The sequence below is a fragment of the Pseudonaja textilis genome, chromosome Z (genome assembly GCF_049901715.1).
Source record: "Pseudonaja textilis isolate UNSWEBS1 chromosome Z, rPseTex1.2, whole genome shotgun sequence".
NCBI lineage: Eukaryota > Metazoa > Chordata > Lepidosauria > Squamata > Elapidae > Pseudonaja > Pseudonaja textilis.
This window is the reverse complement of record NC_142008.1, coordinates 95,510,722-95,725,154: the sequence shown is the minus strand read 5'-3', so window position 1 is coordinate 95,725,154 and position 214,433 is coordinate 95,510,722. Positions and strand designations below refer to the sequence as shown.

Genomic DNA, 214,433 nt, shown 5'->3' with positions numbered 1-214,433 from the left:
TATCTTTTGCCTGAGTTAATTTCTTTCTATAATTCTTCATAACATTTTCGTTCTTAGAGTTGCCCTACACATCTTAAGTGATTTCTTCTGTTTGGTAAGTACAAACTATGCTCCTGTAAAACCAACTGCCAACCAAGCATTTGCCATTGTGTAAAGTATGTCTTTTAATCATTCATACCAATGATGCTTTGAAATTAGAAGTTTTGGCTCTCATAAATATTCTACAAAATCTCTTCCCAGTTCTTTATTTTTAACGTGAGGAACTTTCCCATCAGATAGGTAAATGTTTGACACTATTTATGAATGTTCTCAGCTTTGATACCTATATGTCTTATAAATCTGCTTCAATATGTAAGGTGTCAAGGTTATTGATATACATTTTGGCATATGATTCCCATTTGCCTCTGTTGAGCCTACAGGTTGTTGGAGTTAAGAGGAGAAGCACAATTCTAATTGAAGAACTCTTAGTCATATTTACCTTGGTGTAAGTTTTATGTATTTCAGTGAGCTTTAGTTCTGAATAGACCTGTATCATCCTGAACTTGCTAGTTTCAGAGGAATTTATTTTAAGTAAATGTGTTCAGAATCATTAGAATGTTGTAACTTAGGGATACCCAAGCAATGTTTTGTTCCAGTGAAGGAGAATGCATAGGTGATAATTTTAATTAATCCTATCAAGCCAGTGAAATTGCAATGCAGGACTGGATTTCTAAATGTGCATTTCCTACATCAAGGGTGAAGAAGCTTGCACAAGAACGATAATGTATTGTGTCACAAATTGCTGGAGCAGATGGGTTGTGCCCCTGTAGGAAATTGGGATGTTCAAGCTTGCACACTAGTTGCTCTGTATCCTGGAGGGTGTCAGTTCTCTGTTTCTCTAGCTCTCGTTCTAGACTGAAGTGATAGGCCACAATATAACACAGGACTCAACGTACTTTAAACACATTTTACTGAGTTCATCTGGATATTAGCCTACTAGCGTCTGGAAATACATTGAATGAGAAAGGAGATGAAGATTTTGGAATTTTTGGTCATACTTCTGTCTGTGCGTCTATCTCTTCCTTTTGCAATCATTTATGATAATGGTAAACTTTTGTTGAAACATACTCTGAAGAAAATGAGTTTTTCTTTGTACCATAAGGGAATAACCCGGTAGTTGATCTTAATGTTATCATTTTTACCTCTAAACTAATGCAAGTTGAGCCATAACCTGGCACAAAGTAATGCTGAACAATCACATGTATTACAATGAGGATGCACAAGAGCATCCTAATTTTTTTATTCATGATTTGGAAGAACTTGTCCCCTTTCTAAGAATGTGGTAGTGAATCATAAGTTTGTACTCTTTCTTTCTTTCTTTCTTTCTTTCTTTCTTTCTTTCTTTCTTTCTTTCTTTCTTTCTTTCATACCTCAGCTTTCAATTCTAAAGAATTGCTGCTATTCCACTGATATAGGTTTTAACTGATATCTTTGAAAGGCTTCTAGAACTTTCTGTTGCTATTTTTGGAGGTTATTAGTATCTAACTATCTTCCTTCCCTATTCTAACAATGTTTACCCCAATATCTTCTCTCCATAGGGAGACATTTTTCTTCAGCAAATATTATCCACATAGGATTCTTCTTCTTTTAAAAATAATTTAATGGAGATTTGGCAAGAAGTTCAGTTTTACTTGTTAAAAAACTAAATTTTGAAAAGGAATCCAAATTTCTTTTTGGCTCAGAGTATAAAGTGGGCTACAAACATCAAACAATATTGAAAGAAAATGAAATAATAAATTTTTCATTTTGCAAAATATCTTACAGTCTAAATCTCTTTCGCAAACAAGATTTAAAAAATGATTAAAATATATTAACATAAAGCCTGACCTAGACATCCTTGCTTCTGTCTTTTCTATTGAGTTCACTTAAAATTGTGATCCTATTAGTACAATTCTGTCGTCTCAGAAATAATACTGAAATCATTGGGGCATACTCTAGATAAATATGTATAAAATTGCAGCCTGAGTTTCCTTAATATGTAGGTATCCCTTTGTTGTAACAATATTTAGAAACTAACCAAATGATGGTGAATAAAAATGCAATCTTAAATATTAAAGCTTAGTATTATAGTCTCTTAATTGAAGCAATTCCTGGTAAGTGACAACTTTGTGAATCATAAAAACAAACAAATAGTAGTGTAAAACAACAATCATAGAGTCCAGCATTTGCATGTTTTTCTAATCATTTATGTAAATAACCCTCCAATTGGTGTTTCCATTGTTTCTAAATACATCCAAAAACGTGGAAATCAGCAGAGGAAACCTTTACGGCATGAAGAAAGCTACGAAATCTAAATAATTTAAATTGCCTAAGAATTTCCCTCCATCTCTCTCCGAAATAAAAATCAAATCCTAAAATTTATACCAATCCTTTCATAGAACAGAAAATATTCAGCTGTGTTACACCCTTTGGGTTGAATTGTTGTGATTCTGGCCGATTAAAAGAAGACTCCCACTGCCCTGCGTTTTTCCCTCCCCTTTTTTTCTTTTCCACACAGAGCCGATGAGGGGAGGGGAGGAAGTGAAGGGCCTGTCTTTTTTTTTTTTTTTTCAGAAGTGAGAAGATCCCTGATGTTTTTTTGTTTTCCTGGGAAGCTGGAGTTGTAAACTGCTTTAATTTTGCAAGCAGCCTGAAGAAGTGGAGTGGCGCCAATTTACTTGCTGGGCACAATTCCTTGGGAAACTCTTCTCCTCAAGGTAACTGGAAATCTTGCAACTTGTGCCTCCATCTCCCATTCACCTTGCTTTGCCTTGCGTAGCATATCTTTCCAGAGATGGAACCCATTGTCCTCCCAAATATTGCTTTGTAGGCACTTTGAGGGGTCCCTCCTTGATGAAGATGTCCTATAATTTATAGGTAGGAAATATGAAATGTATTTTGGTGGTTGTAAGTAGCATACTTTTAAAAGGAACACATTTCTCAGCAATGTCCACTTCTTATCCACATCTATTTAGCCAAATAATGGGTACTTTTTAAAAAACAAAAAAATTATTCATTTCAATGTGAGTATAATTCTGCTGTTCTGATATCAGTTGATTGGAGATTGTACTCACACACAATTCAGTAATCTACATTTTGTGTCTTACTTCCTGCAAAGGGTCAGACCTGTGTGTTTAAGCCTAAATCACATAGAAAACAGAAGATGTTAAGAGCAAGATTCGGTTATTAAGCTCATATAATAAAAGTAAACTCAGCTGTGCAAAATTTTCCTGAAGTTTCATAATGCAGGAAAATAAATAGTTGGTGAGGGTTTACAATCCCCCAGTTCTTAAAATTAATCTGCAATTCCTTTTCCTTTTTCTTGAATAAACTAGGAGTTAGGCACACAGCTTATTTATCCAATTTGGTCATTAAATTAAATCATTTGGAGAGAAATCTACATGCTCTTCCTTAACATATTCTGTATGAGATGTTTCAAATATTTAACCTAACAATGTGACATGCCAAAGCCTGACAGACACAATCTATACACATCTACTGGAGCGCTAGGGTTGCATTCTTCTGCTAAATGTATCCTTGTGCCCAGTTTTAGTTTTCCTCTGTGTATTATGTGAAGTATCCCTTAGGAGCCATAGAGATCTACCGTGTGCATTGATAGTTAAGGATCACACTCTTCAATGTTAGTCCAGATGTGGTCTAAGTGTGTGTCCTTCCTTATATGTCCAGCATGTTAAGCAATTGCTACAAAATACATTACTCCAAACTTATTAAGAGTTTGGGAGGATTTAATTTGATTAATTGCTAATATTCATCTGTTTCTGAATCAGTTTTTCCAATACAAATATATCAGACTACAAAACAAAAAAGAGAATAATTATAGCTCAGGGTTGAAATGAGAGGTCCTTAGTGCTATCTGAGCTTGTTTGTTTTTTTGTTGATATTTCATTACCTAAAGGAGGTAGCATCATCCCAGTTAGTCTAATACGCATGTTACCTAGTTTGGATAATAAACACCTGCAAGAAAACAAAGCTCAGAGAGTACGGAGGACCCCTCAGGCTGAAAACCTTATCACCTCCACATCATTTTAAAAAATGTGCAACCTGAATTTGGCATTAGAACAAATTTTAACATCTTTTGGCATGAGTCAATTTTTGACATGAGAGTCTATTTCACTTTGGGATTTCACATTGCACATAGTTTGATAGCTTATACAAAATCATAATACACTGCTTTAGACCCTTATAGATGGAAACAATCCCGAACAAATTCATTAGAATAGTTACTGCAAATGATTAATTTCCCAAATAAAGGGACCAAACTATTCATCTGTGTAGATATTCCAGCTGTATAGTGTTTCATATGAAAACAGCTGTTTTGCGTCTGTTTGAAACAAAGAGCAGAACTTTTGTTGTCACGTTTCATTTTATCATGGGCATTGCAAAAATGAACAGTGGCCATTTGTTACTTCAGTGTTAGTTTCCTGCAAAGAATAAAAAACCTCACATGCTCAGGTTGAAGGTAAAATAGCCTCACAAAGGGTTTTACGTAAGGTGAAGGAACACAAGCTGTATGCCCTTAAAGGCAGCCTTCCCCAACCTCATGCCTTCAAGATGCTTGGTTTGGGATTAAGGATTTATAGTACAAAACATCTGGAGGGTAGTAGGATGGGAAAGGTTGCCCCAAACTGCTCTTTAAGCATGGAAGTTAAAAATTAATTCAAACTGTGAAAGTTTTGCTTTGATGGATAACTTTAAAGCCATGATATGACTTGAAAGTTAAACAGCTGAAAAAACAGTAAAGTTTATTTGGATTTTTAAGTAGTACTCTCTCAAGTGTTTCACATACATTAGTTCTGTAATCTGCAAAGACACCATGTAATGTAAATCAGTATTGTTATCCATGTATTATACTTAACCATTAGTGTCTTGCCTGTGGCCATGTAGCCACTTCTTGGTGACGTAAGTGAAGTACCTTCAACCTATCCCATTAAGCCAGATCTTGGAAATGAGGAATCAAAATAGAAAAGAAAATTCCACATATAGGAATTGAAATAATTTTGTGAGTTTTTTTTTTTTAAATAAGGGTTCAAAATCTTTCCCTGGGTATATTCAGATGTCAGTGTGACTCTCCTGATATGTTAAGTAAATCAATCAGCAGCTATCTTTCTAGGATTTGTTTAAGGAGGACAATGATATAATGAATCTTGGATGTTGTAATCAACATTGTTTAGACTTTTTGATAATGGATGATTTGGAGACATCCATCTGAAGAACCAATCTATGCTTGGCTGTGAAATTCAATGGTGACCTTGTGCTGGTCACGAGCTCTCAATCTAAGTTATCTCACAGGTTGTAGAAATGATAAAAAGGAGGAACAGATAATGTCCACTGCTTTGAGCACTTTGGAGTCAAGGTAGGGTATGAATGTAATAAAACCACACTTTTTTTAGCTGTAAAATAAAGAACAGCAGCCACTGCCAGTAAATCAAATTGTTGAAAAAGAAATATTGGAGTTAACTGGGTATTTATGGAGGTCAGATGAGCTTCTGCATAAAGCTACAGTCAGCTATGGTAATTTGTTGTCTAGAAAGTGTGAGCAAAGTGCTTCTTTGCTTTTGGGTGACCTAGGACCTTTCTTCCAATGGGCAGTCTTATCCAGAAAGGATTTAGGGATTGTTTTCCTCTCAGTCATACTATTTACCTACTCTGGCAATATCTCCCCATTATCAGAGAGAATTCTTTTCTATTATCTGCTGACGGTGATATCTGGAACCTTGAGACTGAAATCATGGGCTACAACTCACAGTCCAATGAAAATCATTCCCAAGTAAGTTTCCCTAGACCTGGAGCACAAACAAGGCTTTCTGTCTCTATAGAAACAGTATTAAAATATAAAATTCACGTAACTGAGGGATATTGACTTATAAATGTTATAAATCTCACTGGAGAAAAGCATAATGCTGGGAAGGATTGAGGGCAAAAGAAGAAGGGGATGACAGAAAATGAGGTGGTTGGATGGAGTCACTGAAGCTTAAATGGATTCCAGAAGATGGTAGAGGACAGGAAGGCCTGGAGGAACATTGTCCATGGGGTCACGATGGGTCAGACACGACTTCGCATCTAACAACAACAACAAAGATGAATAAAATGTCTGGCTACTGTTAAAAAACATCAGGAAGTGATGCTGAGAAACTTCTCTAGGGGACTAGTGTATGGCTGGGTTTCCCTACTAAGTGGAATCTTCCCTTGAAAGCCATATCCTTAACTATATTATAGAAAAGGCAACTTGGATAAATATCATACATTAAGAGAGAACATAATATTTGGGGAAGCATGTCTATTTTAGATTAAACCTTTAATCTAAATAGACTGAATGTCAATGTAGCAGACAAAACCGAGGTATATTAACAAATAATTCAGTTCTGGTTAATAATTTTGTAACTATTGTAGATCAACTGCAGCTACAGGGCCCAGCCTCATGTTCAGTTTTTTTTTTATATAATTATCTAAGCCAGTGTTTCTCAGCCTGAGTAACTCTAAAATGAGTGGACTTCAACTCCCAGAATTTCCTAGCCAGCACCGAACAACATCCACTTTCCACATATGGCTGAACTATGAACTCTTAGCATGCCTTTCCATTGGACACATTGATTGGGGTGGGGTGGGGTATTGTAATGTGGAGGGCACATGTTTTATTTCTGGTGGCTCAGCTAAGACGAATTAATATCATGCCATTCAGTTACATATAAGCCTATCTGTTCCAATATGAAACTTAATTGGGACCTTTGTAAAGGGGGGAATTACAGCTTCTACTGGCTCTGTAAAAAAAGAAAATAAAAAATGGTCTTTTTTTTAAAAAATGGCCTTGATTTTGAAAATCTAACATTTCTCTAACACAGAGTTGGGAGCGTAAATAATCTATACTGGAGAATTGATTTATTCGGTGAAATAAGACTGGCTGGTCATAATAAATTGGATTCCAATAAAGGAGAATATTTGTGGCTCGGGATTGAAACGAGGGTTCCTTGGTACTCTGTGAGCTTGGTTATTTTCTTGCAGACATTTCATTACCCAAACTAAGTAACATCATCAGGGCTAATAAGGAGTGGAGTTGACTCTCAGTTTATATTCTAGTGCTTGCCCCGTCAGTGTTGGTTGGGATGGTCTTAGAAATTCTTTAGTTAGACTGGATGACACTAAACAGGCCAATCAAAGAACCTCTAAGTCCACTTACACTGATATTGACAGGCAAGCCACTAGAACATAAACTGAGAACCAGCCTTACTAGCACTGATGATGTTACTTCGAGTAATGAAACGAATGCAAGAAAATAACTGAATGCCCACTGGACTGAATAGTTTAAAGCTATAATCTGAAGATCACTAAAGTGGTTTAAAGCTATTTGATTTCCATGAGAATCAATTGAATGTTTTATCTCTGTCTCTTCCTGTATATGCAGATGTAAATATTGAAGATATTATTCAGCCTTATGTGTGTTAAGAACTACCTTAGTAGATCTGTCAAAGCAAAAATATAGCAAAGGACAAACTTAAGGGAACAGGAACAGGATGTTCCTTCCTTAAATTGGATCCATAAGAGTACCAATTCTCATTTCTAGCAATCCAATAATACAGTAGATAATGAATTTGATAGTCATGTATATGGACAATACTTGATGGTACTTATTTGTCTGCATGTTTCCTAGTTGTGTTAATAAAATGTGGTACCCAGAGGTTGGGTAAGGTTTTTTTGTTTTGCATAAAATGAGTATGCAATTTTTTTATGTTTTGGACTGGGAATCCCTGATGCTATTATCAAAATAAGATAAACAGAGCATCTTAAAGAAACATTAAAATCTTATTTACAAACTAAAAATAATGTTGCAGAACAATTTGATCAAGCAAAATAACTTAATGCTAGCTCTAAAATGTTGTTCTGTAGGATTTGAAGAATTTCAACACGAGGGAAGTTTCAGGTGAATATTATTCCCTTTTAAAAGGCTTAGCTGGAGGCAAACTGCTTCACCGGCAAAAATATTTATGGTATTTTTGAATTCCCTTATGTGGAGATTTTTGTATAAATACCCACAAGGTCATTTTCAGAATAATACAAAATAACTCACCCTTCCCATCATTTTCCTGCTGCATCTGTTTCAATGTTCAACTTGCCTATATTATTTTAATTTTCCCATTTTGAATTCTTACCTTTTTAGCCTTAAAAAAATGAATTTACTATAGAGAATCTCCAGGCTGAGGTCTCCCTCTCTGTCAGACTGAATTGGCTCGGCCAAGATAAAACTAAATTTGATTTAATTAATTAAAGTGAAATGATGAATTAAATGTACTTAATAGCTTTCACATTCAATGTAAAAAGTGCAGTTTGGTGACACCTTTTGGAAAATATCAAGGGCTTGTATAGATGTCTTTTTTTACCTGGAACCCAAAATATCAGAATGAAATTCTGGGTCTTCTCAGAAATATCCCATCTCCAGTTAGGGAGGGAGGAATGAGGAAGGAAGGAGAAAATAAGTTTCTGTTCTCAATAATTCTTAGATTTGTTGTTATTGATGTTGTGTGGTAGACTGCTGCCTGTACTACACTACTAAGCACAGTCTTGCATTACTAAATTACTAAAACAAAACATATGCATTAAAATGGATTGAGCTCTGACATTTTGTTTTCAGTGTAGACACATTTTGTGAGGAAGAAAAGATACATAGTTAGAAAAACATTAATTGTCTGGCTGCCTACCAGAAGTTTAGAGGTTCAATGCAAGTCCAGAAGTAAAATAAGTCTAAGAAGCATTTATTTGATTTTTTTTGCTAAGAAAACAATAGTAACGACTCTACAGAAGACTGTTTTCTTCTCTTCTTTAATAATAAAAAAGCTATAAGTTTAGATCTAGTACAGACTTGGGAGTAAGTCCATGAAATCCAACCAGTCTTTATTCCATATAAATGTGCAACAATTGATCTCAGAACCCAGATTTCAGGTGTAATTCTACATTGATGATGAGACTTCTGAACAGGTAAGTCTTAAGGACATTTCTTAAGCATAGAACAAATCAACGATCCATCCTAATGTTTAATCCTGACATGGATAGTCTCTCCTCTATTGTTCTTAAGTGAAACAAATGCTCATTTAGATACAGTACATCTTTCTATTGCACTGGAGATAAATTGAACAATATATCATTGGTCATATACAAATAGCTCAATCTTCAAAAACATCGAATTAAGGCTACAGGAGGGGAATGAAATATATGGCAGCTGATGAAATCAAAGCAACTCACTGCTTTTTTCCTTTCAAAAAGGATTATATCATTAGACATATATGGTTGTTTGAAATCAATATTGAGTGAAACTTTAGAATCACGTTTCCTACTTATTTATTTTGTTAGTAGTTAGCAGTTTCAGTAGCAAACGTTTGGCTGAGAAGACGTCAGCTCTTGAATACCGACTGCCCCTTTTTATTTGGGAGTGTGATCATTTGCTGTAAAAAAAAAGGCTTGCTTCCAATAAAATATATTTAGGATTACCTTGTAAATCTTCATTTCATTTTCATTTTAGGATTGTTTATCCCTTTTATGCTTGAAAAAGTGTTTTCAGAAGAAAGTTGTCAAAGTCTGCTTCTTTTTCAACCTGAAAATTTGCACAAGAGGACAGTAATATACCAAACATCACTTGGCACTGTATGCTATACAATAAAGAAAAGAAAAAGAAGAAATATCCCCGCTCTAAGCAATTTTCAACATAGCATTTTACAGTGGGAAGGGGCAGGAGCAAATCTTTTTTCTGCTTCACTACAATTCATTATGCACTTGAGAAATACTCTGTACCAAGTCCCTGAAGAGAATTAAAGGAAAAAACAATAAATAATTGTGCTTCTGTGAAATGCTTTATGTCATAATCAAATCAGTTTCCTATTTCAGGAGAGATATGTTTATGGAGGAAACGAAACATACATTAAAAAAAAAAACTACTGTGACCTGTTTCCAACCTGTTTCCATCTTACATGTTTTTCTGGGAATTTTGTTTTTATTTTTTTCATTTATATTTTCCCCAATAGTTGTTTTGTAGGAATAGCTTTATTGTCCACCACCCATACTAACATAATTATCTCCTTTCAAAAGAATGAGTTTGTACATTTCCAAGGAAAAATATTCATGCATCAATCTTCAGGACAGGGGTAAAAGGAACTGTACCATATTTCTGCCTTCCTTTGACATTTTCCATATTCTACAGTGATTTGTTTCTCAGCTTTTTAAAAAATTGACTCTTTCCTAAGAAAAGTAACATTTATTTTTGCAAGAGAAGACTTGCAAATTTGATGTCAGATGAGAAGGGAATGATTATGGAAGCAATCATCTAAAGCATATTATTTGAGGTGATTAAGAAATAATTATTGTTCCTTATCTGACTAATAAGAAAATTCTCACATCATTTTTCAACTTTTTCCTATCAAAATTGTATTCACAAGAGTCATTTGGGTTGCAAATATCATTCACTTCAGAGAGTTATTTCTGATTAGAATTGTATAAGTTTTCTTTGTCACAGCTTAATTTTGTATTTATGTCCTCAGAAATAAAATTTATTCTTCCAAATAAATGGCAGGATTAAGACATTCATTTCTCTATTTTAATATTTTCTATATATCTATCTGGATTCTTTTTAATTGAATAGATGATATATGTTCAGTTTTAAAGACAATTTCTATTTTTGTGTACTCCATTACACAATTTGTTATTTTAAAGTATTTTACATTAGCATTCTTAAGCTGGTGCCTGGACTTAGAATTTATAGTCCAAGTACATTTAAAAAAAGATCCTATGTTGGGGTAATATTTTTTAAGATCTTTTTTTTAAAAAAATCTTTACATCAAATTTTAATATTTAAAAAAGAACTTTTGACATTAACAGAGCCATTTGCTGCTCCTTATGCTCTGGTGGAATTGCTACCAGTTCACTAGTTGTTGTGTACTGCATTATAAAAGATGCAATGAAAACAGGGGATCTTAAGTTAATTATGATTTGTCCCATTAATTTTAATAGGACATTTCTATGCATGGCTAAGCTTGGTTTTAACCTCATGAGAATGACATGCTTTTTGTATCTTACTTCTGAACATAATACCTCAATATTTGATGGGGAGGTATGTTTCTAGCTGATGAATGAAGTACTAACTTAGACATTAGTACCGCTTGTGAAGATTGCAATTTTGCAGATCCAAAATAATAAGCTTTCATTTGGAAATATGCAAAAGCAGTAATATTCTAAATTATAAGTTCTGTTGTCTAAAAAATTATTTTCTCTCCTTGTTTATTCTTCCTAGTTAGATTTGTGATTTGCTTTCTTTTTAGCCTGTTTCTGTTCATCTGCATTTTATGTACTTAAAAAGTCACCACTTTTTTAATATAATGAAATATATAAATGTTTGATTTAATAGATATTTAAAAATACTTTCTTAGATCTAATATAAACATTTTTTTAAAAAGAATGCAATTGTGGTATATTAAGAAAATAAATTTTTTATCACTTGGGATGTTCTTGAATGATTTAAATTATGTATTTTTGTTAACAAAAAGTATTTTATTTTGCAGAATGGGTCTTGGTTTGTTATGTCCTGTGGCAAATTTCAGTGTGCTATAACTCTGTATGTTTTATTAATGTCTTATTGTTTTGTAATTTTTAAAAATAAAATTTTTATGATCTATAACTATGCAAATGTGTTTATCAACAAGATATATTATAAAATGCAAATTCTATATTTTTGTAGTTCTTTGTAGTCCCTTATTTTTCAATTATATTGTCATCTTTTCATCTCTGGAAATATATGAGAATTGTAAGCAATAAACATTAATATCGCTAGTATAGATGTATTATTTCTAAATACTTTATAGATTTATCTCTATAGGTATATAGATAACATCTCTATGCATTATGAGGCAACTTTTAAGACACAGAAACTTATACATTATTAGCAAGATATTTTGTGCATTTTCTTAAAGTTTTTAAGTGGTTGTAAGAACCAAAGAGATGCATATGCTTCCATAGAACTTCATCTTTTTCATTCTACTAAAGGTATGGCTTGCTTCGTTTCTCCTTTCTTCCCTCTTTCATTCTTTCCCTAGTATTTCTCATGCCTTTGTTTTGATTGACAAGGCTGTTAATAGTTTGAATGGATTCTTCTATTTTTCTGTTTTGTATAAGTGCCTGGTATAGAATTTAAGGGGTGATCTGTTGCCTATTGACCTGGGATGGCTATACATTGACCCCCCGTGACCTTTGCAGTGAACCTTTGACCCACCCAGAACACTTGAGCTGAGCTTAGTCCAGTTTCAATTGGGCAAAGGATGAAATTACTGGACTTAGAGGAAGCAAAGAAAGAAGAAACAGGGAGGGGGGGCAAGAAGCACATTTGCAGAATGGGTAGGAGATAGGATGGAGGGGGAAAAAGCTTTTAATTGATAGCCATGTGTCTTTCAGACATCTAAAAAATATCCTGGGTCTTCAGTTTGGAGAATTTAAAAACCTCTCTCTGGAGTCCTGTGACCAACTTTGCACCAGATAGTTAAAGAATGTGGACAAACTGGGAAAGTATCAGGGAAACTCTCCAGGATAGAGCAAGTATCCAAAAGGTAAGTCAACACTGAAACAGATTGTGATTCAACTCACACTGGTTTGTTTAGCTTAACATTGACTGGCAGTAACTCTCTAGGGTTTCAAACAGGAAAAAGGAGATGCTGGGATATGAATATAAAACAAATATTCCAAGAATTGTAATGCTTATGAAATATTGGGAAAATGGGGATTTTAATTCAAAATTATTTATTCAAAATACAGTCAAATATATTTATTTGAAGATGAGACAACTCATCTTGGAAACCTATAAAGTAGTACAGAGGGGAAAGAATGTATGCTGAGAACCCCCCAATGTTTTAAGAATAGGGCAGGCCAGTTGGCAGCAAACTCTAGCCTCCTCCTCTTTGGCAGTGCTACAATTTGCTCTTTACCTATTTTACTTACTCCTCTCAAATCCTTATGTTCCCCTCACTGTCACCTAAAGGGAAGTGGGAATTCTAGCCTTTTTCTTTCCAGTGATGTCAATTCATTAGCACTCTGCCCAGATAGTATTTGGATTCCCACCTCCCACTATCAATTTAAATCAGTGTTGTCTTAAACTACAAAGAGATTTGCCCAACTCTGTAGTAAAGCATTTCCATGTTTTTATTGTTTTTCCTTTGCTTTCTCATTCAGATCCTCCCAGTTGATCAAACATTAATTTGCCAATGAAGCCTTTCTCTTTCTGATTGACCTGCTTGCATCTCCGTGCATTCTCTCATGACCTTTTAAGGTAGAAAGTACCTCCCACAAAATCCTTAATTGATCTTCTCCTTATCTAACACAGAATTATGAACTCAAATTATCTTTTGAATTTTTCAATTCATGTGTCTCTTTGTTCTTCCTTTTCATTCTTTCTTTAATGCACGGACAGCTTTCTCCTCCCATCCTAATTGTTTATCGTTTTTGTCTCTCATTTGTTATTGCAAATGTAGGCAGAGGCAACTTCAGTTAATTTTGTATCGTGCTTACCACTGAATGAACACCTCACTGATAATAAATTAGTTGCAGTGCATCTTGCACCTGTTCATGGTTCTGGATATCCAGCATGCCTTCTTCTAAAAATTAGCGAAGAGGTGAATAAACTTGGAAATTCAATTCTCTCTTGGGGACTAAAAAATATCAGTCCGTGAATCCATACTTTCTGAAGATCCAGACTTTCTTGCTTTATCCTGGATTATTGTTCCAGGATCCAATGTTTAGACATCGAGAGTTCTGACCATGAAGACATAAGATTTCAGGAAAGCGGGGGGGGGGGCATTTGGGGAAGATCTGGATTTTTGGAACCTGCAGATGCTTTTAATGGTGAGACTTATGGGTAGCAAGGCTGCACCTGGCCTGTGGACAATAGTTATCTGCCCCTAAGAACAAGGGACTTCACTCTTTTATGATTCTTTTTACGTTTAGAAAGGTGTTGAATGAGGGACAATTTCTTGCTAAATCGAAGAGCAGATCTCTGGAAAAAATAAAGCAATAAGTAACAAGAATGAGAGTGAAAATAGAATGATTGCAGGGAAAGATTGAGCTCCACATGAAGAACTGTTAGAAAAAAAGATTAATCTCCAAAGAAAATAAATCAAAAGAGGATGTAGGGAAAGAGGATATGGAAACTGCTTGGAATAGAGTGAAAAGAATTATGCCAAATAAGAGGATGAGGCCTAGTGGGAAGCATGGAAAAAGATAATTGATGCATGATGAAGAAGACTGTAAATGGGGGAGTTGCTAAAAGTGAAAAAGAAAAATACTGTAAAATATGTATGTTGAGACAACTGTAATTTCAAAAAAAATGTCATCAAAGGCAGTAAGAAATAGCTAAGAGCACAAGAATTACAAAATGATTTTATGAAAGTAAAAGAAAATAGCTGAAAGAGGCTAAATGAGGACCTCCAGCAGAATGGATGAAACTAAGAACAAAAATTAATGAAATTATATGAGGTAAAACTAACATGAGAGAATGATAGATTGAATGTTTCAGAGGATTGTATAGAAATTATATATAACTGTGTATATAGCTGTGAAATGGTAACAAATGCTATTAATGTTAAGAGTCCAAAGAAACAAATAAAAGTTGGTTGAATGCTGTGACAATCTGAAAAAAATATTAGACTGTAGAAGATGCAACTGGAAATATTTTAAAAAATGAATATAGTTTGCTTATAGAACGGCATATGATCTGTTTCATGTGTATATAAAGACTGCACCTGTGCCTGATCATTATAAAAATGCAGTCATTGTTCCTGATTACAAAAGAAAGGACAGCAGAAGTACAAGCAGAGGGATTAGCTTGTTAAGTGTGCCAGGGAAGATGTTTGGCACAATACTGATTGAAACGGTATGAAAGGTGTCAATGAGAACAATTTAGGAAGTAACGATGTGACTTTAAGTTCCCTGTGAAGGTCAGGTATTTGCTTTTCATCAGGTCACTGAGATATGTATGACTGTGAGGAAGAAACTTTATTATAAATGTGATGACTTTGGAGAAGGTGTATAATAAATTAAGTAAATCTCAATTAGAATTTTTGATGAAAATAATGTTGTAGGGGAATAAATTCTCAACAATTGATCCATCAGATTAGAATGTGTTTACAACTTTTTACAAACAATACATGTTATTAATTGAGAATCTAAATGTTTTGCTGTGAATGTCAGATAGATACTATGATAGAGAGAGAAAATGAATTTAAAAATGAAACAATCAAAAATAAAAGGAAAAAGATTTTGTGGAAATGTGTAGCAAATTAGTCATTGAACACTATAATCCTTTTTCTTGCAGAGAAGAAATCACTGGGATACCAAGTTGGAGAAAGGTTTAATAATATTAACATGAAAATTATTTACCTCCCATTCTGAATTCAAAAAAATTTGGACTAGCCAAGATTTTGGGCGGGAGAAGAGAGACTAGGAGTTATTTTTACCTTGAATATATACAAACTCGAGGCTAAGAATTTTATGTATTTATTTCTCATTGAATAATCTCAGTACAGTAACTATTTTAATAATAGACTTGTCGATTTTTACTGTATCGCCTGTTTAGATTTGTAACATGTTTAAATTTTATCAGGGGTTTCCAAATTGAAAAGATCTTTAGCCAATTCAATGCCTTGCTGTTGGCTGTTTGAAAGCCAGAGTTCGGAAAATACCTCGACCCTGCTTTTTTTAATTATATTGTTGGTTCTATAGAGATCTTAACAGCCTGTTCATTTACCCTCATATAGTAAAATATCCAGGACATACTGATCTCATTTATACAAGTTCTTTGAGCTGACCAGCCAGATTCCCATTTCTTGCTATTAAGTTTTACTATATAGTTCCACAGGGGTGGGATTCAAATTTTTTAACAACCGGTTCTGTGGGGTGTGGCTTAGTTGGTGGGTGTGGCTTGGTGGTCATGTGACTGGCTGGGCATGGCCAACTCAACATCACTCTCATTGAGGCACGCATCTCCTTGCCTGGCCTCTCAAGTCTGTGGGGATGCTGCAACAGTTGTAAGTGTGAAAAATGGTCATAAGTCACGTTTTTCAGTGCCATTGTAACTTTGAATGGTCACTCCACACAAGCAAAGTCCCAGCAAAGGAGGGGAAAAATAACTCCAGAGAAGTTCCTGAGACAGGAAGTCTAGTCCTGCCACAAATGTAATAAAGGTTAACAGAGAGACAGTTTCTGTAAACAACACCAGAATGTTTCCTTCCTGCCTTCCTTACAGGATTAGGCCAGTAATTTCTTCTAACAACGGGTTCTCCGAACTGCTTAGAACGTTAACAGCCAGTTCTAGCGAATAGGTGCGAACTGGCAGAATCCCAGTCCTGCAGTTCCACTTTCAAAGCAAGACAGAAATTAATATCTTCTTTTTGCCATTACTTAGAGAGTGAAATAAAAATATCAATTACTGTGATTGTGAGGACCATACGAATCAGATTTGTTTAAAATGCCGCTTTACCTTCCAAGGCACTATTCCAGTTTCTGGTGATGTTTCCATTAAGCATAGTTCTAGTTTTGATGTTTTCAGCAAATTGTCTAGCAAAGTTGTCATAGCAATCTGAACAGAAATCTCTCTAATCTATACTGTCCTCAAAGAATGGAAATCACTTTAAACAGGGATGCTTTCACAAGGGTGGGAAATACTGAACTAATGAAATAGGCCCAAATATTGGGCTGCACTATTGCTTGCTTAGGCCCTTCACTTTAGGCATATTTCTCTCCATGATCTCTAGAGCCCTGCAATAAATCAAGGAGATCTTTGAAGAATATCATTGGAAAAAAGAGTATAATCCAGTATTTTTCAACCATGGCTATTTTAAGATGTGTGGACTTTAACTCCCAGAATTTCCAGTCAGTATGGCTGATGGAGTATTCTGGAAATTGAAGTTTACAATCTTCAATTGCTAAGTTGAGAAACATTAGGGCAGGGCTGTCAAATTCCTGGCCCTTGGGGGTACACATAAAGACTGGGTGAAGCCAGGCTCAATAGCAGTAACTGTGAGAGGGATCTTGGAGTCTTAGTGGACAACCAGCTAAATATGAGCCAGCAGTGTGCAGCAGCAGCCAGAAAAGGCTAATGCAATCCTAAATTGTATTAACAGAGGGATACAATCAAGATCAAGTGAGTTACTAATACCACCATATGAAGCCTTAGTAAGACCACACCTAGAGTACTGCATCCAGTTTTGGTCACCACATTATAAAAAAGATGTTGTGACTCTAGAAAAAGTACAGAGAAGAGCAACCAGGATGATTAGGGGACTGGAGGCTAAAACATACAACGAATGGTTGCAGGCTAGTCTAGTAAAGAGAAGGACCAGGGGAGACATGATAGCACTCTTGCAATATTTGAGGGGCTGCCACAGAGAGGAAGGGGTCAAGCTATTTTCTAAAGCACCTGTAGGCCAGACAAGGAATAATGCATGGAAACTGAACAAGGAGAGATTTAATCTGGAAATAAGGAGAAACTTTCTGACAGAGAGAACAATCAACCAATGGAACAGTTTGCCCTCGGAAGTTGTGGGAGCGCCATCACTTGAGACTTTCAAGAAGAGATTGGACTGCCATTTATCAGAAATGGTGTAGGGTCTCCCACTTGGGCGGGGGGATGGACTAGATGACCTATAAGGTCCCTTCCAATTCTGATTATCTATATCAGCTCCTTCTCAAAGAAGAAAAAGGGGGGGAGGGAAATATGCAAAGAGAAAAATTAATTTTAAAAAATGAAAGCCTGCCCTTAGCTGCCTTTACTCAATAAGTGCTAGCTATAACTAGTTTCCATACAAATAATATGTACCATTGATAGAGGGGGAGATCTAATTGGATGCTTCCTGCTTGAAGGAGCAGAAAAGGAAACACTGAAGGAAATTAAATTTATGAAGACCTGTAGTTCTCATTGATGACCAGCAGAGGTCACTGTTTCCTGCCACAAAATTCCACCTCTGGAAACAATTAAAAAAAAAGAGGAAACAGGAATTGCCTAGACTGCATTTAATTTTCTTTCTCTTTTTTTCATCCTGGAATCAAAACACTACAAAGTCATGATTCAAACCATTTCTCCTTTGAATTCATCCATCAGAGCAGTAGAAGAACATGATAAAAAAAAATGGAAATTTTTTCAATGTCAGCCAATCTCTTTTTTAAATCCTGCTTTCTACTTTCCTCTCAGCCTTCAATTTTCCATACTGTCCAGCCAAATATTTAACTCTTAGTTCTTTTCGGGCTGTTCTGGGGGTCCTCCTCTTGTTTAGTTTTTGTTTATTTGCCACTTTTACAGAGAAGAGAGAAGTGGGGAGGGAGGGAGAGAAGGAGATTCAGATTTTATCAAAGATTTCACTTTGTGCTACTTGGTATAGTTTGGTTTGATGTAAAGATCAATGTATCAGGCTAGAAACCAAGAGACCGTGAGTTCTAATCCTATCTCAGACTTGAAGCCAGCCAGGTGACCTTGAGCCAGTCACTTTCTCTAAGCCTTAAAAAGGAAACATGGCAAATCACTTCTAAAAAGTCTTGCCAAGAAATCAGCAGGGACTTGTTCAGACAGTCTCTGAGATTTGGACACTATTGAATGGAAGAAGAAAAAAAAAACTGTTACTTTGACTGCCTGAAGATTGAATAAAGTTGGATATGTAGTTCAATGTTTATGGAGAGTCACGAATATACAGTTATTAAATTAGTTTTGCCCCATTTTATTACCTTTCTCGCCACAGTTGTTAAGTGAATCTAACTGTCATGCCCCTGGGGGAGACTGACTCTGAGGGAGAGGAGGAACAGCCAACAGGGAGTGGAAGTGTGGCTCTGGAGGTTGTGGAGGAGGCTGGGGAAGGGCAGAGGTCGGCTGGGCAGTCAGAGGAGGACCCAGGCACGCAGGGAGGAGAGGATAAGGGAGAAATGTGGTCTACTGGGGAGGAGAGGGCCTTGATCCTCTTCATGGGCTGCAGCTGTGACAACTGGATAAGAGGACGGACATGCGTATGGGTGTGGATATATCTCTTGTATATTGTTCCTCTCTGAATCTGGCATTCTTCCCAGTGTGTGTTCTGATATCTGTGGACATCTTCAAGCCTTTATCTTGTCTGGTTTGTGTTGATTTTTACTCTTTTATAATTTAAATGGCATTTCCTCTTTCTTGTAACTCTTGTATGGGAGGTTTTATTTGTCTCCAGTCAAGGATATTTGGAGCTTGGAAGAAAAGTGAAGAAATAAAAGGGGCTTCAACTGTTTTTTTGTGACTGTTTATTTTGTATCCCACCCTGGGTCATCACACTAACTTCCCCACTGACTGCTTGTCAGAAAAGTTGATCACATGACTGCAAACACTGCAACCATCATAAATATGAGTCAGTTACCAAGTTTTGATCATGTGGCCATGGAAATGTTGCAAGAGTTCTAAGTGTGAAAAAACGATCATGGGTTCCTTTTTTTCAGTACCTTGTAACTTCAAATGGTCACTAAATGAACTGTTGTAAGTTGAGGACTGCCTGTAGTAGTAGAGTAGTTAAGATGTTGAATAAGGCGAAGATTCAAATCCACTTTCAAACTTTGGGTTAGTCATATTCTCCTATTCCCTTTTATTGTGTTGTTGGGAAAAAAAACTGGAAGAAGTATCATGTATGGGATCTTAAGCTCCAGGAAGAGTGATTGGCTATAAATATACCAGACCGTGAATACCTTCCCTTCTCATTTGGAAACCCAGCTTATGCCCATAATTTAAATGGAATAAGATGGGGGGGAGGGGGGGTTAATATCAAGCCACATGATCAGTGTGAACATCTATATAATAACTAAGAATCGAGAATTATTTGATGGCCTATTCAACTAATCAACATAACTAGTGTGTCTGGGATTGTGAGATCTATTATTCAGGACAGACCCTATATATAAAGTTCTTGGAGAAGAAAAGCTATTGCAGGATGGAGTCAGGCATCTATTATATCTGATATACTTCAGGAAATTCTATTTAGTGTCATTCGAATAATCATTTTCTTGTATGGAAGGGATAGGTTGAGCAGGACAGGTGAAGAACTAGATGAAAAAGTACATCCAGCCCAGAAATGACCAGCAATGTCAAATCCTTGACCTCTGATCCTTTATACTAGAAACCTTAACAGCTTGCCTATGTGAAAGATAAGTTATATGATGTTAAACTGATTGGTTGCCGAGCTGACAGCTCCCTATTGTTTCACTGAGTTAATAAAGAGCTTTAGCTGAAGATCACTTTGTTTCTCTTCCATTCAAACCCACAACACAACACTGGCAGTGAAGGTGGGATCGAATGGACATTGAGACCAGAAAAGACCTGATCGCTGTCCCATCAAAGAGCCAAACGTCAGAATAATCTACCGTTCATTGCAGCACCATTATCGACCATCAACACACCAGCTTCAGCTTGCCTGGCTCACATCAGTATACCAGAAATGGCTGCACTAATGCCGTTATCTCCCTTCAACCCAGCCAATGAAACATGGGACTCTTACATCGTGCGCTTCAAGTGCTTCCTCAAAGCCAATAATATCTCCAGCATTTCTGACAATCAAAAGAGGGCAGCGTTCGTCAGCTACTGCTGCCCAGACATTTTCAAGATGACCAGAGCTCTCCTCACTCCAGTGGCCATTCAGACGGTACTCTGGGACATGCTGCAGGGCAAACTGAGAATGCACTACACACCCAAACCATCAAGAATTGCCCATCAACCTGCATTTCACTATCGAAACCAAGCAGAAGGTGAATCGATAAACCAGTACATTGCTGCCCTTAGAAAAGCTGCCTTATACTGCAAATTTAGAGATTTGGACAATATTCTATTAGATAGAATAGTTTGCGGAGTAAGAGATGTCAAATTGCAGCAGTGTCTACTTGCTAAACCAAATCTAAATCTACAGATGGCACTCAACGAAGCAAAAGCCATGGAAATGTCGAGCCAATCAAAGGTGGAAATCCGAAAGTCAGATAGCTCACCATCTTCAAGAAAGGCAGTTACCATCCAACATGATGATTTAGAGCAGGAAGAGTCAACTGACGATGATGACATCTACAGCCTAACGTCATCAAGGAAGCAAAGCACAGTTTTCAAAAGAAAACAGACAGCCTGTATGGGTTGTAGCAACCACCCAAGAGCAGAATGCAGATTTTAAAATGCCAACAGTCAACAGTGTGATAGAAATGGACACTTTGTTAAAGTCTGTTACACCAGCCAACCTGCCAGCCAACCCTACCATCAAAGGGCACAACAGAAGTCACAGAAGAAAGCGGAAGACTGCTATGCTGTCTCCAAGGGCACCTGCCAAGCTGAGACCTTCATCGGGCAATCCTGCCTCATCCATTCAAAGAAAATCCATGTGACAGTCCTGATCTAGAGTTCCCCTTGTCGGTTGGAAGTAGATACCATGTCATCAATGACCACTGTATTGTGGAACACCATTAAAAGACTGGTACCGAGACTCTCCAAAAGCCAACTGAGATGTCAGCACCTCCACCTTCGAGACTATCAAGGCAACAGCATTCCAGTCATTGGAGGCGGAATGTTCCAGGTCTCATTTAAAAACTTTGTAGGGCCCTGTGGCTGATTGTGGTCAATGGCTCCCTGCCAAGTCTTTTGGGGCTGGACTGGTTTTCCTCTCTAGGCCTGGGAGTTACCAGCATCAATTCCATCAGTAGCTCGAACATGGAGGCCTGATCTGCATCAGTAGCTCCAACATGGAGGACTGATCTGGGAGTTCAGTGATGTTTTCAATTGAGATCTGGGCAAGTATACCAGGACATCCATCTCTTTCAACTTGGACCCTCAAGTTGCCCCAATACGCCTGAAGCCACGCAGGGTCCCATTTGCTCTATGTTCCAAGGTAGATGAGTAATTAGACAAGCTGATTGCTCAAGGAGTCTTGGAACCTGTTGATCATGAAAATGGAAGATTCCCATCATGACACCTATCAAGCCAGACAACTCAACCCATATTTGCATGGACTGCAAAGACACGCTAAACAAAGAGCTACAACAGAACGCTTATTCAGTACCAGTTGTGCAACACTTATTGCACTCCCTGGACGAAGGCAAAGTTTTGCAAAACTGGACCTTGCCCAGGTGTACCAACAATTGCCTGTAGACAATGCCACAGCAGAGGTGCAGACCATTGTTATACATCATGGAGCTTTTAAATGTCACCGGCTGCAGTTCGGGGTGAGCGTGGCACCAGGACTGTTCCAGAGCCTCATGGAGTGCCTTTTACAAGGCATTCCAGATGTCATGCCATACTTCAATGATGTCCTAATCTTGGCAGCTGACAACAAAGAACTGCTTAACTGACTGAGAGTGGTGCTCAGCCAATTGCAAGAGGTAAGCCTCAAGGTCAAGAAAGAAAAATGTAAAATTGTGGTGCCCCAGGTAGAATTCCTTGGCTACCTTATAGATGCCTCAGGTTTGCACTAAGGCATAGATCCAAGCCATACAGAAAGCTCCAACACCAAAGAATAAAACAGAGTTCCAGGCATTCTTGGGACTCCTTAATTTCTGTAGTGTCTTCCTGCCACACAAGGCATCAGTAGCTGAACCCCTGCACTGGCTATTGGACAAGAAGACATCATGGTCCTAGGGCTGGAAAGAAGCCGCCATGTTTGCTGCTGTAAAAAAACCTGCTGTCATCAAAAAACATCCTCATCCAATACAATGAGAACCTCCCACTGGTTCTCACATTTGATGCCTCACCATTTGGCGTAGGAGCAGTCCTAACCCATAGGCTCCCAAATGGAACAGAGGTTCCAATTGCATTTTATTCCAGGACACTGTCAGCAGCTGAGAGAAATTATAGTCAGCTTGATAAGGAAGCTTTGGCTGTGGTCGCAGAAGTGAAACACGTCCACAACTATCTCTATGGAAGGCACCTCAACCTGGTAACAGATCACAAGCCATTGCTGGGCCTTCTCACTGGGGATTGCCTAACTGATAGGAGCCTCTGTGGCACAGTAGTTAGAGTGCACTACTGCAAGCTACTTCTGCAGCCAGCTGCCTATAGTTCAGCAGTTCAAATCCCACCAGGCAGATGAGATTCGGCTGAAACGTTGCTACAACTTTAAAAGCACAACTATAATGACGTGGGGAAATATCCAAACAAAGCTGAATACCATTCATGTAAGTACCTGCGAAAACTTAAGAATATCTATCTATCTATCTATCTATCTATCTATCTATCTATCTATCTATCTATATCTTTGGTTGTTCGGGTTTTCTCCCGCGTAAGATTCGAAGTATCTAGGCAACGTTTCGATGAAGTCTCATTCATTATCTTCAGGCTTCTGTCTTCTGTAAGCTCACATCACTCTGAGAAGCACAGAGCCGAAGATAGAAGCCTGAAGATAATGAATGAGACTTCATCGAAACGTTGCCTAGATACTTCGAATCTTACGCGGGAGAAAACCCGAACAACCAAAGATCCACATACAAATACCCGCGAGAACCTCAGAATACACACACACACACACACACACACACACACACATATATACATATATACATACATAAGCAATCGTTGAAAATACAGAAAAAATACAGCATAGGTACATAGAAGCTTTTGAATAGTAATGCCAAGACATCTATCACTAACCTGGTATTCTCTAGATGTTCTGAAATACAGCTTTCTTTCTTTTTCTTTCATTCTTTCTTTCATTCATTTATTCTTTCTGTCTTCTTCATCTTTATTACCTTTATAAGTAATTCAAGGTGATAAACATAATACTCCTCTCTCTTTCTATTTTCTGTTAGATAGGTTGGGTTGAAGGAGAGTGACTGGCCCAAAATCACCCAGTCAGCTTTCATGTTTAAGGAACTCACAGTCTCCTAGTTTCTATCTAGACCAGTTCTTAAAACACTAGTTCAAATTGCTCTAATACAGCTCCCAATGTTTTCACACACCTAAGACTATATTAGAATTTAGTTGAAAGGGAAAATTTTTGCAATGTGTGGAGGAAAAAAATGCTTCTCTGTAAATGTCCAATTAGCACATGAAAATTAGCCAGTTAAACTTATATTGAGCTATGTCTGTTAATGGAATTAAATAAATAGCATTTAGTAGCTAACACATCTAGAGAGCAGCAGAATTGGGAAAACTGCCAAAACAAATGATTGATTATATTCATGTTTAGATTCAATGAAGGTTTTAAGCATCCTGATAAATTAGTTGTTCTTATTTTTATTGCATTCAATAATGATCAAGTTAGTTTCCTCTAAATCAAAGGGATTCAGTGGCATATAGGTTGTCTTATAAGATCCCAGTGTAGATTTACACCCGTAGGTTTTGTGGTTTTTTTGTCAGTTGACTTTTTAAACTATGTTATTGGTCATTGCTTTTTGTTTTGCCATTTTTGACATAACTACCTGGGTTTGACAAAATGTATGTTTTCACTGGTTGATTTTGTTTGTATCTTTAACATTTAGAAAACACGTTCTTGACTTTTTTTATCTTTCTTAGTGTGAACAGAGCAGGAGGTAAAAAGTGTTAAGGATTTAAACCACCACCACCGAAACTGAAATAACCCCTCGCGAAATACAAGCTTCGAAAGTTCCTAAGAATCAAAATGGTTACCACCCACCTTCCCTTATTCGACCCAGTCATTTTTATGGGATTTTCCCCTCCCATTACAGCTGCTCAATTCGATTCAAATTGAGTAGCTACCAAACCCTGGAAACTTACAGTCTACTGGGAGAGAGAAAAAATAATTAGTCAGAAATTAGTCACACATTGCTATACCGCTGGAAGAAGCATAATGTGACTGTTGAATTTTGGTGAGTCATGGCTCTATTTTTTTTCCCCTTAGCTTCTTGATGGTGGAGTTGTCTTGACTGAGAATAAGAAATGTAGCTCAGCTCTACCACTGCATGTTTTACAGTTTTAGCTTGTGGATTTTCAGTTTTCAGTTACATTAGTATGTATATACTTTTTGCTACAACATTTGTTTTTTTATTTGATATGAGTGTCCTGCTCAACCATTTCAGCCACGGTGGTCATCTAGGAATTATAAGAGGTGAAGTTCAATACATTTGGGGAACATCAGGTAGGCCATCCTGTACTTAGGGGTAAGGAACTTGAAACTGTAAAGAAACTATTGAATTAAACCTGCCAGCAGCTTTTAGTAGACGAGAATGGAAGTTCAGAAACATTTGGAAGACCAGTAATTTCTAAGCTCTGGTTAAATATAGGTAGACTTACAATTGTTCGGCTTAGTGGCCATTTGAAATTACAACAGCACTGAAAAAAGTGACCTATGACTGGTTTTCACACTTATGACCATTGTAGCATCCCCTCAGTCATGTGATCAAAATTCAGATGCTTGCTAACTGACCCATTTGATTTAAAGTTGCAGAGGCCTTCGGTCATGCATCCTTGCAAAGTCAAGGGGAAAGGAAGTTTCATTAAGAACCATGTTAACTAATTTAACAACCGCCATAATTCACTTAACAACTGTGGCAACAAAGATTGTAAAACGAGGCAAAAGTCACTTAACAATGGTCTCACTTAGCAATAGGAATTTGGGGCTCAATTATGGTCATAGGTGGAAGACTACTTGAAGTTGACTTTGGAAGATACAGCTGTATCTGACTCATAGTTATCCTAGACCCCTAACCACTGGTCACCATTGCCAATTGTAGTCACTGATGGATACAAAATCTAATTGACAAAATATGGAATGTGGAGGTGAAAAGTCCTTGTCTTGTTCTTTGTATAAAATGTCCAAGCAGGCTATCTGCTTGGCAGAGTCACTGCAAACCAATATCAAATTCATTGGTCAAACAAATGCCCTGGAAAGCTGAAGATATAGATGCAAGAAAAAAAATATCACAAACAATTACAATGACTTCCAGGTAACTGATATTTGTGTGCTGTGTGCTGCTTCTGAAACCTGGAGGTTGTATGGGTCTAGATTTGGAATATTCTTTTTTTTTGCAATACATTTTTTATTTTTATTTCTTTAAATACATCTTTGGGTGAACAGTGTAGTTCCAGGTCTTTTAACATTTTAAAGTAAACATGACCATAATTACATAGGCCTGCTATTAACTTTCTTATCTGATTTAATATTATTACATATTACAATTTTTTTCATTCAATTTTCTCATATGTTACTTTGTATCAATCTCTGTATTGTTAATATAATTTTTAATACATATTCTCGTAGTCATCATATTTGCAAAATTTATCAAATTATATCATCCAATTAATCATTCACAAATTTATCTTAATTTATATTATCCAGTATTTATGCCCTTTTTAATATTAATTTTGCCACCATTATATTTTTAAAACAAAATCCCTCTCTAATTAAATTATACAAATCATACTTTCCATCTTATTTTCATTTAACAAATTATATATTCTAATAAGAATATAATCATTTTTATCTATTATCATATACTATATCCATATATATTCCCCATCAAATTCCACATGGCATTTCCTTCCCCATATTATCATATTGGTTTTTTTACATATTCCATAAGCAATTATAAATCTTAAATAACAATCCTATAATAAAATGTTGTTTTCATATTTATTCCAATTGAGATATTAATCATTATTTTTATTCTAATTTATATTTTATATATCTTTAATAATAATTCTATAATAAAATATTAATTCCAGGTTTGTCAAAATCAAAAATTATATATCTTAACTAATAATGCACCCATTCATGTGGAATCCTTATCCTTCCCGTTTTCAACCATCATCTCTTGCTCTCCTTACTATATTTATTCTGTTCCTAGCTTTGCCTTCCATTTTCTATCATTTTTGACCCTTTGTCTTACTCATTCCTCCTTTCTCTATTGTATTCCACTGTTTCTTTTTCCAGTTATCTAGTTTAACTCCTGTCCTCTCCAAATCTTCTTTCTGTAATTTCCTTTCCTGTTTCTTTACCCTCAAAATATTCTCCCCTTAATTTATTACATCAATCATTAACATTTTAAATTTGATTTCCTTTTTGTCCTTTTGCTTTATTTGTTGCTCCCTTTGCTCTGTTTTGCTGGTTCCTCTTTTATTTAACTCCTCCTTCTCCTGCATTTCTTGTACTTCTGTAGTTTGCGTCGCCATTTCCAAGTTTTCTTCCATGTACTGTATTTTATTCCATACGTCCAAGCTTCTGTTTATCATTTATTTTATAGTTTGAAGTTCCAACATTATTTCTTTGCATATTTCACACATTTTCATTTTGCTTTTTATTTTTGTATCCAGTTATCCAATTGTCCTGCAGTGTCTTTCTTCAATCAATAAGTCCAATATGCTTAAGTCTTTATATCCCAAATTTAATCAGTCTATTCCTTTCCAAAACTCCAGGAGTGGTATCTTCATATATTCCTCCACCATTTTAGATTTAATGTTCCTACTTTCTGGGGTCTTCTTGTAATACAGTCCCTTTTATTTTCCTTTAAATTCACACTTTAAATAGGTCATAAAGTTTAAAGGATCTACAGCATTTTTCTTTTAACAAGAGGTGGCGCTGTTTTTTCTGTTTCTTTAAACTCATCAAATTTGCCAACGTTTTGAAATGTTAGCTAATATTTTATTTTTTTCACAGTCAATTTCAACATTTTAAATAATGCCTATTCAATGCCAAATCCTGTGCAATCACCAATTCCAATTTTATATTCTTTTTTGTAAAAGTTTTCTCTTTGAATTATTTCCTTTCCATTTAAATTTTAAAGATTAAATTATTTCCAAATTTTTCTCTAACTTTAAAATCACTGCCAGTCCCATTCTTTGTGAGATCTCTTTCTTGTTATTTTTATTGGGGTTACCTTTTGAGTTCAGAAGTATTTTCACCCAGTTCACACACCATTCACTGACTTTTCACTTCAGCAGTCTTAGATTTTCAGACTTAGGTCTTCATGGCAGCCATTTTGACTGCCACTACAGCTTGTCTTCAGCGGAGGTTTTCCTTGCCAGGGAGGAGATGCAGTTCTCCCCTGTCAGGCACTTCCCCTTTCTTCACCACCCCTCCAGGGTGGTCCTGGATTCTCCGATGAGGAGAGCTCAAAGTGAAGCCATGGATGATCACACACCTCACTCCAACTGCGACGGAAGTACAGCCAGAAGTGGATTTGGAGTATTCATTGTAGGGTGCTAGAACCATCAGTGAGATATGTAGTGTTTTTTTACATTTCTTCAACAAACTGAGGTTTATAAAATGAGAATGGCATGGATTGTGTGAATTTGATAGAGTAAGAGTGCAAACATTGTCATCCAGAGACCTCCTTTCGTTATTAATTTCCTTGCCTTGAATTAAAGTTCAAGAAAATTTTGGAATACTGAGGCTTTTTACTATATTATTTTAGAAGCAAATAAACACTATTTTGTGGGAATCAAAATGTTCTCTCTATCTTAAGTTATTACAGAGATTGAGATTTTGTGATTTCAAAAACTGGTCATACAGGGGACTAAAGATTCCAGGCAGAAAAGGAAAAGGAAAAAAAGTTTGATTTGTGATTAATGTGGAGACTTGCAAAATGACAAAAATGCTATAACAGTAGAAATGCTTCAGGAGATTTTCAAAGAATGAGGCCAGAAATTAGTAGCTATAATGCCAAAAATATCAACAATGATGGCTGACATTTGGATAGACAATGTCCTAAAAATGTTAAAACTGTTACAAGAATTCTTGAATTGGAAATACTAGATAATAAAAACTGTGGATTATAAGACAGAGAAGACAGTCAGTGTGGAAATATAAATAACAAGCTAAAAGAAGCTTCATAAGGATTTTTTTCCTGGATAACAAAAAGAGCTTGTTAAAATTTTGAAAATCAAAGTGAAAATACAAATGGGAAACCAAGACAGTGACCTGGATAATCACTTTTTATTGGATGTTAAGAAAAAAGCTTTCTAAAGCTTCAAAGAAGCTCCTACAGTAAAAGAAAGAAAAATTGAAGAGAAATCAAATCTTACAATAATATGTAAATGAATCAAGACTTGAAGAAGTAAGAGGAAGAAATATAAAATTGGTTTATTTGGTCAAGGATAAAATGAAATGTCTTTTTCTAAAGATCTGGTAACACCTTACAGATTTTTTGCTGACATCAGGACTGAAAAGTTGATTATTTATAGATTTGCATATACCGGTAAATAAGGGATGGGTTGTGGAAAGAAGAGATTTGTTTGTAACCTTATCAGGGAGGAGAAATTATTAAATTATGATATCAAATTTATTTGTACTTGCTATGATGCAGATTGAAAGTCAATTGTTTACATTTTTTCTTTCTCTTTGCACTTTTTATTTCTTTTTCTGAATTTAATTTGTATTTCCTTTTACTACTATAATTAAAACCTTTAATAAAAATATTTTAAAAAGGAACCCAGAAGATCAGCTATAGACAGATAATCCTGACAAAACGATATCCATCAGGTCACACAGAGTCAAGAGCATCAACTACAATTGCTGCACCTTTCAGCCTATTTTCTTTTCCCCTACTCCAAAGGCATTCAGAGCTTCCAGAATAATAGCTGCATAATCCTGTTGCAGCAAAAAGTAAGAAAATATGTTGGCATCTTAAAGACAAATCCATTAGCATTAGCTTGCATGAACTGCAGTCCACCTCATCAGATTAAATGGATTCCAGCCCAGAAACTTTAAGACATAATAAATCTTTTAGCATTTAAGAGTTCTAAGATTGTTGTTCTTATATAAAAATGTTTCCCAATGATCAACAAATCTAAACAACAAAATAGACATCACAGTTGTTAAATACCTCTCTCAAAACAATGGTATTTCTTTGGTTGTTAATTAATAACTCCCATCTACCAACTAAAAAGCAACACTCCCCTCATCTTGTGCCACAGTTGCACCCTTTCCTGGAACCAAGAAGCTCTACTTACTGGTCACTGAAGCCTTAGCCACCTCCCCTTTGGATAACTGCAACATGGCCATTGTGGAAGTATCCTTGAAGAATATTCAGAAGCTGCAGTTAGTGAAGAATGAGGGAGCGTGGGCTCTTAACGATGCATCTTGTGCGTATATTATACCTGTGCTCCATGCTGATTCTCATCTTTAAGCTCTTCATGGCATAGGGCCAGACTATTTGCAGAACCATTTCTACCTGTCCAATTCCATCCAGCAGAAAAGGCATGCTGCACTTCTTGTTGGGTTACAAATAATGACCTCAAATGTCATCATTTTGCTTGCTGTCCCTACTTTAAGAACAGATTATCCCTAACCCTGCAGGCCTTTTGGAAGATTCTTAATACATGGTTGTATTCCTGGACTTAGAGGAAAGATTATTAGTGGGAGCCTGTGATTTGCTACTTGGTTTAGTCTAGTTGGATCTTTCTACAGCTATATGTCGGGTTATATTTTATGTTATGCTTTATATTGTTTTTGCCTGTTACCAAGTGTTGTTTTGTTGAGTAACTACATACAATTGAAGAAATAAATAATAATAATAATCTGGATTCCATGCCTTCCTCTGAGGAAGTGGTTTTCAACAGGAAGCACCAAGCAGGCATTGACAAAAGTCTTGTTGATATGCTATGATCCATGCTGCAATAGAAAAGGTGCCTGCAGTTTTTACCAAATCATCCATTACATCCACATGATTTGCTCTTAGAACATAGAAATATAGAATAAGAATGGGTAGGACTTTGGAGGTCTTCTAGTCCAGGGGTTGCCAAAATTTTGGACCTCAGGGACCACCATAGTCATACTTTTAAACCCTGAGTACCATTAATATGATTTTTTTTAAAAAAAGCGAATATATTAAATATAAATGTTTTATTTTTTATATTAAATATAAATGTACTATTTAAAAATAATTTTTAATGTATAAATATATATATTTTAAATATAAAAATGCTTATTTAATTATAACAAAAATATATATAACATGAAAAGCAGAGGCCCTCCCAAATCTGGTCTGTCATTTCATATCTCCCTCAAATCAGAGGAACCCTCTCGCTCCTTTGCCAGGTGTGGCTGCCTGGAGTTGGGGGGGGGAGGAGGGCCAAGCTGGAAGCCTTCCCCCCACCCTGGGTCTTTAACTGCTGGCATGCTTCTCCTCTACTGCCTCCTCCTCCTCCTCCTCTAGCACCTCCTTTTCTGGAAAGGGTGATTATGAACTAATCTGATATCCCGGCTGCTCTTTCCCATGGTACAACTTGGCATGTGGAGAAAGGAGCTGGTAGCTGCTACTTGGTGGTCCTGCGGGCGAGGAGAAATCATCCTGGTCTCAGGTTAAGACATACCAATCACAAACCCAGAGTCCAAGCCGAGAGAGGTCGCTTCGCCCTGCTGGGAAGAGCGGCGGGCATGGGCGTAGGCATGCATGGTTCAGCACAGCGGGCAACCTCCACTCTGGGCTGACGAGTCATGTGCTGAAGACCAGATGGCTGTTGGGAAGGTGGGGAAACAGGCGGCGGATGGACTCATGTGCGGGAGATCGCAGCATAGGCCTGGCCTGTGAGGGGGTGGGGGTGGGGAAAAAGAACATCTGAACTGGTGTTACATCCTGCCTCTTGTCTCTGTGCACCGAGGTTTAGCAGCTGCCCACGATGCCCTCAGGGGAAGATGTTGCAAAGGGAAGGCTCCCCCCTTAGGAGCTGCTCTTCCTCCTCTCCAGAAGTGCTCACACGCAAAGTGCTCACTGCCTCTCTGGCCCCTGATAAGCCTCCTCCTTCCCACTGAGCATGTGAGCGCTTCTGGCGAGGAAAATGAGAAGCTCCTGAAGGCAAGGGCACAGGAGATTGTGGCATCAGAGCCCTTCCTGGGTGTTTCCTGGCCTGCGAGGGAAGGGCACAATCTTCTGTGCCCCCCGGAGCTTCTCTTCCTCCTTGCCAGAAGCGTTCACATGCAAAGCGCTTACTGCCCCCTGGCCCCTAACAAGCCTCCTCCTTCCTGCTGGCAAGGAGGAAGAAAGGGTTGAGCCTTCCCCTCACAACATCTTCGCCTGAGCAGACCTGCTTCCTGCGGCTCAGGAGGTCCACACTCTTCCCGCTGCTGCTCGGCCTCCTCGATGCCCTGAGGCAGAAGGCAGCAGTCATGACACAGGTTTGCTAGGGAGACTGCAGGATTGTCCCACCTCCCCACCTCAGCATGCTGCGGGCCACCAAAATTTTCTCATGGCCCACCAGTGGGCTGCAGCCTACCGGTAGGCAACCGCCGTTCTAGTCCAACTCTGTGCTTGAGCAAGAGACCTTATACCATTCTGGACAAATGATTATACAATCTCTTCTTAAAATCCTCCTGCGATGGAACATCCACAAACTTCTGGAGGCAGATAGTTCCACTGATGAATTGCTCTCATTGTCAGGAAATTTCTCTTTATTTTTAGGTTGGATCTCTTTTTTAACAATCTTCTCCTTGAGTAATAGTACTCCAAGTATTCCTTGAGTAATCTTCCACTCCTCAGGGCCTTTGGAGGTCTCTGTAATAGCCCCTCAAATATAGGAAGAATGTTACCCCTAGTTCTTCTCTTTGTTGAACTGGACATACCTAGTTTTCCCAACAATTCATTGTATAGTTTAGCCTCCAGACTAGTTATCACCTTTGTTGCTCTTCTTTGCATCCTTCCTAGGTCTCAACATCTTTTTTTATATTGTGGTGACCAGAACTGGACAGAGTATTCCAATGGTGGTCGTATCAGTGCAATTTAAAACAATACTATTGCTTGTTGGTGCAGCCTAGGATTGCATTGGTGGCTGCAGCACATTGTTGTCTCATATTTAAGTAATTATCAACTAAGATGCCTAGATCCCTCTCCCTCTCCCAGTCAACTGCTGTTGAACCAGGTACCACCTATTCTATGGCTGTGCATTTGATTATTCTTGACTAAGTGTAATATCTTATTTTTCTTACCATTGAATTACATTAAGGCTCATTGTCTGTCAAGATTCTTTTGCATGTTGACCCTATCCTCTGAAGTTGGCTGTTTATCGCTCCCTCCCCTTCCCAGTTTTGCAGTCAACTGCAAATTTGAAGTGTTCCCCTTCTATCCTCTCATCTAATCCATCCATGGAGGTATTGATGTATACTGGGCCTAAAACAAAACCTCGAGGTACCCCGCTGCATACTTTCCTTCATTTAAGATGTAGCTCCATTGAGGATTAGAAATTGAGTGCAGTTGGTCAGTTAGTTGTAAATCTATCTGGTAATGATATTGTCTATCCCATATTTTTCTATCATACCAAAAAGTAGGCTTTGATCTACTCTGTCAAATGTTTTACAGAAGTCTAAGAAAATTATGTCTACAGTATTTCCCTGACCCACTATTTTAGTCCCTTTGTCAAAAAAGGCAATAAAGTTTGCCTGACATGATCATGATGTTTTTAACAAATCCCCGTTGGCTTCTGAAAATAGCTTTGCTTCTTTCTAGGTGTTTGCAAATCTTGCTTAATTATCCTGCTTGATTGTCTTTTGCAGGAATTTACCAAGTAGTGATGTCTGATTGGTCTGTAGTCTCCTGGATCCATTTTTTCCTGAAGATTGGAACCATATCAGCCCTTTTCCAGTCTTCCTGTAGTTTCCTAGTACTCCAGAAGTTATCATGTCTGCCAGTTCTTTCAGAACCCTACGAAGTAAACCATCTGGTCCTGGCAATATGGACTCATTCAGAGCTGATAAATGTTTTCTTACCATTTCCTTGCCTATATTGATTTGTACTCCTGTTCTGCCTTCTTTTGAGATTTGAATAGGTTTTCTTCTCATTCTACCCTGAAAATCTTGACTGAACTTGAGATCTTTTCATGCAAAGCATATTCAGAACTATATTCTTCCCAGACTTTCCTGCAACATTATGTTAATAGGCATTTTTGTTAGTGAAATATAAAAGTTAAAAAGCTCTTTACTGATGTTCCATTAATCAGTCTTCAATAGGCAGCTCATAACCACCTGATCACTTTGCCACATCCGCTCTTTATTTCCCCATCCCCCATTCTGCAAAACCACACAAGTAGGCAAAATGTTCTTTCTGAGGCTTTAGGATGAATCTCTCTGAGTGTTGTGTATGCACAAAGAGAGATGCAAATATACTCTACTACCCCACCTTCAAACCATCAATCTTTTCCTGTTTCAATTTGTCAGTGAAAACTTTTAGAGGTTGCGTAGATTCTAAGAAATGAAAAGAAGCTGAGAACCAAGGCTGGTTTTTTGTTTTTTGTTTTGCCTAAAAAAAATATGCATGCCCTGGTTCAGTCACTAGTTTGTACAGTTTTATCAGCCCACACCACCCTACCCTATCCCATCTTTCTTTCTTTCTTTCTTTCTTTCTTTCTTTCTTTCTTTCTTTCTTTCTTTCTTTCTTTCTTTCTTTCTTTCTTTCTTTCTTTCTGTACAAGGGAAAAAGCATAACTAGAATGTTATTTCCTTTCTTGCTTTTACTTATCCACACATATACAAACTAACCAGATGCAAACAAGTAGCAAGGCAGACTATTAGTCACACGCAGGTTGGATAAACATGATTCACCAAATAAAATTGTAATCACTGACTCATATTGACTCATATTTCAATTAACTTTTGAGTTTGATGTAAAAGTAAGACTCTAGGGTACAAGGCAATGCAGGGAGTAGTGCCAGGCCAGGCACGGATGTTTGGAAGCCCCAGAAGAAAGCAAATGAGGCTGCAAGTGAATGGATAGGGAGGATGAAAGCTAATGCGACCTGGAGCAAATGATTGTGAAGAAGTGGCGAGAGCCCAAAAACGCAGGCCCCATCATCCACCCCTTTTGTATGTCTGCCAAAAGGTTGGAGCTCGCATTGTGATGCTTTGTCTGCCATCTTACCAATTTTAACACACACACTATGTGAACATTGCTGGCCAATCAGCTGACTCCGTATTTGGAAATCTAGTAATGATTGTGGCTCATGATTAGTCTTGGGATGAAGATCATCAGGGAAAACCAGGGCTATAGTGAAGACTGGAAAGTTGAAAAACTTTATTGAAGAAGGTAACACAAATAAATTATGTACTGGTTTCAAACACATTACATGATAATATCCATATAATCACCAGGATTCAAACTTAATTTGGAGCAGTTTTTATCCTTACTTTAGGTTACATGTCTTTTTATTTATTTACATACTAAATACTTATATGTAATCTGTAATCTGCCTGATACTCTATCATTTGGTCAAAATGAAATGCTTTGGTATGTTCTTTTCAACAGTAAGAACCATAACTGAATATCTTTTGAAAAAGTGCCACTGTACTGCAAATGAATCAGAGTTAAAGGTTTTCAAAGCAATCTTTTGTGCTCATTTACTTTCCATTCTTTAGAAAATATACAGAAGGTACTAGGAAGTCCTGTCAAATTTAATGTCTTTCTGAGAAGATAAAGAAAAGCTTGAATGTCACAGAAGTGATCCTTTTTAAGTCCAGATTCATCTGGATACCAACTTAAATCCCAAACAGCTAATCACAGTTAATGGACAACACTAAACACTAAAAATATAAAAAGGCCCCTGCTAGACCAGGCCAAAATTTCATTTAGTCCAGTATTCTATGTCATACAATGGCTAGTCAGATGCATACAGGAATCTCACAAGCGTGAACAGGAGAACAATAGATCTTTTCTACAATTCCCCAGCAGTTGGTATTTAAAGTGTGCTGCCTGTGATTCCAGGGGTAGTGAAAAAAAAAAAGCAACTATCAAGGCATCTAAATATTGATAGCCTGTTTCTTCATGAGCATTTTTGGATTTTTGAGAAAAGTTGTAATATGGTATTCAAGATACCTTATGGAGCTAGTATACTCATCAATCAATTTCTGTAACAAAGGTTAGTTACAAAAGGATTTCTGTGAATTGCATGACCAAGTCATGCAATTTTATGACCAAGTCATAAAATTTCAACTTCCCCAAACTCAATGTGTTTCCAAAATGTCTCTGCCTCCGCCCACTTTCACCACCACCCTGATTTCTATTATGTTCATCTCCTAACCAGTGAATGTACTTCTAAACAAAGCATTCATTGTCATATGTAGTCAGAGACATTTGTATAAATATGACTGTTTGCAATACATCACGCCAGTTTCCTCTTGAAAAACATTAGAAGTTTATAGAACAGGAAGCCATTGCTATTTGTAGTGCATTACCTATTTTTAAGGACATTGCTGATCTGATTTACTGTTTAGGAATCCATGTTTTCAAACATACACTGAATTATATTATTAGTACTGTTTTATATTAATAAGACTATTTAATGATCCATTAAGTTTGATGGGTAAGGAGGGAAGGATTAAGCATCTAGATTTTTTCCATCTCATATCCTTTTCCATGTATATATCTCATGTTTTCCAGCACCACAGCTTGAATAATATTTATAGCACAACAGGTCTCCATATGTTCAGATTTGTATTTCAGACTTCATGGAACTCAATGAAAGACATTTAGAGGTTCTCAGCATAGTTGTTACCCAGATTTCTGCAATGTGTTGAAAGGATAGAGTGTTGATTGCTATCTCATACATATGTAGACTACAAAGTCTTCCTCTTCTTCAACATCTTTAAAATGAGACTTTTCTTTGGATCTGTAAGAGACTTAAGACTGAACTGATTTATTGCTTGATCATTTGGTAACAAACTAAATATTTAAGCAATTAACATAGTGAGTGAAGTCAAGCATCACCATTTCAGTGCAGTTGAACTGAATTAAACACACATTTGCTCTTTTAAAACAGATGCCTAAGGATGACAAAAATGGATGTTCAAGCTCATGTGTACTAAACGTAATGTTTGTTTTTACCTTACATTAGATCTATTAAAATTTTCTGAATCTGCTTACTGATGTCTAGTGGTCATCTAAGTTGTTGCAATCTGGTAACTCTATCTTATACTGTATGTGATTAAATTCCAATTTTGATCAGAAAATAAATAAAAACCTTTGACTCCACTTACTTTCTTTTGAAAAATAGTTTAATTTTGTCCTTTAGCACGCTGTCTTGGTTGACCTTGCCATCTAAACATTTAAGATGTTAATTAAAACACAAATGAACAAAGAGCTAATAGCATAAGGACCATTACTGTACTACTCTTTAAACTAAAAAGTTTAAAAAATTAAAATTAATTGCAATCTTGGAGATGTTGATTCTTCCCTCCTTAATGCGGAAGAATATAGAAATGGGCAGCTCTGAAAGTTTTGGACTTATGGTATAATTAGTACTTTCTTGAGTAACTGATTTCCATAGGATTGTAGCTGTTGTAATCCACTCTTTAAAGGCCACTAAGGCTGTCAGTATAACTTTATTACAATCTGTAATTAATCAATATAACAAAAATGCATAAAACAACACAAAACACAATTTTTAAACTTATTTTAAAATGCTGAAGTAAAACAATACTTTCTAGGATAAAGCAATGATAGTTTAAGAAATTTTGCCATACTTCTAAAGATGTTAAAGTTCCAATCATATAAAGTCATTTTTGGAGCAGGTGAAAGTTCTAACAAGAACTGGAATTATGAGGGTATGAACATGAGCTACCATAAAAAGGACATTGAAAAACATATGGGCCAGAATAATGGTTCCCAAACATTTTCAGTCCACTGCTCCCTTGGTGCTACAAACTCATCCTCAATGCCCACCACCCAGGGGTGGGATTCAAATTTCTGTAGGCGTGACCTAATTTGAGGGTGTGGCTTGCTGGTCACATGACTGGGTGGGTGTGACTTGCTGGTCATGTGACTGCTGGCATGGCTTGCTGGACACGTGACTGGGTGGGCGTGGTTTGGTGACTGGCAAACCAAATACAAGTGGTCCTCACTTAATGGCCGGTTGCTTAGCAAGTGTTCTAGCTTATGACTGGCCTCCCCAGAACTACTTAACCTGTTTTTGGAGTTTTGACAGCCATGCACACACATACATACACACTCCCTTCCAACCCTGCTGGAGCAGGTCATTGGACTAGAATCGGCAAAGCATCTCTGATTAGATTCTAGTAGTGAATAAAATCTAATCAGAGATGCTTTGCCGATTCTTGTTGATTTGTTTTATTTGTATTTCTTTATTTTATATTTCTGAATTGCACTGACATGTGTGTCCCTTCTTGTGCACAATCTAGAAGCTTTTGTGATTCTTTGCAGCAAAAATTACCGACCTCTGGCTTTGCTCTATTTTTCAAACATGCCGCCACTGCTGCGTTCTAGGTGCCGGCCCCACAGATCCCACTGCACTGGAGCGACCTGCCCAAGCAAGTCCAAGTGGAGTGGTGCACCAAGTCAATGTGGTGAGCCTGGGAGAGGGAAAGAGAGAGAGAGAAAAGAAAGAGAGAAAGAAAGAAGGAAGAAAAGAAAAAGGGAAAGAAAGAAAAAGGGACAAAGAAAGGAGGGGATGGATGGAGGGGGGAGGGGGAGAGAGGGAGAGCCCTGATGCATCAGATTGAAATGAGGCCTAGTTTAGAGGCCCCTTTCCACATTGAAACATCTTTGCCAGCACATTGAAACATCTTTGGCTTCTATTAATTAAAGGTTTTGTGGACGAAACATGGCCAAGACTGTAAGGAAGCTCTCACATTTTGTTGAGGCTTTAAACAGGATCCATTGGACCAGATGTCCACCCTAAAAAATTACTTTTCCCCAATGTATTACAGTGCCAATTCTGAAGAAGGCAAAACCAAAATGTATTGGTAAATTACAAGGAGAACACACACACACGCACAGGCACACACACACTCCCTTCTAACCCTGCTGGAGCAGGTGATTGGACTAGAATAGATATCTCATTATCTTTCTCCTCCTTTCCTCCCTCCTTCATTTCTTTTTCTTTCTGTCCCTTCCTTCCATCCCCTCTTTCTTTGTCCCCTTTTCTTTCTTTCTTTCTTTCTTTCTTTCTTTCTTTCTTTCTTTCTTTCTTTCTTTCTTTGTCTTTTCCCTTTCTCTTCTTCCTTCTTTCTTTCTCACTCTCTCTCTTCCTCTCTCTTTCTCTCTCTCAGGCTCACCCCATTGACTTCGTACACCACTCCGTTCGGACTTGCTTGGGCAGGTGCCTCTGGTGCAAGGGGCTCAATGGGGTGGACCTGCAGGGCTTCGCCCCGAATGCGGCAGCAATGGGATGTTTGAAAAGGAGAGCAAAGCCACTCTGGCTTTACTCTCCTTTTCCAATGCTGCGTTCGGGACGAGGCCCCGCAGGATCAGCCCATTGAGCCTTTTGCACCAGAACGTGCAAGTCAATGGGGTGATCCTTCAGGACCTGGCCCTGAATGCGGCGGCGGCGGGATGTTTGAAAAGGAGAGCAAAGCCACTCTGGCTTTTTGCTCACTCTGGCTTTGCTCTCTTTCCCAATGCTGCGTTCGGGGGGAGGCCTCACCATCCCGAACACAGCGGCAGTGGGAGGTTTGAAAAGGAGAGCAAAGCCAGAGTGGCTTTGCTCTCCTTTCCCAACGCTGCATTTGGGGCAAGGACCCGCCGCCCCAAACATGGCGGCAATGGGATGTTTTGAAAAGGAGAGCAAAGCCACTCTGGCTTTGCTCTCCTAATGCTGCATTTGGGGTGAGGTGCCCAGGATCATGCCATTGATCTCCTTGCACCAGAGCATGCAAGTCAATGGGGTGATCCTGTGGGGACTCTCCTTGAACATGGCGGTGGCAGGATTTTTCTCACCCCTGAATTGTGCCCTGCTGCTCACCTCCAGCGCCCTCCAGCCGCCTCCTAGCACCCCCGGCCACCCCTTGCCTCTCAGTGCCCCTCTAAGGCATCCCACCATCCCCAGGGGTGGTACCACCCACTTTGGGAACTACTGGGCTAGAATTTCAGATTCCTCAAAATCACAAAGGCAAATTCGTTCTAAAAAGAGTTACCATTATATCTTCCCTCCAATATCACGGGCAGCAAGACATTAAAATGTGGCAAAGGAAGTTCTCCAATATATAGGACAGAGAATACTAAATAAGTAATTTTGATGATGTGAAGAATGTATCCCTCCAGTGTAAGTTACCAAGGTCAATCTGATCTGTTATACTGAACATCAATTGTCAGATCATAGCTGGAGTCTAGATCTTAATGACTCTTTGGTCTGCAGAGCTTGACATGAAGCTGCATTGACATAGGAACTTTCTAGATACTAGTTTTCCAGGAAGAGAAAAATTATTACTAATTAAAAAAATATTCAAGGTTGGCAGAGAATCGCTGAAAAAAATAAAGCTTAAACCAGGAGATGGGGGTGGGGGGGGTGTTTGTTTGTTTTGATGCCTTTGAGTCAGGGTTGATTCCTGGTGACTGCCTGGATATGCATTTTCCTTGGCAAGTTATTTGTAAATAGTTTACCACTGCCTGCTTCCTAGGACTGGAGAAGTGACTGGGCCAAAGTCTCCCAGCTGGCCTTTTGCCTATGGCAAGACCAAAACCCATGTCTTTTGGTTTATGGCCTAATACTTTAACCCAGGGTCTCCAAACTTAGCAACTTTAAGACTTGTGGACTTCCACTCCCAGAATTTGTCAGGCAGCATGGTGGCTGAAGAATTCTGGGAATTGAAGTCCACAAGTGTTAAAGTTGACAAGTTTGGAGACCTCTGTCTTAACCGGGGGTGGGATGCTACCAGTTTGTCCCGGTTCTATAGAACCAGTAGCTCTGAAGAGCAGCCCACACCGAAACGGTTCAGTGTCTGCTGCTCTGTTTGACCCCCCCGCTCACATGGACTCTTCGCTGTCCTTTATTTCCTGCTTTTTCAACCTCAGCTGCTTTGTGCGTCACAGCTGACGTTGAAAAAGTAGGAAAGGAAAGGAGTTTGAAACACTGTGCACCCGCACACAACGCTTGTCAGCTGTCTGGGTGGCACAGCTGAGGTTTTTTTGGAAATGGTCTACAATGCGTGCAAAATGCACTCTCACCAGGGGTGGGATTCTACCTGCCGGAAAATCAGCAAATTGTGCCACTGGCTGGCCCTGCCCTGCCCTGCCCCACCCACTCATTACTTACCTGGCATGTGCACCATCAAACTTGCCTGCTAAATTGCTATTTTTCCTTTTTTTCTTCCCAACCATCTGTCCTGCTTTGCCGGGAGATTTAGATTAGTTAGAAAACAGGAAATCGTTGCATTTCTTGCTTTCTAGCTAATCTAAAAGCAGAGCTGAACCATCCTTAGGACTGAAGCTTCTATTTTTCAATGCAGACTCAGTAGCAGATGGCAGAAAGATAGATCTCTAAGTGAATCTGTGATTCTGTGAGCAATTCAATCTGCCTGACTGCTTTGTCTGATTTTGGGTAAAAGTTGCTCTTTTTTTATAAAAATTCAATATTTACATCAATATTTATAATATTTACATACAAGCCCAGCCAGTCACATGACCACCAAGTCACACCCACAAATTAGGCTACACCCACAGAACCGGTTGTTAAGAAATTTGAATCCCACCCCTGGTCTTAACTGATATACCATACTGCACAGGTCATGTTCAATCGGTTTGTACCGGTTCAGGGGAACTAGTAGTGGTTTGGCGTAGGCCACTGAATTGGTGGTGACCCCTGGCTCGCCACTCCCCCAACCTGGTTGCCCAGTTGCTCACTTGCCCCTGTCGCTCTCCTAGCTCTCCCTACCACATGGCAGCCGCGGTGCAGCTCGGGCAGATGTCCTGGGGCTGCTGCACATGCACACTGCCACCTCCAGCCACCTCTTTTTCAGTGCAAAGAGTCTCCTCCATCCGCCCCTTTTTTGCTGTGAGAACCCTGTAGCTGCCGCTCTGCTTCTCCAATGGGCTGGCGCATGTTGCGCTTTTTTCGGTGGGGCTGGAGAACACACGTCAGTTGCAGGCTTCTTGCAGCAAAAGTTACTGATCTCTGTCTTCGTTCTGCTTCTCTAATGGTCCAACACCACCCTGTTCTATGCGCTGGTTGCTCGGACTTGCCAGGATCGACACATAGAACAAGGCATGCTTTTTTGGGTGGGGCTGGACTCCAGCCGAACCAAATAAAGCATGCAGCAGCTGCAGACATCTTGTGACAAAGGGGGTGAGAAGCCCTGGGACATCCACCCCTGCACCTGCTGGCTGGCCGGGCTGGGCTGGGTCAGGCTGGGCCAGGCTGGGCCAGGCTGGAAGAGGTGTGTCTTCCGGGAGAAGAAAGAAAGTGTGCTGCAGGAGGACGGGCACCAGGCAGGATGTACGGGACCACTTAAAGATTGACTTTAGGTGCGTCCCCATGGAAGAAGCTGAGAACAGAGAGCAAAAGCAGTGGCAACGGGCATGACAGGTGCGCGTGTGTCCCTCCACAAGGAGTGTGAAGGAGGCAAACACTGTGCCTCTGAGGAAAAGAGGAGGTTCCAAAGCCCTGGTTATCACCCGGGAGGGGACAGCAGAGGGAACATCACATGCCCCTGTCACACCCACTGCCACTACTTTTGCTCTCAGTTCTCAGCTTCTTCCAAGGGGGTGCTCTTAAAGTCGATCTTTAAGAGCTGGAGGACGTATTGTTAAATCACTGCCAACTCATCATTCGGAGAGGTGTAGCCCCTGAATACACAAGAAGTCTTGGGCAAAGTTCTCTGACTTTTAAAATGCGTCCGTGCGGTGTATGCCTCCTTTCACGTTCCTTGTGCAACGCTGGGAGCACCTAACTGGAGTGAGAGAGAGTGAAGTTGGCTGCTATAGGGGAAGTGCCCTGGCTTCCCCTCTTTCTCCTCGCAGTCACCCTGAGCCAGTGCAGTTCTTTACTTGGGCAGCCAGCCACAGCAGCACCTGAAGCAGCAATAGGCAGCATCACAGTAACAAGGTACAGTAAGATTTGGTGGTGCAAATCTATCTCTGAGAGGCTTCTGACAAAAAACAAAACAAAAACCACCCCAAAACAAAACCCATTTGGCAGGCAGACTCGGCAGGCAGTTGCAATCTTTAGTTGGGCTTTTTTTTTGTCAGCCCAAGGACGGAGGGGCGGGGGGAAGGTACGAAGGTAATCACCCTGTCTCTACAGCATCGGTCATGTGACTGAGTGGGCACAGCCAACTTGACGTCCCTCACAGCAAGGTGCCGCACCACCTTGCCGAGTTGGCCATGCCCACCCAGTCACATGACCACCAAGCCATGCCCACCAAACAAGCCACGCCCACAGAACCGGTAGCAGGATTTTTTGAATCCCACCACTGCCATATTTGCTTTCTAAACTAGCTGATACAGGGAGACCTTTAACTCCAGTGGAATCACTCCAATTTCTGAGTGAATTGTTGAACTGAAATAGAAGAAGATACCCAGAATAGCACTGCTGGAAATCTAGACTGAGTTACATCTAAGAGTTTTACATTATTATATGCATGTAAAGGTATGTTTGGCAGGTACATGATTCTTTTAATGGGGAAAACAACCAAACAATGGCCTTAGCAAACTACTGTTGAGTTTATCAGGAATAGATTTAACATGTTCATGACAGATTCTAGAAACTTGACTTATTGGACAAAGATATTTCACAGATGAAATCTAATCTATATTGTTATGAATGAATAACTGAGCATTAAATTCTGAATATGAGGTCCTATAAGAGTGAAAAATGATATATGGACAATTTTACACTTTACTCTTTTATCCTATACAAACTAATATGTTTGCAACTTCAAGTTGATTGAATAAAGATCCCAATAAACTACAAATTTTGGAATTTTTTCTTCTGGCTACCACAGGGAAATTAGTTACAGCATGCTAGGATGTTTAGTGAAATATGGCCTTTCTCTTGACCCCAAATGACACGACTATCCATTGACCCCACCCAGTGTTCTGCGATATCAATTCTATGTATCAGTTGGGAGTTTTCCCCTTATTCTATTGTCATTCCTGAAACGTATAAGAAGACATAAAATTTTACAATATTTGAATTGGTATCCAATTTGCGCTTTCACCACAAATAGATAGCAACGTAGAATTCAGCTTCCTTCTTCTCGTTTACTCACTCCTAACCCTTTGAAATCATTCGTAGAGAGTAGCTGGCATTGTTTCCTCTGCACCACCTGGGATAGATAGCTACAGAGGTCATAGTTATACCCAGGGAGCTTGACAGACATGATATTAGTAGCAACAGTGCTCTTAATGGCAGTTGTCAGTAAAAGGCCCCAAACTGAAGTTAACATCAAAAACATCATCAAAAAACACAACACAGAATGTTCTTTCTGCACCAAACTGCCAAGGAGCTGCTGATCCAGTTCTACAGAGGAATTATTGAGTCTATCATCTGCACCTCTATAACTGTCTGGTTTGGCTCTGCAATCCAACAGGACAGACACAGACTTCAGAGGATAATTAGGACTGCAGAAAAAACAATTACTGCCCACCTGCGTTCAATTGAGGACCTGTATACTGCACGAGTCAAAAAGAGGGCTGTGAAAATATTTACAGACCCCTCACATCCGGGACATAAACTGTTTCAACTCCTTCCCTCAAAATGACGCTATAGAGCACTGCACACCAGAAAGAACAGTTTTTTCCTGAAAGCCATCACTCTGCTAAACAAATAATTCCCTCAACACTGTTCAACTATTTACAAAGTCTGCACTACTACTACTATTAATCTTCTCATCACTCCTTATCACCCATCCCCTCACACTTGTGATTGTAGGACTGTAACTTTGTTACTTGTATCCTTACAATTTATATTGACTGTTTCCTAGTATGATTGTTGATCGTACCCTATGACTATCATTAAGTGTTGTACGTTATGATTCTTGATTCTTAACGAATGTACCTTTTCTTTATGTATACTGAGAGTATTTACACCAAGACAAATTCCTTGTGTGTCCAATCACACTTGGCCAATAAAGTATTCTACATTCTGAAGGTAAGGCTTAAATTTATAGTTACCAGATCCAGGGACTTCAGGATATTTTGGCCCACGGAGAATATTGCTACTCTTGTTTTCACCTATGATACTAGCCACAGGAGTGCAACGTTTAACTATGTCTCTCTATTCCTAGTATCATCAAAGTTAGATTGTTTTGAGTAATTCATAGACTAATAAAGGCAGGATCCAAATCTAATGCATAAATAAATGTCCAGGTGAAATCAAATGTACACTTGGTTGACAAACACAATGAAAATGGCCCTTCAACTGTATATAGTTGGCCTAGTAATATCTATATATTTAAATCAATTTATAAACATATGTCACTCCAAACATTTAAGGCAGTGTACAAAACACTTTAATAGTGTCAAATAGTATAGAAAAAATTTATGCACAAGGAGGAAAACAATACTTTCTATCTGAATAATGAGTACATTATTCTTTTTTTTTGGTATACTGGTTAAGGTACCAGGTTAAGGTACCTTTTTTTTTAATGGCAGATTACCGGTGGTGTCTCTTAAGCAGTGTCCATGCTCATTTCATTCAAAATTCCAAATGTAATAATATATTTTTCCCAGTTGTCCTTTTCTTCCCTGCCTCCATACTTTCTCTTTTTGTATGCCCTTCTCTCACCAGAAGAAGGGGGGGATGAATTATGTAAATTGGAATTTAATCCCTCAAAAGGCAAACTCACAGTTCAAGTCCAAGTGTCTTTTTGTGCAGCCAGATGGAAAGCTGATCTTCGGAATCCTGCTTTTTTTCTCCTTTTGTCTAAGAGCTGAATAAAGCTTTAGTTGTTTTTTTAGTTAAACAGTGATTAAAAAATACATTTTTATGTTTTAAAACTTTGTCACTAAATGTTAACAAATTAAAACAAAAACAAAAAACTAAAGCCTCTACTTTCCTAACGTGCAGTAAAGCCAAGAGTATTTTCAGCAATGTGGTAGGCATCAGCCTATATATCATCTGCCTGTGACTTTCAAAGAAATGCAGTAGAGGAGACAGAATCCCAGCAGGGAATTTCTGCCTTCTTGTCCCTTGATGCAACGCTTGGACAGGTGCAGCACAAAAGATCCTAAACTTGTGGTTATTGGACCATTTGGAAAAGCCTTTTTTCTGATATAAAAGCAGGAAGAGTTTTAAAAAGATCAAAGAAAGTGTGAATGTGTATGTGTACATGTTATGTATATTAGAAAGGTGATAATCTGCAATGTCTGTGTTGCCTAACTCTTAATGAAAAGTGTTGCTGGTAAATGGCAAAATCTTATCACAATTGTAGGAATATGCTTATAGTGCCATAGAATTAAAATACAATTATGGAACATTCTATAATTTCTTTCATCATAGGCCTGAGAATCGGTCAGTTGATAGCAGTTTTACTTAGCTTTGAGTTACCCGTGTGAATTGAGCTAGTGTACCCAATTGAAGTATTGAATGAAGAATTTTCTTATCTGAGGCACAACATTTTTTCATGGAATAGATTCACTGTGGCTACTCATCATTAGAAGTCCAATTGGCATTTTTAGGGAGAGGCAAATTATGCCCCTAGGACCATGATATCATTAGACAAATGATATGAATAATGATATTATTGTGGCTTGTTTCAAACATCTATGGCTGTAACTTAGATTTCCCACCTTTGCTCATTTCCAGTAAGGGTCTTCTTTTGACATTTGTTTGTTGTTGTTGTTTGTGCCTCAAGATCAGTATTGATTTCTGGCAACTGCCTGGACCAGTCCCTGAAGTTAGCAAGGTTTTTCAGAAGTGGTTTCCCATTGCCTCCTTCCTTGGGCTGAGAGGTGTGACTGGCGCAAGGTCACCCAGCTGGCTTTGTGATTAATGCAAGGTTAGAATTCATAGTCTCCCAGTTCCTAGCCTGGTACCTTAACCAGTATACCAAAAGACTTTCATATATCAAAATTTAGTAATGTTGAAAGTTTGGAATAGGAGCAAGCTCCACTAAAGCATGCAAATGTGAGATTTAGGATATCTGTAAATCAGGAATGTAAACTCATTGGATATGTACCATAATTAGGTAGATAATTTTTGATGTTTGTAATGATGTTCATAATAATGACAATGATTATGTCCTTAGTTCAATTATCTCATTTAAAGCTTGTCTGGCTTGGGAGATCCCACCAGCATAATCCTTAGTTTATTGAAGACTTATGCCCTCCATATGCCCACAATAATAAGATGACATCTCTTAATAATGCAGTAAACTTGTAAGACTGCCACTCCGGGAATACCTAATGCAGTTTACAATTAAAAGTAATCAAATGCATCAACTGCAGCATACAACAAATAGTGTTACAAATGTGAAAATTCATAAGAGAAAATCACAAATAATGTAGTGCATCATTAAAAGATTTCTTCAAAGAAGATTAAGAAATTAGCAGCTCAGCTTAGAAATCAAACAGGAAGGAGCATTACTAAATGAGTAAAATTGTATAAGGTTCATATTCAAAAAGATGAGCTTTTCTGAAATGTCTTTGCATAACTAGAGTGCCATCACCAAAAATAGTCTCTTTGTAACTATTCAGAATATAGAACAGAATATCTGAGCAAAAGTGTAGAGACTCTCTAAACAAATGCAATACAATGGAATTCATAAGTGATAAACCAAGCTTTTCCTTCCATGGCAACATAAAGAGGAGGAGTTGCATACATTCATTCCACTGTCAAATATCTTAAGAGGTTGCTAAAAAGTTAAGTATTTCTTTGTAGCTGGACTGATTGATGGCAAACCTTTTGAATTGTAAGCTGCTGATGAATAAGACATGACAAGTGTGAAGCATGCAAGTAAATGTAAAAATAGCAAATTCAATGTAATGTACGGTCAAAACAGAAAGCTAGTTTGGAGTAGTGGTTAAGGCCTGCTCAGGTCAGAACCCAGGAGAACAGAAGTTCTAGTCCTACCTTAGGCATAAAGCCAACTAAATGACCAGTCACACTCTCTCAGCTCTAGGAAGCAGGTAATGACAGATAATTTCTGAAAAAAATTGCCAGGAGGTTGCAGGGACTAGTCCAGGCAGTCATCATGATTCAACACTGACTTGAAAGCACATATGTCCGTGCATGCATGCATGCACACATATACGGAAGTCAAAACCGGGTTTTACATTAAAAAATCAAAGAGCTCTACTTAGCAGAATGAAGAAAAAATGAGACCACGAAATGTACGAGGAATGAACCAACATAAAACACTTATCTAAAAACATTAGCTCAGTCCTTTATGACTATTAACTCCAAATCTAAAATTACCTGATAATATCAAGGTGCATTATCTATTCATTTATTGTTATAGTTAGATATTTCCTTTTTTCCAAGAGAATGAAATGGCTTACACAATTCATCTTATCTTCATCAAAACTTTATGATTCAAGAGAGGAAAGGAAATACCCTATGAGCTTTATGGCTAATTGAAGATTTCGATCTTATTAGGTCTATCCCTTATACCTCCTGCACTGTGTTATCTCAAGTCCTTGCATTGATTCTTGGAAACAAAGGCTTTTGTAATCAGATACATGAAATAAATTGAAAATATAGCAGGTGCAAAAATAGAGAGGATGATGTTGCTTCCTAATTAAAACTAATTAGGAAAGGTAGCAAAAGACTTCTTGATTAACTTGAGTGCTTCACCTGTCAAAGATATACTGGGCAGCCACATGAAATAAGTTATATTATACTTTGTTCAAATGCTTTTATTTGTTTATCAAAATATAAAATCAGAAATATAAATAAATATTAGGATATAATAGAAAACCTATCTAATCAGCAAAACCCAAAATCAAATTTCAATTTTTTTCTACCTCAAGCACAAAATCCAAAAGTGGTTTCCAAGTAGAAACAAATTAATTGTGTTCTTTTCTTTAGTCAAAGCAGTCGATTTAGCTATCTCTGCTAATTCCATCAACTTTTACAGCCATTCGTCCATTGTGGGAATCAAAGTATCCTTCCATTTTTGTGCATAAATTGTTGCTATTAGCATATATAAAATCAAGGTTCCAGATTCTTTATCTATTAGCCAAGGGTCTTCAAACTTGGCAAGTTTAGGACTTGTGGAATTCAACTCCCAGAATTCCTGAGCTAATATGACTGGAAGAGGAATTTTGGGAGTTGAAGTCCACAAGTCTTAAAGTGGTCAAGTTTGAAGAACCCTGTATTAAGCCTTAAAAAGGTCTCTGGTTTTATCTTTATATTCATTTTAAGAAACATTAAGTAGCATATTAAGATGTGCTATTATTTGCTTTGTCTTCACTTCATTCTCATGAGCTGTCTCTAGGTATACATACCATTGCTAAAAGTAGCATTTCTCCCATTAAACTGATAGTATTCAACAACAGCCAAAAGCTATGAAATATCTTCTATGCTTTGTCAGGCATTATGTCAGAACTGGAAGCAGATGATTAGAGAAGTGCTTATTGGTAGTTTCAGCTCATAATCACATCTTCAGTCCTTGGTCAATTTCAGCTGCTATTATTCTCACATTGCCTTCTCAGTGTGATGTGCCCAGTTCTTTGACAAAGCAATGCAGCTGAAGTTGACCAGGGACCAAAGATGTGACTACCAGCTGAAACTGCCAATAAGTGGTTTTCTAACTATCTGACTCCATTTCTGCCTGACAAAGCATAGAAGATATTTGGTGGTTTCTTTTGAATCTGTATTTTTTAGCACAGCAAAGGGATCCCCTTTTTGCTTCTCTGTCCACCTTTATGCAAAAGCTTTCCTTTCAGGGGTGTGTGTGTGTGTGTGCCATTTCACATCCACTACAGCAGAGATCCCAATTCCCGGTTTGTGGTCAGGCATCAGTCTGCGGCATGCCAGCAACTAGGATGTACAAACTAGCAAAGCAGGCAGCACACAATTCCATGCCCCCTCCGGTCCGCAGAAAAACCTCTCTCCACAGAACCACAGTTCCCGGTGCCCAAAAGTTTGAGGACCACTGCACTACAGAGTGATGGGGGAAAAAAAAAACAGTGGCTAGTAAATTAAAATGATGCAGAGTAAGTCAAAATTGTGCTTTAGTTCAACTGACAGCATAATAAGTACTTTGACCCTATGTCCTTGCTGTTTGAAAGCAAGGTAGCATAACATAATAGTGAGATGATATGACTAACCCCACACACCTCCCAACTGCTTTTTGAACAAAATGTGGAGGTATCTGGGAAGTTGGCATTTGTTGCCAAATTCTAAATAAAGTGCTGCCTGTGACTCACTGTCGTTGTGATGCCAATCATTTTTTTATGAGGAACAGCATGAGAAAAAGCATAATGATGATGCATGCAATTTACAGTCAGACCTGCTCTGTTTCTAGTACAAGGTTGTGATTATTGATGACAAGCTTAGAAGAACAGTAAAACGAGTAATCAACCAATCATTTTGCTTATTATGTGCTACACATGTAATCAGAACAGCACTATTTCAACAGTAAGCCAGAACAGCAGGCAAGCTAAGAATCTGTAGTGGAGGCAGTGAGTTTCATAGCAATACAGTTTCCTACAAACTCAATGGATAGTATTTTTGTTCATTAGAAGGGAAAGAACCATAAAAGTGACCAATAATTCCATCCCTCACACATTTGATTAGTCCTTTTTAAAAACCATCTAAATGGGTGACACAATGAAATCTGATGCTGGGAAATTCCATCATTTAACTTTATGTTGCACCAATAAATACTTCCTTCCACCAGTTCTTAATCTTTCCTTATTTTTACCAGGCAACTTGAATTCTAGTGTTGTAAGAAATGGAAAAATAACATGTTTCTTTTCATCATGAAAGATTTACAAACTGCTGTCATGTCACCGCTTATCTTTCTTTGCAAAAATCTCATCAATTTTATTCTACTGCAAATAGATGCTTAAGAAGAATCCAGATCCAGGACAAGATTGAATTAATATTTTCTCTCTCCCATTTTTCTCTCACATAATTTCATTTTAGAGCAACTGCCCAGATGCCAAGACATATCTTTTACCTCATCCAATGCCTACTCCAACATATTGGTCTAATTTACTTTCCTGAATTTTCAGCCAATATATAAACCAAAATGAAAGTGAGAATTCAGCCAGATATTTACTTATAAAAAATTTACTTTGACATTTTGATTAGTCCTAGTGAAGTGTATCTCTAATTTCCTTGATATTTCCTTGTGATTCAACACAGCTATCTCAAATTTTGTCTGTTTTGGGATGTTTATACATTTGGTTCATATTTTTTTTTGAATGGCTATCAGCCAGATGTTATATCATTTTAAACTGTGTTTATTAATTACAGTTTTCTGTTTTATTGCACATTGTATAAACGTAGATGTTATACCCTATGGGTTGCAAAAATAAATTATAATTGATTGATATAAACTAACGCGTTCTTTCCTTTCCCCCTCCCCCGTAAAGATTTGTTTATTCGCTGCTTTGGCCAAAAGGTGGCGCTGATGACGCTTTTATCTGTCAATCGTTAGATAATAGGTTTTTAAGCGAGTGTAATATTCCTCCTGTAATATTCCTCCTCCTTCCCCCCGCTTTTCTTCTTTTTCCCTCGTCTATTGCCCCATATTGGACAATAAACAAGAGAGGGAAAACGGAAGAGAGAGAAAGGGAGGGAAAGTATTCCCGTACTTTAGATGCTAACTCCTTCTCCCCCTCCTTGCCTTGAGGAAGCCGGAAAAAGAAACAAATAGCAGCCCCCCCCCTCCCCTTCGGCATGGTCACAGAAAAGCGGGTCGCGGGGTGCAAATGGGGGAAGAGAAAGGCAGCAATAAAGCCGAATAAAAGGTCCCACACCCCTACATTCCAGCGCGCCCCGGCCGGCTGTCCCCGAAACTAAGACTTCAGAACCATAATTGCTGCGCGGTCGGCAGCAAGCAGCCAGGGCGACGTTGTGTGCGTGTGTGCGCGCGTGAGCGTCGGGTGTCGGTGAGTGTGTCGGTGTGCCTGGGGACCAGCCACCGCGTCTGCCCGAGCTCAGCGCCAGAGATGCCGCCAAGCTCCCCTTTGCAAATAACAATGTGGCATTTTCGTCCGGGGGGGAGGCGTCCGAGCCTTCTGCCTTCTTCCCCGTCATAGCGGATTGTGTGGGGGCATATCTTTTACATATCAAGGCGGGTCGGGGGAGGAGAGAAGGCCCGAGATCAAGAAGAGGAAGAAAAGGACGAGGAGTAAATGCGTGCTTGGAAACAGACGCGCCAGCAGTAACACAACAAGGGGGTGGTGGGGTGGGAAATCAGCAAAAAAGAAACTTATGGAAGAATGAAGGAGATGGTGGGCGGCTGCTGCGTCTGTTCTGATGAACGCGGCTGGGCAGAGAACCCTCTGGTCTACTGTGATGGGCATGGCTGTAACGTGGCGGTGCATCAAGGTAAGACCCCCCACCTAGCCTTTCCTCCCCGCGGATACCTTGGCCAACACCTCCCCCCCTCCCGTTCCCCGCCAAACCCCGACTCGCCTTCTAACTCTCCGGGCACTTGCCAGAAGTGGCTTGGCAGATCTGGAAAAAGACCGTGGGGTTAACCGGGACCACCTCCTCCCTCACTGATTGCCTCCCCAAAACCTTCGCAAGCTTTCAGTAAAATAAAAAAGCGGCGGGATTGGTTTTCGACATGGAGGAAGAAGAGTTGGAGGCGGGCTAAAACATACATCATCATCCCCGCCGCCACCACCACCACCACCATCATCTTCATCATTGTTATTGTTGTTGTAACCACGCATTGAAGGAATTCTAGCGCCTTTTGTTCCGTTGGGATACACTTGACAGGGGAGAGGGAGACGGATGCAGTGCTGTGCAAAAAAGAAAGAAAGAAAGAAAAAAGAAAAGGGAGAAAAGATTTGAGGAAAAAGGTTAAACGTGTGGTAGCCTATGTATGTTGCCTATGAAAAGCATGATTTTAGCCTTCTCCACTGACTATCAGTATGTCTGTGTATATGCTCCTAGTTATTGCTTTGTTTTGCTTTCCTGTTCATTAATTTTTAATTGCACCACCATATAAAGATGGTGAAGATGGGATACATCTGAATGCCAACAGACTCCAGAAGCATAGAGGGGACAGGGAAGTGTCAGTTTGTAATGGATGTTGTAAAAATATATTATTTGACGTAGATTCAGAATGGCAGTGACCTCTGACTGTCTCCCTCAGCTTCCTTCCGGATTAGCTGAGCTTCTATTATTAGCTGCCCTGTAACATTGGGGATTTTTTATTGTTTATTTCAATGTTTGGGGTGGGGTGGGAGAGGGGGGACTTTTTGGCCTGCAATTGCAAGTGAAGCAAAACAGAAAGTCCCAAGGACCAACCTGGGAATATACTTCTTTGCAGAGCCACCTGGTGTAAAGAAAGCTGAAGAGTGTGTGTGTCTGTGTCTGTGTGTGACAGAGAGAGAGAGAGAAAAGAACATTCTCTTATTACCACTTTCTAGTTACCTGTAGTAGATCATTAATCCTGGACATATCAGACTGAAGTAGAAATACCTCAGTTACACCCTGCCTCGGAGCTAGATTTATTGTTGTAGCCTCACATCTGAGAGCTAAATGACTGAAAGGGGAATGAGCATAGTTTAGAATTCTTTGCTGTGGTGAATAGTCATTTTAAAGGAGAAATCTTCATTTGGTCATATACTGGACTTCAGTTTGTGGCAAACCCATTGTTCTGGAACATTCATTTACATAGGAGAATAACGGGGGCTGCCTTCTTCCCTAATGTCTAAACTTCATCTGTGATAGCTGAAATTTAACTTTTGTGAATATTCTCCCGGTCCACAAATGCTGTCTTCACTTGGCAGAACATATTTGTTTACGTAGACTTTTTAAGTTTGATGGAAGTTGGAGGAGGCGTCCAAACAGAATTCATTTCTTTTTTTTTCCTCTCCTATAAATCTTACAATATAATAAATTTATATGACCTGGTTTTATAACTGACATCTTTTAAAAAGGGAAACAGCTGTCACAGGAGATGACAGTATCTAATCAATTTTGGCTGGTCTAGATAAATTTAAGTGTTGCTGGATCTGGAATGAACCTAGATGGGAAACCACCAGAACATCCCAGGACAACTGGAAGATTGGGGGTGGGTGGGTGGTGGAATCCCAGAAAAACATAATGGCAACATATATTATGCAAAGATCACAGTATTTATATATTGCATATATGCATATTTACATATAGTATTTACATAGGCATATAATTACCTAGAGTCAAGCTTGACTTCAGTGGGCATGTCATCTATTATCTAGCTTAATGAATGGTTTGTGCAATACCAGTGATCAATGGAGGTTCACCAAGTGATCCACCACAATCTTACGGTATTTGTTACCACTAAAATATTCAGAACTCTGCATTCTGACCATCAGCTGATTTCCAAAAATGAATCACTGGCCAAAAACTTGTTTATGCAAGTGCATGTGTGGATAATACATAGGTAGTAAGTACTTCAGTTCAAAAAAACTGACAATAGTGAACAAGAATGTAGTAAGAGACTTTAAGTCTCATCACGCAAGTAACAAAAAGAATGAGTTAGAAACTAAAATAGTTAATATCAAAACAAAGGATTTTAGTAAAGATCTTAGTGCTGTAATGATCAATAAATTTCTATTGAAGAACATTGAAGAACATGAGTTACTACAATGCCATGGGATGTTAATGTTTAATTATGAATTACTGTTTACATTTAGTTTAAAAATCCTCTTAAAATGCAGGGGATCGAATACACAAATTCAACCATAATCTCTACATTACTTGCTAAAAAAATGTGAACTCCTGAGCTTTTAAAGACAAAAATGTAGGGGTGTGTGTTTAATTTGGCGTTTCCTGCATTTTCCAAATATTTATCTAGTAGTTCTGAACAGCAGAAAGTTTCGGATATAGTGATCTAGATATACAATGAATTACACTTTATTCATATTACATATTATATATTTCACAGCATAAGATTTAACTTAGGTTACAGCTGATCATTTTATCTAGTTGTTTCCACAATAAAGTTTGAAATGAATCCTTATTTAAAATCAAGTCTATTTTAGTAGCTTTGATGCTAGCTCTTGAATATCCAACACATAAAAATAATTAGGCATACAAGCAAATTTGCAAAAAAGAAACGTGTCAGGTGAAACAGCATCTATAGGGAAGGTAAAAAAAAAAGTTGGTGGTTGCAACAGTCCTGTTTCTTTTTATGTTCTTCAATAAAAATACACCTACAAAAAATATACAATATTTATCACATTGCTAGAACCACTAATTTGACCTTTTGACAACACCTACCCCCATGTGGCTGGTTAGCTGACTGTTAGGGAGAGCTGTTGCAGCTAGATGTAAAGTTAAGTTATAAATACATTAATAGTGATTAACAGTTTGTAAAAATGTTGACTAGCCTCCTAAATGGGTAACATTTTAGATTTCCCCTTTGGCCATAGAACTTTGAAATATTGGCAATGCAATGTAAAAGCCCAGGGTTTTTATTAAACTTATATCAAGGTGATGTATTAGGATGGGGATGCACATTTTGTTACTACAATACCATATCTATTTATTAAACTTGTATAGCTACCCCCGTCTTAACATATGACTGGGTGGCAAAATCCATTACTGTGCTGGTTTTGCAGGAAAAGTTTTCTTTTATCTCAGACATACAAAACCCAGTTTGGTCAGATAGGACTGTCACCTTAAAACTTACATGAAGGTGTAAAGTCATCATACTGGTAGTTACCTTATCTGCACTACAAACATCTTTGCATAAGCAAATAAAGCTGTGTAAAAAGACGTAACCTTTGAATTGTAATAACTAACTGGTGGCTACATGACTGTCTATTGATTTAGGAAACAGATATTTGCAGCTAGGCTATATAACTTTTGATGGAACTAAATCCCTTCCTTCCTTCCTTCCTTCCTTCCTTCCTTCCTTCCTTCCTTCCTTCCTTCCTTCCTTCCTTCGCTGTTGGCAGTTAACTCAACTTTTCCCAGATGCTGATTAATTTAGAAATAATTCTATAATTAAAATTCAAAATATTTCATAATAATAAGGAAGAGTCAGAGCTCTGCACATCTGTTCACTCTCTAGGCAAGATGCTTATGGATGGGTATCTTCCATTTTTTGCTACTTTCTTTATCTTTTTAGAATCTGATTATTAAAGTGGAATTGGACCAAGGATTGTTCTTTACAAAATAAGACACATGATCATCAAGTTAAAATTCCTGGCCTCACTTTTCACAAATTGGGTGTTTTTTTGTTTTTATTTTTTTGCTGCTGCTGCTGCTGCTGCTGCTGCTGCTGCCTTATTTTTTAATGTGTGCCATTTTTTAAAAGAATGATCTGGCTGAAATTTTCAAAGAGCACTAAGGACCCGTGAATATTTTAACATTCTGAGAGCAGTAACCTGGTTATTGGCATGTGTTACTCACCTGTTAGGTGCCCTTAGGCAGTGGTCCCCAACCTTTTTTGTGCCAGGGACCAGTTTCATGCAGAAACACTTTTTCAAGGACCGGGTGGGGGGGTGGAGTCCGAGTTTGGTGGTTTGCTTGCAGACGTTTCACTACCTGAGTAGGTAACATCTGATGTTGTTACCTAGTTGGATAATAAAACATCCGCCAGCAAACCACCAAGTTCAGGGAACGCCAAGGCCTCCTCATTGCAACCCTGAGCAACAGATATTCTCTTCTATTGGGACATTTAAAACGGAGGGTTTCAGCTGCAGATTCAGGAACTGTGCCTGGCTGAGGAGCGCCTTCAAAACTAAGCCTGGGTGGCAGCAGCCCACTGCTGTCTCCGCGACTCAGGACAAGTCCCTGCAGAATGGCTGAGAAGCCCCGCCTCTCGGCCCTGCCTTCCTCAGCCTCATCCTTCAGGTGTCTCCCTCCTTTTAATAACTATTCGCCTCTTTTTCTCAGCCAAAGCTGATCCCAGCAGCATTCACCGAAGGCGAAGGAAGCCGCCATTTTTATTTTATTTTTATTTTTTATTTTTATTTTCTTTGCGGCCCGGTACAAAATGATCCACGGACCAGTACCGGTCCAGGGCCCAGTGGTTGGGGACCCCTGCCCTTAGGTACCAAAAGATTTCCAGTTAATGTTCAAACTATCGCTTTTGAACTCGAAAGGCCTATATGGTTTGGCGTCTAGATACTCACAGAATCAACTTCTTCTGTCTGTATCAGTTATCTAGTATGCTTTTCCTAGATTACACAGGGAGAGGTTTTGGGTCATTACTGCCATGAGTTTACCAAAAATACATAAATTTTAAAAAGGGATAAAAACATCCCATTTTAACAAAATATAGGCAATTAAGGACAGAGGTACTATTTTTTAGTCACTGCTCCAGCTTTATGAAATACTCACCTCCCACTTCCTTTTAACTTTTCCTCCATGCCTTTTAGTAATCTGGAAGCCATGAAATAGAGTTTTTTATTTTTCATTATCACAATTACTATAATTTACCTTTGTGTTGTTAAAACTTTGGTTAGTTATGGTTTTTTTTTATTCAATTAATTATACTTACAGAAAATGTTTTTTAATGTTAAGGAAGCATTTTTTAAATTGTTTTATAAAATGCCATGAGCTTGTAGAATAAATAAACATAATAAATAATGACATCAAAGGTACAAGTAGTAGACTGGATGGTGCATTCATACAATCTTGGGCTGCAAGTATCTCTCCGGGGATTGTGCTTGATATCCTGTAGGTTCCCTGTTCTGCCTCCTTTCTAATTAAAAAAAGATGGAAAACTGGGATGCAGAAAATTTAAACTTCAACCTCAAATTATGTATTTATTTAAAGATTGCCTCTTTAGAAAACCAAAGCGATAAGATATAATTCAGCATTTTATTTGAAATTGTAAACAATTGCCTGTCAGAAAGGATCAAGATAATTTGGGGTGCTAGAAAACATCAGGAAAAATTAAAAGAGTACTGAGGAGCAACACCATCAGTTTATCTGCTGGTAAATTAGTGGCTTGTATTGTAACTTGCTATGCTCTCGCAGCTGCTGTTTGATAAACAAACAAATCCCCTTCCCATAAAAACCATTTTATCACAACATTAATAACTTACTCTCAAAACTACACATCCACTAGTCCAAAAAGTTAGCTAAGACTGAAGAAAATCATATTGATCAGGTGTGTATTGTCTAGCGGAGTTTTAAAAATAAGTGTGTGCCCCAATATGATTCCAAAGAAGGAAAATTGATGAGGCATTTCCATCTGAATGGTTAGATAGATTTTCATCCTCAACCCATTCCTTCATCAAACAACAACTCTGAGATAGAGGTAAAGGTCCACAAATCGTGTTTATTAATTATCTATCTTTTAACTAGTGCCTAATTAATGAAAGCTCGAACTGTTTTCATTTCAGTGTGCAAAGAAAGAAAGAAAACTCAGGTTTCTACAAAAGCTATCATTCATTATAATAAAAACTGTTCTTAATAATTTCTTTTTTATTTCTCAAGAAATATGCTTGATACAAAGTCATATGTAAATGAATACATGATCCTAAAGTTTGATTTAATTGAGCTGCCAAGCTAGGCAAAAGGACTTCTAGTTAGTTTATCGCATTTCTATTCTTTCACAACCGAAAAAAACCCGCTTTCAGCAGCTTACAGTGAATCAAAAGATGTGTAATGATAAAATACCTTAAATATCTAACCTTGTGAGGAACAATTAAGTGGCAACGTAATTTAAACATCCTCCAGAAAAGTTTCATCTTCAACACCTTCTGGAAGGTAAACAGCATCACAATTAAACAAACCTTCAGTGGAAGACTATTCCAGAGGAAGAGTAGAAAAACAATACTTTGAGTTTCAACTACCTTGTCCTTCCCAAAATGGAGAATAATCAGCTGAATCTCCCACATAATCAAAAGTCAAGCAACTTCTGTGGAGCCTTTGTGGTCCTAAAAGTAATTTGGGGCTGAGCCCTGAAGGGCTTTATATATTAAAATTGGCACTACATCCAGGAGCTAAAAGGGAGCCAGCGCAAGGCCTGAAATATAGATGCAATATGATCCTACCATCTATTCATAGTGATGATCTGATTCATTGCATTTTCCACCAATTTTTCATCATCCTTAATGCAACCCTATACAATAGTCTAAAGAAATGGTGATGGAGACGTGCCAATGAAGCAAGGTTCTGATATCCTGGATAAGATCACAACTAGGGCATCGCTGTTACTGGGCAGATGCCTTTCATTTGCTGATAGAGCAGAAGCCTTAAGTCCAGGAGGATCTGCTCCTGTAGGGATAGTGCAGCTCTGTCTAGAATTACCATTGAGGCCATAGGGAGAATCTGAAAATACAGTGTTACTAGACTTACATTTTAGCCCATTCTTTCCCATCTAAGCCCATATAGTCTCCAGGGATCTGGACAAACCTTTGACAGTATCTTCAGGGTGACATGAGGTTGCAATATAAAGCTAGATATTATGCCCAAAGCACCAGCTGGCCTCCCCCAGTGGCTTCATGTAAATATTAAATAACTGGGAGAAAACTGACCCCTGCAATCTCTCACAAGTGAGCAAACACCATGCCAGTATCTGCTCAACTCTCACATAGATTCCTCTATTGCTTCTATGCTCTTGTGTAATGAGCCAGTGTAGTTTAGGAAAAGGATTTGTCCATGAAATTTCATTGAGTTAAATTCTTTTTCTTAGCGTAACTTACTTTATGTGATATTATGAGTAGAAAATAGAAAGAAGGAAGAAATGTAAATATCCCTATCAACTTTCTTCAAAAAGAACAAAGGTTAAGATTAAAAACATACAAACAGGTCAATCCTGTACATGCCCATTCAGAAGTTAAGTTTCACCTTTTTCAGTGAACATATTCACAGATAAATGATGGCCTCAGATATGTTAAACTGGTGGATGTTTAAGTTTCTGGAAATTATAATCCAAATATATGGAGGGGCTTCTTTCTAGAAGGATCCCATCTTTTTGATATTTGTTCCTTGTAGGTTAAAGCTGTTATCCTCCTTTGAGATCCTTGTATTTTTCATGTAGGATGCTGGGATTATTTATATGTTCATATCCTTATGGGCATATTTATAGGTTTTTTTTTACTAGTTTTTCCTTTTATGGTAAAGCAACAGTAAATGCAAATAGTAATAAAGGGAGGGGTAGAGAAAGGAAGTAAGAAGGGAACATGAAATTTGAAGAAGAGATTATTAATAACAGATCCTACTGGATGTCACATTTTAAAATAAAGTTAAGCAAAGTTGGGAATCCAGACCTGGGCAATTACCCAAACTAATAAAATAGCCAGGATTTTCAAACATGGAAAGGAGAACTTTAGTCTCCTGATTAGTAGCAGAGATGTGTCTTCCAGTACAGTACTGTAGTAATGAGTCTGGCAACCGTAGTTATTCCCATGAACCACTTATCTTCACTATGACATAGATCTCAGAATTTAGACATAGTATTGATTAATAAGAGTGAATTGGTAAACTCTGAACTTGTCTTGGAAACAAGGTTGAAAAGATGAGAATATCAGTCTAGAAATGAGGCATCACAGGAAGAGTCACATTATAACAGCCAGGATCTCTGTATTTTTCATTCTGTCCTATCAGGATGGTTTTTAAAATTATTATTAATTAAATACATCACTGGTATTTGTATTTTTTATTGATTAATCTTTTCAATCTAGTGCCCTTTATTCTTTTTCCTCTGTAGTTATACTTATGTTCAGCTTCTCTGCCTTCACAACCTGGCCGAAATAGAAAATAGATGTAGATCTATATATCTGGAGAGGATACTAATTTGCAAACAACTACCTTAGTTAGTGTATAGGTATGTCAACATTTGTGCATAAAGTTAGAGGGAGAAACTGTTGTTTCTTCTTTTATTTATTTGGATGCAAAATATTGAAGCACATACAAATGAACATTAAAAAAGATTACTCGATGCACATATTCAGCCCATGAAATAGTATTGAGCATAAGAAATGAGCTCACATTTGTTTGATGGAATAATCTACTCTTAATTTTGTCATAATCTTACATTGTTTTGTTTGTTTAATTTGCTTTTTTTAAAAAAATATTTTAATAACCTTGCAAATCACTAGTGGAGGGGTTCTACTGGTATCCATAAATCCAGATGGACAGCTCCAAGCATTACTATCATCTAATGGTTATCCAAATTTTTCCTCATATACAGATAACTTCCTAGGGACAATTCTAGATCTTTGATCTTGGACCATTTAATAGTTATCCATATTTTTGCAGTCCAAATTTAGAATTTTTACATTAAACCACACTTAACATAGACTTGCCAATGCCATTCTGCATATTGTAGCTATTTGTTAATAGATTATATGATATTTGTATTTTTCCAGTATATTTATTTTTTGAAAAGCCACACACACCCCTTCTTAAATTATCACAAAGCAAATCTGCAAGGACAAGCTAAGCTACAACAGAATGCAGCATTGTGCAATGTTAATAATGATGGATGGTGATCTTGAACAATAATCATTATTATGAAAATAGAAAATTTACAACTATAGGCTTGGAATATTTTTCTCAGTATGATTTCAGAGAGAATGTGAGAAAGTATGATTTTAGAAAATACTGTTTTTCACTTAACCACAGCAACTTAGAATGGATTGATCAAGATGACTCATACATCTACCAGCTGTTTTTCTGCTGCTGAAAAATAAAAATCTCTTCACTGCCATGATGGGAGGTTCATCTTTACCTGTAATTACCTAAGCAAAATGGCTCTAAATCATTATATTTTCAGCTCGATATTCACATACACAAATACACATATAATGCCCATGCTCTTAACTATTTCTACTATATGTGAGTACGTTTGTGTGTGCACGTTCAATCTGTTATACTTCTTTGTGAATTTTTTTTGTCCAGGTTTAAAGCAGTTTATATATAATTCTGTGATGGTTTCTCATGGAAACCATTTGGACTGCAATCCTGTACAGGTAGTCCTCAACTTATAACCACAGTTGAGACTATATGTGGTAACTAAGGTGATTAAGTGAGTCATGCCTAATTTTACAACCTTTTTTCCATGGTTAAGTGAATCCCTGTAGTTGTTAAATTAATCAGCCATCATTAAGCAAAACCAGCTTCTCCCATTGACTTTACTTGCCAATAGTCAGCTAGGGAGATTACAAATGGGGATTGCATGACACACACACACACACGCACGGACGCACACACACACCCAGGATCCTGCAACTTTTGTAAATACATGCCATTTTCCAAGCACCAAAATTTTGTTCATGGCACCATGAGGATGCTGCATTGGTTGTAAGTGCAAAGAAAGGTTGTAAGTCACTTTTTTTTCACTGCCATTGTCATTTTGCATAGTCATTAAACAAATAGTTGGATTCCCTGTACACATATATTTCTGAGTCCTCTTGAACTTTGATAGAAGTTTCTTTACAATCAGTGTGCATAACATTTCTTTATTTAATATAGTTTTATTCTGGTTCTCATTAATACAGTTCCTGAAGAGGTTGCAATACACTTTTGCAGTACGAAATAGAGACACTAGATATCATAGAAGGGAAAAAAAGAAAAACAAAGATGAAATCCAGACCATATAAACAATATTCTTATAGGGAAGAAGGTTCCTATATGAGAGTAGCTGGAAATGATTGCCCGAGGTTCTCAAAATTCACAAGAAGAGTTTTCTGTGTCATCTTAGCAGTTGATTTCATCTAGGGCAGGGGTGTCCAACCTTGGCAACTTTAAGACTTGTGAACTTCAACTCCCAGAATTCCTCAGCCAGCTGGCTGAGGAATTCTGGGAGTTGAAGTTCACAAGTCTTAAAGTTGCCAAGGTTGGACACCCCTGATCTAGGGCCTTCAGCATGGTGATGGAGGGGAGAGGTGTGTGCATTAAAAAAAAGGAAGATTGTACACATGACCAAAATCCACCCTTGTGCATATGAAAAAGGAGCATGGTTTGGCCTGATTATAGCCACCTTCTTGAATTATATATTTACTTGCATCATTCCATTTTTAGGACTGTTCATCTTGCATAAGCAACTTTGAACAACAAACAATTAAAAACATCATATAATGCAAAACAAAAATGAAATTAGAATAAAATTAAAAAGCAGCTGCCTCTGGATGTTCTAACTCCATCTGTACTAACAAAGACTAGACTGTAGGGTATTGCAGTCAGAGCATTAGATGTCAATGAACAAAGCCATGAATCTGACTCAGTTGAATTGTGGCTATTATTGAATTGAATAATGGGCACAGCCAAGTGCTCAACTTTGAAAACTGATCTAAACAGTTCATGATACCAATTTCATTTCCTTAAATTTCTGTCATGTGTATCCATTTCTTGCAGATTCATTTGACCTAGTAAGCTCCTGCAAAGCACATCTTTTGTGAATGTTTCTATATTAATTACAGCTTTGGCACCAGGATTTTGTAGTTACAATCATAGATTCTAGTGTCTACCCCTAATGTGAGAATGATGGGATATTCCAATAACTCTTTTGAATATTTTTTTTCTGTACAAAGCGGAGATGATTGCATTGTTAAAATTGTGGGCTCTTGCTGGATTTAGAACCTTGGCAATTGACCAACTTTTGCTATCTTTTAGAATTTCTGGCATTTTCAACTGGCCTCTAGATGCTATTAGAGTGACATCTCTTAAATATGACAGAAATAGATCTGCTGCATGACTTTCGATAAGAAACAACGTAGTATTTCTCACACGTCTAAACTGTTGAAAACAACTCAGTGAAGCTTTAAATGTTGCCTGACCAAATATTAACCTTTCTGGTTTACAAACATGGAGTAGGAGTAGGAGTGGAGATTCATGTATTCATGTATTTCTAATTCAATCAGTATTTCAGAAGAATGTCTTGCCTTTAGAACCATTCTGAATCACAACAAAAGAGTTGAGGTCCAATATTGTATATATTTAAAGAAAGTTCAACCTAGATTTGAAAAGCTCTTCTGTAGCTCCAGTACAGGTTACTTGCACTGTATGTGAATAATTAGATCCCAATTCCCTTCATAGCAACCAAAACATACAGTCGCAAGGGAATTATTTCTATGCACATCAGAAGTTTCAATGGATAACTGGGAAAACAGAGTATATGAGGACCCAGGTTGTTGGAGGCAATATGCTGACTCTGTAAATAGCTTAGAGAGAGCTATAAAAGCACTATAAAGCAGTATATAAGTCTAGGTGCTATTGCTGTTGCTATATGCCACTGCTTTTTCCCTCCTGTGACTCTGTTTGACATGATGCATTAACTTAAAATCAGAGATTTTGTTGTGTAACACAACAAAAATAACTCCAGGGTGGTTGCAGGGAATTCAGAGCTAGAATATTCTTAGGGCATGATTTTTCAAAGACATCTAACAAGGGAGAATCCATCAACCATTCTAAGCTTATTTTATCAAACTGTTCTACCATCAACTAAAATTCATATTTCTTGTAACATAAATTTGTTGAATTTATCTCTTCAGATGTAGTAGAGAACAAGTTTTGCTGTCCATCAGACATTTGAAGACTGACATGATATTCCTATCTTCAGTCTTCCAGGTCTCTTCTCCAAATTAAACAAAACCAGATACTTTATTTTTTGTTCCTTACCATACGATTCACTATTATGATTATCCTTCCTTTAAATTCTAAAGGACATAGGTGAACCCATTTCAACCTATGTCCTTTATAATGTCTAAGGCCTCAAATTGGACCTAGTAATGAAATGTATGGCTAATGCAGAATAATGTAAAACTGTCATTATGGCGTTCTGAAAACTTGTACTCCCTTAAGGTAGCCTGAAATTGCATTAGCTATGTTTGCACATACATCACGCTGCTGACTCACTTTTAGCAATAGAGCAAACCAAGCAAATGTACATATTCTAGTTTAATCTGAGTACTATTGAGTGCTACTTTTGCTTCAGAAAGGAGTGGGGAGGGAAATAAGAAAGGTCTTTTACTTTGATTTATATCAAGGTTTGCTAATTTAATTCAGGCTGTATTTTAGGTACATCAAGGCTATTCCTATATACAGTAAAATAAATATATGTAGTGCAAAGTATGTCAGTTGTCAAAGGCATAGATCCCCAAAATAATTTTCGATAGAAGAATTATTATGGGTATTTAGAAGAAAAATTAACTACAGATATTGTTAAAATAAGCTGTCTGCTAGTGAATGCAGCTGACTGTTGCTGATATACAGTTTATTAATTATAATAAATACATAAAATTCCTATTTTAGGGTTTCACATCCCACAGGGTTCAATTATTTGGACAAGCACAGTTTTAAATAGTAACCTGGAGGAATCTATGGAAGCATTAAAATTATTTTACAAATAAAATTGTAAGATTGCTTGTATCTTTATGATTTATATTATTTTATTTACCTTCCTACATGATTTGATTGTTTATTTAGTCTCCTATGACTATCACTAAGTGTTGTATCTTATGATACTTGATGAATGTATTTTTTAAGTACACTGAGATCGTATGTACCAAAGACAACTTCCTTGCGTGTCCAATCACACTTGGCCAATAAAGAATTCTATTCTATTCTATTCTATTCTATTCTATTCTATTCTATTCTATTCTATTCTATTTTGATTCTCCTTCTTTAATTTGAAAATTGTAATGATATTTTATATTTTATTAATTGCATGTTTTCCTTACCATTAGATCCAAATTAAAATAATCTGTTAAAAATAGTAAGATTCAAGTAGATTGATTTAAATTGCACTGATTTGAATGGGCCTTTAATGGTCGCTGCATCTGGATCCAATGCACATATCATTTTTAACAGTAGATTTCTCTGATGTACAATATATGCCTTTTTCGTCAGAAGGTGATTTTAGAAATATATTAATTTTTTTCTGAATGGTTGAACCTTGTAGATTGCGCATCTGCCCTAATAACTTAGATCTAGAGATGAAACCTTTCAATTAGTTGAAACAATTCCTATTCGGGTGATCATAGATCACAACATTGTAACGATAAAGTGAATAAATACAATTGGGATTTCATCAATTTGAAATTATTTCTTAAGGCAGGGGTCAAACTCAGAACCTGCAGGCTAGATGTGGCCTGTGGCAGTGGTGGTATTCAGCCGGTTTGCACCACATCGGGCGAACTGGTAGCAAGGATTTGGCATGGGTTGCCAAACCGGTAGTAAGCTTTGGCTGGCTACGCCCCTGATCTGATCGCCCTTCCACCCGATGTTCGCATCACCCTGCTCGCCTGACGTTCACCTAAGGTATTTCTTCCTTTTCCCCCCCTCCCGACAATCAGCTGTACATATGATCAGCTGTGCCGGGATTCCCCTTGCTGAGGTCCAGGAAGGCAAAAAATGGCTCATTCCCCTCCCACCATTTTTTTTCCTTCCTGAGCCTCAGAGGAGCCTTCTGGAAGCAAACTCCCTCTGAGGCTCTTCTGAGGCCAGGAAGCTCCCAAAATGGAGTGTGGAGGGGTGCTGCGTGCCCCTCCCATGCTCTGTTCCTTTTCTTCCTGAGCCTTAGAAGAGCCTTATGGGAGCAACCCCCTCCCCCAAGGCTCCTCTGAGGCCCAGAAGGCCCAAAAAATGGGTGGGGAAGGCCCAAAAAATGGGTGGGCAAAAAAAAAAGGCCATGCCCACCCAGTCACATGGTCATGCCCACCAAGCCACACCTACAGAACCATTAGTAAAAAAAATTAAATCCCATCACTGCTCTGCGGGGTGCTTAAATAACAAAGGACCTGCCCATGGTGCCTCTGGCAGCCAAAACAAGGCATGGGGGCCACACGTGGTCCCAATGCAGTCTGTTTTCATCCTGGATAGCCTCCTGCAACTCTTTGCTGGTCAAACGGCCCCCCTGCACCCCGTATTAGCTGGTAGGGTGCTGCAGGAGGCATCTATCCTGTCTTCCCGCCTCTTCCTTCCCCAGCAAGCCTGCGGAGGAAAACTACAATGTTGATTCGGCTCTCAAAGAAATCCAGTTTGACAACCTTGTCTTAAGGGAATTTAGGTTTATTAAGCATGTTCAATTATTTAATTCTTGATTTGGTTAGACCCCTGTACTCTAGAAAATCAATGAAAAATCAACTCTGTGTTTTTTGTTCATAGTTTAACACAAATTTTGGCAGAGTACTTTCTGGAAAAGCTGTGAGTTCAGAAACTACTCCTAAAAAATCACTTTTATTGTCTGACAAGTGAAGATGTCTGTTTAAACATTTTTACTTATCTTGATTTATTCTGTTTATTAACTGATACAGTACTTTGGATCTTTATGTATTTATGTTCCCTAGGACATTTTTAAATGATTATTTTTTATGCTTTTTATATCTTGTAAGTTGCTTTGGTTTTTTTGCATGGGAAAAACAGCACCATATTTTCATCAATCAATCAATACTTTTTTTTTCCAGTGTAGTACCTTTTGTTCTGTTTCCTCTCTGTTCATGATTTTCCTCACTTTCATCTGTTTCTTTCAACAGGAAGGAATATTAATAACATGTTCAATGAGATTGGGATCTTTTTTCCCTTCTCCTTGCTAAAGAGGGATGCAGGACTCTCTTGTTTGCCAAGGCTTTAATGCTTTTATTCATTTTCTGTTTCCTACAGTTGTTTGCCTGGCTTCTCTGGGAACCCCTTGCATAATTTCCTTGAGATACATAACCTATATACTAATGTTAAATTTTTGATGACTACAGAAAGAAAAAAAATTATCCCATTTGTTACATTTGTATCTATAGACTGCTATCTACTCTTTTTTCTATTCCAAACATAGAAAATGCTTGTGGATTTGACCCCAAAATAATCCCTGGCAGGATTCTTTTATATATAAGGTTATCCAAATAAATGTTTTTGGGAAGTTTGCTGACAGGGCATTGTCATGCTTTCCTCTGCTTTCATTTACAGTAATTATTATTTTGCCTGTATAACTAGAAGCTGTATATAGTTATTATGATTAATATTATTTTTTATTAAACAAAATTATATGACTACCCATATACCAAAAAAAACTCTAGGCAGCAAACAAGAATAAAAACAAAGTGATTAAAAAAATCACTCAAGTAAAAAAAGACAATACTATCCATAGATCAAATACACCATGCCTGTCCCATTAACTTTCAGGCTATTCACACCTGTGGGAAAACCAGGTCTTCATTGATTTCCTGAGCCCATTGCCAGATTTAATACTTTTCATTCAAAAATCCAGCATCTTGTAAATATTTTTGATTTTTCAAAGGTTATAGGATTTGGTGTTAAAAATTTCTAGTAGACTAATCTGTAATACTTAAGCTGTTTTGCTAAATTTTAGTAACAACATACAAATTTGGATAAACTTCATAGTAACTTACTGGTAAATAAAATTTGAGGGTTTTTTTTCAAAGGAGGTTGCAATATGACAGATTTATGTCATTATTGATGCTGCAAGCTAAATACAGCCACTAGCATGAATTGTGGCCTGCTGGTTCCTTGATGACCTTTTGTTTTGTGCTATTAAGGAGCCCGCAAAAATAGGAAACTTACTCAGTACAATACTGTACATACATGGCTGGTTGACTCTATTCAGCTTGGTGGATCACAAATTGTACACACTGATGTTTTGAGAGTCCAGTCAATTTGCTAAGAGCCTGAATAATACAGAATTGTATTTCATCTTAGATTTATGACTGAAATAGGAAACTACCAAGCATACCAAGAAAAATATATAGCAACCCAAATTTCATTCCTCAATTTTCTTGTTTCTTCTCTTAGCATGCTATGGAATTGTTCAGGTTCCCACTGGACCGTGGTTCTGTCGAAAATGTGAATCTCAAGAAAGAGCCGCCAGGGTGGTGAGTACACATCGAAAACATGTCAGAAGAACAGAATAAAACTTGCTTATCCTAGTATAGTTAGTATATGGTTCTGAATAATAGTTAACCACTTAAATGTGAAGGGTACAAAAATGGAACATGGAAACAGAGGCCTACAACAATTGTTTCACCTTGCATCTGGAGCATTGGTGGCTTCTGAACTAGGAGCCTCTGTAACATTTTTAATAGCTGATGTCTGTATTATTAGATAGTTCACTTACACTCAGATAGGTCTAAACCTAAATGTACCACTTAGAGGGCATAAAAAGGTCTATCTCCTATCCATGTTCTATACCCCTACATTTCTGTCATATTCGCTTCCTAGTGTAAAAATAATGTCACTTATGAAATGCACATACTTAATTTGATTTGTTTAAAGGGGGAAACAGTTGCTTTTTCTTAGGAAATAGTTTTCTTAGGAAACACACATATGCCGAAGAATCTTTTCAATTCTAGATTTGCCAGCATTTCAGGCAGCCCCTGATCTTGTAGCTATGAGAGGCAACTTTGATTTTTTTTTTCAAATGAATTTGATTTTAAAGTCATAAAGGACATGATGACTCACTTTTAGTAATATTATATTGATACATTAGCAACATTTTCCATAGAAGTTTTAAAAGACCCAGTCACTAAGGTAAACAAGAATTAGTTTACTGTTAAACAAGGAGCAAAAGGCCCAGGAAACTCTGGACTATATAGTACCCAAGACACAAATAAACCCACTGCCATCTACTGGCTAAACTAAGAAATTATTCTACAATTCGTTTCTTCTGAAATAGCAACCTCAGCTGATTCCTTTTAGTCTTTTGTTGGCTACTGCAATTTTGCTTGGGGGAGAGGGCAAATCTCATTCTTAGCCAGAAGTCTTCTGATGATGTCCTCCCCAGATTCAAAACATGAATAGATTTTGTGCAAATAATGAAATTGTCATGGATTCTTGACAGGAATGGCCCAAAGTTGTGTTGACCAGAAAATGGCTCTAAAATGGAATGAAGGGAGAGAGGAGGGAGGGAGGAAGGATGGATCATGAGACAGATTGTTTTGTGAGAGGGGTACATTTGTAAAACTTCCTTTGAATCAAACTCAATATAATTTAGAATAGAGGGGCTATAGTAAAGAAGTAATTGACCTTCCAACAGAATAATTTCAGAGCTCCCCAATCTATTGTACAGTCTAGTAAACCTGATCATCTCCCATTCAAGTAGTAACCAATCCCCAAATTGATGAGCTATATAACTGAGGAAGTGGGTTTTATCATGAAAAGGAATAAGAGGATGGCAATAGTTAAGCCAAGAACTTCAGGATATAAAGAAATATATAGGGAGCCGTGCAGCAAGGAGGAGGTAGGATGCTCATCTGCTTTTTTGTGTGAGCTAAATGGAAGAGGAGCTTAGTTGCTCTGGCTTATTGTTGTGTTGCTATTTTGATTCATTTTCTTTCTGCCTGAGAAAATTAAATAATTGAAAGAAGCAATAAGTGGAGAAAGGAATGAAGTATCTGGTAATCCTAGCTAAGAGAGATAATAGAAGTAAATATGTCTTAAGTAGAAAAAAATGGAGTACCTTTAGACCAGCACTCAAGATGGAACTAACTCTGAACCTTAGGAAGATTGCCTTTAATATTAGTTCAAGAGTGTAATTGCTACCTACATTTGTAAGGGTTGAAATGAAATGCTCTTAGCATTATATCTACAAGAATGACTGCATATTTTCCCAGTGGAGGAAGACTTTTCTATGTGGATTCATAAGTTAAATATGTCCCTGGCTATTCCAATAGAAATAGATGCGGGGAAAATTCTGCTCCCTGGATTCTTGTTTATCGTAGCTAGTATTTCACCTAACTAATGAGCATGTTCAGAATGGAAGACTTTTATAAAAATGACAAGCTACCTTTGGAGTAGATCCATTTTGGGCAACGGAGAGACCATAGGTAAAGAAAAGAGGTCATGTTACATTGAGAAATTCTCCATGTTTGTATGTTTGATATAAGTTGTTATCTTCCTCCTTTACAATCAGGAAATGAACTATATATATTACTAAATAAAAAGAAAAAATGAGTCAATTTCTCATCAATCTGGTATATTTAGGTCAAAGATAATATATATAGGAGTATTCTTGCATGAGGAGTCTGATTTACAATAGAATAGAATGACACAGATGGAAGGGACCTTGGAGGTCTTCTAGTCCTACCCCATGATTATGCAGAAACCCTACACCATTTCAGACAAATGGTTATCCAATCTCTTCTTAAAAACTCAGTGTTGGAGCATTTACAACTTCTGGAGGCAAGTTGTTCCACTATTATTTGTTCTAACTGTCAGGAAATTTCTCCTTAGTTCTAAGTTGCTTCTCTTCTTGATTAGTTTCCACCCATTGCTTCTTCTCCTACCCTCTGGTGCTTTGGAGAATAACTTGACTCCTTTTCTTTGTGGCAGCCCCTGAGATATTGGAAGACTGCTATCATGTCTCCCCTGGTCCTTCTCTTTACTAGACTAGACATACGCAGTTCCTGCAACCGTTCATTATATGTTTTAGCCTCCAGTCCGCTAATCATCTGTGTTGCTCTTCTCTGCACTCTTTCTAGAGTCTCAACAACTTTTATACAATGTGGCGACCAAAATTGGATGCAAAATTGGCATTATAAAGTGGTATTAACACTTCATGTGATCTTGATTCTATCCCTCTGTTTAGGCAGCCTAGAACTGGGTTGGCTTTTCTGGCAGCCACAGCACACTGCTGGCTCATATTTAAATGTTTGTCCACCAGGACTCCCAAGATCCCTCTCACACTTACTACTGTTGAGTGAAGTATCACATATACTGTATCTGTGCATTTTGTTTGTCTTGCCTAAATGTAAAATCTTGCTTTTTTCACCATTGAATTTCATTTTGTTAGATAGAGCCCAATGTTTTCAAATCTGTCAAGATCCTTATGTATCTTAAGCCTACGTTCTGGAGTAATAACCTTTTAAGATATATCATTCTCCTTGTTTGATTGAGGACAAAGGAAATTCTTCCTAAAAATAAAGAGAAAATAAATATTAATTAGAATTAAAACAAACTTTAAACTTGCCAATTAAAAATGCAAATATCTAAAGGCAAAAATAGGAAACCACAAAAGGCAGTTATTTATGATCCTGGAGAAATAATACTAAGGGTGGGGGGAGGTAATGTTTATGCTAAATTTTCTACTTGAACGCTCAAATTGCAACCTCCTAAGTACAATGAGATAGTAACAAGGTAGACACCGCTACTGGTAATATTCTAAGTGCCAACTATAAAACCAGTTTTGCTGCTCCAGTAAAGAAAGCAAAGAAGCAGTAACTATTTCAACAGCTTCTATTAAATCCACTTACTGAATTGTGGCGATAAGGTTTCTATGTAGAACTAAAGTAAGCCAACAATAATGCATAATAAAAGGCAATCAGACATGAAAACATCTGTCAGATTTCTTTGGGAACCAAACTATTTAAGTATGAAGAATATATAGACACCTATGGCAAAATAATTCATAATTATTGGCTCAGGCGATAAGCATCCAGTCTGCTACTTTATGTAAGCTATGACAAAACTTGAAAGGCAAAAATGTTGTATGTTTTCTTGTGCAGAAATTAATATTTTTGATATGGCCTCTCAGCCTTTTTTGAAGTAACAGAATAGAAACCAATCAGATTATGTCCTGATCTGAGTGTGGGATTTTTAATTATGCTGAAATACTTTCATTTCTTTAGATTAGAATCATATCCAGGTCATAGTTGTATCAAATGTGCTTTTTCAAAAGACAACTGGGCTGTTTTTTCCCTTGAGGAAGAAGAAGTTTTATTTCTCATCCAAGAAGCTTCACTGATTCTGGTGGGAGGCGATGGAAGGATTAATTCTGACAGGATGGGGAGAGGGGGTTGGTAGGATCATATTTCTTTGCATTCATCTGGTCCTTAGCACTTTCCCTGAGAATTTTTGGGGACCCTTGAGTTTTATCTGTGCCCTAAGGACCACCTGTATTGTTACCTGTGTAAATGGGGGTGAAATCTTCGAAATGCTGAAAGGACTGAGTTGTAGACAGGAGATAGGTAGTGCCTTATCTCTTCCCTTCTTTTGAGAGAGTGCTGCTCAATGTTAACATAAATGGCCTCTTTTACCCTCCTTTAAACCAATGGTGCTCTCTATCCAGAATGTGGACTTCGCTGTTTTTGTTTATTTATAATAATTGGTATAAAAATCATTTATAAATTATTTAAATGCAGCTTTTCTGTCTTTTACCAAACTGAGATATTAACTGTAAGCTGTTTCAAAAAATAGCTTATAACTAAGGGAGATTACATGAACTATGCAGTTATTTTATCTTTCCTCAGTTAACAGAGCTTATTTGGTACAAAGAAGAGAAAAAGAAAAAAGTCAACCACTATAAGGTTGCAACTGGAAACTGACATTCTTTGGATTTTGCCCCTTCCTCCAGATATGCACACAAATAAAATTCCATGATATAAGCTGAATGTTTGCACAATGCAAACTTCAAAGAAAAAGAAAATACTCTAGGTGCTAGTGAAAATGTGTGTATATGTTATAAGCTAGGTTTTTTCAGATAAAATCCTTTATCAAAGGCATTACAAAACAAACTCATGGAAACAACTTATAAATTTTATTTTACAAAGATAGTCAGATAACCAAATAAAACAAGGCATTTTACTGTTTGTTTCATAACAGGAATACAATTTCAAAATAAATGTAGTCCATTAGGGCAGAGGTTTTTTCTTCAGCAATGAAACATTAATTGAAAATAAATCCTGGAATCCCTAATAAAGAGTAGAACTTTACTGATAGAAAATTAACCATGTTTGAGAAGTCTTATTTATTTGCCCTTAACCTATCATGAAATTTCATCAAGTTCTTGCAGAATCCTAGTGTTGTATTATTGAAAAACCCTTATCGCATCCTAGGGTTGCAGCAGTTACTTCTGGTTATCAGATTCTATATAAAACAAGCACAGGCGATCCTTGTTTACTGACCACAATTGGATCAGCAACTCAGAGTCACCAAGTGAAACTGATTATGCTTATGATTTTATCTCACCTTTCCTCTGCTTTACACATCTGTAAAGGTCGCAAATATGAGGACTGGTTACAAAGTTTATTTTATTTATTTTTATTTATTTGATTTGTTATTTCTTATAAGATAATAGGTATAAGTATAAACATAGTAATGAATACATGAAATGGATACATATAAGAAAAATAAAAAGAAACAATAGGACAGGGGCAGTAGACACATTGGTGCGCTTATGCACACCCCCTACAGACCTCTTAGGAAAGGGGTGAGGTCAATAGTAGACAGTCTAGGGTTAAAGTTTTTGGGGTTTGGGGAAGAAACCACAGAGTCAGGTAGAGTATTCTAGACATTGACCACTCTGTTGCTGAAGTCGTATTTCCTGCAATCAAGTTTGGTGCGGTTTACCTTGAGTTTGTATCTATTGTGTGCTCTTGTAAATTGTTGCTAAATGAGGGAGTCACTAAATAAGGATTACCTGTACTATAAATCAGTATGGTTTGTGTGTGTGTTTGTGTGTATGTATATATGTATGTCCCCAGTATTGTGTAAAATATAATATAGGGATTTGTCTTAATTCATTTCCTTCCTTCATTCATTTTGTGCTTTCTGCACTAAACAAACTTTACTTAGAAATAGTATTTCCCTTTGAAATGGTTCTTTATCTCTGTTTTCAGGAATGTTTGGCTGTTGTTGTTTTTTTCAGAGAAAGAGCAGGAAAAGAGGGTAGAGTGCATCAGCACTGTCTGAGTTAACTTTAATCCATATTTGCTCATTCCCATTGAAGCAACACCCATGTTCATTTTCCAAATCAGCACAGTCAATTTGTGTCCTACATGCTCAGGCAATACTAACTGTTTATTAGCCACAGAGAACCTTGAATTAAGTTCAAATATATTTTTGCTGGAAGAATCACCCCTCAGCTTCTGTTTTGCTGGCTAAAGCAGAGTAACATGTATGAAGTAATAATATGGGCACAAATGCTTAGGGAAATGATGCTTACTTCTGAATGTCTATAGCTGGATCCCAAATGTCAAAGATTGTACTTTCCAGATATAATAAATCCAAGATTACAGATTAACAGAATAAAAGAGTTGAAAAATAAAAGAGTTGGAAATCTTCTAGACCAACCTCATATTCAAGCAGGAAACCTTATACCATTTGAGATAAATGGTGTCCAGTCTCTTCGTAAAAACCTCCAGTGTTGGAGTACTCACAACCTCTTGAGGCAAATAATTCTCCTAATTAATTGTTCTAACTCTCAGGAAATTTCTCCTTAGTTCTAGGTTGATTCTCTCCTTGATAAGTTTCTATCCATCACTTCTTGTTTTGCCTTTAGGTGCTTTGGATAATAAGTTGACCCCCCTCTTCTTTTTGGCAACCCCTCAAATATTGGAATACAGTATTGCTATCATGTCACTCCTAGTTCTTCTTTTTATTAGACTAGACATATTCAATTCCTGAAACCGTTCTTCGTATGTGTTAGCCTCCAGTCCCCTAATCATATTTGTTGTTTTCTCTGCACTCTTTCTAAAGTGTCAACTTATTTTTTATAGTGTGATGATCAGAAGTGGATGCAGTATTCTAAGTGTTGTCTTACTAAGGCATTATTAAATGGTACTAACAAGATGCTGCTGCTTTTAGGAATTGTAGGAACTCTCATTCTTCATTGTCTTCCCAAAGAATTTGGCTCCATTAGATAAAGTAAGCTCAGTTTGCTTTGTAAAATAATTGTCTTCTGTCCTTGGGAGCTGAATTGACCCCAGGGCACTTCTGGGCAAGGTGAGGATATTCATGGATATTTTTATAATCTTGTTTAAGCAAGGAATAGATGAGCGAGTTGTCTGGCTGTCTGGCAGAGTATTTCATGTTTGCAAATTTCCTGATGTGAGGCCAACTGCCATAAACTGACCCCTGACTCTTGTTCCTCTTTTTTTTTTTCATTTGTCTCTCAAAGAGACATGCACATCCTTGTGAGAAACAGGCCTAACTTTCTAAATCCAATTCCTCAAAAATCATTCTACCCCCAAAATCTATCTCTCATTTGTTCCATGGCTCTTCCTCCAATGTGTATACAGGCTTGTGATGCCCGTCTAAACCTGACACTTTTCCTATAGCCTTTTTCCTTTTGGGGCAAGGAATCCATATATGCGAAATCAGATAACTCTCCATTGTGGCTAAGATAAGGGAACAGAAATTCTGGAACAACAATTCAAGGAGTAAATTTATTTGCCTTACATTGATCCTTGTTCAATTAATACTTGTGTTAAATGAGCCAAACTAAAATATTGCAGAATTAGCAAAATAAGAAGATGTTTGGGTTTAGATAGTTTGCTTGACGTTTTTAGGGCCACATTGTGAGTTAAGGAGTAGAGTATGGCTAAAAAAAAAAAAATTATCCATAACTTTCCTAGTTGAAGATCAACCTGTCACAGTGCTGAAAATAAGATTTTTTCCAAGCACTATCTTATTCGTATTTCTTTATTTTAAAATCTGTTTGATTTCTAAGTTGGTCTCTAGATTTTATAATACATTTAAATGTAAATTTCCAGCAAATTTTCTCTAAAATGTGTGATTTAAAATATACTTTAATTTAGTTTTATAGAACTAAGAGCTGCCCCAAAGAAGAACTTTGGATGTTCTTCTATCTGATTAAGAATAATGAGAACTGTAATTTTCTGGAACACTGAAAGTACTGTATCACTCCTAACCTTGGGTCTTTTTGTTTTTTGTTTTAATGTACAGAGGTGTGAGCTATGTCCTCATAAAGATGGAGCACTGAAACGGACTGATAGTGGAGGTGAGCTTTTGAAGATACCAGGGCAGTCCAGATACCATTTCTCAATCTAACAAGGAATATTTGCTTTTGAGCTCCTTTTTACATCTTTTCCTTCTGCCGCATATCATGAGCACAATGGCATGTGGGCTTAAAATCAAGGTCAAAATGGTAGCACAGTGATAAAGGTCTTTTGTCTGTAAGATGGACATTGATATAAATTCGATTACTATAAGTAAAAATAGACACACACAAAAGAATAAGCCAAAGAATTAAAATTCAGCAGAACTATTAAGATCAGTATTAAGAGACATATCATGATTGGATTTCAATCATCCGGTGCCTTTCAGAATAGTTCCACTTTTTAGATTTCTGAGACTCATAGGCAGAGTTACTGTCCAGCTCTCTAAGGCAAAGATTTTCCAAAAGGTGAATGCAGTTCCTGAAAAACATTTCTCACTCTTTCCAAAATTTCCCAAGAGAAAAGGACACAACATTAAGAAAGATACAGTCTTGAAGTTGACTATCCTGCAGGTACCTGAGAATCAAATTATTTTTGGTCAAAACCAGCAATTTGAATTTGTACCTGGAAGCCTATTGGCAGTCAATGCAGTGCCTGTAACAAAGGTTTTATGTTTGTTGCAGCAATTATTCCAAATGCTTGCCAACTCCTTTATTATGAAATGACAGTACTGACACTTCCTGACTCCATCTCCAGAACTTAAGGAGTTATGTCTCACTTGATCACCATTACAAATAATAATGAGTATATTTTTGGTTCACCCGATGCCATTTTTTCAGGAAGTGTTTAGATTAATCAAGGCTCCCTTAGAACTGTGAATAAATGAAACTTGGAAGTTCGAGTAAGAAATTATGGCTACTCTGGAATCTTTGAGAGGAATCAACAAAGATGTCGTTTTCACTGTGACAATAAATCTTGTATATTACCAAAAAATTCTTGCATTCAAGTTTTTATATCATCATCAATTGCTTGTTGCTGGAACTATAGTTTAGGCATCTACAGCTATGAATGCATATTTGAATAGAAATACAGTACTTCTCACAAAATTGGAGAAAATACTTCAATCATATTATCTGTTTATTTGTTGAGTCTCCAGGTGCAGACTGGTGATGGTCAAATTCAAAATCCCAGTCTTCTCCCTTGATAGGATTATATATTTTGAACTAGATTTTGGCTGTATCTTTTTCTCTTAGAAAGAAAATACCCTCTGCACCAATAATTAGCATATGGGAAAACACCTAGAAGTCTTTCCCCCAATCTTGTCTTCTCTCTATAGAGATAATTGGCTATGTTTGGAGGAACAATGGTTCATTAAAGGCCTTGCTTGTGGTCTGAAAAATGTAGTTTTATTACCTCAGTTAAAATCAGACCATAAAAGCTTTATCCCCCACAGAAACCAATTATGGTTTGATTTATGCTTTTTTTCTGATATATTCCTTATTTTCTCCATATCATTTTTGTCCTTCCGGCATCCAGGCTGGGCCCATGTTGTCTGTGCTCTGTATATCCCTGAGGTGCAGTTTGCGAATGTTCTCACTATGGAGCCCATTGTCCTCCAGTATGTGCCCCATGACCGCTTCAACAAGGTAAAGGAGATCTATCACAACTTAGCTAACCCATTTCTATTTTGAAGCCTTGGGGCCAGGTCACACATTAAATTATATCACACATTAAATTAAATACTAGAGCATGCAGTTTCCCTGTCTTTTGTTTGCATTACTGTTTTTTTTTAAAGTGTGGGTGCCCAATCCTGTTTCAGTAAAAATGAGTAGAGATTTCTCCTTATGGTGTCAACTAATTGTGACCATATGGAAACATCCATGAATTTTCTGGGTCATAGAAGAAACGTGGTTTCTCAGTGCTTCCTTCTGGGTTATTTTACCAATTTCCCAGTCTCCTAAAATACAAATCTGGTAGCTTCTAATAGTTTACCATTTTAGCACTATATAGGCTCAACTCTGCTTAGCTTTCAAACCCAGACAAGACTGGCCAAGTAATTTAACAAAATGTTATGGCTTCCCATTCTATTGCAAACTTTTTAAAAACCTTTTTAAGTGTTTCTTTCTCTTTAATAATTTCATAAAGAAAATATAAGGAACAACAAATTTGAAACATAGCAGTGGAAGTTTTAAGTCTTCCCCTTACAAACATAGACATACCAACAAGATAGTATTCCCATGTGCTTAGAATAATATTCTCTCTCTCTTTCACACACAAGCAAATACAAACACACAGAGATACAATTGCATCTTGCTTACAGAATTGTTTAATTTGAAAGGACCACCAGAGAGAGAGAGAGAGAGAGAGAGAGAGAGAGAGAGAGAGAGAGAGAGAGAAAAGAAAATTAATTAAATCATCCTTGAGCTATTTGCTTCTTAAAAATCTCCAGAGATGCAGAACCAAACCTCTGTAGACTGTTCCACCATAATACATATCTTACTATCTGATGATCTTATGTTCTTAGGCTAAGTTCTCAGGCTCTTTTCAGAGATCATATTGATTGGCTATGAATTCTGTGGCCCCTATATTTGAAGGGCATCAAACTATCATATGCTGTCACAAGTTATTATTTATCATCAAACAATGTCATTCTTAAATTTGCATTTTGGGATCTCCATCGAGAGGCATATTAGAAAATCAAATGAAGTTCTATTGTTTTTGTTGCAGACTTGTTACATCTGTGAAGAACAGGGCAGGGAGAGCAAAGCGGCTTCTGGAGCCTGCATGACTTGCAATCGTCATGGTTGTCGGCAAGCCTTCCATGTTACTTGGTGAGTCCATAAGTATATATTTCAAAATCACTTTCTTCCTCCCCAATTTCTGTTCCCCAACCTTTCAGTTTCTTCTGTCACTTTTATTTATCAATGAAATACTATTAGCTAGTAAGAGTGAAGAATTCCTCTGATTGGTTGTAGCTTCTTCCTGGAATTTAAAAGTTTTTATGAATGTTTTCATTCTGGCTTATTTCTCCTCTTCAGTTATCTTTAAAAGATTGCTTTTAATGGAGGAAATTGTTGTATCCATTTCCCACCAACCTACCCTCCCTACATCCTGTTATTCACCCAATGAAAATCAAAACTCTCCATTTTCATTTCAAATCTGAGATTGGGGTGGCCATCATTTTGATTATTCTTAGTCTTTCTTTTTAAATAACACATCTTTTGTCTTTGCACCAAATATGAAAAAAAAAAATTAAGTAGTTTTTTTTTTAAAAGAACTAGGGTGGGGAAAAGGGCAGGGAAAACCTTCCTAAGGGAAACAATAAAGCAGAAGAATATTTAATGCTGCTTGACTGTTTCACTACTGCACCCCATTTCTTACCTAGTTGGCATAAATATGAGTTAGGAAAATGACCAAGAAGGAGACTTCTGGGAAATCAACGAAAGGCAAAAGGGGAGATATGCATCCTGCCCTTGCTTTCAATTTCGCTTTTCTAAAGCTTATCCTGTCCTTCCTTTTTTATATGAGGCCCACATTCCTAACCTAAGTTCATTAACAGATTTCTTGTTCAGCAAAGAAATAGATTGCAGGACAGAAAAGGCATACATTAATAATCTTCTGATGAAGGACAAGGTTCAACAGAAATATATATATAACCCTTCTAGGTTTTGTTCCTCCTTTTTATTTTTATTTTTTGAAAGAGTGGATTAGCTCCACTTTTCAGAACAGAGGTCAGTTTGGTCAATTTAAAAATTGAATCTTCTTTTGCTTGCCATATCCATTGTTGGTTTTTTGCATCAACATTAGCAAGGAAAATATCATTACCTGTTAACAAACAAAATAAATCTCTTCATTGCTAATTTATTTATTTATTAAAGCATTATACTCCACCAGCATGTACTATCTGATGGCAATTTGAGTAGATTGTATCTCCTCTCTAATGTTATCAGTCATTACATAAAATTTTGGATGTCTGTATGCAAACAAAGAAAGTAAGGCAGTACTGCAAGTCTCAGATTTTCATTTACAAATCAGAATGTGAGTTGGCAGTCACCAAGACAAGAGGAGCAAGGAGATCTATGTATTATTTTTTAGCAGTTTGTCCTATAACCATGTCAGGGCTGATGGTTTGTTATTAAAGCAGGTGTGAGAAAGTGTTTGGAGTAAATTATTTCTTCTATTTATATAAATTCTTTAAAAGATCAAGAAAGTTGAATTAGTGAGTTAGGGAAATCAAAACCTAGTTTGATTGGGATGCCCCAGGGCTCAGTTTACATCAGTTCACTTCCATATTTCAGTGCTCAAATGGCTGGACTTTTGTGTGAAGAAGAAGTCTTGGAAGTTGATAATGTGAAATACTGTGGCTATTGCAAGTACCATTTCAATAAAATGGTGAGTCATTACTTCTTGTTATAATCGTAAATAAAATGTAGATAGTTACCAAGGTCGAACAGAAGTTACGGATATAATAAGCCCGGGGAGTTTTCATTGTACTTTATTCCTGGGTAATGATCCTTTCCCAACTATTGGTCACTAAGATCAGAAGTTTAAATCATAGAAAGTTCAAAGGTCAGTTTCAAGAAAGGAAACCAATATGGCTGAATATGTAGGAGGAAACATTGTGGATATTACAGAGAGATTAACATTATTAAAACAGGTATGCACAATTTCTTCCAAGTCAAACATTCCCTTTGGTTTTTGAGAGGCATCTTGAAGGCTGCACTGTTTATAAGTGATGCAGGTTAAAGAAGTATGCAGAGAGAACAAAAATTATTTAATATTTTAATTAAATTTATAAGTATATGAAATGCAGTTGATACAATTACAGCACATATACTGAATCATATTCAGGTTCTGTTACATTAAAAACAACACTTCTATGGCAACTTTTGCATAGGTTCAGAGGGACAAATCTAACAGTTGGAAATGGTGCCTGAAACTGGATCTTGGGTTGTACATCTGTATCAAAACATCTTAACCAAGATAAAATCCTAAAAAATACTGGCTATTGAAAGTAAACAGTCGATTTTAGTAAGATGATAGTGATTTAAGAGAGGTTTTTCTTCCAGTGACTGCAATTATACATTCCTTTTGCTAATGCATTTTGGTTTTGAAAACCTGCAGTACTGAAAGTATTAGATAAAACTTTTTTTAAAAAAAACCCATCACCTACATGAAGGATTTTCATCATTCTCCAGCATTAATGCCTGCTTCTTCCATTGAGCCCCATCTTAAGTGAGAGTGTCGTCTTAACCTAGGTAATCATATAACCTAATTTAAAAACAGGAAGAGAATGCTGTATCCTAGGGTTTTTTTTTTTTTTTGCAAATTATTTATAGATCTTCCTTCTGCTACATATTTAGGAGCACTAACATTGTTCTTCTAAATGTTAAAACTATTTCTTTTGTGGACAAGATAAGCAGCCAATAACATTAATCCATTTTTTGGAATAACATTAATCCATTTTTTCTTTAGCCATCAATCTGCTTCCCTAGTCATTTAATGTTGTTGTTTTTTCCTGTTATTTTTAACATTTTAATAGCATAGCTTAACTGAAGATTTCTCAGAAAATAGGGACCAAAATAAAACCTAATGGTGCAGCCATATTAATCCTGCCATATTAGTTTACTTGTATCTGCCAGGTTCATGAATAAGGGATTATATAGGCTAAATTGCATAAGAATATCATTTTAAAGGTAAAACAGCATATTAATAAGAAATATTGATAAGAAATTAAATCCTGCTCAGTAACAGCAATTTCTTTCAGCATTAGTTGAATCCTTTCATACAAAGATTTTTAAAAAATGAGATTAAAACACTACTAAAAAGGCATGAGAAAACAAGAAAGCACCATCTCCCTTTCTCTAAAATTTGTTTCACCATTTTTCTTTTCTGGTTCATTCTTGTATATGAAGAAAGTTGGGATAAAAGTCATCATGTAAGAATCTGTTTGCTCTTAATCCCAATTTCCTCTCCCCCATTTTTTCTTGTCATGAAATTAGCTTTCCTCTAGAAATAGAATATGATATTGTTTTATGTTTGTATAAGCAGAATTATGATATCTGGTCTATAAAGCTAAGTGTGTTGCCTATTCCAAATCTATTCTTGCCAGATATATATTGCTACTTTTTTGGTTCCTCATGAAACTTCCAGAAATGACCAGGCAGGAAGGAGAACATGCAGTCTTCCCTGAACATTTGTAAAGGGGTTTATCTGTTCATTACTTGAACTTTATACTTAGAAAACAGTTGTTGTATCATGCCAAAAGTTGAAGGAATGTCTCCAGTTTATTTGAGAGCCCAAAGAATTTTTGGAAGTTCTTTACATGATGCCAATGCCGTGTCTTTCTACATCAAGAAAATTATCAAATCCCTATATCTAGAAAATTAATGTTTCAGGGATAAAGTTTGGCATGATCTCATTGCCCCAAGAATATTCCATAACTGACCATAAAGATTACTCTGCTCTGGTGTTAATGTGGCTTCTAGTGCAAAGACGTTGAATGCTTGATTCAGAGAATGGCTTCCTGTCCCAAAGAAATGTCTCAACTTTTAGTTCTGTCCTGCATTCTACATAGGCAGATGCTGATTACCTTAAAGTAAATAAGTAAAACATTTATAGACAGAAATAAATTTGATCTTCTACCACAGAATCAGTCCAGACAATGCTGGGATGACTTTGCTTTTTGGGTGGTTCATATACAAGGGTCTCAGAGAGAGACCAATACTCAGGGCATACCAAATAGCCCAAATATCTTCTTTGAAACGAAATATTCTGCCCTTCATTACACATTATCAAGTGCACTATTGTGGATATCCTCTGAAGTAATGTTTCAGATATTAACTTGAATTTTATTTTTTATAGAATTTTTTATTTTTAGACAAACATACACAAACAGAACATAAAACATAAAACCATCTTCCAATTATGTACATACAGTGTGTTGGTTGGTTACAATTTTTTTGTGCATCTTCTCCATAGTCCTCGCTTACAATTGTTTGTATAGATTCTCATATTATCAATCAAATATATATCTATACTTTATTATCAACTGTTAATCATTTATTTGACTAAACTATTATTCCTTCATGTTATGCGAGATATTCTAAATTTTAAATTAATTTATAATATAACAATTCATAGTATCATCCTAAATCCATCCAATAATAATACATCTTTATATTCTGTATAATTCTATTCTCCTTATATTGTAATATTCTACATATTTCATTACCATATTTTATTTTCTAACCATTGATAAAATAAATCCCATATCTTATAAAATTGTTTATCTTCCTGTTCTCTAATTTCAAATGTCAATTTACTCATTTCAGCACATTCCATTATTTTCTTAATAACTTCTTCCTACATTGGCATTTTCTTATTTTTCCTATTTTTAGCAAATACAATCCTAGCCGCTGTTAATACATTTACAATCAAATATTTCAATTCCCTACTGTATATTTCCGGTAAGATCCCCAATAAAAATATCTCTGGTTTAAAGTCTACATGTTTCTTTGTCATTTTTTCCAACCATATGTGGATTTTAGTCCAATATCTTTTAGCTTCTGCACATATCCACCAGATATGGTAATATGAACCCAGTATCTGATGACATTTCCAACATTTTTCAGATTTATTCTTAAACATTCTTGCTATTCTCGTCGGGGGTAAGTGCCACCTGTAAAACTTCTTATACAAATTTTCTTTATATGCTGTTGACATTGTCATTTTATAATTTTGAGACCGCAGTTTTTGCCATTTTTCTAAATCAATCCCATGTCCAAATTTCCCCCCCCAAGCAATCATTGTTTCTTTAACTTGTTCTTCTAGCTTAACCTCTAATAAATGTCCATATAGTTTTTTAATCACCTTTTTATCAATACCTGTCAAAATTTTATCTAAATCAGTCATTTTATCAAAAAACCTTCTGTTTTAAGATCTTTGTCATATCTAGAGTATATTTGCACATATGAAAACCATACCTTGTTCTTCTAGTTCTTGCAGAGTTCACCCTTTTCATTCAATATTTCACCATATCTAACTTTTTATATGTTATTGAATATAAAAAAGCTTCAATAGTCGATAACCAGACTGAGATTTTTAAATAGTGTTGCTTTTTAGTGTTCTCCCAATTTAATAACAAAGCCTCTCATATAGTGTCTTCTAAAATACCATTGTGTTTTAATTCCCTTGTATCATAAGAAGGTATGCCATCCCAACAACAAATCTATTGTCAATAATCTAGCATTTCTTAATGTTATCCATTCCTTAACCCACATCGAATTTGTTGCCTGATAATATAACTCCCAATTAGGCAGGCCACAAATCCTCCTCTTGTTCTAGCATCTTGTAACAGTTTTAATTTTATTCTCGCTTTCTTTCCCTGCCAAATATTCTTCAACACTATTTTATATAAATCTTCAAAATAATCTTTCCCTAATTTAATTAGAATTGTCTGGAACAAATATAAAATTCTAGGTAATATATTCAGGTTAATTGTTGATATTCTCCCTATTAGAGATAATTGTAAATTTTCCCATTTTGCCAAATCTGCCACAATCTGTTGTTTGAGTTTAAGATAGTTATTCTCTTTAAGTGTACTGCATCTTGCTGTCAAGTATATCCCCAAATACTTAACCTTATTTGTGACCTGGATTTTCAAAACATCTGCCAATTCTTCCTTTTGTCTTACTAACATATTCTTTGTCAAGATCTTCATTTTATCTTTATTTATTTTCAAACCAGCTACTTTTCCATATTCCTCTATCTTTTCTATCAATTTAAGTGCTGTATCTAATGGATCCTCTAAAATGAAAACCAGATAATCTGCAAATGCTTGCAATTTAAATTCTTCCTTTTTAATTTTTCATTCCTTTTATATCTGTTTCTTCTCTGATATTTCTATTTAACACTTATAAAGTTAACACAAGCAACAGAGGTGACAGTGGGCAACTTTGTCTTGTTCCATTCCTTATGTCAATAAAATCTATCAATTCCCCATCTATCATTACCTTTGCTGTTTGTTTATGATATATAGCTTCTATGGCTTGAATGAATTTCTTACCAAAGCCCATTTGCTCCAGCTGTAATAACATAAATCGCCAATTCACATTGTCAAAGGCTTTCTGTGCATCTAAAAATATCAAAGCCATTTGTTTTTTGGAGTGTGCCTCATAGTATTCCAAAGTGTCCAGAATTATTCTCATGTTATCTTTAATTTGTCTCTTTGGCAGAAACCAATTTTGATCAGGGTGAATAAAGTTATTCAAATATCTTTTAAGTCTTTCTGCCAATATTGAAGCAAAGATTTTATAGTTTGAGTTTAGCAGGGAAATAAGTATGAAGATCTTAATTTGCTGTCGGTCTGCGTCCTCCTTTGGGACAAGCATAATATATGTTCCTGACCACGATTTGGGTATCCTCTTCTTCAACATGACTTCATTCATAACTTCTAACAATGGAAGATTCAACGATTCCTGTAATGTCTTGTAAAATTCCGCCGGAAGTCCATCTGGACCCGGTGCCTTTCCATTGTTTTGGTTTTTAAGTGCTTTAGTTAATTCCATAATCATTATATTGTTTTCTAACATCATTTCAGTCCCTTTAGATATCTGGGGCAAATTCACTTTCTGCAGGTATTGTTTAACTCTTTTATCGTCTATATTCTCTTGCTCATACAATTTTCCTTAATAATCTCGTATAATTTTTTTTCTTCTCTTTATTTCCATAGCAAACTTGTCCTTGGTCATCTATTAATTGAATTATTTTTCTTGATTCTCTCTCCTTTCTCAATTTGTATGCTAACCATCTACCTGGTTTATTTGCATCTTCGAAATAGTTCTGTTTAGCACCTCTATTTTTTTGTGCTAGTTCCTCCTTTTCCATTGGCCCCATTTTGTGTTTGATTATGTCCATTTTTAATTTAATGTCCTTTTTTGTGGCAGTTTCTGTAACTCTTTTTCAGGTCTCTGGTAATCATCTAATGCTTTAGAGGCTTGTCTTTTCATAATATTTCTTTTCCTTGTGTAGTCTATTATCAAGCCTCTGGCATAAGCCTTCATTGTGTCCCAAAGATTTTGTATTGATGTATCTTCTTTTTTGTTTTCTTTAAAGAAAAAGGCCAATTCTTTCTCCATTTTCTGTACAAAGTCTGTTTCTTTTAATATAGTATTGTTTAAGGTCCATCTAGATTTTCTTCTTTGTCCTTTCCATTTAATTGTTATTGGATTGTGGTCTGCCCAAGTACTTGTTTCTATATCAATTTTCTGCATATTAGAAATCAATTCTATCGACATCCATATCATATCTATTTTAGACCATGATGAGTGTCTATTTGAATAAAAAATGTATTGTCTTGTTTTAGCATTTCTTCCTCTCCATGCATCTTTTAAATTTATTTCATCTATCATTTTAAAAAAGGATTTTGGAAGAGTCTTTCTATTTTACTTTATTGTTTTCTATGTTTTATAGTCCAATTTGTCATCTACCATTCCATTGAAGTCTCCTATCATGCAAATATTAACCTAGTCCAATTCAATTATTTTCATATGTAATTTTCTATAAAATTCTTCTGGATTATCATTTGGAGCATAAATTGCTATCAAAGCTATTTTCATATTATTGTCCATTATTTCCACCACCGGAATTATATCTTTAATATATAAAACCACTCCTCTTTTCTTACATCTTACATCATGTCAATGCAGTAAATATTTTCCCTAACTTTGGCTGTATCAATATTTGTTCATGTTGCTTTTTAATATGTACTTCTTGTAGGCAGATTATGTCAAATTTTAATTTCTCTAGTTTATGAAATGTTTTCCTTTTAATAGCTGAATTAAGTCCATTTATTGTAATCAATTTTTTTTCTTCCATGGTTATACTTTATAAGTAGGTTTTGCAGCCCTAGTAGATTTCGGTTCTCGTTGTTCTCTAATTTCCACCTTTCTGCCTACTGCACCTTCTTTTCCAGTCGCTGCTTGACATTTTTCCTGAAATTCAATTAATGACACTTCTCTATCTGTCTCCTCCTCTTTCCCTCTAAGATATTCTACATAAAATAATTCTGCTTTCTCAATTGAATCTATTCTGTATCTTTGTTCTTGCCATGTAAACATGAGGCCTTCTAGTATCAGCCGTCTAATTCACGCATTTTTAAAATAGTATTTTGGCCAAAAATTGATACTCTCTTCTCATCTCTCTCACTCTTCTGGGTACTTGTTTCAGGACCACAATCTCCTTGTGTTTATATTTCAATGTTTTCTCTCTTGCCACCTGTAGCATTTGCGTTTTAGTAGCTTTCTTTGTAAATCTGATGTGGATTTGGCAATTTATTTCTTATTGCATATCTTGTAAAAACTTGAAACACCTCATCTATTCCATCCATCATCTTCTCTTTAGTTATTTCAAATGCCTCAGCCAAAATTTCTGTCATTATTTCTGCCAAGTTTTCTCCTTTTTCTTCCTCTATATTTTGAAATCTGAGATAAAATTCTGATCTGTTGATCTCCCATCCTAACATTCCACTCTTATCTTGTTCGACCACATTTAGTCTACAGTCAATATCTCCAATCTTCTTGTCTCTTTGTTTATCTTCTTCTTCAATTTTTTGGTATCTGTCCTCATACTTCGTCATCATTTGGTGGATATTCTCAACCTTTTCATCTGTTTTTCCTGTTCTTTGTTCAATATTCTCTGTTCTTTGTTTGATGTTCTCTGTTCTCTTTTTAATATTCTCTGTTCTTGCTTGTATGTTTTGAATTCCTTGCATTCTCTTTTTAATATTCTCTGTTCTTGCTTGTATGTTTTGAATTCCTTGCATAATCATCTGCAACGTCATTATTTCCTGTTCTTTTTCTTGTTGCGACATTGTCTGTATTGATCCTCCAGATGGTGAAGAGGAAAAAGTTGGTATTGAAGAGCCAGCCGCCATTATTTTCCTGCTCATTTCACAATAATTATAAGATTTCAAACAATACAAAATCTTCAGATTATTCTACACCTTAATCCACTTGTATATTGAACAAATGTAATTCCAAGTAAGAATAAAAAAGGAAGAAGGAAAACAAAGTAAAACAGAGAATTCTTCAGGTTCTTATACACCTTAATCCAATCAATTAATGAATTAGCGGGAAATCAAAAAAGAAAAAGGAAAATTGTCAGGACAATCAGTATAAAAAGAGAAAAGAATAAAATTATTCAGGTTCTTGTACACCTTAATCCAATTAATCAGAGTGGAATGGGCCAGACAATACGATAAGCAGTCTCCAAAATAAAAAAGAAAGGGCCACAAATAGATCCAATATAAAAAAGGAGATAAAAAAGGAAGAAAGGAAGATGAAAAAAATCTATTCCCTTAAAAAAGAAAATAATAACAATAATAATAGAAAAACAAAAAGGAAAAATAAAAAAAGTTTCCAAAAAGCCAAAATCACAGATGTCCACCAAAAATAAGTAGCTAAGGAGGGGGTATAAGTAGAGGATAAGCACAAAGCAAGAAGTCCACCAAAAATAAGTAGCTAAGGAGGGGTTGTAAGTAGAGGATAAGCACAAAGCAAGAAAGCCAACTTTCTATCAGAGAGAAAAGAAAAACACACTGCAAATGTATAATGTCCAAGGCTTTTTTGTTAAGTTCCAGACAGATTTTATAATTCTCTTCCTAAGGATCTTATAATCTTCTTTCTTTAAATTCCAACCTTTTTCTCAACACCAGACTCCAGCCACTGATAGTAACCCTGAAGAGCACCTGGAATAACATTCTTCCATGCACTTCCCTCTATCTTATCAAACAGGCTCAAAGTCCGTGAAGAAAAGCCTCAGTTCTTTCTCAGCTTTATCTAGTCTTCAGAAAATAAAAAATAAAAACAATGTTTCCAAGCCTCTGGGTGGCAGTGTTACTTGGTTTCCTCTACTTTCACTTCCCACACTTATCCAAACAAAAGAGTTAAAAGTATTTTAAAAAGCAAAAATTATCTAAAAACTTAAAAGAAAACTTTAAAAAAAGATCTCTAATATAAAATGTTATAAAAGCAAAAAAGAAAAAAGGGGAAAAATAGACCAGCCCAGTTTAAAAGTTAAAAAGCATACATAAGCAATCCAGCAATAGAATAATAAAAAACCCACTAAGTTTGACTTCCTGTTTAAAATCACCACTTCGCCTCTTCTGTCTTCAATTTTTACAATTTCTTTCTTTTTCTTAGGGTGTTCTCTCAAATAATAGGATTTTTAAAAAATCATCTCACAACACACTTTCAACACACTTTCTCTTCTATTCTCTTCCGTCCGGAGCTGTCCCAGCTTCAGCAGCTTCAATGATCGCCTCTTTGCTGCCAGAAAAAAGAGCTTCTCCTGAATCTACCAGGGACTTTGTGATGTCCCCGGGATCGACAGGGTATGCTCTTTTTTGTCACTGTCTCTATGGGACAGTTTAGGTCCAAAAGGACCGTCCAGCAGCAAAGATAGCAACGGTGATCTTGGAGCTTCAAGATCGTGCGTTGTACCGCTGCAACGCCAGCCCCGCCCCGCCTCTCCTTGAATTTTATTTTTTGTTTGCATTTTTCCTTCATTTAATATTATTAAGTGCATAGTTCCAAGGAAATTTGCTTTTACAGACTTTTTAGAATATTGCTTTCAGGACAACCTGTAGGAGGGAGGGAGGTAAGACAGCATTCCCAGGGCCTCATTTTCACCTTGGATTAACTGTCCAAGCCAGTTATTATTAAAGAACTTAATAACAAAACAAAGGGAAAATAGTGCTGAATTTGAGTAGGTTGCCTCCCTTGTTACCAAGACTTATAAGAAATGTCATCATATTAAATTACTGTCTTCATAGGCCTGGCCAAAAGCTTCATTGGTATATATTCCTTTTTTAAAATATAAATTTTATTTGGGTTTTCACAAAAACATAATACAAATAAAACATATTTTTTTGAGAATAGCGTGATCCCGGGTTATCACTTCTTCATACAGACACAAACTCAATTTCATATTCATCTTTGTGTTCTATTCCATATATTATTACTATTTTAACATTTTCTCCATAATTTTCCCCTCCTTTGGTTTTCTCAACTTTATTTTTAATTATCTCATATCTAAATTCAATTATATATCTTTTTCTAAGTTTCAGTGTCTTTCCAATCATTATATTGGACAGACTTTTGTCTGTCCTATTTCAATTTCATATTATCTTTTCTCATTTTTCCCCTGTAGTTACTTATTAGAGTATGACACCTTTATATCTTACATTCAATATAGTACATAATTTCCAATCGAATTCTGCTTGGTACATTCTTAAAATACACACTATGTCCTTAAAAATACACTGCTCAAAAAAATAAAGGGAATACTTAAATAGCACAATGTAACTCCAAGTCAATCACACTTCTGTGAAATCAAACTGTCCACTTAGGTAGCAACACTGATTGACAATCAATTTCACATGCTGTTGTGCAAATGGAGTAGACAACAGGTGGAAAGCATAAGCAGTTAGCGAGACATCCCCAATAAAGGAGTGGTTCTGCAGGTGGTGACCACAGACTACTTCTCAGTTCCTATGCTTTCTGGCTGATGGTTTGGTTACTTTTGAATGCTGGTGGTGCTGTCACTCTAGTGGTAGCATGAGATGGAGTCTACAACCCACACAAGTGGCTCAGGTAGTGCAGCTCATCCGGGATGGTACATCAATGCGAGCTAATGGCAAGAAGATTTGCTGTGTTTGTCAGCTAGGTCCAGAGCATGGAGGTGCTACCAGGAGACAGGCCAGTACATCAGGAGACGTGGAGGAGGCCCTAGCAGGGCAACAACCCAGCATCAGGACTGCTACCTCTGCCTTTGTGCAAGGAGGGATGGGAGGAGCACTGCCAGAGCCCTGCAAAATGACCTCCAGCGGGCCACAAATGTGAATGTAGCTGTTCAAATGGTCAGAAACAGACTCCATGAGAGTGGTATGAGGGCCCAACATCCAAAGGTGGGGGTTGTGCTTACAGCCCAACACCGTGCAGGATGTTTGGTATTTGCCAGAGAACACCAAGATTGGCAAATTCACCACTGGGGCCCTCTGCTCTTCACAGTTCAAATTCCAGGGTATCTTATGTTGTTGCTTTTTCAGTTTAACCTGGTCAACCAAAACTTTCTCTTCTTATCATCCTCCTGCACATTCTTTTCTGGTCAAGTTCTTCTTTGAGGTGGCCATTTCTGACCACTGCTGTAACCGCCTTCAAGAAAGGGAGTAATGGCCAGCTGAGGAGGAGAGATGCGGCTCTCCTCGACCCTGCTGGTGGTCTTCCCCCTCTTCACCATCTCTACCGGATGGCTTAGTCCCGAATCCAGCCGGCTCAGGGCACTCTGGCGGTGAGCACGGATCAAAACCGCACACGATCGCAGATTTCGGTCTGTCACCAAAGAAGCTCAAACTGGAAGTCCGGTATATATTCCTATTAGGGCGTCTAATTTGATTCCTGAGACAGGAAATCCACATGGCATCTCCCGCCTCCAGCCCTCTGATTAGGGCCTTATCCCTGAGGAGTTCCACCATGAAATAAACATAACATAGATGTATTTTATTTTATTTATTTCATTTGTCAATTGCTTACAAGATAATAGGTATAAGAATAAACGTGAGTGTGAATACAGGAAATCGGTATGAATAAATGGGGATATTATGACAGGGACAGTAGGCATGATTATGCATTTATGCATGCCCCTTACAGACTTTTTAGGAATGGGGTGAGGTCAATAATGGATAGTTTGAGGTTAAAGGAGTGGGGGATTGAGTATGTAACAACAGAGTCAGGTAGTGCATTCTAGGCAGTGACCACTCTGTTGCTGAAGTTGTACTTTCTGCAATCAAGTTTGGAGTGGTTTACATTGAGTTTGTATCTGTTGTGTGCTCTTGTATATTTGCGATTGAAGCTGAAGTAGTCATTGACTGGTAGGACATTGAAGCAGATACGTTTGTGTACTAAAGCCCAAAATTTCAAGCCTGGTGGTGTAGGGTAAACTCCTCTATGAGCAGAGAAGTTTAGTGTTCTTCTCATGAAATACTTCTGGATTCACTCAATTGTATTAATGTCCAATATACAGTGCGGATTCCAGACAGATGAGCCATATTCAAATATTGGTCTAGTATTGGTCTTGTATGTCCTAGGTATTCTTACGTAGATTCTACTTATCACTGAGTTTTCAGCAGATAAACAGCTAGCTCAACCATCTCCAACTAGCATTTTCAATATGTGTTAAACTTTGTCTCTATCATTTCCAGTTAATACCAGTTAAGATTAGGAGAGTTATAATCCCTCACATCTGAAAAATACTCTGCTTGGAAGGCTAAAACTAGTAGATCGTGTCCTTAAGGATAAACCTTTCTCTCATTATACTTGGTATTCATTGCATTCTCCTAATAGATAACTTCCTAAATTTAATTTATGATATATATTTTTTACTATGAAAGTTAGATAGCTAGATAAAGCAGAAGATCCCGTGTTCATTAAGAGCATCTCTAAACCATTTTATAAAATTTAGCATCTCTAAACCATTTTATGAAATTCAAGAGTGCTGTTCCCAGTTACTGTCAATGATATACTCACACAATACAGTTAGCATAGTATCAAGTATAGGATAGTATAATATAATTAAATGTGCCAATGTTGAGGAGTGACCTATGTTTCTAATTAGAATGTTCTTTCAACAAACAATTGAAGTTTAGGATTAGGAAATAGTATTCCTGAGGAATAAACAACTGTTCCTAATCTAAGTTATGGTTTTCTCCTACATGATGAAAAGACAACAGTAGTAGCAGTAGTTTAATTGCTTATAAAATATGATTAATATTGGACAAGAGGGTATAGGAAAAAATTAAATACTCCCTCTGAAGACAAAGCTACTGATCTTTTAAGCAGTAACAGATTACTATTAAACAACTGCTTCAGAGATCTGTGTTTTTGCACGTTGTTTGTCTTTGAGGCGGTAAAAAAGATTGTTGAATCATTCTATTAAGTTTTAGGGCTGGCCAGTTCTTAGGCCAAATATCACGGCCCAGTTTGGATCTTTTTTTTAAAGATTAAGCCATGGTCCCCAAAATTATCTCTGGCAGCATCTCCAGCTTGAAGCTTGCTTGACATAAAATGATAGTGAAAATGTCTAGGAGGAAGAGGGTTTTGTAAATTATAAAAAACAGACTGTTATTGGTAGTAGTGGAAGCCTATTAGTTCTTCCTGTTTGCTTTTACTTTTCTCTTCTATTTCTATCTGATCCCACTTGCCTCCAGAAGACATCACGCCATTTTGGAGGTGGCTCTTTTATTGGAGGAAGGAGGAGTCGGTCAGCATCCCCTGCACAAGAGAAGCATGTATCTCATCATGAGAAACCAAAGAAGGTAAGAGAGAAGAAGACAAATAAAAAAATAAAATACAAAGGGCGCATATCAAAGGTTGAGCATAAGTGCACATATTATTCCATGGAATATGCATTTTGCCTTTCTAATACCAAAGCAGATTAAATCAAATAGGTAAACTTTACCTAAATATGATCTACTGTATTGGTTTTCTCCTTTATCTGTCAGAATTACTATTGGTTGCATAATTCAACATCTGGAAAATATTATTTGCTGAAAATAATTGGATACTTTCAGATAACAATGAAGACAACATTTGATTAATTTGTATTACTTTTCATAAACTTAGTTATACATTCAATAACTAGCTAAGGGCAAAAGCTTTGCAGACTCAGCAAGGTTAATGACTTGTTCTATTGTACCAATAAAGGAAAATATCTCTAGCTCAGGGTTGAAATGAAGGGCTCTCGATGCTCTCTTAGCTTGCTCTTTTCTTGCAGATGTTTCATAACCCTAACTAGGTAGTCACTAGCACTGATCATGTTACCTAGCTAGGCTAATGAAACACCTGAAAGAAAACAAGCAAGTTCAGAGCGTACCAAGAACCTGGAGGGAAGTTGCAGATATGCAGAAGATCCAGTTAACTGCAAACCACAGAAATCCTTCTCTGTCTTCATATAAGTATCACCTTCAAGGTTTCAATCCAGGCTTAAATCCACTCTTATAAGTACAAAGGAGATGGAATCACCCTTGTTAATTTCATGTCTGTTTTCATTTTATTGTCTCTCAGTACCTCAGACACTTGAGGAGTTGAAATAAATACTTTTTATTACTTTAATCACTTTTTATAAACTAGATACTATTGTAAATGTTATATAGGTGTTGTATTATTATTTTCAAAAAATGGTAGTACTAGGAGCAAAGATGTTCCATTAGAGATGGCACTGATTTTCCATTGGCACAGCTTTTTCCGACCAGTCACCCTCTAGAAATAATGTAATTGAGACCTAGGAATTCTCAGTCAGCATGGCTATTTGCCATGTTGTTAGGAATGTTAAGAGATGCAGCCCACACCTGGAAGGCGCCAGTTAAGGGAAACTGGAGTACAGCAATCATCAAATTAATCTGAAAATATTGTATTGAAAAATATTCCATTACAATAGACAACGGAAATTGGTTTTTAAAAGAACTTGAAGTAAATGGAACAACTTGGGAGCCCAGACATTTCAGATAAATGAATGAATTATCTTTTCTTTTTTTAATGAAATCAGCTGTAAAAAAGAACTGAATACATCTACTGCGTGTGTTAACTGAACATATCTACTGAAATATAAACTGTTGAATTCAATGGGATTTATTTCTGGATGGAAGAAATGAAAAAAATGGATGGAGAAAGAATTGTAGAATTGGACTTAATTTTCAACTTTATAAATGGATCTTCAATGCCCTGGGTTTGTAAAAAGAAAACATTCCCATGTATTTTTTCCTGTTTTACTTTTTAATGAATAAGATGTTGCTATATTGCTTTGCTGTACAACAATTTGTACTGCACAGAAAGAAAAATCCAATTGTAATATCCTGGTTTGTTGTGCATCAAGTATGATGTGGGCAAATCATACTCAGAAGTAGAGCAAAACCGAGAAGCTATAATAGGAATTCAAATTCAAGAAGAAATATTAAAGACAATCATAGGCAAAGTGCCTTTATAATAATATTTGCTCTCACCACTGCTATCCTCTCACCCTCAAAAAAAGTCAGAATTAAAGTTTTCAAATAAGTGGATATGATTTACTGATTTACTGGCATGACTTGTAAAATTAATATTTATCAGGATCAATATTAGGACCAGTTTCCATGCCTTTGCAACAGAGATTGGGAGTTCATATTTAATCTTGTCTACATGCTTAATCCATTTTAGAAGTCAAACTCACGTGTCTAAAAACAGACTACATTTGAGTGTTGCTTCTGCAACATGTTGAACGTTTTCATTAAAAACTGTGCTGTTTGTCTGTAGATAGCCTGTCCAATTTCCCTGCAATGCAGATTTTGGTGCTCTCCTAAAATCATCTGTTGCCAGGGAATGCAATGGAAACTGGGAGAGAAAAAGAGAAGCAAGAGGAAACTTGGCTTGGTAAATTTAGTAATGGAACGAAGTATTTAATATGACACCAGACAAAAACAAAACAGAAGGATGAGCTGGATGGCAAGCAACTTGGGGGAAAAATAGGCAATATCTGATAAACTACAAAAGGGCTATATTTACATTAACTTAGAAGGAAAGAGGAGGAAAGTAAAAGCAGTGTCTTCGTTTATTTTAATATGATACTAAGAGATCAAAGGTATTTGTATTTTATTCTTCCTGAACTATCTCTTGTCCTTTCATCCCTCTATTGAAAAAAATGGAGAGTACAGTGATGATGCACAACAAGATGGACAAAAAGGGTAGGGTGACCCATTGGATTGTAGAAGGAATCTACAATCCAATTATTGTACTTCTATTTCAACAGAAAAATCTGTGTCCAATGTCCTGATTATATTCCCATAGCAACAATCCAATCAAATGGGATGATATTAAGGCATATCTTGTACATCTCTGATAGTGTCTTTATGGTTCTGAAATGACCTGCCATTGCAACAAACCCTTGCATATACTACTGCCCTGGACTAGATTCACCACATAAACAATGTTTTATTTAAACATGATTTATTAAAAACTACTACAGATAGTCCTCAACTTAGAATAGTTCATTTACTAACCTTTCAAAGTTACAGCAGTGCTGAAAAAAGTGACAAGACCATTTTTCACACTTACGACCATTGGAGCATCCCCATGGTCACATGATCAAAATTCAGATGCTTGGCAATTGGTTCATATTTATTTATTTATTCCATTTTTTATTTTGTTCTATTTATATAAGGTAAAAATTCAATTTCAATCAAACTAGTGTCTGGGTACAATTATTTTTAGGAAATCATAATCAAAATATTAACAATAATGTTCATCACAATGATATTAATTCTATAATAATGATAATATTTTACTTGTCTGCTTTAACAAATCTTTATGACATTAGTCCTTTTTGTATTTCCATATTTCTAACTTCTGTTTTATTATCTAGCCTTTGGTAAAATAAGTCCCATGTCGAGAAATATTAAGTTCCATCTTTTTCCTTAATTGTAAGCATTAATCTGTCCATTTCTGCAACTGGTTCATATTTACATTGGTTGCAGTGTCCTAGGGTCATGTGATGAGCTTTTTGTGATTACATCTTCAATACACATCATGACCATGAAAATAAACACAAACACACATCCTTCACACTGCACACATTGAATTGAAAACCCCGACACCATACCAATACTGCACTATACAGTAGAATTCAACAGAGCTAATGCCCTGGGATAGAAGCTGTTTTTCAGCCTGAAAGTCAATGGGGAAGGTGGATTCACTTAACAATCTTGTTCCTAACTTTAACAAATGCAATAATTCACTTAATATTGTGGTGAGGAAAGCCATAAAATGGGGCAAAATTCACTTAACAAATGTTTTACTTAGCATAAATTTGGGGCTCAATTATAGTCATTTGAGGGTCAATTAAGGTCATAACTCAAGTATGGATTGGATTTGCAGAACATACTTTGTTGTAAAACTTTATTTAGAAATTATGATGGCCGAGTTCACACAACACTGTAAAACTAAACCATTCTCTTGGTGCTGGGAATTGCAACGTGGATAATGCTTCTCAGAATTTTCAGCATGTCATATGGTCTGGGGATCTACAGAACATGACTAAGCTTTGTGTCTAACCTTCAGCAACAACGTATGTATATATATGTATGTATGTGTATGTGTGTATGTATGTATATATGTGTGTGCGCACGTGCTGCTTTCCCGAAAATACAACCTACCCTGAAAGTAAGTCCTAGCTTCATTTTTACATGTGCTCCCAATATAAGCCCTATCCCTAAAATAAACCCTAATTAAGATCCCACCCACTTAGAGTGCACGGGTAAAAATTAAGCTAGGGTGGGGATGGGGGAGTGGAGCTATCCCACCACTTACTTTGGACAGCTGTAGCCAGGCCTCGTACACCCCGGCACCTGCCTTGCTGGCCTATTCCTTCTGCAGCTGGCAAGGCTTTCCTGAAGGCCTCTAGCTGATAACAAAGGTCCTGATCAATCTGGAGCTCTGTTATTGGCTGCAGAGGCCTTCAGGAAAGTCTTGCCGGCCACAGAAGTTCCTGAAGGCCTCTGACAGTGAAAAGGAGGCCAGGTATGACGCGCACAACTGAACATTTAACAATGTATCACAATAGTTGATAAAGGTTGCTGCCAGCATCCTAGTATTTTTAAAGATATATGATGTTCCAAGTAGCACAGTTTTTTGCAGTTCCGCTGGTGTAATTGCAGGCAGCTGCAACTTCTTGATATATTTTGCAAAATTCTTGGACATGGTACTAAGTGCCCCAATGACAATAGGTATCACTGTTACATGTTTCATCCATAATCACATAGTTTCAATGGCCAGGTAGCAATATTTCATTATTTTTTTTCAGTTCTTTTTCTTCGACACTGGCATCTCCTAGTACACAGATATCATTGTTATATTTATATTTATTTGCTGACCATCTCACTATTTGAGTCAATTCATGTTTTTTGTTTCTCTTTCCAATGGTGTCTCATCTGAACAAACAATTGAACCAGTAAGCTGCCTTCTCTACAAGTATAGACAGCAGCCCTTTCTCCAAAACAACACATGCATCAATTAAATTCACCCTCCCCCTGATATTTTTGGCAAGTCAAGCAATTGTAAAAAAAGAATGCTGAATCTTGTGCAGCTTTCCGTTATCACTATGTTTCTGAGTAACTGATAGTCCATATCCGAGCTTCTCTGATATAGGAAATAAAATATACTTTAGTTCTCCTGACTGGCAGCATCCAAGTTTTCATTTGGCTTAACTAATAATTTGTTTTAAGTTTCCTACTGCTTTGCTTATACATTTATTGACAGTACTGGCCAAGGCAATATTATCAGTAGCTGGACCAACTTCTGTCACATTGAAAATATAGAGGTTTTGAAGTTAATCTGATTTAAAAAAAAACAAAGTACAAAAAGCTATTTCTGAAATCTGAAAGAGCGAACAGGACTATCTTTTTAAAATGCTTTTCAGATGTTACCTTTTTTTCTTTCTATCAGACAGAATTAAACTGGTTAAAATGATGAGTATTGTTTTTCTTGCTACATCCTGAAAATACACCAGAAAATTGTTTTTTATACATTTCATCCTTGTTTTCCAGAATCAGTAAAGTTCAGCAAAACAGGGGATATGAAGTTCAAAATCTGCAACTAGAGGTTCAGGAATTGAAGATACAAACTTGACACCAAATTAGCATATGAAGGAAGAGAATTCCAAACTAGCTTTCTTTTTGAATTTCCAATTTGTTCAGAAAATGTTGTGCCAGGATTTTAATTTTAAAAGCATTTATTTTATTTAGTGATCACGTGAGCCATCTTCATTGGATCCTCTACTCATGCATTTCCTATTTCGCTGAGATCACATAGTGTTTGTGTGTGTATTTTATCAAAAACTATATATCTCCCTGAAAGCCAATTTGGTGTAATGGTTAGCACCAGGCTAAAACCAGAGAGACTTGAGTTTTTATCTTGCCTTAGGCACAAAATCAGCTTGCTGTTTCTGGGTCTGTCCCCTTCTCTCAACCCCACGAAGGAATCAATGGCAAAATTGTACCCACACAACTGAGCAACTACACCAGTCTGTCCATCAAAACTTTGCCTTAATAAAACAAAATTTTATCTAGAGAAATGAATAAAGAGAAAATGAATAGATAATAAATGAATAGATAATAGAGAAAATGAATTAGCCTAGCTTCTAGTCCGTGACCTGGAGCAGACACAGAAAAATATTCACACCAATGTGGTTAAAGAAACTAAGCAGCTCCCTCCTATGGATCTTAAAGACCAGGAAGAATCCAGAGGAAGAGCCTCAAATTTCAAAATGGCAATTTAAAGCTGATTGCCCATTCTTTGTATTGCATTACAGTTGGATCCAGTAACTAACAAGGCTACACATTGGCTTCAATGAAATATATGCTGTGAATAATTTTATTTATTTTGCACAGACCTCAGGATAACTAAGTTAAATAACCAATGGGTCCAATGCATAGGGTATGACAATCCATCTGTTTTGAACCAAATTATTGGTATAGCACCCTGAACAAGAAAATAAACCTCTTAAGTTTGGAAGTTCTTTGTTCAGGTATCATCTACACTGTGAACTCCTGGCTGGTCTAAGGTGTCACATAGGTGTCAAACTCGCAGTATCACATTACTGTCATGTGACGTATTGTGACGTTTTTCCCCTTTGTGGAGCTCGAGTGGGCGTGGTCTGTGTGTGATTTATCTGGCCTGTGGCCCGCAAGTTTGACTCCCCTGGTCTAAGGCAACACTCACTTTCCTAGACCTAAAAGGCCTACTATATAAGGTTGTTGTAAGGTTTGCAAAAAGTCAGAGGCCCTTTTCTTTAGGATCCCTTATATGTGTGCCAAGAAAACTGTTTTATGGTTGTGACTGAGCAGAATTGAAAGTTTAATTTCAGATAGTGTGATGGAGGGTTTAAAAAAAGGAGAAATATTTTTGCACATACTAAGAGCTTCTACCATCTTTAACATTTGTGTTCCGAAATAATATTTAGCATTGAACCTTAATTAAAGTCCTTGGGTTCCAAAACAATATTCCAGCATTGTATCTTAGTTAAAATTTTCTCTGTCATGCAGTGTGATTCAGAGGTGCTCAGTTTGCCCCCCCTCCTTGCACAACCTTCACCCACCCCTCGACACATGTTTTTCCTGGGTAGGCTATCATGTTTCACCAAAGCTGAGGGTGAGGGAGCCTGCATTCAGATAAAGGCTTGTCCTTGTTTGCAGAAGAGGAAGGGCAGCCCATCAAGCAGGGCACACCAACATATCTGATTGCCCAGCGCTGTCTGCTTTTCCTTCGGTGCCCAGACTTACAGGAAGAGTTTGGGGACGGAAGGTGGGGGTAAGCCCTCACTGGCATCTGAAGAGCTCCTATTTCACTCACCCTGACGTTGGAGATCTACAAGTTAGTATGTGCAATGTGGGCACCGCCTTCCTGTGCTCAGATGAGAGCTCCCTTTCCTCCTCCCCGTCTTTGCTTTCCTTTTTTTTTTTCCTCCTTCTCATTTAACTATCGGCCTTTTTCTCTGCTTGCTCCAATGCCACCCAACCCCCAGCTGCTTGAAACTCCCAGCACTGAGTGTTTTAAAAAAAAGAGAGAGACTGAGACAGAAAGAGAGAGACTTCTTGTTGGTGAACTTTGGGCAGTGAGATGAACTTGGCAGCCCCAATGCGATTTGCAAATCCAGGCATTCCCAAGGCAATTTCTGCTGCAAAGGAGTGTGAAGCGTCGGGAAGGTAGGGGTGGCCTTTTATTTAGACACACAAAGCATGGCAGCACCCCTTCCTTCTCTCAGATTTTCTAACTATTGACAATATGTGTTATGAGGGTGGGGAGGGAGAGAAGTTTAGCAAAAAGCAGGCAGATACGGAAACAAGTTTGTATGGGTCCCTGGGTGTCTGCAATGTATACCAAAGGGTAGTGGAAGTTCTCAAGGAAGGGAAAACAGGTATTTAAGAGCCAAAAGGGAAAATGTGAGGTGGGGAATACTTCTGGATATATCAGAAGGGCTGAGTGAAATTTTTTAGTTTGATTCTAAGATACTGCCACTAACATTCAAAGGGACAGGTCCATGAGTGCTTTTGTACCTACAGAGAAGAAATATATACTTTAAGCATGTCTGTTCGTGATTCTTAGTTTACATGACTTCACCTTTCATGCTCTATTTGGCATTTAAAGAGAATTTAATATTGGCAAGAAGTTTATAGATGTGAGCCATGTATATAATAATGATATACAGCAATGATATCCTTAATGTTATCCTGCCCCCATTTCCTCTGCTCTGACAGGCCATGCCCCCTAGAAAGCTAGTTCATATGTCCTATGTATGTATGTATGTATAGTATATCTATGATAATTGCTCTATGTTAAGCTATGAGTTTAAAAGGACATTAGAACCAATATTGACATGTGCCTTTTAAAGCTAAGCTGAAAACCCCAAAGTAGCAAAAAGACAGTGAAGCCAGGATTTTTATGTTAATATGAATTATAAATGAAGAACATTAACGTAAAAATGGCTTTTATTTTGTTGATATAAACAAATCTAATTTGATGTTGCAGATTTATGAATATTTTTTGGGACCAATGTCTACTAAATGTGGTAACAATTCAGTGCATAGGTTTGAACTGTGTATGGTTACCTGGAAATACGGGGAACCAGATATGTGACTATATTGTTTATAAAATAACTGTGCGTTTTTCCCCTTTTTAATTTTTCTTGGATTCAATAATCTGTGGAACCACAGCACCTCTTTGGTACCTGCCAGGCTTTTGCCCTGGTTTCTGTTTATTCCTTTTATATATATTTTTGATTCTGCAAAGGAAATGTCAGCTTCCAACATCCATTTATTTCCTGTATATCTCTATTCATCACATATGCACAAAAGCATTATTAAAAAAGAAAAACAGTAAGAGCTGTAATATATGCTTTGTTTTGAAATCTGTCTGTGTGCCTAAAGTGAAAGTAGAAGCTAAAATAAGCTGGGATAACAGGAACCATCATGGGAGGTTAGAGGAAGGCATTCAACAGGTGACTATTTAGTGGGAGGGGAATCACAACTTGTTCTAAAAATATCATATTTCATCTCTAAAGCAAACATCATTACCTCAGGAGTAAGCTTTCAGAAGTAGGTCCAGGTGGAACAGACTAAGAGGTAGCCTAGGTCTCTATTGTCAAAGCTTCTTCCTCCAGAAAAGAGCACAAAACTTCCATTGAACTGTCCAGCAATAACTATAAGTCTATTGCAACCTCGGTGGCATGGACTTGCTCTTTCAGTGGCAATGTGATTCCATCAAGAGACACTAGAGGAGCAGAGAAACAGCCAGCTAGCTTCTGTTTACAGCTCCTAGATATTGGGTCATGATTCCCCAGCCACAGCATTGTTCTGTCCCAATGTGGAAATAAATATCATCTCAGAGTAACAAAGGACTGCTTCTACAGCCTCTTTTAAATGTTAAATAGAAGAGAAGATAGAAAAGAATGCTGTTGCACTGTCCAGCAGAGACCAGCCATACTCTCACCTTCCTCTATCTTCCACTCTGAAAAAGAGCAGAAAACAGACTGAACTTCCTTCCCCTGAATGTGGCCTAGAAGAAGAATAACATGACTGATGGTCATGTTGAATGCTCCTGGAAAATCCAAGGGGACCAAAAAGGGTATATTTTGTCCAATCAGATCATTTTCAAGTCATCTATCAGTGCAAAAATGTAGTTTCATGATTGAACAGTGACTAAATATTAAACTCTTAGGCATAGGGTTTCAACATAATCTGCTATCTGTTCTTTCTTAATGTATGACATAAGTTCTACTACTGAGCATTTTCCAAAAATAAAAATTAGCAATGAATCATCAAGGAATTGATGTATTATAGAAATTGAAATTCACAGCAGCAAATCTTTCTTTTAACCAGGGCACAGTTAGAAGAAAAACTAAGTCTTGGAAAAATAATAAAAAATAAAAAATAATTACTGATCCCCAAAGGCAATTTATTTATTTATTTATTTGGTTTGTCAATTGCTTACAAGATAATAAGTATAAGTAAAAACATAGTTATGAATACATGGATACATATAAGAAAAATAAAAAACAATAGGACAGGGATGGTAGGCACATTGGTGTGCTTATGCACGCCCACTACAGACCTCTTAGGAAACAGGTGAGGTCAGTAGTAGACAATCTAAGATTAAATTGGCTGCCTCACAAATGTAATTTGTCCATACCTTATGGAAATATCCTAAAGTCTTACAAGAAGAATTAGCTCTTTCACACAGATTGGCATGGACAAGCATCTTTACCAAGTAGTTTAACCAATTAATTTGCTGGATCCTTAGCAGGTTTAAGAGTATTATCTGATTTTTTGCAAATTGCAAAAGGAAATTTTTGGTATAATTTAATTAAGGCTAAAAAAAAAAGTCACAATTGTAATCCCTCAGGTGGTAAAGGGATGTGAACAGTGGTCTCTTGCTCATCTTTTTTGGACCTAATGTGCCTTTGGGTTTTCTGACAGTAAGGCAGACTTTGCTGGAAGGGGGAAGTGTTTTTTCTTTTGGCAAATGCTCTAGAGTGAAGACAAGACTTGTAATAAAGGGCAAAGAAGAAAAACTACTTCTTAGATACACATCCTTCTGCCTGTATCAGCTTTCCCTTACTTGTGTTTTTTTCACCTGTTCCTAGAAAAGGCAAAACTTTAGCTGTGTTTTTTATCTTCTTTTACAGAGTCGAAAAGACAAAGAAAGGCCTAAACAGAAGCACAAGAAGCATTCAGAATCACCCACAAATCTCATACTGTCTTCCACACCCTTAGTCCCTGAGAAGGTAATGAGAAATACATATAATATATTTATAACAGCGGTCTGAGGCTTTTTTGTTTTTTTACAATGACAGGCAGCCTGGATCTGCTGTAGACTTTGCAGGTGATGTTGGATGTGCATTCAGTTTTCCCCAAAATGCAGGATTTTCATTTTTCTGAAATGGACTGTTTTTCATATCTCTAAAGACGAATTTATAAATGATGAAATTTGGAAATGAGCACTAATCACTCACCTCATTACACTATAGGGTTAACCATAGCTAATAAAAATATAGTGCAGCAAGCAAATACATTGATTTTTTTAAAAATCTGATTTTCCACATTGGAGAATTCACTCTTGTTTAAATTTAAATGCAGAGTGAGAATTTTATACACAGCCTTTTTGAGAGCTCTTTTTAGAATAGAAGAAAGATAAAAGAAAGGAGGGGGGATAAGAAAAGAGAATCATATTCGACATCAATTTGTTTCCGCTTCTGATTGCTTACATTTTCCCTACCCTCCACTTCCTCACTGCCTGGCAAACTCCAAGTCACAAGAATTTCATTTTGCAGCTGTTCGCTGCTAATGATACAGTCGCTAAGCTGAGCCCTCCAGTGATTTTAGAAGCATGTCCTAACTCGTTCTTGAAGCACATGTGCCAATTCAAGCCTCCTGTGGCATTAATAACTTAATGGTAGAGCGTTGCTTTCTTTTTGTCTTTTTGCAGTCCACTTGTAAACCAGGAGGGAAATGCTGGTTTGCTAGGATCAAACCCCATATTACTTCTCTATATCAGCCATGGCAATTATCAGGCAAAACAAGGACATACAAAACCTTTAGGAGAAATTTCATTTCTACATCCTTTTTTTCAAAGAAAGGATTGGCAAGAAATATTTATGTGTAAAAACTCATCTTTCAGTCTGCTTCTTTGTCCTGCCATTCTGGTATTTAATCTGATTTGAGAGAGCTAGATGCTTGCACACAGGCATTTTTGCCCTGAAGCATAATGTGGAACTAATGCATTTTGGGGGTATTTAGGCTGAAAATAGGTAATAGGTTTGAAAATACAGTAGAAGGTGGCTCTGAGAAGTGTTGCTTTCCATTATCAGTGGAGTCACTTTTGTCCTATTGTCACTTCAGGCCAAATGGGTTTGGCAGAGTTTGGAAGTTATGCAAACCCTACACAACCTATTTACAGGAGTTGTATATGCTACAAGCAACAATCCTTTTCAAACTACCTGCCTGTTTCTGGAATCTTAAGCTTGCAAACTCGTTTTGACTTGAAAACAGCAGCATCCATAGCAGACTGCCATGACAGGCTTTGAAAGATGTATGTAAAAATATCACCGGGATGGGTTTCTACTGGTTCTGTCCACTTCTATAGAACCGGTAGCTCTGAAGTTTTTGCCCACACGCTCACCTAGGCTTTTACCTGACTTTTATTTCCTGATTTTTTCAACTTCAGCTGCTGCGGGAGACATAGCTGCAGTTAAAAAGCAGGAAAAAAGGGCTTTTTGAACAGCTGATTCTCTGCACGAAGCATGCTGATGACGATTTACAGGCACGCATCCAGCAGCGTGCAGGGAAGCACATCGTAAATCACCAAACCTCATAAATGACTGAACTGGTAGTTAACCCTGTCGGATCCTACCCCTGAACATCACCCAAAATACCATAATTCTGTACCTGTATCCGTCATCTGATACAGGTTAAGTATAGATAGTCTTCATCTTACAACCATGATTAAGCCCAAAATTTCCCTGGCTAAGCAAGACAGTTGTTAAGTGAGTGTTGTCCCATTTGATGATCTTTCTTGCTACAGTTGTTTAGTGAATCACTGCAGTTGTTAAGTTAATATCAGGGTTGTTAAAGTGAATCTGGCTTCCCCATTGATTTTGCTTGTTAGAAAGTCGCAAAAGGGGATCATATGACCTTGGGACATAAATACATGCCAAATGTGTGAATTTTGATCACATGATTAAGGATGCTGTTATGGTTGTAAGTATGAAAAATTCTCATAAGTCTTTTTTTTCAGTGCTATTGTAACTTTGAATGGTCATTGAACAAATGGTTGTAAGTTGAGGACTACCTGTAAAAATCCCTTGTTTGTCCTCTTCAATAGACACTCTTGCTTGGAAATGCTTATTTGGTTCTGGAATGGGTGATATCATAGGCAGAACACTTTTAGAAGTTCTAAACAGCTGGTAGTTTCCATGCCTGCCTATTTTACAAAAAGGTTTCTCCTGTTGTTTTAAATTATAGGAGATGGTTTGTTTCAAAGAATTAATTTGCCATCCTGATTTTGGTTGGATGGGCTGACTATGTCTACTGATTTGAAACAAAATGCTTATAATATGCAAAATGCAGACAATTTGGGAACAGAAGATGCTCTAGAGCAGTGGTTCTCAACCTTGATCTGCAGACCACATGGTGTCTACAAAGGCTTGAAGAAATTATATGATTTAAATCTTGAGTTAAGTCTTGGGGGTCCATAGCCAGGAAAGGTATTTCAAGGGGGTCCATGTAAAGAAAAAATTGAGAATCTCTGTTCTAGAGCAAATATCCCCAAAGTATACCTTTGAAAATTAATAACAAATCTAAGCCATTTCAGAAAATATTGTATCTTACATTGCTTACTTCAGAATATGGTCACCAGTCCTTCCTACATCCAGGGCTTCTAATATTTTATCCCCAAATTCTATTACAAGAAATTTGAATAACATTCACTGGTGCCCTGAGGTATTAACTTGATGTTTCAATTAGAGAAAAAGCAAGATATTTTTTGCCCTACAGCAAAGGGTTATTTTTAAATTCCTTGCAACACAAGTTTATAATGGATCTTTAAAAAGGAGCGTTGAGGCTTCCAAATGAAAATTTAGGATATTTGCCAAATAACACAATAAAATCATTCAGAAACGAGAGAACATAATATATGAAACTGGCAAACTGTTCTCTCTTTTCATTTGAATATCATCTTACTAGATGACTGCACAAGACAAACCCTCTTGCAGACTTGTATTTTTTCCTTGGTTTTAGTTCCAAATAGATCTGCTAATAGATGTTTTCTTTCTTTTTTTAATCGATGGTGGAGATACTTGGAATTGGAAGGATGAATTTATAAAATGGATGCTATACATATCCAGTCATAAAATAAAACATGGGATGGGACATGGACTCTGAAAAATGTACAAGGAAAGATTTAGTTGAATCCCATATCAGTTGCTTGGCCTAAACCTTTAGATTTTGCTGCTGTCCCTTGACTGAAGCAGTCCATTGCTGGGAACTATAAAGACAGAATTTCCCCATTGTGTGACCTCCAAATGCATTCGACTACATTTCTTATCCCTGGCTAGCATGTTGTCAACCCTTTGAGGTAAGACAGGCTAGGAAACTGACACTACAGGTTTGATTGGAACTATATTTATAGGCTATACTAACAGTACCTTGCCTTTGTTTTCCCTGCTCTCCCTCTTACTGTATATCCCATGAACTACAGCAGAACCAGTCTGAGTTCCTTCTGAATATTGTTTGCTTCTTTGTTTGTTTCCCAGGCTTAAAATGTATTTGTGTACCTATTGTAACCATCCCTACATTGCTTCTCCAAGGGCATTTGTCTGGCTCTCTGTACATGGAGTAGACATAATTCTTGTTTTACCCATTTGAGGGGCACTTGATTCACGCATTCACATTAGATTTTTCTTCCCAAATTTTCTGCTGGCTTCCCACACCATTTTGTGTAACTTCCCAAGCCAGATGGATCTGGCTAGCCCATTATTCTAGAAGATAGGGACTGGTTAACTTACAGAAGGAATTCCTCAATTTTTGACTGTCTGGCTGAATTAGGTGGTAGTTTTAGTCTACCTAGAACTGGTTTTATGGCATTTTCTTCCTTTTGGCCCATCCTACCAGGAAGATTATTTCATGCAACCCGCAATTTCTTGTCCTTCCTGTCTACACACACTGCTGCCTTTTCATGAACTATCTTCCAGCCAGTGAGCTAGCAGTTGTTTGGAAAGTTAGCATAACCTTCTATGTTGTCATATAAACATCAATTAATAGGCAAATGAGGAGATATAGATTGGACTTAATCAATGGCCATCTTGTTCCCTCAGCCTATTGATTTGTTAGATATCTTACAGTGAGGGTTATGTGCACTGGCCATATTTTCATGGAAAAAACATAAAGAGCAAACCCCTCAAAAAGTCTAAAAGAAGTTCATAAACCTAAATTTTTTAATTGTTTATATTTACGATTTTGCTTTACAAAAGAACGTGCAAGAGAAAAACCAAGAAAAACTACAAAAGCATAATATAAATATCTAAAATTAAATTATATATGTAGATTTATTTTAAAAAGACAATCAGTTTCCATATTTTTTAAAGGAATGTGAAGGACTGCATTAAATGGTATCATTTGATGGCCAAAGTTAAATGATCAAAATAAAGAACAAAGATGAGTTTTGGAAAAAAATAAATCTAAAAGACGGTATTGTAAAATGAAGGACTGTCCTTTGTAATAAAGGACTTGTGATCAGTTGTGGTTTATGAGCTCATTTACCAGGGTCAGCAGCAGTTTTTGCTGGAATCTATATGCTAACATTTTCTGCAGAATTTGTTTTCTGGTTCTTGAAGCCTCATCTCTGTTTGTATAACATTTGGAATCCACACACAAATTGGAATGCCCTCAGTAGAGTCTACTCACTCTCACTTATTATATACATAAACTATTTTACCTCAGGAATCCTGCTGCTACTCTTGTTTGAATACTTCCTGGGAAACTGCCATCTGCCTTAGTTAAACCAGCTTAAATTAATTGGATTTAACCCAATTTGATTTTTGCTGGTTGGTTTAATTTAATTCTGTTGCCAGAGTGTTTGCCCCTAGTCATTTATTTTATTTTTATTTTCCAGCTTGGAAAAACATTTGATTGGCATGAATTAAAACTGTATTTTTATAAAGATTAAGTGGCTAGCTACATCAATGGGCAACAGATCGACATCTATAGTAAAACCACTATATTTTTTATGCATTAGGCTTGGTAACAATTCCTAGTTAAAAGTGATGCAAATTGTAAATAATCTTGAAATAAATTTTTCACAGGTTTTATTCACAATGATTGCTGGCATAAAAAAAAATTTCAGGCAATTGTTTAATCAAACAGAAAACAATATATATATAGCTCAGGGAGAACTGTGGAAACTTTGGTGTTCTCTAAACTTGGTTGTTTCCTCGCAGAAATTACCTTGAATGGGTCTGCAAGCAAACAACCGAATTGTTTGCTTGCAGAGCCCCAAGGACTTCAAAATGGATCAAACATTATACAATGGATATTAAAATAGAGGGTGACTGCCTAGTATCCAGTGTACATTATTAACAGCCTGCTTAGACAGTGGGCAGGGTTTTTAAGAATTATACATTTTTGAGGATATCTGGTTGCTTATGACAGCTTTAGATTTGGGCAGCTGGGGTTCTGGGGTTCTATTTGATCCTCAGAGATTTCTCAGCTGGTTCACAACACAATTAATTTAAATTACTATTCATTGTAAACCACAGCTGCATTTTACCAAGATGCTTTAATCTCTCCTCCCATCACCAGCACTAATAAGTAGCAAAGTAAACATTGCTAAGTCAAAGTGCTGGCAAATGAGTACAAAGAGCTGCCCTCAGCTCCTAATCTTACACTCTTCCAATTAGACTTTCTGAGTTCAACAGCTTAAGACAGCTGTTCTCCAATAGCATTACTGATCCTGACATTCCTACTTCAAATCTTCAACCCTCAGTTGCCAAGTTTGTGATAAAAAGGCAAAACATCAACTTTGCTCATACTGGAGATGCAAGAGTTGATGAATTATTTTGGTCTGGATCTGTATTAGTATGGCAAAGTGCCTGTGATCTGAAGCAGTATAAAATATTTCTTGCTCAGAATTACTCAAGGGAGTATATTTACATACAGCCTAATTACAAAACGCATAGCTTGGGTATATGTGTATTTGTGTAAGTGGATATTTTTTCATGTATTTTATTCTGAAAATGATTTTTAAAAGTTTGGGGTAAGATTCAATATTTTTACAGATCAGTATTTATTGCTTATATTGCCAAATTTCATAGTATTCCTATTAAAGGGAAAAAAGCAACATATAGTCAAATAACAGCTATAAATACTAATCTACTGTACTTACTGGACTTGAAATGATATATCTAGAACAGAAGTCTGATTAAATTTAAGCAAAAATGGCAAATCTCCCTCCCTCCCCCACTCTCCCTCACACAGACCAAACTTAGATGCTCAGAGTGTGAATTTTAAAAGGATATATTTGATATGAAGATAGTGACCAGAAGCAATTATAAACAATTTAAATTAATCACCAGCTAGATACATGAATGGGAATTTAGAACTTAATGTTTTAGTAGTTTTTTTCCTTTTCATAAGGTCATGTAAATTTATATTAGACCATGAAAGTGGTGATATCAATATAACTGTTACTGGTTAGAATTTTGTAGTGATTTATAATTATTTCTGAAGATGATACAATGGTTTTAAGTTTTATATCATTGATTAGTTTTAATTGGTGAAATAATCCTAAATTTTATGACAATGCTAAATTCTAAATTTATTTATTGATATCATATTTTCCACCCATTAAGTCTTTTCCTTTTTTCCTTTTATGTAGTTGTTTCTTTTATTGTTTAAATATTTTGAAATAAATAAAATTAAAAAGCCCAGGGGAGAAATGGCAATTTCTTGTAGGTTAGTAGATATATGGTGAATGCAGACAGGAGGTGTAGTAAAAAAATTTTTTTTATATTTACACCAAAAGGCCAGCCAATATCAGGAATTACTGTCTAGAGCAGGGATCTCCAACCTTGGCAGCTTTAAGACTTGTGGACTTCAACTCCCAGAATTCCTCAGTCAGCTTTGCTGATTGAGGAATTCTGAGAATTGAAGACCACAAATCTTAAAATCGCCAAGGTTGGAGATCCCTGGTGTAGAGTACCAATGTCATCCAGTCAAAAGAGTAGAGTGGGTGTGACCCATGGTAAACTTCAGGAATCGGCACAGTGAAGACATAAGTACCCAGAACCTCCTGAAGAGGAACAATAGTTCATGTACTGCACTGTGAGACATTCCCTTTCCCTATTAACCAATCTGATAGTAACAAATCTGAAAATATGTTCCATCTCAGTAGCTTAATTCATGATAGTGTTTCCTTTGGAACTTCTTCCCAAGATGCAAAATGTCCAAGTCTAGTAAAGCTCCCTGAACATTTTATAAACTTTGAATATAAAAGCATATGAATGATTTGTTTGTAGGTAGGTAGGTAGGTAAAATAAAGATTTTTAGAAAAGAAGATTAAAACTAATACAAACTAATATAAAGCAAGAAAAAGAGAAAAAGAAAGAGAAAGCTAAAAGTATAAGAAAGGAAAAAAGAGAAATAGAAAAGAAAGGAAAAAAGATACAAATAAGTAGCTTCTGATATTCTTTACAGCAGTTTTAAGTACAATTGTAAATTTTCCTCTTACTCTGTGGTTACAACATAACTCTTCTTTCTATAATATATCTTGTCTAACCATCAAAACATAAATCAGTCAGTGGTTTGTTCTTTGATGATGCTTCATGTCTGTGATGTTTGATCTTTTAAGAATAAGTGGAGGCACAGAAAGTGAACTGATGGGAACATCCACCCTTTCGTGCTAGTTTTCTAGCATCTAGCTAGTTGACATAGCCAATCTCTAAGCAAATAAGTAATAAGAACTACAGTAATTAGTTACTGTTTAAATGGGGAGGTGGGGGCAGAATTACCCTTTTGATGGCTCATGTGCTTGTGAGATTTGTATCCCTGCTTCTGCCAGAGGAACACATGCTGATGGAGCTACTTCATCCATCCCTTACTCTAATGTTTTCCAAAAGACTGGGAATGAGAAGGAAGGTAATAAGAGAGAGAAAAGTATAAGCATATATTTGTTTATTTCATTTATATCCTCCTACAATCAAAACAGACTCTGATGATACTGATATTTTTCTCTTTCGTATGTGCATTATCACTTTGTAAGATGAGAATTTGTTTGAGTCATCTGAACTTAATAGTTCTGGACCAGAGGTGGTATTCAGCAGGTTCTGACCAGTTCTGGAGAACCGTTAGCAGAAATTTTGAGTAGTTCAAAGAATCAGCAAAATACCACCTCTGACTGTCCCTGCCCCCATCTATTCTCTGCCTCTCGAGTCACAGCTGATTGGCTGGGTCTTCTTTTGTTGCCCTGCACAGGAGAACGGAGCTGAAAAGCAGGTTATTGGGGTGGGGAGGGAATGGGATTTTGGAATAACTTTCCCCTAGGAGTGGGGCGGGAATGGATATTTTACAGTATCCTTCCCCTGCCGCACCCACCAAGCCATGCCCACAAAACCGGTAGTAACATTGTTTGAATCCCATCACTTTTCTGGACTCTGAAAAACAGTAGGTCATCTCCTTTCAGAGTTGAAGGTAATTTGAAAGTGGGATCTCTGTTCACTTCCATTTCCTAGAATAGTTGAAAATAAGTTTACAAAATTTATTCTACTTTGCAGAAAGAGCAATGAAATAAGAAATATGCCTCAGATATTTAAATAAACTACAACTTAACAATACATATTCAGGCTTAGCATTACCTGCTCAGATAAGCCTCTTCTAAGAAGTAATGTCTATCTTCAGAATAGGGAGCAAAGAAGAAGGAGAAACATTTTTTTTCTCTAGAAGCCAGATAATTTTAATTTGTAAAATACGGTTTGAAAATATAGGAATTAAGAATCAGAGTGGTACCCAGATCTGACTATAGCAATAATCAGAAAGAGAAGATGACCAAATCTTACAAATTCAGAAAGCAGCCCCCCCCCCCAAATGAAATGTACTAGAATATCAAAAGAAAATGAACCAAAAGAATTTGAATACTTAAGGGCCAAGAAACAGAAAATAATTGAATATATTAAAGGATAGAAAGTGTTAGTAATAAAAACAAAGTGAGAGTATTTCTATGCTATGATCAGTTATATTTTGGGTACTTACATAATAATTACAAAAAACTAATATTCACTGTTTATTAGTCTCATAGGTTAATTGGTAAATACCATTGGTGATCTTTCTCTTCCTCCATAATTCGGTTACCCTTTACTATAGTATCCATTAGAGTATCCATTAGAGTAGAATGAGATTCCTTATGTTCTACCATGACTCTAGCTTTAGGAATCAGGGGTTAAAATTTGCCATTAAGAAAATTATGCCTTACCATAAGACAACCTGTTAAGGGGCCCAGAGTTAAAACTGCAAACAGCAGGATATCTCTTTAGGTCAGGACAAAGGTGAGGCCACAGAGAGGCCTACTGCAACAACAACAGAATTAGGGGGCTTGAAACAAGTTAGGATTACATTATATTAGTGCAATTTCTTCTGGGATCAATCACATTTTCCATTTAAATGCATTCAAGTTTTTTCTAAGTATGTAAAACTATTGTCTTTATCTATCTTTATTTCTAAGATTCTAGAAGACAACTGTGATTTCAAAGAAATACTCATATCCCCACATACACTCAAATTCATAACAGATTGTTCTTTATTATCAATTGTACTGAACATGATTCTGGATGTGGGTAGTCAGTTAGGGATGTTAGGTGGGTCTGATAGTAATTTTTGTGATTGAGATTAGCTGAAAAGTGGATCGATTTTTACTATATATGAGTAGTCCCCAATTTCCAACCATTTGTTTAGTGGTTATGAGCTATGAAAAAGTTACTAACAACTGGTCTTCATACTTACTACCATTGCAGTGTTCCAAAATGAGATCAAAATTCAGGCATTTGACAACCAGCATGTAATTTAGATGATCATCAACCAAAGCTAATTACAAACAGCTAAATTCATTGAATAACTATGCAATGACAGAAAATCATAAAACCAGGCCGATCTTACTCCTCCCAGTTCAAAATCCTAAAGTCACTGCTGATAGCAATCTTTGGTCATCAAGTTATCAGGCAAAAATAGGAAATTTACAAATTATTCTTAGTCAATATGAACTATTGATATTCCTGAGATCAAATTACTTACTCAGTAACTGATGTAGGGCATACTATGTCATTAATGTGATAACTGAGGTAAAATGAGCAATCCCTCTGAATCCTTCTGATTCAGAACAGCCTAGATATAGACAATTGCTCTTATTTGGTTGCATTCCTGAAAGCTAATTTCACAGGTCTGGTCTATCATGAAATCTATTGTCTTTGAAAAAAGTTAGCATTTGGTGTGAGAATATACTGCTGAGCTTCAACTATTAACTTGAAGTGTGGTCTGGAATGGAAGAGGCTTAACTGATCAGTTCAAGAGGGATTGTCAAATGAAATTCAGAATAAATTTGAAGACATTCCAAAGATTATTGTAGTGTTAATACATGTTTGCTTGGGCATCAGTGGACAAGTTTAAATGTTGTGGCACATACTGAATGAAAAGAGTATGCATCATTATTTCTCTTTTCCTTCTCTTCTCCACCCTTCCTACCTTTGTCCATCTGAAAATCCACTGTCTTTTCATGCAGATGCACTTGTCTATACTGTAGAAAACCTGATCACTTTGTATATGTTTTACTAAGACCTTTCCTTTTCAATGCATAAAATAATGTTATAGTGTTTTTTGAGGGAAGTGGGCACTTTGCAAGCAGATATCTTAAACACTCAAACCTGACCTGAATTAATGCAATTCCAGCCCTCCCAAACTCAGAGGCAGATGCAACCAAAAATGAACCTATGTGAAGCTACAAATCATTTTATCATAGGGTAAGGTAGGGTAGGGTAGAGTAGGATACAATAGGGTAGGGTAGAATATGTATTTTATCCTGGTCCTGACTGGTCCTGAATCACAACTGTAGGTCGTAATAGATTCTGGAATTGTAAGCAACTTCATTGTATATCATCTATGACACACAAATGTTCTGCCCATTCAACCAGTCAGCCTCCTGTTAGGGTGAAATTATTGATGACCAATATTTGTGCTCAGGGCTGAAAGGATGGAATTCATTTTATCATCAATAAACAGGATATCTTGAATTTTCTTGGCTTCCCCATTACATTTCCCAATTATCTTACACTGGTTGTAGATGCTCAATCTGGATCTAGATTGGGACTGAGATAACATTGCCTTTGACTTCCTAAGATGTGAGATTCACTATTACAGGGCTTCAGATCCCACACTACTCATTATTGTCCAACAAATGAGTCTCCTACTTTGCCAGCTAAATATTCAGACAGTATACTTCTATGTTTGGAAAGGGACATGCAAAGATGTCTATGGAGATTCATATGTATATTCTATGCACCTTTGGGGTGCAAAGATCTTTGTTGGCCCTTGGTTTTATGGTTATATAGTTAACCTTATTCCCAAAGTCCCAAGCCCCATATCTCTGCCCAGAAATGAAATGTGGAGTTGGTCAAAAGATACAAATTTCTGTCCAGAAATGAAATGTAGAGTTGGTCAAAGGATACAAATTTATAAAGACAAAGCTTTGTCCTTTTTGTTAAAAAAGATGATTGCTTACATGTATTAATAATCCACTATTTTAAGAAGATTGCCCCTCCACCATATTGTTACCTATTATCAGGAATGACTGTCTTCTTAAGTTCTGAGCTTTTGGAGATAGAGAAGACATGCATTTTTATCAAAAGGCATCTCAGAGGTCTTCTAATATGGTTTGCATAAAACAGTGCCAGACATCAACTGCTTTAGGGAAATGTGTGTGTGTGTGTACATAAACACATACCTACACCCACAATATTTGGATTAGATAAACCCCCATCAGTCTTTCAAAGATTATTCGAACAGTTTTTTTAATTTTCTCTTTGGATTATTTCCTGATTTATTCTGCCTGCCTTTATCATGAAGAGAACTAGAGAAGGTTAGGTCTAAGACACGTTCTCAGATTCCATTCCTACTTTGACTGTTGCCTTGGTTGTAGCTCTTCTCTTGCTCCTTAAAGTTATTCTTGCAGCCCAGCTGCCCATTATACTTTGAGACTTACAGCCTCCATGCTAATTTAGATAAATATACCTTAGGTCTTCCTCTGTTGGACTATTTGGGCTATTGTGTTTCCACAAAAGTAACACAGATGGAACCAGCCAATTATTATTTATTTAGCATATGATGAGAACATCATATAGAAGAGAAGTAAACATGTACACACAATCCACTTAATTATATACACAACTTCTATGGGATACAGCAGTGGCCTCATAATTGGATGTCCAATTCAACTATCTGTGTGGTTGCCTCTGCATTGCTTCTTGCAGATCTTCTAGAGAACCAGAGAACGTACATCATGGGTAATAGTATCTAGCATTCCTTAAGCTTCTTGGGCTTTCTGGCCAGTGTTAAATGGTTGACCATGACCAAATGCAGCCATACTGCTTTCTTGGGCCTCACAGCAAATAGAGGTGCATAAAATCAAATAGCAATTAATATCCATTCTATGTTGGGAAATGGTGGGATTGTTATGTTTTGGGACTGCTTTGCTGCATTAGGCAGCATGATGATAGAATCTACTCTGAATTCTTCAGAGTTGGCCTCAAGGATAATGTGAGACCATCTGTCCGAAGATTAAACCAGAAGTGGACTTTGCAACACAATCACCCTAAAAATGTCAGTAAATCCACGAAGCAGAAATTTAAAAAAGAAAAAGAAATGGAAGGGCCTAGAATAAGCCAAGTCAAAGCTTGGGTTTGAATCCCACAGAGATGCTCTGGGATGATTTGGAACAGGCTAAGCTTGCAAGAAACCTCTCAAACATTGCATAGCTGAAAAAAAATTCTGTACGGAAGAATGCTAAAAATAATTCCTTCCAATAGATTATCTGGTTTTTAAAAGTCAATGAATTCTACTAATAAAAAAATGACTCTATGTGCTATTTTATGACATTTTGTGATATTAGAGAACCATCTTTTTACATGTATATTTAGAATTCCCCCCCCCCCGCATATATGCATATAATTGTGAGTATACATATATCCCTTTCCCCTTTTAATTTTTTTAAGTTGATGATGGGTTTTCTTTGTTGTTTTTAATTTTTTCTATTTTCCATTTCTGTAAAATTTGCTTAAGGTAAATAAAGACGGCACTTTTTACTACATACTCTATTCCATAGATATGGCAGCAGAAAATGGATTTCAGTTTAACCATGAAGAATTCAAAGAGTTCATTTTCTGAGTACAGACATTTGCTACATATCCAATGTATCTCCAGCTTAATTGATTACTGGAAAAAAGAGTGAAAACTATTAAACACAGTATTGCTTAGTTTGATTAAATTATAGGCCAGCCTTTTGGAGAGAGTTTTTTCTCTACTCTCTGTTTAAAGAGAAAATATCAACAGTAATATTGGGCACCCCATTGGATAAAATAACATTTTTAATGTATTGAAAAAAAAACTCTTATGATAGGGAGACAAATTTTATTACCATTGTTTATAAAGCAATAAGATGATATCAAATTAAGGTCGCAGAATAATAGTAACAGTGAGTTCCTGCACATTATTTTGATAAATAAATTGCTAAATAAAGAAATGCTGTATAGAAGAAATGAAGAACAGTTATCACTTGTGCCATCTTCAGTTTATTTAGTAAATTAAGATGATTTATCAGTTGTGCTCTTCTCTGGTAAACTAGAAAAGTAACTAGAAAGATTCTTGGAAACAAAACTGAAGTGGTCTACATATATCAGAACTGTTATAGGATTATTACATAGTAATGATGTTTGTTGATTTGTTTTTTCTTTATAAAGGGGAAATTTAGCAATTTTATGTTAAAGTTATCTGGAGTTTTACCTTATTCACCCCTAATTCCTTCCCATTTTCAATATGCCCGTGACTAATATTCATGTAGTTACCTATGGAGTCATTTGGATCAGGGAGCTTTTTCATCACGTGCTAAGTACATTACTCTCAAGAACTTAATGAAACTTGAAACTTGGTTGCTCAATTTAATCCACTGCTTTCCATTAAAAACATGATAGTCCATCAGATCTCAGATGCTATAAAGAAAAGGAAGATTCTTCTAAGAGATGGGGCAGCTGTATTAACAGCTGCTAATATAGCTATGTATTCACAATCTTCCAGCAGTCCTGTGTAAGCCTTAGAAACATATATAAGAGTTGTGCAAGATGTTTATTTACTGTTGCTTAAACTTACTGGTGGATGCTGCTTAATGTTAAGTCATGGTAAATGAAAATCATCTTCAATTTTCTACCTTAAGTCTGTACATCAAGGCTAATTAGTAAATTGTTTTCCATGAAAGCTGAAAAGTGTTCATTCTCTGTGCTTCGTACTAGTTGAAAGTCATGCGACCAGCATTCTTCAAGTTTATTGTTGTGCTTGGCAGTAATTCTCTTTTTAGTCATGGTAAGCATAATAATGTAGTAGCACAATGCTCTCATGAATGGGGAAGTATCCTATGTACCTGGCAAAAAGCAACATCTTGAGGGCTAATATATGCACAGAAGTTTGTCCTTTTGAGACATGCCAGTATAATTAGAAACCAATGCTGGTTCTGCAATGAGTATATATGCCTAAAGAGATTCTGTTTGTCATTTGTCAACTTCTGAAAATCAGAGGAAATACTGAATGAATCCGGAGTGACATCTATTCATGCAGCCTTTCTGTTGCTGAATTCAGTATTGAAGAAAAGATGGTGGCAAGTATATAGCCCTTGGGGTCAAACAGAGCCAAATATTTTTTGATTAACTTTGACTGGGTAAACTCTTGGAAATTGTGCTGTGGCCATATACTACAGTATATTTATCAGTAAGTGATATGACCAAGACAACCCCAAAAAATATGACTACATAATACCTGTGGTTCATGATTTCTCTATAATGTAACAATTCTAAAAAAAGAAGGAAGGGAAAGGAAGGAAAGGAAAGGAAAGGAAAGGGATGGATGGATGGAAGGAAGAAAGAAAGAAAGAATACCTATTGGTTAAAATTAATTGCCTATAAAATAAATGTAACCTGCATGCGCTATTTCAGCAGATCTAGCCCACTTTGGATTCAGAAGTTGAACAAGTTTGGGCTTGCCACCTGGAGTTATGAGTGCTCCATCATTGGGGGTCTTCAAGAAAAGATTGGACAGACATTTTGCCAGGATGCAATAAGATCTTCTGCCTTTGGCAGGGAGTTGGAGTCCTCCAAAATCCCTTCCAGCCTCATGATTCTATGATAAATGATCAAATGATTGCTGTATTGACTGTGAGAGAAGATAAAATATTTGGAGTTTATTTATTATTCTGATATCTGACAGATTAGGTGGGAGGATTTAGAAAATTATGAATAACATGGAGACAATAAGGTGTGTGTGTGGGGGGGTGTTGGTCCACTTTCAAGCAGTATTTCAGAATATCATCACCTGACCGGCAAGATAGGCTAACATCTAGCAGTAGTGTCTTTCACATGCTGTTCTGTGAAGTTGTAGAATTCACTGCTGAATTTTAAAACTAATGGATTAATAGACTATAATTTAAACTATAAGGGATTTCAATAATCTGAATCAGCATATGTGAGTTGCTTATAGATAGTGGATTTAATTCAGGTTTTGGATTCTTCTTCACAACTAAGGTATTTTTATGTAATTATTGTCATGTAGCTGCTCTTTTCATTACAAACTTAGAGCACAAAGGGGGAATGACTTCACCAAAGCCCCTAATTACATTCTTATAGATGTAGGAGTGAGATCAATCCATTACTAGATTAGTGGGAAACAGGTGCTTCAACTCCAGTTGCCATAGGGAAAGAACAGACAGGGGTATATGTAATATCCTTTGAATGCTCAGATGAAGATTCTGAATAGATCACCTTAATCAACAAGAAATAACAGTCAATTTCATCATAACTTTCAAGAGGAGGTAGGAGTTTCAATCAAAGAAAAAATGGTTAAGTGAGAATAAGCCCATCCTTGCCAAGTTTGCATGTGGGGTTCTCGGTTTAGGCCGGACATTGTCAGCTTTCTTTCAGGCATCATAAAATTTAAATAAATTCAGCTACTGCTAATGCAGCCTTTTATGAGCTGAATAATCTGTATACAAGAGGGAACTTCAAGGATTGCTAAGGATTAAACATACTTTGAGGAGTGGGGAGGGAAACCCAAAAGAAGAAAAGCTTCCAAGAGATACCTAATGAGACATGAACATGATTAGTGGCACAGAATGCTGCATGACAGAAACAAAACTACAGGGAGAGGAAAGGAGACCTGGATGCTTCGTGTAGTTGAAAATTTGACACACACACACCCAAAAAATCCCTCACTTCACTGCAAAATTTGGTTAATTGTTTCACTTGTAGAAATGTAGCTAAAATAGTGGTATCCACACACTTAAAAGCAGCATCAGCAATTTGTAGTTAGAGAAACAAAAGTAAATAAATAAATAAATAAATAAATGTTAGAGAAAATAAAAATACAAAAAAAAAATCCTCAAAAAACAAAAAAATCTTTTTGGAGGGAGGAAGTATCTTAAAGATTCCAAAAAAGATTAGCCAGAAAAAAAATATGAATATATAATATCTTCTGTGGTCCATGGTTTCTCTATAATGACATGATTAATCCCCCCTGGATTGCAGGATTGTACAAAAACTTTTGCCTTTTTCAAAGACTGAATCTAACTAAGAATCTCCATAGACTTCTATTCCGGCTCTTTTTCTGTTCTGGACTGCATCTATTCTGATGTGACAAGTTTCTCTAGAGTTTTATTTATTTTTAACAAATATCCCCATGATGGCATTTTTTTTCTTTTTTTCTGCTCCTTAATTGTGAAAGCAAATAGGCTCAGGTCCTGTAGCCCCTTTTTAGTTGTCCCTTTCAAATGACCACTGTTTCTCTATAGGAATTCTGCAAAGAAAGGTTTAAGCGCTAGTCTAACAGAAGCTATGATTCACCATGGAGAAAGGTGGAACAGGTGGGATCAGCTGCATAAGAAAGAAGAGGAAACCTTCTCACAAAGTCCTATATTGATACTATATTAATATCTGTACATGCATGAATGTTCTGAAAAATTGCAAACATTAGTCATTGGCATCTCTTGCTACATTTTTTGTTTTTTTTCTCCTTCAGATCTCTCCTTTTCAGATCCTTCTCCTCTTACCACCCCTGAAATGTTCTAACCTCTGTAATGCACCCAAATGCTCTTATTGTTCTTTGCAAGCTGCTTGATTGAGACATATTATTTCTGGTTGAGTTTCTGATTTTTTTTCTGATTAAAACATATTATTTCTGGTTGGTTGAGACATATTACTGATTTTCTGATCAATCCCTACTTTGCATCATCAGACATAACCAAAAGCTGAGGCGTCCATTTCGATCATTTGATTTGTACACAGTTCTATTGAAATCAGTCTTGATCTAAACCAGAGTCTCCTTATAGGATATATAGGTAGCATAAAATGTAATAAATAAATAAAATTTAACCAAACAAATGCCAAAAGATTTTTTTTAAATCTATTTTTGCACCATTACCCATGTTACCATCTCTGGCCACACAGTTGAGCTCCAAAATAATAAAACTGGCCTGGACCTTTGCAGGGGTGTGTGTGTGTGTGTAAAATTGTAACATGGCTAATTTAAAGCAATTTCCTGCATCTCAGAAGATTAAAAATCTTCCCCCAATTGCTCTGTAACCCTTTTGGATTCATGGCTTCTCCTAAATCAAATGCTATCTCTGTCACTTGGCTCTTTAATTTGTATAGTTAAAAAATGAAAACTAAAATTTTGGTTAATTCAGTTTCCCATTGTAAATGTGTCACAACCCATTTCCACATCAATCTGTGAGAATTTTAAAAAATTACATTTTTCAAGTATTTGTATGCATTTGACCTATTTTAAATGGAGCTTTACCTCACACTTAGATTTTGCAAAATATATTATTTAGGGTTTTTTAAATTTTATTTTCATAAGTTTACAGATTTGTACATTTTTCCTCCAAACATAACATTTTAACACTGCTTTAAATATATCATCAAATTTATTTTGAACAAATATAACTTAATTAAGTTCACATTAAAATGCAAATGAAATCTATTTCCACCCCATCTTCTAGCATGCCTTAAATATGGAGATTCCATTTCATATTTGTTTCTCTCAGCAAAAGTTGTCCCAATCTTTAAAAATTGCCTCATTCATTTTATTTATAAAATATATAAGCTAATATCATCTATAACACAACCTCAAATTAGGGAAAGGGGAAAAAACAGTGTACAGTATAATAAACCATTTCATCAAGCACAAAGATAACTCCTCTTGTTAAAACTGGTGAAGACTAGCTTTTAAGAGGATATTCAATGTTTAGTCTTGTGCCTCTTTTTATCAAGTTAAAGTTTAAAATGTTATATTTAAACATTTTTATTGCTACTGTGTTTTGCTGCTGCTTTATATTTTTATTTTTCTGTGATTTATAGGTGTTCTAAGCCACCTAGAACTCAGCAGAGAGAGATATAAATATTTGAAATGAATATTTTAAAGTAACTTAAAAACTCATAGTGTAATTCAGAGTAACTAAAATATCAATAGCAGGATACTAAACATAGTACTACAAATTTAACTGAAAGCCTGAGAAAATACTTATGGTGATAAAAGCTTATAAGATGTGACACCAAATGTAACTAAAAATGAGACAATTTTACAACTGGGCACTGTATCAAAAATGGGCTTATAATGAATCTCTAGCAAATGTGGCATTCTCAAGAAGGTTGTTTTTTAATAGGCAGACTAATTTGTATTGTACTTGGATATAAAGTTTGTAGGGCTTGATTTAGGAATCAGTTCTTAAGCCAATAAGGATTCAAGCAATCTCTAAGTAAACAATTCAGTAAATATTAAAATTCCTCATTTATCAGAGAACAACTACCATATATACATCCTTTCCAATGCATTGTAATGAAGGAGACTCAAAAAGTGTCTGCTCTGCTATTTAGGGGTGAGCTTCAAAAATATCAGCAACAGTTTTCTGCCAGGTTGCTGTCTGGGTGTGGTCATGGTGGGTGTGGCCTAGTCGGCCTCCTGCACCACATGGGGGGTTGTTTTCGCCCTCCCCCAGCCTTTGGAGGCTGGAAACGAGCTTCCAGGAGGCCCATTTTTCACCCTCCCTGAGTCTCTGCACTTACCTGGCATCCAAACGGAGACCCCAGAGAGGGGAGAGGCGGGTGGGGCCAGCCAGGGGTGGGATTGAACTGGGGCAAACCGATAGCAGCCCACCCCTGCTGCTATATATATAGTTACATGTCAGTTTTAAACTGGAAATAGTTCACTTGGTAGAATTTTTGTATTGCGACTGTTTTCACCCTAATATAAAGTTGTTAAAGAGAACTTTGGTAGATTTGTTCCTGAGGGGGGAAATACTTTCAGTTCTGACAGCTACCAGAGTTCTGATCATCTCTAAGCAAAACTAATACTTAGCTTGGTAGTAAATAGATGCAATTTGTTCCTGATAAATTACTTCCTTTAGGAGGTGAATTGCAAACCTCTGCACTGGCTACAGTTTCCAGAATACCTACATTAAAGGTCCAGGCCAGTTTTATTATACCTACATTATATTTTAAAATTATGGATGCATGGGAATCATTATGGCTAGGCTACTTGGAGGCATATTCAGTCATCTACAGTATACATACTGTACAGTACATACATGCCTTGAAACAGGAAAATGCACAATAGATTGATTACTTTAAGAAGATTCTATAATTTGTTTTCTGGGTTTGGTGTGGAATTTCCCGTTGTGTTAGTGCTACATTTTGTCTACTATATAATCTCCACATTGGCTGTAGGATAGCGGATGAAGCTTTATTCCAGAAATATGGACAAACATTCTGAATCTTTGTCTCTCTGGGCCAACTCCTGGCCCACAGGCTAGATGCGTTGCGTGCTGGCCAAGCCCCTGCCCCGTTTAGAAAAGGGGAAAAAAGTCCCGATGTATCACATGACGCCACCATGACGACGCGAGTTTGACACCCCTGCTCTAGGCTTTTCATTCTTCTCTGCCAATTCTTGCCTTCACAAGTTGTTCCATGGCATCTCTGTTTGAATGAGGGCACTCTTGTCTGACTCAGATTGTTCGTTGTTCTCTCTTCCTGCTCTTGCTCTCAGGAGACCTAATCTAAACCATGGTGGACAGTTCTGCCTTCAGTGGATTTTGTGCACTCTCCCCTCCCTACTTTTACTTTCTCCAGTTCAGGTCACTCCTTAAATGCAACACATTTCACAAGAGAAGATCCTCTTGCCTCACAGGAAAGGATATGCAGGAGTATTGAGAAGAGATTGACTCAGGGTATAATTTTCCCTCAAGGGCTAGCATATGCTGGTTTACATTTATTGAGTGTGGTTGATGTTTCTACATCTGTATTCATACTCTAAGGGTGTATTTATTTACTCTCTGAGTATTGTTGATTTTGCAACTCTAGAGAGTTGATGATGAAGAGCTCAAAAAAATTCAGAGGGAGAACAATCATATTTCCAAAGGGTTGAAGCAAAAAGCAAAACCCTACTAGTGGCTGGCTGTCTTTTGCTCCACTGAAGTTATTCCAGTTGCTATCATACATCTAATAGATTGGCCAAAATCCAAATGGCTGGGAGCCTGTCTGACTGGAGCTGGCAGCTGGAACAGGCTGGTGGAATTAAATCTATGCCACAATATTTTAAGATAGAGGCATTGACAGTAGTGCAGTAATGTAGGCAAATGCAACAGCTATTAGGAGGGGATCTGACAGCAAAAGAAAGAAGCAACCAGAAAGGATGAAGAAAGAAGCTTAATAATGCCTAAATGAAAAGTGTTTGCCATAAACACAAAATACTTGATTGAACTGAAAAAGATTTAAATAGAAGAGAAGGAGAAACTTCTGGTCCTCCAGAATTGACTACTATCCTCACTATTGATTATGCTTGCTACACTGCTGGGAATGATAGTTTAGTTGCATCTGAAGGCCAGACTCTGCACTCCCCCACTTCCCACTTTAGAGCACCCACTCTGAGCCAATGAAATTATATGAGTTTGGCAGCTAAATTCATGGCAGGAAAAGACCTTGTAATGGTAAAGCAAGTTGGAAAACTAAAGCTCCTGATTTAGTTTAAATGATAAAATTTACAGGCAATTGCAATTGCCATTGAAGCCATGTAAAAAGGACACCCCTGAGAAGAATGACAAACAGTTTACTTCCTAAACTGGTTGTTATGTTTGAACTTTAATGGAAAAGTCTGAGCTTCTCACCAGTAATCTCTGAAAACATCTGGGTCTTTCTGTTGGCTGTTTGAAAATTTAATGAATTTTCCATTTAAGGTTCATTTTGGAGTCACATTTTGGCCCAGCATTAATACATTACTATTATTTCAGTCATCTTTTGGCATTATGGATTTTAAAAGGTCTTTGATGTGGTTTCTGAGTTATTTCCACCCGCAACATGTGCCTCTCTGCATTCCTATAACTTTGCATGTATTGTAAGTAGCGTCCAATATACACTAGCAGAGAGGTACTGATAAGGAGGAAACCCTCAGTGTTTCTCTCTGAAAGGGAGTGATTAATAAGGTCAGTTTTCTGAATTAGCTTGATGTATGGATGATGAGCGATGATAGGTTGTTTTTTTTGTTTTTGCTTTGTTTTCACTTCTTTGAGGAATACTTGCATTACCTTCCATTCTATTGGCCTCTACAATGTTTAGCAGATGTGAAGACTCAAAGAGATTGTTACAGATCCAACTGAATTTATAAATCAACTCAGTCGATTGCAGGTAGTCCTCAATTTATGACCACAATTAAAGTCAAAATTTCCATTGCTAAGCAAGACAGTTATTAAGTGAATCATGTCCCATTTTACAATCATTTTTGTCATGGTGGTTAAACAAATCAGTACAGTTGCTGAATTAATCATGTGATTGTTAAGCAATCTGGCTTCCCCCACTGACTTTGTGAGAAACTCCCTAGGAAGGTTGCAAATTATAATCCCAAGATTCCAGGACTCTGCAACAGTCGTAAATACATGCCAGTTGCCATGCACCTGAAACTTGATCTTGTGACTTTGGGACATACTACAACTGTCATAAGTGTTAGAACTGGTCATAGGTTACTTTTTTCAGTGTTGTTGTAACTGTGAACAGTTATTAAACAAACGGTTGTACGTCAAGGACTATCTGTATTCATCCAAAGAGTTATATTCTTGGAGAAATTTATAGAACTTCAGGATTTTCAAGCTCTGCTTTTCATGTACTCATCTGGGATGCATATAGCACAGAACTGATTGCATAGAAAATGACATGATAGAGAAAATTCAGTAAATTTTTATTCAATTAATAATATGATTGTACACAATTAGTGTAATATATAGAGAGCGGAATGAGAGAGATTGTCTCCTCAAAATGATATCACCCAAGTAAATTACCCATGCAGGATTATCTCTCATTTTAATGTATAATTGCAATATCTGTTGCAGAGCACCTAAGGTGTACTTTTGGCTTTACTATGGGTCTTCCACCTTCCTCCTTACTGTCATTCATTGTTTCATGGAGTCCTTTTAAAGCTTCTTCTCCGAGTTTTTGCAAACGTTGTTGTTTGCTTGGAGAGCTGCAAAACCGTTTGTAAATCAGCTGATAAATTGCTCCCAGTTGTATATCACAAAATGTGTGAGGGTAAAATGATCTAGAAAAATATTATGAAGTATGATCCCTTATTCAATTAGGAAACTTGAATAGGAACTACTGAAATAATCCTGAAGGAATAGTAAAACAATGTTTGTATTGGTTATAACCTCTGGAACAGTAAAATCCAAGTTTCCCTGGCAATTCAGTATTATATAATTTTACATTAATGCTGATATGGGTGCTTGAGCAGCAGCTCAAAAATAAAATAGGGAGAGAAAAGTTTGATTGTTTGAATTTTTGCTTAAAAGAAATAAAAAATGCCCAAGGACATGGGAACATGGACATAAAATATTAAACATAAAATATTAATTGCATTAACCATATAGGAATAAGATAATTTAGAAGTTTTGCTTGAAGATACCGTCTGATACAGGTGAGAAATCTTTCAGAGACCAGTTTTAGGGAGGGAGGAAAACAGAAAGAAAAAACATGAAACATATATAACATGTTAAAAACAGATTGGAGAACTTATTCTTCTTTTCAGTTTTTCAACCTGCCGGGTGTATTTACATATTTGTAGGCAAATCCTATAAATACGCTTGATTTATGCTGCTTCTGGATGATTATAGGGTTAATTTTAATGTTATTTTATCTGCAGTTGATATGGTTATACTATATAAATTTGAAAGAGAAAAAGAGATTGTTGTATGAGTGTTTTGTTTTTTTGTAAATGATTATTATAAGGCTATGTATTATTAACCTTGTTTAAATTCATCATCTCTTAACTTCACAATGGCATCCTCCAGATTATTTGATATTAAAATTCTGAGAATTTCTAAATGCTTCTGTGGAATAAATTTTATTTTTATGGAATTGAATCCATAGGGTTCAAATGATAAGATTTATTTTTTAAAGCCATTAATATTAAAAAAAAAACCCTTTCCATCTTATTAAGGTGATTCTTGGCAACATTCAAAAATGCATCTGGACTTGGCACTAGGAATATTTGGCCAAAAGTAAGAGCTTTATGACAGTGGGGTGAAATGCTTCAGATAACGATGGACTCATTTTAAGCAAAGGCTAACATGCCTTTTTCTGGCAGGTCCTAATTTGAGTTTTAAAATATATGCATCCATGGAGAAAAACATATTTTTCAGCCAGGATCCAGAATGAGAAACAATTTCTATCTTTTGGTGATGCAGATCATTGCCTCTTTTTAGACCTTCTGAGTAAATATTTTTGAAATATAAAATAGGCCATGCAGTAACGGATGTGAAAGAAACCTTCAACACACAACCTCCTAATTCCCCTATTTGTTCATATTTCAGCAGAGTTCCACCAACCACCACGAGAGCAGTAAAGAATCCTCAGAGATCACCAGGTCGGAGGTGAAAGGCAAAAGATCTTCAAGCCATGGCACAAGCCACAAAACCAAGAAGTCTGGAAGTGGGAAAAGTTCAATAGGTTTTGGCTCATCCTCATCCAGTGTAACATTTCCACCAGCAGGTGAAGAACAGAAAGAAATAGGAAAAATGGGAAGGGGAGGTATTAGACTAACATGCTGAATTAGACAGGATTTATTGAATGGTAAGTGGGCAAGTCTTCTGAATGGTAGATAAATCTTTACTATTTTACAGTACCCTTGGCTTCTCTTAAGGAGGAGGCCTGTTATTAATTCTCTTCCTGCTGTATATTGACCAGAAGTAAGTCCAAGCAAGTTTTCTTTTTTTTCCCTCCCAAATGTTCTAACTCTTACAGATACAAAGTTAGGCTTTCAGGGATTGTTGGTAGTCCCAGTAAATTTTCATATATTCAAATGAACGAAGTAGAGCTGATCAGTGGATAATCAGATTTCTATATCTTGCAAAGTTTTTTCCTATCTCTGATGACTATCAGAATACAGACGGATGATACAAGAAAAGGAAATACAACCTGTATCAATTATGTAATTCAACTGTATTTGACTTTTTTTCATTTATTTAGACAATTGGGTCCTTGATTGCCAGTCTCCTTTATTTGACCATTGATAGTGTATTGATAGTGTGGATCAAGATCCATTGCTCTAATTAGTGGCTTTAGGCAAGTGATTATTGCTCTCTCTTTATCTATGAAACAGAGATAATAAGTGTTATATAAGTAGTAGCAGCATTAGTAATTTAATTAAGTAACTAAGGCTAAGACTAATATGGTACATATTACAATATATCATATTATATGCAACAAAAATGCAATGTGCATTTAAAAGTCCAATTATTCCTCCTCATGGTGAACCTAGAATAAGATAATATTTAACTGACATAGTATATACATTTAGTTTGATACCATAAAAATGGTATAGTAAGACCCACATCTAACATTTCCCACTAATCCCAAACATTTTCTATATCTACTACAAGTAATCCTTGTTTAGGGATTAGCAACTCAGTCGTTCAATGAAGCAATCATTAAATGAAACTGTAACCATGCTTATAATCTTAGTTCAGTTTTCTTTTGCTTTATAGACCCACAAAAGTCATATAAATACAAAGATCCAGAGATTACTTTTTCATCACTGTTGTAACTGCAAACGGCCACTAAATGAGGATTGCCTGTACGTAAATAGTAAAATGTGGCCAAATATATTATTAGATCACTTCAAGATAACAGTTTATTTATTATACATAATGGAGATAAGGGTGACAAGGCCCATGAATGCAAATGCGTGCAATTACTTTACAAAAGCTAATTTTTAGTTTAGTAATGTAATGAGGAATTAGGTAGTTTCAATCTTTTAATTGTAACTTTTAATTGATTTAATTGTGATGAGCAGACAGGGAGCTGTTTGCCATCTTTTACTTTATAAAGTGCAAGATGAGATACATGTGAGAGGTGCAGCTAAAACATCTCCTGTCAGCTTGCTGTAGATTTCAGGATTCTGCTTGGTCCTCTTTCAGGTACCTCATGCAGCTCCTTGCCCTTCTCCCAGGATTTTGTAACCTTTCCAAAGCTTGAACAGCAGCAGCCTGAGGAGGAGAAATACCACAAGCCTATCTCTTCATCCTCGTCTTCCGCTCACTGCTCTCCATTGTCTGAAGGGCAGAAGAGTGATGTCTTTGAGCAGAAGGTGATCTTTTCAGGTTTTGGCTCCATCATGCGTTTCTCCACCTCAGCCGTGAGTCAGCAGAGGGGACGGGATGCTTCCCCTGTGGACTACAAGACCTCCAACTCTATTGGTGGCACCCCAAGTGGGAGTGGTGGAGTCAGCAGTGGCAGCAGCCACAAGCGCATGCCATCTCTTAGTGGGGAAGAAGTAGAAGTCCTGAAAGAAAAAAAGCACAAGGCCAATAAGAAAAGCAAGCATGGACCAGGAAGGCCCAAGGGTAGCAAGAATAAAGAAGTGCCCGGTACCCAACTGGCTGGGACTCCAGCTGCCTCTTCTTTGCCTTTCTCTGGGGGATCCCTGGCCAGCTCCAGCATCAGTGGGTCTTCACGTTCATTCAGCCATGGATCCACCCTTCCGAGCCTCAGTCTAGAATCACCACTTATGGGATCAGGTAGGTAACATGCTCCTCCTGTGGCCTCTGGCCAGGTTGCTACATGTTTTGGTTGATTCAAGGACTTGTTTGATGAGATAAGAGATGATGCAATGATATATTTACTAGGATTTTTTTTCCTCCTCCAGGTTGACCCTGGTTTGAGAAACTCTTATTAAAAGCAAGATGATTGGGAAAATATGTTAATCCATAATGTGGTTGTTCAGCCTTGGCTCACGTGTGAACCCAGCTTTTTAAAACTCAATTTGTAGCTCAAATTATTATATGAATCTAGCAAATAGTGATTTAATCTCAGGAGTGCTATGTTTCTGCCAGCACAAAATCATCTTAGTTTCTTAATTGGTTTGTAATTTCCCAGACACTGCTGTGCTTTCGGTATCACTTACTGTTCTTGTAACTCCATCACACCTCTAAAACTGAGGGAAACTTGCCGTAGCCCATGATGTCACAATCATATATCCCTATTCCCCTTGAATACTGAAAATAATAGAAAAAAGCAAGTTTATACACACAATGCATGAAATAAGAATTATCTGTGTCTTATAAATTGTGATGTGCTGCTTTTCCTTTTTCCTAGATCTGACTCTTCAAAGTTCCTCAGTTGTATTGGTTATTGTTCATGTCTATTAACTCATCTAACCTGGATTGTTTGTTTCTAGGCTTATTAATCAGGGCTATCTGTTTGCTAGGCAATCACATAATTCTAAGATGTGTTCCAAACACAATTACTGGTGTGAAGTAGCTTGAAAAGGGAAGGGATCTTATCTGAATGAAATGTATAGATCCCTTAGATTTTCACAGTTTATAGATCCCTCAGGTTCACCCAGCTTTTCTCACTTGACAAAACTCAGGAGGAGATGATGAACAGAAGTTAGCCAAGTGTACAATATGCTGTACATTGCCATATCTACAATGCTCTGCTTGACTTCCCAACACCACACCATATTTGAAGCCATCCACACCAAAAGCAAACAAAGTGTCGCCTCAGCCTATTTTTTTTTAATGAAAGGAAGTTAATATCAAACTATTAGCCATGTTTCACAAGTTGGATAAGGTTCTTCTGCCAAACATGACCATTTTAATTCAAGCCAAAAAAGTTCTTCTTTGATGTCAGTGGTGCATAGAATTTTCTTCCAATCCTCTGAATTACTCATGTGGTTTTACTAATTGTAGATGGAGAACAAGGTTCTTTTTGAAGAATAGTGATTTTCTCCTTGCAACCCTGTCACGCACACCTTTGTTTGAAGCTTCCCAAAGTATTATATACCAGGGTTCGCCAACCTTTTGGACCTCAGGGACCACCAAACTCATGATTTTAAATAATGGGGACCACTAATATGAATTTTGACTGACGGTGGCTTACTGACGTTGGTGGGAGAGAGAGAGAGGGAGGGAGGAAGGGAGAGAGAAATCTGATCTATCTGATCTAACCTCTCTTCCCCCCCCCCCGTCTGTCTGTCTGTCTGTTTCTCTCTCTCTCTCTCTCACACACACACACACACAGACACACAGACACACACACAAACACACGGAGCCAGGGGTGGTATTCAAATTTCTTAACAATCTGTTATGTGGGCGTGGCCTAATTTGTGGCTGTGGCTTGGTGGTCATGTGACTGGCTGGGCATGGCTTGTATGTAAATATAAATATTTATGTAAATATTGATTTTTTTTATAAAAAAAGCAACTTTTACCTAAAATCAGGCAAAGCAGGCAGGCAGATGGAGTTGCTCACAGAATCATTCAGAAATTATCTATCTGCCATTGGCTACCTGAGTCTGTCACATAAAATTTGCTTGCCATGAGTCTGCACTGAATAATAGAACCTTCAATCCTAAGGAAGGTTCAGCTCTGCTTAAAAGCAGAGCTGAAGATCTAAAGACTAGCTAGAAAGCAAGAAATGAAACAATTTCCTGCTTTCTAGCTAATCTAAATCTCCTGGCACAGCAGAACAGCTGATGATCGGGGGAAAAAAGCAACTTAGCAGGCAAGTTTGCCAGGTAAGGAGTGAGTGCGTGGGGTGGGTTCCCATGGGCCATGTGTGCAGCACAGCCTTGTGTTCCCACGCAGCCTAGATTAATTGCTTTGGGGGGTGCTCTGAGGGTGACATTTCTCTGCGGACCATCAAAATTTTCTCGCAGACCACTAGTGGGCCGCAGCCCATCTGTTGGCAACCGCTGTTATACACTTTCTTTTTGATGTGATCTTGGTTGATTCTTGGGAATGTGGCATTGAATAGCCTTCATTGTACATAATCTGTGGACTATTGGATTTCACACTCTTTAAAACCGTATTAACCTGGTGAACATCAACAATTGTTTTTCAGAGGTTCTCAGGAATCTCCTTTGTTCAAGCCATGATATACTTCCACACATTTGTGTTGTGACTATCAAACTTAAATACTGAATATATTACCCAGAATTTTGTTCTTTAAATCAGACAAGACCACCCACACTAACACTTGTTTATCATCTCATTGATTTAAACACCTGACTAATTTCTCATTCAAATGATAATCCTATTTCAAAAGATTACCTAATAATACTTTTGAAGTATCACTGTAGGATAAAATATATTTATATGTGATGTTATTATTTATTTAAAGCTTTTTATTAATTGGCTGGTACTAGTTTTATTTTTTTAAAAATTAGCTAAGATTCTCAAAAGCAGCCTCATTTATGCTCCATTGCCAGTTTTCTGTTGTTTTTGTAGAATCTGAACATGCACAACTCATTAGAAAGAAGCCAGACAGCAAAATCCAATGCACTCAATTTCTTCCTTTGTCTCAGTGGTCTGGCTGCCAAGTACACCTATATAAAGATTGCAGCCCAGTTGATATGACTGCTGTTAATCTTTTTGAAGCAATGCCTTCTGCTTCTCTGGCATCTCTACATAAGTTGAAATTGCATGTGTTCTTGATCCTTGAGAAGCTAAAAAAAAAGCAACACAGGAGGAAAAAAATCATTCAGGTAATGGACTTTTTCTTAGGATAATTACTTGTGAACTTTGCAAGAAAGGGTTAAGAGTAGAGAACCCCAAGGCAGAGCATGTTATGGCTCGCTTACTTGGCAGCTGCTTTGCCGATATCTGGCTTGCTCTCAAACACTTCTATTCAGGTCACAGTAAGTAGAAAGAAGAAAGAAGAAGAAGGAAAAAGGGAGGTGGGAAGAGTTGGACGTTAGCATCTTTCTGGTTTCCTAGTGACTGCAGTCTTTTAATTTCTCTACTTCAGGGCAGGGGAGGAGCCAAGGAAGAAAAGGAGAGAGAATTCAGGATGTAATTATTTTTCAGGGCGGAGTTGTTACAAACCACAAGCCTTCTATAATCTCAGCCTCTGGCAATAGATTTCTTCCCACCCACCCTTCTTTTCCCTCCCTCTATTGTGTTCAAAGAAAGGGAGGCTTTTTATGTCTGGTGAGTCTGCCTGACAACCACAGTCCTGATTTTTGACATACATTACACTGATCTCTGAGTGCAGAATCTTCAAGTTCTCAGATGACTGAAACTGTAGGCCAAGGCTTATTTTTAAACCCTATTTGTTGCATGCAGGACATTGCATTTGAAGTAGCATCCAAACTTGCACTCTTAATTAGACAGATACCATGAGAATGCCAGGATCCATTTAAATGAAAGTGGGGATAGGGCAGATGCTTTTCTGCTTGCCAAATTCTTGTCATCCTCTTTCTACTTTTTTAATGCCCTGCATAGTTTGCTGCGTAGGCAGCAGCCATTTGTATGGGCAGAATATTAATGGAGAGTTATTTCAAATCTGAGCAGGCAGAGCAAAGAAGGTGGTGTGGAAGGTGCTTAAGAAGAAATATTAATAGTCTCAATCTTAGTTAAGATACCTGAACAGGTGGGTTATAATAACTGGGATGGTTGATTGAATCTATAGGCATAAGGTACAAGAGAATGTAGTGATCTCTCTTCCATAGTGTAAGTAATCTAGTAAAAATGCGGGAATTGGGTTTCTTTTTAGCCAGTACCCTTGTTTATTTCCTTCATAAAATTGTTGCTGGATGGGTTGAATCTATAAAGTTATGATTCTATATATAAGAGAGCTGTCTCGGTGTGATGGTTAAGGCATAGATTAGAATCATGAGACCATGATTTCTAGTCCTGCCTTAAACATAAACCCAACTGGGTGTCTTTGGAGCAGTCACGTTTCCTAGGAAGGAGGCAGTGGCAAGCTATGTCTGTAGGGAACCCCAATTCACATAATCCCTATATATTTGAGCTCATAGTATGGATGCTGAAAGCTGCAATTCAGAACTATCTTCAGGCATCCCCTGCCAACACATAAAATTCTCATTTTATCCTGGCTCCTGGGCCCAAGAGAGCAATTACTTATTTCTGCTATCACTGGTTTAACATCCGTGTTCAAGATTTTTTGTATGTAGGGTTTACAGAAAAAAAAGACAAGAGTGGTGGCTGCTTCCCCAACCTTCTGCTAGAGAAAAGGAAATTTTATTTTGGAAGGTATGAAATCAACTTGGAGTTTATATGATTTGAATGTAGTTAATCACAGCTTCTTCCTATCCTAAACATTCTGTAATCAAACATTGTCTTTCCACATTGAGCAGGTAGAACAGGAAGACAGCTATATATTGGAAAAAGAGGGTGGTAAATTTACCACCCTCTTTTTCCAATATTTTATTTTTATTTAAATAAATAAATAAAAAATATTGGAAAAAGAGGGTGGTAAATTACATTTGAATTTTTCAGCTGCAGCCTAACTCATTTTTTCAGTTTTCAATGAAAATGGGAGCCATGCATACCTCAGCCTTTAGTTCTTTAGATAGCAAATTCTTAGTATGGATGTCTGTAAGATGGAGTAAAAGTATAGTTGGTATCCATGAATGAACCATAGATAAGATCCTCAACTTTTATAAATTAGAAAGAGCTAGTCCCTATTTTTTCTGAAAGGTACTTTTATGCCATTTTTAAGAAAGGCTACATCCAGGGGAGTTTAGCCAATAAATAAATAGTTGTAGATATTTTTCATACATACTTAGTAAAGGGATATCATTTAAAAAAACCTTTATATCTATTTTTTTAAAAATATATTTGTTTTTATAATCACTAAAATGTGATCCTGGAAGTGTAGGCAGATAAAATGTACGACAGCCATAAAAGTTGTGGGAAAAGTAGTTTTAGACAGAATTATAGAGTTTATCCTGTATTGTTTGGCTTTAGAGAGATATATAGTGGAAAGAAATCGAAGCTGATTATACTTTAGTACCGGTGCAATTTATGAAGCTCTAGAAGGGTGTGAGAGAGATGTATGGATAGGTGGGTGGGTGGGTGGGTGGGAGAAAGTGGGAGGGGGAAGAGAAAAAGAGAAGAACAGGGGGGGGGGAGCTTAATGATAAGCTGTCAGATGCATTTAAGGGCACTTTCATGTAGATTCTGACCTTGTTCCTCAATTTTCTTTTTCTACTCATCATGATGGAAAAGAAGCATGTTCAGGCCTTAGTCTCCCTCATTTGAGAAAAATAGGGTACACCAAGGAGCTTTTTCCCAGGACTTCCCTGCTGGGTTTCGTCTTCTTACTAAGCCATCTAGAACCATCCACACAAAAAGTGGCCAGTACAGTAATCTCCTTTAATTTTTTAACCTCATTTATTTTTATGATGAGGAAAAAAGTTTTCAACAATCTTAATCAATACCTTGAGGTGGAAAAACTGCCTTTGGAGCAACTGAGGAACAGGGAGGAGACAAAAATTGCAAGGCCCCCAGAGCACTTTAGCTGGAGGGGAGGAATTACGGGAGCTTTAAAGAAGGAATCTCTGCCAATGAGCAATTGCTCTCCCTCAGCTACATACAAGAGGCTGTAAAATGGTCTTGATCACATTTCCAAGAGCAGAAATCAAGCAAATATCCATATATACCTAGGCAGAGGTGGTATTCAGCAGGTTCTGACCAGTTCTGGAGAACCAGTAGTGGAAATTTTGAGTAGTCTGGAGAACTGGCAGTAGTCTGACTGGCCCCACCCCCATCTATTCTCTGCCTCTTGAGTCCCAACTGATTGGCTGGGTCTTCTTTTGTTGCCCTGCAACAAAGGAGAATGGAGCTGGAAAGCAAGTTAGCGGGGTGGGGAGGGAATGGGATTTTGCAGTAACCTTCCCCTGGAGTGGAGAGGGAATGGAGATTTTACAGTATCCTTCCTCCACCATGCCCACCAAGCCACACCCACCAAGCCACACCATGCCCACAGAACCGGTGGTAAAATTTTTTGAATCCCACCGTTGTACCTAGGATAAGCCAAAAAATGATGGTGCGTGTCTCAAAATACAAAACTCAACCTTTTGTATATACAGCTTGTGATTTGGATCACACCATCGCCACACACCATTCCATTATTTCTTCCACCCCCACAAGTGCTCCTGCCAAGAACTAATAGTTCAGCTTCTCAAAATCTGCAAAAACTCGACAGCATCTTAAGAAGATAGAAGAACTCTTAAATTGCATTCCATGGTGGAAGAAAAACATGGAAAATCTGGAATTTCTTTGATTTGTTATTTGTCTGACCAGGAGAACCTCTGTCTCATCCAACTTTTTTTTTTCATTAGTCCATCACTGATTTCAGATTGTTTTAAAATTTAGAGAGCTTTCTTGAATTTTAACCTTTCAGGCCATAGCCGGAAAAAAATGTTCTTACTTCTTAGCATTGAAAAAGAAGCAGCAAACCTAAGGTGTAATTTCTCAAAATTAGACATACAGTATCTGTCTGAATAACCCTGCTATTCAAGCTGCTAAGTAACCAGTATTATTGAAATGATAAGTATTTTTAATTAAAGTGCAAACAGATACAGAAAATGCAATTTCAAAGATGAACATGAAATTTCCAGAACTTTTGTGAAGTTTACAACTCAAATAATTGTATTACATCTACTGATTTTTTTAAAAACCAACTTTAAAAAAAAAAAGTTGCATTTTTTAAAAAATACCATTCACGCATCATCACAAAATCTCCAGAACCATAAAGCCTACAAACTTGAAATTTGGCACGTGTGTTCCTCTTGGCTTCTAGGTGCTCAGAAAAGATTTTTTGAAATGACCATCAGAGCATTAGTATTTTATATATTGTTATTAACACGCTCTGGTGCTAAGGAGTTCTATTCCACCTCTCCATCTGAAAAGAAATCTGTTCTAAATGCAAAACAAGCAGAGGAGAGGAGTTTCAAATTCAGTTTTAGTTTCACAGCACCAAGCAGTTTTAGTACAGAACAGTTGAGCTAAGCCATGCCCAGGCTCCTTGCTGTCTTCTTGCTCACACAGCAAATAATGTTTCAGTTTCCAAACAGCCCTCAATTCTCTCACACACTGACAGGATGCTAGCCAGATGAATACCAATGGATCCTGATAGGCAGGGGCAGACTCCCCTCCCCTTATTTTCCTCCCCCCAAATTAAGCCCAACCACATCGTTTCATAGTGAAGTACGGGTATTAAGCTAGTATATATATACTTCTCCCCATCTTTGCTAAAAAAAAAAGAAAAAGCTCATATGGACTATGGAATTTTAGCCAGTTTTTCCAAGATGAAGGGAAGGCCTTTTAACTCAGTGTGTGCTTTTCATTCAAAAGGGCTCATTCCTGGCATCTCCAGGTGGGACTGGGAGAAACTTTGAAATCCTGAAGAGTTGTAGATCGCTGGAGAAACTGGTCTGACCTTGCTGTAAGGCAGTTTCCTATGCAGATAGTTCTTGACTTAGGAAAACTAAGCCCCAAATTTATGTTGTTAAGTAAGACAGTTGTTAAATGAATCCCCCCCCCCACTTTATGAGTTTTCTGGCCATGGTTGTTAAGTGAATCACTGCAGTTGTTAAGATAGTAAGTGAAGTGTTGCAGAGGTGGCATTCAGCAGGTTCTGACCAGTTCTGGAGAACTGGTAGTGGAAATTTTGAGTAGGTCAGAGAACCGGAAAATCCCACCTCTGACTGGCCCTGCCAAACCCATCTATTCTCTGCCTCCCAAGTCCCAGCTGATCAGCTGTGTCTTCTTTTGGTGCCCTGCACAGGAGCTGGTTAGTGGGGTGGGGTGGGGTGGAAATGGGGGTTTTGCAGTATCCTTCCCCTGCCACGCCCTCCAAGCCATGCCCACCAAGCCATGCCCACAGAATCGGTAGTAAAAAAAATTTGAATCCCACCACTGAAGTGTTAAGTGAATCTGGCTTCCCCATTGACTTTGCTTGTCAGAAGGTCGCAAAGTTGATCATGTAACCCCAGGACACTGCATCTATCATAAATATGAACCAGTTGTCAAGCATCCAGATTTTGATCATGTGATCATGGGGACACTACAACAGTCATAAGTGTCAAAAATGGCCATAAGTCACTCTTTAGGCACCATTGTAATTTTGAACGGTCACTAGATGAATTGCTGTATTCTAATTTTAAAATATGGGATTGTCTTGCTGATAAACCATGTGAAGTCAAATTTGTGGCAAAAGGTGAAGTCATCAGAATAGCATTATTTTGTCATGGAATGATTCACATCAACAAAGCTCAGCAACAAAGGAGAAAATAGGCTAGATTTTAGTGATAACACATTGTGTGTACAAATAATAATCACATCCTATACTGCACGTTTTCCTTTATTTGGGAAAACTACCTGGAGACGTTCATCATTCTTAGTGATATCTTGAATGGTCAATCGGCAGTATATACATCTTATTTTTGACTCATACTTGCAGAATAATTTTGTTCTGATCTTAATCAAAGAGACAGCTAATTAGGAATGGTAAAAGCAAAAGAGGGTTTCCATTCAGTCTCAAGACTATCAATCTTATTTGATATTTCATATTATTAAGAGTTATAATTTGTGGTAGTGATGTCGTGAGTACTGTCCTAAATGTCAGTTTGTTAATCTACGGACTAAGTGGAGATCATACGACTTTCCCATAGCACCTGATCAATACTATTGTTAGAGATGCTGAATGTTTTCCAGCAATATCTGAAAAGCAATATGATCCTAAATCGTGGTAATGTGTATCTACCTATTATTCAAACAGCTTCAGAAACACTTCATCACTGTAGTCAATCACACTCAGTAGGCTTATTTGCTAAAAGGCATAATAATTTTTTTAAAAAATGGGAAGAGACAGTGAAGAAGAAAAAGGGTCTGTACATCAAAAGTCAAATCACAAAGTCCTTGATAACTGAGAAATACAACAGCATTTGTATTTTAGAGAAATTTATACGGAGTAATGCTACATAGGGCAATACAATGTTGTTCTTAGGTCCCAAATACACAATAAGCCAACTACGGAACATTAGAAGTGACCGATAGAATCATAACAGATGCCACCTCCCCTCTTTCTTATCCTATTCTCTCCTCCCTCCCCATCTTTTTAGTTAGGGCTCAGTAATTGGATCTTTATAGTATTTTATTCATATCATCTAGGTTTTATTTTTTAAATATTTTAAGCCCCCCAGAATTAACCCATGGTAAGGTGGGTGGTCAATGTATTTTATAAATAAATATGGGAATTATTTATGCCTTGAAAGAGTCTAATCTCAGCTGATCATGTGCTAGAAGCTGGAAATAACATTGGCAGGTCCTGATGGATTTGTTTCACAAAGGTGAAGGAGTAAAGCAAAAATGTAGACAGAAACAGGAAGGAAAATGAAACAATAGCTCTAAGTCAACTCTTAACAACAAATATGGTGGGATATTTGGGTGGGAGAGGTTGGTTTTTTGTGTATGTGTGTGTTTTTTGATGATTGATTGTTTTGTCTCAAGCCCTACATTAATATTTTTCTTACAGGGATCTATACCAGTAACAAGGATCCCATTTCTCACGGGGGTGGGATGCTGAGGACTGTGTGCAGCACTCCTCTCTCCTCTAACCTTCTGGCTCACCAAGGCGCCTCATCACTCCCCCAGCTCACCCGCTCACCTTTTGCTGGCACCATCCCATCCTCCTCCTCTTCCTCTGTCTCTACTACCCAGGTGAGGTCTTTAAACATTAGTCACTAATCATTTATGGCATCTCTTATGATGAGAGAGCTTCATTTCTTCTCAAATCACCCATAGTCAAAAAGGCCATCTTACTTTCTCAGTGATTATATGTTTGTATATGTTTGTTTTTAAAAAATGAAATAGGAAGTAACCAGGCATAACTGATGAACTGTATTTGTAGTTTATTAATAAAAAAATAGGCTTCTCTTAAAGTAGGAATGATTAAATTTTTCAGGTTTGAGGATTGCATCTCTTTCATTTATGTGGGTGCTGTGGGGGTGATGTAATAATATAATTGGAGGGTATATATACATATACGCTGAGTTAGATTGGAGTAATGGTTATGGTGCTAGGGTTAGAAACTGGAAGGCTTTGAGTTCTAATTGTCTCTGAGGTACAGAAGCCAGCTGGTGACTTGGGGCTAACCCAGCTCATAGGATTGAGGTGAAACCTTTATGTGCACTGTCTTGTAAAAAACAAACATAGGATATAAATCTAGTAGTTAAATAATAAATTACACTGGTAGGCTAAACAAAGGGGTAGGCACCCTGTGATTCATGTACGGAGCATGTCCTCCAGGGTCTAACAGCACTTATCTCATGAAATTCAATGACAATTTAAATTATGCCACTAAACAAAGATATTAGCAGGTTTCAAAAAAGAGGCTATTCAGGTAGGTTGTTTCCAGGTATTTGTTGTTCTGTTCAATCAAGTCTTTGGCCAGTGGCAAATTTCAATTCCTGCAAAATTCTCTCCTGCATTGATATAGTCCAGATGATCCAGGGTGTGCTAGAACTGTTCTTTTTGGCTTTGTATTTAATAGCATACATTTATTTGTATATATTTACTCCAGACAAAGGAGGATGGGCAGAGCCAAGTTTCATCCCACATTTTTGGCTGAAAAAAACCAAAATCATTTAAATAAACATTCATTTAAAACATAAGTGAATTTGTGTTCCTTAGATGAAATGAGGCTAATGTTTTGAAACCTTTGCAGGCAATGTATCAACTGGCTGCTTCTCCACTAAGAGATAGTCCTTTCAGCATTTATGAAGGACTTTTGGAAAACCAGTACAAAATGATTGGGTTTTTCGTTCTCCTCTTCCTTTGTCTTTTTTCTTTTTCACAGGTCTTCTCACTGGCTGGATCCACATTTAGCCTCCCTTCCTCACACATTTTTGGAAGTCCGCTGACCTCTGGACTGTCATTAAATCCTCTGCTCAACCAATCTGAAAGCAACAGAACAGGTATAGAAATTAAAAAAAAAGGTGTATGCAAGCATGAATCTTTTTAAAAAATGGCCTTCCAAAAATCAGGCCTATTTATATATTTACTTCTCTTTCTTGCTTTTTAGAAGATTCTGAGATCTTTGGAGCTAGTTAGCTTTCCATATGTCAAAGCAAAGGCAATTTTGGGGAAAAGACAGATTTATTCTCTATTCAGAAACACATTCTTTACAAAGGACAAGTTATCTGGCAACTCAGTGCATCACATGGCAGACCACCTGATGTCCCCTAGATTTTTTTTTAAAAAAAAATACAGCTCAATACATCAGAAACATGACCTGAGGCTCCTAAGAAAGTTAATCCAGCAGGCCATGATTAAGTGCCAGGAAAATGAGATATGTTACAGGGTGACAGTGATTGCACAAACCTGCCATCTGCTGGCATATGAAACCAACAGCATCCCTTGAAACAGGTAGAGGCAAGCCTAGAGTTACATAATGAAACTGAGCTTTATAGGAAGAATATTTCCATTTTAAAGAAGTATAAAGGCATAGTAATAGTGTAAAATATGAATTATATAACTATTATATATTCCTATGTAAATAAGATTTGGAAAGAGGGAGATGTAAGGAAATAAGATTTGGGGAGATCTCCTTTCTGGAGCCATAATTTGAAGGATTCAGGCTATGCAACCTTAGATTTTGTGGGACAAGAGGTAAACACAATCAGGAAGCTCCTAAGGCCTGTTCCTTGACATTTGCCAACAGTACCCAGAGTTTGATGGCAATATTATTCCTCTACCTCACTGCTTGTTCAGCTATCCTTTCTAAACACATGTGACATAAGATGTCATTAGTCTTGTGTTTTTCCTCCGATAAGATGTACTGAAGGGATCAGAAAAAAAGGCAGATGAATGATAGGGAGTGTGACCATGCTGGCTGGAAATTATGGAAGTTGAAGTCTAATACATCTAGAGGGCACTAGATGTCTAAAAGTTTATATAAACCTTTTGCAAGAACTGCAAAAGAGGAAGGGAGTACAGTTGTCTGAATTGTAACCAAAAAGAAAAAAATCACTCCTTGTGTTTCCATTTCCAGAACCAGATTTAGAAGACTGCAATTTTGGCTGCCGAGGGTCATCACCCCAAGAAAGTCTTTCTTCCATGTGAGTTTATTTGACCAAAAAGGATATATGGAAGGCAATAATGGAAAGTCAAGGATAGGATGGCAGACTGTTTCACCTGACAGGCTAGAGCAGGGGTGTCAAATTCAAGGCCTGGGGGCCGGATCTGACCTGCAGGGTGCTTAGATCTGGCCTGCAGGTCTGCCCTGGAAACAGCAAAGTGCCAGTGAAAATGGAGCTCGGGAGGGCCGCAAGCATCCCTCCCGAAATCTGTTTTCCCTGGCAGAGGGTTGCAGGAGGCCATCGCAGCTGAAAATGGAGGTCGCAAGAGCTGCGTGCAACCTTCCTGGGCTGTTTTCACTAGCAGAGGATTTCAGGAGGCTGTTGCAGTCAGAAACAGAGCTCGCGAGCCTGTTTTTGCTGGCAGATCACTCAGGCCACCAAAAGCACCCCGACATGAATGACGTCAAGCTCGCCATGTCCGCCATGTCCATGCCCACTGTGCCCCCCCCCCAAGGTCATGGCCCTCAATGAAATTGAGTTTGACACCCCTGGATTAGAGAGTAGAAAAAACAGTACCAGTTTACTTTTAAAAAACAAAACTGGTTTTCCACATTAGCCACCTGTCCACCACATATGTTAGATTACAACTCCTATCATCCCCAGCCACTTGAATATTCTTGTTTCTGTGCTATAGACATTTGCCTGACTCTTGTTAGCTTAGAACCTTTCTAAGTTAAATGTTCTCCATCCAACCCAGAGTCAGTAAAAAGCAATGAGGAAGCACAAAGCAAAGCACCTGCTCTTCCCATTTCTGATTCCTATCCTGCCTGTACTGTATTTGTAATGGTGACGTCTCGATTTATGCATGTAAGCGAAGCAAGGTGATTCATTTTCTCCTATTGACTTTTGTTATCACCCTGTGCCATCATATTCACCAGCCAGTAGGAAAAACCTCCATCAGTTAGATTCTGGTTTTCTCACTTGCATCTAAGCATGCTACAAATAACAATCTCTTTATTCTTCCTCATCCCCATGACATTGCCTTCCTCTTGTCCTCAGCCTATGACTGAGAGAGGCTAGAGACATTTTTGCTATTACAAAGTAATGCTTTCCCTCTTAAACCAGCAGCAACCCATAACAATGTCAAGGTGAGTAAAAGCGGACGTGTTTCACCAACTATTCTGACAATGGCTTAATCAGCAGATATGAGAGTAGAGAGGTGCCCCCTTTTTCCTGCAATTCTGAGGCTGTACTATTTTTTTTCCTTCCATTTTGGGAGCTTTTTGCAGTCCAACTATTAACTGGCAAATGGGTGAGTAGTACAGTAAAGCAGGAAATCCTCCCCTCTCACATTTTATCAGGCAGTCCTTCCCATTTCATCAAATAGTTCACTTGTTTTGACTGCAAGTTTATTGCTCTTTAAAAACTCTACAGGGAAGCTGTTCTGAAAACAAGCCTGCTTAGACCAGAGATAAGCAGGATGACTTAACTCTGTAGTCTTACTATACAAAGGATAAGGCAAAATCAGAAATTCAAAGAGGGAAAGGAAAGGAGGAAAGAAAAAAGGAGGGGAGGAATAATTTCCAATTTTCTTCAGTAGATACATATATAAAATACATTAATCTCTTACTCTAAAATCAATAATAATATATAACATTTCTATAATCATAAATAGTTCTAATCTTCAGATCCCAAAATTAAATTTTCAATTCTTTCATTTTCTAGCTGGAAGTCCAACAGTAGTTTCTAAGTGGAAATAAAGTTCAACAAAGTATTTTCTTTAATCAGAATAGTCAGTTAATTAAATATCTTATCCCGGCAATACTATTACTTTCCACCAGTTCATAGCATTCATATACAGTACTTTATATTATAAATGAATACTGTGTAGGCTTTAACTTAACTGCATAAGCAAAATCAGAGTACCATTATCTGATGGTAATTTAGAAGAGGAGCTGTAGAGGATACATACATAGGAATTTTATGCTGCTGGTAATGGATAACATCACTTTAGCTCTGTTGATCTTTATCTGGTCTTCTATCCCTATCCAACATCCCATCTGGGCCTCTCCCAAGTTAGTATACATGAAATAAAGAAACATAGGAACAACCAGGATAAAAATATCCCTATAGATAGAGGAAGGAGTGTACCCAACATGATTGTGTAACTAGGAGGCCTGTAAAGTGGGAGAACTGAAATGGACTAGTTGCTAAGTAGCCACTTGTTTAATTTCTGGAAGGCAATGACTAAAAATGATAAATAAAGGAAATGTTAATAATTCCCCTTTACATTTTCACACAATCTCTCTTCCCCTCCCCTCCCCACCTCTCCCTTCCAGGGGTGGGATTCTACAGGTTCGCACCTATTCGCTAGAACCAGTTGTTAACGTTCTGAGCAGTTCGGAGAACCGGTTGTTAGAAGAAATTACTGGCCTAGTCCTGTAAGGAAGGCAGGAAGGAAACATTCTGGTGTTGCTTACAGAAACTGCCTCACTGTTAACCCTTATTACATTCTTGGCAGGATTAGACTTCCTGTCTCAGGACTTTCTCTGGAGTTTTTTTTCCCCTCCTTTGCTGCTACTTTGCTTGTGTGGAGTGACAATTCAAAGTTACAATGGCACTGAAAAAAGTGACTTATGACCATTTTTCACACTTATGACTGTTGCAGCATCCCCATAGTCATGAGAGGCCAAGGGAGGAGAGGCGGGCCTTGATGTGAGGGATGTTGAGTTGGCCACACCCACCCAGTCACATGAGCATCAAGCCATGTCCACCTAGTCACATGACCAACAAGCCACACCAACCACCTAAGCCACACCCACAGTTGTTAAAAATTTGAATCCCACCCCTGCTCCCTTCCCTTCCCTCTCCTCCCCTTCCCTCCTCCTGTACCTTGTTGAAAGCTTGGAGATGTATCAAAACAGGGGAAGATGATGGGTATGGAAGAAATTCAGGAAACAAATGCTAATAGAGAAAGCAAAGGCTAGGAGAGAAATGACTGAGGTAGAATCTGTTCAGTGCCAGGACAGAATAGTGCATGTGTCTGCCTCTGATCCAGCAGGTTCTGACCAGTTCTGGACAACCAGTAGTGGAAATTTTGAGTAGTTCAGAGTACCGGCAAATACCACCTCTGACTGGAGATTTTACAGTACCCTTCCCCTGCCACGCCCACCAAGCTACGCCCACAGAACCAGTAGTGAAAAAATCTGAATCCCACCACTGCTCTGAACACCCCTAAAGTTATTACTGACCATATGTTTGAGGCAGATAGTGAATAAGTAAACAAGCAAGAAAATAAATACTGGTACAGTTATTGACAACAAGGAGAAAAATACTGTTACCACTCAGGTACAAGGTTGGGATAATTATATATATTATAGATATGGTAACAGAGGCAGGAGAAAATTGGTTCAGTCAGATCATAACCATATCATTAAGTGCTGGGTTTAGTGAAATAAGGGCATAAGGATATGAGATACTAGTATGCTCAACACTTTTATGGCTTGTTTATCAGGCTGTGTTCACATTGCTTTCTGTGTACCCAATAACATCTGAACTGCAAGGATGAGAGAAAATAATACACCTGAATATTTAGGGGAACTTTGCATTATCTGCAGTAGAATAGGAAAGATTTCTGATTCTTAATTGTTTGAAATAGCTTGATAAATGCCCCACTCTTACCTTAAATTATGTTGCTAGAATGAAGAACATTTGGAGGTAATCAGAGGTGGGATTTCAGTGAGATCTTCAGTTCAATTATAGTGCTCTTGGGTTTCAAATTCTTTGCATATAAAAGTTTGTCTTTAGTTCTAAGTTATATGTGATGACACTAAAAGTTTTAGTTACATTCAAAATGGCTATATGTATTTTTCCTAAAAGATGTCTGTAGTTTTATTGTCCTTGAATTCTTGAATTTTGGGTGTGGTTGTTTCTGTCTTTTCTGTATCACACATGCAAACACACACATACACATACACATACAGGGAGTGTCAGCTAAATTCATCTTGGTATCTGGAATTATCTATATTTTATTACTTCTGTAACCAGAAAATTTGCTGTTGGAGAAGATTGCAGCATCTGGAGAATCATAGATACCAATTAAAAGAAGACACCAAATTTGTAGGCTTATAGGCTGAGATAATTGAAATAAAGCAGCCAGGCAGCCTCAAATACTCAACAATTAAAGATATTATTGACAGGAGAACAGGAAACCGGTAGCTTTTTATTATGGCTGACAGTAACAAAATACCTGCAAAACCCATGTAGAATCTGCATTGTATACTTTATTCTCAGAATTTAGCTTTTCCGTGTCTCAGCCTTGGACCCCAACTTTTGTGGCTTTCCAGTCATAAAGCTAGGACAAATAGCTATTATGAAACCAAGAAGTATGTTGATTATTAATGATGCTTTGTCCTGCACTATAACAGGTCTCCCATCAGTAGCCTCCCTACTCTCTTTGACCAGACAGTATCAACTAGCAGTGGACAACTGGAAAATGTCCCCCAGGCCACACCAAACATTGAGCAGCTCCTGGAGAAACAGGGCAACGGAGAAGCTGGTGTCAATAGTGAGTGGTGGAAGGGGTCAATGGGTTAAGCCAAGGATGTGTACATCCTTGTTGGACTTTGGCCACATTTTTTTAAATTGTCAATGAAGGCTGCAACAGATATGGTGGATCAACCTAAGAGTGTCACTGGATTGAGCAGGCAGGGACTTTTAGCCTTCCCAAATTCCACCAAGACAAAAAAATAGGCCTAATGTTAGGGGATCTTAGAGGGGCTAGGGAATAAATTAGGCATCCTAAAACTCTGCAGACAATCCCACCAACCTTTGAAAACTAAATTATTTTGATCCTGCTTATTCCAAGGTTGCTCTGAATTCTGCAGAAAGTATACTGGAAGTCTACTTTTAGCTTGCAGATCACAACTGTACCCTTGTGGTTAAGACCAAGGTGACCAAAGAGAGGCAAAGCTTTTTTCAAGTAAGCCTCTACAGCAGGGGTCTCCAATCTTGGCAACTTTTAAGATTTGTGGACTTCAGCTCCCAGAATTCCTCAGCTAGTCATGCTGGCTGGGAAATCCATTCATCTTTGCAAAGGGGCAGCTTTCCCCATAATTGTTCCATCATTAGAAGGAAAATGATAACTTGATGCCATCCACACAGATGTGTCCTTAAAGGAAAGAGTTTAAGGTCATTCTTCCAATTATGAAGGTGAACATTAATAAGTCAAGTCTTTTCTGCCATCTGGGAGGTTTTCTGCCAATCATAGGGAAAAAAAGACTCATTGATTAGTTTTACTACAATTTCCATCATGCTTCATCATTATGGACACTAGGTGGAGATCTGGGATTTGTAGTTTAACCCTAATGGGAGGTTTGTGGTTGGGATCAGAGAGGTAGACTGGGAAGATGAGTTCAAATCTTCCCACACTCTTGTGATAAACTATAGATGCTTTTCTCTGAATTCTTTTTTTGAAATAGTAATTTTAAAGGGAGGGGAAAATCCTATGCTATTATTTTTTTTCCAATGGACACGTTTCGATTTCAGAATAAAAAAAATCCTCGTACTTTGATCATTGTACTTTCTTCCAGATACACCTTCTGGTCATGTATTTAATCAATAAATGGAAAAGTGTCCAAAAGTGTAGCCCCAGGCTTCACCCCTGTGATCCATCTCTGTGGTGGTCCTGTCTCTCTGATTTTCTTATCTTTCTTTCTATCAAAGAGGTAGAGACTGCTACCATGTACGGCTCTACTGAGTCATAAAATGTTGACCAAACTCATAGATGGAATATAAGAAGGAGTTTATACTGCCTTTACTGGCTTAGAAATTTCTAATTGCATTAAGCTACTCCTTAACTGCTTAATCATTGTAGGCTGTTGAAAGCTAGAATAACCTGTAGCAATTGAGATAGACTTAAGGTGCAGCTCTTTGGACTCTGTTCAATTAGTGTGGTTAGTGTGATTGTAGTTTTTCAGACTTTTCATTTTATTTTACCCTTAAATATAAACACTGTACAGGCAAGTACATGTAGTCAGGTTAATTAGACTATAAAATATGTAAGTATCCCATTATAATCTAATTTTGTTTAGACTTAACATTACATTTGTTACGTTTGCTCTGATATAACCTTATTGAAACGTGTTATGCTTTATTGGATTTTTCTTGTAAATTTTAGCAATGGAAAAACTTTGAGATAATGGCATAGAAAGTATAATTAACATAACGTTATATATAAATTTTGCTTACTAAAAAGAAGCCACAAAAACATGTCTTAGCACATTAGAGTGATTGAAGCCATGTTCCTTTTTATATGTGTTACAATGCATTAAAAAGGACTGGGACTTTGATTGGCAAGTCATGCCAGTCATTTTAAAGCTGGTGGCCATTACTGCGGATGCTCAGCTCATGACTATTTAATGACTGTAAATGTTCTTGTAAATCCGTTTCATATGTACTATGTTTTAACAGTGTGTTAACATTGTTATCCTTCCTTTTTCCATTGTCAACTTTCTCTCTTTTCCTTCTCCCGCTTCCAATTTCTGTAGTCGTAGAGATGCTCAAGGCACTTCATTCACTACAGAAAGAAAATCAGCGCCTTCAGGAGCAGATCATGACTTTGGCAGCTAAAAAGGAGCGCCTGCAGCTTCTAAATGTTCAGCTTTCTGTTCCCTTCCAAATGGTGACCACCAGCAATGGCCCCTCAAGCCAGACCCAATACATCCTAGCTCCTAACAGTAAGCAAACCTAACTGTAGTGGCTTTTGATTCATGAAGGAGGCGTCGATATCTGACAAAACCTTCTGAATCATTAGCACTAGGGATGGTTGATGCCAGTTTCTTTTTTTAAACGTACTTTTGCTGTGTACTCTTTTAATGGGTTTGGTTTTAGAGTTGTTGTCATGACTGAAATGTTTTGTGAATTGTGTCCTCTGTTCTGAACTGCTTTGCAATGTAGAAAGCTACAATAGATCATTAGCAAATACACTTTAAAAGTGATAGTCCAGACAGAACACCCACCCCACCCCCACCCCGGAATAATATAGTGTGATCAAGATAAAAACCTTTTGAATTAGTACCGTGCTGACTCCTTGCTGAAAAGATGCTCGGGGCAAAGTGGAATGTCCTTTTGATTCTTTCTCTTCCCCTCTAGCCTGCAACAGTGACTCACTTAGTATCAGCAAGAGCTCCCCATGCAAGAATAGCTTTGGTATCGAGAATGCACTCTCCACTTCCTCTGAGGTAAGAAGCATCTCTTTTTCTGGTCTTCATTTTCACTTAGCAGATTCTGAATGCCGCTGAATGAGACTGTGACTGAGAAGAATGTGCAACCTGTTATTGAAATGCATGGGTACTGTATTTGCACATAGATTATCCTCTTGAAATATCGGTGCATTATTCTCCCAGGTAATGTTCCATTGACTTTGCCCAGTTCAAACACTAAAGTACATTGGGCCAATTCTGATGCCAGAAGCTTGGTCATATTTCTCTTTAGTTTTGCATCTTTGTTCTGGGCCTAAATTGCTAAGTCCTGAAGTACTGGGTGCACTGTTCAAATGCCCAAGATTTTTACCTTCTTTTTAAAAAAAAAAAACAGACTTAATTTCTTTGCTGCAGGATACTTTGGTAATTTACTGGTGATGTTTGTTCAAATTGGAAACAGAACAGACTTGGTTAAAAAATAAAAGTAATTGTGGTAGTAAAAAATTCAAGATAAATTCTGTAAAACTATGCATTTCCCATTCCTACACATATTCCATCCTGTAAAAATACAGAATCCCATTTTTTGGTAGAGTGTTTGGAATATTTGTTCTTTTTAAAAAATATGTAAAATTGCTGGAGATGATTCCTATTGCTTCATATTCATCCTCCTTCCCTCCATCCCTTCCCTCCATCCCTTCCTTTCTTTCCTTCCTTTTCTTTCTTTCTTTCTTTCTTTCTTTCTTTCTTTCTTTCTTTCTTTCTTTCTTTCTTTCTTTCTTTCTTTCTTTCTTTCTTTCTTTCCTTCCTTCCTTCCTTTCTTTTCTTTCTTTCTTTCTTTCTTTCTTTCTTTCTTTCTTTCTTTCTTTCTTTCTTTCTTTCTTTCTTTCTTTCTTTCTTTCTTTCTTTCTTTCTTTCTTTCTTTCTTTCTTTCTTTCTTTTCCTTTCCAGGATCTTCATTCAGGATGCCCAAGCAGGAGCAGCTCCTCTCTGTCCTTCCACAGCACACCACCACCTCTACCCTTGCTGCAGCAAAGCCCTGCCTCACTTCCTCTGACTACTGGGATCCAACAGCAGCCACCGCTACCACCTGTGAACGGCCTGAGCAGAGCCATGGGGACTGTTCATGGGGGAAGTGCCACAGCTACTCATAGCCTTGTGGATGGTCTCCTTGGCAGTCTGGCAGGAGGGCAACAGATCCCTATCAATGGACTCCTAGGAAGTTTAAATGGCACTTTGGCTACCCAGACCCAGAATCCAGTACTGGCACAAACCAGTGGTCCTCCCGGTCTTCAGCTCTCTATGAGCCAAAGCAGGTAAGAAAGAGGGAAGACTACAAGAAAAAAGCCAAACCTTCTAGGAGGCAGATTTTTAAGAACTTTTTTTGCCCTAAATCTGGAGGTCTATTCCACTTTATTTTTATTTACTCCTGATATTTTTTCACTGCCAAGATCGCATATTTCTAGGTGGTTTATAAATCAAAACAAAGGAGCCATAAGAGCCACAAAAGTAATGATAGTTAGAAAGGCAGCAAATTTAAAATGGAAGAATAAGAAAAGTGTGACTTTCGTCTTCAAACACCTGTTTGAAAAGTTGTGTTTTAAGTCCTTTCCAAACAGCAATTTGAAGAAAGGAGCCAATAAGATACCACGGGGAATATAATTTAGAGGGTTAAAAGAGCAGAGAGAGGCGTTGCTTCCAGACCTCCATCCCCTTTACATTGCAAACTGAACAGTCAGGCTGGCCAGATTCAAATTAGAGGGTATGGTAGGTATCTTGAAGCTTTACCCTTTGGGCTTTATAAGCCAAATGGATCACTACCTTCGCAGCACCCATAAAATAGGCTTGATGCTGCAGTTAGCTTGTACCCATCATCAGCACGAGGCCTGCTACATTTTTTTTCCCCAGCTTCAGTACCAGATGGGCTTCACAAGAGACCCATTAAACCAATATGGAGACAACGAGAGCAGGAGCATGACACCGGAGCTTCTTGTTCCAAAAAGCGTTGCAACTGGGGGAATCAGCCAACTGGGCAAGGGCACCTCTGGATTACTAATTCCATCTGCTTATCTGGGCCCAGCCAAGAATCAGTAGCATCTCCAAATTGCAGACCTGCTTCTTCAGGAGAAGTGGTAGGGAGAGCATTCAATCACCACCGTAGCTGCTGGACAAACAACCACTCGGTCTTGTTGCAATTTTTCCACAACTTGCTTTGCTTAGCCCCATCCAGTCATTGGACAAACAGTTCCACAGCTGCTTGTACTTAGCTCTGAATGAAAAGTTGAACTGGTATCATATGGATGATACCTCACCCTAGTAGTTCATAGGTGACCTCTCCCCGCTTCATGAATGGATAAGGGTCAAGCCCTATAGCATAGTGTATAAAAGAGGATACAGGCTTGAATGTTGATTCCCCTGTCCATACATTGACCAGTATTATCCAATAAAAGAAGTAGTATTGTAAAAACCATATTCTAGGTGGGTAGCATGGTCAGTGAGGTCAAAAGGTCAGCAGTGAGGTCAGCAGTATTTGGCATGATGTTTTTTCTTTCTTTCTAACTCTTCTGGCATAGGATGTGAGGGGGAGTTGCTACAATCTTTGTGCAGCTGATCATGTTCATTTGGTTCTGATCAATCAAATAGGACAAGAAAAGCAGCATTAGCCAGTCTGCTTCACCTTTATCAGCGTTGGATATTTGGGGAAGGGTATACACGTGTAAGCAAAAGTATTTTAAAGTATTTGTAAAATGTAGCCTGAATACTGTTATTCTGGTTTCCAGTATGGCAAAGAACAGTTAAAAATAATAATAATATTAGAAGGAGGTAACGCTGGTAGCATTTTTTGATGCAGCAAGAGAAATAGCTGAGCTTTCCAAGCCCTCAATGTCTTGATTCTGAAGTAGTGGAACTCAAGTGGTCTTTTGCAGTAGTGCTGCATTGTACAAACCGCCCAATTCTTTTTGTCGTCTTTCTTCCAGTATACCTAATATGACTCACTTATCAGAACAGCAGCGGCAGCTGCTCAGTCAGCCTGAGCTTCAACTGCAGCAATTGCAGCAGCTCTTAACATCACAGCCACTCAACCCGGTAAGTAACATTTCATCAGACAACTGCTGAGGGGCAACTATTATCTTAAACAGCAGGGCACCAACTCAAGGTATAGGGTTTTCAAAAGAAGGCAATGTTTTATCAACATCACAGAACAAACTAAAATCAGACTGCTGTTCTTACTTCCTTTGGTCCCTGGACATTAGACAATACTCAGTTTCCATGTTCAGTGTAATAAGAATTTTCTTTGATAGCCAGAGCAGACACTCCTCATGTCCCTGTAGCTGCCAGATGGAGATAGGGAACAGATACTGTGAGAATGTGTAACAAGAAACCAGAAACCATGATTTTCTGATAAATGTGAGGTTACAGGAATAGATTTGGTCTCCTGAAACCCAGACAAGTAGCAAAGGGCAGCATTGAACTAAAGGTTGCTGAAGTGCTAATTCAAAGTCCCGAATGTGTGGTTTTTTTCTTTTCAAGAAGCAACTGGACTTTCTGGTTTTTCTTTGAAGATATTTTGCTTCTCATCCAAAAAGCTTCTTCATCTCTGAGAAGCAGAACGACTTCAAACAAAAACAAGAGAGTCCAGTTGCCTCTTGAAAAAAGCACCTTTGGGACAACCATGGATGACTGAGGATCTCCATAGACATTCTGCTTAATTCAGAGGTTTGCAGCCCAAGTCTGTCAGCCTATGAAAAACCAAAATTTAATCAAGCAGTTGCTTACTCATCATCCAGGCTCTTTTCTTTTTTTCAAAACTTGAATATGTTTGTATTGATAAACGATTTAACCCTTACAAATAATGCCTCGTTTCTGCTTAGTATCAAAAGCACCTTCAACAGCACAGAAGCAGGCAAAACAGACAAAAGCAGTTGTTTTCATAGAAGAACGCTTCGAAAGCATTGGGTCAATTTTTCTATAGATTTTTTTTTTCCAGCTCTCCTTAAGAAAATCCCATAAGGCACACATATCATAAAAAAAGCAGTATTTGGCATGATGTTTTTTTTCTTTCTAACTCTTCTGGCATAGGATGTGAGGGAAAGTTGCTACAATCTTTCTGCAGCTGATCATGTTCATTTGGTTCTTAGGAGCAGCAGACATTGATATTCCAGATGATTCAACAAATTCAGCACAAAAGAGAATTGCAACGACTCCAGATGACTGGTTCCTCCATGACAGGCCTTGGCCCAGTGACCACCACATCCCTTCTCCACTCCAGCAATAATGCACCATCAGCTGCCAACAGTACTCTCCTGGCCTCCATCTCCCCTCAACAGCTTAATCCTGCCAGCTCACTGATGGCTTCCCCACCGCTCAGCACCCCTGGGAACAGCCTGATGTCAGCAGCAGGGGCTGTTATTCCACCTGTCCTCACAGCCCAAACAAACCCTTTCCTCAACTTGCAGGGTGACAACAGCAGCCAGAAAGGAATGGTGAGCATCTTATAAGAAGGCCAGAAGCAAGGTATTGCCTACCAACAGCTGAGCTACTTTGGTGACATAGCATATTCTTAAATACTTTGAAAAAGACGTTTTCTGGAATTAGGACCCCATCTAGCTCTACTGGGTGGAGGGAAGTCTGTAGGGAATCTAACATGTATATGGAACAGATTTGGATATAGGATTTGGCCAGAATTCTAGATAATGAAGTAAATGTTGGGAAACAAAAAAAAAAGTTTTGAAAATACAGCGGAATGCATTCTGTCAAGAAATGGGTTAACGAGCAGACAGATGAAATGGGGAAGAGGCTGGACAAGGCTAAGTGGGGATTCTGGAAATGAAAAAATGAAAAGTATATTTAGAAGGTACCTGAGATTAGAATCTCAGAGGATTGTTTCATATCTGTTTCCCCCACCCCCCATTTTTAATGTATTGTTTGGCATATCACCAATTTAGACAGTGCTGTTTTTGCCATTTTTCCCCCTCCAGAGCATAAATGAAAAGGGAGGTGCCTCAGTGCAAGACAAAGGCTAACTTTTGGTGATACTGGGCTGCTTTCTCTGCCATAAGAAAACAGTCTCCCTGAGCCTTGGATCCCAAAACGTAGAGCAACCATATGAAAGGCTTCCGAGAAAGTCTTCCTTGCCACAGTCACAGTGACACCAAGCGGAGGCATGCCAGAAGTCTACGTTCCTCGGTTCTGAGCCTGTCATTTAGTGCCCTTCTAAAAGAGATTGGTGGTGTGAACACCCCCTTTCCCTTGTTGGCTTGGTCTATTCTGCTGCACTTAAAACGTTGCACTCCAGATGGAAAGGATGAAGCAGTGTTTGCCACCCAAGAATATCCCCTCAAAGATGGGACATACGAGCTGGACACAACCACAATCACCTGGTGATTAATGTTATTTTTTTCAGAGCATGTTATTTCCAAATCAGAATTAAGAAACCCATCAATTTTCCCTGTAAGAAGATCCAGCTACAGGAAACCAGGTTCAGATGTTTTTGAGGTTTCTAATAAGTAAAAAGGAAGGGTTGGAAAAGTGGTGTTTGAAGGTCCATGTACATGAATCCTACACAAAGGAATTCAGTCTCATAAGCATTTCAGATGTCTACATCTTAACTGACTCCTACTGAGGTACAGTTTAGCTGAGAAAGAAAAGGTAGTCCTGCATAATTGAGAACCTTGGTTTCCCCAAATCTCTGCCAGCCACATGTCTTTAAAAAAAAAACTACCTGAAAGAAATGGCCTCACTTTTTCATTTTTGACCAAGGGATTCATCTTTCTGTCCTTCAGAAATATTTGCAGACAGTGTATGCTTACAAATAACCCAGAGTCAATGCTGAGCTATTTCTAGCCACTCACAAAGAGTTTCTTGTTCTCTGTCACATCAGCCACTCAAAAGCCCAACACCAAAGAGGCAGAACAAAGGTTTTGTCTAATGGCAGGAGCTATTCCAACCATCTCCAAAATCAGCTGGTAAGAACATCTTTTCTGTGAAACAGATCTCACTCATATCCCATTTAAGGTTTTCCCTTCACTGGAAGATCTATTTCCATTTCCATTTCGTAACCAGATGGTTTAGCAACAGTATGAATTTCTTCTCCTTCCAGGAAGTGAAAAAATGAAATGGAGGTCAAGATCAGATATTATGAGGAAACCAGCTCAGTTTTGTCTTAATTGGATAAATCCAGATCTCTTAAAGAGCAAGATTCTGGGTGATAGAACCACCTAGGGCCCTTCAGAAATTTTCCTGCTTCCATGAATATGCAGTCATTTTAGGCTTATTCTTGCCACCTGCTCCAATTTGCACTATTTTCAACCATTGGTGGTGAGCAAGTACTTACAGTCCCATAATAACCACTGTTCTATAAAATAATGTTTCGGAGTTTTTTTCCCCTATTATTTGAACAAAGCAAATGTATCTCCAGATAGATGAGTTGGACTCTTAAAAAATAAGACACTGAAGTAATTTTTCATGATTTTTTCTTTGTTTTGTTTTATTCATACAGATATGTTTAGCTCCAAGCTTTGAGTGAGTGTGTGTGTGTGCATACTTACCCACAGTTTAAGGTTTGTTTGCTAATATTTATGAAGTTGTTTAATAGCTCCTAGAAACTGTCAAAAACAGTTATAAATATTCCAAATGACAACTGGGAAGTTTTCTTTCCAGTCATGGCAGCTTTGGCACAGGTTAAGGAACAGATTGAACACTTAACTCAGAAAACTAATCCGCCTCAATGCACTTACTCTTTAGATAGCCAGTTCATCTTTAAAATGTATCCAGGCCAATGCATTCTGGTTTTATTTTATCTTTCATTAGCACTGTTGATAGTATTTTTTAGGTTTTTATTCAGCTGCCATAATATAGAATGGCTATGAGTTGTGATGGAAGTAATTTGAAGTGGAGGCTAAATCCAACTTTTGTTCCCCTTTTCAGGCAACTAATGGGCAAGTATCTACAGAATTCTTATTGCAAGCTGCAACTGAATTGCAAAAAAATGTTGTTCCATAGCACCAGCAAAATTCATAATCCTATGACTTTTGTCTTATCTTGGCGCTGGGGGAAAAGATTTTTACAACTACAGCTTCTCTGCTAGAATTGCAAACATGATTTTAAAAAAATTATTGCCATCAATAAATGTTTGATATAGAGAACTGCACCGTCATACGGAGTAGTAAATCAAATTGATTATTTAAATATTTTGGAAAAGGGTTGTTTAAACATACAAAAGAGGTAAAGCATTAGCTGAAAATAATGGCCATTCTAGTTAAAATATCGTGGAGGAAAACACTTTTCTTTGCAATGAGAGCAAAACTAGACATTGCAAAAGAAAAGGAAGGATTGACCCCATATTTTCATTGTAATGATAATAGTGGATTGGGAAAAGGCATTTGGAAAAGAAAATTAAAAGATGGGAAGGAACTGTATTACACTGCACATTTGCTCATTCAAGAATTGCATTTTAAAATCTGATATTACTGATTTCTTGCTAGCCCACAAAGCTTTTGCAGGAATATTTTTTCTCCTTTAAGTCTTCTTCTGTTTGTATTGTGCTTTGAGCCACAAGGTGGATAATCTGTATTCCTCCAAATATTGGTGAACTTTAATTCTCAAAAACCTTACTCAATACAATCAGTTACGGACAATGCGGGATCTGGGGTGTAGGATCCCCTGAAGAACCTTAAGTTGCCCACCTTAGGTTGAGGATGACATAGTTATACAAAACTCTCATTGCACAGGATCACAACACTGCATTAGACATGTTTTGTAATTTTAAGTGCTCGGAAAGTGGGAGGTAGCAAGCCCCAGTTGAGCCCAAGTTGAAAAAAAATTTAGCATCAGAAATATAGTTCATTTTTATATTTATCACATTTCCTCTGGAAATCCAAGGTGAAATACATGAAAATCACTCTTTTTTTCACATAACAAAAGTATGAGATAGATTGGACTGAGCACTAGTGATTATGGTCTGCTATTGCCATTGGTCTGAAATCATCCTCTGAAGTTTATGGTTGAAGGAAAACCTGGTCTTTCTAATCCTCTCCAACACCTGAACCATTAATCTACAATGGTTGTATGAACTAAAGTGAAAAATCAATAAGGAATAGATAATTCAGCCTTTGGGCAGCAGGTGATACCAAGGCTGAATTCAATTCACGATCATATGTATCAAATGTTCCTGATAGGCAATTCATCTGGTTAGAGATACGTATTCATGAACTTTAATTTGTCCCACCTAATCTCTATAGGTTAATGTAGAAGGCATAGAGAAGGGCAGGAGGAAGAATCACAGCCAGGACAATAATCAGACTGGCATATCTTGAACTTTTTCTAACAAGTTAGTTTGAGTTAATGTCTCAGCCCTTCCATAGCATGAAGGTAAAGTAAGGGAGGGAGAAACATATATAGATTTGCAGGTTTCTGTAAGTATAGCTGTCCCAATGAAAGTAGCCCTGTCCTATATAGCATTGGATTACAATTGACATCCGTGTAATATCCCTATTGAGTCCCCAGTGAATTGTAAGTGGCAGAATCCACAGAATAGAATAATAATAATAATAGTAATACCATTGTTCTATAATACCATTGCTTCTTGCACTCAAAGCTACACATTCAGCTTAGAAGCACAGTATCAGGATTATAATATACACAGTTAGGGTATATTTAGGACCTGTCTGCACCCAAAAGATTAATTAGGATGCTTTCAGAAAACATCCTAAGAAAATTCCATTTTGGGGAGGTTCCAAAATCTAAGATACAAACTTCCAGATCACTATTAGATGGGAGAAAAGTATACATCTTTACTATCATATAGTGGATTTTTGAAGCCTGAATCTGACACCTGTATTACTTCATGACCAGACTGTTTCCTAGCATATTATATGGAAGAGAAAATAAGCAGCTGGTATTTAGTGGTAATTTGAAAGGCTGAAAAGACCTCTCTTGGATATTGTAAGGAATAAGTGCTTTTACAAAGCTCCCACAGATATGAAATAGAGAACTCAGTACAGCAATTTCCTTCAGTAGTAGAAACCTTGTAGAGCTGAATTAGACATTTTGGCTGTATAGACATTATATTTACATTTAAGAAAAAGGTTATACTGTGCATCAAGGAAAAAGCCATCTGGAGGCTTGTGGAACAGTCTAGAATACCACTTACTTGCCTCTCCAGGAATACTTTAGTATGTAACACATAAAAATCAAGTGCAATTCTAAAAAAGTCCCAAGCAAGGACTAGTTCAGATAAAACTAAAAGTCTTTAAAACAGGATTGTTGGAACAGTGATTGCCTGTCACAGAATCAAATAAAACACCAGTCACTTAGTTTTCAATTACAGAAATCAGTGTGCTCAGCAAATTTAGAATAAGACATAGAAATATGGCTAGAAGATGATAACGACAAATTACTTCTGTATTGTCAAATTACCAGGAATTGTGCTCCAATGAGTCTATTTTTATTGGATAAAGTTTGTTCGTTAAGAGAACAAAACATACTAAGTTATTTTTACAGCCCATTGTCTTCTTAACTATATGAATTGGTGGTAACTAGAAGGTTACCGTTCAGGTCCCTAGAATATTTTGTATCATACTTGTAACTTCAAATGTTAACTTGAAATTGGCGTTTGATCCTAGAATCTAGCTTTGCTAATCACTTCCCTTAAAGAAACTAGAGAAGCAACATACAATATTGGCTAAATTTGGGAAGAAAGCCCACTGAGTTACTTGAGGCCAGTCATTATCTCTCAAATTAATTTATTCCTGAGAAGTATTGCAAAAAAAATGGAGGAAAGAATTCCACATTGGCATTCTCTGCTCCTGTAGCAGGCTATAAATTTAACAAGTAAAGAAAAGAAAGCACATTCATTGTACTTTGCCATCTCAAAAACAGTTTCCCTATTTTAAAACATCAAAACCATCCTGATCCATTGTTCCTATCTTACCAGCAATCATTTCTGCTTCTTTCTGGAATGTTAATTCCAGCCAAGAGGTCTATAATTGCTGGAAATAGGAGTCCAAATTTTATTGAAAACTCTGAGCAATTATGCTTAATATCTCTCTCTCTCTCCCTCCCTCCCTCCCCCTCCCCCCTCTCTTTCTCTCCCTCCCTCCCTACCACTCCTCGTCTCCCCCTCTCCCCTTGTATATGAAGCCTTCTATCCCCTAGTGTTCAATAGAATTTCTGACAGCTAATCCAACAAGTTCCTAATGTATAAGGGTATATTTCCACTCTGCAAAAAGATGACCACTAGATGGCAACAAAGTTACAGAAAATGCTAACGTTTTGCTAATGGTTAGGCTTTATAGGTTGATTAATATGTTGAGGTAACAAGCACTTTTTTGTTTATTTTTAATCTTGTGACTAATAATCAGTGACCATGCAAGTTTGGAAATTCTAATTTATGTGAGCTTCTCAGAGTCTTGTTATTGGAGTTATTAAAAAACGTGCAAAATAAACTTACAAAGCAAACCATCATCTGAATGAACTGCATGCAACCAGTTTGCAACTTCCAGCTGAAAGGCAGGCCAGGCATGGTTAGGTTAGCATGAATTGGAAATTCAGATTTAAACTACTCTCTGCTGTTGATTTATTTGCATTATATCATATTCTCAGTTTTTAATATGTAAAATTAAAATACCCATGCTTGGTTTGGTTTTCTGTTTCTGTGAACAGGAAGAATAAACTTAAGTTTAGTATATGAGTGAATGCAGCTAATCTATTGAATTCTGATGCCATGAGAAAAAATATCTTTTTCAACCTCTTGATTTACAAACTTCTATTTATCCCAAACAGTAAAAGATGATGCATATTATGCTAGAGATCTTCTCTAAAACAGGAAACAGAACTTAAAACTGTCCAATTGAAGTGATATAATTCACTCTTTATCTATTTCTATTGTTTCTTTGTCTTGTTACAAAAATAACATATGTGATACATATATATTTTTCCTAAATAAGCAGGTAGTAACTGGGAAATAATATGGATGGCAATCCTATGTAAATTTCATCTGTAATAAATTCTGCTAAACTTAATGGGACTTACTTTCAATTTGCATAGAATTATAACAATAGGTTAAAAAAATAAATATAGAAGGTTAAGCCTCATTTCCCATCCCCAGTGATAGAAGTCCAGTCTAATCTGTTTTAATGAGCAGCGGAGAGGTGCTGTGCTTCTCCGAGATCAAAAACACTTCTAAATTATTCTCGGTATGCAAATCCTACTGGATGATTATTTCTCAAAGAATAGTTATAATGCAAGGGCATGGGGTTTGACCACTTGACCCTTAAGGTCTCTTCTATTTATTTATTTTTTAAGCTTCAAACTGCTTTAGCCCTTCCTCACAGAGGTTGTCTGCATATTATGGTCCATTTGATTGCTCTCTCTGCACATTTTCCAGAGGAACCACCTGTCTTTCAAATTTAGTTGACTGGATTAGTATCCCAGGAATTGGGTTTGGGGTTCAGTAAGCCAAACTATGACTTACTTGTTTGCTGCTTAGTGCATTGTGTAAACCCCAGCCATGTGGTTTATCAATCATGTTTTATGATTTCAATGTATTATGTGAATTCAAGTCAGTCATAATGTATGACTTCAACCCATCCTGAAGGTTGAAAATGACTTTAAATTTTTAGTGACAGAAAGCTATCATGGGATTTAAGATTCATGGTAAAAAGTTTAAAGTGACTAGGAATATGCTTTGATAGAGCAATGGAGAAGAGTACTAGAATCTCTTTTTGGCAGGAAGAGAACAGGAATAATTTTTAAAAGGTGACTAAGTTCCACATTTGGTTGCACTGGGGTATGTTTCTTTACCCATCAATTTTAGTACTTTGCCTGTGTCTAACACTTCCCTTCTCCTCCGTTGTTGTAATTTTTAATTAAATAAAGAAAAAAGATGTGTATATTTTTGGCAATCAAGTTAATGTAGCTAAGATATATTTTTTCCATGCTGCTTGACTGTTCTTATTGTAATAAATATTAATATCAAAATCAGAAAAAATAATAAACCTATCCTGGGTTTTCTTTTAATTATAAACATAAGTGATGACTGTTGAATGGCCTTTTTTCTTCGATTATGGCAAATTTAGGAAAAAAGACAATTGTATCTGAAACACGAATGCGATTATCTTCTTCCAATTTTCTTTTACGTTATAGCTTGGAGTGAATTTTACTGTAAGTCTTCCCATTACTGTAATTGTTTCCTTAAAATTCTGCATCAATTTTATCATACAATCTTTTACTTGTTCTGTGTATCATTTTAATAGGAATTTATATGTACCTCCTAATAGGCAATCTTCTATATAAACATTTCAAAATCTGTCATTTGTCTTAAAAACCCTTCTTCTTTCCCAAGGTCACTTTTTATTCTTCCAACAATGTATAAGTACATCAACGATAGTAAATTTTGCTCTCTGCCAAATAATTCTTGCTGTATCTAGCTTGTTTCAGAAATGTGAATGCGCCATATCCAGAATTACATTTTATACATAATTATATTTATATCCAGAATAAATTTGAAGGTGAAGCTAGAGGTGAGATTGCTGGGCTTATTACTGTTTATAGCAATATCATTTAGACTTATATACTGCCCCGTAGTGCAGTGCAGCACTCTCTGGGCGGTTTACATTGTCAGCATATTGCCCTCAACAATCTTCATTTTACCGACCTTGGCAGAACAGAAAGCTAAGTCAGCCTCAAGGCCCGTTTTTCCCTTTTTTCTACTTTTTCTATTCTGATAATTAGGTATGACCTAATCTTATATGCATTTCTTGTACATAAACAATATCAGCATTTTTAAAAATGTATTGAAAATCCATTTCCATTTTTATCCTAGATATTTCCCAGTATACTGGGTCCTGATTTAGTCCCAATCATAAGAGGTTTTTGGAATTCCTCCTTCAAACAGAGAGCTCTAATATTAGAAGGCTAGATATATTCTGTACTATACTATTAGAAGGCTTTTCTATATTCTGTACTATAAAGGATTTAAAACTCCAATCCAAAATAAGAGAATGTAGGTAAAAATTCCTTCTGCCATGCTGGTCATTATCAACTCTCAAGTTAAAAAGGTACTGAAATCATTGGTGGTTCCTGGTAACTGCCTGGATTATTCCCTGCAATTTTCTTGGCAACATTTTTAGAAGTGGTTTGCCCTTGCCTTCTTCCTAGAGCCGAAAGTGAGTGGCTTTGTGTTTAAGGTAAGACTAGGTAGAACTCACAGCCTCCCAGTTTCTACCTTGGTGCTGTAAACACCACACCAAAGTGGCCCTCACATTTATTGTTGGTTGGTTGGTTTAAAACATTTCTATAGCTGCCCATCAGAAGCCAAACTTTTGTCAGCACACAACCAAGAATATAATAATATATACACAATAAAAGGAAGAAACAATAAAATAGAAAAACTGGGCATCAAAGTCACTCTTTCCTCATGTGACCCACAGTCTCCTTCCACAGTTAACCTTGCCCTAGGTTAATGTTGGGTGGCTTTGGATCTCAGGGGGAGGGTGTTTCATGAGGCAGAGATTACAATTAAAAGGGAATGCTCCAGGCACCCACAAGTTAGCAATATTTAAGGGAAGGAATCTGGAGTGTATGTGTACAATAGGAGCTCTAATGGGACGGGTAGATATCCTTAAGGAGAGAGGGTCCCACAGATGACTGTTCAAGTCATTTAAATAAATATATTGAGTATATGTTGGCAATGTGTAACTACAATGTGTAACTATCTGCATCCAACCCAACTATGAATGGAAATTTTTTTAAAAAGTTTCTTCCAATGTAAGATGAGTGTAGCAAAACAGTCAGAACCAGTCTATTTATTCATATAAACCATTACTCCAGAATTTCTCAACTTGGCAGCTTAAGATGTGTGGATTTCAACTCCCAGAATTCCACAGCCAACAAGGCTAGCTGGGGAATTCTGGGAATTAAAATCCACATATCTTCAAGCTGCCAAGGTTGAGAAACACTGGACTAATAATGACAAGATAATCATTACTGAAGAAAAAAGGAAGCAAGTACCTAAAGTCTTTGGAAATAGCAACAGACAATCCATTTGGAAGCATCCAAGATGCTCAGTTTTGATACCTGTAGAATAATATCAAAGAAACGTCTCTTTGAAAAAGATACTACAAGTGCTAGCAAATTCGAGCTGCAAAATTCCCAATAGTCATGAGATAGCAGCAAAAAAATGTTTTAAGAGTTTTTGTATCTTTTTGCAGATGTGATAGAATTTCATTTCCTAGAGGGAGTTGCCTCAGGTTCTATTGGCAGCAGAGACTTCAAAGGATGCCATTGTTGTAACATCCCATTTCTCCCCCCTCCCCACAAGAATACTATCCCAATGTACAAGAGCAACTAAAGATCATTTTCTTAATTTCTTTCATCCTAAAATATATACTATACACCCACAAATACAGAATCATATGCGAGTAACTTTGTGATCAGGAAATTCTTGTGATCAGACACATGCTACAGTATTCATACACACCACAGCCATGTGGAATTGTGCCAAGAGGAAAAGGCTCCCACATGGCAATGGGTGTGTTGAACAGGCTAGACCCTCAGATTAGCACGATTTGATTTGGATGGAAGCAGAGAGACTTTACAGATGCTTTACAGATGCAAATTAAGAGAGGAAATATCATTCAGTTATAAAAAAAAAGGTAGGGAATGCAAAACATGGCTTCTACAATTCTTTGCGATCTCTTTACTTGGCAACGGCTATAGAAGCATCTGTATTTCCTTATGGTTAGTGAAGTGATAGGTTGCATCAGTGTCTTCTCAGATTCCCTACTCCTGTTGTATATCTGTATGTACATGTGCATTGGGAAGTACATGTAGTGTAGTTACACATCCGTGTTTTTCACCTTTGGCAATTTTAAGATCTGTGGATTTTGAGTCCTAGAATTCCCCAGCCCAGCATGGCCCAACTCTGGTTGGGGCATCAATAAAGAGTCACTGTCTTTGAGAGTACGCCCTGCAAAAACTCAGAAGTTTTCCCCTAGTGTTCCCAAAGTAAAAACAATCATTATTTCCATCTGTAAAGCAGGTTTGGAATTCTGTTCTCAATTATATTTTGAGCAGAGCCTGAACAAGGAAAGATGGGGATTATATCATAGCTGAGTAAATAATCTTGTTTCTATTTCAACATATTAAAATTTTCTTTTAGTTTTCTGGAAGTGCCAAGCTTTAATCTGAAGTTGAAGAAGAAGAATTCTCTTAGTTTTTCCACCTTCTTTCTACTCTGGTATTGCTTATCTTCCCTCAAAAAACTGCCTTTGACTTTTTTTAAAAAAACTAAATTTTATTTAGATTATGGCATTCTCCTGACCAAAGTTGCTAAAATGCCCATGCCTGGAAGAAGAAAAATATTTAGAGTCACAAAATCCCACAAAACTTTGTGCAACAGGCAATAGGGGATGCATCAGACTAAATCAAATCATGTTGTGCAATTATTCCATGTCTTTGGATCTGGCCTGATTTTTTTAGAGAAAGAAAAAAAAATCCAGAAAAAACATGAAGGTTATAAAGAGGTCAGCTGATAGAACAATAAAGTTATGCTGGATGCAGCCAATAGGAATGAATATACAGTTAATACTCATTCACCAACCACAATTGGGACCAGAAACTTTGTCATTAAGTGAAGGGATCGCGAAGTAAAACTGTGATTGGGCTTATGATCTTACTTCAGCTTTCTTTTCCTTTACAGGCCTTGCAAAGGTCGTAAATGCTAGGAGTAGTCGCCCAATTATTTTTTTCATCACTGTTGTAATAGCGTATGGTCACTGAATGAGGCAGTGACTAAACAAGAACTGCCTGTATATCTCGCAGTCTAAGCCACTTCATATCACTTTTGAGGATGCCAATAAAATAATTATCTACCTCTGGGGTATAACTTACAAAGGAAGTAATTTTTTAAAAAAGTACCTCTTAACTTCCACCTTTCATCAAACAAATTTGACTGCTATCTCTTTGCTTTGGAAACTTCCAATTATAATAGAAATAAATGTATTTATTATTTATTCATTTGGTAAATATTTGGCCATCATCGCATATATGTGACCCTTGACAACAAATAAAGTTGAAAAAGGTCACAACAAAAATAAAAAAAACCATAACAATAAAAAGATGAAAACATTAAAAGCAGAAAACATAAATGTTAGAAATCAAATCCAAAGTGCTGATTTTTTTCTTTTTTTTTGCCAGAGGCTGAAGTCTATGTAACACATCGTGTATTGCCGAACAGGTAGTATTATAAGTTACAAAACTGAGTATCAGAAAAATTCCAAACATTTAGAGAGGGTGACTACATGAGGACAAAATACTCCCCTGGAAAAACACAAACTAATTAGGTTGAAAATGTGGGAATCTTCGCTAAGTTTTGAATTTGAAATTACACCAATATTGAACTTAGATCAATGGGGGGGGGGAGGAATTAAGAAGCTAATGATACTCCATCAAAACCCAGTGTATATGTTCCTTTTTAAACAAATTATTTCTTAAAGAATCTGTGAAGACAGCTAGAATCAGATCAAATGAGGTTCTTTCAAAGTACCCCTCAGAACTTTCTGAGGAGCACAGCTTCTCATTTGCAGGAGCCATGAATAATATTTTCCAAGATCTTACCTATTTTATACTATATACTATAAGTGGAAATAAACCCAAGAGATGCTCGTTTACACCTCGTTTTCACCAGTTCCTCCTCTTTGACATTTTACGTGCATATGTTCTGTTTCTCTCACGTCCTATATACTTGGATATAATGCTTTCAATGAATGGCTCATCAAAAGGGATATCCTAATTTTGCTATCTGTGGGACAGGAGCCATTTAGGAATCCGATGTTAAGGTAGTTGTTAAACAGGCCGTTTATTCTTTACTACTTTATTATTAGTAGGTGATGCGCACAAATATCTATACCCTTTAAAGGCTATTCAATCTAGGGTCATTTTATTCCTAACGGAAATCAAGTCTTGGGTGGCAAAAGAAACAAAAGGCTGCAATCAAGCCTTTTAGCACACGAATGCAACCAAACCGCCCAACTGTAATTATCCACGTTTCCCGGATGTCTCAGATTTCAATTCCTATTACACCACCCCCAGCCGTCGCCAGCTTGCAAAAGCTTTTTCAGCCGCAGCGCCCCCTGGCAACCTTTCTCCACCAATTGTGGGCGGGGCTTGCCATCCCTCACCCACCCACCCCCGCTGCTCCCTGGCGCGCGGATGCGGCGCGCGGCCGCGAAGGTGACCCGGGTGGCGGGCAGAACTTGTTTTGCCAACCATGCCCGGGCTGCAGAAAGCCAGGGGTATCGTGGCTTCACCATTAGCCTCCTTCTGTCGCCTTTTTTTCTCGCAGGTAAGCACAGAAGCTTGGCAAGTTTGCACCTTTTCCACCCTCTCCTTTCCTACACCCCGAATTTCGACGACTTTTCAGTTTGCGTTGCTTTTTTCCATACAGATGCAATTTTTGAACATTTTATTGAGATGTCCGTAGAGAAAGATATATGGTAAGTGAGGCTGCTGCAGGCCTTCATATAGGAAAGGAAAGAGCACCAAATGATGTAGTGGGATTTATTTTTGACTCGTTAACATTTCAAAAATAAATACTACAGGACAGTGTTTACTTAGATATCCCCGGCATGGTATAATATGCTTTTTTTTTTACTCTATCTCCTGTATTCGAGCATGTATTCTGTCTCTCAGGTTCTAAAAGAATAGCTTTTATATAGGTCCAGCCTAACATGACATCCAAACCCTAGCAGTGCACCAGAGAAAACTTTTCCTAGTTTACTGAATAGTTCTTAATGCCATATTCAGATTGGGCAAGTGATGAAATATATTTTACATTGTCTCAGTGCAAACACAACCTCTTATGACGCAAGTATGACAGGTGAGTTTACATAATGTCATGTTGGCCACATTGTGGTTAGGAACAGACGCATACGATGGGGCCAAAGGTTAAAACAAGAAATGATACACCACAAAAAAATAGTTCAAAAAATAAATAAGAGCACAGTTGAATGTGCCTTTCTCATACAGGCCTTTTGAAAAGTGATCCTCACTGGCTTCACTGTGGATATTTCTCACATAAGGTGAAAATTAATAAATAAATTCCTGAAACAAGAGGAGGTAATGATTCCCAGAGGAATAAGTTGTAGTTGTGTAAAAACACTTTTATATAAAAACTCCTGGAGTTTTGGTTCTTATAAAAACACTTTTCCAGGAATTAAAACATGGATCTCTGGTAATTGCTAAACTTGAACTTTGATCAACTCCTGACACCATAAGAAAGCTGGAGGGAGAATGTTGAAAATTAGTTGTACTTTAACAGTACAGGTAGTCCTTGACGTACAACAGCTCATTCAGTGACCATTAAAGTTACAGTGGCACTGAAAAAATGTGACATGATCATTTTTCACACGTATGACCATTGTAGAATCCTCATAGTCTCCTGATTTACATTTGGATTCTTGGCTCACATTTATGATGGTTGCATGTCCTGGGAACATGTGATCCCTTTCTGCGACCTTCTGACAAACAAAGATCAATGGGGAAGCCAGATTCACTTAACAGCCGAGTTACTAACTTAACCACTGCAGTGATTCGCTTAACAAATGTGGCAAGAAAAATTGTAAAATGGGACAGAACTCACTTAACAAATTTTTCACTTAGCAACATTAATTTTGGGCTCCATTGTGATTGTATGTCAAGGACTTACCTGTATCTAGAAGATCATAAATTTTCCATCTCTCCTTAAAGAGAAGTTTATTTTGTTATTATATATGCCTGCAACCACTTCTCAGTCCTAAAGGAAACCAATGCTGATGGTCCTTTGGAAGGACTTATAACAGAACTGAAGCTCAAATACTTTGGTCATCAAATGAGAACTCATTGGAAAAGATTCTGAGGTCGGGAAAGATGAAAGGCAAAAGGAGAAGGGGACAGCAGAAGATGAGATAGTTAGATAGTATCTTCGACACAGTGGTCATGAGTTTGGGCAGAATCAGACAGCGGAGGATAGCGGGGCAGCTAGCGTGGGAGTCGCAAAGAGCCGGACACAACAATTGCACAACAAGCAGCCACTTCGGCCTTTGTGTACAAATCAAGCTGCTTAGCAAGTCAAAATAGGAAATCCTTGGTCCAGATCCCAGGACTTTATGAGATAATTGGATGTAGGAGCTAAGATGCTGGATTAGTCCTCCCTTAGGCATGGAAGTCACCCAAGTGACTTGGGCCGATCATTTTTTCCTCAGCCCGACCCACCCACCACAGTGGCGTTATAGGGAAAACCAGAGGAAATAATGTACACTCCCTTTACTTAACACAAAATAAAGCACTATGTTAATCAGGAATAAAATGATTTGAGGATATCAAATCATTATGTGCCTATAAAAACAAAACTCAAAATATATTCATTAAGGTGGCCTTCGACTTACAACATTCATTAGTGACCATTTGAAATTACAACAGCACTGAAAAAACTTGACTTGTGACCATTTTTCACATGACCCTTGCAGCATCCCCATGGGGGGATCAAAATTCAGACGCTTGGCAACTGGCGTGTATTTATGACAGTTGCAGTGTCCCAGGGTCATGTGACCACTTTTTGTGACCTGACAAAGTCAGCGGGGAAACCAGACTCCAACAACCATGTAGGTAACTTAACAACTGCAGCGATTCACTTAACAACTGGCAAGAAAGGTCATAAAATAGGGCAAAATGCACTTAACTATCTTGCATAGCGAAGGAAATCAATTGTGACAATAAGTTGAGAACTTCCTGTATTTAGTTAGACAAATGCAACAGTCAGATCTTGAATGTACCAGAAGATGACTTTGGAAGTGAACATTTGAAGTAGAAAATGAGTAGCTGAATATATTTGTATCTTGGCTATATTCAATTTGTGCATTTCTTCGTGGTGGAAAGTAGTGAAAGAGTGGGGAGGGAGAAACCACCCTATTTTCAGTTTCATGCCTTGAACTTTTTACCTAATAAAAGGATGGTATTAGTTAATCTGATGTCTTGGGTTTTTTTTTTTTCTCATAAATCCAATGCTTTCTTATTTCCCTGCTTGCAGATAAGAAGCTGTTCAGCTCTTTCAGACTCATCAGTTAAGCCAGTGATTGCAGCCAAGGAACCTTTTCCAGTGGACTTAACAGCAGAGAAACGATACGCTTGGTGTGCTTGTGGACACAGCCAAAAGCAGGTAGCCTTCCAGCATTTCTCACGTTTCTCTTATGTTCATTTTTGTGCAAACATAGACTCCGGTGCCTTAACAAAGCTGGGAAGAGGGTACATCCATATGCTGTGGTGTATTGGCTGAGTTTGAAGAAGCCATTTCTCTTTTTGCTAATGCAAAAAGTTTTGAAACTGTTCAACACATACAAGCTAAAAAAATTGCAACACAAACTTTCCTCTTCAGCCTTAACCAAGTCCCAGTTTCTCAGGCTAGGATGTTTTTGTAATCTGAGCAAAACTGCAACTATAAAATCCACTATAAAATCCATAGACAGACAGCGCTGTCCTTTGTTAGGCTTGTTTACAGTCTTGGTTTTGTGTCTGTCTAACAGCCCTTCTGTGATGGAACCCATAAGAAAAGTGCCCCAGCAATGTCTCCCCTGAGATTCATAGCTGAAGAATCGAAAAAGGCCTGGTTATGTGGGTGTAAATACACCAAGAACCCTCCCTACTGTGATGGTACCCATAAAGAAGATTTTGTGCAAAAGACTGACCTTCATTCTCAGCCACAGGTATAATGGGAGACCGTTTGTGAAAATGTGACAGAACTCATTGGGAAATCAGACCTGGGGCTAATACTTGAAGACCTCCTACTGTGGAAACTTTATTAAAGTGAATGAAGAGCCAGAAGACCCTTGCAAATTTGTATTCATGTTGGCAAAGGTTAGACAAGAACATGAGCATTATATCCTTGCCTTGGTGAATCCGCACAGAGGGTGGGGGCCAGGGAGTATTCTGTTTTTCACTTGCTTTATCCCTACTCCTTTAAAATCAATCCTACTGCAAGTCTTCTAATCTACTTGACAATTTGTTACTAATAAGATAAGTGCTCAAAAATTGATTCCTTAGAACAAATATTTTACTTTGCTACCTAAGGGGCCACAGAGCCACAAGTACTCTCCTCTTTGTAGCCCTCATCTCCCACTGACCATGGCTACTGAAACTGATAGTACTTGCCCAGTGCCACTTTGAGACATAGTTAATATCTGGAATACTAATTAAAAAGCAGGCAAGTCCTATAAACTGAGCAGTAGCTATAGCTGAACCATGTTTTATGGAACATCTGTCCTGAGGTGAGGTAACCTTTATTGCCACTTTTTTCTATGAACACAATGGCACACATAATTGTCAAGTACTATTAAAATGTTGCCCGTGTTATATTAGTAAATATTTACTAACAGGCAGAATAATGGAACTTTTAATGCATATAACTTTGGGTACTTTGTAATAAACAACCCAGTTTTACTTTTGATTTTGACACCTTAATGCAAACATGAACAATTACGTTCCCTCTGAGGAGATACAAATTTCCTTTTTCTCTTTTAATTTTCCTCTCTAGTTCGGCATTTTACCCCGAGCAAAGATTGCTTCATCTTCCAGGATATCACATGCACTGCCTCAGAATAGAAAATTGCCATTTTTGGCGCAAGTTATCGTTTTTCTGCTGTGCTTAAGCAATTACGCCATCCGAGTAGGAGTCAGCTTGGTGGCGTCATCTCTGCTGCAACTAAACTCTAACCTTGTCAGCAATTCCTGTCTTAGGCAATCACTTGCTTCTACCCAGGCGGCTCAGGTATAAAATATTTCAAGAGATCAGAGTTAGACTGCATCACTGTCTATATAACTCCTATATGACTAGCCTAGCCTAATATTTGCAACTTCTCAATTACTTAACAGCCTTGTGCTACATGCTGTTGCTGTTCACAAAAGCCTCTATACTCAGGAGAATTTTGAGTAAAAGAAAGGCTGGCTCACAAGGAACAAGTTTTGATCAACTTGCTCATTCCAGGGTCTTCTTGTGAGCTCTAAAGAAAAATCAATTGCCCACCCCTGTTTTTATTCCATTTTCAATACATTCTAGAGTAGTTTGAATTAATTTGAAAGGAAAGTTGTTCCTTCAAGGAAAGAAACAAAAGATAGATCCCATGCCACCTAGAAGAAGAAACAGGCTTAACAAGAGAAAGGGAGAGTGTAGGAACTTACATCTGAATGCCACTGAAGGGCGGGGGAAAAAGTATTGTGCTTAGCTAGCTGTTTTTCTATATTTCAAGAAATTATTCAGTGAGCTAATAAATATGCCACTTTTTAAAAATCTGAAACCCTTCTGTTTCAAAAATAATTTTAAAATCCATTATAATATTTGTAGCTTTCAGTGATGGTCAGGGTCTCTCCGTTGTAACAAAGAGTCATCCTTACAACATCATAATTAAATATCCAATAATTTATTTTTATTGTAAATAAAATAGCAGAATCGTTTAAATAATGTGCACCTTTGAGAGGTGGAGGGTTTTTTTTGTTTTTTTTTGGCAAGGTAAATAGGCATAAATAAAGTCATGTCAGTGAATTAAAAACACCCAAGAAATGATACAGATGCGGGCAAAAAGAAGAGTTTGGTCTATGAGATCCAAAAAGAAGAGTTTGATCTATGAGATCAGGAAGGTGGACTCCAACGTCAGTATTCCCAAGACCATTATCACGTGCAGTGAATTGCCTGGTGTGGCTGGGCTGCCGTTCGAGTTCTGTACAACTTCTCTGCTCTCTGTTCAAAGGCTGAGGCCATCCTCTTGACTACTTCATTAAAGAAAAGATTAGCCAGTTGTGAATGGAAGCTGGACTTGAATTCAAAGGAGACCTGTGAATGAAATTAAACAAATCAATTTGCGCCTAGACATGTGTATATATAAGCTATCTCATGCTTGACCACCATCTTTGCCTGCTTAAATAAATGCATAATAGTACCAGGACATCAGTACTACAAAACCTTAAGCATGAAAGTAAACTGATCAATCAGTGACAAATTTGCAGTGCTGCAATAATTTAGAGTATACATGAACCTTTGTACTTGTGATAAAACTGGACTTTGCCAACTTGCGCATTCTTGCCCCATATTCTGGTTTTAGAGTCACTCCCCTTTCTCTATCAAGAAAGGCACTTACATAAAATGTGAGTGTGCAAGAATCTAGCCGTCCTGTATTTCCTGGCTTAAATTGCCAAAGTGTCTCCAGATGCCGAAATAACCGCCCATTTTTACTCACAGCCTGAAAGATAGACAAATCAGCAAAATTAATGCCTGCTTGTTTAAACTCATTTAAACGGGGTGGGGGGAGAGGACACAGCTTGCACTTGGCAATCCTTTTGCTGGAACTTTATGGATTAATCTGGTAGTCATTGAACTCAGATTGGCAGAATGTGGCCATTAAAGCTAGCATCCAAGAAACTATTTTTTTCATTATATTCATTCATAGTGACAAAAGAGAATTTGCTTTAGAAATTATTTAAAGCAACAGATATTAAGGAACATTCTCACAGGTGCATTTATTTAATGAACCAAAAGAACATAAATATCCTGAATTGTTTTCCTGCTTCCGGCAGCTCTCTTGACTCTAAAATTCCAAAGGAAGATTTAAATAAGAAATGCCCCTAATGTGGAATAGCATAAAAGATTCCTGTACTGTAGAAACTTGGAGAATTTTCTCTTCCTGTTAAAAAAGTCAGAAAAAAACTCCACCAGGCACACATGATGCCAAGAGTAACAAAAACTTATCCTGCAAAATGTGTGTGTCTGTGTGTGTTTGTATAGATGGATGGATGGTAGATAGGGAGCGGGGGGACTGGAATCACTTGAGAACTTAATATTCTTGGATGCCGGCGTAACAGAAACTTTTCGTGCAAATATATATATATATATATATTGCACTAAACAAAATAGCAGAACTTTTGAATACATGTGGTACAGTGACTTAATAGAATTTCTCATGTACATTTTTTTTACATTTTTATTTAATAGATTTATATGGCTTCTCATCTTGTAAACAACTCTAGATAGCAAACAATATTTTAAAAAAACTACAGACCAAGCAGTAGGAGAAGCAAGAAGGAACAGCCAGTGGCAGCTGAGGAAACTAGTAACCAACCCGTCTGGCTTTAACTGATCAATTAATACCCATAGCCATGACCTAAAGGCATTCCGAAAAGCCCACAGAATGGGGTATAACCTAATGCCAGGTGACAGAATTTCTAGATTAGGGATCAGTATTAGTGTATCACCTTTAGGGGAAAAACAACACTGGAATTTGTGTTTTCAGATAAAGGATTTGGATAACAAATATGAATGAATATGGAGGCTAGCATTTTCTAACAATACTTTCCATACACATAAGACTATGGCCTACAGCATCAGTATATCCTGAAGGCAGCAGGTTGTGGTCAGCTATAGCAAATCTTCAAATGGGAAAATATTAAAAACCTCATTATCAATGTGTTAAAAAAAGGGAACCCAACTTTGGTTTTGATGACTTAGCTGAAGTTTGTCACATAAACTATTGCAACACCAGTGTTCTTTTTGAAAGGGCAATGACATAATACAGTTTTTCCCAGAGTGCTGTTGTTTTGGTGTTAAGAGAACAGTACCCAGGAAAGGGGAAATGAGTAATAGGCAGCAGCTAGTAGTTCAAACCAGATTCAAGTTGGGTTAACCGATATTACCACTGGGGGCCAATCAGGGGAGTGGTCATAAAAGTTGACAGCCACAAAATTGAAACACAACTAATTGATCCACAAAATGGCTGACCACATTTCAATCTGATAAGACGTTCTGAATCCAAATAAGTGTGTTAGTTTTTGGTTCAAAGTGTCATTACAGCCCAGAAAATTGAGTTATCTGAATGAATCATGGATAAATAATTTGGAGGTTAGAACATCTTGTGAATGCAGCTGGTTTCTTGGAAAAGAAGCCATTCAATTTGTAACTAGAACTTTAAACCATCTGAATATCATGCATTACCCGGATCTGGCAGTGAGGCACTGAGGAGATCTCCGAGACATAGCGCTCAACCACAGGAGGAAATCCCACTTCCAGCTCAGCCTGGGAGACTTCTTTGTGATGGGAAATTATGCGGGAGCAGTTACACCAGGGAACAAAGAGCTGGTAGCTGCCAACATCGGCTACAATGTCATACATCTGGTCAACAGAGTACCTGCATGAGAAAAAGTAATGGGGATGGTGAGCAAAAACCAGCAATCGGCATTAAAGATAGGAAAGCCTAAACTCTTGGATCAAGTGAAATTACCCTCCAAACATTTATTAGCGTTGCTCAGTTTAAGCCATGGGTAAATGTGAAGCCTATATCTGAAGTATTATCCAGTTTTGATCATTGCTTGTCAAACAGGTATGAAAAGATCAAAAGAGCTTCTGTGAAAACAAGCATTTCAAGTTAAAAATTCCTTTTATTTGGCGGGGGAAAATAAACTGATGAAAATAAGATGCTTTCCCCCCAAATTTTAGGCAATCCACCACATCTTGGACAATCTCAGGATGTGAGAAATATGCATATAGGCCACACCTGCTTAGTTACGAAAATCCAGCCATTAGGTCTTTGGTCTGATCTTTATATTTTTTTAATATATGCCAAGTAATCAATAAAAAGATGCATCTGAAGATATGGAACTGTGGATATATCTGGAATGATCTAAATATATGATTACATATTACCAAATGTTTCAAAGTAGAGCCAAATCTTGAACTACTCACATGGAAAAGCAATTAGGAAATACTGCTACCAGACAACTGGATATTTCATTATTTTCACAATATTTCATTAGACGAGACCTCAATACCTCTGTTCTACCAAGTGAGACTTCAACCAGAAACTGGCATACTATCATGGTTAGAACTGAGCTACTCACGGAAGTTGACGGATTTCAGTGTATTCCATACGCTTGGCACCAAGTAGAGGAGCGGCAAGGTTGAGGAAGGGCCGGACCTGCTTTCTCATAATTGATCTGGAGTCCAGGAAAGAGCAGGACTTCATTATTAGAGGACCAAGGAACCTGCTAGAGCTTAAACATCTCCAATGAAGCGTAGTAGGGCTTATCCTGTAAAAAAGAGAAAAGGAGACATCAAAGATGGCAAAGTTGAGAACAGGGAATGATGAGCTTCCCTTTAGACTAACGATAGTTGGCAGACGATCCTCAATCTTCTCTAAGTCTTAAGATCATAAGATTCCAGAATTCCCAAATGATGACACCAACTAATAACTACTAGCCAATCTTAACTAATTCCAGGGAAGTGGAAAGAAAGGAAAATGAAGTGGAAAGAGAAGGATAGAATCTAGGAGGAAAATCTTGGAAGAAAGCATGAAAACCCACTCCAATAACACTGCTAGGAAAATTATATGGACATACTTGTATTGCTTAGTTGTCAAACTTTACTGTATCTCTTTTTTTAATTTGAAACACATTTAAAGGGCATTGGTAATACTTCTCTGAATAACTGGAGAATCCAGGAAAGCAGGATGGTCAATTTTGACCCTTTTGATGCATTCTTTTTTTCCATTTCCAATAGTATATTTATATATTTAAGAGCTGTTTAGAATATTTGGTTTTATTTTGCATTCACCCTATACTTGTTTTCATTTCTTTTAAGGTTTTATTTTTATTCTGCTATAAGTAGAATTAGCTTTGTTATAGGAATTACTCAGAGATTTAATTGTTAGGCAGTACATAAATAAAGTTAAGGTTGCAATTTTATCCAGAATCAGTAAATTAATTCCTACTGAACTTAGTGCAGCTTAATTCAGAGTAGACTTTCTACTGAGGCATATATGATCATTTCACTGTGAAGAATGAGGGGTTCAAAATGCCTATTTTTATTGAGTTACATCAATTCCAAGTATTAAATATATTTTATTATTATTAAATCATATTAAATAATTTAACAAACCAGCTATTAAACCCATTATACTGAATGAATTATTCTACTGATTATCATACTAAGCAAACCACAGAAGTTAATTAAGTTAAACTCACAATGCCCTAATTCATTTACACTATTGGAAATAAGTGTGTTCAAAAATCACTTTTAATGTGATTTAGTTTTAAGTAGACATGCTAGTATGAATATTTATTGAAGTGATACCTAAGAATCTTTTACATGTTACTCTGCAGAAATAAGACCACGAGATTTGATGGCATAATTCCCAGATGCTCTTCTTTCAATTGCTTTAAATTATGTATTAAACATAGTTAGCAAACTATGGCAGTAGTTTGCGGTGGCCGTCAGAAAAAAATATGATTAATGATTTAGCAAGTTTTAATGCTTGCTTTAATTTAAAAAAAGAGTTGCAGCTTTCATATAAACACGCTCTGCCTAGATGAATCACTTTTCAGTGGCATTCCCACAACCTGCCAACAAAAGAGCCCCGAGCTAGCCCAGTTTAACATATCATGCGAAACCATCCCATCAGCCTCCGGCCTTCTTGCTCCTGGCAACCGATTTAACCCACTGGTGGGGACCAGATTCAGTCTGGGGAGAAACGAAACCGGAGCAAGAGAAGGAAAGACAGGGGCTCCCGGTTATCCGAACCCAACTAACCCCCAGCCATTATTTCCTCTGGCAGTCGGTCTTACCGTGCACCCCGTGGAAAGCGCGGGCGTAAGCCGCTCCCGAAAAGACCCCGAAAGGCATCCAAACTCTTACTGAGGTGCCTGGTTCCAGCCATCTCTCAAATGTGCCGTCCGAGCGTCAGAGATTACGAATGAACCGGCGAAAAGACCAGACATCCGCCCCCACGGCCGCCTCCGCTCCTCCTCTTCACACCCTTCCAGGTTACGCCCAAAGCGGCCAGACTGGCGCGTTTTTTTTTTAAAGAGATTAAACTCCATTATTCTTTACAAAGATAGCCCAACCCACCACCACCACCATTTCGGAATTTAAAATACTTTTTAACATCCAAGGGTGAGCTAGGATCATATAACTGCTCTGATGAAATCTGATTGGCAGTGTGTGGCCAAGGGTAGCTTTGGTGGTTAAGGTTCGTTTTCCGAGCTTGTGAGTTGGTTTCCGAAAGTTTCGTTACCAGGCTAAGTAACATCTTCAGTGGAGTTTAGGGAAGTTTCCCCCTAAAACGAACCTTCACCCTCATCCTACACTCGAGCTACAGAGTATGCAATATATGCAGTGCACAGTATTCGTTTGAGCGTTCTAACCTTGATTTTACCGAAGTAACAAGTTGGTAGATTCAGACAAGCACTAAGCCACAACAAAATTACCCAAGCTGAAACCCTAACCCCTAACAGCACATTGTGCAAAGGCTGCTTGGTGAGGATCGAATCGACATGGTCAGGTTTGCTTGCAGACGTTTCTTTACCCAGACTAGTAAACGCTAGTAAGGAGTGCAATTTACTGTCAGTTTATATTCTGGTGGCTTGCCTGTTGATGGGGGTGGGGATGTTAGAGATGTCTTGATTGGGCTGTTTCCTGTTGACTTCATTAGCAGTTTCTTGATTGGGATATTGTTTGTTTATTGTTGGTCTGATGTTAACCTCGGAGTTAATCTCTGCTGATCTGGGTGCTAATTGCTGGTAGGGAAGTGCTTGAGTCTTTTTGTTCCTTTTTGGGCTGGGTGATCTGGCTATAGATGTTGTTAATGTCTATATGTCTATTGATGGCTAATTTGTCAGAGTGGCAGGCTGTTAGAAGTTCCCTGGCAATTTTTAGACTTAGCTTGGTTTAGGATCGTCACATTTTTCCAACTGAAGCTATAGTTAAATCTGCTTATATGTAGAGTGGAGTGGAGTGGAGTGGAGTGGAGTGGAGTGGAGTGGAGTGGAATGGAATGGAATAGAATAGAATAGAATAGAATAGAATAGAATAGAATAGAATAGAATAGAATAGAATAGAATAAACTTTATTGTCCCTTTGAATGTACACTAATCGGTATACATTAAAATAAAATTTCATTGCATACAGCTCTCAAAAGTCACCACCTTCAATATACACTATATAAACATGATATACTGATACCATGTGGTCGTATTAGTCTGTTGGTGGTTTCTGAGATATTCTTGATGTATTGGCAGAGTAATTCTTTTTAGAATTTGTGTTGGTTGTTCTGTATTGAGTTGAGTGGTCAGAGACTTTTTGATAAAATTGTATGGATATCCTTTTTGTTGGAATACATTGTGTGGATGCTCTATTTCCTTTTTCTGCTCTCCCAGGGTGCTGCAGTGTGTTTGGGCTTGTCCAAATAAAGTCCTTACGCATGTAGCTTCTTTTGTGGGGTTGGATTATTGCTTTGCTAATGGAACACCTGGTTAGTATGGGTGGTTTTTTTTGTTTGGTCTCTGCTGATCAGGATGTTCAGGAAGGGTAACAAGTTGTTGTTTTCTTCTTTAGACTCCTCATGTCAACCCTGAGCTACAAATGCTATCCTTCATTAGTTAGTTTATGGTCCAGTGGGCCAAGCAAATCCACCAAATTGTCAATTCAGTAACACAGCAATAAAAAGCACAATTAGAACTATTGCTGGTGAAGGGAAATAACAATGGAAACAACAAAAGCAAAACTTGCGTGATGGGAATAAAAGTTATTGAACAAATACTGGAATTATAAAATGCTCCTAGAACACTACCAAAAACTTTAAGTTGCCAAGAACTCTTAATTAGGTAAAATGGTAGAATGTGATAGGAAAGGCGATAGCAATAGCAATAGCATTTAGATTTACATACCGCTTTATAGTACTTTACAGCCCTCTCTAAACAGTTTAGAGTCTGCATATTGCTCCCAACAATCTGTGTCCTCATGTTACCCACCTCGGAAGGATGGAAGGCTGAGTCAACCTTGAGCCTGGTGGGATTAGATCTGCCAAATTGCAGGCAGTTGGCTGCAGCAGAAGTAGCCTGCACTCTAACCACTGCGCCACTGAGGCTCTATAATAGATAGTGGATAAATGGGTCTGGTTTCCAAGTCAAATATATAACAACCCAATGGAGGGCCTGTAGCCTTCTAAATTATGCAAAATTCCATAGCTGGACTCTGAAGGATCATGAAGGATGTCAAGAGCTCAGGTCCAGAATGGTGAAAAGTTTCAGATTTAGATGGAATATGTGAGTAGGCTACAGACTTGCAAATGGGATTTTATTAAGTGCAAGGGGAATGGGGAGTCTTAGACTGCATTAATATGGGCAGGAAGGAAGGAAGTTTACCTTTGTCATGGGGGAATTTAAAGAGCTGCAGTTAAAACCAGGCAAGTTCTTCTTTCTGAGTAAAATACAAGTGGAGAAAAGAAAGGAGTGAATTAGCCTACCTTCATTTTCAAAAGATTGCTTATTTATTCCTGTGGGCTAAAATGAGTTAATCCAAGTGAGACAGGTGGAATGGCTTGGTGCGAAAGATGCAGGTGTTTCCAAAATGCTTTTAGAAGGAAAGTATCCAGTCACAATCCTCCTCTTCCTCAACCTTCCTCTTCCCTTTACTGAAAACATTTTGCTTCTGTTCCAAGAAGCTTCCTCAATTCATGAACTGCAGCTGGATGATTGAGAACCTTGACAGACACTGTCCCCTTTAGTTAGCATCTCTTCACTCCAATTTGTACTCCAGTATCAAAGAGTCTGTCAACTTTGGGACATCTAATTACATAATATGTGTAATATCCTTTCACTGTCTTGGAATTGCTTCATAATTATGGTAAAGCAGTTGTAAGAGTAGAAGAGTTACGTTATTTGGCTGTTTTGCAATATGTCTTCTAATGCTGGTAGTGTTTTATTTGTCATCGGGGCGGGGAGTGGGAGTTGGGGGTGGTTTTTTATTTATTTATTTCCCAGATTTTTTTTTCTATTGTACTTACTTTCTTTTATTCTTTTTGTTAGGTTTTTATTGTTTTTTTATTTTAAATATGGTTTTACATTCTGTAAGCTGTGTCAAGTCTCCATGGGCAAATAGGCGGCAATATAATTCAATAAATAAATTCAATAAATAAATAAGTAAATAAATACATCTATTGTTCCACTCAATGGAAAAGGAGTGGAGGAGAAAGATAGATACTGCAGATCAATGTTTAGCTATATAAATGGTGTTCACAAGTCATCTGATGTGGGGTTCTTGGTGATATTCTTGTAGACGTTTCATTACCAAGCTAGGTAACATTATCAGTGCTGAGAGAGATTTGATGTCTGGGACCACAAGTCTATTTTATTATATGTCAGAGAGCTGGCTTTAGATGAGGATCGGAAAGAATGTGTTTGGCCAAACTATGCTGTACTAGATCAGTAGTGGTTTAATCTGAATGCCTGAACTTTTAAATTAGTGTTGGAGATGGAACCTAGCATTTATTTGTAGGAATTACATATAAAAACTTGTGCACTGCAAAATGTAGAGGGCAAATGTGCTGAGCCCTACTGTTAGCTCAATTAAAAAAAAATCAGAAAAAACATTGACTTAAAGTTCATTCTCTCAATTTTTAGATACAAATGATCAAAGTAGGAGAAAGATGATGATCTTTAATTTCAGGGAAGCAATATTTAAAATGGGCATTAATTAAATTCTGCGTTCTCAAGGCTTGTTCAAAAGGAACCAAGGGAGGACCCAGAAGGAAAGTAGCCAGAGTGGAAATAATGGAGATTTTGAGATAGAATAACTAGTAATGCTGCAATTCATGATTTTATGGGAAAATAAAACTGAGTGTAGTCAAATGCAGGACTTGGATTTCAAGAAAGCAGATTTTAATAAAAGTGATAAACTGAATTCCATGGTAGGGGAATCTGAAAGAAAAATAATTTTGAAATGGGTTAGGAATTACTTTAAAAAATGAAAAATTAGAAATCCAAACACAAGCTACTAGTATCTAAAAATGGTAGAAGCCATCATGATTCTACAAAATGCTGAGTGAAAAGCTGAAAATCAGAAAGGACACTTACAGCAAATAAGAACTAAAATGTTCAAAGTTTAAACATATATATATATATATATATATGTATATATGTATATGTAGATATATATGTAGATATATATGTATGTATGTCTATGTATGTATGTCTATGTATGTATACAAATGCTTGAATCTTTTGATCTTTAATGTAAAATGTATTGGCTGAAATGTATGTCAAAGAAGACTACCACGTTCAATATTTTTAATGTTTATTTTCATTTTTTAAAACAATTTAAAGGACGCTTATAGAAAGTGAAATGTGAGACAAGCCACTAAGGAAGAGTGTTCTGGATTTGTAAAGATGGTATCTTCAAATATGTTAAAAATAAGAGACTCAGTTGTTTTATGAAGATAGTAAATAGGTAACAAAGAAAAATCAGAACAATTCTATTCCTGTTTTGGCTCAGTCTTGAATGGAGGGGGGAATAGATGTTTCACTATATAACTGCGAAGGTCTGGCTGAAGAATCAGATTTCACCTTGTGATTTCTAATCAGGATATAACTTTGAATGAGTTCAAAGTAGTCCACCTGAAGAATTATATCTCAGAACATTTAGGAAAGTTACTAGAAGGCTAGATGAACCAGACTGAGAAATTCTGAACAAGAGAGGAACGACATAGAATCTTAAACAGTCAGTCAGTCTAACTTTCAACATCTATGAAGATTCCAGAACACATATATAGATGAGAAGATAGTGTCAAAATTATAAAGTAGTTGATCATAAGCTAAGTATGAGTCAACAATCTAATATGGCTACAAAAAAAAAAGGCAGATGAAATTTTAAAGTTTATAGATTAATAACTTCGCAACATGCCCATTTGGAGTTTTTTGGTAACGGAAAAGAAAGGATTTGCCATTGCCATTTTATGGAATGTTTTCAAATTTCCTAGTTACCTAGTAGGATCCCTGTTTAGCTTCTGAGGCATTAATCAGGTGCTCTATTTGCTGAAACAGATGTAATTTTTAGGCTGCATTAATATAACATAATTTCCAAATAGGGAAGGGTTTTGTACCCTCATATTCTTCACTTTCCAAGCCTGCACTGAGTGCTGTGTTGAGTTCTGCGTGACGTATTTTAAGAAAGATTCAAAGGAGTTGGATTGGGTGAAGAAGACACACAAGGATGATCGTAGATGCTATGTCTTATGTGGAGAGACTAAGAAAATGGATGCATTTAGGCTTAAAAAAAGATTAGTTTGGTTAGGGGCACGGTAAGCCTTTTCAAGTCTCACAGAGAAATTACACATTAAAAAAAAAATCAAGACCTCTTTTCTACCATCCCAGACAACAAAAATGTTAAAAGAATGGAGATTCTGGCAGAATATTACAGAACAGTTGAAAGAGAGGACCAGTTTGATACTGGGTTATGGGTTCTCTGTCACTGAATGTTTTTAAGCAGTGGCTGGACAGTCATCTATTGGAGATTAGATTTTTGCATCAATTTCACTGGCAAAATAAGCTATGCTCTCAGGGCAGTGCCTGGTAGCCCTTTTGATACGTAAGCATACCTGGAATTTTGAGAGCATGCTGGAGCACTTCCACTGAATATTTGCCAGGAGAGGGCCTTGTATATCCGTAAGAGAATTGCCAGACTAGGTGCAAAAAAACTATGACATAATCAAGCTAAACTGGTATTACTCCTGATCAAACAACATCTCCGAGATGTTCCTTCCTCAGAGTTAATCCTTAAGTGTTGATTTGCTCAGCCAGCACCTCCCCCACCCCATGCACAAGTTGACACCACACAAGGCATTGGGTGTAGGAATGCCTCTGATGTTCTTGTAAATAAATCCAATATGAGAGGGTGGTATTTTAGAGTATATCATTTTCTTCATTTCTCTTAAATTAAAAGAACCTAACAAATAAGAAAGCAAGAAATCTGGGCAGCGTTGTAGGTGGTGAGGGTATTGGCTGCAGGAATATATTCTTAACGAGCAGGCCCCTTGTTTCGTAAAGGGAGCTATATCATAAATATGAAGTTTGCATTATTGTTAAGCAGGGAGGAAAGTGGCAATTTGACGTAACGAAATGTCAAAACTATCTGAATGAACTTCAACCCGGATGTATTCAAGGCAAAGAGTATATGAACAAAATACTGCATTTGTTATTGCTAACCCTTACTTCTCTTTATCATATGGCTTTCTTTCAGAATCAGACTGATGTCCCATTGCCACCAGATATAAAATATTCAGGGCCTCAGATCTCTGGAACATTTAAGCTATAAGATTGGTATCAAATGCTTATTTGGGAATTATCATGAAAATTATTCTTCTCTATCTGCATCAGAAGTTGTACCATTACAATATAGATATAATCTATATAATATAGATATGTTTGGCACACCATCCTCCCTTTCAGTCTTTGGCGGGAATATTTATACATCAAATGTGATCTAATTTAATTCTTATGGAATTTCCCTGCTCCTCATCTGAAAGTGTATGCATTTGTTAGATGAAAGATTACAAACTTTGACTCATAGCCCATGAAACCATGCAGTCCGAATAATGAAAGCCAGTGAAGTTAAATTAGCTTCAAGTGAATATAAAGAGGATGGTGAGACATGGTCTTGCATTCAAATATAAATAGAAATGCATGCCATACCTCCAACTAAAATGATGAAAAATGTAATTGAAATATTTAATTTCAAGTGATTTTCAAAATACCATGAATTTTTAAACAAATATTTCAAATTTGATTTTTGAAGGGATTTGAAAAACAAAGACACCTTATTTTGCTGCAATTTTAAAGTAAATCACACTGCTTGTTTAAAAAAAAACTGCCAATTTTTTCTATTTATCTTTTTTAGAGATAAAAAATTAAATTAAGCAATAGAATTGAAAGCAAATTCAAATGAGAAAAGTTGGTTTAAACGGTATTTGTGAATCTTGATGTCCCAGAGAAGACTGAGTAAGAAACCCACCCACTACTGAATCAGAAAAGTTCCCATTAGTAACACACAAAGCCAATATATTTGCTTTCTTTATATGTAACTTTTGCATAAAGGATATCAAGTACAAAACAGTTGAGACTAAACAGAGCACCTATGTCATGCCTATATAACCCTGAATGTTCTTCTTTTGTTAGTAGCATTAATGAAACTGCTTCCATCAAAAACATGTAACACCAATGGCTTCACATAGCAGTGTCTTTTCCTTCCTGCTCAACAGGTACTCCAACTGAATAAAAAAAAAATCAAATCCTACAATATACAAAAGTTACCTCATGCCTCTCCCTGAACCTTTTCAAGAGGAAAAAAGGTCAAAGGGAATATCACCCCCCACAAGTGTTTGGAACTCTGCTTCCTTTATCTCTATCCTCAACTTCTGTCCTTGTTAGAATGAGTACTCATGATGGGTGCACATTTTTCCGTACTAGCAGCACTGAGGGGGCAGAATGAAGAGGTGATCGCATCTCAGTTCAGGGGTCTATTTCAGGTTTGATGCGTTTCTGAAGCAGAGCCCAAGCTTTGTCCACCTGTAAAAACAGACAAAAGATTATTCAACAAGCCCATTGGGGATGACTCTCCAAAGAAAACCCATTTAATAGACCCAATAAGATGCTGCCTTACTCATTTGCAGCTATTATGTTTTTCTTACCATTTCATGTGTAATTTCTGGCTCCCACATTGTGCAAAGAACTACATGCGAGTGCTTCACACGCTCACTGTTAGGCATTTGGCTTTGTATCCGCAGTTTGGCAGCTTCTGAACTTAGGTCATCTCTTTCTATGATGCGTCTTATGGCCTTGAAAGAAACAGAGACAGAGAAGAGGTAGAGCAGGCCGGTCCCTTTCTTAAATGATGCCTAGGGAGCAAGTATTTTCTGTGGCAGCTCCTGCTTTGTCCTTTCCCTTGAGATCTAGCAGGCCCACCCTCTTAATCTTCGGGAAAGTCAGGAAGAGCTGGCTTTCCCTCCCCTCCCGGCGCTGGGATGGTAAGATTAGAGCCACAGGGTTGTATAGATGAATATGTATAATTGATGAAGGGGATCCCTACTTTTTCTTTTCTCTTCTTTTGTAATGTTGCTATATCTTATTTTGTATTACTGTTGTGTGCCATAAGATGGGTAACCATATAAATCTTGTATTTTTTTAAAAAATAATGAAGTAAATGTGCTTATTTAAAGAAGTAATCTTTACTGGGATCATATAAGGTCTCAAATTAAAAACAAGCAATAAGGAAAGAACTAGTTAAAGTTGCACAATTTAGAACACTATTGGTATTCTGACACCTGTTACATATTCTACCATCATAATTAAACTCTGAGGGTAGCAAGAGCAGAGCAAGGATTCTGATGACTGCACAGCAGAAGATGTGGGAAGTGATCCTTCAAACTGATCAGTTACAATCTACAAAACCCTCTGATTGTATTTACTCCTCTTTCTCTTCAACTGAGAACATATTTTTAACCACCATATCTATATTTGTTAGCCCTGAATAGGTAGCAAATAAATATGTACTTGAAGAACAGATGCAGAAGGAAGCTTAGCTACTCCTGCATCAGAAAAACACAGCTAAGAAGTAAAGACAGACCAGAATGAAAGACTGCTCCACTCTTCTTTTCCTGCAATTACTAATGAGATATTAAATTATATAAGCGAGAAATGAAAACCGGAGCCTCCTATTCATTTCCCACACAACAGCTGAAACAGTGATGTCTTCCACATTCAGTACTGACATTGCTGTTTGAGTCCTCATGAGCTATAGAGCTTGGAAGTTAAGTTTATTAACCTTCAAGTCAATTTCAGCTCTAGAGGAAGTGATGTGAGAAAGCATAGCTTCTGCTTGTGAAAACTCCTTCCCCTTGGGGTTTTTCCCACGGGGCATGGGACAATGGGCTTCGGCTTCTCCCAACCCCACCTCTTCAGAAAAGCAATTACTTCCTTTTTTTAATCATTAGGAAAGTAGGCAGCAAGGGGTATTAGCAGCAGTATAAAACCGTTCCTGCTCTCACATAAGGAACATGATGGTCATTCCTTCCTCATCCACTAAGTTTTAGGGTATAGCCATAAGAGTGTCTGAATTGCAGAAGGAAAGTGGGTTGAGATTCTAATTCTGCACACAAATCTGAGACAGAAACTAATGTTTTGCAAAGCTATCAAAACGAGAACATTCTTATCCTCCATTGATGTGTTTAATCTCCTTTTAAAAATGTTCAAAAATGTGGCTACTGCTGTTCTTATGCTCATGAATTCTACAGCATAATTATGATGTAGGTAAAAAGGAACTTCCATATCTCTATTTTGAATCTCCTAACTGGATTCAATGGATGTTTCTACTTTCTAATGCTAATTTGTATTTAATTAGGAAACTTTTAGGGCTGCTGGAAAATGACCTTTTCAAATTATACCATATCCACACAGCACATTAGTTAAACCTTAAAGAAGCCACTTTTTTGCCTCATTGGAAAATCTTGAGCCAAAGAATTCTGAAATCCGAATTTGGAAATTTTTATTATAGTGAGCCTTTGTGAAGAAGTACAACAGAAATAATGGATGGAAACTGAACAAGGAGAGATTTAACCTGGAAATAAAGAGAAACTTTCTGACAGTGAGAACAATCAACCAATGCAACAGCTTGCCCTCAGAAGTTGTGGGAGGGCCATCACTTGAGACTTTCAAGAAGAGATTGGACTGCCATTTGTCAGGAATGGTGTAGGGTTTCCCGCTTGGGTAGGGGGTTGGACTAGATGACCTACAAGGTCCTTTCCAACTCTGATTATCTGTTATCTGTTAAATGAAAACTAAACTATGATATGAAAATTGCTGTCTTTGGATGCTATTGCCAAATGTAGAAATGTCCTCCTCATAGTTACATACTGTATAAGTGATATTCTCTTATATTCTCATATATACTCTTAGATTATTTTTATTTATTTTTTTTAAATGAGGTTTTTGCTTAGGAACCATTATCTTTTAGATGGTGAGAGTTAACAATAGTGATATTAATTTCTTTATGTGATACTGCTATATGAGCTATTTATATTACTCTTTCTTTAGTGTTTTTTAATCCCAGTTATTTCATCTTTATTGTGGTTTATTAATTTCGTGATACAAATTGTTTTGCATTTTTAAAAAATCTGGATATAAAATATTCCTATCTATTTATCTACCTTACCTTTCATTGCATGGACTACCACTGAAAGCTATGCTACGGTTTTCCAGAATGTATGCATCAAAAATCCATACACAGAAGACAAATGTCCATGCATGATCATTATTTAGAATAACTGTGATGTAATATTCACATTTGCCTGATAACTGTAACAACAGAGCTTTGGATTCTTTTTAAACAACTACTGAATAACTTTATGATGGATGAAATAAAATTCAAAATACTTGCATGTTCCAATTAAAATCTAACTACTTTGCACCAGCTATTCTTTTGGGCAGGCATGACAAATGTCATCTACCAAACAGGAAGAGAGAGATTTTGATTGCAAGAATTACACAACCCAGCAGTTTTCTTACCTCATGTTCAGGAATGACGACTGTCCAGACCTCATGCACCATATTTGTCCAGCCTGCCTCCAGCAACATAGCTGCATCCAGCACACACACAGCCTTTCCTGCAGACCAGAAATTTGAATAGTGAACAGAAGGCAGTTTCTGTCAAGAGAACAGGGCTGCAGCACACTTTGATTTCATTTCCAAATAAGTCAGGTGTCATTATGAGCAATTACTGCAATGGCACAGTCAACTCTTTTCTCATACTGGAGAATAAACAAAGGTATTGATAATGTAAAAGTCTGATTTGTTGCTTTCAAGCAACCCATGATAGTCATATTATTCTTCAAGTTGCTCTGGAAATGTTTGAGACTGAGGGATTGAAATGACTAGATAAATAATAACTGCTGCATCATGGGCTAACTCTAATATAACTAAACTCAGATAAAACACACGTTTTTCTCAACGTTAGGATGCCCTGTAAATGAAATGAAATGAAATGATCTCGGTTTTCATATGCTGCACAGCTGAATGATCCCTCATGCTGGGACCACATGACAGTCCATCATAAGGAAAGTCACAAACGACTCTGCGAGGCAAGCCCCCCCTTACAGATTATCTGCTCATCTTTCTGAAAAAGGAGACCTTGCATTTATGTAACATTCACAAGTCTTGCCAAGATCCCCAAAAGACCTTCTCACCCTGCTTGGCTGCCTCTTCTATCTTTTCTTTTGCCATTTGAGCCATCACTGGCCACATGATATTGTTCAGCTGCTTCATTTGCTCCTGTAAAGGGAAACAAAGAAAGCCAACATGAGAAATTTAAGGTGACCTGCTGCTAGTAATGAAAACCAAACCAAACCCTGGGGGTTGCCAAAGTGCAGTACCAATGCAAGAAGTATGGTATGCAAATCAGAATTGGGTCAAGGCATGCACTTGTATACAGACAGCTATCCCAGCATCACCGGTTTTAAAAGTTTAATTTTTCTCAGTCTAAGGACCACATATTTAGTATACAGGGAGAGATTCTCCCTGCGTGCATTGTGCTCACATAACACCTTTCACCCACAAAAGGAAAAAAAAACACCTTGCTGTGAAAGGAGGTGAAAGGGCAGAGTTAACAGGGTGGAACAGAGAAGCATTCTGATGTCAGTGAATCAAAGGGTAAACCAAATATGCTGAACTGGAAAGGAAGGAATGTCAATATTGAAATTCAATTTTTACCCCAAACTGAGGCAGCTTTTTACCTGGTCTCCAAATACTTTGGCTCCCAACAATTTTCTGTTGATGATTCCATCTTCGTTCAAAATATCTGTAAAGATGAGTTGGATTCGCCAAACACACACCAGAAAGAAATATTGTGCAGCTTCCGCTTATTTGTGTTAAGAGATCCTCAAAAGTCAAATCCCTTTCAGAATTCATAGGTGAGTCTCCCATCTCCATCCCTAATTTTTTAGGGTATTTAACTGGTTTTTCACTGCCATTTTTGAAACAAGATTTGTCAAATTGATCATTTCTTTCATGACTCAAAACATTGGACAAATGTACAAAAGGATACTAATGTAACCTAATTAAATAAAGAATACTTCAAAACCTTATGGTGGTTTCCTGCAGCTTTTCCAAATCTGGTGATACAAAAACTGGTGGTATAAGAGTCACTTAGGCGAGATGAGCAATGTACAAATGTGATGAATAACTAAATGAATAAATAAACTCTACAATTTCAAACTTCTCTAGAGTGCAATAAATTTGGAAAATAACCTTATTGGATGGCTCCACTGAACCATTTCAACATATAAATGCAAATGAAAATGCCTCTGCTAAGCTGTGCAAAAATGCTTACAATATAAGAACCAGCTATAGTGGTAAATAATAATTTTATTTTTCCTGGAGTCTTGCCTCCAATGTCACCTAGCCTGATGTCTTCCAAGAGTGACTGATTTTGCCAAATAGTACTTTCACTTAGATTAAGTGGCAATTCAATATACATAGTATGTTATACAATAGTTTCACCTTTGGCCTGCTTGTTACCTCAGTTTTTCTCCTTCCATATCTATTTTCCCAATGATGGGCCAAACTACTCTGATATCAGTGCAGGTTTATAAACTTTGTCTGCTGAGGACAAATGGCAAGAAAACAGGGAGAATAAATTTGGAAAGGGGAGAATACACGGTTTTAAGTCATAAAAGCGGATTGGCAGATGATCAGAAATAAGAAAAAAAAAATTGAGGCAGAACTCTTGCTATCCCTTCTCTTGCAGTTTTCTGGATGAACTGAGTTAAAAGATGGCTTCCCACAAAGGTCAATCATACCTGGTCCAAATGCTTCTATCACCTGCTTGTATACAGGACCACCTGGTGTGTAAATATTGTGTCCCAGTCTGTCCATATCCAAATGGAAGGCACCAAGGCGAAACAAATACTGGGCAACAGAACTTTTGCCACTACCAGATCCACCTGTCAGCCCTATAATGTAGGGGCTGGAAGGAAGTGATGGATTTTTCTGAAGAGAAAAGAAAATTGATTTTATTAAGGGAACTGGGTATATTCATTTGTATTATTGTTCAACATTACAGAAGTACAACTATTTTTCCATCGGCTCTTTTCATAGCAGCACTGTTTTAGTGAACAAACATTCACTATATACAGCCCTGTTACATTTGTTTAGAGCTACATTCATAGTCCTGCACACTGTTCCTTGTAAAGTGTGCTCTCCATTCAGAGAGCTTGGCCTTTACTCTCATGGTCTTTGCTTTCTTGAGTACCACAATGGCTGCTCATAGTGACTCTGCATCCTCTATAAGCATCCTTTTCCCCACCCTTCCATTCTGTGGTGAGGCTCCTTCGAATTAGCTACAGCTCCTCACTGTATCTGAAGACTCAGTGCTTGCTAATAGTGAATGCTGCTCTGAAGAAAGAGGGGAGGAAAAGGGAGAAAAAGGTGAAGGGGCACAGTAGAGATCGGAGGAAGGTAACTAGGTTTCTCATACTGGAAAGCTTTACTTTGAAGAAAGGAAGGGGCCAGAGACAACCCAGATAAAAAATTGCTCACAATGAAGACTGGAAGGCATGTTCAGACTGTTCTTTCACCTATCTTTTCTCTTAGAAAATCCAGCAACAAAGGTGGCAATCCATACTTATTTGAGAATAGGCCCCTTTCAACTCAAAGGGCCTTACTACCAAATAAACACATAATTGTAATTCACCCTACCATACAACTCAAAAGCTAAAACAAACTTACTTACCTGAGGTGCACGCAACAAAGTTCCAAGAAGTCTGTACCTCAAGCTAGAAGAGCTGATTTTTTCTTCCTCATTTCTGGCATGTTGAGGGTCAACAGCCAGATTGATCTTGTGGAGAGCCAGTTCAGAAAGGTTCTGTAAGACATTTATTAGAGACCAGTTGCCTTTCCATACTACACCACAGAGTTTGGCAAAGAATATCCATTATTCTACCACTAGAGGCAGTCCTCACTTTATGTCTGGTAACTTAGTGACCATTTGAAATTATGGCAGACATTCATCTCCAAAAAGTATTTATGAACTGGTTCTGGAATTCCTACATCCTTCACCTTCCCCCACCTCATAGTCACATGATTGCATTTTAGGTGTTTGGCAACCAGGTCTCATTTATAGTCAGCTGCAGTATGCCTCAAACATATGACAATAGTTTCTGGCATTTTTGCTGGTTTCTGGAATTTACTTTGTTTCCAGCAAAAAGAAAAATACTCATTAGATAAAATGGATTTGTTTAATGACCATGTTCACTTTACAACACCTGCAAAAAATATTGTAAAATCTGGTAAAAGTATATTGCTACTTAACAATCATCAAGACTGTAATTCTCAACCTAATTATGGTTGTAAATCAAGGACTATTTGTAAGATCCATTTTCCTTTTGCACCCAAAATTAATGTCATTTAATCCAAATAATACTAATAAATATAATACTAATAAATATAATACTAATAAATATAACAATATAATACTAATAAATATAATACTAATACTACTAATACTAATACCAATAATAATAAATATAATATAAAAATATAATAAATACAATGAACATGCTTCTGTTTTATCTAATAAACATATCTCAGATACTAGCAATCTTTTAAATTAATCTTTGCTATGCAATTCCAAAGGAAAGGCTATGAGCCCTAGAACTAGCTGCCACAATGGTTGTTTGAACTGATAGATTTTAAACAAATTTTAAAAAGTGGATGGATGATTATGGATGATTACAGTAGGGACAGAGATTACTATTAAGCTCTTGGTTAAATGTAAAGATTGAGAGTGCCACCCATACTCACCAAAGCACGCAGAAGAAGTCTTGTCTGGTGAGGGTTGGTGGAAATGAGCCATACTCTATACTAAAGAAACATTTCTCTACCTATTTTGTGCTTGGATTAAAATTCTAAATGTCACAATATAAGTAAACAATTGGCCATGCAAATTTTTGCAGGGCATTTTGCTTCTACTGAGATCCAAACGAAGCAATCCCTTCAAGTTGTTTGAGGAAGCAATATGATTCCTCCCTTTTCTGCCAATGAATGACCCCCAGAACAACAATCAAGATAAACACCATTAAGGTTTTATTAAAACCATTAAATCTGAATACACCTCATTTGAATTAATTTATTTATGTAATTGCATAAACAGTATAATTTATGGTAAAGCTTCAGCAAGTATTTGAATGCCCCTAAACTCTCTAATTAGCATATACTAGCTCATTAAATAGGAGTGGAGTCCAAGTGAAAAAAGAACTTTCTGTAACAAGCTAAAGTGAGGTTTTACTGGACTATATAATTGAAACTCTTACTAAATAAAATAGAAAGCTGGGATCTCCAAACACAAAGCCAAACTCTATTTAGCTATCAAAGTTCTGTCTAAACAAAATATTTTCCCCTGCAAGCAGAACAACACAGGCTGTTCTCTCTTGGCAGAAAATTCCAGAATCTGGGAGTAGTGCCCAAGTACTTCTGCTAGTGATGGGATTGGGGAAGAATTGTGTTCTGAAGATCTTAAGTCCTGGCAGATCCTAAATGGCAGATGGCTTTTCAGTTTGTACCCAATAGTGGCAGAAAGATTCCCACATACTTACATTTTCTGCCCTCCTTCTGTTGACAGAAAGACCACCCTTGAATGTCTCCTCACTGACTACAATGCACTTCAGATTAGCATCGGTGATTGATGGACCAAAGGGATCATATAGAGGAACAATGCTGTATTGCAGCGTGGGCTTGACATCTACTAGGAATTCAGCAAGTTGACCCAGACGTTGTTCAAAAGGTAGGATCAGCTCCTTTAATAACTTATCTGTTGATGGAGAAAAGAAGAAGAAAATGTAATAAAGCACAGCCCATTCTTCCTCAGTCTTTTGAGGTGACACCCCAATATAAGGAGAAAAGTTCATAGTGCTACAAAGTTGTGATTTCCTTACCTTAGAATTAAGACAATCATATTGAGAAAAGGCAACAGATGCTGCATATATAATTGCCATGAGTTTGGGATAAGCATAGTTTCCTTACCTCTGGCCTATCAAGCTAGTAAAGTACAAATTGAAGCTAACTTATATTTACTTACTGAATTTAGAATTCTCTCATCACAATTGCTCAGGGCTAGAAATAATTTCCTGTATATTTTCCTTAAAAAACAAAAGGCAGTAGATGAAATGGTATAAAGTTCCAGTGGAATTAAGAAAGGGTACAAGGATAAAAAGCTATTGATAAAGAGCAGTGTAATAAAAGCTCCCCTTTTTCCTCATCATCGCATGAACCAATCCCAAAGTAAGCTCCTTTTTGTTCTGGCGCCATACTCTATGACCTTGAACTAACAAAAGAATTCTATTTTGTCTACTTAGAGTTACTCAATTAAAATCACCCCCTCCCACTTTCTCAAGCTATGTGGAAGCAAATAAGTTTCCAAAGCTGACAAATGCTGATGTAAACAATGTTTAACTGCAGCACCTATTCTTATATCTTTAATTATTTGACTTACTGTTTCTTATTCCTTTTCTAAACTTAGCACATTGTTTAGTCCAAAAAGACAAAGTGTCTATCTTTCTTATCTATCACCAAGGGTCTTCAAACTTGGCAAGTTTAAGACTTGTGGACTTCAACTCCCAGAATTCTTGAGCTAACATGACTGGAGGAGGAATTCTGGGAGTTGAAGTCCACAAGTCTTAAAGCTGTCAAGTTTGAAGGCCCCTGATCTACATACACAAATACACATATCCAAGGATTGAAAAAAAAACAGTTGTTTTATAATTGATAAAAAGCTGTAGAATGCTTAACTCATCTCAACCATACTCATTACCTCCTCAAAGTACAAAGACAGATCCATTTAAATTAACTTTGACTAACAAACTCTTACCTTTATTGTCAGAGTACAGCATGTGTACAATGAGATTGGCTGAGTTCCCTTTGTGCACACACAACACAACTCACAGTGAGGACATCCCTAACCCAGTCCCAATCTTATTATGTGACCTTGTTGCTCAATGTGCCGGCCCCGCAATCTATCATATTACGTTGACATAAAGTTATTTTCTGTTCAGACGTTTGACAGCCCATGTTAGATCTGGTATCATACTTAATAAAGCAAACTGCCATAAATGGGAACCACACATTTCTATGTTCTGCAAATATACTTAGATAATACTTCCAGTAAAAAAATATATATATGAAATTCTAAATACCCCAAAAATGTGTTTCTCCAAAAATACAACCCACCCCCAAAATAAGTCCCAGCTTGAGTTTTACATGTGAGCCCAATATAAGCTCTAATTAAGACCCCACCCATGGGTAAAAATTAAGCTAGGGTGGTGGAGCCGCCCTACTTACCTTCAGACAATTGCAGCCAGGCCTAGCACACCCCGACACCTGCCTTGCGAACCCATTTCTTCTGCAGCTGGCAAGGCTTTCCTGAAGGCCTCTGTAGCCATTAAAGAGCTCCAGATCAATCCCTGAAGAAAGCCTTGCTGGCCATAGAAGTTGTTCCTGAAGGCCTCTGACAATAGGAGGCCAGGGATAACACACACAAATGAGATGAGTCAGTGGATGACATCCCCCCCAAATAAAACCTGGTGCCTTTTTTGGTGAGAAAAAAAATAAGACAGGGTATCAGCATCACATGTCTAAGTAACAACTTATCCTCTACATTGTCAGTCCTGATTCCAGTTAAAACATTCAATCATTGTGTATAAAAAAAAAAATCTGAACTATATTAAAATTTCCCCAAATATTTCTAATTTCTCTACATGGTTTTGCAGGACAAAGGCATATATGGTTCAAAGAGACCCACTTTCCAAAAGATCTTTGTCAGAGACACCAATGAGGAGCCGATTTTCTGCCAGCAGACAGCTCACACTCAGAAGGATCTTGTGACCATTGTGAAGTCTATCAAAAGTGCCTCCCACAACTACATCAGAGAAACTTTGCAATGGCTCATTTGTTTTCTCAGTTTCCTCTTGTGGGGACAGTTCTCCATTATCATCTTGTAACTCATAGTCAGGATACAGTAAAACAGACCTCAGTTTAGGGCAACAGCTGTAACAACTGATGGCATAACGTTCTAGGCGCTGTTTAATTGGATTTGATTGCACTCCATCTGAACTTTCGTAGTCTGTGAGCACCACTTCAGGTGGCTTGGAAAGGTTCTGTACATATCCTAGCGGTGGAGGATTAGCTCCTTGAGTGAGAAGGTTGGTGAGCAATATCCGGACATCAAGGTGACGATGGAGGTCAGCATCAGTGTACAACTTGCTGATAAGGTTGTGTACTTCAGATGTGGCAGGAACATAGGCAAACCGGGGCTGTGAAGCACCCGACAAGCTGAGTCCTGGCTGCAGTTGGATATATAGGGTTTCTTGTACCAGCCGGGCAGCTGAAGCAAGAATGGGCATCAAGCGTAGAGAAAGTGCTGAAAGTGGGGATGTCAGAACAAGTAGACCAGAGCGGAAAATCGACATGCTGTCTGGGAAGACCATTCAGAAAGATACATGCAAAAAAAAAAAAAAAGGTCAAAGTAGCTTTAACCTATAGAAAAATAATGACCAAAGATTTCATGTTATTAGCACCTAGTTTAAAATGACAAACCACATTGTAAATTCCAGAAAAACATTTCCCTAGTGTAAAGTAGAAAATCCCTATTTAAAATCCTTAATTGACTAGCATTGGACAAGATATTATCTTGCAGCCTAACCTTCATAAAATTGCTATGGAACCACAGTGTATTTAAACTTGTTAGAGGAAATCTAACAGAGAAAGATAAACAGCAGTACTACCAATTTCTTTTTTGCTTATTTTTAACTTCCACTTGATAGTTAATATGCAATTAAGCATATTAATATGCAATTAAGCAAATGAATAGTAACATCTCTCTATATCTTTCCATTTTTTAAACTCTTAGTGGGCTATAACGTTGAAGACAGCAACAGTAATTATAAAGTAATCACTTACTTTCCAGTGCCCCCAAATCTCCCACCTTTAAAAGATAAATGAGTGTCACCTAACAGGGTGATTACATAATATTTTCAACTGTCCAGCCCCCCCCCCAAGTTTTCTTCAATCAACCCAATGGTCATCTCTTTGGAAATAAAATCCAAATCCTGTGAGGTGAGTTGGGTAAGTGTGTGTGACTGGCCCAAGATCACTCAGCTGGCTTTTCATGGATAAGGGATACCAAAATAAATAAAAGGGGGGAGGTGGGGGGGGAGGAAAAGGGACTCTCCTTCCAGCCTTTATTCAACATTAACTCGGTGGTGTTCTGCAACTGTAAACCAAAGACAGAAATTCCAAGGCTGTTGGGTTATTACAGCACGGAGGTTGCTGCAATATATTATATATATTACCCATTTTTAGCCTCCCATCTTCTCCTGTTATACCACCACAGCTCTTGTTACTTTTGATATTTGGGTTTTGAGCTTTCCAGCTTTTTTTTTTTTTTAGTGCAACAAAAAGCTCCAGGCTTGTTGGGAAAGGCGAGGTGGAAGAATAAGACACGTTTGCGGTCCTCCTGTAAAGGAAACCTGCGGCAAACGGCCAACTCAGGTTCCGTCGCTGGGAAAGAAGAGGCGAAACGGTAACATTCCTCACTCCCGCTGCCCCACAACAAATCGCTCCCCCCCGCACGAGAGACCGGGAGCGTCTCCCCACCCCCCCCGCCCCCGAAGGAAAAAAACCTTCCGCTTACTCACCTGAAAGGCAACTTCAGCGTAGTCAACACCCGACCCGGAAGTGTCTCTACACAAACTGGAAGAGATCCTAGTTGCTAGGAGGAAAATATTTATAGGCCCCGAGTGGAAAGTTAATCCCAGGGGGGGCGGGGAAGAAATATTTAAAGGAGGAAGATCCCTTTGCCTCGTATCGATGAATGCCAAAATGTCGAGCCCAGTTCCAGTTCTCACTCGTCTTGTTAACGCACAAACTATGCTTTAGCAAGGGGTGCGGGTGGGGCTATAGTGTTTGGGTTATAGCCTTTCCAGTTGTGTCCATTCCTGGATCAAGATTCCCTGGTCATGGTCGCCCCCCGTCACCACGATATTGCCAGGTGCTCTATATGCGGGGCCACCCTTGAAAACCATCCAGAACGAGCCTTTCTCAACCTTAACCTGCTTGAAGATGAGTGGACTTCATCTCCCAGAATTCCTGGGCGAGCGAGCAATGGGGGAGGATTTTGGGAGCTGAAGTCCACGCGTCTTAAACGCGTCCGAAATTGAGAAACCGATTCCGAAGCTTCGATTGGTTCATAATGCAGAACAGCATGCGATTATAGGGTTTGATACACCTGTTAAGATCTAGATTTTCTCCCACGCATAGGTGGGATAATAATATCTTGATCATCTTTTGTTGCGTGCTTGGTTGCCATTTCACATTTATATATTGTCTTTGTTGTTAAAAGGTTATTTCCCCCCTTATTTTGTGTTTGTGCTGTATGCAGTCACATATTCCGTGCTGGGCAGTCTTATATTGTAAATCTTTAATAAATAAGTGTTGCTATATGTAGTTATTACTATAGCAATTATGTCATTTTTCAATCTGTAGTTTCTATTGAAGCCCATATGCTTTTTAAGTAACCAAGAATATTGTTGGTGTTAAAGGATCTATTTTATCTGTAATAAGCATCTATCTATTGGTTCAATGAAAGAAGTGAGATTCTATAATTGGTTAGGGCTGTGCATAATTGTTCTCTGAGTGCTTCCTAATGTTAAATATAACCCTATCTATCTGAATTCAACTATATTGTTTCTTGTCAAAGCTAGACAGATACTTTATCCTCACTTTCCTTCAAACTTGTCAGTTAGAAAAAGTTCAAATCTTTAAGACTTTTATACTGAGTCCTGGTATCTGCAGTCCCCAGAAGAAACTATAGTTAGTCCAAAGTACTCCGTTCTTTATATTCAAACCAATTTTTAATTTATTTATTACAGATATACATTGTTACCCATTTGACAAAACTTAAGGTAATTACGGTAGCAATAAAATAAAAATACAATCAAATGGAAAACACAATCAGTTGTTTGGAATTCTCTGGTCGCTCCCTAGGCTTAAAAGCAGTATTTATCACACTTTTACATTCAGAAGAACATTGGGTGCACTATACTTCATATATTTGCTAGAAGGTGTTGATGCTTTTGCATCTTATTTATAGTTGTGGCACATTATGGATGCTTTATTACAATAACTATAGGAAAATGATTTATTTCCAGTTTTGCCTTATTATTCAAACAACTTGAGACCCTCTCTTAAGAAAGCTTGCAGGTCTTTGGAAGCTCTTAGTAAATAAACGTGCTAGGGATAACCTGTCCCAGAGTTCTTTATTATTGAAGCAAATTTGGCAATTTATACAGGTTTTAGATAAAAATAGAAAACAGTATTTATCAAAAAAATCATTTTTAAAAGCATTGTAAATTATACATTACAAGACTGTACTTATATAGGAAACTACCTATTAATATATCTAGCATTTTCTGTTGCTTTGTTTTGTTCTGAAATCCTACAACGTTTTTGCAATGTATTCTATGTGCACAGCAGTTTGGATTTGAAGCTAGAAAAATGCTTTAAGTTTAATTGTTACGTGGCTGCAAATATTTCCAAACCAAATATTTCTTTTTTCTGGAATTGAACTTACAGAAGGACAGCTAAGTAATTACAGAAAAAGATGTATCACATCTTTTTGCCATCAAATAGGATTCCAACAGCCTCACTATATATCCTTTGAAATACACCAAGTCTTCATTTTGCCCCTCTTTGACCACAAGAGGGCACACCTGTACAATCATAAAACCCAGAAATCACTAGGTAATAAACTTTATGATTTATGAATCTGGGTGAGTGTAAATATAACTTTGTAATTCAGGAAGAGAAAGCCACCGTAAAGGATTATGACCAGAGGAAAATAATAAAACCTAGAGGTTTGAGGACATTGTCTTAACTACATGAATTAGACTAATTAGACCATGTAATTATCACATGCTTCATAAAGAGAAAATAATGGGAATTGTGGACTTATATACCTGGAAGGGAGCTAGTGGGAACAGCTTGGGTATTCTCCCTAAAGTTTCCAAGTCCATGAAGAGGCAACATTGGTTCATCTCAAAGTTCTCTATAAGCCAATCCCATAATTGTGAAGTGAGAACATTAGCTGAATCCCTTTCTCTGCATTCCAAGTTGTTCTTATTAATTTTGAAGGGCATCCTGGAAGGAGCACTATAAAGCAGTATATAATCTAAGCACTATTGCTATAATCCTAGAGGGTTAGGATTATCCTACAAGCCAGCATATAAATGATCAGCAAGCACTGGAAACAATTATACATCTTTTCTTTTGTTGTTACACTTTCCTCTGTAGTTATAAAGGAAAGAGAAAAACATATTGCTCTATACTTTTTTAGTTTGGTGATTCTTCATTAGACTGAGTTTTCAACAAAATATGGCTTTGCCTATACAGGTACTGCATAAATCGAGAGCAATTTCCTCTATAGGCACTTTCTTAGAGGAGGAAAATTACACTATCAGTTGCATAGAACGATCTATAGAGAGGAAGACGGCTGAGTAGGGATATAGTTGTCTTGAGGAGCCAAACATGGCTTTGTAACCATCTGTACAAATAGCACTCATTTCTGCTACTACAGTGAACGCACTTTTGAACTTAATTGGAGCCATGCTCCAATTATTTGAATAACAAAGGCAGGTACCTCTAAGATGGCTCAGTAATTAAAGACACTGAGCTTGTCAGCCTGGGTTCAAGACCCAAGTGTCATGTGACAGGGTGAGCTTTCATTACATGCCCCACTCCTGCCCCTCTAGCAATCCAAAAGCATACAAATGCGAGTAGGTAAATAGGCACCACTTCAGTGGAAAGGTAACAGCATTCTGTGCACCTTTCATGTATAGTCATGCTGGCCACATAACCACAGAAATGTCTTTGGACAATGCTGGTTCCCTTAGCTAAGAAACAAGGATAAGTACCAGCTCCTAGAGTCTGACACAACTGGACTGGGAAAAAAGCCTTTTATCTTTCCTCTAAGATCGTATGCTGAATTTTTGCCAATGATTACAAACCATATTCAGTTACTACCTATTAGAAGTATTACTTCCATGATTTTGCACATAGCCTGATGTGTCTCTTTTTCCAAAAGCTGAAAACCAGGCCTTTTCTCCCTTATAGTTCCAGTTCTATTTGTGGACATTGGGACATCTGTTAAAAAAAATCAAGAGTAAGTTTTGACTCAGTAAACCAATACAAAGTTGGAATCAATGATCCACAAAATTATACTGAGAACAGAGTGTCTCCATCACAATGCCATCAAGTGACTCTACTTCATGGCAGGGGGTAATATTTAAGATATATCTCTGTAGCTATGTCTAGCGTATTGCCAATAGGTTTTGATGGATACTGTTTTCCATTGTAGATAAATCTCTTTTCTACTTTGATGATAGCTTGGTTAAATTGATCCTGGTGAAAAGGTGTTCCAGAATCGAGGCACTTCACCAAGGTGATAATGAAAAGCTTCCAACGCATCCTGTAGTAGTCCAGCATCAGTCCTGCAAGCTGTTTATTGGCATAGTCCAAAATGTTGCCATCAGGTCCCCAAAGAGTCAGCTGGTTGCGTGCATTAAAGTCATACAACTGTTCCTCTTTTTTGCTGGTGGCCATTTTGTGGGCAGCTTCTAGCCATCCTCCCAGCAAAAAACGCCTATCACTGGAGAGAAGAGTGTCCAGTTCTGGAAAAAGGTCATAGATTAGAACACCACCAGTAATTAGGAGTTGTGACAGCACACGTTTCTGAAAAGCCTGTTTGATTTCCAAATAGTAATCACTTACTCGCTGTTGCAGAACCTGACGAACTACATCCACGAGGTCATAGCAGAAGGTACTGCTGTTGCCCAGTTCACCAGAAGTATTTTGAAATAGCTGCCAGGCTTCGTAGACATCACTCTTATTGTACCAGACCTCTGTGTTCATCCGAAAAGAAGGACGATGAACAAGGGGGCTGTGATTGTGATTTACACAAGGCCCTGAACAGTTGTAGACACTCTGGAATAGCAGTTGCCAAGCCTTTATTACTTGCATGTTTTTGACACCATAGCGCTCTGTACTGTATGTGGAAACCCACTGTTGTAGATTTACTGGCTCCTTGAGCCAACCTAAATCTGTTATGAGTTCGTATATCACATCATTTTGTTCAATACCTTCAGGGGTGAGGCCAATGCCAATCATAGTAGAGTTGAGAAAACGTCTGGCTTCAAAAGGACCTTGGTTGATGCTTTCCACCATGCCAAAAAGGCCATGGTTCCCACCGAAGTTGTGAAGCATACACCAAATGAAAGGCTGCCCATAGAAGGACTCCGTCCAGAGGTAGACAGGTTTAGATTCAGCGAACAGGTCCAGGACCAACATCCTGCCTAGAGGTACACCTTGAAGAAGGGCTTTAACTTGAGCAGGTTGCCAGAAATCTCTCTGGTGTTGGAAAAGCCAACCTTGCATCAGCCATATGGCATGGGGATCAACTATAAGGACAGGCACAGTCCAAAGAAGGGAAAAACACAAATTCAGAACCAATTACTTCTATTCTGTACTCTTCTCTATTCCTTCTAGCCCTGGATTGCTGTGCTGTTTCTTATTCTGTTTACATCATCATCATCATCACAACAACAATAATAATATAGGTTCAGTTTCTGTTTACAAACCTGTAATTCTGTTGGCATACTGCATGCTTTTCATTTATCTACCTAAAATGGTATTTTGTGCCCTGGATTTCTCTTGGAAGAAAATGTTTCTGGTTCTCAGTTTTTTTGTTTTGTTAAGATTTTGCAATCACAGCAATACAATTAATCTTAGCCTGAAAACCTCTAGCTGTAAATCTACTAGATGTAAACATAATATGAGAGTTAGTATGATGGCATTTATGGATTGAACCTGATGAAGCCTTGATTGAAATCTCTATTTGTCCATCTAGCCAGATGGATAAATGGTGGACAAATCACTATCTCTTGGTTTTCTTTCTGATATAGATATTAACAAGAATAAAAGTAATAGCCCAGAATATACATACATACATATATGCATACACACACCCACACTAAATAAACGCAAAATTCCTTTGATCAGAGTTGATATGTTTTTTTGTGCTGTACTTCATTTCTAACTCAAAATTATGCAGAATATCTCTGAGCAACGAGAATATATGAAGATACCTTATTCCAAGACAACAAAGTAGCAATTCTATATGTACACAATTTAAAGAAAAGAAAAAGGAAAAAAAAATACAAAGTTCATAAAATCTCAGCAACAAGAAACAGAATACCTACCTTTGAATACCTTTTGAATAAATAAATACAAATCCTTACATATGATTCATACTCTAGGTAACTGGGCAAAAACATTCACATGATGTGTTTATTTGCCATTTAGCAAAGAAAGGACCATCTTACCACACACGGAAATTACAGAAATGTTGCAATTAATCACCAAGGAAGATGTGTGTGGTGATAATATGAGACGGCCTTTTTTATAGCAGCATCCCAGGAGTGAAAGAAGCTTATAGTTTTTAAGGAAACTGTGTTAATTTTCATCATATCTTTAATAGTTTATTTGCAAACTTGGCTGGTAACTGCTTTAATGTTATTGATTGGGATATTTCTTCTTACTGTGAACTGCCAGTGAGCTCCTTATGGGAGAAAAAGTTATAAATTTTAGTACATTATTAAAAAAAAACCTCTGACCTTCCACAACCTTTATGGGTATTAACTCACCATTTGAAATTATGAAGAGGCTCTACTATTATCCTTGCAATATAAATTCTCTTTTTATGACTCTGTAATTCCATTGGATGAAGCTGAATGTTTACTAGCCAGATGCCCTTCCTGACACCATGGGAAGGTCATAGCAGATATATTTTCTTTGCACCCAAGGAGAGAAACATCTGCTGCTATCTAGGATTGAACTCCCAACTCACTACTTGGCCACCAAGCGAATGGCAGGCAAGTGTCTTCACTACTAGGCCACCAAGCCACACTTACATTATCCTTGCAATATGCATGGCTAAATGAGTTAAAGATAATGTGCTAAAGAGCTAAAGATGAGCAGAGATAAAGAAAGGAAAAGAAAATTAGGGCTAAAGATGAGCAGGGATAAAAAGAGAGTAAAAACAAGGAGGAAGAAAAGGCCCTGTCACTTCATACCTTCAGCCATGGAGCGGAAGACAGCTGTGCTGACCATAGAGAGGTAGGTGGTATTTGATGAAAGTGGGCGCATCTCATTGAAGGTGTCAGCACTATATACATGATCTGTACCAAACTCTTTGATAAGTTCCTTTAGAAAGAGGGTCCCTATGACCTGAAACATGGGGTCTTCAGGTGACAACAGGTAAGCACATGAATATGTGCAATCAAAATGGCTCCAGTTCCCCAGCTGTGTGGCATTGACCTGTGGAAAAATTCTAACATGGGGGGAAAAAAACATTGTGAAACTTTACAAAGTCAACTTCAAATTCATTGGGTTGTGTGCTAAGTGCTACAAACTTCTGCAGGAAGATTTAGGCTCAAGCAAAGAGAATACTTAATGGCAGGAACCCAGAATATTAGAAAATTTCAAAGCAAGGAATACACTCAAAATCGTGTGTCCCTGGTGTAATCTTCTCCACTGACCTTTGGACCCAGATGTTAAGAGGTGTGGTTAATAGTAAAGGGAAATATATTCTGCATGGATTCAAAGCACTTCACAGAACCATTTCCCCGCAAGGAGTTCTCTCTTATTTCAGTACTGGCTTTCACATGAATACTCCCCTCAACAGTTCTCATGCCTTTCTCCCACCAAAAGCCCTACATCTTCTAGACTAAATCTTTACTTTTTGGGCTAGCCTGTCATTCATCCCTTGGAGAAAGACCACTGCTTGGTGGATGAGTACATCCTTTCCATAAAGTAGAGCCCTAAGTTTCTTTTCCAGGAAGTCTGAAAACCTTGGGATCTGCTGCCAGTGAGTATAGGCCAGCTTTCCAAATGTAGGCCTTCTAATCATTAGTTAATGGTGGCAACTTTAAAATGTATGGACTTCCAGGATTCTGGAATTGAAGTCCATACATCTTTAAATTGTCAAGGATGAGAAACAATGATGCAGACAATACTTGGCCAGATGGAAAACAGCCAGTCCTGCTTTGAGGCAGTTTCATATATGCTCAACCCAATTTTGTTAATTTACCTTAGGATGCCTTGAGGGATATGCCCAGAGAAGGCGGGAAGCACTGTCCATATACCCAGAGACCTCATTCTCTCTAGGATCCTGTACTGGAAAGGTAAAAGGGTCAGGATGGAGCAATGAAGCAAAGCCACAAAATAGTTCATATTGTTCCCCACAACCCCTATAAAATTGGTCCAGAAGAAGGCCCATTTTTAGGAAGAGCTCTGCATTCTGTGGGCTAAATGATACAAGATTTAGGACCTAATTTTCTGATCATTCCCGTTTTACTCAGAATCATGGTATGTAATAAAGTTGAAATACAAATAAATAATTTTTTTTTAAATGGAGCTAAAACGACTATTCCATTCTTCATTTCCAGAATTTTCAATAATGCTAATCTGCGATTCATTATAAAAGCTTCCAAAATGTTATCCAAAAAAGCAATAAATTGCAAATAACTCTGATTTATTAAATCAGCTGATAAACCTAGAATACTGGTTAGGAACCCACACTTGACCAGTTATGATGCTTGACAACCACAGACAAGTCATTATTTTCTGCAATAACTGATGATACAATGCAACAATCAATCCCCATGTAAGGCAATCTAAGTTTAGAGAAGGAAGAATAAGAGTGCAATATTACAAGCACCCAAAATGCTCATGAGTCTATGAGACTGGTTATGATCAGTTTACCAGGATATTATTACTGTTAATTTTAACATATTTAATATAAATAATGTTTATCTTTGTGCCTTTTAAAAACAGTAGGAAGGGCTCTTGCCAAATAAATGCAAGACTGTAACTTTCAGAAAGTTCAGGTGCTGAACATCACGTTTTCTTCTGCATTACATCTCTATGAATGTCTCCTCCAATCTTTTCCTGAAACATAGACTAAAAAACACAGGGCTAGATTACTTAGTTCAGCTTCAGTGCTTTAATACTCAGTGGGCCAGATATAAGGCTAAGCCCACATTCGCCTACTATAGTTTGCCACAAAAGACGTGAAGGAAAATATGACAGAAGACAAAAGGCTACACTTTCCGTATCATGAAGCCTAGGTACCTGCAAATTTAGTTTTTTCTGATGCCAGGAGAAGGGCAATGGTCCTGCCCAAGTGTGCAAATTCCCCATTCGGTTCCAAGCTAAGAAAGCAGGGCCAGTGAAGTACACGTCAATTTCTGATTGCTTTAGACCTAGCGACAAATACACCTAGAAAAACAATAGTAGAGCATGAGAGTTGTTTTAAAAAGATCCTGGTTTTAAATGTTACAAGCCACAATAATATGCTTAACAACACATACTCGCTGCCAGATGGCTTCCTGCCCGGTGAATGCCAGAGCCATGTTAATACCATGGAGGGCCATCCAGTCAATCTCTTGTTCCCAACGGTCCCAGTTCCACCACACGAAGGAATAACTGTAAGTGCAGACATTTTGATAGAAGCGGAACCTAAGGAGAAAAATACAATAAATGCATAAACAATACATTGAATGTGCTAATAGAATTGTTCCTCATACATTTTTAATTATCAATTCTCTATACTGTATACCACACTTGCATGATTCTCATTGTAATAGCAATAGCATTTAAACTTATAAACTGCCTCACAATGCTTTACAGCCTTCTCTAAGTGGTTTACAGGATCATTCTATTGCCCACAACAATCTGGGTCTTCATTTTACCAACCTTGGAAGGGTGGAAAGCTAGTCAAGCTTGAGCCGGTGAGAATCGAACTGCTGGCAGTCAGCAGAATTATCCTGCTATCCTGAATTCTAATCACATCACCGTGGAATAAGAAATTCCCTCTTTTATCACATTAAAAGTTATAATTTGGGAAGAATTGGCTACAAGTAAATAGCACCTAGCCAATCTTAACTGGTTATGAAAAATGTTCATAGCATCAGGCATAGTTAGTATTTTGGCTGAAGCTCACCAGGAATTCTGAGCTACACTGGACTATTTGGGGATAACCCTGAAAGAACACATTGACCAACCATTTAGGTAGTTTTGGGGAAAAAAAGTCAAAATGAACTGAGGCTTTATCTGTTTACTTGGAAAAGTCATCCAATGTGGTAGCCAGATCACATGAACCATGGGGCTTTAGCGCTGCCCATGGTAGAAAAGGATGACTCAATGGATGGAGATTAGCCTGTACTTGTTATCCTTTCATTCTAGCCACATTTGTTTTGTGTGGCCTAGCATTATACATGACAGTTTATCTTAGCCAGCCAATCAAGGGCATCATGAATGAGGAGTGAATTGTTAGTTATTTCAAGTGTTACAAGTAGTCCTTGACTTACAACAGTTTATCTAGTGACTGTTTGAAGTTACAGCAGCACTGAAAAAAGTGATTTATGGCCATTTTTGCTTTGACTGTCACAAAAAGGAGGGCACCTGGAGATCTCTGAAATCAGTAAAGGACACTGCATGAGCTACACTGGCTCAGTTTCTTTTGGAGCATAATTCAAGGTGCTACTCATCACCTTTACAGCCAGGGTATTATTGGGACACATACACCCCTCCCTAAGGGTATTTGCCCATTCTGGTAGATTAGATAGAGAGCATTCTCTTAAATCCATTCTCTTGAATTCTGCCACCTAGAGGGACCTAAGGAGCATGGCTTTTCCGTAGTAAAATAAAAACAACTGCAGATAGTCCTCGACTTACATCCACCTTTCAGTCCAGAATTTATGTTGCTAAGTGAGAAATTTTATAATGTTTGTTTTGCCACAGTTAAGCTAATCACTGCAGTTGTTAAGTGAGTCATGCAGTCCCCCATTGATTTTGCTTGTCAGGTTACAAGTAGTGATCATGTGACCTCAGGTCAGTGCCCAAATTTTGATCACATGACTAGGGTGCTGCAACAATACTACAGGTAGTCCTCGATTTATGACAATTGCCCCCAAAATTTCTGTTGCTAAGCAAGTCTGCTTTTAAGGATAATTTGCCCTATTTTACGGCCTTTCTTGCCACAGTTAAGTGAATCACTGCAGTTATCAAGTTAGTTTAGTGAATCTGCCTCCCCCATTGAGTTTGCTTGTCATATTCTGCGAATTTCATTTCGGCACCTGATGATTCAGGCTCAAAAGTTTCGGTCAATTGGCAGACTGGTGAATTTATCTGAAGCGGAACTCGGGGCCCGTACTTTAAAGATGCCTTCTCATATTTTCAAGGCGAAGCTCCAGCTTCGCAGAGGTTGGGGGACCCTTTTTTCTTCCTGCTCTTCCGATGTCGAATCACCTGTTGGGGCTGGTGACGATAATCTCTGCGGGGACAGGGGGCAATCTCTCCGGTAGTCGGAGCTGCGTCCCAGACCAGGAGACGTGGCAGCCGCAGAAATCCTTCAAGTAATGGTAGATCCCCGAGGCGGCGGCTACTCCGCTAGAGCCAGAGACGTTTATCGTGCCCGGCGTCTCCGAGCTCAGCCGGTATGTGTCGAGACCTCCAGGCCCGGCCAAAGACCTGTTCACGGATACAGCGAAGGCAGAAGCTGCCCTCGGGCCCAGAAGCCGCTCCAGGAGTTTCCGCACCGCTGTTGCCTGACGGGCTTCTTCTGCCTCCGGCGCCAAACGAGCTATCGCTTCCCATTGCCACAAAGGCCGGGAATTGTCAGCGGCTACGGCCGCCACTACGGCCGTCCAAAGCAAAAGCAACAGCGGACGCGACATGGAAAAGGGACTCTGATGGGAAGCTACAACACAGAGAAGTTCCGGAGAGCGATCTCTCCTGAGCACGTTGGCCAATGGCTGCCGCAGCTCCATTGCAGTCCAATTGCTTTCCTTGCCACGCTTCTACGACAATCACGGGAGCCGCTGCTGGGTGGCCAAATCCCAGCCTCCTTTAATTCGCGCGCGTTCTATACAGTTCCCTCAGATTAAACTGGATTTTGGGGTGTTTTGCAGAAGCGGAGAGAGGAGGGTTAGCAAAACTTTCAACGGAAGCCATAGAAATGTAAAATCGAAAGTTATAGAAATGTAAAAATGTAAAAACGAAACCACAGAAATGTAAAATCGAAAGATATTTCCAACCCACCAAAAAGGGCAGAAAAGCTAATTAAACCATCCACCAGAAGTGGCTCTCTAAGCTGTTTTTAAAAGCTTAAAAGCAGAAAATCCAAAATCAGAATTTAAATCAAGTGCTTTTCTTGCTTTTAAGTAACTACAGTGTAGTTATCACATAGGCATTTAAGAATTAAAAAAAAAAAGTTTTTAAATCAAGAGAATTACTTCTAAACATTCTTAGAATTTCTTTTTCTTCAGTCACGAAAAATCTCGAAAAAATGTGATTGAATGTTAAGATGGCAAGTTTGGTACAAGCTCAGTGTTATGCTGCTCCCCCTTTTTTTCTTCTGGTTATTTTGTTAGACAACTTCATAGCAATTTTTGGTTGAAACCTAAGGAAATATTCTGAAACATAGTCATGGAATTGCTGAAGGATGATGGAAAGACACATTCATAGAAAAAATTCAACTTCTCTCCCCATAACTAACTTCGCTTTATTGTAAAATTTTAAGCTCCTGGTTCATGCAATGATAACAAAAAAAAAACACTAAAAAAGGGAGCTATTTATAAAGATAACAATACTGTAGGACACGTCAACTACACAGTTCTTGTGAAGAGCTGGCTGATACACTTCGGCCATCCTTACTTCTTCAGGGCCAGGTACTGCTGTTTTCAAACATAAGAGGTGAGAGACATCAAAGAAGCAGATAACACATAGCACCACTTCATTCTAGTAATGACAGTAGGTTCAGTGGTAGAAATTGCCCAAGTGCCAAGCCTTAGATGTTGCTATTTCTTAGAATTAATCTGAGTGTTATGTCTAAAACTCAGACACACATAGCAACTACTCCATTCTGTATGCAAGGAACACAATGTTCTATGTTGAACTAAAACAGCCTCCACCTATGGATATTCTTAGTGTAGATCATACATCTTCCATATTACCTATTGATGTTCAAATTAAAACAAAAACTGAACAGTTCAATCACGAATTGTTTTTATCAAAAAAGTTTAAACGTTTAGAAGGAGTAAACAACCAAAACACACAAACCAATATCTCCAGTAATTAAGGATATAATTATTAGAAATGTGTAAGTATATGTAATAAACATATATGCTTCATGTGAGCAAATAACAGAATCACATTTTCTTCATATAAAATATTCAAATAATTCCAAGGACTTTTTGAACATTATATCCTATGGTATGTGAAAGACAGGACAGGAAAAGTGAAGCATAATAGTTTAGATAGAAAGGCCTTTAACTATGAATGCTCAATAGATGTCATCCAACAAGGTAACCAGATTATGAAACCAATAGAATAACAAATAACAGGGCTTCTTAGTCCAAACCTCTATTCAAGCATTTCAGACAAACAGCTGTCTAGTCTCTTTTTAAAAGCCTCCAGTGATAGAGCACCCACAACTTCTGAAGGCAAGCTGTTCCACTGGTTTATTGTTCTCACTGCCAAAAAATTTCTTAGTTCTAGGTTGCTTCTCTCCTTGATTAGTTTCCAAACCTCCTTGTCTTGCTTTCTAAAAGATTGACCCCCTCTTTTTTGTGGCAGCCCCTCAAACATTGCAATACTTCTATAATGTCACTCCTATTCCTTTTCACTAAAAGCCTCCAGCCTCCTAATTATTTTTGTTGCTCTTCTCTGCACTTTTTCCAAAATCTCAACATATTTTTCATATTCTGGTGACAAAAACTGGATGCAGTATTCCAAAAGATCAGGACTTTTATTGTGACAATTATCCTATCCCATCCCATCCACCTTGCAAATTTGAATATGTTTCCTTCCCTCACTTGTCTTTGTGTGAACTAGGGAGAAGATTGGGCGTTGGTATAATTACCTGAGAACGCCTTTTCTATCTATGCCTCAAGAGAGTCCAGGAATGGGTTAAGGTCCTCCTTCTGATGTCATCAAGCTGAGTCTGCCACTATAAAAACGCCAGCCCCTAACTGGCCCACCCATCTTTTAGGCGAAGGTATTTGACAGATATGTCTCTGGAAGATAAAGAAGAAATTAACATAACCCTTCCTCGACCATCATGACCACACATACAGGGTGGGGCTGGACTCTCTTGCAGCATAGATAGAAAGGGCGTTGTCAGGTAATTATACCAACGCCCATTCTCATCGTCGCTGCGACAAGAGTCCAGGAATGGGATATACCAAAGCCTGCATATCCACGGGAGGGCCCACAGCTCGTCAGTCACTCTGACTGTGGAACCACAGTGGAACCAAGTACCCTCCATCCAAATGATGCCTGGGCAGAAGCAAAGGTGTCCAGGCGGTAGTGCCGTATAAATGGCGACGGTGAAGTCCAGGTAGCCGCCTTGCAAATCTCCTTCAGTGATGCTTGAGCTGCCCAGGCAGCGGATGTAGTGGCACTCCTCGTGTATGTTAGGGGCCAGGCCTTTATCCAGGCCATCTTGTAAAAAGCTGAGCACCTCTGCCACAGAAACTGAAGAAGGATCTATGGCCAAAGGCATGCACCAGGTACAGAAAGTCCTCCAAGTTGCATCATAGATATAAGTTGTAGACAGTTTCCGGGAAGCTTGGATGGTGTCAATCACCCTTTCGGGAAAATTGGAAGCCCTCATAGATTTCTGCTCAAACGCCAAGTGGTTAAATTGAATCACTGAGGGTTCAGGTGTAATAATGCCCCCTGATATAGGGAGACCTAGCAGCAGGGATCCTCCATGGAGGGGCCACCGACAGGGTCACCAGGTCCCCGAACCAGGGTCTCCTGGGCCAATGTGGCACCAGTAGAATGAGCTCCACCTTCTCCTCCAACAACTTCCAAATAACTGCCGGAATGATGGGAAGCGGGGGAAAGGCCAGAAACCTGGTGAAGAACGTGCTTACCTGTGCATTCTGAGGGGAGGCAAAGAGATCTACTGTTGGGAGACTGAATCGATGAGACAAGTCCAGAAAGAGGGAGGGAGGCTCCACTCTGCTTGGTCGACCGCAGACCGACTCAACCAGTTGGCTTGGACATTGTTAACCCCCGAGATATGGTCCGCTTTGATTAAAAAAAGGTGTCTCTCCATCCACCTCCCTAGGTGCTCTGCCTCAATCAGGGCCCTGGACCTGACACCCCCTGCCTGTTGACATGGGCCTTTACGGCCACATTGTCGGTCATGACCAACACATGTTGACCCATCACCCTGTTCCGAAAGTGTTTCAGGGCTAGGAAGATAGCCCTGAGCTCTAACTAGTTGATGGGGCATGCCCTTTCTGCTGGAGACCAACATCCCTGGGCTATTTCTCCCTCCAGATGGGCTCCCCAACCATGAAGACTAGCATCTGTGGTGAGACATATCCTGTCTGGCTCTTTGAAGGGGAGACCATTCTCTAGGGCCCGGGACTGCCACCATGTGAGGGACCATATGACCTGGGAAGGAACCTTCATGGTCGAATGGCTGGTTCCTGCCCTTTGAAATGGGAGCAAGAACCATTGGAGTTTCCTGGAATGGAGACAAACCTATGGGACAATCCCCATGCAGGAGATCATCTTTCCCAAGGTTTGGGACAGTAGAGACAACGGAACAGTGGGCAGCCGCCGAATCTGGAGGATGCCACTGCAAAGGCTCTCCCCTCGATCCGGGGAGAGGAACGCCTCGCAGAGTGATGTTTCTATAATCACCCCAAGGTGGAGCAACCTGGGTGTTGGGGAAAGGTGACTTTTCTGAGGTTGATTGAAAACCCATGGTCTTGTAGAGTCTATGATGTGATGTGAAGGTTGCGATGGGCCAAGTGGATTGACTGCGACAGGATGAGAATGCCATCCAGGTAGCATAGGACCCTCACTGGAATGGTGCAAAGTGAAGCTTCCAAGGCTGCCAAGACCTTCAGGAAGACCTGCGGAACCGACAAGAGACCAAACAGTAGAGCCCAGTATTGGTAATGGGCGTTCTGATAACAAAAATGTAGAAACTGGCAGTGATGGAGCCAAATAAGGATATGGAGGTAAGCCTCTATGTGGTCTATAGAGGAGAGGAGAGGTCATCCTCTTGAATGCTCTCAAGGACTTCTTCCCTGCCAAGGAGAGAACCTTCCTCTTGTCCTTGGTTTCCATCAAATAAGGGTCAAGGGCGTCGCCAAACAGCTTCTCACCTGCACATGGAGCTGATGCCAACTTCCATTTTCGGCGAGAGTCGGACTGCCAGTTGTGCAGCCAAAGCAGCTGTCTGGCTGTCACAGAAGAAGCCATGGCCCTGGAAGCAAATTTGGCCAAGTTCAGGGTGGCATCTGCTGTAAATTCGCTGCTGCGATTATTTTGTTGATGTCCTGGTGTACCCTGAATTGGGTGGCCGGAAACCTCTCCTGAAGCTGGTGGAGCCAGCGTGAAGAGGATCTCGTAAAAAACAAGGCTGCCGTGGATGTTTTAATCGCCCAAGCTGCAGCCTGGTGTGTGCATTTGAGAGTTTGCTCAGATCACCTGTCCTCTGTTTTGAGCACATGCTCTGGTTCGGTGGAGGTACCAGAGGAGAATGAAGCCACCACCGGAGCATCTACAGACAGCACGACCAGGGCACTGGCCAGGGACGGTCTGACATTGTAGAATTGTCTGTCATGAGCAGACCGGTGAAGTCCCGCCCTTGGGGAGGTGCATTGTTCCTTTACTAAATCAAGAAAGAGAAGGGGGGAGGGGAGAACCTCTGTCTGCACCACTGGCTTGGAAAATGGAATCTGAGTGGGCAGAAGCGGATGCTTGTGGTTCAGGGGCCACCTCCTCAGGACTAAGTTACGCAGTGACCAAGGCCTTGTGTAACAAGGGTTGAATAATGAAGGTTTAAACACTCCCGCAACAGGAGGCTTATCAATTCTGAGGTCCTCCTCCTCAGACATATTGGGATCTATAAGTTCCCCTTCCTTCTCTTCCGAGTGACCAGAATAGCTATGGTCAGAGGATTTGGAATAAGTATCCTCCTCTTCCTCCCTCCACTCCGAGTGGGTGGGCTGACAGGAGAAGCAATGTCTAGGCATATCCTTTTGATACTGGGGGACCCCTTGTGGAAACCTATAGGTTACCAAGGCTGGGCCCTCCTTGAGGGTGAAGGAAATGTTTGAATCCTGCTAGGCCCTGTCTAGTAGCTACCGTGACTATTTCCCTGAGATCTTCAGGCCTGTTCTCCTCCGAGAGCAGGCCCGCAGCAGTGGGGGTGTATGTTGCTTCAGGTCTAGGCCTGAATCCACCCTGAACCCCTTGACCACCCAGGAAGGAATGGCCAGGTCCCCATGTAGCCTGTGTAAAGTAAGGCCCTGACCTGCTTAAATCCTGGGGTTCTTCCTCTACTCTCTCATGTGACTAGAAGCAGATTCCCCTCCCTTAGAAGGAATCTCAGGGCTAATATGCACCTCCCCAGAGTGAGTGACTTGATTGATCTAGGCTTACATTTGTACTAACCTTTTTCAAACTGTTTTTCAAGATCAACATGCCTTCTCTTCTCAGCCCTAAGCTCAGCTTTTGAAGACTTTCAAGGAACTAGGGCTTTGACTTTGATCTTTGCAGCAACTTCTCTGCTGGTGGAAGGAGCTC

The 214,433-nt window shown here is 37.7% G+C and overlaps 5 protein-coding genes across 15 annotated transcripts; 2 read left to right on the top strand and 3 right to left on the bottom strand.

Annotated features, from left to right (window-relative positions):
• Window positions 1-51,566: 51,566 nt before the first annotated feature.
• On the top strand, window positions 51,567-159,667 carry MLLT6 (MLLT6, PHD finger containing). 5 transcript variants are annotated; one of them, XR_003375047.2, is made up of 21 exons: window positions 51,568-52,138; window positions 68,453-68,532; window positions 76,340-76,394; window positions 77,869-77,978; window positions 79,060-79,163; window positions 80,631-80,724; window positions 93,599-93,706; window positions 104,098-104,196; window positions 128,106-128,283; window positions 129,711-130,310; window positions 140,079-140,263; window positions 141,402-141,519; window positions 142,596-142,662; window positions 147,051-147,190; window positions 149,172-149,360; window positions 149,776-149,864; window positions 150,774-151,138; window positions 152,801-152,909; window positions 153,962-154,306; window positions 154,802-155,203; window positions 156,750-159,667. XR_003375047.2 is itself a non-coding variant. In XM_026710839.2 (20 exons), exons 1-20 carry the CDS (start codon window positions 52,030-52,032, stop codon window positions 154,844-154,846), a joined length of 3,186 nt encoding a protein of 1,061 aa, XP_026566624.1. In that variant the 5' UTR covers window positions 51,567-52,029; the 3' UTR covers window positions 154,847-159,667. The 5 variants fall into 5 exon arrangements, 4 of the variants coding, with proteins under 4 accessions (XP_026566624.1, XP_026566621.1, XP_026566625.1 ...); XM_026710839.2 differs by having other exon boundaries at window positions 51,567-52,138; window positions 128,109-128,283; window positions 154,802-159,667; XM_026710836.2 differs by having other exon boundaries at window positions 154,802-159,667.
• A 7,360-nt stretch (window positions 159,668-167,027) lies between these two features.
• CISD3 (CDGSH iron sulfur domain 3) lies at window positions 167,028-172,712 on the top strand. 2 transcript variants are annotated; one of them, XM_087917684.1, is made up of 4 exons: window positions 167,028-167,166; window positions 167,269-167,317; window positions 169,888-170,016; window positions 170,381-172,712. In XM_087917684.1, exons 2-4 carry the CDS (start codon window positions 167,315-167,317, stop codon window positions 170,564-170,566), a joined length of 318 nt encoding a protein of 105 aa, XP_087773810.1. In that variant the 5' UTR covers window positions 167,028-167,166; window positions 167,269-167,314; the 3' UTR covers window positions 170,567-172,712. The 2 variants fall into 2 exon arrangements, with proteins under 2 accessions (XP_087773810.1, XP_026566628.1); XM_026710843.2 differs by lacking the exon at window positions 167,269-167,317.
• On the bottom strand, window positions 172,255-177,600 carry LOC113442944 (coenzyme Q-binding protein COQ10 homolog B, mitochondrial-like). Its single transcript, XM_026710841.2, has 5 exons — window positions 177,456-177,600; window positions 175,734-175,922; window positions 174,832-175,024; window positions 172,985-173,086; window positions 172,255-172,680 (listed from the first exon to the last, which is right to left on the bottom strand). The coding sequence occupies exons 1-5, from the start codon at window positions 177,545-177,547 to the stop codon at window positions 172,522-172,524; spliced, it is 735 nt and encodes a 244-aa protein (XP_026566626.1). The 5' UTR covers window positions 177,548-177,600; the 3' UTR covers window positions 172,255-172,521.
• A 7,120-nt stretch (window positions 177,601-184,720) lies between these two features.
• COASY (Coenzyme A synthase) lies at window positions 184,721-197,841 on the bottom strand. Of its 6 annotated transcripts, none has more exons than XM_087917680.1 (10): window positions 197,399-197,841; window positions 195,505-196,176; window positions 193,304-193,518; window positions 191,443-191,574; window positions 190,511-190,700; window positions 189,446-189,510; window positions 188,900-188,984; window positions 188,223-188,320; window positions 185,351-185,497; window positions 184,721-185,228 (listed from the first exon to the last, which is right to left on the bottom strand). In XM_087917680.1, exons 2-10 carry the CDS (start codon window positions 196,169-196,171, stop codon window positions 185,172-185,174), a joined length of 1,656 nt encoding a protein of 551 aa, XP_087773806.1. In that variant the 5' UTR covers window positions 196,172-196,176; window positions 197,399-197,841; the 3' UTR covers window positions 184,721-185,171. The 6 variants fall into 6 exon arrangements, 3 of the variants coding, with proteins under 3 accessions (XP_087773806.1, XP_026566494.1, XP_087773805.1); XM_026710709.2 differs by having other exon boundaries at window positions 195,505-196,172; window positions 197,399-197,807; XM_087917679.1 differs by having other exon boundaries at window positions 197,054-197,440.
• Window positions 197,842-198,587: 746 nt separating this feature from the next.
• NAGLU (N-acetyl-alpha-glucosaminidase) lies at window positions 198,588-208,757 on the bottom strand. The gene is made up of 6 exons (XM_026710700.2): window positions 208,125-208,757; window positions 206,186-206,333; window positions 205,947-206,093; window positions 204,904-204,989; window positions 203,888-204,144; window positions 198,588-202,213 (listed from the first exon to the last, which is right to left on the bottom strand). Exons 1-6 carry the CDS (start codon window positions 208,643-208,645, stop codon window positions 201,024-201,026), a joined length of 2,349 nt encoding a protein of 782 aa, XP_026566485.1. The 5' UTR covers window positions 208,646-208,757; the 3' UTR covers window positions 198,588-201,023.
• Between the last annotated feature and the right edge of the window lie 5,676 nt (window positions 208,758-214,433).

Coding starts and splice junctions, on each gene's coding strand:
- MLLT6 (XM_026710836.2), top strand. CDS start 52,030: ATGAAGGAGATGGTGGGCGGCTGCTGCGTCTGTTCTGATGAACGCGGC. Junction 77,979..79,059: donor CCCATGACCGCTTCAACAAG/GTAAAGGAGATC, acceptor TTTTTGTTGCAG/ACTTGTTACATCTGTGAAGA. Junction 147,191..149,171: donor CGGAGAAGCTGGTGTCAATA/GTGAGTGGTGGA, acceptor CAATTTCTGTAG/TCGTAGAGATGCTCAAGGCA.
- CISD3 (XM_026710843.2), top strand. CDS start 167,092: ATGCCCGGGCTGCAGAAAGCCAGGGGTATCGTGGCTTCACCATTAGCC. Junction 167,167..169,887: donor GTCGCCTTTTTTTCTCGCAG/GTAAGCACAGAA, acceptor CCCTGCTTGCAG/ATAAGAAGCTGTTCAGCTCT. Junction 170,017..170,380: donor GTGGACACAGCCAAAAGCAG/GTAGCCTTCCAG, acceptor TCTGTCTAACAG/CCCTTCTGTGATGGAACCCA.
- LOC113442944 (XM_026710841.2), bottom strand. CDS start 177,547: ATGGCTGGAACCAGGCACCTCAGTAAGAGTTTGGATGCCTTTCGGGGT. Junction 175,025..175,733: donor ACTGAAATCCGTCAACTTCC/GTGAGTAGCTCA, acceptor TTTCTCATGCAG/GTACTCTGTTGACCAGATGT. Junction 173,087..174,831: donor TGCCTCACTGCCAGATCCGG/GTAATGCATGAT, acceptor TCTATCTTTCAG/GCTGTGAGTAAAAATGGGCG.
- COASY (XM_087917679.1), bottom strand. Junction 190,701..191,442: donor CTTTGTTGCGTGCACCTCAG/GTAAGTAAGTTT, acceptor TTTTCTCTTCAG/AAAAATCCATCACTTCCTTC. Junction 188,321..188,899: donor AGAAGAGGCAGCCAAGCAGG/GTGAGAAGGTCT, acceptor TCTGGTCTGCAG/GAAAGGCTGTGTGTGTGCTG.
- NAGLU (XM_026710700.2), bottom strand. CDS start 208,645: ATGGAGCTGCGGCAGCCATTGGCCAACGTGCTCAGGAGAGATCGCTCT. Junction 206,334..208,124: donor ATCGTCACCAGCCCCAACAG/GTGATTCGACAT, acceptor TTTTCTCCTTAG/GTTCCGCTTCTATCAAAATG. Junction 206,094..206,185: donor AGGAAGCCATCTGGCAGCGA/GTATGTGTTGTT, acceptor TTGTTTTTCTAG/GTGTATTTGTCGCTAGGTCT.